Below are 229,132 nucleotides of genomic sequence, written 5' to 3'. Positions count from 1 at the left end.
ATATAAAATGAACACCAAGATCATGTACTTCAAGCCTAATATTAGTAATGATATCAGATGTAAATGATCTATACAAGATAAGTAAAAGCAATTTCTTATAAAAGGAATCATGCAGTATGTAAGGAGTTGACATTCCTTTTGCACCAACAGAAATTAGCTAAGCAATTAAAGACTTTTAAGAAGGAAATTGGCACAATCTGGTTAATTTCGTAATTAGTCTTTTTTGGCTAATGTGTGAAGAACGATGAGTAGATAGATAATGGTGTACCACATACGTATTCCTTTTGCCCCCTTGGAGGGGGTGGGGTATGAAGTAATAACATTTCTAGGAAGACCAGAATTTCCAGATTTCCAGCCAGCCTCAAATATGTATCCCGAGGCTGGAGGAGTGCGATCCATTTGGGGTACCAGGAAGGGTTTCTGTCTTTCCCGGTTCTCCCCAGCAGATGGCCCCAGAGCCCGGTTCCTGACTCGCCTGGAGGAGTAGCGAGGTTTCGGGGAAGAGATGGTCGCCTCCTGGAGGATGCTGGCGGCGACTCCTGCGGGAGAGGGCCACTGGCGCGGAGCGATCGGGGTGGGTGCTAGAGTCGGGCGGCCTCGAAGATCAAAGGTCCGCCAGGGCGGTCGCGCGCCCGCTTGGGCTGCACCGGGGCTGGCCTGGGCGGTGGGCCAGCCCCAGACTCTCAGCAGCGAAGTTGAAGTTCAGCAGCACCGTCCAATCCAAGCTGGCTTTCCCGGGCTAAAGTGCGTGCGGGTGGGTCCTGGGCACGGAGAAAGGTGGTGTTTTGCATTTTACAGAAAAAGTAGGGAGAATGGTTTCTAAAGGAGGCTTTGAAGAGAAATAATAGGAAGGAACGAGTTGGGGTGGGTTAGAAAACAGAGGGAATAGCCCGCGCCGGTGCCTGGGAACAGACGGAGCGGGCTGCGTGGCTCAAGCCCCCCCCCCAAAAAAAAAAAATGAAACAAGTAGGCTTGTTTGGGTAGAGAGTTGCCTAGGGAAGCTGAGCACTTGAGTGCCTCTCCTCCCTCTCCAGCCTCCCCTGCGGTGGTGAGGTCACAGCCTCTTGGAGTCCTCCCTCCTCCCACCCCTCCAGCTCCCTGATCTCCCTCTGCCTGGGGGAATCGGAGGCGCAAAGGACTGAGAATAAGACGGTAGCTCAGGATGAAGACATAGCCTTGGGGACCGGTGGAAAAATGAGGCTGGAGTCCCTGCTGCAGCTGGTATTGCTGCTCTCCCTGCCCAGGAGTCTGGGGGGCAGGGGGTGTCCATCTCCACCCTGCGAGTGCCACCAGGAGGACGACTTCAAAGTCACCTGCAAGGATATTCACCGCATCCCCAGCCTACCGCCCAGTACGCAGACTCTGTGAGTACACGGGAGAGGAAAGGGTAGGATGCAGAGGCCAAAGACACCTGGAAAGGTGGACACTTGGAAGTGCACGAAACAGCTTGAAAACTGGCCAAAGTAGATTGGTATATTGTGTGTGTGTGTGTGTGTGTGTGTGTGTGTGTGTGTGTGCGTGCGTGCTCTCGCATGTATCTGTCCCTAAGTAAAAATGTCATCAAGTCACACTTGGAAAGTTATCATTCCTGACACCCTCGTGTTTTAACAAAAGAAAAGGTAACAAAACTCTGGTACGAAATGACTCATTGAGGTGTTCTTTCTAAAATGCTACCTTTATGCACTTCACCTATTCCTATCCCTGACTGAATCTTGGTTTCACTTCCAATATTACTAAGATTAAAAGCAATTCAAGAATAAACTGTAAATTTTATCTTGGGTTACAAAAATTGCAAAAAAAATTCTCTTTTTAGTTTTTCTAGATAAGAAATTGTCTTAGTTCTGCTGATTTATCAAATAGTTGTCAAAAAATTAATCAGGAACCCATTTAAAAATGTACCCTTCACCCAATATATATAATTCCTTAATGGTGAACTGCCCACCAAGGAGTGCATCTAGAACTCCTCTTTTTGATAGACATGGTAGAAGTGTAAAGCAATGAAATTTCATGAACCATGTTTTTTTTTTTTATCTGAAGATTAAGTTAGAAATTTGGTGGCAACTAAAATCACTCATACAGACACATGCACACACACTCAGGTCCACACACACAATGTTTCTTAACAGAAATTTAGATTAATGATTATTGAAAGGATAACTGTAGTCAACACTAAGGTAAAAGGGCTTTTTAATTGATTTTAAAAAAAAAGAACAGAAAGAAAAGAAAGAATGATCAAACAATCTGGACTGGTTACCTAGTTAAAGAAAGAAAATACAGACTACTTAAAAAAAAAGTAGATGGCTGAAAAACAGTTGTACAGTTCTCAAGAATTCAGCTCATAGGAACACTCAACAGTTGATAGTGAATGTTGTAGCCTTGGTACATGCATATTTCTGTGCTTGAAGAGATCCTACTTTCTTATATCACCTGGATTAATTAGTGCAATAACCTCTAAGCTCTTCTTCATTCTCCATGATGCCATTACAGAATAAATTAAGTTCTCATCTTCTTGATGAAACTGCTACATTGGTTCTGTACAGCTTCTAGAATAAAATTATTCTGTTCACACTGTAAGATCTGGCCCAGTATGTCAAACCTCTCTGCTTCTAATTTATCTGACTTCCCACTCCTACTGAGCACAACTTCTAACATATCCCCCAAAGTTCTCTGCTTACACCAGTCCCCTTTGCTCCCCCTCCCACATTCTATCCCCCACCTGAAGTGCCTTCCCCCTTTCTTTGTCTGGCTTGTGTCTATTTAGATTTGGAGTCAGTTCCTTTAAGAAGCTTCTCCTGACCATGATGCCTAGGCTGGGTAAACAACCCTCCTTCTCAATGTTCTGTGCATGAATATAACCCTAGTCCTTATATACTGTGTGCTTTCCTATGACTTTTTCTTTTGGGGAATAAGCCCAGGGGCACTTGACCACTGAGCCACACCCCAGCTTTTTTAATTTTTTATTTTGAGACCAGATCTCACTAAGTTGCTTAGGGCCTCACTAAGAGTTGCTGAGGCTGGCTTTGAACTTGCAATCATCCTGCCTCAGCCTCCAGAGTTGCTGGGATTACAGGTGTGTGCCACTATGCTTGGCTCCTGTGACTCATCTTTATTCGCATACCTACCTGTGTAGAAATGAATTCCTCTAACACAGTGACCCTGTCACTCTGAATTCCTCAAACCCAGCAGAGGAACTGAAACTGTTTAGAAGCTCAAACAAAGCTCATATGAATGAGTGAATAAATGAATATGGTGGCCATAGGTTGTCCACTGGTGGGAGGAAGACCAGAGCAAAAGTTATCAGTGGCAGAATTTCAAGAGTCCTTGGAGAGAGATGTGGCTCTGAGAATGCAAAGGAACTTAGAATCATGTTGAGCGAAACTACACCACCTGTTGAGAGAAGGACTGTCAGAGAACAAGCCATGGGATAGGAGTCAGGAAACCCTCCTCTCTTCATTCTTTCCTCAAGAAACAGGGTGAGATCCTTTATTTGGAAGATTTCAACTTTTGTTCAGAGTAAAAGAGAAGGTTCAATTAGGTGCTTTCTTATGTCATGATGCTATTGAGTATACTCTGAGGGAAACCATTGAATCACAAAGAGTGATTGGATAAAGACAGCAAGGAGCATGTGACCTTGAGAATAACGGAGACAAGGTACTGTGTTCTGAACAATGAAGACTTTCTGAGACGGGGAAGAGAAAACTAATGAAAAATGTGGGTTAGATGCTATGATGTTCTCATTTAAACAAGAACTACAACCATCTGTGACAGCAGCAAAGTGATTTTTTTTTAATCTTTTGGGGACAGTAGAACTCTTCCATCAAAGGAAAGACTATGGGAGAAGTCGAATATGTAAAGCTAATGGTTGTGCTGTGCTTATTTATGTGGGGACCTGTTCTCAGCACTTTGCATCAGTTTACCCATTGAGTCCTCACAAAACCCAAGTAAGTAGGTGATTTTATTATCCTCATTTATAAAATGGGGTCATTGAGGCGCTCGCGCACACACACACACACACTCGTGTCACTCAGCTTGTAAACGGTGGAGACAGGATTTGAACTATCATATTGAACTACAAAGGCTGCCATCAGATGTACGGGGGTCTTGCCCTGCCAGCTTTCCCCCAGGATGGTCATGAGGTTTTAGAGAAAAAAGTTTGAAAACCAGTGATGTCCAATAAAACACATATAACCTTGAGGGACGTTGGCCAGAGAAGTATGCAAGAACTCAGAAATTAGGAGGTTGGGGGAAAGGAAAGAAGGGAGAGGAAATGAGAGAGAGGGGTGAAGAGACGGAGGAAGGAAGGGAGGGAAAGAAAACTCACTTTTTAAGTTCTAGGAGGCATTCCCTGAGGCACCAAACCATATCTTTGTCATTAATAAATAAAAACTTGTTCAAGGAAGCAATCCCTTTTCTGAAGCTACTTAAATTAAAACATCCATTGCTGAGGGATGTTTTCTGACCAGAGCTATGGGGTATTGTTCTGATGTACCTCTTTTTGAAGTTTTTGAAGATCCTGCACTGATTTAAGTGGAAGGACTTGTGCTCTTGCAGTTACTTGCCTTATTTCTGTATCCTTTATCCAGATGCTATAGAATCATTGCTTAGCCATTTTACAAATTACCATGGTGCTGAGAACAATTTTTCCTAAGCCTTAACTTCCACCCATATTTCATGGTCTTGAAAGGTACTACACAGGCCTCAGCTCTCTGTGCCACCCATACCCCTGGCCCATGATGTCTGGGAGACAGTTACACTGTGTCTCTTACTGAAGAGGTAGTTCTGAGTCTTTTCCTCACCTGTGTCCTCCAGTGGTCATGAGACAGTGACTTTAACAGGGCCGGGGTGCCAGGGGGTGGGGGGGTGAGGAGAGGGAGAGCTAGTACCCCCACTCCCCAGTGGAACATTCAACAATCTCTGATATGCAGAAAGTCTGAAAAAAAATTGACTCTCCCCAAATTGGGAATTAGTGATTTCAGGTAATTTAAATGAAGCAAAAGAATAAAATTATAAATTTAAATTTGGGGGCTGGGGTATAATGTAGGTCAGTAACAGAGGCCCTGAATTTGAGTCCCAGTACTGGAAAAAAAATTTAATTTTGGAATATAATTATAGATTATAATGACCTGAAAATGAAGCTTGGCAAGACTGATCCATCAATCTCTCGTATTCAGAAAGTTGACATTTTATTTTTTGTACCTCTATGTATAAGAGGACCATCCTTCTCTGAATGAGACATTGATAGTCATTCTGGATTTGTGTGGATTGTTCCTCCAGAAAGTGCCAACTTGCCTTGCCTTGTCCCTTTAACCTACCCACTTGCAGTTTCATCGTGGCAGTAATTGCCATCTCTCCTTCCTCCAACCCCCACCACTGCTCAGGGTCTTAGGATTCAATGAAGTAAATGGTTTTTCCACCACACACGTGTTTCTCTTCAGAAATGTTCTCTGTTGTGGTTTTCAGGTTGTTTTTAGTCGTTTGCATGCTGCATCTGCACACTATCCCAGTGTTTTCTAAACTAGATAATCATTCATCATCTTTGGGATTTTTGCCCTGTGTACCATCTGTGCTACTATTTCCTCAGTATATTTTAAGTAGACCACTTTTTTAACTGAAAGAAATTTATTTAGGAAAGCATACATCACTGCTATAAATGCAAAGTTATCATGACTTATTTAAGTGACAGGTAAACAGAAAACTGAGTATAACAAAAACAAAAATGTAATGAAATTCTAGGCATAGGTTATTGTCTGTGAATGCTGTGAATACAAGGCTCCCTTCTCTTTGCAAAGAGAAAGAGTAGGAAGTGTTGAGAAGCATTAAACAGATCCAACCCTACTCTGTGTCCTTGATAGTATCAGAAGGACTGAAAGACCATAGGAAAAGGAATCACTTTTTCACTGTGTGAGTCAATATTATTTCATGCTATGTAAGCTAATCTCATATATCTTCAAATCATCCCTGTTCCCCATATTTCAAAATGGTTTTAGTAACAATCAGTGGTCATAAACTGAATAACAATCGATTTCTAACCTAAAAAAGAGTTTCTCTATGCCCAGACAACACAGCCCAATAAAATAGAAAGAAAGAAAGATAGAATCCATTTTGCACCATGTAATGACATATCAGTTAATGACAAACCACATATACAATAATGTATATATAGTATAGCCTAGCTGTGGAATGGGCTTATACAAACCACCATCCAGGTTTTTATAAGCATATTCTATGATATATCACCACCATTAAGTGATGCATAACTCTATATAAAAATAAAATTTAAAAAAATATGTGTAACCCCAGGCACAGTGGTACACACCTATAATCCCAGCAGCTTGGGAGTCTGAGGCAAGAGGATTGCAAGTTCAGATCCAGCCTCAGCAACTTAACAAGGCCCTAAAACAACTTAAGGAGACACTGTTTTTAAATAAGATAGTAAAAAGAGATAGGGATGTGGCTCAGGCTCAGTGGTTAAGCACCCCTGGGTTTAATCACCAGTACTATATATACATATACATATATATATGTGCATATATTATTTATATATTACATTTTAATGTATATATAGCATATATTTCAGTTAAGATTTTCTATAGTAACAGATAACCCATTCTGCCCAGTTAAGAAGGAAAGAAATATTTAAAAGAATGATATAATTTACATGTTATATGATTTTATTGTCTGTTGACATCTTTATCCCAAGTGAATAAATCAACTCCTTCAGCTTTCAGGTCCTTTTCAGAATTCCTTACAGCTCCTGAAACTCTTCTTTCCCATTCTTTTAGAACAAGGCTTTCAAAATAGGCCAGGGTCCATAGCCTGCAAGGAGTTAGAGCCACAGCTAATGATCTGGTTAGGACAGTTTTTTAACCACAGGCACTGAACATCTGAGGTCCTATAACTGTTGGCTCTATATTGCCACCAATATTTTCTCAACTGTCCCTGACTCTCTTTGTTTGTTTTCAGTACTGGGGATTAAATCCAGAGACTCTCTACTACTGAGTTACACCCTCAGCTCTTTTATTGTATTTTGAGACAGGGTCTTGTTAATTTGCTGAGACTGGCCTTGAACTTGCCATACCCTGTCTTCACCTCTCTGGGAGGTATACACTACCACACCAAGCCTGTCCCTGCCTATTTGAGTCAGAGAGTGTTATCCTATATGGAGGATCTTATTGGTATAAAGGTACCTGCCTTGTCCTAGCTGCTAGAGGAGGAGGGCTGGGAGAGGCATGCAATGTGGAATTCCCACCAAAGAGGGGCCATATGCCCTCAACAACACTTATCACTTCCTTCATTCTGCTTTGGGTGTATCCAAGACACTGTGTTGAGTGCTGGATTGGATGAAGGACACTACCAACACTCTCCTCTAGGATCTTCTAGTATAGTGCAGAAGCTAACGATTAGTCAGATAGCCACATAAACATGTAATTACGGTTGTGCAAGTGTGCTGAGTGTTCTTGGCAGGGGTGGGGGACTAACTTACGTAAACTGAAGTTCAGGGAAGGCTTTAAGCCTGAAGAACTGGAAGGAGTTGAGTATGAAGAATTGCAGGGGCAAGGGCATAGAGTGGGAAAGATGGGTTTCAAGAACCAATGAGCAATAAAATTGGTTACTATTCCCTTTATAACGCAGCATAGGGAGGGGGTGGGTAAATGTCTTTATAATCTAATATTTAATTAAAGTAATGAATGCAAAACCTGGGTTTTTCTTGAGTTTTCCATATATAGTAGTATACCAAGACTCCTAGGGGATGCCTGACAGTCTATGTATACTGTTATATGTTTTTCCTCTGCATACATTCTTGATATAAAGTTAATTTATGAATAAGGTAAATTAAGAGATTAGCAACAATAAATAATAATAAAATGGAACAATAGTAACAATGTACTGTAATAAAAGTTGTGTGGATATGGCCTCTGTCTCAAAAGAATCAAGATAAATAGTAATGTCTTTGAACCACAATTGATTCCAGGTATCTGTAACCATAGAAAGTAAAAATGTGGATAAAGAGGGAGCATTGTATATTGTTGAATTTGTAAGTCTAATTAATAACAACCATTACTTTAAGGGGTATTATTTAATAATACTTTCATGAGTTATTTAATATATTATTGAATCAAATAATTTAAATAAATAAAAAGTTTGTTTTGTACTCGAATGTTTGACAAAAGTTTCCCAATACTTAGGAAATTCTAGAGAATCTACTAAATTAGACCTTACAAGTGCCAAGAATCCCGCATTTTTAGATATCTCAATACTATTTGTAGGGACAGGAGAGGAGAAAGTACCTTGTCTGGAGTGAGACCATTTGGGTCGAATGCCTTGCTGTCTGTCCTTGGTATGCTCTTGGGAACATTTATCTAAAATCTCTGCGCCTTGGAATCTTCATTCATAAAATAAGAATAATAATAGTACCTGCCTTATCAGATTGATAGGAGATGTAGATGAATTACTACTGTTAAATGATAGTTTTCAAAGCAAGGTAAAATTATAACTTTCATACTGCCACAAATTGAACACAGGTTAAATATTTTAATTGACTCATTGCTGAGTGTATATTAGTTTCCTAAGGCTCATAATATAGCATCACAAACCAGGTGCCCTTAAACAGTAGAAATTTGACTCTGTTGTAGTTCTGGAAGCTGAAAGTCAGGAATCAAAATGTCAGCAGGGCCAAGCTTCCTCCGAAAGCTCAAGGGAAGAATCCTCCATGACTCTTCCTAGCTTCCCAGGGCCGCCAGCAATATTTGCTGCTCCGTGCATTACTTCAATCACTAGCTTTAGAGCCCACCCCAATCTAGTATGGCCTCAATTAAATACATCTACAAAACACTATTTCCAAATGCAGTCATATTCTGTGGTTCCAGCTAGATGTGAATATGGCGGGGTAGGGGTGAGACACTATTTGACCCATTATAATGAGGAAACAGGGAAGATATTACCATCTGTTTAAAGGAGAATCCACAAAAACGACATATTTGTAGATCAGGAATATCATCACTTTCTAATATACATCACAATTTGTTTATTTTTATGTTTTCTTACTTATGTTTTTTCCCTTTAAGCAAAAAACAAGCTTTTTATTTTGTTTTGGTGTGCATTTTTTCATTCAGCTGAATCCCAAGTGCCCAGAAAGAGCTTGGTATGATAGGCAGTCAATAAATATTTGCTTAACAGAGGAGTGAATGAACGCAGGAATGAAGGAATGGTTCTGGAGGCTCTTTAATGTCATTTTATTGGGTCTTTCCTGGCTTTTTATGATTCTTTTTCAAAGCCTTTGTGTTTTATGCTATGTTCTAGTGGATGGAATTTTGCCTATATTTCATTTTTTTTCCTGGTTATTTGGGCCACCAGTTCTTCAGATACTGAAATAACAGCTGATGGGGTTACACATCTCTCTCCACTTGTCTGGCCCTATGTTGAGACTGCTAAAGCCATGTTATAGACACTATTTTGGATAGTTACCTCAAAAAAATATTAACTTCACCAGAACTTCTAAACTTTTCAAATGTAATATTCCTAACTAAGTAATAGGAGGGAAATTTTCAGTGTATCAGGGAATCTCCTGAAGTAAGCAAAAAAAATTCCTTCAGAATTTCTAGTTTTATTATTTAAATTTAATTTCCAAAACATTATGGTCATTTTAATTCTTATTCATCACATAGGTATTAGATAGCTTATACATGTCTTCTTGGAGTATTTACTTGTACTTTCATGATAATGTAATAACTCATTTGAATATCCCAGAAACTCGACTTGAATGTCCAGAAGAGCAGGCATGGTAGGGCTTTGAAGTAATTTGGGGTACAGTATTATATGCACATAAGAGTCCAACCTCAAGGATCAGACCAACTCCACTGAAGCTATGCCATTTAGTCATTATCTCAGAGACCTGGATCCACAATGCCTGGATATTTTCATCTGTATGAACAAACCCTGGCGAAGTTGGAGTCTGAGTCTATTTTCTTAGATGACCTCTGATAAAGCAGCAAGTGTAGAAAACTAATTAACAATGCTCAAAATATATTGCTCATGAATTAATCCCATCAGAACATACTGGCACACTTACCAAAAGAGTTATTTTGTTCTGTCCAGATCTGAGAAATTGTTACCTTGAATTAATATCTTTGATTATTATAATGTTTTCTCGTTGTACAGTTAAGTTGGTTAGCCTTCAGATTAAAGTTTATTAGCTAAAGGTTCAGAGGCTTCCAGAAGTTCATGGTTGTGCTTCTGGGAATCTGTGATTATTGAAAACCTGGACTTACACTTCTTAGATTTCCAAAAGTATCTTGGGCCTCCTAAGAATTAAAGAAATTCTGCTTTGGAATAATTTGGCATTTTTATATAACCATAAGTTTGCGTTTGGTATTCACTATGGCTCAATCTATTTTATTATAAAGAACACAAAACACTTTAAAAAAACAAACAAAAACTGCCTTGCCTTTGATGGCTTTCCTTCTAAATATATTATTATGATTATTTTATTTGTGCCTCAGCACATAGCCTGTACTTTGAGGATTCTTTATACACAAAAGTTCACTAAATGTGGTCATTCTTCAAGTCACTACTTTAAAAACATACTTTACAAATGTCTGATGTGTCATATCTGACATTAAGTCCCTTCACAGAGTTTCTATTTTTTAATCAAACTAATCAATATACTTAATTACTCTTTGCCTCTCATGACTGCTATTAAAAAATAGTGGAAAAAAATTTTAAGAATGGGCAAAATGGTCCCAATTTGTTCAAAATTATAGATTAGATTTTAAAAGTGTCCCATTTAGATGTCAGATTCTACTTATTTCATTTCAGTTCTGTATGAATTAGTAAAAACATTTAGGACAACATTCAATGCAAAATGTTTTTTTTTTTTTTAAGTTACAAAGCAGGCACTTATAATTTTTTAGACATCCAGTATATTGTTCCCTTACATGTGGTGACATCCATATATGCCCTGGATTTTTCTGGCATAGTTCTATTGAAAACATTTTGCCATTCAGAAAATGCCAGAAATTCAAATATTTCATCATCATCTTAAAATAAACTTGCCACATCATTTATGCACCTGGAAAGAGCTCCCTTGTGTCCAAGCTTTTCTCTCAGGAAACATGATCTCTCTGTTTTCATTATACATTGAGGGTTTGGCTTTTATTTTGCAGACATTGGCTTGATTTCACCCTTGCCCAAGTGTTATAATTACTCAACTCCGGAGAGGGAAATGAAATTGCCTCTTTTCAGGTGCTATCACATCATATTTTGTTATTTTAATCTTTTGGGGAGCTGAGAAGTTAGAAGTCTAACTTTGGGGAAAGACTCATGTAGGATCTGAGGACAGGTAGACCTAGGGCCTGTCCAGTGACAAGATCTTCAGCAGGCTTGATGACTGCAGTATTTCTGCCTTAAGGTCCTTTTCAATTATTTCTGGGTTCATGGACATGGTCCAAAGATTCAACATAACCAGAAATTCTACCTCTAAATACTAGTATTTCATTGTAGTTTTTCTTCCTTTTCAATAAATATTTCATACGGCAGTACTATTCTAGGCATTGGAGACATATGCTAAATTACTTCATTGACTTTATATTATAGTAGGGGGAAATAGCCAGCATGTAAAAAAAAAAAGTAGAACACAAATATTAACAGATGGCAAAATGAATAAATAAATAAGTAAGTAAGTAAATAAATAAATAAATAACTGATATCTGGTGGAAGAAAATTGTGCATAAATACAAAAGTACTGAGGCAAAAGAGACATGGAAGAAACAGGCATAGTGTGTTAAGAAGCAAGAAGAAAAGAAATGTGGCTAGAGTAGAAAAAGTAGTAGGAATAAGGTCAGAGTAGTTATAAAGGGACAGATCTATCTATCTATCTATCTATCTATGGATACATACATATATCACTGTATATAATGATCTAATATATATACACACACACACTTTCCTGAAAAAATAGCTCTTAAGGATTTTGAGTCCCTCCTCCAGATATGCAAAGACCTGACTTACATTTTACTAAGGATCTCCCTGGCTACTATGTTTGTTAATCAAGTAAGAGACATGGGGCCTGAACCATCTTACTAGCAGGAGAGGTGATGAGAAATGTTTGAATCCTGGATTTATTTTGAAGATAAATCCATCAGCATTTCCTAAGACTGTGGAGTCTGAGGACAAGACAAGAGTTAGTAATGTCTTAGCCTGGATTCTTCTGAAAGGAGAGCCTGCTCAGAAATCCTCCATGGGAAATTTGATTCTAGGGAGCAGAACTATGGGAGGGACAAATGAAGCAGGGCAGGAGGAACAGTTTGTCGCTACTAGGAACAAATGGTTGCTGGATCCTATAAGACCACCTGAGAATTCAAATAAGTATCTCAAGATTCTGGTTCTAGGAGGGAGGAAAGGAAAACCATATCCCCCAGTTCCTGTCCCTAGAGGTCAGGATGTCAATTCTATCAACCTTTCAGGTTCCTGGTGCATGGATGATAAAATAATTCCTGAGAACGAACAGAAAAGCCCCAGTGTGACAGGTGAGGGGCATATGGTGCTTGGCTGAGGTATAGTGCTATCAAGTTGAGGCTTGTGAACCGGGTTGGAACTCACACCATCGTGTGGTGGCTAGGCTAGGAGAAAGGTCGGGCTGAGAGGATCTACAGTGAGGTACAGAGGTGTTCAAAGTAGTTCAGCCTTTACACGATTTCTCATTTGCCCAAGTTTCCTACATATCTGGCTCCCACACTAAAATGTAGGCCCTCTGTTTTTGTAAGAATGATGTTGTCCTTACTTCTTTCCTGTGTGAGAGAACAATGCAAATCCAGTGTGCTATAGAGCTCCTTTTAAGACACAATCATTGCAAAGGTATAATATGAAAGTTGTCATGATATTTATCTATTATGAATGATTGATCCAAGTTGCTTTTGTTACATTTTAACAATTTTAGTTATGACTTGAATTACATTTCTTTTTTTGTACTGCATTTAAAAACCTATCACTAGGGCTGGGGCTGGGGCTCAGTGGTAGAGGCACTGGGTTCTATCCTCAGCACCACATAAAAATAAAAAAATAAAGACATTGTGTCCATCTATAACTAAAACAAATATTTTTTTTAAAAAACCTATCACTATTATGTTGTTTTCTTTTGTTCAGTTAATTATATTGTGTCAACTCTAGAGCCATACCATGTGTTTTCATGTATAGTATCTCATTAAGCCCTCAAAGTAGCTCTGGAAGGTACATGTCTGACTCTAATTTATAAGGGGAAATGAAACCTAAAAATATCAGCTTCCTTTCTCTTATGTTACTTATCACTAATAAGTGAAAGAATCAGAATTCAAACTCAAATCTCCTGACTCTAAATCCTAGTCTTTCTATATTATGTCATAGCTGTCTTCCTAAATATGGCTTCTCCTCCTCTTCTCTCTTCCTCTTTCTTTCTCTCTCCCTTCTTTCTTTCTCAGTTGTAAAATTCACATGACACAAAGTCGATCACTTTTTAAAAATTTTTATTGGCGCATAATAATTATACAGACCCCTGGTCTGGTCACTTTTAATTGTAATCACAGAGTGGGATTTTGTACAATCACAATATTGTATAACCTTCACCTTCATCTAGTTTCAAAAGGAAACTATTGAAAAATGTTTGATATTTTCATCATCTCAAAAGGAGACCCTGTACTGATTAAATAAGTATTCCCCATTCCCTGCTTTGCCCCTGGCAACCACTAATCTACTTTCTGTCTCTATGTTCTTTTACCTATTGAAGACATTTTATATAAACAGAATCAAACAATAGGTGCCCCTTGGGTCTTGCTTCTTCCACTGAGCATAACATTTTCAAGTGTCATAACATTGTAGAGACAGAGTGGGAGCAATCAGACAAGTGGCCTGATGGAAAAACATGTGAACAAGGCCAGGCTAATGCTCCCACCACTTTTCATGCCGTTTCACTATCCTGGTGTGGAGAGCAGCCCCTCTCTGTCTCAATGCCTTGCATCTTGGAAATGAAAATTGGGGCACAGAAAACATCCATGCTTATTTTCAGAGGCTTGGAGTACAAAACTGCTTGCCTATGTCAAAAAGTTTTGAATGCCTATCTTGTGAAGGAGAGTATTTGGGGCCAGTTGGCTGAGAAACACCATACATTTATCCCTCTAGGTTTCATGGCAATCTTAGGCAACACATCTAGAAAGAGATGACCCAGTAGCAATGCATGCACCATCATTTGTAATTCTTACGAGTCAATAGTCAAGCAAAGGGCTTTTCTTTGTTGCAGGGAAACTGGGAACAACTCAAATAGTATACCATTTCCATGGCTGGTTTTCATAACAATTTGGCTTCTTTACATTATATTGTATCTCCCTTAAAAAGTTAGCCAATATCCTAAGAAAGAAAATTTGCCAAGAATTAAAAAAAAGGTTTACATGAGAGAAATAAATTATTCTTCCCCTAATTTATCAGTGCTTTTCTCTCAGGTATTCCTCCCTCACCCACTTTGATCTTAGAGACAGAAGAGATGTGGTCAAATTCTCATCTCCCCCAGACTCCCTGTGTGGAAGACTCTACTTGCTCAACTCATAGGATAAACAAACTAGCAAGATCTATGAGATCTGCTATATCCATATCATCATGTGGTTATGAGGAACTTAGTACTGGGAGTATGTACACAGAATACCTGGTAAAGAAGTATATTTCTTGGGTACAAGTTAGCAGTTGTCACCATTGCAGTGATAAGTCTGAGAGTGTGTGAGATCTCTTTTATATCAATTTATATCTCTAGGCAGAGACCATTCAGAAGCCCTAAGGCATCAGTTGTACAGCTTTAATAAGGAGAAAAAACACTTGTCTATTTTGCAAAAGGAACATGGCAAAGATATCTTAAGAGTTCTTTTCCTTTTTCAGAGATATTCGTCTCCTGGAATTGCTCTTAGTAGGATAAAGTAACCAAGATTCTGATGTGTGTGTGTGTGTGTGTGTGTGTGTGTGTGTGTGTGTGATCCTATCCCAATGGGGCCCATAAATCTGTAAGAAGAATTTATCTGTTCTGTTTCATAGCTTGACTAAAAACTCTGTTAGTATTTCCAAATCTCCAGTTGCCCATATTTAATGCTTGGAGGGCCTTCTTATGTAGCATAACCAAATTGCCATTTCACAACCATCCTCAATCCCTGGAAATGAAAACAACAAAACCAGAAGCTCTGAAATGTGCTCTACATAGCATGAAAGAATCCATCAATCTCTGTCTGCTTCAGTGCTGAGTGATAACAGAGGTCTGATGAACTTAAGAAGGATTCCTTTTACTCATAAGAAACTTAGGGGGCGGGGGATGTGGCTCAAGTGGTAGCGTGCTCGCCTGGCATGCGTGCGGCCCGGTTCGATCCTAAGCACCACATACAAACAAAGATGTTGTGTCCGCTGAAAACTGAAAAATAAATATTAAAATTCTCTCTCTCTCTCTCTCTCTCTCTCTCTCTCTCTCTCTCTCTCTCTCTTTTAAAAAAAAAAGAACCTTGGCACTTTTTAGAAACTCATGTATATCATGTCTGAAAAATACAGGGTGGCCTGGAGAGTCTCTGCTTTCTCTATATATTATATCCAGTATATTCATTATCAACAGCAGCAAAATAGGGAGGGAACTATCTTGCATAAAAGCTATGTCAGCTAAAAATCATGGAGAAGAGCAGAGGACTAAAGTTGCCCACCTCATAGGGCAACTATTCTATGACTATAGTAAAGCACTAAAGAGTGGTAGGTAGAAATGGAAATCATATCAGGAGACCTTCAATAAGTCATGAACATTTTAGCAAGGAACTTAAACATCCTGTGTCTTACCTATTCTATCTCTTACATGAAAACTTTATAAGATGGCTCTGTTCTATGGTAGAGGACTTCTGGGAAGACCAAGGAAGTTCTTCAAGTGCATAAGGATCTTTTTGTTATTCAGGGTCAACCTTTTTCATTTAGCAGAGTAAGAATATGGGAGACTATAACTTATAAAATATGGGGGGAAACACTGATTTAAGGAAGTATTTGAGGGAATTATAATATAAAGATGAAGCAATAAAAGCTAAATATTTAACTTAGAATCCCATACACTTATCCTTTCTTCTTTGATTCTTATAACAATGCAGGAGAGGCCCCTCTGTGTGCATTCATGTTCTTTTGATCTTATCCTACTTTGATTTTCTTCCTCTCTTTCCTCAGATCCTTTCCACTGCTGTCTAAACAATTCAAATGTCTTTCCCCTAAACAAAATATTTTTCCTCCATAATTTCCATATCAGGGTTCACTTACCACTTCTTCTTCCCTTCCTCCTTCCCTCCCTTCATAGCAAAATATCCTCAACTTGCTTTCTTGATGTTTTGACTTCCCATTCACCCTTTGGCTTAGTGCAGTCTGGCTTTTACCCTCATTACTCAATTGACCAAAATCACTGGCAACTGTTGTTGCAAAATGTCCAGAGACATTTTTAGATCCCTTCCTGAGTCAGATGCTTGTTGTCTTTTGTTCCTGCTAATGGCTTCTCGTGGTCTCCTCCATATCATACTTCTTGACTGCCTGTGCCTCAGTGTGGGTCTTCTAATGGGCCCAGGAGGCAGGGCTACTGCTGCACATTGAGGACAATGCTGAGCTGGTTAGGCATGCTAAACCAACTCCTTGCAGCTCAACAGTAAGTGCATTGCTGAATGGAGTGCTCACCTTCATTTACTCCTAGCACTGTGTACATCTACTTCTCCATATATTTGGGACACACTGTCCAAGATTCCAGTAGGTCTGTCTTCCATGGGGGGAAACAGAAGAGGGAAGATGGGGAAAGAATTCTAACTCCTATTGTTGTGCCGGCAATACTATAATTGGTAGTTATCATCTCTTTCCCACTATTCTTTCTAAATTCTCTTCAGCTTTCATTTCTACTGGTCTTGATAACCTATCTGATGATATGGTCAAACCTCTCATTCCTGAAGGGTCTGGGGTCTACTCTTCATAGGTTAGGGTTATCACACTTGTCCATTCAAGTACCTGATATGCCCAAGTGGATCATCTGTGTTCTACACATATTCTTCTCTGTCTTCATTATATGTCAGCAGGGTTACCTACTCCTACTGCATAGCATCAGTTGTTCCTGATAACTAATCAATTTCTTTTTTAGTCTGCTGCTCTTTATATAAGAAGTCCCAAATGCCCAGGTAACAGTCATAATTTATTGGTGCCTGCAGAGCCTAGAATTGTAAAAATAGGAAGCAAAGAGCCCTCCAATGGGTCACTGGATATAATGGCAAGTCAGGCCACTCTTACTTCAGTACTTTGTTTCCCAAACTCTAATGGGACACAAAATCCACTTAGAGGTTTGTGATTCAATGAGTAGCTTTCATGATGGTACCCCATCATGGCAGAGTATTGCCTGTAAGTTAGCACTTCTGTTGAACCTTCCGCAGCCTATATCCCATTGTACTCTGAAGCTAACCACTTCTGGATTGACCATGATTTGGGTGGATCTTGACATGTCCAGAAGATCCATGATCATAAGAGCACTCTTTTACCTCCTTCTTGATAAGTGAGTTGCAGGGACATCTGCTATCTTGTAGGATCTTCTGTGCCTATGGGTCAGACACTTTGATATTTCCCTAGTAAGGCCCAGAGTGGTGGCACATGCCTGTAATCCCAGCAAATTGGGAGGCTGAAGCAGGAGGATCATGAAATCAAAGCCAGCCTCAGCAATTTATCAAGGCCCTAAGCAAATTAGTGAGACCCTGTTACAAAATAAAAAATAAAAAAGACTTCAGATGTGGCACAGTGGTTACGAGCCCTGGGTTTAATCCCCAGTACCAAGAAAGAAAAGAAAGGAGGAAGGAAGGAAGGAAGGAAGGAAGGAAGGAAGGAAGGAAGGGAGGGAGGGAGGGAGGGAGGGAGGGAGGGAGGGAGGGAAGGAAATCTCCCCACATAATACTGCCTGAGGCTGTAAGAAGCAATAAAGGCAAATAGTTATCTGGAATAAGTGTCGACAACCATGATAATAATCACTGGTCCTTCTAGAAAGAAGAGGCTCACTATAATCAGCTTGCTGCCAAATGACCATGTGATTTCCTCCAGGAAAATGCCCCCTACTGATCTTTTTTGCTAACTGACTGGGCTTTCAATGGTGAGAACAGCCTGAGCAGCCTTTGTGAGTAGGACCATGCTCCTGACCTATGTGTCGCCTCCATCTCTGCCAGCCAACTGTGCTAATTCTGCCAGTGAAAAAGCCTGGCAAATGTCACCTGGCCAAGTCATTTTGCATTAGTTGTTCAATTTTTTTTTTCCTATAGTGGCTGCTTTCTGGTGGTCACTGATATGTGACGCAAAGATCACATTTCTTGCCCATTCTCCTATACCTATCCTCATGAATCTGACAAGACTTTCTTCTCTGAAATCTTCTAGTTTTTTCTTGCCAGGATTCTGACAAACTGGCTAATCCATTAGCTCACAGATGCATATATATAATTATCTTGGGTCACTTTTCCCTGTAATCCACTCATTGGGAAGATTTTTCTTTGCCTCTGTCTTTCAAGACCACTTCTCTGTGCAACTCAGGCCCATTGACTAACTCAACACCCACATTCCAAAGCTACTGAACCATTCACCAAGCTCTGACCCTTTCCTTTCCTTCAGTTGCTCTTTGGGGACCCTCATGTAGGCAGAAGCATAAGCCAACAGTGAAGGACTGCTGTCCTCTGAGTGGATATCTTGGGGATCTAGAGTGCCAGCTTTTGAGGCTTACCTGTGCTTTGCAGTCCTGCTGAGGCTTGATCTCTGATGTGTCACTTTCTGAAAACCGCTGCTGTGTCTGCCTGATATTTTGACTTGGTATGTCCTATGGAGATCAGCTCAGGATGTTCAGTTCAGGCTGTCTGGACACTTGGTCTACCTAGTCACAAGTTCAGTCTCAACCAGTGCTCAGTAGCACACCAAGCACTATTTTTCTGCACTGCAGATGGTGTGGCCCTACTCCAGAACTCCAAAATACTGCATTTTGATTTTCCTATGAGTGCCTGCCATAAACTCCACATCATACCGCAAATATAGTCGGGTCTGCCAACTCATATGGCCCAAATGGTGGGGCTGCTTGTACCACAGCCTGGTGCTGCACAGTCCTGCCCAGGCCCTATTGCAGCTGGAGGCCTTCCATGTCAACCAACACACAGGCAGAGAAATCCTTCTACAGTATTCCACTTAATGAATCAATCCGTTTATTTGTCCATTTTTCTGCTGAGATCTACACAAAGGCATAACTCTTAACCAGAAGTCCCAGGTTTAGTCTTCAGCTTTTTCTGATATCCACTGGACTCAATAAAGGCTAATTACCCTCAGCTTTGTTCTAGCATTATCTATGTCTGATAACTTCAGTCCAACATAACAAAATCCAGCTAATTCCCTCACCCCTGTATATATTGCTCTCCTTCCTCTTCTCATGCCTCCATATCCCACTTCCACACATGCTTTTTTTCTAAACACAGGCAGGATAGTTCCCTCTATGGAACATTCTTCCAAGTCAGCATTGGTGAAAGTTTTAGAACATGGGCTGTCACTTTGTTCTAAGGACAATCTGTGCCCCACATACCGCCGAGAGTGGGAGTCCCATTGCTATGGGATTTCCATTACTGACAGGAAGTAGAAGCTGGTTCCCAAACCCCATTTTACCTCTGCTTTCTCAGAACACTTCTAGTACCAACTGTACCAGTTGGGTTTTTCTAGGAAGCAGATACTGATACCGAATTGGGAGTGTAAATGGTTCACTCAAGGGTAACATCTGTGAAAGACAAAGGGCAAGGAAGCAGGATTTGTCAGAGCGAGCCCTGGACTGTGCTGCATCTTTGACAAAAGTCTTGGTGGCCAATCTAATGAGCACCTCTGGAACAAGGATCACCTGTTAGAGAAACTCCTCATTGGGCCTAAAGGCCAGGCTCCAGTACGCCTGCCATACTCAGTTGTTGGTTGTAGGCTTCCTGGGAAGAGGAGGGTTGGTTAAAACACCAAGATAAAACCTGGCTGTGCTGAAGATGGAGGCTGACAGCTCGCTGCCTCCTAATAGCTGAACAGAAAACAGTTCCTTGGAGGAATATCTGAGCAGCACATTTCATGGCAGCTATCCCCATTTTTCTTTTTCATCTCTTCCATAAATACCTTGCCACAGTTTAGATATGGTTTGTTTCCTAAAGCTTCACATGCTAGAAGCCTTGTTCCCAGTGTGTGGTGTTGAGGTGGTGGAACGTTTGGGAGACGGGGTCTAGTGGATGGTAATTAGGCCATGGAGCGGGTGGGGGATTATGAATGGTTTAATGCTTTCTCATGGGAGTGGATCAGATCTGGTAAGAGTGAATTAGTTCCCATGAGAGAAGGTTGTTATAAAAAGCACACACCTGGCTTCTTCCTAGTTTTTTGCTTTCTGTCTCACTATGTGACCTCTCTCTACCCTCTGCATGAGACAGGTTCTCTTTCTATTTCTCCACCAGGTTGTGATGCAGCCAGAGGGCCCTCACCAGGATACTGGAGCCCTGCCATTAAGACCATCCAATGAACCTCTTCTTTATACATTTTCCCAACAGCAAGTATTCTTTTATAGCATTGCAAAATGGACTAAAATATACAACCTTGAATTTCTATGAAGGCTTCTCTTTCTCTCCCTATCTCTGAAATGATGGTGGTCCTTCGCTCCTTGTCCCATGCCACAATTGCCCGACAATCTCATGTTCTCCTATTCAAACATCTAATAGAATTCTAATGAATTCTGTGTTAGGCAGCTTTCTGTTACTGTGACAGAATAACCTGAGATAATTAGTTTATAAGGAGAGATTTGTTTTGGCTCATGGTTTCAGAGGTTTTAGTTCATGGTTGTTTGGCCCCACCACTTTGGGCCTGGGGTGAGACGGCACCACATGATGGGATGTGTGTGGTGAGCAAAACTGCTCACCTCATGGTGCCTGGGAAGCAGAAAGCAGAGGGTGGCGGGGGGGCAGGCAGGGTCCCATCATCTCCTTCAGGAAGACACCCCCAGTGCCCTTACTTCCTCCTACCAGGTCCTACTCCCAAAAGACTCCACCACCACCTAACAGCTGAACAGAAAACAGTCCCTTGCCACAAGTTTGCAGCCAAGACTTTAGAACATGGCCTTTGGGGGCCATTTCAGATCCAAACCATAACAAATTCCAATTTCAGATCTCTAAATCAGGTCTCTGAGAACTAAACCTATATCATCCAACTGCCCAGTTAGATATTCTATAGACCTCTAATATTTAGCATTTCCAAAAGTACCTCATCTTCTCAGCCAAAACTATCTTACTGTATATTCTTCTCATTGAATGGATCCACTGTTTACCCAAATACTCAAAATAGGCAGCATAGAATTATCCTCGATACTTTCTTCTCACTTGTCCCTAATATAAAATCCATTATCAGTCATTACCAGTCTAAATCTCTCTTGACTCTGTCTTCATTTCACTCATTTTGCTGCCATTCAAGTTCACACTACCATCTTTTTCTCTCCCACTTGAACCATTATATTTGGGGTTTCTTTTGTCCTTGCTAAACATAGCAGTCACAGCGATTAGTTTGAAATCAGAGTCTCAATTCCCCGAGTAAACACATTATGGGCTTCCGGTACTTTCAGGAGAAATTTCAAACTCTTCTCCTGCGTTAAACTCTTTCCAGCAGGATCTTACTTTTCTACTTTAGTCACTTCTATTTCTTCAGCCACTTAGAACTACTTTATATTCCAGAACGTGCCACCCACTCTGTTGCTCCTATGTGTTTGCACAACTCATTCCTTTTTACTGAGACATTCTTTATCCCCACTCCTCCTGTATCTTACTCATGCTTTATTTTTAAAAGTTATAATGCATCTAAAGGCACACAAAATAGCAAGACAGATAGCTATTCACTACCATCAAGATTAACCAGAAGTTAACATTTTGCTTTCTTTGACTAGTTCTCTCATTTTTAAAAAATAAATGAAATGTGATAGACAACAGCTGAAGCTCTACCACTCTCCTAACTTTTCCTCTGATTCCAAGGGTCAAGATACAGTTTTATCATTTTTTTTTTTGCCTTCTATTACTGCTGTTGAGAAATCTGCCACCCATCTGATGTTATTCTTTTAATAGTAATTCTTTTGTCTTTGGCTTCTATTTGCTTTTAAGTTCTCTTCATTCTCAATGTTCAACACTTTCAATATAATGTGTGCAGACACTGATGAATTCTTTTAATCCTCCTTTGAACTGTTTGCCCTATTTTGAATGAGATGTTCTCTGCCATTTTCTCTTTAATATCATCTCTCTTCATTTTCTCTCTTCTTTTCTTCTATAAGTCCTATTATCATTCACCTTTCATTCTTGCCTTTTAACGCCTCCTTTATGTTTTCCAATGTGGAGTGTCTCTGTGCTGCATCTTATCTAATTTTCTTAGCTTTATCTTCCAGCTCACAGTCTCCAGCAGACTTCAGTTTAATCCACCCAGTATAATTGCATGTGTTTTCATCGGTGTCATATTTCAGTTGTTCATTCTTTCTCATATTCTTCTGTTGTTTTTTTCCTTTATGGTTTTGACTATGCATCTTGTGTCTTGAATTGCTTTAAGCAATCTTTTTATAGTCACTGTGAAATCATTTCATATAATTTTTTAGCATCTCGATTTGCTAATTGTCAGGTCAAATGGCTCTTCTGGGATGAACTGTTACCTTCTTATTTTATAAGGTTGACTAACAAACTCATAGGAAGAAGGGCTGTGCCATTGAGAATCTCGTGTAACCTGGACTGGGAGTTTGTCCTATCAGGAGTTCTGTATTTCCACCAGCAACATCAGGGATTGTGCTACTCCAGGCCACATTTTGTTACTATTTCAGCTTGGGAGATGCCTCAACCACACAGTAGTTTAAATGCTAACCCAAACACCAAATCTGTGGGCAGGTCCATGAGTCCAGATTCTCAAGAAGATTTTTTAAAAAATACAGAATGTATAGAAGGGCTGAACAGTGGGCATATCTTTTTTGATTCACACTTTCCATTATGTGTGCGGCCATCTGACATTTCTGATTTTATAGCAATACTTTAATTCCATCTCTGCCCTTTACACATGTCTCTTCTTCTGCCAGAGTGTCAGCATCTAGAGCCAAGCCCTTGGGTGACTGTGACTTGTAACTCCTCCCCCTCCCCCCAGGACCTTCCCACTCCTGCAGCACTCACAAGGCTGCCCAGCCTGTTCTTGGTTCTCTTTCGACACCTGAGGGAGTTCTCATCTTACTAGAGAGTTCAGCCATTTATTTTAAAGAATTGTTAGGTTTTACTAAGCACTTATAAGTGGTCATAGTGGAAAGATTTTTTTTTTTGATTACCTAGACTTATAAAAAGTCTTCATCTTTCAGCTCCTTGATAACTTGTTCTACAGATATTTATTATCTGAGGAATTATGTTAGGTATTGAGGACAGTTGGTATGTTAGTCAGTTTTCCATTGCTGTGACAAAATGCATGAAAAAAACAAGTTAAAGGAGAAAAGATTTATTTTGGCTCATGGTTTCAAAGGGCCATAGTCTCTTGGCCCCATTGCTGTGGGCCTGCGGATTACACAGAAAATCATGACTTAAAGGGTATTGCAGAGGAAAGCTCCTTACCTCATGGGAGTTAGGAAGGATGTATATATGGATATATGGAGAGAGGGAGGGGGAAGAGAGAGAGAGAGAGAAACGGAGACTCAGAGACAGAGAGAGATAGAAAGACATAAACTAAGCCCTTTCAGGGCATATTCTCAGTGGCCTACTTCTTCAAACTAGGCCCTACTCCTACGGTTTTTCACCAGCTTCCAATTGTCCATTAAATTATTAATTCATAAATAGATTACTCCATTGATGAAATCAGAGCCATCATGATCCAATCATTCCCCAAAAGCCCCACTTGTGAACACTGCTGCATTAGGAACCAAACCTTCAAAGCATGAGCCTTTGCAGGATGTTTCATATCCAAACCATAACAATGGGTAAAAACAAAACAAAACAAAAAAAAATAAACAGGTTCTATAGTCAAGTTTTCAATATAAATTAGACATCAGTTTCTTCAGGAAGATTTTCCTTTTTTTCAAATCTACATTACATAGAACTAATCCAGCACTATACATTTCCTTGTTCTACCATGCTATTTTAATTTCATGTTTACTTATCTATACCATCTTTTAGACTATAAACTCTGAGATGGTAAATCACTTAATGATGCCACAGTACCTTGCACAAAGTCCAGTACATTTTAAGAACAAGAATATAGAGATGCTCCTTGACTGATAATGGGATTATGTCCCAAGAATCCACTGGAAGTTGAAAAATCATAAGTTACAAATGCCTTTGATGTGCCTAATCTACTAACCATCATCATGCCCAGATACTCATATTAGCCTACAGGTGGGCAAAAGTGTTTAAGGCAAAACCCATTTTTTTATTATAGTGTTAAATATTTGTAGTTTATTGAATACCTGTGTCCAAAAGAAAAAAAAAACACACACTGGCAACACAGTATTCTGTACAGTGTTGGTTGCTTACTGTCATGACTGATGGCTGTCTAGGAGCTTCGGGTTGCTTCCGCTGCCTGGCAATTTGAGAGATATTGTACCACGTTATCGCTGGTCCAGAAAAGATCAAAATTCAAAATATGGTATCTACTGAAAATGCATTGATTATGAAACATTGCAAAGTTAAAAAATGACAAATGGAACCATTATAAGTCAGGACCATCTATAATTGTTGAGCACAATTTATTCAGAAAATACTTGACATTTTGTGGTGTCTTTATGAAAATTCAATTATCATCCTGTTATTTTGAAACACTATCAGCCTTTTCTTGTTCTTGAGTTTTTTCTTCTCTGCATATAAATTTGCTCAAATCTCCTCTATTTTTAGAAACAAACAAAAAATAACATTTCTCCTAGTCTGACTGTTATCTTCTAAAGATAGTACTCCATCTCATCTGTCGAGCATTTCTCAGCTTACCATTTCTACATCTATTAGTTCTTTTAAAGCCAGGCAGATCAATCCTGATGGTTCCCAGATACCATTTCAAAAATAATACTGGCCATCCAGAAGTAGTAATCTACTCTTACCTAGTGTCTGCAGTTATGACCCAAAGCTGATTAGATCTCCTCCTGATGACCCCTGATCCTTGGCTAGTTCACTTATATAAGGGTACTTTAACCCTGGTTCAATTTTCTTATATTAATTATAAGAAATTATAATTAATAAATTGTAATTATGTTAATTATAAGAAATTATTAGGGGCTGGGATTGTGGCTCAGTGGTAGAGTGCTTGCCTAGCATGTGTGAGGCCCTGGGTTCAATCCTCAGCACCACATAAAAATAAATAAAATAAAGGTCCATCTACAACTGAAAAAAATATTTTAAAAAAAGAAACTATTAATCTTGTTTCTGGTCTTATGCTGTATCCCATATCTTTTTTTAAAAAGTTGAAAAGTGAAACATTTAATTTATATCTCATACTTTCAATTGACAGCCAAGTTCATCTAGGATTCCTCCAACAGGTCACTCAGCTCTGGAAGCTCTCTATTGCCCCCTCCTGGTAGTTTGCGGACCAGTACTTTGATTATTTTACATTGCCATGTTCTCATGGCTTCATGTAGCTTACCCCTCAGGTTCTAGTATCATCCTTTCATTCTAGTTCCTCAGTGCTCCTTTAGAAGTTAGTTAAGACAATTCTGTGTCTTACAGCCAAGAGAACTGAGGTCCAGAGAGACTCAATGCCTTGCTCAAGATTAAATGTCAGTCAGACATAGAACCCAATTCTTCTGAATCCCTTTCCAGAATAATGCTGCCTATGCAGTATTTCTTCTGGACCATTAGTAAAAACAACACAACAACAAACAATAACAACAAAACAGGGATTGAATTTTATTGAGCTTTTCTTCCCCTATAATTCCTTTTTTATGGTAGATTCACAAAATCATACTGGATGGAAATGAATATTTGATGTGCTGGTTAATAGATATTTTTAGACAATCATATGTACCTGGAAAACCATGCAAGGCAAAGATGGGAGAGCGAAGAGCAAGAGCAGTGAGACAGGAGCTGGGAAGTCATGTGCTAGCTGCTGCTTCCTGGTGAACCATGAGAGTCCCAGTAGGTGATGTGGCAATCCCTGCACTGGCTTTGTGAGCAATCTGTGGACAGCCTACATGAGAAAAGAATGCCTTGGGTCAGTTCACAAGAAGGAACTGGATATTCCTGTTCCTTACTTCCTGTTTCCCACTAATCAGAGTTACACCCCTGTACTTCCAGTTCTGCCATCTGGCCCCTTTAATAGCTCCTTGGATATTATCCAGAGTACATGTATGAAGACACAAATTGGTGTAAATATACTTTGAATACAACCAGAGATATGAAAAATTGTGCTCAATATGTGTAATAAGAATTGTAATGCATTCCACTGTTGTATGTAAATTTTAAAAATTTATTTATAAAAGTTCCTTGGAAAACCAGATGTAAAGCTCTGTGGGGAAGTTTCTCATTTAAATCCAGAGTAGAAGATGATACATTCTCCAATAGGATAAAACATCCTGGAATCTAAGCCTCTTGCTTAAACCTGTTACCTAAAATTGTTACCGTCATCATTGTTGGAGGAGGACGGGATTGAAGTGGGAAATACAAAATGGGGATGATTTTTAAATGTTTTATACAAGCAAACAGGATATTCATGAGTAAAATTAAAATGTAGACTGGCTTTTTCCCTCAAGAATCATTTGCAAATCTATATATGACTTTCAAAGATCCTCAAATTTCAGTGTTTTCTAATATTGTATGTATTAGTCAGCTTTGCATCACTGTGATCAAAATACCTGACAAGAACAATTAAGAGACTGAAAAAATGTATTTTGGCTCACAGTTTCAGAGGTTTAGTCAATGGTAGGCTGATTTCATTGCTGTGGACCAAAGGTAAGGCAGAACATAATGGCTGAGAGGAAGTGGGCAAGGTTCTGTGGGAGACTGGTGGGGGAGATGCATACTTCCAGAGCAAGCCCCCAACTCCTTCAGTCACGCCCCCATCTGCCTGTTGTTACTGACTGGGACAGACTGACTAGGTTACAGGTCTCATAATCTAGTAATTTTACTTCTGAACATTCCTGTATTAAAACAGGAGCTTCTGGGAGACACTTCATATCTAAACCATAACATCGTGTTATGATTCTACATTGATGGACCTGTATACTCATCTTCTCATTAATTACAATATAATACAAAGTCTATTCTGCTTACTTATGATCTGCCTCTATTATGTAATTCAGATCCTTAATAAAAGTCATTTACCAATGTACATGATACAAACACTAAAGTCAGGGGAAAATTCTTTTTTTTTTTCCTTACAAAAAAGACTTGAGGACTTGGACACACTTCAAAAGCATCTGAATATTTTTCTAAAGTAGAAATTCCGGACCAGATATTCAATAACCAGGTTTGTTTAGAAAGAGGAAATAGAGAAACAAATTTCATACAGAAAGGCCAAAATTTGAAAGCAATTAATAGTGACAGGTCCAAGGGATTATTCTTCATTTTATTATTAACATTACCACTCTTTCCAGATTTCATTGTCAGATGTTAGAGAGGAGAGGGAACAAAAAAAATCTGGGAATCATAGATAAAATTCAACACAGAGAAGACATTATAACTCCTACTTAAGAGTGGAGGAAGACCAATTGCAGGATAAGCTGACTTCCAGAAGACCCTAGAAAGCTACAGATAAGAAGAGATGACAAATAGGAGGCCTAGGGAAGTTCTTTTCATGAACTTCATACTTTGAAAGCACTGCAGACCAATTCCAGCTGACAGGGTAGTGAAGATTTTGCTTTAAACAAATTTGCACCCAGAAACCTAGAGGGATACATCCCTCTATTCTGAACAAATCCAGTCACAAGTCTCTGAGGGAACTATGTGGACTTTCTGAGGCATCTTGGAAAACAAGTATGATATTACAAAAATAGAATCACTTTGTTCTGGTTTTCTAAAACAGGGATAAAGGAACTTATGTGCTGGACCACTTAATTGCTGTAAGCCTTTACTTCTTTTATGAATTGGAAACTATTTATCCATCAGAATTGCTTTGAAAATTAAATAAGATATGCGAAATAATTACAATTCTAAATCAATATGCAAATGTTAGTGATTATTTAAATCTCTTCCTTCTTTGTATTTTTTCTTTTTTAATAATATATACAATATATATTAGTTATAGATGGACACAATACCTTTATTTTGTTTATGTGGTGCTAAAGATCGGTCTTTGGTGCAAGTGCTCTACCAGTGAGCCACAACCCAAGCCCACTTCTTTGTATTTTCATAACACTCACACTTACCTCTGTTATTGATTTTTACATGCTGAACTATGGAAAAGTTTATGTCTAGCTTCTCACTTGGTATGTGAAGTACTCAAGAAATCAGATTGTAACTTAATTTTTCATAATGATCCCACAATCCAAAACACATTTAGTGGATGCTTAATAAATATTTTCTGAATGATTCAATAGCCATCTCATCAAGGTGGGCTGTAATCAAAAGGTGTTAGAAAATATTTAACTGAAATAAATATAAACCTTACATTTAGCTTTATATCATACACTACACAGTTATAGGATGTTAAATTCCTAGACCAAAGTTCATGGTAAAAGAATCTGGGAATTGTAGTTAATTATAAGAACCATGAGACAGAAAAGTTTCTAAAAATATCCATATTAATTTTCTTAGGATTGGCAAGGCATTGTGAGAAATCATGGGAATCAAGGGAAATAGTGGTGTCACTGCATTCAGCTCAAGCCAAATCACATTTTAAAAGGAATTGACAAGGGTCTGGAAGTGGTGGTACACACCTGTAATCCCAGCGGCTCAGAGTTCAAATCCGGCCTCAGCAAAAGCAAGGCACTAAGCAACTCAGTGAGACCCTGTCTCTAAATAAAGTACAAAATAGGGCTGGGGATGTGGCTCAGTGGTTGAATGCCTCTGAGTTCAATACCCTGTACCCCCCAAAATAAAAATAAAAATAAAATAAAGGAAACTGACGAGCTAGAGTAAATTCAGGTGACTATCATCCAAGCGGATAGACTGTACTCCAAGTTACATGAAAAAGAGTTGAAAGAGCCCAAGTGGAATTTTGGGGAAGAGGCAAATAAAAGATAGATTTGAGCTAGCTTCAGGTACTTAAAGGCTATTCATTTTTGCTCCTGTAGGCAACACTTAGACCAGTAAAAATTGTACTCCAATTTGCATTGGCACGTGTGAGATTTGGGTTCAATACAAGGTGGAATGTCCTAAAGATAAGAGCTGTTCATCAATGGAATGGATTACTCCAGAAGGTGAAGAGGTTGTCCTCAAATCTCTGTGGCTTAGACAGGACTATAGTCCTATCTGCACCTGGCATAACTCTGGGTACACAATCCATGTTCACTGTTTCTCACAGGTTAATGCCAGGGGAAAATAATCATATTAAACTATGAGTGTATGCTTGCTTTGCCCAGTAAAGTTTAGAACTAATCCAGTCTCCTACATTAGTGATCTTTAGATTTAATTAGTTCTGTGCTCCTGTCAGTGAAGTTTTTGAATATGTACTCCTAAAATGTTTATTTATAAATTACATGCTGTATTACTTTGTTAATCAGCACATATTACACATGTTAATAAAACACAACAAGTGATGTAAAGGAAAAAGATGTGAGGTAAAGAAAAAAGAAATTTAATATAAATTTTTTTCCTTTGGCATTGGTGTGCCAAAAGGTCTTCACAGCCAGCTCACTTTGCCAAAAACTGTTCTACAATTAAGGAACTGATTCTGTCCCAATACCTGGACATACCTGAATATTTTGTACCCTTCTTGATATGAATGATTTGTATATCAATCTTAATTTTTCCTCCTTATAGACCAATCTTAATTTTCCCATTTCCCTTTTCCCATATGGACAAAAACAGGGTTTTTTTTTTTTTTTGGTTGGTTGGTTTTTAAAGAAAGTTAAGTGATTTTCTCAAATTTTATGTATTTTTGTAAAATTTTATGGAATTTTATATATTTTTTACATCATCAGTAAATGTGTGTATATGTGTGTATTTGCATTATTGGGGATACAACCCAGGACCTTAAGCAATATGCTAGGCAAGTGCTCTGCCTCTGAGCTATATCCCTAGCCTGGATTTTCTTTTTCTTTCCTTTTCTTTTCCTTCTTTTCTTTACCCTCCTTCCCTCCTTCCCTCCCTCCCTTCCTTCCTTCTTTGCTTCCTTCCTTCCTTCCTTCCATACTGGGCATTGAACCCATGAGTGCTTTACCATTGAGCTACATACCCAACCCATTTATTTTTTGTTTTAAGACAGGGCCTAGCTGGGTGTGGAGTGCATGCTTATAATCCCAGTGACTCAAGAGGCTGAGGCAGGAGGACTGGAAGTTCAAGGTCAGCCTCAACAATTTCACAAGGCCCTGAGCAACTTAGTGAGAACCTATCTCAAAATAAAAGCTAAAAAGGGCTAGGGATGTGGCTCAGTGGTTAAGCATCCCTGGGTTCAATCCCTAGTAACCAACCAAACAAACCAGGGTCTAAGTTACCCAGGCTGCCCTCAAACTTACTATCCTCCTGCCTCAGCCTTCCCTGGCATTGTTGGGATTACAGGTATGCATCACCCTGCCTGGCACAAGACTGGGATTTTTATATCTTTTGCTAGTCTTCGTGAAGAACAAAACAAAACAAAACCCAACAATTTAGTTGGTGATATGACACACATCTCTAATCCCAGCTACTTAAGAGACTGAGGCAGGAAAATCAGAAGTTTGAGGTCAGCGTGGGCAACTGAATGAGACCCTATCTCAAAATAAAAATAATTTTTAAAAATTAAATGTGGTGGAATGCCCCTGGATTCAATTCTCAGGACTGAAAGAAAGAAAGAATGAACTTTTAAAAGTCAGTTTTTTGTTGACTATGCATGATTTTGATACAATTTTTATCTCATATCTAAAAAAACTATTATTGTTCACTTATAACTATATTACCTTTTTACTAAAGTGAAATTTCATGGTATTCTCTGTTGAAATGATAAATTTAAATGAACGTACAAGCAGAAACTGAATCAATGACTCTTACATCTTACAGCCAAACTTTCAATTAAATTCAAAATCCTACCAGGCATGCTGGTGCACATCTGTAAAACCTGCAACTTGGAAAGAAAAGACAGGAGGTTTACCAGTTCAAGGCTAGCCTGGTTAATTTTAGTGAGACCCTAAGCAACTTAGCAAGAGCTTGTCTCAAAATTAAAAAAGAGATAAAGAGCTGAAGATATAGCTCAATGGTAGATTGCCCCTGAACTCAATCCCAGTACCCCCCAAATAAATAAATAAATAAATAAATAAATAACCAACCAACCAACCAACCAACTCAAAATCCCAACACAGACCCAGCAGTCTTATTTTAGAATGTAGGTACTCTTTGTTTCACCAATATCTTTCCCCTTTCTTCTAAGATTGAAATTACTTTGAGATGAATTATTACAACTTTTTAACCTATGCAGTCCATGATTTTTCTTCATTATTAAAATTTTTCCTCTGTGACCCATAAGTGAATATGATTTGTTTATTGTAAAACTTTCTGAACTTTGCTGTCCTCTTAATCTTTCAGCTAATCAGCAGAGGGAGCACCCAGGGATAAACTAATTTCATCTCAGCATACTCTCAGTTGCACAAGTGGGCCAGAAAACCCCCACAAATACAGATCTGGTCCTGGGTAGGAAGAAGCATTATTCCAATAATTGGGAAATCCTGGGGTTTCGTCAATGTCACCACTAGGAATCCAATCTCTTGCCTAAGACATCTCGGGATTCCTCTAGCAGTAGAGGGAAAATTTCTTTTGTACTAATTTCTCTTTGGGCCTCCAAAGGGCTCCTGTTTTCCCAAATACTAAAAAAAAATAGAGCCTGTGGACTGATGTGGATGGAGACGAGACAGAGAAAATATGAAAAAAATCTTCTCATCAATTGTGTTTCTCCTAAAGAAAGTACAAGACTTAGCGCCTGGTTTATGGTGTCTTAAGTCATTGAACTACTGCATCTCAGTTTCTTCAATTCTAAAGGAGATGTACAATCATCATCATCATCATCATTATGACTACCACCACTGCCACTACAATTACCATCCATTTAGTGACTTCTATTTCCTGTGCTTAATCTCATTTAATCCTCATATCAGTCCTAAAAGGCAGGTTTTATTGTTTCTAATTTACAAATGAGGAAACAGAGGCCTAGAGATGTGGAATAACTCAATCAAGATCACACAGATAGAAAGGAAACTTGAAAGTCTCCCTGGTTCCAAAGTCACATGTCATCACTTGTGCTGGAAATAAGACAAATAACACCATCTCATAGTTACAATATACCTTATAAAGCACTTTAACCTTTATAACCCCTGCCTTAGAATCATTCTGAACACAAATAGTAAATGTCCACTTCTCCAAATCCCTCTTTACCTTTTCAGTTTCCATTTTTTTTAAAAAAAAATTGTTAATGAAACTAAAGTTCACAAACTAAAAAGGAGTTTCTAAAACATGGAGCTGGGATTGAACAGTCTTTTGTCTTTTGATTGCTACACCAGGATGTTTTGCCACCTACAGGTGAAGCAGCTCTTCTTACCCTCTAATACTTCACACTAAGATGGTCATTTAAACCCTGCAAGTTTTGCATGTGCAAAATAAATGGAAAAGACCTAAATGATAATAATACCTGTGTTAGCGTAACTTCCTCACAGTGTTATTTACAAAGATCAAATGGCATAATATGCCAGGAGTCATCCGTGAACTGTGAGTGAACCAATTCAATGTGGAAGCCACTGGGCAGAAAAGCCTAGTATCAGGAACTCCCAGCAGCAACCCTGCTGGTTTGAACTGCCCAATACATGTGGCTTCCTATAACAAGTTCAGCTCCATCAACAAGTTCAGCACAGCACCGGAAATGGGGTGACCCACTGGAGCCACACAGCCACAAAGCCTCTCAGAGATAAGTATGGCTTGCCAAGATACCAATCAACCTGTTTACCAGAAGACCCCTGCCACACCAAGAAGCAAGATTCCTCCTGCTGAAACCTTATCCCTACCTTTGCTGTGCTCTCCCTTAAATAAAGAACCAGAGCCATTTTTCAATTTTTCAGTTCCAGCTCCTTTCAGTACTGGATGACCTATCAGGCGAACCCTTTAAATCTAATATCTAGCTCTGGCTCTTATTTCTCTCTAATTATTTCAAACTTTCTGTTTCTCAGGTGGCTTACACCTTCTGAGCACAAATCTGCCCCAGCGGGGTGATGTCCACCTCACAATAATATATAGAGATGTTTATGGGATAAGCAAATAATATACAAACCAATGAGATTCTATTGTAAAGATCATCCTGGGTTAGGAACCAGGTTATGTCTGGCTTCTGGCAAAATTGCAAGAGAGAGCAGGTTGCTGTTTAACTACTCATCTTCCCAACTCCCGATCTCTAGGTAGCAAGAGCTTTCCTGCTGCCTTTGTCCTGACTCTCAGAATAGAATGTTGTCTGAAAAGGCATAAGGAGGTATTTAATAGGCAGGATATTGTCTGTATTTACTTAAATTTTCTGATGAGTCTGTTTGTCTCAACTTTCCCAAGAAGTGGTATCCACTTACTGGGAAGCCATCCACAGCTCATTCTTCCCTGTATGAGACCTGGAGGTAGTTCATTTTACTTTGAAACTACAGCTCAATAGCCAGAGACATTGTCATGGTTGATGTTCCTCAACTCACAATGGGGTTACACCCAACTAATCCATCATAAGTGAAAAATATCATAAGTTTAAAATACATTTAATACCTACAAAATAGCATAGCTTACCAATGCAGCTCACCATGGATTTTTGGATATTGCGGGTTATGTTTACATGGCTGACTGGAAGTTACAACTTGCTGCTTCTGCCCAGCATAACAGAGGATCCTTTGGCATATCACTAACCCAGGAAAAGATGAAAATTCAAAAATGGAAGTACAGTGTCTGCTAAATGCATATTGCTTCCACGCCATCATAGAGTCAAGCAATCATAAGTCAAAACATCATTAGTTCAGTGACCATCTGTACCTCCCTATGAACTGTCCCAGTGCCTATTTGATACAGTTAAAAATATGGATTCATAAAATAATCTAAAAAGAGGAGCTAGACTCTGCACTGACTCAGAACAAAAGCACAAGAAAGCACTGCTTGCTTTCTTCAGTTTGCAAAGCAAAAGGAAACTGCTTCTGTTTAAGGAATTCCCCTCAACAAGTGTTTCTGTGCACGCGTGGTGATGTGGGAGACACAATAAGTATTGGAGGGAACATTAAAAAACTTTTTACTTGCCTGACTTATTCATTCAACTAAATATTGCATGAGTGCTAACATGGTTCCAGGTGCTAAAAATGGAATGCTGAACAAAACAGGCAAGTTGTTCTTACGTTCATGGAATTTGCATCTGAGATAGCCAACATTGATGAAATAATTACAAGTTCGGTGGGTTTTATAAAAGTGAAAACCAGATTTCCATTATTGATTTATCTATAAGCACACTGCAGTGCCTCAGAATTACTACTTACAACGATCAAGCAGAAGCTACCACTGTATACTGGAGAACTCCAAACAATTTTACGACGATAAAAAACTGGAATTTCTTACATGGTAACTCTTATTTAAAAAAGAAACTAGAATGTCTAATATTAGCTCTCTGCCTCTTCAAAGCCAATATGAAGGAAATGATAGATAACAGCACATAATCCTGATCTCACAGCCCACGAGTTAGCCTAAGGAACAGTGCATGCAGATAAGAGTAGAAGGAAAAATCAGAGGATGTGTTTTATAAGGATAATGAATTCTACTGGCTTTTTCTCTTCTGGACTATAATAATTTTTGCCTTTCTTGTAACCATACCCTGTTGGAAAGCCACATGGCTTGGCCTGATTTTTGCCTACTACAGATTTTGGTTTCCAAAAGTCTATCTCCATGACTAAGGAAATGGGCAGGTTGGCTGACTCCATCAAAAACACTTAAAATTTGGTTGCACAATTGTATAATCAGCTGGGGTCTTAGCGTCAATTTGAATTTTCTCATTGGCTTCCACTTTGGAGGATATCATATTGCTTGGGAAAAAAAGAGGGAGTAGTTATAATTTTCCTGGGCTTACAAAGTTTGAGTATTGGAAGGGAGACTTAGATACCAAATACTCTAACCTCTTCCCCAATATAAGACTCTCTTATACCTCCTTCATGATAATTATCCTTTGAATACTTACTATCTCCTTACTATAGAAGAAGATCTGCCACCATTTGTCTTAGATGTGTATACTAGAGGCCACACCTACCATATCAAAAGGAATCTTGTTCTCCCTACCACTAATGAATCTTTTGTCTTGTAGGTTAGACATTACATTATTTTCTCCATTTTTCCCCCCATACACATCAGTACTGGAAACTGAACCCAGTGGTACGATACCTCTCAGGTTAATCCCCACCTCTTTTTAAAATTTTGTTTTGAGACAGGGTCTCACTAAGTTGTCCAGGATGACCTTGAACTTGCCATCCTCCTGCATGAGTCTCCTGAGTCGTTAGGATTATAGGCATGGGCCACCACACCTGGCTTTTCCATTCTTTATGTAACATGATTCACTAAACTGCTTCCAGTTTGGATGGAGGAGGTTAGGGAGGAAGAAATGCATCAAAATATCTGTGTCTGTTACCTAACATATTTGTTATTTCTCTCAACTTTGTAATATCATCAGATTTGATCAACATACCATCTAATTTCCCCAGTAGCATTACCGAACGGGGTAACTTGACAACTCATCCTCTCTGGGTCTAGAAGTTACCCAATAAAAGAATATTGATGCTAAAATTAAGCCCTGAGTTTAAAGATGCTACCATGCAGTTGAGTCACAAGAACATATTATTTTTTAATTTCTATTATACCATTATTTTAGTAACTTTTGCCAAAGAAATATAAAAACAAGCAATCTTCAATTTATAGGGATGGGTTCCAGAAGTCAGTTGTTTGGAATCTATTTTTACATAAGCATTAGATTTTTCAGGTCAGATGACCAAAGACATATTAACTCCTAAAATGCTTGACACTGTAATACTATAACAGATATCAGGTGCAAACCAAAATATTGTCTCGGGTGTTTGCTTAATATGTACCATACACAGCACTGGGAAGATTCTAGCATCCAGCATTCTGTTTAAAAATGTGTTTAGGGTTGTGTGACCAGGGTCATCACGGGGAAAACCAAGAGCATTTGCATGCTTCCCTCCTTCTATGTGACTGAGTTGGGAACTCCCTGCTGAACATGTCTGCTGAACAAAGAAACCTGAGCTCCCTGTGACCTGAGCCTCTGGTGGCTGGGAAGGTAAGGTACAGTGACAGATGCTGCAGATCTTCTGGACAAAAGCAGTTCAGGTGTACATCTCAGTCTTCAAGGGAGACACAAACTCTCAGTCCTTCCTTCCATATCGGCCCAGTTCAGAGTCTCTTCATGTTCAATATCTCTCTCCTCACACCCTCTGTTACTGAGGGTCACAGCACAGTCTTCTGGTTTTGCTTCATGTGTCCTGTAAACACTGTCAAGGCTTTAAGAGTTTGTAAGCATCTTTCCCACTGTTGGGTAGCTAAATTGAATAATCAATTAAAAAGTGAGTCCTGCTAGTCCCAAAAGAGAAATGGGGGCTATGAAGAATCTCTCTACCTGCACCCCCTCTCCCCCATATCAGTACCTCATTCTCTATCTCATTTGTAATTGATTCTGGTCAAGTAAAATGCACTAACTTTTCAGAGAAAATGTAAGAACACCCTGGTTCTAGATCCCAGGGAAAGGTGAAGAAAGTGTGGAGTCCTATTTGTTGCGGGGGGGGGGGTACTTAGTATTTAACCCAGGGATACTTTACTACTGAGCTACATCACAAGATGCATCTTTTCATTTTGGGACAGGTCCGAGGCTGGCCTTGAACTTGCAGTCCTCCTGCCTCAGCCTTCTGTGTTGCTGGGATTACAGGCATGTGCCACTGCACCTTGCTGGAGTCCTATTTTTAATAAGCAAAAGAACAGAGCCTCTTGTGGGAGTTGAGAGTGCGGAGCTGGAGCCTAACCTTTTTTAAACTTATTTTTGCAGCTGCTTTCTGCACAAATTAACAGGTGTACCCAATCCATCCCAAGGACAACACATCATCCACCCTCCTTTTGTTTCTGAGATGCTTGGCTATTGTGAAAATACAATTCCTTAACTTCAAGTCTAAAATATTATCAGGTCTCAACATGGACATTTTGGGGGTAACTCACATTGCAAATCAACTTGGCCCAAAATGACATGAGGTTTTCTACAGTTGTTGTGTTTTTTTTTTTTAAGACAAAAATTTCAATGATTAGTGTGGTTGTTTCATGACGCAGCCCCAGTTCTTCTCTGTGAGTAATTGACATCTGTATGTTACCTTTCTATAATTTTAAAATCTCTGAATTCTGAAATATTTGGCCCAAAAATTTATAGGAATAGGATCATGGCCCTTGTTTCCTCTTTTCCTCTTTCCAGCAATGTGTAGAAGTTAAGAGTATAGACTCAGGGTCTGAGGTGTAGCTGAGTGATAGAATATTTGTCTAGCACATGAAAGACCCTGGGTTCAACCCCCAGCAGTAGACAACTTAGAGGAGGAAAGACTGATTTTGGCTCAAGATTTCAGAGGATTTAGATCATGGTTGCTTGGCTCTAAGGCAGAAATATCATAAAGGAAGGGTGTGGTGATGGAAAGCTTCTCAGTTCATGGCAGCACACACACACACACACACACACACACACACACACACTGGGGGAGAGGGGGAGAGAGGGGCTGAGGAGAAGATGAACTCTTCCAGGAAACATCCCCAGTGACATACTTCCTCCAACTAGGCCCTACCTCCCAGGAATCCATTCAGCTAGAAGCTTATTGGATGAATCCATTAATCCATTTGATGGATTAATCCACTTATTTGATGAATCCATTAATCCATTTGATGGATTAATCCACTTATTTGATTGGAGCATCCAGAACTATCAGAAATAATGTCTACTGCTTACATCAGCTCGTCTATGGTATTTTATTATTATGGCAGCTCAACTAGACTAACATTCACCATATCTCCTAAAGTTCATCTTGACTCTAACATCTTGGAGTTTTTTTTGTTTTCAATGACTCTGACAGTCTTGAGGAATACTGGTCAGTTTTTTATAAAATGTCCATCAATTGTCTGATATTTTTCTCATGATATGACTGGGTTGTAGGTTTTAGAGAGGAAGAACAAAGAGGTGAAATGCCACTTTGCCACATCATGTCGAGTTTACATACCTCATCCTTGCTGATGTTAACTTTGCTCTTTCAAGTTTCCACTATTTCTCTCATGAAGTTCCTCTTAACCCCAGTTTCCATACTGTGGAAAGTCATTATGTGTAGCCCACAATTAAGGAGCGGGTAGTTACTGGGTCTCACGTTTATTATCTATAAAACAGTAGGTCTGGGTTAGTTGCTTTCTAAATTATCTCTAGTTATTTCATTGTAATCACTGAAAAGTACTGTCCTGATTAAAAAGGAAGTCTGTATTCACAGAACAGAGGAAATGGAATCACTTAGATTCAAACCTGTAGTTTCAAGCTTCCTAGCAATCACTCCAAAGGAGCTATAAAACAACACTATGAATTTAGCAACATACCAGTCTGTCTTCTTGCATGTTGGCACTCATCCCATTGATCAGCCTTAGGACACTTAATCCTTGCATTCAGTACCAGTTCTGAAAGCTTGAGGAGGAAGAGGTGTGCCTCTGTTCTTCACTCTGATGACACCGTTGATTATGAATCAATACTCAGTAACCACCTTGATTGCTCATTAGTCACATCCGACAAACACAAGACGCTTAGGCATTTTCTAAAACTGAGAGAGGACATTTACTAGAAATTTCACCTGGAATACAAACTATATAACTTACATTACTTTTTCCAGGGTAAGACACTTGTATTGGAATTCTACCAACATGACTGTGGAAAATAAGGCAAAACAAACAAATGTTAAATGGGAACTTAGGTCTTCAATCTTTTTATCGTAGGTGAATTATTAGTAAAATATGAAGAATTGTTAGTTCTTTCGTATCTAACCTCTTTCCTGCATTAGTTTTAAACATACATTTTCATTAAGAAATTCTTGAAAGCTCCAGTTACTATGGGAATAAAATACATTTTTTTCTTTAAATAATCAGGTCACTAATTCATTCTTTAAGAGAACTACCTTTTTAAATAACTATAAAAGCCCATAGAGCAATGTACCCATATAACATGGAATTGTATTTCACTGATAAACAATCCTCAAATAGGATATAATTTTCTTGCCTATAAAATAATTAAAATCAAATTTAAGCCCTCATTAAATATGATTACATGGATGAAATACCCACATTTTTAAAAGCCAATACTGCAGTATTCAGAGAGCAATTCTTTATAATTAATAGCTTCCATGGTCTCAGATTTTTTAAACAATACAAACATAATCATGCTTTTATGTCCTTATAATTTATGAGAAAGGGAACAAATGATTTTGTCTTCTGTGTAAGAATGTTTTTTTTTTTTAAATGATGAAAACTCTAGAGTTTCCAGGCTGGCAAAATATTTTCAACAGCATCATTTAATTTATAGGATGCATTTGTTCATACACTGGATACACTCTACATATTAATTATAGGTTTTTCATCATCAAATATTTTAAATGAATAAAGATACATATACTAAACTATAAATAATATTCTGTATACCCACCTCCAAGAAAATGAACAGTTTGGGGATTTTTTACTTATTTACTTTTTCCACTATTGGGAATTGAACCCAAAAAAGCCCTACCACTGAGCTACATGTCCTGCCCTTTTTATATTTTGAGACAGGGTCTTGCCAAGTTGCTGAGACTGGCCTTGAACTTGTGATCCTCCTGCCTCAGCCTCCCAAGTAGCTTAGATTACATGCCTGGGTCACCTTGCCAGGCAATAATTGTGTTTTCAAAAATCGTTGTGTGTTTTTGTTCCATTTCCATTCACTGCTTTCTGCAAAAGTTATCAGCTTGCTGCAGTCAATGTGCACCTTCCTGTTTTGCAGTTATTCCCACAACCATAAATACCATAGCATTTTGTTTTGTATTTTAACATTCTGTGTGAGACCATTTTCTGTGTTTTATCCTATAGCTTATTTTCTTAACTCCATATATGAGTTCAAGAGAAACTAAAATTGATGCAGGTTTTCCACTTTCTTTTTATGGGTATACAGTATTTCATCATGGAAATAAATCGTGGATATAACTATTTATTCATTTTCTTATTGATGAACTTTACATTGTTCCCCAAAGTTGACTCTTATTAGGACTGCCACTGTGAATATCCTTGCATACATTTTTGTATATCAACATGTGCTAGTTATTGCGAGTTATATATCCACAAGAGAATTTGTTGGGTTGTGAGATATAGTGAACTCTTTAATTTGCCAAATTCATCTTTGAAGAACACTTCCCTCCCAAGAACAGGTTATGAGAAAATTCCTATTTCCAAATATGCTTACCACATCCTTATGTCTTAAATATTTACCAACCTAATGAATCTTCTTCTTGCTTTCATTTTTCTGACTACTGATATTGAGCATATTTTATATTTGTTGTTCATTTTGCTTTCTTCTCCTATACATCTTTTATTGCTTCATAGGAGTTGTTTATATATCCTAGGTACTAAGGCTTTGGTATACAATTAGTTAAAAGCCTTGCCTAGTTCATCACCTGCCTTTCATTTTTTAAAAATATTTTTTAACTTATTTTTTAGTTGCACACAATACCTTTATTTATTTATTTTTATATGGTGCAGAGTATCAAACCCAGGACCTCTCACATTCTAGGTGAGAGCTCTACCGCTGAGCCACAACCCCAGCCCCTGCCTTTCAATTTAATTTATATGTATTGGTCAGGAGGTCATATTCCTGTCATTTAACTTTTTGATGCAATCTTTTATTATATAGGAAACTTAAATTTTGGTATAGACATATTTTTTAATGTCTTTCAATCAAATCTAATATTTTTCTCAGTATAATCTTGCATAGATTCCATTTACTTTTATTTCTCTAATAGTTTTTATTTTTTTAGGAGCCTTTTTAAAGGCTCGTAAAAATAAAGCACCACATGTGCTCAATGATTTCTGTTGGTCCATAGGAAATCTATTGATGTCTGTATGCTAATCCTGCATGCAGCAATTTTGCTGAACTCTCTGTTTTCCTTACATAAAAATATATAACATTAACAATTGTGTTTTTCCATTTCTGATATTAATTTCTAATTTTTCTCATCTGGTGCATGGATTAGGAATTCTAATACAATGTTGGATAGTAACATTCAGTCTTCTTGACCCTAAAGACAATGTGCCTGAAGTTTCCCTATGAACTATGTATGACATTTGCTATATTTTTTGGTAGACGCCCATTGTAGGTGTATCAGGCAAAGGGTTGGAGGTAACATAAACTCACTCCAATTAATTTAATCTGTTTCCTTAAGATGTTGTCAGGGTCTCAGATCAGGCTTGGATGATGCCTTGTGGGACCTCAGCAGGGGGGTCTGCCAGTTCCGACTGCTACAGCTACAGAAAAACTGCTGAACTGTTTTGTCTTATTGCCCCATGATTGAAGGGCCCAGATGAGATCATTCTATTAGCTAGAGCTAGGAAGTAAGCATGAGTGGCTTGGGCTTTTCCTTTCCTGGACAATCCAGGTCTAGTTTTGATTTCAAGATGGTTCACATGAATTGGTCCTCTTCTCTCTTCCTTTCTTTCTTTCCTTCTTTCCTTCCTTCTCTTCTTTACTTTTTTCTGGAATAGTTTGTTGTTCAACCCCAGGGCTATAAACACCCCAGCATACTGTTTACTGTTCCCAAAGAAGGAACTTGGGGCTCTTGAGTCACCCCCACGCTGCCTAGGTGTCTCGAGCGAGTCGCACACTCTTCAGGCCCACCCTTCTCTTAACACTCGCAGTCCTTTCTCTCTCAAGATGCCTGAGGAAGTGCACCATGGAGAGGAGGAGGTGGAGACGTTTGCCTTTCAGGCAGAAATTGCCCAACTCATGTCTCTCATCATCAATACCTTTTATTCCAACAAGGAAATTTTCCTTCGGGAATTGATCTCTAATGCTTCTGATGCCTTGGACAAGATTCGCTATGAGAGCCTGACAGACCCTTCCAAGTTGGACAGTGGTAAAGAGCTGAAAATTGACATAATCCCCAACCCTCAGGAAAGGACTCTGACTTTGGTGGACACAGGCATTGGCATGACCAAGGCTGATCTCATAAACAACTTGGGAACCATTGCCAAGTCTGGAACTAAAGCATTTATGCAGGCTCTTCAGGCTGGTGCAGACATATCCATGATTGGGCAATTTGGTGTTGGATTTTATTCTGCTTATCTAGTGGCAGAGAAAGTGGTTGTGATCACAAAGCATAATGATGATGAACAGTATGCTTGGGAGTCTTCTGCTGGGGGATCTTTCACTGTGCGGGCTGATCATGGTGAGCCCATTGGCCGGGGTACTAAAGTCATTCTCCACCTCAAAGAAGACCAGACAGAGTACTTGGAGGAGAGGCGGGTCAAAGAAGTAGTGAAGAAGCACTCACAGTTCATAGGCTATCCAATCACCCTTTATTTGGAGAAGGAAATCAGTGATGATGAGGCAGAGGAAGAGAAAGGTGAGAAAGAAGAGGAAGATAAAGATGATGAGGAGAAACCCAAGATTGAAGATGTGGGCTCAGATGAGGAGGATGACACTAGTAAGGATAAGAAGAAGAAAACAAAGAAGATTAAGGAGAAATATATTGATCATGAAGAACTGAACAAGACCAAGCCCATTTGGACCAGAAACCCTGATGACATCACTCAGGAAGAATATGGAGAATTCTATAAGAGCCTAACCAATGATTGGGAAGACCACCTGGCAGTCAAGCACTTCTCTGTAGAAGGTCAGTTGGAATTCAGGGCATTGCTGTTCATCCCTCGGCGGGCTCCCTTTGACCTCTTTGAGAACAAGAAGAAGAACAACAACATCAAACTCTATGTCCGTCGTGTGTTCATCATGGACAGTTGTGATGAGCTGATACCAGAGTATCTCAATTTTATTCGTGGTGTTGTTGACTCTGAGGATCTGCCCCTGAATATCTCCCGAGAAATGCTCCAGCAGAGCAAAATCTTGAAAGTTATTCGTAAAAACATTGTGAAGAAGTGCCTTGAGCTCTTCTCTGAGTTGGCAGAAGACAAGGAGAACTACAAAAAATTCTATGAGGCATTCTCTAAAAATCTTAAGCTTGGAATCCATGAAGATTCTACTAATCGGCGACGCCTTTCTGAGCTGCTGCGCTATCACACCTCTCAGTCTGGAGATGAAATGACTTCTCTGTCAGAGTATGTCTCTCGCATGAAGGAGACACAGAAGTCCATCTATTACATTACTGGTGAAAGCAAAGAGCAGGTGGCCAACTCTGCTTTTGTGGAGCGTGTGCGGAAACGTGGCTTTGAGGTAGTATATATGACTGAGCCTATTGATGAGTACTGTGTACAGCAACTCAAGGAGTTTGATGGGAAGAGCCTGGTCTCTGTGACCAAGGAAGGCCTGGAGCTACCTGAGGATGAGGAGGAAAAAAAGAAAATGGAGGAGAGCAAGGTGAAATTTGAGAACCTTTGCAAGCTTATGAAAGAAATCTTGGATAAAAAGGTTGAGAAGGTGACAATCTCCAATAGGCTTGTGTCTTCACCCTGCTGCATTGTTACCAGCACCTATGGCTGGACAGCCAATATGGAGCGGATTATGAAGGCCCAGGCACTTCGAGACAACTCCACAATGGGCTACATGATGGCCAAAAAGCACCTGGAGATCAACCCTGATCACCCCATTGTGGAGACATTGCGGCAAAAGGCAGAGGCAGATAAAAATGACAAGGCTGTCAAGGACCTGGTGGTGCTGCTATTTGAAACTGCGCTGCTTTCTTCTGGCTTCTCACTTGAGGATCCTCAGACCCACTCCAATTGAATCTACCGCATGATAAAGCTAGGCCTAGGCATTGATGAAGATGAAGTGACAGCAGAGGAACCCAGCAGTGCTGTTCCTGATGAGATACCCCCTCTCGAGGGTGATGAGGATGCATCTCGCATGGAAGAAGTAGATTAGGAGTTGCTACTGAGAAATCTGCCCTCTGTATAGTTTCCCCATGGCTCCCACAGTAGCCTTGAGTGGCCCTCTCCCACCTGGCTTCCTCTGCTGATTGATGTTATAGTGGTTTTTTCTCCTGTCCTTGGCATCTTAATTAAGGCAGGAAATAAGGGCCTCAAGCCCTCCATCCCCTACCTAGTTTGGCCGCAGGGTTGGATGTTGTATTGTGTTTTTGTTTTATTTTGTTCCACAATTAAAGTATGCAAAATAAAAAAAAAAAAGAAGGAACTTGGGGGACTCAACAGAGATGTTTGAACAGTGCACTCCTGGGCAGAGGCAGGCCAAGATACAGTGAGTGGAGGGCCACACCATGCCTATTATGCAGGGGGAACAAATATATATGAAAGTTCGCATGCTCACTGCACAGGTAGAGTTCTTCAGATGTTTTTGTGAGCACTTTCTTTTACAAGTAAAGTCATTTTGCTTTGATTTTTACCTAAAAGACTGAAGGTAAGGGAGGTAGCCAGCTCCCCTCACCATTTCCCTTCTTCTTGCATTTTTTAGAGTTCTTCTTAGCTTACTGCAAGCTTTTCTAGGCATAAGCATTTGACCCATCATTTGTATAAGAAGAATCAGTTTTGCAGCTTGGGTAAATTGTTAAATAGTTACCATCATTTGACCCCCGATATCCTACTCCGTGGTTTATACCCAAAGGACTTAAAAACAGCATACTACAGGGACACAGCCACATCAATGTTTATAGCTGCACAATTCACTAAATTAGCTAAATTGTGGAACCAACCCAGATGCCCTTCAGTAGATGAATGAATAGAACAACTCTGGTATAGATACACAATGGAACATTACTCAGCATTAAAAGAGAATAAAATCATGGCATTTCAGGTAAATGGATGGAGTTGGAGAAGATAATGCTAAGTGAAGTAAGTCAATCCCCCCAAACCAAAGGCTGAATGTTTTCTTTGATATGAAGATGCTGCCTCATAATCATAATGGCGATGGTGGGGGGAGCATGGGAGGAATAGATGAACTCTAGATAGGGCAGGGGGGAGGGAAGGGAAAGGAGAGGGCAAAGGATTAGGAATGATGGTGGGATGAGTTAGACATCATTACCCCAATTACATGTCTGAAGACACAAATGGTGTGAAAATATTTTGTGTACAATCAGTGACTTGAAAAATGGTGCTTTATATATATAATATGAAATGAATTGCATTATGCTATCGTGTATAACAAATTAGAATAAATCATTTAATAAAAAAAAATTGTTAAATAGCGTGACTGGGATGGCGGTGGGGCAGAGAAAGAGAATTTATTTAATCGCTATTCGTTCAAGTTTTTTCTATTTTTATTTCAGTCATTTATTTTTCAGTTATCAACTTTTTAATTTTTAAAACATGAAAATAAGCTACTCGTAATACTGTTATTTTAAAAATCTGTACAATAGTTTTAACTTCTTCTTTCCTAATGTAATTATGTATTATGTGTTTTCCTTTTTTTGTGATCAATTTTGCTAGATGTTTGTCTATTTTTATTAGTTTTTTTTTTCCCCAAGGAACCAGATTTCGTAGTTGTTTATCAAATTTTTAAAAAATCATTACATAGTATTTATGGTCTAAAAGGATAGCAATCACAATTTTTGGTCACATGTAGTAATTTCTGGGAAGAAGTTTACTTTACTTCTGTGCTTCAAGACATTAAAAAGTTCTCTGGAAAACATGAATTAAGATTTTTTTTCCTACGTAGTCCATGCTGAATAATCTGAACAGGTCTACATGATTGTGGGGACATATAGGTGCTTTTTCCCCAATAAATACATGTTCATATAAAATTTACTAGATCAGTGCCATTATGATGAACATTGTTACTACATTAAAAAACACACTCCCTCTTTTTTCATGGCAATAGAAATCTAACGCTCCTCTTCATCCCAGACCACACCTGTGCCCAGGGAGACATATTTACCTTTGCTGAGTGGTACATAGTGTCATCTCTATTTACTTGGATTGATTAGAAATCGTGTATAACCCTAATCCTTGATGAAAGAATTTTGATGAGTTAATCTAACAAGATGATTTCCACTCTTAGACTGATATGTGAAAACACACATTTACTAATCCTTAATTTAGATCTACTCATTCTAAAAATTCCACTGTCATTTGAGCAAGGAAGCAAACACTTCTAAAATATCTTGCTGATTCAGTTATTTTAATCCAAAACTCAATTTGAGATCTGTTCTATATCAAGGGTCCCTCAGCTCTGTTATGAGAAGGAGTTGTTTTTCATTTGCCTGTAGTCTCGGAGAGAAGTGAAAAATAACATCAGGGATGGTTTCCTTGGAGCCTTAGAAATCTGCTTTTAATGGAGCACTCGTCTCCCCACAGGAAACCAATTGGGCTGAGTTTCAGTGTCTAACCAAAGAGTGGCTGAAATCAGCCAGGGATGCAAAATAATCTATAGGGTGGCAGAATACAAAATTTCAGGGTATTTGTGTTGGGAGATTGGAATAAAGGAGGGTAAACGAGCTAATGTATGTGAAAAGCTAGGTACCACACCTGAAAAACACAGCCTCCTTCTCCACGTTCTCCTTCTGCTCTCCATCTCATCTCTGGCATCCCCACCCCCACTTGTCTGAAAAGCCTAAAGGTCTGATTGAACAAGGGCACCATACAGTCAATGCTACTAGATTTTTTGAACACCCCGATGACCACAAAGTCATTGGATGGGAGCATGGCGGAACCAAACCGAGGTTGACTTTGTCCTAGAATGCCCACACCAAAGAAGAGGCATGAGTCATAGTTCTTGCAGCGATTAGTCACGGTGTTTTAGTGGAACAAAGTTGCAAAAAGCCATTTTCAAATTCTTTCCAAAGACTCAGTTTCTCATTCGGATAGTTTTGACTAACTGTAATGATAGTTAGAAACTGAAGAATGTCCAGAAGAACATAATTTATGCCGTAAGTTTAACTTTGTTTTGGATTGAATCATCCTGAAAAATAAACCTTCACCTGATCCTCATTTTCATTTCAGTTCCCTGGACTGGTGATTTGAGTGTTGTGGATGGAATTCTTAGAATCTGTTTATGTGATAGGAATACAGAAATGGTCTGGGTCTGAGAATTAGGATAACAATCAGAGTTTTGATATAAACTCAAAGTCATGTGTAATTTTTTGAATCATAGAAATTGGACATTGAAAGCAACCTAAATCCTTTTGTCTGGGAAACTTCAAATAAACATTGAGTTTTCTTGCCAGGAAGTTCTGCATTGTATCTAGAAAGCTTCCTTGAAAAATAGCTCTGAAAACCCTAAGGCTGGGAAAGAAGTTGGCTAGTTGAAGGGGAAAATGGTAGAGAATTTTGTTTTGCAGTAAGGAAGAACAAAAGGAGGGAAGAAAATGAATTATTGTCAAAACTTCATATTAAATTTCTAGTGAATAGTTATTAAGACTGGCAAAAATTTGTGTTTGTTTTATCCAAACATAGTTATAATGCTAGATATGTGCTTAAAATCCAGCATGTGAATAACACCTCCTCAAAACAATTTAAAATTCAGTTTTATTTTTAAGTGACAAAAATTTTATCTATTTATGGTGCACAGCTTTATGTTTAAAGTATAGGTACAATGCAGGATGGCTAAATTGCATTAATTAGCATACAAATTACATACTTAACAGTTTTTGCAATAAGAACACTTAAAACCTACTCTTAACCATTTCCAAATGTATAATTTGTTGTTATTAATTGTAGTCTTATGTTGTATAATAGATCTCTTCAATTTATTCCTCCCATCTAGCTGAAAATTTATATCCTTTGATTTAAATCTCCCCCAAACTCCCCCACCCCTAGTAACTACCCTCCCACTCCCTGCTTCAATTTTCTTTCTTTCCTTTTTAGATTCCACATACAAGTGAAATCATGCAGTATTTTTTTCCTCTTATTTCACTCAACAAAATTCCATCCCAGCTCATCCATGTCACAAACGACAGTTTCATTCTTTTAAAAAACTGCATTTAATTCCCTTGTGTATATATAGCACAATCCCTTTCTCCATTCATCTGCTGATGGATATTCAGATTGCTTCCATATCATGCCTATCATGAATAAAATTGCAATGAACATGGGTGTGTGGCTGTCTCTACAAGGTGCTGATTTCATTTCCTTTGGGTACACACCTACAGGAGGGGTTGATAGGTCATATGGTAGTTCTATTTTTATTTACTTTGAGGAAGTGCTGCACTATTTTCCAGAATAGCTATGCCAATTTACATTCCCACCAACAGTGTGAAAATGTTCTCTTTTGTCCACTTTATCAACACTTGTTATCTCTTCTCTTTTTGCTAATGTCCATCCTGACAAGGGTGAAGTGATATCTCCTGGTTTTGGTTTGCATTTCCCTGATGATCAGTGATGTTGAGCATTTTTTCAAATACCTGTTGACCATCTGTACTTCTTCTTTTGAAAAATGTCTATTCTTGTCCTTGGTCCATTTTTCAATAGGGTATTTATCTTCTTGATATTGAGTTATTTATATATTTTTTATATTATCTTCTTATGGGAAACATGGTTAGAAAATCTTGCACTTCATAGGTACCTTTTCATTTTGTTAGTCTTTTCCCTTGTTTTATACAAGCTTGTTTCCTGTACTTTTGGGGTCAGATCCAAAAATCATTGCTAATACCAGCGTAAAGGATCTTTTCTCTTATATTTTCTTCTAGGACTGTAACAGTTTCAGGTCTTAGGTATAGGTTTTTAACCCACTTTGAGTTGGATTTTGTATTTGGCATAAACAAGCTTCCAGTTTCATTCTTTTGTAAGTGTGTATCCAGTTTTCCCAGGACCATTTATTGACTTTATTGAAGGGAAGTTTTGGTTTGTTTTATGCAAACATAGTTACAATATTATATATATGTTAGAAATCCAGCATGCAAACATTACCTTTTCAAACTTAAATAACGGAGGAGAAGGGAACAGCAAAGGATTACAGAAATAAACAGCACATAGGCTTCAGTAGTCAATGAAGTGTGAAGGGCACCTAGGGTCACAAAGGTAAGATAAGAAGGGAAGGAATTTGGGGCATGTCTCCCTTTTATCCATCTTAAAAATTTCAGCCAATTCTAATGTCTGCTAACATTCTGTGAGTTTTAGAGGATGGTAAATCTGGATGGTGGGGAAAGTTTCTGGCCAACAGGACATTGTCCAAAGAGACTCCAGAAAAGCCCCAAGTAATCCAACGGAAGCTCGAGGGCAGCAGAAGTATCTAAGAAGGAAAGAGTACACAAAGAAAAACCCCACCTACTTTACAATTTAAGCAGAAGTCAACCCTGCCTGGCACCCCAGAATGTTATTTCTCAGAGTGTGGCCCCAGGACAATTTGCATGCAACTTCCTGGTAGGTCTGTTAAAAATCTTAGGTCCCCTGCCTAGTGCAGTGGCCCATGCCTCTCATCCCAGCAACTCAGGAGATTGAGTCAGGAGGATTCACCAGTTCAAAGTCAGCCTGGGCATCTTAGCAAAACTCTCTCAAAATAAAAAATTAAAAAGGGCTGGGGATGTAATTCAGTGGAATCAATGCCCAGTACAAGGGGTATAAAAAAAAATCTAAGTTTCTAGATGATACTCTAAACCAGAGAGTTGAACATGTCTAGAGAGGCCAGAGAAGATACATTTCAAACCAATAGCCTAGACCATTTTTAGGTGCTCTCGTGTTTGAACCTCTGCACCCAAGAATAAATCAAGAATAAGTAGGAAAAGGCAAGGAATTTGCAAAATGGCTATTGCCCAGGCCTCCTCCACCCTCAGGTCAAGATTCCTCTGCAAGGGGCTGAGGTTGTGGCTCAGAGGAAGAATGAGGCACTGGGTTCAATCCTCCACCCCATAAAAATAAAATAAAGGTAATTGTGTCTACCTACAACTAAAAAAATAAATATTTAAACAAAAAATATTTAAACAAAAGATTCTTCGGTAATTTCCTTCAGAGACTTTGGGGAAATTTCAAATGTAGAATTTTTGAAGAAGTAAAGGAAGGAAGAAATTATGAAATGCCAAGTAAGCAGACAGGGTGTCACTTATTGGGACAGACTTGTCCCAGGGCCAGTTTCATGGCTTTCCAGTCCACTTTTGAAACCTACAGTCTAGCCATGCTGAGCTGACTGTCTTACCCCAAATGGTCCAGAATTTCCCCTGGCCCCAAGCTCTTGCTCTTACTGTTCTGCGTGCCTAGAATGTCCTTTGCCATTGTTTTAGTCAGCTTTTTTGCTGCTGTGACTAAAGGATCTGACCAGAACAATTTCAGGGAAGGAAAAGTTTATTTGAGAGCTCACCTGTTCAGAGGTCTTAGTCCATAGAAGGCCAGCTCCCATTCATCGGGGCTCAAAGTGAGGCTGAAAATCCTGGAGGAAGAAGTGGCAGAGGGATGCAGCTCACATGGTGATCAGGAAGCAGAGAGACACTCCACTGTCCAGATAGAAATATATACCCCATAGCCACACCCCCAAACCCCCAATTCCCACCTCCTCCAGCCACACCCTACCAGTTGAATTACCACTCAGTTAATCCCTATCAAGGTATTAATCACTGATTGGGTTAAGACACTTACAATCCAATCATTTCTCCTCTGAACCTCACACGTGAGCTTGTGGGGGACACCTCACATCTAAACCATAACAGCCATTTACATTTCAGTTAGTGTCACTTCCTTCAGGATACTCAAGCACCCAAAATTTCACATTGTACAATTATTTAAAGTAGTACTTATCATATAGTAGTACTTAATATATGCTTACTTATCTTTGCATTAGCTCATACATTTATCAGGGTCATTTACTTTATTTTGTGGTGCTAGGGTTTAAATCCAGGGCCTTGTACATGTCAACCAAGTGTTCTACCACTGAGTAATACTCCAACCCTACTGTCATTTATCTTCTGTATCTAACACAGAGCTTAGATTGTGAAAGCTATTCAACAAATGTTCCTTAAATTAATGACTTAATGTCTTGCTGTTCCAAAATATATTTTTTAATCTCAATAAATAGTTTCACTTAACCTTGCTTAGGATTTCATTTGGTATAACTGAAAACTTTAGTTAGTGATCTAATAGTGTGAATAACTTCCACCTTTGGTTTTCCACAGATGGGAGAGTAGAATGAGGAAGGAATGACAGGGGAAATTTTTTTTAAGTTGTAGTTGGACACAATACTTTTATTTCACTTATCTACTTTTATGTTGTGCTGAGGATTGAATCCAGGATCTTGTACGTGCAAGGTGAGTGCTCTACCACTGAGCCACAACCCAAGCTCAATGGGAAGTTTTTAAACAAGGATTTTTTTTAGGGCTAAATTTATTCTGAGTGTAGGCACAGACTGAATAGGTGAGAGCTAAGGTCACTGAGCATCAAGAAGTTGGTGGGAAGTTCACACGGAGATGTGAAAAGGTGCTTGGGGATGAAGAAGGAGCGAGAACGAGAAATATTGCTTTCAAATTTTTACCTAGAAATAAATGGTCTGAGACCTGGTCTCAGGTCTTGGGGGAAAAAAATGTACTTCCTTGTATAATGGCCATGGTCTCAACTCAAAACTCAAGCTTGTTTTCCTTTCCCTGCATGAATAGATAAAATAGACTTTGGGGACTGTCCTGAGAATTTGACCACCCCATGGGAAAATGCACTTGAAATTTTAGAAAACATTTAGTTTTGGAATCCAACCAACTCAGAGATTGAGCAAGATCTAGATTAGATTTCTTTTGCAAATCAAGTTAGTAGCGAATTATATTTATGAAGATGAAGACCAGGACTCCAGAGACATAATGAGACATATTTTATGACAGAGAAACTAGATGTTATTAGAGGGACAGAGAAATTAAATGTATATGAATATCCTTAAACAAATAATAACAAAAGGACATTTTCTGAACCCAAAAGTGGACATACATCCTCATAAGTCATATCACATGAGAGTGGCCCCTTTCAGAAAATCAATGATATGACCCATGCATAAAGAAGGGGCCTCCAATTGTGCCAAGATATAAACAAGATTGAACAGGAAAGAAAATGTAGATGATTAGTTTAATGCAAGGCAATCACTAATTCCAAAAATCAATAACAAACATTAATTCATTGCATATGTGTGTGTGTGTGTGTGTGTGTGTGTGTGTGTATTACACTTAGGCAGGCACACAGAGATATTGAATAAATATTGTCAAATGAAAGAATATCTCATTGTGTGGCTACCATGTGCCAATGTTGTACTGGTGCTAGAAGACCATCCTAACAACAACATGATGTTCATTCTTATGGAGATTATGGTTCTGATGGGAACACTAGAACACACTGTTAAGTGTTGAGCACAAGAAAAGGAAGTACTAATTGTAATTGGAACACATAGCAATAGATGTAATCTAAGCCAAAAGGTCACACAAAATATCAAATATCTCAGAGGATAGGAAAGAGAAAAGGCAGAGGACAGAGCTGCAATAAAGAGCTATGTGGGGAGAGCCCTGTAGACCTCTGGGGGTGCCACTCACTTCTGGGGGAAGAAGAGGACAGATGCTAGTTCCTTATGCAATGGTGTATGCAAAAGCCTGGGCTGTGTGGGGAAGTATGGTAAATGCAGAAGAACAGCTGGGGTCTGGAGAGTCACAGGAGAAGTCCAGCAGGCTGGGGCTGGAAGAAGTACGCCATGGCTTGGTCAGTGGGGGCTTTTGAGGGCAGGTTAGTACTCGGAACTTTATCCTAAGGTGTTTTGTGGTTTGGTGGGATGCGTAGCTAGTGCCATCTAGTTTGAGGGTGAAACATGTTTTGGAGGGTGGTGAGAGTGAGAGCAAGGTGGCATGCACACTGGTTTGGCAGAGGGACACAGTAGCCTGGACCACAGCGATGGAGAAACTTCAGTATATGTAGAACAGTCAACAAGATGGCTGATTGGTTGGGTTTAGAGATTAAGAAAAAATGGAAGAGTCAAGTGTGTATATAGAGAATGTGAAACATTAAAAAGATACAGAAAAAAAAAAAGCCCTAGGCATTTGAGAGATCCTTTTTTATCTTTAAAATAAATTGAACTCTGAGACTCTCTCCTGCTCCTCATGGCCCCTTGCCCTATCTTCACATCTTGAGAATATGTAAAGGAGGCCACCACCTTCCCAGAACTGAATACTCTGGAACAGAGTCTTCTAATCTCCAGTCTATATCTCTAAAATATCTGCTGTCTAGGCCGTGACAAATGTCCACAGAGGTGGCTTACTGAAGCTGGGAACCCCAGAGCTAAGGATGGAGCCCTCTATTGGAACATCTTTTTCTCCAAAGCACTAATGGATGGTGAGCTCAAGATTTTACTTTAGGGACCAAACTTTAAACTTGTCCCTTGTTTGACCATCTCCTTTCTTTTTGCCCTCCTGGTATTCAAAGGCACCTGCCTTATGCTTTTTCCTTTGGTACATCCAAGGTGATCCCTTTAAATGGTTGTTTAGGGTTTCATAACAGGTCTATGAACCTTGGGTGGGGAAAAGAATTTACATCTTTATTTCCACAGGCTTCTAACTGAAATGTAGCACTTCTTTTAATTTTGAATGTAGGCAGCAAAGCACAATTGTGTTTTGAGTTATTTGTGACTTTGTTGCCAATAGGAATTGCAGATATTTTTCTATTTCATTATTGTTGTAGATTCTCAAAATAAGGTTTACTACATCACTCCCTAGATATTGTTTCTTAATATGTTAACAAAGAAATTCTTATACCTCTTTTCTAAAATTACAAGCAACCCTTTATTGGCTGTCATTACAAAAAGTGGTTACATTAGCAACAAAATGTGTTTTCTTGCATTGATATTAGAGGCAGTTACTCCCCCAAACATTAAGTATAACAGTGTACATCAGTATTAAAATGTTATATTTTACATTATCTTTACCACTTTGATCTTCTGAACATTTTAATTGAGCAAAATAAGGTAAAATATTACATATTTATTTCATTTTTCAGGAATTTAAAGGTCTAATTATTTAAACAATTCTTATTATAAAACCAAACTCTCAAAGTGTCTACAGAATTGGCTTTTTAAAAATGTTTTTCTTTAAATCAGAGTCATGCTTCTAATCATTAGTTTGTTTTAATATTTTGGTAACTGTGTTCTAGAATATTTTGTTTCCTTTATATACTTCCTGTGCATTTTATTTTATGCATTCAAAGGCATTATTATTATTGTACCAGAGATACCTTCCAAGTTTCTGGCTTGAACAACTCAGAGAGATATCTATTGGGATGAATAAAACTGGAGAAATTGGAAAACTAGTTTAGGGCTGTGTTGCACAGATAGAAAAAATACCATGGGTTTAGAACATATTGTGATATAATTGAGCTCAGTCCATGTATGAACCAAATGAGTTATACTGAGTCACAGAAGCAAAGTCATCTATAATTCAAAACCCTAAACCAAACCTAGAATTTTGCTAAGAGTATGCCTAAAATATCTAGCAATACAGTGAAAATCTTAGTATTCAGGGGAATGTTTCCTGTTAAAGCCATTTATGAAGTAACTCTGAAATGAAACTGTTTGCCTAACAGAGCTATTTTTCTTCTTGTCAACTTTGTGTCAGCTAAAATGACTTAAGAGTGTGAATATGATTTAAAATAAGTAGTCATTGTGTTTCAGAGGAAGCATGTATAGTAATTCAGCTGAATGCACTTAACTAATCATTTTAACTATGTAGGTTTTGAAATTCTAGGGTCAAAACAACTTCCTTATTTGAAAGATATGCATACACATACAGTATACACATGTGCCTTGCCAATAACCAGTTGAAATATATGGAATTTCCATTTTGGGTATCAAAAGTGGTCAAATAGCATCTGTTTTCATATGTGTTCCATGTGACTTACTCTAACAGTGCCTTAAGATTTTTGATTAAAAATTAAGGAAATTTCTAATAGTCATGTCATAAAACAACTCAAGACCAACTCAGAATAGACAGACAGATGGGCATATAAATACTTTTATTTTATTGTATGATAAATATTGAATTGGATGAACATACCTAATTATCTCTATTTTTAAGCTCTTTAAATTTCCTAGATATATTGACTATTAGACCTGGAAACACTGGACATGCATTCAGTAAGTTTAAGTAGGTGGTCAAGTCATTAAATGTTTGAATTTATCAACAGTGATTAAGGGCCTGGACTTTGAGATCAAAGAGGTGTGTGTGTGTGTGTGTGTAAACTGTGACAATGACTTAACATAAAGCAATAAAAAATAAATCTTTTTATTTAACAAATTCTTTTGAGATCTCCACATTAAGTCAAATACTGATAAAAGCCACACTTGAAAGGGTAGACAAAACTCCTCCTTACTAGCTTACATAGCATTCCTCTTGTGGTTCTGTTTTCTCACATATGGAAGGATGAAAACATACATCTCAAGAGTTGTCATGAAGGATAAATAAAATCAATGCATGGAAAATACTTAGCCAAATGCCTAGCACACAGTAAAATTTCAGTATATAGTGGCTATCAATCTTTCTGTGGGCCAATCCCTCATTTTGAAGCTGAAAAAAGTTGTGTGACCTAGACATTCTCATTCTACCTACCCTCCCCCGACCCTCAACATCTTCAACTTCTGCAGAGGTTTCATCCTCAGGCAGCCTTTCCAATATGGTGGCAAAGATGGACCCTTGCACCTCTAGGCTTTCTTTGCCCTCACTGCTAATGATCCCAATGAGAAGAACGTGCCTTTGCAGAGGGTAGTGGGAGGTGAGAGGAGTGAACAGATTCAAAAGGAAGGGGGTTTCTATTACTTGAAACAAGTATGTGGGAAAGATAGACAAGAGCCATAGATACAGGTTAGGGATGTAGCTCAGTGGCAGAGTACATGTATGTGCAAGGCCCCAGATTTCATTACTACACCATAAAAACAAAACAAAAAACAAAAAATGAAGAAAAACACCTCACATAGCTACTAGAGTTGATTTTGGGGAAGTAAGGGAACAAAAGAGATGTGTATGTGCCATGGTGGTGGTGGTGGTGGTGGTGACAGAGATAGAGGTAGGTGTGTGTGTGTGTGTGTGTGTGTGTAAACTGTGACCGTGACTTAATAAAAAGCAACAGACTAGAAACCACAAAAAGTAATCACTTCCTGAAGAGGAAAAGAAGAGACTGAAGGACACTCACATAAATAAATTAATTATCACATGGGCTGTCAGTTTCCTTTATCTTATACAATTCTGCACAAGTCCTTACCATTTAATATGGTGATGTCAACTGCAACGCTATAGATTAGAGAATTTACATTAGGACTCCTTTGGTTGCCAGCCTGAGAAATCCATTTCAAATTAACATTTCATGAAAATAAAGGTAGGAGTTGAAGGTAGGCTTGGGCCTACCTGGATATCACAAGGCTCAGTCAGATTTCCTTTATCAGTTAAACAAACCTGTGTTTGCAAAGACAAAAGCAAATTTAAATTCTCTCTGGGGAAGATAATCATAGGCTTCTAATGATTTCAACATTTTTCATATAAAATGTTTTGTATATGACAGAAAGTAACCAGAAAAATGAGAAGATGATATTTTTAAAAAATCAAGAGAAACAGAATAGATGCCCAGGAGACTCTGATAATAAATTATCAGATAATTTTAAAATTTTCCATAGAGTTTTTTGAAACCCCAAAGTTTTTTTTTAATATTTGAAAAAATCAATAAAGTTGAAAATCCACTGTGTATGACTGTTCTACCAAAAAAGAATAAAAAATGAGATACATTAACAGAGGTACATTAACACATTAACACAGAGATTAAAGCCTTTTTGACTATAATAAAAGATATAGAAAACTTTACTTTCCATAAATTTGAAAATGTATACAAAATGGACAAATTCCTGAAAATAAAATTTACCTGAACTCACACAAGAAGAAATAGAATGTGAATCATCCTATAACTTTTAAATAAATTAAAAACCCGATTTCTGAAGAGTTAACCCACTCAGTTTTCCCAGTTAAAATTTATTTTTATTTCTTTGAGATGGCATTCCTTATTTTAGCTACGAGATTCCTTGGGGAAGTTTTTTGTTTGTTTGTTTAATATGAATATCCATTTCCCCCCCTTCATGTTTTTTTTTAAAACTCAATGTTATAAAACTCTGTGACTTACTTTTGAGGATTACATATATTAGCATTTCTACTGGATGGCAGATCATATGGAATAATAGTGAAGATAGAAAGGGAAGAGAAGAGACAGAAATAGAAAACTATTCTGATTTGTATTACTACCATTCTATATTCACACTTTCCGTAATCTATTTATAGCCTTCTGACAGTAGCCATGAATGTGTCATGAATATTGCTTAATATGAAATATTTTTGAAGAGGCATATAACAAAGTGGTTCAGACTTCTGTGTGTGGTTTTATATTTCTTGAGCAAGATCCTTGGACAAATCTCTTAACCTCTGCAATTTTCAATTGCATAACATAAAGAACATTATGGTACCTACTTCATAGTATAACTGTGAATTTCAAATGAGAAAAATACACATCAAAGTATTAGTGTAGAGGGGCTGGGGATGTGGCTCAAGCGGTAACGCGCTAACCTGGCGTGCGCAGGGAGCTGGGTTTGATTCTCAGCACCACATGAAAAATAAAATAAAGATGTTGAGTCCACCGAAAACTGAAAAATAAATATTAAAAAAAAATTACAAAAAAGTATTAGTGTAGAACCTGGAATGGAACATAAAAGTATTCAATGAACATTAGCTATTATTATTTTTATTTCCATCATGATCATTAGTATGTGACTTGATTATAGGTTTTAAAATATTTTGCTTTTTTCTTTTTCCTTTCTTTTTTCTTGGGACCAAGGATTGAACCCAGGAACACTTAACCACTGAACTACATACCCAGACCTTTGTTTTTTTTTTTTTTTTTTTATCTTGAGACGGGGTCTACCTGAGTTGTTTAGGGTTCACTAAGTTGCTGAGGCTGGCTTTGGACTTGCAATTCTCCTGCCTCAGCCTCCCAAGCCACTGGGAAGGATTTTAAATGTATTGATGAAGAAAACCCCAAAATATTCTCTTTAAGCTTACTTTATAGAAACAAAAAAAAAAAAATTCTGTACCAAATGATAAAGTGTGGGCCATTCTTAGACTGGAAAGTTGTTTTTAAACTGGGCAACCTGGTGACTTTTGGGTTGATCAAAACATTTGATATTTTTCTAAAGAAAAGGGTGAAAGAACTTTTTTTTTTTTTTTTTAATACAAAATATACTCAGGGACTCCAAATCCTTGCCTGTTGTCTGTTGCATAGTTTGTTGAGACTGCCCAACGTTGTCTGGAATTTCCAAGTGTTGGCTCTATAAAAATAATTCACTAGAACTGCCTCCAGATAACTTTATACTGTGTAATTACTTAATGCTGCACTTCGAAGAGAGTACAGGGCAGCTGTGTTTAACATTGGGTTCAGTACGAAGACTGTTGGTGTTGATAGGATCTGGAAACTTAGTACTTACAATTGGAGTATATTTATTGCCGCACAAAGGGCATTGGAGGGTGACTCATACAATCTTGGTAAAAAATAAGGCCACTGACATTCTAACATGAACCTTGAAGAGCCCTTGAGGGGCACTTTTCACTTTCACAGGGACTTTCCAGCTGCCAGCTTCGAGTTCTGATGCCTAAACACAGGAGACCATGTGCATTACTTTTTCCTTGTTTCTTGCCTAAACAGACCACAGAAAACTGATCCTTCATTTATTTTCAAGGAAAAAAAGGTTTTGGGTTCAGTCCACCATTTTACCTCAAGGATTGAACTTAAGTTTATCATATCAAAATCTGTTTTCTTTTTTAAAATTCTGAAATTTTTGCTCTGGGTTTTATTGAAAGTAAATTCTACTTGAATTATGATATCAAATATTTTGATATAATTTTTTTCTCTCTCAATAAAGTAAGACAAAATAAGCCCCATTTAAAAATCATAAAGGGAAAGATAACATTAATTATTGCTTTACCAATGGTTTATCATTTTGTGAAGCCAGATTTTCTAAATCCAACGGCGTCACTGAGGAAGGAGCTATACTAAGGAAGTTTTAATGACTCTGAATGGACCTTCCAGATAGAGATGGGTCTGGACATCTGATTCTTTTAGACTGTTGTATTCAAAATGGAAATCATGGGATTTCATTTTAATTATTTTTGAATGAAGAAGATTGTCAGGAGGAAATATGGTTTTATTGTTATCTTGTTTGTATGGTTTTATTGTTATCTTGCTGTTTTAATCAAAAACCATTATCAGTAGGAAGTGTGTCCTGATTATAGTACATGGAGCAAATAAATAAATGTGCCTTTGGGGTCATGACTTTTTCCCGTTTTAAGAGTGAAGGTTTTTCAGGGGTGCATGCCATGTTTTGCTGCCTTTTCCTTCTTTTTCATGGATTAATTTGGTAGCATTTATTGATAATTTGACATATTCAAAGCTTGCATTATTGGTCATGTTTGCAGACTCAAACTATTTTTTAAATGAAAATCAGCCGAATGATGAGAGATCACATATGAAGCTAGACTGTGACATACTCATGGATGGCATCATACAATCATAGAAAAATTACAGATTGCTAACCCATTCGCTAGCAAGATAAGAGCAACAGAAATTAGATGTTAAAACTCTGTTCATGTTTTCATGGATATATAGATATAATAGACTTTATTTCCTGACCAAAATGTGAATTGCTTCTATATTTTGTGAATCTCAGTGGGAGACACTACAGAAAGAGAAAACACCAGATATACCCTTTCCTGGCCTCCCCTGCAGTTTGGATAAAGTGTACGACCTGGGTGTGGCCAACCAGACACTTCCACCCTGAACTTTGACTATAAAGCTGTGACAGTAAAGAATCAAGGTCCGAAGAGACTATATTCTGGAGGCAGTAGACTGTATCAGCCCCCGTATGAAGTGTACAGGGGCAGAAGAGGCAGCAATGTGGCATTGGTACCTAGTTTTTAGTGCCCTGGGTCACAGTGGGACAAGTGGCAGCACCTATAATTCAGAAGTAGAGGCATCAAGGTCCTCTCTGGACTCTCCCTGCAGCATTATTCTGGGTCCTATGTGCTCCCTGTCCTCCCTTCTTGTCTGTTTTCCAAGTCTGCTTCTGTGCCCTTTTTTTTTTTTTTTCTGGCGCTGAGGATGGAACTTAGGTGAACTTGTGCATGCAAGGCAAGCAGTCTACCAATGAGCTATAGCCCCAGCCTCTGTGCCCTTTCTATACATTTTCTAAGCTATCAAATGTCCTTTCAGTGAAGTTCCTTTCTGTTAAATTCAAACTCACTTCTGTTGCTTGCAAGAACTTGGATACATTGGGCTAGTAGCGAGCAGGTAATAAATGCCAGATTATTCCAATTCCAGCATCTTAATATTTGTTGAAGACTCATTTATATCACCTAATTTTGGGAGGGGGTATATCAGAATTAATGAGGTACAACACACAGAAAAGTAAACTTCACATTTTAAAATACAGTCATTCCTCAGTATTTGTGGGGGATTGGTTTCAGAAAGCCAAACTCTGTGGAGTTCAAGTTCCTGTGTGAAATGGCACCTTGTGTCAGCCACAATGCCTTTTTCATATAAAATTGTAGCATTATAAATCTTGAGACCTGTTCATGAAAGCTAAAGTATCCTGGGAACCAGGAAGCTCTGACCAGTTGCCTCCATGAATAAAACAATGAGGAAATCTCTAGGGTTTCCTTCCACAGAGTTGAGGATCCAGGTATTCTCTACACAAGCCTTGATCTTACAAACCTGGTCACTCTGTCACTCGGAGACAGGGGAGATGGAAAGTGACATGCAGAGTGTGGATTCCTTCTGCACAGCACCTTACTTTAGGTCTTGAATCCCTATCCAGTTTGTGAACCTGCAGTCACACCTCAGAAGAAACTACACACAGGAGACACCATAGGCATAGGCTTTATGGAGTTAGCTTCATTAACATTTTGATGAGGAAGTTTACTGAAAAACTGATTTTTAATTGAATCTTAATTTGACTCATGGTAAAAAAAATATCCAGTGTGTGGTGTAGGAATTTCTGATTTAGTTTTTAGGAAAACTATTAGCTTTAATTTGAAGAACTAACTATATTTTAAGGGCAATTTCTACCACCTTGTTTCTTATTTACTTATACTTTTCTGCAATAAAACACTATTAGGGTACGTATTTCAGATTTTAAAAGTAGACATTATTTTTATAAATTTGCAATTGGAGCCAGGCGTGGTGGTACACACCTGTAATCCCAGCGACTCAGGAGGCTGAGGCAGGAGGATCACAAATTCAAGATTAGCCTCAGCAACTTAGAGAGGACCCAAGAAACTTAGTAAGAAACTGCCTTAAAACAGAAAATAAGGTCTGGGGATGTGGCTCAGTGGTAAAATGCCTCTGTTTTCACTCTCCAGTACACACACACACAATTTGCAATTGCTTCATTCTCTTCCATTTCTATGTATGTATCTCATGTTCAAACAACTTCCTAAATTTTTTTTTCATAATAATAATAAAAAAGACATAGAATGTAAAGATTAAGCATAGTCTTTATTCCAGCACTGTCCAGGAACAGCCACATTTGTGATTAAGTTTTTCTAGTTGTCACATTGAACAAAATAAACAGGTGAAATTTATTATATTTTATTTAACTATAAAATTATAATTTTAACACATAATCAAAATAAAATATTAATAAGATAATTTACCGTTTTCTTATGACTTAATAAGAAAACCATAAATTATCTTAAAATCCAGTGTGGGGCTGGGGTTGTGATCATCCAAATCTGGGACAAATATCTTTGTTCATTTTATCTCAGAGAAGGCTAGACCCTGGTAGAGCACTTGCCTAGCACTTGTGAGGCACTGGGTTCAACCCTCAGCACCACATAAAAATAAATAGAAAAAAAGGGATTGTGCCCATCTATGACTAAAAAATTTTTTTAAAATCCAGTGTGTATTTTACATTTACAACCTATCTCAGTTTACACTAGCCATGCATCACCTAAAGACATTTGAATCAGTGATAAATGGCCTATACAGCAGTGGTTCCCTAAGATTATAATGGTACTAGCCCCAGGCATGGCAGCACAGGTCTATAATCCCAGCAACTCAGGAGGCTAGAGGATTGCAAGTTTGAGGCCAGCCTCAACAATTTAGCAAGATCCTTTGTAAAAAATAATAATAAAAATAAATAAAAACTGGCGCTCAAATAGAGCACCCCTGGGTTTAATTCCTAGTGCCAAAAAAAGATTATATGGAAGTAAGAATTCTATTGTCTGGTGATATCATAGCTGTCATAAGATCATTGCATAGAGCATTACTCATGAATTGATGCTATTTCTGGTGTTAACAAACCTCCTACACTTCCAGTTGTGTATATAAATTATGCACACCATGGGATACTTGATAATAATAAACAATATGTCCCTCTGCTTCCTGGCTGTCAGGAGATGAGCAGCTTTCCTCCACCATGCCCTTCCGCCATGATATTCTGCCTCACCTCAGGCCCAAAGCAATGGAATCAGATAACCATGCCGATCATGATCTGAACCAGGAGGAAACCAAGGTTGTATAAAGTTAATGACTAAGCCAGGAATCAAGCCTGCATCTGCCAGACCCCAGTCCTTTGAATCTGTGAGCTCTTTGACAAAGCACCTCAAAATGAAGATCTCATCAATACTAGGTAGAATCAGGGGAGCATAGTGACAGAATGAGTGATTTAATGTGAACAACAGTTTTTTTAAAATGTTTTTTTAGTTGCTTCTGGACACAATACCTTTATTTTGTTTATTTATTTGTATGTGGTACTGAGGATCAAACCTTGCACCTCACACATGCTAGGCAAGCACTCTACCACTGAGCCACAACCCCAGCCCTTTTATGCAGTTTTATCCAAATCTGGGACAAATATCTTTGTTCATTTTATCTCAGAGAAGGCTAGACCTGGGCTTGTGGGAGAAGGCGGCACTTCCTACAGGTATGAAGAACAGAAAGCCTTCTGTGTTTATTGTATTTGTGTCACTGTCCATTCTTACCTGAAGGATGCTTCAGTTGAAAAGGAAAAGTTGATGATACAGGACGATACAGAGACATTTGGAGGAGTGATGTCCTTGGACAGGACCCTTTACCATGCTTAATGTGAAGATGGCTTCCCAGAGACACCATTCTATGTGTGAATGAGTCATGTATTTAGGAGCCCACCTGTATAGGACAAAGGCGTTGGAACTGAATGAATGAGCAGACCACCAAAGTGATATGATTATTTTAAACTGAAAACATATCTCAACAGACACCAACTGTAGAAAGAAACCTAAACTTTAGTGAAATGTCCCCCAAATACAGCAGCCATTGACATCTGTCTGATAGAGCTTATTTTCTTGGGGGGAATTATATAAATATATAAAATATCTATATATGGGAGAGCTACATATCCATATATATTATATATCTCTTAGGAGATATATGTATATTTAAGATATATAATGTGTGTCAATCTTTTTACACCACAGTGTGTCTTGATAAATCTCTTAAGATATATATATCTCCCCCATTAATTAGCACCAGGAAACATATATTAGCACCAGGAGATTATATGTGTGTGTGTGTGTGTGTGTGTGTGTGTATGTGTGCATGCGCGCGCACACACACACACACACACACACACATATATATATATATAATCCCTCATTAGCTCCAGGAAAGTGTGAATTAGTGAATTAGGTTGCCATAACACCACCCTTATATAGGGGAAATTTCCACCTATAAAAAACGTCCATTGACATTAGCATAAAAGAAGCCAAATATATATCCAGGCATGGAGGTGCACGATTATAATCCCAGTGAATTGGGAAACTAAGACAGGATGATTGCAAGTTCAAGGCCAGCCTCTGCAACTTAGGGAGGCTCTAGACAACTTACATAAATAAAGGCACTGGGTTCAATCCTCAGTACTGAAAACAAAAAAACAAACAACAACAAAAAAACCCAAAGCCCAATATAACTTTCTATACCTTCCCACTGATGCCCCACTCCCCCTGTGAAGTTTTTATATAAACCTTTCTCTCTGGCTATTCAGTGAGTTACTCCTTACTATGAAACTTCTGCATACACATGGAATAAACCTTGTCTTTTCTCCAGTTAAAAATAAATACATAATGGGGCTGGGGTTGTGGCTCAGCAGTAGAGTGCTTGCCTAGCACATGCAAGGCCCTAGGTTTGATCCTCAGCATCACACAAAAATAAATAAAATAAACATATTGTGTCCAACTACAACTAAAAAAATATTTTTTAAAAAATATATAATAAAAAAGTAAAATAAACAATGCTACTGGCTTATGTATTTACTATACTCTACTTCTATCACTATTTCTACTTTTCAATAAATTTATGTAGAACAGGATGCCATGTTACACCCACAGCAGCCTCGTACATTTCATGCTCACTGAATCTCTTGATTGCATCAAGAGGCCACATTGAAAGATTGGCCCATACCATCTAGGTTTTTTGTAAGTGCACTTCGTGATGTTGGCATAATAATGAAATTGCCTAATGATGCATTTCTTAGAATGTATCACTGTCATTAAGCAACACACAACCATGGCTGCATTTCAGGGCTCAGTTGCCAAACAGGCTATGGCTATCCTATTGAATGGTGTGATTTGTTTTTTTCTTTATCACTGATGCTTCAGTGAAAACATAAATCCAAACCATTTTCTGAATTTTAGGGAAGGCAGAAATCTAAAGGGTAATTTCATGAATACAAAATATCTACCTAAATAGTATCAGATACAGAGTGGGTCTTTTTGTTATCTATTACTTCATGATAACTTGCTCCAGAATGTTGAGGTTTAAAACCACCACCATTTTATTACATATACAGATGTGGTGTGTTAGGGATAAGGGTAAAGCATAGCTAAATCATTTTTATGGTATCCTGAGTTCACTCAATGGTTTTTATATGACAAATGAGTTTGACTGGAGAGTCCACAGTAGTTTCATTCATAGGTCTGCTGCCTTGGCAGGAGTTGTCCCAGTGCTAGTCCTAGGTGGGACTTTGATTATAGCTCCTATACGAATTCTGCAGGCATGGCAGTCTCAGCTGTTGTACTTCTTACATGGCCGTTCAGGGCTCCCAGCATTAAACTACAAGGTACTTGATCAAAATCTTTAAGGATTCTTCTAATCTAACCTCTGAATCCCAGGGCATCACTTCTGCCACATCCTTTGATCAAACAAATAACCAAGACCAGCCCAAATTTAAAGCAAGGGCAATGTGTGTTGATCTTTTTACTACCACAGTGGGTCTTAGTGTATCTTTCCCTCTCTTTAATGGAAGTTTTCACATAATGCTATTTTTCTAAGCAATAGGAATAAAAAAAGAAGTGGTCCGGAAAGTATGAACCATAACAAAGAAGATGTGCCATTAATAGCGATAGACCCCAAATGGCAGAGATGGTGGAATTAATAAGCAATGGCATTACAACATCTGTAAGTCTTAAAAGCAACCTTAAGAAAGTAAAAGAAAGCATGAAAGAAATGGAATCCAGAAAGAAGACTCAAATGAAACTTCTAAGGGTAAAAATATATAAAATGAAAAATTAATTAGATGGGATTAAGAGCATTGAACACTGCAGAAAGAAAAAAAGCAAAAGTTGAAACCTTAGGAATAGAAACTAACAAAACATAAGCAGAGAGAGAAAAAAGGCAGGAAAAAACTAGAGTGCCTCAGTGACCTATGTGACAATGTCAACTACTTTGACTTACACTTGACTGGAGCTACAGAGAAGATGAGAGAGAAAATGATAGAAAAATATTTTAGAGCAATAGTGAGCAAGTTTGATAACTGATAACTCTAAACCTACAAATCTAAAAAGCTCTCAACAAACCCCCCCAAAGAGTAAATGTAAAGAAAACTATACTAAGGCGTATTCTAATCATACTGCTGTCACTTGTTGATGAAGAAAATATCTTGTGTTCAATCCCCAGCACCACACACACAAAAAAATGAAGAACCAAAATGGACATATTACTAGAAACTACTGACTAAAATGCTACAGTATGGCATCTTTAAAGTAAAGAATGAAAATAAAACTGCCTACCAAGAATGTTATATACCCAGTAGGAGTATCTTTCCATATTAAAGGGAGAGACTTTTTCATATAAGCAAAAATCAAGCAAGGTCCTTGCTAGCCAACCTGTATAAAAAAAAAGGGAGAGAGAGAGAGAAAGAAGAGATGAAAGAGGAAAAGAGAGAAGAAAGAAAAAAGAATGAACTTCAGCAGAAAGAAAATGGAAATTTGGTTTTACATGAATAAATAAAGAGCAGCAGAAATGGTGGTAGGGTGAACATGATTTGAATTCACTGTGTAACCACTGAAACACAAGCAAAGAAAGAAAAATGAATCCACTGAGAAGTGGTAACACTTGAAATGCAAATTCAGAATGGGAAGAACTTGCTTCATGGTTGTCACTTTTCAAATGCAATTATTTTTCTTCTCCCAAACAACAGCAGCAACAGCAATCAACAACACAAATATTCACATACACATGTGTGTACACACACACACACACACACAGTCCTCCTAAAATGCTTGCCTATGGTATTTCATATTTCTGAGTATAATGTATCAATGATAAACATGTGCATACTCTCTTGAACATCTAACTCTTTTACCTAATGGCTTTGAAAGTTCCCTAAGCCAAGAATTGGTTTTTTCTTCCCGGATACAATTCGCTGGCAATACTTTAAAATTTTAATGAGAAATGGTGAACTTCTGAACCACCAAAAGGCGTGTGAAAACCAGGGGAAAATGTTAGCCTGTGCCAAAGCCCACATGGCCATTTGTAAAGAGAGCTACTTTCAGAACACTGGACAGTGTTCATTAAGGGGCTTTTATGTAGAAGAAAGCGGAACACCAGCTTGTTTATGGACATCATCTAAGGTAGAACTAATGACCTGCTGACATTCAGTGCTTTGTAGTATATACTTTTCTTTCATATCTACTTTGCCTTCTCCTCTTAATATCTAATTGTGGAGGATGGAGAATACTACTACCCTTTTCTGTAATGGAAATTCAGAGTCCTGACTCTCAACTCATCATCACCCTGCTTCCTTCGATGGTATTTTAATATCCTTCAGACCCTGCCACAAACAGAAGCCTTGACCTCTCACCTGAGGTCAGTTCCTCAGAGAACACCCTCTCATAGATTTTGTACTCTTCCTCTAGGAACACAGTCATAACAATATAGTTATGAAAGATGTAATACTAAGTATGATGTTTATTTTTCCCCTTAAAAATGTTCTATTTTTTTTAAAATTTAAATGAATGTTTATGAGCAATCCAGTGTTCCAGAACAACCCAGTCATAGTGTATGAGGACTAGTCCCAAGTACTGTAAGAACAAAAAAAGAAAGGACAGATGTAAGACTGTAGAATACAATTTATTGGGAAATTTACGGACATAGTATGGTCCTGGGGAGCAAAAAGATCACAATTTGAGTCAGAAAGAGAAGAGAGGTGTATTTGTGGATTAAGATGAATGTGACTTTGTCCTCACTGGAACATACCTGGTTTATCTTAAGATAATTCAGGTACATCCCTGGAGCTGGGTTCCAGTTGTAATGCAACACATACCACCCACTAGTTTTGTCTATTTATGATTGCTGGGAAATTATACAGGAAAAAACATATAGGGTTATGCAGGGGCAATCATGGTGATCCATGACTCAAGATGGCTACAGTCATGCCAAGTTGAATCTACACAACAAATAGTTGTGTATATTTAAGGGATACAATGTGGTGTTTTGGTACTAGTATATATTTTGCAATGATCAAATCTTGCTAATTAACGTCTATCAGCAGGTATACCTATCATTTCTTCATTGTGAGGATATTTAAAATCCACTCTTTTCACAATTTTGACATATGAGAAACAGTTTTATCACTACAGTCACCAAGCTGTACAACCAATCACCAATTCAAATGTTAAACTCAGTAAGAAACACCTTCACAGACACATCCAGAAAAAAAAAAATGTTTGACCAAATATCTTGGCATCTATGTAGGAAAGGAAGACCAAACTAATTCCAAAATTAGTAGAATATAGGAAACAATTAAGATCAGAGATGAAATTGAAAATTTTTAAAAATACAAAAGATCCATACAATAGAATTGGTTCTTTGAAAAGACAAAAAAGATTGATCAACCCTTAACCAAAGTAACCAAAAGAAAGAGAAGACCTAAATCAACAAAATTAGAGATGAAAAATGAGATATTACCATTCAAAGTCCAGGCAGCAGCTGAACCAGTGCTTAAGTGCTTCACCCTTGATGGCCTTGTTACTCCATTTTGAAAATCTCTTAAAAGAAAAATTACAATGCAAACCACATTTTATTTTCACATAAATAAGGTCCAAAGGAAACATTTGACTCTAAGTCACATTGTTAATGATAATTCTTGGTTAAGTTAATCGTAGAAAAAAATTTTAAATTATATCGTCAGCTTATGTTTATTGTTTATTCTCATTTATAATAAATATCTCTATCTTAAAACTACTCTGATCACAAAACATACGGAGTTCACCTAGGATATCAAACTATAGCTATGAACTCTTTTTCCTAATCAGTTATATGTGATGCCTTAATCATTAACATACGGAAATAAGTTTTTGCGGTTTTTAAATTATATTTTAGAAAAACTAATCATAATATTTTTATATTGAATCATCAAAGACAAATAGAAAGCAGAGTCTCATAAGTAGAGTATCCAGCATACTCTAATATAAAATAAATACTATTTTGATGCTAATTCTTTGGCCCATAGTAAAACATCTTGAAACTTTTTCTAATATTTTTGTCAGAAGAATATTTACGTCCTTCTCCTTTCCACTGCTATTCAAAATGTATTTTGAGATTAACATAAAATATTCAGCCAAATAATCATACTCATTTTTTTGTTTGATTTACTTCCTATTTCTCCCTTTTTTTAAAAAAGAAAAAATACTTCATTTATTTATTTTTATGATTTCTGCTGAGAATCAAATCCAGGGCTTCACATGTGCTGGGCAAGCGCTCTGCCACTGAGCTATAGCCCCAGCCACTCATCTGCTTTTAAAGCAGTGAATGGGGCTGGGGATGTGGCTCAGCGGTAGCGCGCTCGCCTGGCATGCGTGCGGCCCGGGTTCGATCCTCAGCACCACATACCAACAAAGATGTTGTGTCCGCCGAGAACTAGATAATAAATATTAAAAATTCTCTCTCTCTCTCTCTCTCCTCTCTCACTCTCTCTTTAAAAAAAAAAAAAATTAAAGCAGTGAATGTTGTAGAGACCAGCAGAGATGAAATGACTGTCACAGAAGAGAAAGGGACAGGAGTTTATACCAAAAGTGAGATAAATAAACAGTATAGGCATGGAGAGGACAGAACAAATGTAGCTCTTAAAGAGTTTGGGTTTTGAGTGCCTTTGTTTTGCCTTAGTGGTTTTTTTTTTTTTTTTAAGTCTCTTTAAATGGTTTATTGCCCTTTGTATAGCCCTCAGCAAATTTTCTTTGCCAGGGTCAAGATGACTCAATCACAAGGGGTGACTGTGACATGGTTTTTGGTAATGACCTGTTCACAATAGGAGAGTAGGGAGGGTGGATCTGGGCACAAAAAATAGCTGTGCCTTGTTCTTGTTTCCTTAAGGGATTATAATTAATTCTACTGGGGAGGTCTGACATATCAGCCCCCATTTTCCCTGATGGTTGGATGCTTGGATAAAGGTTTTTGTTATCTCCAGTCCTGTGACTCAAGGACCACTCTATCTGATGTCCTTCCCTCCCTACCTGCTCTTGGCTGACTTTCTACCTAAGGGGAATCATAACATCTTAAGACTCTTTGAATAAAGAAAATGTGGACAATGGAAAGAACATCCAGCTGCTTTTCCCTAGACGAAGGGACAAAGAAAAGCATATTGATGATAAACATGCTTCAATTAGCTCTAGCTATACGACTGCTGCATAACAGAACAGCTACAAAACCTCCTGATGGGTTATTGCTCATGTATCCGAGGTCAGCTGGGGCTAGAAAGGCATCCACTTTTTACAATAATTTATTCTCCTCATCTCTCATCTTGCAGTAAAACTATTGAGAATAAAAGAAATAGAACAAAAGTTCCCTAAAGATGCTGTCTTCATTAGTTAATTCACTAGATGCCAAGTCCTCGCCAATCATTCTTGTTCTTTATTTGAAGAGCAATAGATGGCTTGGAAGCAAGTGCTTTCTAAATGCTTTCAGAAGGAAAATCAGAAAAATCATTTTAAAATCCAGGAAAGAAAGGAAAGGAAAGCTTAAGGTAATCTGTGATGAAAAGAGAGGAAACAATTGATACTAAAAGTAAAAAAAAAAAATTGAAAACTTAACTATGGATATTTTTCTAGATTATGTAGTGTTACTATGGATACACCAAGATGAAATGTATAAAATTTTAAATTGTGGTTGAGTTTGAATTTATATGATTCTGTGTCATTGTAATAATTCATTTAACATTATTGAAACCAATCTTCCATCCCAGGCAATGCTATAATGATCACAATATTAAGTTCATCCAACAATCAGATAATTTACTTTCATTTTAGGCTAAAATGGCTGACATCTCTTCCTTTATTTTTGAAGATTTATTGTGTATATAACATTATTACTAAGACAACTGCTCTTAGATACATAATTCTTCATGGTTTATGTGCTTTTTATGGTGAGAAATCTGGCTGGAAAGAATATTTTGTTCTAATATAAAGTGTATGTTTTGAGTGTAAAGGAAAGAGACTTTAAGGATTCATATATTTCAGAAACTCATATGTTGGGAAAGAAAATAAACATTGTTTGAAACTTTAACTCAAAGTCTGTTAAGTTACATTTATATACTATTTTTGTTCCATGTCAGACCTCTTAGAAAACACTGCAATTTTATTTTAATTTCCAATTTAATTCAATGCATATTATTTACTTGTGAACACAGGCTGCACCCCTCAATTTTCAGTCAGTGAATGGTACAGTTTAGGCCCCCATTGCCCACAAGCACTTGTGTGCAATCTTAAAACATTTTGCCTTAGGACAGCTTTAAATGACTATCTTTCAGTTTAAGAAACACAGTCTTTTGGGGTGATACCTAACAGGTGCATACCTTATCCTTTGTTTTCCTTTGGCATGCCCCAATTTTACACAGAGATTTTAGTAGAATTACTTGTTCTTCCCATATCTTTTTAATTTAAGAATCCTGGATCGGTATCAATAAGCCCTTAATCAAACCAATTAAGGGAATGTAGGTGAGAGACCTTCGAGGGAGGACAGGTAACTTAGGGACACGCATTTCTGAAATCATGATAAGGCAACATTGGGTTTCACACTTGGTGTTGTAAAGAGCTGAAAATTTGCCTTTCTACTGTTCATATCACACTCCCATGCACATATATTAATAGTCCTTTTAAAAACTAATTCATCCTGCTGATATTTTGTAGGCAAGTTACAGATACATTTTAGGCACTGCAGAAGTGAGTAGTCCATAGAAAACAAAGACCAAGGAAATAAATTATTGAGAAATAATCCTGCAGTCAGAAGGGAAAAGACATAATGTTAGCCTCCTAGCTATCAACAAGGTACTAAATAAATGGTGTGTGAATGCCAGTATTTAAATGGCAAAGAGAGATCCATGGAGAAAAATTTGTAGTGTGTGAGGCATTGTCTTTTTTGCCAAGTGAGTTAGGACACGAGGCACACCTTTGTCCATATGCATTCTATTCAAGTCAACTCTAGAGAAAGGGAAATTTAACAAATGGAACATCTAGGTGGAGAGGCACCCTGGATTGCATGAAGGTGGTTTCTTATAAAGAAAACAGCTTCAGCCTTCTGAAGGATATTTTTAACAAAGCAAACTGGAGGGAAAGCCACACCTTTAAGTTGCATATCCAACAAAAATGTCTTAAGACTCTGAGGAAGAATTAGCTCCTTGTTACTTCTCAATGGTAGCAAGTAGACAGTAAGATCAAGGTAATGGCTAGACACCTTTGCTTGGGCAAAACCATCATAACCATATCACTATTTTTAAACTTTAAGATAAAATAAACACGTTTAATTCCTTTATATATGTATGTAATATGTATACTGATGGCATGCCAAGTCATTTCCTATAGACAAATACATGATATGAAACTCAGTAGTTCCAATATACTGATGAATATATTATGCTGACCTTCAATTAACCAGTGGAATGTGGCATCAGAGGATACTAGTTTATTATTGATCCATTGATGAAATTTGAGCATTTATTTTCTGTATCTGAATCTCAACTCTTGCACTGCTCGGAAAAAAATGTATGATTTTAATTGAATACTATTTTGTTGATTATGTAAGATGAAATATGTGTTGTAAGAACTGTTGTACTTCTAATCATGAGGTTTTGTTTTGTTTTGTTTTTTATAATTAAGAGCATTATTAGAATTTTTACCATTGGTCCTCTCTAATTCATAACTGTTGTTTTCATAGGAAGCTCACAGAGACTCGTCTGAAAACCATTCCCAGTCTTGCATTTTCAAATCTGCCCAATATTTCCAGGATGTAAGTCATTTTTTAATATAAAGAAAAGTTGGAAATTGTGACATGTGATTTTCTAAATATGTTCTGTCAAGGAAAATACTTGTAGTTATACTTGCATGACTCAATGGTATTTTTATTTTAAATATATTTGAAAACATGATGTCCGTTTGATTTTGCTACATCCCTACATCTTAATTCTTAGATAACTTTTTAAACCTAAAGCAAATTTAAATTGATTTGATCTTGAGAAGTTTCTTATTTGTTTTTGTTTGTTTTGTGGTAATGGGGATTGAACCCAGGGCACTCTACTAAGTCACATCCCCAGCTCTTTTTATTATTTGAGACAGGGTTTTGCTAAATTTCTGAGACTGACCTTGAACAAGTGATTTTCCTGCCTCAATCTCCTGAGTCAGTGATATTACATGTGTGTGCTACTGTCCCCAATAAGAAGTTGATCATTCTTGATATGTTTTAACATATTTTGTGAGGTACCCAAACTTTGGCTGGGAATCTCTCCCATAAACAGATTTATTCATCTATCTCTAATCCATCTAGCCAATTGATTCACTTGTCACCACTAATACAAACGTTTAAATTTGGTCAAGAATTTGGCCATTGTTTTCAGACTTCTCTCACTTAAAACAAAAAGAATAGAATTAAAAAATTCTTTTAAACATTGAAAACTGAATTGCTGTACACTCAGAGTGAGGAGAAAAAGAAGTTCTAGGGGCTGGGGATATACCTCAGTTGGTAGAGTGCTTGCCTTGCATGCACAAGGCCCTGGATTCAATCATTCAATCCCCAGCATATCTCTCTCTCTCTCTCTCTCTCTCTCTCTCTCACACACACACACACACACACACACACACACACACACACACAAAGTTCTGGATTGGGTTGACAGATAGCATACCTGTGTATGAAAGGAGTCAGGTCTTCATTTCACTTCATTGGTTCTGACAGGCAATCTAGGTAATTCAGGCACACCAAATACCACCACCAGGAGCAACCTGCACAGTTACAGTTTCTGGCTAAATCTATTCATTGTATGACCATTTATTAATTATTGTGTCATGGCAGTGGTTTTCACCCAGAGGCAATTTTGACATTTTTGCTTATCAAAACTGAAAAAGGGCAGCTACGGCAGCTAGTGGGTCGAGGGGAAGGACACTATTAAGCATTGTGCCTTGCACAAGTCAGCCTGCACAGTAAAATCTACCTGGGCCAAAAGTCAACAGCGCTGAGGTTGAGAGATCACTCTCACAGAACATCTCTAACATCTCTGCAAGCTTTCATGTTGTTAAACAGCCTTTCCTTTTTCAAATCCTTGCCTTTTTGGATTTCCTTGGTGGTCCTCTCTCATCTCCCTTCTTTTTGTCAGTGCAAGGATATTCTGATGACTTTATGACATAGACATCATCTCCAAAAGTTTTAGTCATTCAACAGGTACTTATTTGACCACTCCTTTGTGCCAATTGCTATTCTAAGAACTAGAGAGACAGCAGAGAACAAGTGAAGAAAGATCTATGCTCCCGTGAAGCTGATGTTCAAATAGGAGGACCCAGACAATGAACCAAAAACACAAGTAAATTATGTACTTAGTTAGGAAACAGTAATGTATGTGGGGGGAATAAAAAGTAGATTAGGGAGCTTCAGAGCAGAGATGTGAGCCCAGATTGAGACTTTAAAGTCATGAACTGAGACCAGGGAAAGGTATAACAGAGAGGGAGAAGATGAAGGAGAACAATTTTAAGAGCATGTGGTCCTTGAGGAGGGAATGGGATCCAAAGAGAAGGACTGGCTTTCTACAGGAAGATGATCTCCTTCTGCACTGTGAACACTAGAGTTGTAGTGTCGATAGGGTTTCCATCTTTTCTAAAAATTATTAAAAAGTCACCTACTAAGATGGAGTTGGCAGAGTTATAAATTTGAAGATATAGTTTGAAGCAAAAAAAAATAGTCAATAAGAGGAAGATTGATGAGATGAAGAGAACATCCAGGAAGCTTCAAAGGCCCCACTGAGACTTGTTCCAGGGAGGCCTTGAATAGAGGGGCCCCTGGATTGTGTTCCCTATACCACTTCAGAGCACCAAGCACCTTGCATGTTAATCCCATTTACTTGCTTTCATTTATAACTACTATGATTTCCTTGAGGCTACAGAATAAGTTTGTTTGTCCATGTCTAAATATAGTATATGTTCCATAGATTTTTGTTGAATGATAGGAAATACATATGCATCAATGATAATTAAAGATACGGTATAGCTCAGGGCAGAGAGGGAGGTTACCAGGGTGACTCTAGGTGTGCCTGGTACAGTACAAATTCCCACCCATTATTCTGGCATAAATATTAATGGTGCAAAATTTTTTTCTAATTTGGACAATCAATAATATAGTTATTATAGTCATCGTGTAAGATTTATATGGTAAGAAATTTGAAGAAGAGGTGGATCTGATTTTTTTTCTAGTTAGAAAAATGGAATAATAATAATAGGAGCAGGGAATCACTACTTTTGCCCCACTGAAAAGTACCTCCTGTGTGTTTTCTTCACAATCAAGTTATAACTGCCTTTAAGGAGGTGTAGGTTGGAGAAACTAAAACTTCAGTTAGATGATATGAACTGAAGGATTAACCCGCTAAAATATTGAGAAAGGTTTTGCACTTCTTACCTAAGAAATTCAGTAGAAGATATGGTGTAATGCATTGGATGAAAACTTAGGGAAGCAACTTGTCAGTCTTCAAGTTGAATCTTGCTCTTTTAGATGGCTCACATTCATGCATGATAAATCCCTGCAGTCCCTAAACAATAAATCAATCTGCTCAAAAGATTCCATTATTTGCTCCGTTTAATAATTTGGATCAAAATAATTTATATAATGCTGCTATCCACAAAGGGCAAAGGGTTGGCAGACCTGATCAACCAAAGAATAATTGTTTAGAGAATAGGTCATTCAAAACAAGAAGCACAGGGCCATTAGAATCCTCACAATAACCAGGATAAAAAGCTCAGCATGCCACAATGAGTTATTCCTCTTATAACATTGTGTCAGTGAAAATATTTTACTGGAAGATTCAACTCAAATTATAGGCCAGTGATTCTCAACTTTGCCTGCACATTATAACCATCCGGATGCTTTTGAAAAATAAAAGTGTTTGATCCATTCCTCATAAACGGATTTAATTATCCTGGGCCAGGTCTTGAACATCTGTGTGTTTTAAAAGCCCTGCAGGTAGTTCAAGTGTGTGTATGGGGTTGAGAATCTCTGCCATGGTTACGACTGGACACCATCTGTTAATCATTAATTTTCTCAAATGTCATAGAAAAGCCTCTCCATAGAAAATGGTCATCGAATTTGTCTGTATTGGTCATTCTCATTATAAGATGGAATTTGAGAACACGATTTGAAACATAATTCCTTACATATTCCTGTCAAGTCCTATTTAGGAGTTTCTCTTTTCTTTTCTTTCAGTACTTAAAACTTTTATTTGAGTCATCTTCTGCTTATAAAGTTGAAGACAAATCTTGAATTTTCTACCCCATTCAAAATCAAGAATAGAGGTCTTGAGAGAATGTATAGTCAACACCCTATGGAATGTTCCACTAAGCATTATGTTTTTCTCTTTATCCTCTTGGATACTATACTTCTAATCTCATGCTATTAAGTGCTTTAATAAAAATGATTCTTATTCTGCCGAGGGCGGTGGTGCATGCCTGTGATTCCAGTGGCTCAGAAGGCTGAGGCAGGAGGATCGCGAGTTCAAATCCAGCCTCAGCAAAAGTGAGGTGCTAAGCAACTCTAAGAGATCCTGTCTTTAAATAAAATACAAAAAAGGGCTGGGGATGTGGCTCAGTGGTTAAGTGCTCCTGAGTTCAATCCCTGGCACACACACACACAAAAAAAAGATTCTTATTCTAAGTCTTTTTTTTTTCTACTTTGAGTAACTCATTCATTCATTAACTTAACATACTTATTGAGAATCTACTATGTGCCAAGAACTAAGAAATGCATTTAAGATTCAGTGATCAAAACCAGACACAATTCTTCATTTCAGAGAATATAGTCTAATAAGATAACATAAATCAAATATCAACCAAACAATAAGAAAGTTAAACTGTGATAATTAGTGAAGGGAGATGTTTTATGGTACGATGAGGCCATGCATGGGGAATTTAACCTGGTCAGGAAGGCAGGAGTAAGCTTTCAAAGGAAGTAATAGTTGGATGAGATGTGAGATGAATTGGACATAATGTTCTGGGAAAGCTTATGTATCATGGGACCTGGAAGTAAAGAGTTATTAATTTTAGCATAAAATTTGTCAGAACACATGTGGGTTGTGTATGTTGCATGATCTGGGAAGCCCCTAACAAAGAAGTTACGTCAAAAACGGTACGTTTAGAGTTCACAGCCCAGCTAACTTCCTACTTTGTCTTATATTTTTGTGATGTTCAGCTACTTATCTATAGATGGAACTCTGCAGCGGCTGGAATCACATTCCTTCTACAATTTGAGCAAAATGACTCACATGTAAGTACAAGCAAAAGTGAAACATAGACTTGGGCAACTGCCACCCTGTGGTGATAATTTTGGGGGCTCCAGATGGCCCTGAGAGCTGGTTTCTAGATCATAGTCAAACCTCTGTGTATGATTAAATTCATCACTTGTTCTGTTTATATTAATCCATCCTAATTACTTTTCACTTACATAGTTGGAAATTAAAGACATTATTGGAAGACTCTGGATTTTCATTCATTCTCTTCCTACTATGTCAGGAGATTTGACTGGTATGTTGTGTATGTCAATAAGTCAATAAATACATACTGAGTCCACACTGGGTTCCAGACCCTGTGTAAGAGTCTGCAAAATGGACATCTTTTTTTCCTTTATTGGGAAGGGTTGTTTAGTGAGATTAGATGGGAGGGGAGTTGATAACTGTATCTCTGGAGTTGGTAAGAACTAGATTTGAATGCTGGCTTCTCTGCCTGCCCACTAAGCATGGTCAAGCCATAGAATCTTTCTCAGCCTTATTTGTACAATAAGGATATTAAATGCTCCATCCGCATTTGATTATTGTAAATATAGAATGATATAATGCAGGTAAGCATTTACAACAGTGCCTAGCACATTAAACTAATATACTTCAAAACCATTTTTTAAATTTCTCTAGTACTTTATAATCTAAGAAGTTTTACATAGACAATCACCTTATTACTTTAAGCATTACATGATTTTCATCACATATTATGAAATACTAACTTTTTAAAGTGAGTGTATTAGTTACCTTTCTGTTACTATAACAAAATACCTGAAACAATTTATAAAGAGAAAGGGTTTAGTTTGGTTTATAGTTCTGTAAGTTCCAATCCAAGATCAGTGAGAGGAGAGGGAGAGGGTATTACTTTGGACACTGGTGAAGTTGCATATGATGTTGGAAATAAGGTTAGAGCAAATTGCTTACCTCAAGAGCCATGAATGGCCTGGGTCCCACAATCCCCTTTGAGAACAAGCCTCTAATGACCTAGGACCTTCCACTAGTCTATCTCATAAAGGTCCATAGCACCTCCCAATAGTGCCATCCTAGGAATCAAGCCCTCAATACATAAACATCTAGAGGATATTCATCCAATCCATAACAATGAATACACACAAAATTATCAATTTATAAATGCTTGATATCTTCTTGACAGTTTATTAGGTATCTCATATGCATTATTTGTACAACCCTCATTTAACCCATGAAGTAGAGATCATTATTTCCATTATTTATGCATGAAAAACATAAATGCAGAAAGGCTAAATACATCAGATTGACCATTAGTTTGAGAGTAACTAGATGAGATGCATAACAGAAAAGTCCTTTTAAAGATATTGGAGTGTTATACAGACTAGCAAGGACTTGAGAGGAAATAAAACCTTAAAATAACATTTTCTTCATGAGGCATTTGCTGAATTGTGAACAATCATGTAAAAGCTAAAAAGAAAACCAGAGGTCTAAGCAGTCTAATAGATTTGGGACTTACCAAGAAGGACAGTTGCTATTAAACAACACATGGTTTCCCTAATAAGAAGTATTAGGATCCCTAATAAGAAGTTTGGGGTTTTTCATCACATATTTCATAATATGTGATGAAAATGATGTAATGCTTAAATAAGGTGATTATTTATGTAAAACTTCTTAGATTATGCAGTAACTAGAAATAGATAAAAACCCTCACAAAAATTAAAGCCCAGATTTAAATCAGTAAAAAATAACTGGGCACATAGAGAAATAAAAAGCCAAGAATTTATGGGAAATAAAATTTTTTAAAAGAGAAGAAAACAGAAAGTAATACATAGGAAATACAGATATTGGAGTTAATAGACATAGATTTTTAAATAACCATTACTTAATGAGTTCAAAAATTTAAGTGATAAGAGAGATAATAGACTAGAACTTGAAACTCTAAAAAAGGATCAGTTAGAAACTCCCAAACTTGGGCTGGGGTTGTCACCCAGGGTAGAGTACTTGCCTGGCACTTGTGAGGCACTGGGTTTGATCCTCAGCACCACATAATAAATAGTTATTATGTCCATCTACAACTGAATATATATATATATATTTTTAAACTCCCAAACTTAAAATGTCAATAATTGAAATAAAGATCTAAAAACAGGAGTTTAACAACAGATCAGATACAACTCAAAAGAGAATTAGTATCCTGAAAGAGTTCAAAAGAATAGACCCAGCCTGAAGCATAGAGGGAAAAAGATATTAATAACTATATGTTATATAAAAGGTTGAGCATATCTATGGTTGGATTCCAAGAAAAGGAAAAAAGAAGGAATGAGAAAAGCAGTATTTGAAAGGAATTTTTCAATTCTCTTATGAGATATCAAGTTTCAGATGTTAGAAGGACCACAAATCCCAACTAGATGAATACAAAGAAAATCTCATTAGACATCACAGTAAAATTGCTAAAATGCAAAGACAAAAAGAAAATCATTAAAAAGCAAGAGAAAAATATTATATAATACTTTCGAAGACAATAACAGCAAATCAGGAGGCTTTTCAACAGAAGTGATGGAACTCAACAAAACAACAAAGATATCTGCAAACAGCAAATACCTAACATATAAAAAAAAGTTCTTTAAAACTGAAAAGAATAATTCTTAGAGCAAACAAAAATTGAGAGAATTGGTTGCCATTAAGCTTGTATTAAAGGAATTATTAAATGAATCAGAGAAAAAATGATCCCAGATGGTAACATGTTCCGTGCAGAAAGAAATGAAAAGCAACAGAAAAAGAAAATATGTGGATAAATGGCAACAAATTAAAGAAATAAAGAACTGCTGAAATAAATATTAGATTTAACCCCAAATAATCACTGCATTAAATGTAAAAAGACAAAATATTCTATAAGATACAGAGATCACCAGATTGGCAACTTTTTAAAAAAATCCAACAATATGGTGCTTACAAGAGACATATTTTACATATAATATAGGAAGGTTGAAATTGAGAGGATAAAAATATATGATATGCAAACTAGCTCAGAGAAAATTTATGTAAATATAACATAGTATGAAGCCTTATCATATATAAAAATGGCTTCTTCCTAGTGATAAAAGAATTACTATACCAAAATAATATAATGATTCTAAATCTAATGTTTATGAGAGCATAACTTCAAACCAGATAAGCAGAAATTGGCAGAACTATAGAGAGAAATAGTCCATAATCACAGCGGAAGCTGATTTTAATATAGCTTATCAATAATTGATAGAACAAGATTAACAAAAAAGTAAATAATTATACTAATAAGAAATAAGAAGAGTTGAATAGCATAATTTACGAACTTGACCTTGACTTATAAAAAATACACCCAACAATTGCTAAGTACATCCTCTTTTTCAAAGACACATGGAATAATTGCTAAAATCGACCATACGTGGGACAGCAAAGCAATTGTCAATTGTTTACAGAAAACTAAAATCAAATATGTTCTTTGACCAGTAAATAGCCTGACTTCTAAATAACTCTCATGCTGAATAACCATGAAAGAAATCACAATAGACATAAGAAATTTTTTTTAACTAAATGAAAATAAAAATACCATACCAAAACCTGTAGCATGCAGTTAAAGTCAGGTTCAAAGAAAAAGGTATAGACCTAAAAGGACACAGACTAAAAGAAAAGACTGAAAGCAAATCGTTTGTGCATTTTTCACAAGAAATTCATGTAAGAAAGAAAATCAAAACCAAAGAAAATAGAACAATACTGAGGCCCAAGAAAACAAGATTCTTTACATTGGGGACAGCTGTTGACAAACTTTAAAAACAAAGATGACTCCAAATATAATTCATTTATCAAACTGTTTTCTGTCTCTCTCACCAAAAAGTAAAAGCAACTAATTTGTAATAGATCCCTCCATAAATTGTTGATTTTAAAAGCAACTCTATTGCTTTCATTTGTTTCCTCATAAAGTGGTCAGTTATAAGTTTTCTTATAAATATTAATTTCCCCCAGAATTTTTCCCTTCCTAGAGAAAAGAGAACTTAAAAATAATAATTAAAAAGAGGATAAGTTGGGGCTGGGGTTGTGGCTCAGTGGTAGAATGCTCGCATAGCACGTGTGAGACCATAAGTTCGATCCTCAGCACCACATCAAAATAAATAAATATTGTGTCCAAGTACAACTAAAAAATTAATATTTTTTAAAAGAGGATAAGTCTACAAACAAGTATCCAAAAAGATATATATTTGAGGTATTGAGCGTCTAATATCTTAGAAAATAAAAGAATAATTAATCTTGCATTCTTCACATTTTCATAATATGTGTGTGTGTGTGTGTATGAGAGAGAGAGAGAGAGAGAGAGAGAGAGAGAGAGATTATCATCTACAAATGGATTTGCTCAGCATAAAAGTGAAGATTATTTTTTGGAAGCATGACACCCAAATGTTTAATGCATTTATTTTTAATCATTTGTTAATCAGTGACTAAACAAAAAAAAAACAGGATTATGCTACTTGCAGGAGAAAAAGAGAGCTCAAACATCACTCGTTTTCCCACCAGGAATTGAGAATGATTTTGTGGAGTTAAGGTATGAAGCCAAATATCAATATGAAATCATTTGTTTTATCTATAGACCACATAGTACCATCAACCAAACCTTCCTGGGATCCAAAAGTGTAGAATTAAACCCCTCTGGTTTATTTAGAAAAGAGAACTTTTAAACCATGTTGAATTTTCTCCAAGGTTGGATACTAAACTAGGAATACATATTTCAAATGCCAGTGCATCTTGCCCGCATTTATTGAAGAGCTTCAACGGGAACATCAGCAGTAAAAGAACAAGATGTTATTCGTTTTGTATGTGTATTTCCTTCCTCAGCTGCCTCTCAGACTTGTTTTGGTTATGTGATTTGGTGAATAGGAGGTTGAACTAGAAAAAACACAGGAATCTGTATTGTTCCCACTACTAACCATCCTGCCAATGCCTGCTCGCCCTTCTTCTATCAGGTTCTTTAAGATGGTTTCCCAATTCATGTTTTGATTTTGTTTTGTGATATGGAGTGTTGGAACATAAGCACTAAAAGTGTTTCTGTTCGTGACCTAGAGCTAGCATTAAAAAATATAAAGCTACCCACTCAGTACTTTAACACTTGTTAAGCCTGTGGCCATTGAACCTTACAGGGCTATATGGAAGATTCAGAAGAGTGGATAATTCTGTTCTTATCAAAACTTCCTCCAGGTCTGAGGGTATAGCTCAGTGGTAGTGTTCTTGCCTAACATGCACAAGACCCTACGTTTAATGCAAGCACTCAAAAACAGAAACAAACAACAAAAAGGTAAACAAAACAAAAGCAAAAAAACACCTGCCTCCTCTGTGATATCACAATCCTGGCTGTACTCCTGCTTGTCAGTCCTTTGCATTGTCCTCTGCTGGAGGATCCCTGCTGCCTTTTTCACTTCTAATTGTTGGAGTTCCCTAGTATCCAATCCAGTGTCTTCTTACTCGGTATTCTCCCCTTATGTAACCTTATCTAATAATTCACAAGTTTGTGTATCTAGTTCAGGTTTGTCTTAGCACTGGACTAGATGCCTACTGGTATGCTAGACCATCTTCTCTCAGATGTCCCCCCATATATCGCACATTTCATCTATTTATTTATTGGTGCTGGGAGTCATTATCTCTCATTTTGAATAGCCCAAACTGAAATCTTGATTGTCCTCCTGAAGTTTTCTACTCCTTCAGAATTTGCTGAGCCAAAAAAAAAAAGATACCTGCAGTGAAAAATCCCAGATTCCTAAAGAGTCCCGTCTTCTCTCCCATCATATACTTCCAGGATCTACAGATTCCTGGTTTTGTTCAAATTTGAAAAATTTTGCCCAACATTTCAATAGAATATGTTTGAAGTGGTGCCACTGTTGCAGGAAACAAGCCAGTCAAGAAGCAGCAAGCGGCATTTCAAGAGAAGGAGAGCTTCAAACCTTATGTCAGCAGGCCCAGAGGAGAACAAACTCCAAATTCTGAACCCTAATCCACAATTACTTACAACATTCATTGTTTTGTTTTGTTTTTTTTTTTTTGGCATAACCTTAAACCTATCATTTTTTTTCCTTTCAAAAAAAAATTCCTAATTTTCATGACTGAGGGCCTTGTGTGGGGTCTCTAACATAAATGATGTTTACAGAAACACGTAAGAGAGGGCTCTTTTCACAGGCATCTGTTAAATCTCTAGCCTTGAAAGCCTCTCAGAGGAGTGATTACATTTCAAAAGGAGGTAGTCAGACTCCTGTATAAAATTATTGACAATCCAAAAGATAGGGACCCAAGGTTAATTAGGTTTCCATAAGAAAGGCTGACAGAAGAGTAGGGGAACTAACCCTTTCCCCAAGCACTGGATTTTCACTATCACAGTCTTGTCATTTCGTTTTACAACTAACTGGGTCTGGTTTTACCATCTCACCATGACAGTTCTAACCCTAATCCTTCAGAGAACCTATGCCTTTTACTTTAGATTCTTGGAGCCCTGAATTACCATATAAGGAGTCCAATTACCCTGATGAAGAGACTGTGAAGGTAGGCCATGAGATTATGTGGAGATGGGAAATGGCTTGTCTGAGCCTAGCCTTCTAGCAATCTCCATTAAAGATTTAATATAAAAGTCATTGGTCTTAGAGTAATTTATAATAATGAAAATTCATAAACTACTCAAATGATTATTAGCTTGAAGAAACGTTAAGTATAAAATACCATGTAGCCACAAAGAGTCTGTTACCCTAGATATTTTTACTAATATAAGAAATGCTTTTATCATAATGTTATTTAAATTTTTTAAATTTGTTTTTCCAATAGAAACCTAAAAATTACGTATATTTATGGGATACCTCGTGATGTCCTCATACATGTATACACTGTCTAATAGTCAGATCAGAGTAACCATATCTAGCTCCTCAGATGTTTATCATTTCTTTGTGATGGAAGTGTTCAAAATCCTTTCTTGTAGCTTTGTTGGCCAGGACTCCAATGATGGGTGAGTAAAGGTATTACTCCTTTGCAGCAGGTGAAATGTCACAATGGCTTCCTATGGCCCTCCACTTGTTTCCCGGTTTGGTATGTTTTTTTAACTCATGAACTGGTGATGTTTAGAGCATAGGCAAACATCTCTAAAGTCAAAGGTCATAGTCAAGTACCATGATCTATTAAATAACCAAGGTCAGCTGGGCATGGTGGTGCATGCCTGTAATCCCAGTGGCTTGGGAGGCTGAGGCAGGAAGATAGTTCAAAGCCAGCCTCAGCAAAAGTGAGATGCTAAGCAACTCAGTGAGACCCTGTCTCTAAAATAGAAATACAGAATAGGGCTGGGGATGTGGCTCAGTGGTGAGTACCCCCAAGTATAATCCTCGGTACTCCTTCCCCCACAAAAAACAGTTGCAGTCCAAAGAGGGGAAAGGAAATAAGGAAATCAGGAGCTGGAAATTTCCTTAATAGTAGATGAGTTTAAGCCTTCATCCTTTTGTTCCTTTTTCCCACCTTAGAACTATCTTTTATCCCTCTGCTGCTTCCCCATATTGTTTGGGGTTTAGGTTTGGGGACCAAGTGCCTGGGACAACACTGACTGTCTCGGACAATCAGAGCCAATTTCTCTGTTCATGACTCTGAGAATAAGCAAATATGTCTCAGAACACGAAAAAAAAATAAAGCCAGAACCTAGACATATGATGAAACCTAGTACATGCTAAGTTATTGATCTGTTGATTTGTCATCACACTGCCTCCTGGACGTTGATGTTACACTCTTCACCTGAATGTCCATTTTGTTTGAAATCCAGTGAAGTGGAATTAAACAGCAAAATGTCATTTAAATACTTTTTACTCTGGCAAATGATATCCTTGTAATATAACTCAAAAACAAAAATCAAAACAAACAACAACGACAACAAAAACTGTCTTTGAAGTTAGAAGCCTGAGGATAAGGCCCAGTGTTGTCTCTGTGTGACAGATCAGGTACTTAATCTCTCTAAGCATGAGTCCACTGTTTGTCTGAAAGGTGATTTTTTAAAATATTTTTTTATTTGTCAACGAACTTTTACTTTATTTATTGAGTTATTTATATGTGGTACTGACAATCGAACCCAGTGCCTCATACGCAGTAGGCAAATGCTCTACACTGAGCTACGACCCCAGCCCAGGGATGATCTTTACTTGCTTCACAGAAAGCTGTTCTTTCATTGTCTCATTGGTGCAACAGCCTGGGTGATGAGGAGCACACTCATTCTCTTCCTACCCTATAATCATCTGAGCCTGAGCTTTTCAAATCAATAAATCCAAAGATCCTCACATATCTCTCCAGCATAGATAAATAACCCAACTCCATAGAAAAGCACACTTAACCAGTCTGTCTGGCATGTCATAGTCCAAAGATAATTTTAATATGGAATGTATACTACTTGCTGTATTTAGATTTTGGAGTTTGGGGGTTTTTTGTTTGTTTTTTGCATGCCCTTCTAATTTTTTTTTTCTTTTGAACAAAATAACAAGTAAAAATTGCATATTTTTTTGCCTCCAAACCCATGTACCAGAATTGACCATTATTAGCAGTGTGCTCTGTGTTTTCAGCTCTCGATCGAATTCACCTTGCTCTGCTGAATATATATAGCTAGCCTCCTCCATCCTTGGGCCTTGCTCTGCTGAATATATATAGCTAGCCTCCTCCGTCCTTGGGCCATAATTGCTTAACTTGAAATTGCAAGGCACAAATTCATGCTGTCAGGTATGCTAGGAACACATTCAAATTTGGACTGTTCTTGCACCCTTCTCTGGCTGGAGTTGTTTTTCTTTTTTTCTTTTTAACTTGCCTTGAGTCCTTCTTTCTGTCTTTGAAAGGATATTACTGCCTGCATTTGTTATCTTTCTCCATTTAGCTGAACTCCTGGCAATCTATGTCCACTCCATGCTTCTGTGCTCCTGGAGAGATTTTTAAGCCACTTGTTTTTTTTTTAAGCCACTGAGCTGATGGCTGCTTTCTTTTCCCTGCTTGGGTATCTTGTTCATTATTCTTTCTTTCCTCTTATACTGTCCTCCCCTCCCCCAGAAATCCATCTCTTTTGTGTGTCTACCCTCTCCTGGAGACCTCTCCCACTCCTTTCTTCTCTTCCAGGTCCCATGTAACTTGCCAGCCTCATTGAATCAACAGAACAACGTTTGGATTCCTTTTCATTCACTGCCTTAGAATCCGACTCCTGTGGGCGCATTTTCTTCCATTGTGACATACTTTTAGGCCACTCAAGTCCACCTGCTCAAAATGATCTCTCATCAAGCAATTTTCCAGACTGTAAAACACACACTCAATTTCCAATCTCTCCTATTTTACATCTGTTTGTCTCTAACAGCAGCTGGAAGCCTCCTCCCCAAATGGAAAGTTCTGGTAAAAAGTTTATGGCTCACCTTGAAAAAAAAGAGAGAATGACCTCTACGGAGACTCATAGTCTCTGGAGGGCAAGGCAGGATCATTATGAGATTTTGGAGTAGGGGGACCAATGGTTCTAGTTTGTCTAGGACAGAGAATTCCAGTTTGACCAGAACACAGGACTTTCAGTTTTAAAATTAGTTCAAAATTTAAAGATTGGCTTAAGGAGAGTCTTTCCATGCAGGGTCTTGGTTGGGGAAGGGGTGATTAAATAGTTTAGGATTAGTGGGGGCACAGCAAGGTGAGGATTTTGAAGTAGGGGGTTCCCAGAGTCTTGGGAAGCCAATGGTTGATTCTTTTGGTTGAAACCCTGATGAGTCTTTCTTTTAAGAAGTTCCTATACTGAACAATAAAGTTATGATAATTAAGAAAATGAATCAGTAAGGTTATATTACTATAGACAGTAAGCTATGTGTATAGGGAGGAGGGGGAGTAGATGTTTTCTGTTCTCAGAATTAGTTTCATCTTCTTTCCCAAGGCCTGTTTCATATTCAGTGTCCTTAGTTGAAATACCTAACCTAGCAGGGTATTTAAAAAAATTTTTTGGTAGAACATTGCAGCACTTTTATGACAAGACTTATATGTTATAGCTTTTGTTATACTTGTGAAAATAATGAGAAACCATTATTTACAGAAGACTTAAACTGTAGGAAAACTACATATCAAACCTTTTACAGATATTATTTAATCCTCATAAGAGCTCTTTGAAGGAGGTGGTGTTATTATGTTATTATTCTTGATTTACTTTAAAAGTTTTTGAGGGAGGGGGATACTGGAAATTGAACTCAGGGGCTCTTTACCACTGAGTTACATCCTCAGTTCTTTTCACTTTTTATCTTGAGAGAGGAGGTTGCTAAATTGCTGAGGATGGCCTTGAACTTGTGATCCTCCTGCCTTAGCTTCTTGAGTCACTGGGATTATAGGCATGCACCACAGTGCCCTGCTTATCATCCCTGTTTTACAGATGAGGAAACAAGGCTAAAAGAAGGCAAGAACCTTGTCCAAAGTCATGCAGTCAGAAATGACAAAGCCAAGTTTCTAGCTCAGATCCATTTGACCCATTTGACTCAGTAAAAGGGGGACACTTCGGGTATTTGCTACAACGTGGATGAACCTCATAAACATCCTCTAAATGAAAGAAGGAAAACAGAAAAGACTACCTATGAGATGATTCTATGTATAGGAAATGTCCAGATAAAGCAAATTTAGAGAGAGAAAAAACAGCCAGTGGTTTCTAGGCATGAGGGAGGGAATGCAAATGGTTACTTTTGTCATTGAAAGAAATGTTTTACTGGATTGTGGTGATAGTTACACAATTCTGTAAATTAATTAAAAATTATTAAACTGTGTACCTACAGTGCATGAATGTTATGGAAAAGTTTTTCTTCCATAAAACTGCTTTTAAAATGGCACAGGTCAGATTCTATGTTTTCTGATTGGTACCCTCAATGACTAGATATAGAGTCTCTTTAGGAACCAAGCCCCAGGATTGAAGTGGAGAAAATATTATAAGCATTTGTGGATATATCATGAATATATCAGAATGAACCCCACTATTATGTATAACTATATTGCACTAATACATTTTTTTAAAAAAAAGAATCAAGCCCCAGGAGCCAACCCAAAAGGAGAAAGGCTACAGGTTTTACTGAATTTTTATGTATTTTCCTATAAGCATAGGAAGTATCTTTGAGCTCTTTTATCTGGTCTACATATGTTGAATATGTTTAATTTTACTAGTGACAACCCATTTCTAACTTATTGGTTAGTGAGTTGCTTATTTCATTAATGCTGTGTTCTTGATCAGCATATATGTATGTATATACACATATGTATAAATCTAAGCATGTAAATTACAGACACATAAAACAGCACCACATACATCCTGGAGAGTCTTAAAATACTGACATCACAAAATAAATCCAAGTGAACTGCTCAGGCTCACTGCATACCTCACGTCTGACATACCAATCCACGGAACCTGACTGCCCTTCTCACAGGGCTTCCATCCATCATGAAATTCACCTGGCCTCTCCCTTTAGTATTCATCACCTTGGCCAGGATTCTGGCTACTGTTAATCAGATAGATGTTTGTCCTCAATTTTTCACCAAACCATTGGAGAGGTTTTTCTTTTCTATCTAAATATATAGTTTGTAAAAATCCCTCTGTAGTAGTCAGAGTTCTCTAGAGGAACAGAATCAACAGGAAGTTTGATTATAAAAAGGGGATTTATCAGGCTGGCTTACGTGACCAGAAGCTGGATAGTCCACAATGGCCATCTGCAGGCTGGAGACCTGGAGGAACCAGTAGCTGCGGAATCCAAGAGGTTGAAGCCTCAGAACAAGAAGGATTAAAGGTGCTACAGTAGTGGGAAACTGAAGGCTTCTGGGGAATCACTGGCAGAGTCCACTTTGGAAGAGTGAAGAAGAGAGTCAGATATCCTCAGCCGATCACAGCAGCAATCAAGAACCCATTCAAGAAGAATCAAGCTGGTATTTGCGGCTGCTTCCTTGTTCTTCCTACTTTTATTCCATCCAATCCACCATCCTATTGGATGGTGCTGCCCATGCTTAAGGAGGGTCTCTGCTTTGGTTTGCTATCATACATGTCAATCATTCCTAGACACACCCTCACTGACATACCCAGAAGCCTCTTAATCATCAGCATCCTTAATCCAATGAAGTTGACAATTCAAGTTAACCACTGACACCCTCTGATACTACCATTGAGAGAAAGGTAGTCCATAAGTGCAAACAGATGGAGACCAAGGCCATGAAGCAAGAGGGCTGAACAGCCTTTGTGTCCCTGTGAGAGCCTGGAGTGGTGTGATGGTGATGGGACTAATTTCTGAGAGCAACAGTCCTTGAACCACCAAATAGATGCATATTCTTCTTATGGACTTTCGTTAAAGCTGATTTGTGTTGTTTTCTCTTTGGTAAAAGCAGAAGTAAATGTATATGGTGACTGTTTTCCTTGTAACTTTTACAGAGAAATTCGAAACACCAGAAGCTTAACTTTCATAGAGCCTGATGCCCTGAGAGAGCTCCCCCTCCTCAAGTTCCTGTAAGTCCTAACTCCCTTCCTTTTCACGGTTTGTTGTTGTTGTTGTTGTTGTTTTGTTTTGTTTTGTTTTTTAGAATTTTAATGCTATTATCTTCCGGGAATCTCCCTAGGATCTTATACTATGAGGTCATCTTCATAATGTATGGTTTGAGTTGAATTGTTTCTTGTGACTTTCTTCCCACCCCTTCTCTTTAGGCAAGGTCTCAGGTGAAATAATTCACATGTTTAAAACCCACTGGAAGAATCAGTGCATAGTGCTGGGACCAGAGACCTGATCCAAGAGATGTGAGGGAGTAAATGCTGTTACATATATGTAACCTTGACATATAGTATCACAGGACAAAAGAAATTCCTGAGAGAAAAATGGTCAATTTTGTTTAGAAAAGGATATTAAAACAGTATTAGACTGGTTGCTACATAGAACACACACACAAAGTCACAGAGGATAAAATTTAGTCTCTTGAGGTTAGGGGACAAAAATGAAATGGAAAGGGACAACCACTTACTGCTTTGCGTTGACAATCCATTCTGAGCTGACTGTAAGCTCCATGAGGTCAGAGACCACAACATTTTTGTTCTCAGTTGTATCCTTATTGCCTAGCACAGAGTAGGTGCTCAATAAAAAATGCATTCAGTGGATTTGTATTCATGAGCTTAGGCCCTCTAGAAACTGGCTAGGAAAAGCTTCTTTCCTGCCTATATGCATTATAAAAATTAGAAAAATCTCTAAAAGGGACTAAACCCTAAGCCCAGATATACACACTATTACCATTTCAGTTCATTTCCATCCAGGCTTTTGAAATTAAAGTGTACATCCACAGATATTTTATGAGAGAAATCTTTAAGGATGAATAGAAGTTATCCAGGAAAAGAAGGAAGAGTAGATGATGTAGCAGCATGATAAAGGCACAGAGTCCTCCTTTTAAAGGAGGACTTGTTCAGGGTTTTGGAGAGAAGTCAGAAGTTTCTTTAATCTGGTATTTCTAGCCCTCTGCTTTGTGGCCTCCATTTGACTCTTTGGCCATCACCCCCCCCACACACATTCTTTTACATGAACCCCCATTGCAATTGAGCTAGTTGGTTTACTGTACTTCAAATACACCTCATCACCTCATGGGATATCATTTTTCTTCTTTGTTATCTGGAATCTTCCATTTGCTCATTTTGAGGTCTCTGGTTCCTGCCACCTCTTCAAATTCTATGCCTTCCACTAGAGAAGGAGTTGAGTCTGAATTTCCTTTTCAAGGTGCATCAGTGAGGGCTGGGGTTGTGGCTCAGTGATAGAGTACTCACCTAGCATGCATGAGGCACTGAGTTCAATCCTCAGCACCACATAAGTGTAAAATAAAGATATTGTGTCCACCTAAAACTTAAAAAATAAATAAATATTTTTTTAAAAAGGTGCATCAGTGAAACTAGTTGTTTGTTTTTCTCCCAGACCTTCTATAAAGATCTACTGGGTAGTGTCTAGGACTCTAGGACTCACTGCATGCCTCAAACCTCACAAAAAACATTTCTACTTCTACTAGTTACATTCTAGTAACTGCAATAAACCTTAAACCAACTAAGTCTGGGTGGCATCAGAACCTGAGTGCTTTTGTGCTCATGTTGTTTTAAGCACGTCTTTTAATCCTGACATTTTTTCCTAGGTGACACAAACTTTGGAAGGGGAAGACATTGTCTTGGAAAATTTCCTTTATTTTCTGGACATTTTAAAAACAGTTCTAGTGCAAATGTACTCCTAGGATATTGCTGTAGGAAAGTCATTCTTTTTTAATATATTTTTTAGTTATAGATGGATACAATCTTTATTTTTATTTATTTATTTTTATGTGGTGCTGAGGATCGAACCCAGGACCTTACGCATGCGAGGCAAGTGCTCTACCACTGAGCTACAACTCCAGCCCAGGAAAATCATTCTTAGCAAAATAATAATACAATAAAACATTGAATTTGAAAGAGGAAGACTGGCTTGGTGTTGGGTAAACCTGTGTTCCTCTTCTATCTTACTCTTATCCCCCCATAATATACACACACATAATATCTTCCAATCAAAATAAGGAGATCTCTCTCTCTCTCTCTCTCTCTCTCTCTCTCTCTCTCTCTCTCTCTCCACACACACACACACACACACACACAGGAAAGAAACCTGAATTTCTATTTCTAGGAATCCCACTGGGTCCAAACAATGCCCGGAGTATTCTAAGCAGAATAGATATATTGACACTGGATTAGATTACTGTGTCTTGAGCCAATATCATCTCATCCCATGGCTAGAACTTACCAATGATCACTCAGATAGTAAGCAGAAGAGTTCAGATTTGGCTACAAACTGACATTATTGTACTTCTGTGTTAATTTTTTTGAAACCTAAAATCTTTTTCTTCCTTCATGTAATTTAGTGGCATTTTCAACACTGGACTTAGAATATTCCCTGACCTGACCAAAGTTCATTCCACCGATGTATTCTTTATACTGTAAGTATATACAACATGCAGTGTCATATTTTTGTCATTGTCAAGAACTAGGGTGCAGCCATGGGGGGTGGGGCGTTTCAAACCCAAGTGAAGTAATTGTGTCAAGGAGGAAACGGGGATCAATCGTGACTACACTGGTAGAAGCAGCAAGGAAGAATTGAAAAACAGCCATGAGGGATTCATTATGTGGGTCAGCGGTGACTCTGACATGAATAGTTCTTGTGAAGTGACAGGAGCAGGAAAGTCAGTGGGAGCTTCTGCTGTGCCAATGTACAAGAGAGGATGGGAGGGGCTGAAGTAGAGTGATGATCACAAACTCTTGAGAACTTTTATTATTAAAGGGGACATAAATGTCCTGCTAGTTGAACCATATTGGTTGAAGAGATTTTATTTGAGACGTGAGAGAAATACGATAGAATGTTTGCCAATGGGAATGATTGAATAGAAGGAAAAATTAATGATCACAATGATACTTTATTTTTCATAGTGTTTTAAATAGCTTTTCAAACACTTTCTCATGCATTACATTTGCTTTGCTCAACCACCTGATATGGCATAAAAGGAAGTTATGGTTTTTCTATTTGACAAATGAAGAAACTGAGGAATAGAAAACACAAGTGATTTTTGCCTGATTGGCTCCCATGGAGCAGTCAGAAATGACACTCAGACTACTTGTGTTCTTTTCCAAAACCTGTAACATATCATCTTACCTAATTGTATAGAAGTAAAAAGACACATGCAGAGGGAATTGCACAAGTTGAGTTTGACTACAGAATCAGCAAAATGTGGAATGATAAGATCCAAACTCTTGGGGTTTTCTAGAAAAAAAAAAATTGGCCATACTTCTTTGCTGCAGAAAAAGCTCAGCTATTTTCTAGAAACTACACAGGTGTAGAAATTTTTTCCAGAATATCTGCCTGGCAGAGCTTTTCAAGTAAGAGGACATTTTAGCAATAGTCATGAAACAAAATCCATGGATTCCTTTCTCCCATGGAAAATTCTAGTGGCTCTGGACAAATGCTGCAAGTTCAGGAGAGGTTTGTGAAATCCATTTGCTTCCTTTGAGATAAGTAAATTGGGGACCTCAGCTCTCACCGAAGCTTGCTTGCTCACTACACACCCAGGGTTCTGAATTCAGGTCCTTCTCAGACAGCTCTTAACCACCTGATCTCTGAGCCACCAGTGGTTGAAAAGGGTCAATAAAACTTAACAGTAGGGGTTGGGGTTGTGGCTCAGTGGTAGAGCACTTGCCTAGCCTGTGTGAGGCACGGTGTCCGATTCTCAGCACTGCATATAAATAAATAAAATAAAGACCCATCAACATCTAAAAAAATTTTTAAAAAAACAGTGAATAAGACTAAGCTGTGAGCTTATTTAATCTGCATATTATAACAAAAGTCCATTTCCAGGAAGAAAGCATTTTTTTTTCAAGTGTTCTTGTCCCTCTCTTTCAGTGAAATTATGGACAACCCTTACATGACTTCAATCCCTATAAATGCCTTTCAGGGACTGTGCAATGAAACCTTAACACTGTGAGTATTGCCAGTTTCACTCTTGCCAACAATTGAATTTTGTTCTGGGCCACTGTCATAATTTTATAGACCACCCAGAGCCATAATACCCTATAATGTTTATATTCTACAAAGAGTTTCATGTAATTAAATAAGCATATTGCCTTGTGCCATGGTACACTGTAGATGATTATTTCCAAACAGGTTTAGAAAATAAAACAAGAGTATTTCTTATAGCAGTGGTTGGTTTTCTTTGTTTGGTTTTTCTTTCTTTCTTTTTTCTGGGAAGGATCAATTGGGCTTTACAGATTACATGGCCTCAACTCTGCCTGTGTTCCACTAAAATTTTATTTCCAGAAAGAGATAGTGGACTAGATTAAGCCTGCAGTGGCATTGTATTCTGTATTCAAGTATCCCTATTTCACAGATTTGAATTTGCTATAGAGCAAATTTAAGTGACTTTCCCTAGGTCACTGAGTATGAGAGTGGCGACAAGCTCTGCAGTCACACTTTCGAAAACTCAGTAGTGGCAAACTTATTAAGCTCCCGTAGGTGATGCCATACATCATTCTTTGACCAGAGCTTGAATGGATTCTGCTCTGTAGCTGTTCAAAAGCAGATGCTTAATCTGGGATAGTCACAGAATGGCTCTAAAAGGAGAAGATCTAATAGAGGTATAAAAGATAAGTTAATTCTCTTTGTATTAGCCAGAAAGTAGAGCTGAGACCATCTCTGCAGATCCCTTCTATTTTCAATGCCACTGCCCATGTTCAGGCCTGGTGTGGAGTTTTTGCCCAAATTGTCACCCAATCTCCCTGATTCTGCTCATGCTACGGTCTCTAGTTCTCTGCCAAATACAAATCAGATTCAAATGCTCCCCATAAAAACTTATCCAAGCCTCCACACAACTTTCTAAGGGCTTTTTTCCAAGCCATTCAAATTTATCAATTTGGGATATATGAACTATCTCCACTGTTGGAAATCTGTGCACAACGGAGCCTTTCAGCGAATCCTTCTCCTCACACTCCAGGGAAGAAGACTTTTGAAAAGACAAGATTCCTCTTCAGTTATGATTTCTTTTGACAGAACAGAAAAGACCTGGGCTCTTGTCCTGCTCAGCCCCAAACCTCAACACAACTTTCCTTCTTTGTGAGGGTTTCCATTGTATGATTTAGGGCCCATCACATCACGAGTTAAAACTATCATTCTCAACTTCTTTACAGAATGTTGTTACTCTCCCTTTTAGGCACCTATTTCCTAAGGACCTCATATCCCAAGCAGCCCTCTCAAATGAAAGCTGCTCACTGTCCCCACCCTGCACGAGGCCCATTTTATAAGCATCTGAGCAGGGAACTGAATATTTCCTGAATACAGAGGTGGGAATGGCAGGGGTTGTCCATTATCTTTTTGTATGATCATTTCTACATTGAGGCAAAAGTCCTTTCTCCTTTGAAGCCCATTCTCAAAGAACTATAAAAATGAAAATAGGCACATCTAACAGTATAGTCTGTGCCTGTATTCCTGGTAGGATAGAGTGTGGCAAAATTTACAATCCTTTCTTCCTTCCTTCCTTCCTTCCTTCCTTCCTTCCTTCCTTCCTTCCTTCCTTCCTTCCTCTTTTCCTTTTTCAATGTCTACTTGTTCATGAAGTTTCATTTAATCTCTGTAATATAATGTAAACGAAGAACACTTTTAATGTTCAATGAGGTTTGGTGAAATAAAATGCATGATTTTCACAATCTTGTAAAAGAATGATAGTTCAGAACGAAACTAAGTTATTCATTAGTACTTTCTCAGTCTCCGTACTGTGTCTCTGGGATATGTGTTATAGTCTTTGCCCAATAACTAGAATTAAACTCACTGTGTAATTATTTAAAACAAAGTAAATAACAAAACCATGAGATTATTTCTCAGTTCCCCACAGCTATATAATATAAATGCAAATCTTAGGGTATTCCTTTTTATGTGATCATCTCATAAGTGTCCCTCATTGTGTTAGGTATAGAATGATTTGATCATCTTAGCAACCTTTTGATCGAGTATTATCATCTTATTTTTAAAGACATAGAAACTGAGGATGAGACAAGTTGAGAAATTCTCAGGATCACCCGGCTCCTAAGTGACAGAGCCAGGTCTGGTTCCACGTGTGAAGTCTCCTGTGGGCTTCTTAATGCATTACCAGAGTTTACATGGGGCAGAGTACCATCATTTTCCAAGTTCCCCTAGGGGTGTCCCTCAGAGTTGCCACCAGCTGTGCCTGATTGTGGTCATGGCTCTCTTCTCTTCAAGCCAACAACCACCAGTAACGCCCACACATCCCAGAGTTCCCAAGACTGGGGCTCCTTCTCCTGCAGAAAGGGTGGGTGAAAAAAATGGTATTTGAGGTCAGGATTCCTGACAGTTCTAGACTACTGTGTTTTTGGCAAGTCACCTCCATGTCTTGGTAACTTCACTGGGACATGGAGGTGGTAACATTGCATACAGGTCCCCTGTAATCAATGTATTAATTAATCTGTTGTAGGGGCTGGGGATGTGGCTCAAGTGGTAGCGCGCTCGCCTGCCATGCGTGCGGCCCGGGTTCGATCCTCAGCACCACATACAAACAAAGAGGTGGTGTCCGCTGAAAACTGAAAAATAAATATTAAAAAAAATTATTAAAAAAAAATTAATCCGTTGTAGAAACATGGCAACGAGTGAAAACATTAAAATTTCCATAGAATGGGTTGGTCTTTATATTTTCTTATAGTTGTCTATGAAGTTCAATTTAGCCCACAATCATTAAGTGTTTAATCTGTGGTAAGCTCTGAGGGTAAATACATAAAATACAATTGTGAAATAACATCTTGAATGGAAAAAAAGAGAGAGAGAATCCATGTGTTCAGATGAATGTCTTTCAAAGTGTTTCAAACTGCAGTTAGGCCTCCATTATTGACACTGGGTTAATGATTACCTGAAACCCTATTTCCTGTGTGTATGTGGACATTTAAAACAAAAATCCTTTTGCAAGCCTTTGTTCTTTGACGTGAATCTGCTTCTGAGAAAAAACTTATTTACTAGCAGCAGAGTCAGAGAATCAATATTCACACTGGAAAATATTATCTTGTGTCCTAAGTAAGACGTAATGTGAAGTTTCCCTGTGAGGTGCATATGTGAGACTGTAACTCTTTATGCACATTTCTGGCACAGAAGAAATGAAGCCCAAACTTTCAGAAAAGGTCCATCAAACTTCCCATAAGTTATTAATTTTTCCTCTCTATATTTATTGTAGAAAACTGTACAACAATGGCTTCACTTCAATCCAGGAACACGCTTTCAATGGGACGAAGCTGGATGCTGTGTAAGTCAAGGGTAGCCATGAAAAGTGCCACCCTCCCCCTCCTCCACCCCCAGATGGACTAGCCAGTAGGTCACAGTTTGCTGAGGGATAGGTCCTATTGGAACATCCCTCAACCCCAAGTTAGTGTGATCAATACTTGGAAATAATTTTAGGGAATCTGACATGAGCCAGCTGAATAGACACTTAACATTGGCTCTAATTCTAAATCCCAAGAGATTTATCCTCAGTAAAATGGAGGAACATGATGTCACCTTGTTACTCTACAGGGGTGTGTGTGTGTGTGTGTGTGTGTGTGTGTGTACACGCGCATGCAGGTAGTATTCATCTCCTAGGCTCATGAAGGAAAAGGTACCTTTATGTGAACCCAAAGTTGTTCAAAAAATGAAATTTCTCACTTAGTCCTATTTGACATGTTTTAGAGAAAGATGTCACTTTCTGTTTGATTCACTCAGAAATAACTAAAAACCCATATCCAACATTTCCTTTTCTAACAAATTTTAAATCATGCCCGAAATAGCTGAAACCACAAGCAACAGAACTTGTATTGGATTTATTTTGTAACACTTCTTATTTCTATATCAATCACATATTTTTTTTTCAGTTCCAGATGTTCTGGGTTTTATTTCCAAACTTACCTGCTCATTTTTTATAGTGTTTTGTTACTCACCTTTGTAATTCTGTCATTTCCCCCTTTAAACAGTTTATACATAGTTGTTTTATATTCCAGAAATGATCATTGCCCAATTTGAAAGACTTTTGATTCTAAAGCTGTTGTGTAGTACAGTGTCTTTCAAATCTTACTAGGCATACAAACTTTCTGGGATCTTGTTAAAATACAAATTTCCGATTTAGTAGTTCTGTAGAAGACTGTGGGATTCTCTGTTTTTAACAAACTCCCAGGTGATGCTGAGGCTGCCACAGACCACACTTTGAGTATCAAGGTGAGGTAAATAAACTGCACAACCATGCATGGTAACCCTGGATGGAAAAGAATATACTTATAGCTGGGTGTGGTCGTACACACCTGTAATCTCAGTTCCTGGAGATGCTGAGACAGGAGGATCCTAAGTTTGAGGCCAGCCTTGGTAACTTAGTGAGGCCCTCTCTCAAGTTTAAAAATAATAATAAAAAAAAATGTAAAGGGCTGGGGATGTAGCTCAGAGGTACCAAACCCCTGGTTTCAGTTCCCAGTACCACAAACGGAGGTGGGGGGGGGAGGGAGGAAGGGGGGAGGGAAAGAGGGAGGGGAGAGGGAGGAGGAGGATGACAAAATGTGTGGATTAAGTGATTTGGTTGGTGTTTTGGTGGTTAGGTGGTATGTTCTAGAATGATTCCAGTTTTACAAGATAAATGGTAAAACATTCTGAAGTCATTGAACTTAGGCAAGGCTCTCTGAGTTCTGTTTGAAGGGGAGTCTCATTCTGCCAGGCTTTTGGGTTTCCTATTAGTCTTTATCCGAGGAGGAGTTAGAGGTAATTCTCTTCATGTCTGGCAGGGGGTTGTCATTAGGGTTGACATTAGGTTGTCACTAGGGTCTCACTGAGTTCAGTTGTTTTCAAAATACATAATGATAGGGGATGTTTTAAAAAGACTTGTAGAGTAATATGAATACTTCCATATCAAATTTATTTACAGATTTGGAGAGACCCTCTTTCCATCTTAACTTCATTGTACTAATCTCATGTGATCCTTCATTGACTTCTCAACATATTTATTGAACACTTGTGATGTTCCAGGCACTGTGCTGTTCACTGGCAATACAAAGATAAGAGCAGAGTGCTTCCTTCCTCCAGAGGACAGAGCACTCTGTGGGGTCAACTCAAGGGCAGCAATATGACGGACCCAAGTACAATAGGGAGAAATGTACCCAATGCCAAACATGCATCTCAGAAAATAACCCAAAGTTTATTATCCAAAAACATTGGCCTTCTTGCTTGGCAAAGAGAAAGGAATGATTTTCTCTAAACTTACCCTATGGTCTTCTAATTATTAGCATTTGATTTTAGTATTATACAGAACTCACCAGATATTGTCCTTTTTGATTCAGTTATTCCTTGAAAGCCATGAACCTTAGGGAAATGGTTTTCCTGATCCAAATTTTTTATGGAGTATTGGGACCTCTTAATTATGAAAATAATTTGTAGATACTAAGGGTTTAAAGATTTCAAAAGACTGACATACTATTCTAGATGCATGGAGCATCAAGAGACCCAGCTATCCCACTCCTTTGTATTTATCCAAAATAACTAAAATCAGAAAACTATACTGATACAGCTACATCAATGTTTATAGCACTGCAATTCACAACAGTCAAGATATGGGATCAGCCCAGTTACCCACCAATAGATTACTGGATTAAGAAAGTGTGAGATATATATCACAATGGAATATTACTCAGCCAAAACAAAGAATGAAATTATGGCATTTGCTGGTAAATGGATGAAACTGGAGACTATCATGCTAAGTGAAGTAAGCCAATCCCAAAAAACCAAAGGCCAAATGTTCTCTCTGATATGCAATACTAACACACAATAAGTAAGGGGAAGGAAGAATAGAAGTTCATTAGATTGGACAAAGGGGAATGAAGAGGGGAGGTGAGGGGGGATAGTAAAAGCAGTAGAATGAATTAGACATACCTTTCCTATGTTCATATATGAATGCATATCAGTGAAATGCCACATCATGTATAATCAAAGAATGGGATCCTAATTAGAATAAGTTATACCCCATATATGTATGTCAAAATACATGTATATCTAAAAAGAACAAAATTTTTTAAAAGGGGGGGAAAAAAAGAAATTATGATGTGTGCTGGTAAATGGATAGAACTGGAGAATATCTGGCTAAGTGAAATAAGCCAGTCTCAGAAAATCCAGGGTTGAATATTTTCTCTCATATGTGGAAGCTAGAGCAAAGTAAAGGGAACAAAATGCATCATAAGGATAGAGGGGAAATCAGTGGAGAAGATGATGATTGAGGGCTGGGGTTGTGATTGTAGCTCAGTGGTAGAGCACTTGCCTAGCCATGTGAGGCACTGGGCTCAATCAGCACCACATATAAATAAATTAATTAATTAAATAAAGGTGTTGTGTCCATCCACAACTAAAAAAATATTTTAAAAAAAGAAGAAGATTGAAGAGGAGGGAGAGGGAGGAGGGATGGAAAGAGGAGGAAATATGGAATGAATTTGACAAAATTATGCTATGTGCACATATAAATATACCACAGTGAATTCCACCTTTATGCAAATCTATAAAGCACCAATTAAAAATAAACAAAGAAATGAGAAAATAGAGAGCTTAGCATTGAGACAACAGAAAATCCTCATTATGAAGGACATGGGTAGTGACACTGATGACACTTTCCACCAGGGAGATCAGAGGTGAGACTGTAGCTCCTGAGGTCACTGCTTTTCCAGAGTGCTGGATGGAAAGGATCCAAAACCTTGAATAGAGGGTGGTTGATTTCTCAAACTTTTACAAGCAAAGGATTTTAAAGCCCAAGATAAGGATGTAATCTCCAAATTATTTACTTCTGTATCCTGCCATGTTTAGTAATTGGAAAGTATATTCCTTCTACATTCTCAGTTACTATTATTATTATTTTTTGTACGGGGGATTGAACTCAGGAACACTTAACCACTGAGCCACATCCCCAGCCCTATTTTGTATTTTATTTAGAGGCAGGGTCTCACTGAGTTGCTCGGCACCTGGCCATTGCTGAGGCTGGCTTTGAATTCACCATCCTCCTGCCTTAGCCTCCTGAGCTGCTGGGATTACAGGCATAATCACCACACCCAGCTCTCATTATCAGTTATTTTTTTAAGAACAAAGATATGGGTATAAAGTTCAGGCTTTAAGGTCTCCAGAGCAGTGGGTACAAATTGGAACAATCTGAGGAGTTTCAAAAGCACTGATGCCTAGGTTTTATCGCCAGACATTCTGGATGTAGCCAGACCAATGGGGATTTTAAAAGCTCCCCAGGTGAATCCAATGTGGAGCCAAAGTCAAGAATCACTGTTGTGGAATGCTATCAATCCTCTTGTCCAGTTTTCACATTTTACACATGAAGGGAATAAAGCCCAAAAAAGGACACATGACTTTTTAAAAAATAGCTTTTGATATTTGTTAATCTAGTGGTTGAACCAAAGCTGGGACCTAGGTAACCTAGTTCATGACTATTTTCCCTGGCCTCTGCCAGAATTCATCACTGTTGATTTAACAGCCATGACCAAAGCAATTGGACACTCAACTTCTCTGGCCACTGCTACTTGTTCTTACCCCTGAAGAAGATTTAGGCTTCTTAGCTCAGCCAAGCAAGAGCATTAATACAGAAATTAAAATATCTTGCACCTAGAATGATCATTTCTAGAATGATCATTCTAGAAAGAATGAGACCAAGTAAGAGAAAGGACTCAACTCAAAACTTGGAGCACAATCAGGAGAAGTCTCAGATGACAATCACACCAAGCAATGGTGTCATTGGTCAGTGAAGATCTGACTATACCGATGCAAGAAGACCAATGTTTTTGTTTCAAAACATTGACTCCTATTCATGATTGGCACCCTGGTCATGTTTAGAGAACTCTGCAAAGATTTCAAGAGATTTTCAAAAGGAGTCTTCTAGAATCAGGATACTCCACTTTATGGTTTGGTCATAGAGTCAGCTATAAAATATCAAACATTTTTTAGAGACATTGTCTATTGAAAAGATGGGGAAACTAATAAGGGAACAAGAATTTCTATCCCATCTTCTCTCTAGACTTTATAATAAAAGAAGAGATTGTAGGGCCTGGGAACATTTCCCAAATTTTTTTCTTTGAACTTTGTTTCTATATTAGGCTAATGAGAGTTACTTTTAAAAAGGCAACTCATGATCTTATAAAGTTGAACAAAGTATACAGATGATTTTTAGGTCTTTTAATAGAAGGGTCTGAATGCAGTATCCAAGAGAGGGTGTGGAGCTCTTGGCTCCCGGAACATCTCTTTGGTGTGGTGTTCCATACAACACATTTTGGGAATATTTCTTCTAAGAGAAAGGGAAAAAAGTGTTTTTCCTAGACACGGAATTAGTACATAATGCTTCACTTCTGGGCACCAGTACATGAAGGGATTTCTCTCCACTAAGTACCAAATTCTACAGCAGACACCAACTGGATGCTCTGCTAGTTCATTCTGACACCATCTTCAGGATTCACTTCTGAAGACGGCGTCAGATCCCATAGGCTATGAGCTCAGTTCTACATATTCCTACTTCACATGATAATCGCAAGCCCTAGGTTGTGACCTGCATTTCTGCCCAAGTGGCTATCAGTTGGGGTTTCTCTCTCTCTCTCCTGTTCAATTAATTTGCTGCTGCAAATAGAATCATATCGTGCTGGGAAATCCTTTACTTAAAGGACAGGGAAAGGAACATCCAGATGGAGGAGATCTGCCGGGCAGAGCATGTGAGAAGGGGTACAGAGCTTCCCTGTCCTCTCAGGGCATACCACTCTCCAGGAATCTCCACACGTCCAGCTATCCAAAAGCACATCCAAACCCCCTGTCCTTATGGAGGCTTGTGGAGAATTTGTAACATAAGTAAGACTGACCACATCATTGGCCATTGGTGACCAACTCCTACAGAGATTCTAAACTAGGAAAATTTTGGATTATTTGATGGTGCTCTGTCTGAAACTAACCCTATGAGGTGAGTGTACAGAGTCAGTCTTTCCACCAGCTTGCTCTTCAGTCCCCTCGTAGGCTTTGTGAGGGAGCTGGCTGATGGTTTGGCAATGGCTCTTAACTCCCATCTACTCACTGCAACTTTCCCCCAAACACGGAAAAGAAATCAGCGTACCATTTTCAGCCTGCTTCCTTGACAATCGTACGTTAAATACTGAAGTTATTTGGAGGATTCTAACAAATGCAGAAAATATTTCTTAGTTCAGGATCATTTTCTTGATTTTTTAAGAAATCCATACTGGGGATCAGCAAACGTTTTCTCTGGAAAGGGCCCAGATAGCAAACACTTTGGGCTTTGTAGAACATCGGGTCTCAGTTGCACCTATTCAGTTCTGCTGTGAGAGTATAAAGGCAGCAGTAGACAATATATAAACAAATGAAAGTGGCTGTATTTCAAGAAAACCTGCCTTATAAAAACTGGTGAAAATCAAGATGTGACTGGAGGGTCCTAGTTTGCAGACCTTGGCTCTAAAGGAAGGCGTTCAGTGAAGATGGCCACTGGTGGCCAAATGTGCATCTATTTCTCTCAATTCCTGGTAAGGGTGAAAGGGCAAAGCCTGGGATAAAGATAAGAAGTATCTGGATGAAAATATTCCAGGGATAAGAGTTCAGATCCAATCATAATAGAAAACAAAGATGTCTTTTTCCAACCAGTTTTGTGGATCCAACTGGAAACTCTGCTCCTATGATAAAACCATGTTCCAACCACTCATCATTCTACCCTCAGTGTCTGATTCCTGGTTGATGAAAACTGGTTCTTGCCTAGCTTTAAGCACCTCAATAAGAGTATCATGTAGATCAATGTATAACAAAGCTAATGGTCATTTTAAGGAGCCCTGCTGCAGAAGGAAGACGAAGGTTGAGTCATAGGTAAAGGAAATCAATGTTATATCTCCATAGTAATCATGAAACAGTATTGACTGTGTGTTGCTTCTGGTCTCAATGCGTCTTGCATTTTCAAACTAGGTAAAGAACTCAATCTTTTATCATTACCCTTTTAGGATTCAAGGATTTCACAAAGAATGTGAGCAGTTTGGTCATTTCTCCCAAAGTATGTTCAGATATCAGTAGGTTCTAATTTAAATAACGTGTCATCCAAAAGAGCAGTCATTTCCCATTATCTACCTCACGCCAGTGTGCTGAAACTAGCAGGTCTGACCTCCTTTACACCCATGTTTGAGAGTAACTGAATAACAATACAGCCACAGCCAAGTTGGGCAGATGCCACACTGAAAGCAAGCCCTGGTGCTTCAGCGGCAGTTGAGTAATTAGTCAGAAGTTTGTAAAAATCATGGCAGATGTGTAAAAGCACGTCGCCCTGTGATTTTTACATGGAGCCAAGAAGGTTGTCATCACTTAGATGTGAAATGAATAATAAATACAAGCCTCCTTGCTCAGCAGAAGTTGAACTGCACTCAGTTGCGGATCAAGTCACGTTGTCCATTCTTTGGAACCTCTTTTTCGTCTTCTCTCTCTCCACAATCTGTGGGGATGTGTTCCTTCTCAAACATTGCCTGGTTCTCTGTCTTATATTTTTTTTTGTTTTCGAACTCTGGTGACTAGCTACTATCAGTAAACATTAAGGCAGGAGAAAAAAAAATACCATCTGGATGTGCCAAGAACCTAGTGAGACACTAATCATGGCGAACCCGAGAAGTCAACACAATTAAGGTACTGATTAGCATCACACATCAGCTGGTTAGAAGTTACACACCACAGCTTGGAGCACTGGGAAAAGATGATGATAGAGAAGATTAGAGGATTAAGCAGGCTATTATTTCTCAGGGTTTAAGTATTTGAACAGCTTGTAGGATGTGCTCCAAGGCTGGCTTTTCCCTCTGCCTGTTGAAATCTTGAGTGCTTTCTCACCTGTTACTGTTTATAAACAGGTGTCCTGGACTTCTGCAACCAAAAGCATTTCCATAGAGCAACCTAGCTTCTCTCTCTTGACTAATGTGAGAGCCAGGCAGGGGATCCCTGTAATTTTCTGAATAACTGGAGTCATGGGAAAGAAACAGTTCCCCACAGAAGTGTTCCCATGAGGATCTCACTACACTAGCAGGTGCCAGCACACGTTTCTTCTGAAGGGAGTGCAGAGATACAGGTGAAAATTCCTTCTTGGAGCTGAAGTATATCCTAAAACTTCTCAGACAGCCAAGCTCAAGAATTTGCAACCAAATATCCTTGGTTGGCCCAAGGTCATACTCTTTTCCTCACATGGATCACTTTCTTGGTGAGAGAAGATAGAAGCACATAGAGGATGCTTCTGTCTTTGTCTTGGCCAGCAAATGAACTTTCATTTATTCATCCAGCAAGTCTCTATTGAATGGCTGCTGTGTGCCAAAGGTGAATCCCATGGTGACCGTACCCACATATGCATATTGCACATGTAACAGTGAGTTTGTGAATTGAATATTTTCCCCCTACTCATTTCTGACCAATTCCTTTTTCCCAACTATAGTGTTCTTCTCTAAGTATTATGAAATACACAATTTTAAACCAGGGCAGGTCTTCCTAAATCCCTGCATGGAAAATCTGACATCCTTTTTATGAGGAACTTCATCATTTTCAACAATTCTGCAAAGAGGTGTAAACCCCTGTCCCTCCAAACAATGGAGAACAATTGAACACACTCAACTCTGGTAGCATCTCTTATTTATCTGCAGTACTGGGCCTTGTGCATGCTAGGCAAGCACTCTACCACTGAGCTACATCCCCGGTGCTCTACCCTACTTTTAAAAGAAGTATCAGTTCTTTGCACATATGCCTTTCTCAGTACTTAGATTTAGAAACCCTGACTTTCAAGAAATATTTCATTTCTTACAAGTCTTCCCACACTCTTTTAAGTTCATTGATGTTCCTCTTCTCCTTGCAAGGGATGGTTTAAATTATCAACCCCTATCTAATAATCATTGTCTAGAGTAGGTTTCCATCTACTAAGATTTGTGATGGGCTTGCCAACATGGAATAAAGATAAGTTATGACTAACGAATCCTTTTAACTAGACTGACATTCCCCCAAAATGTCATGTGATAAATGGGGCTGATGGAATCACTCCCTTTCTGGATATTATACTTTCTCCATCTGTATTTCCTCACCCTACTCCCATAGTTTCAGATGGAAGGGAGGGTGAGAAATTTGAACCCGAGGTTCAAAGCAAAATAAAGCAGTCCTCACAATTACCAAAAGTGGAGTGATGGTTTCATTTTTAAGCACCTAATTATCTCAAAGAGGTTGAGTACCCAGACAGCCACATTGGGTTTAGAGAAGACAGTCTCCTGTGAGATCAGTTCACCTCTGTTTAAGTTGGCTGCACCCACCCTGCATCTTGCTCCTCTCTTCCTAACTCTGACTGGCTTTCCCAGTTTCTGCAGCCTTTCTGGTAAACTGCAGTGCTTATCAACCAGTCTCATTATCCTCAGGGAGGTATTAAATATCAGATGAAAAACACTGCAGATTTGGACAAGCAATAATTTAGTTTTACAATAATTTCTGATGATGAGAGTAAGCCGATTTTCACTTGCAACAGCCAGAGATGAAGAGGAAAAAAACTGAAATGAGCTCACTGGCTTTTACTTGATTTTCAACAGTCTGGGAACAAAATGTGATCAGAGAGCTGCATGGTCCAAAGAATACAAAAAATAGTTGCCAGCCAGTGTGGCTATTGTGCCGAGTTTAGTTGTCTTTTTACAAAATCACACGGTTCAAGATGTTCTCTCCAGTTGGTGTTTTCTCCAAGATGGCGCTTGCCCACTCCAGTTATCACTAACCAAAGGATTGTCGTTAATGTAGTGGGTTGAAGGAATCAAGCTATGATCAAATGGGGACCATGAATGGAGCCTTACATGACAGTATGGGGAAAGCACCGATTGGCTGCTTTGGCATTTTAGGTCTTTGAACATGTATGAGACTAATTATCTCTCTCCTGTCAGATTCAACAATGAATGCACTGTGCTAGAGTTTGAGTCTGGAATGTCCCCCAAATGCTCATGTGTTAAATGCTTGGTCCTCAGTTTGGTGCTACTTGTGGTTGGTGGAACCCTTAAGAGGTGAAACCAAGTAGGAAGAAGTTAAGTCATTAGGGATGTGCCCTTGAAAAGGATATTGGGACCCAACCCCTTCTTCCTCTCTGGTTTGTCAGCCATTATGAAGTGAATATCTTCCTCCACCATGTGCTCCTGCCAGTCTACAGACCCAAAAGCAACAGGGCCAAATGACCATGGACATGAAACCTCCAAAACTGTCAGCCAAAATAAGTTTTTCTTTTCTTAAGTTGACTTTTCTCAAGTATTTTGTTATAATCATGGAAAGCTAACTAACACCACCCTAGAAGTTAGGTGTCTAGCCATTACCTGAAGAGGCCACGTCTGGATCAAACCCTTTGTAAACCAGCTGCCTCATAATTACTGCCATCCAGAAGGGTCGATATTGGCCAATTTGACCACATCAGATGCTAAGTCATCTATTCTATCGTTCTCTGTTGTTTTTTCTTTAAAATAATCACGTCACCTTCAGAATTTGACATCGCCCACCTCACTATCTTGGAGGAAGGATGTATTGATATATTTATTCACTCATTCATAATTTTCTTCCAGCAAATAGTTAAGGAGGCATTGAATTTGGCACTAGGTATTCATCAATGACTAAGACATAGAACTTTCATTCTGGTTGGGAAGACAGACAATAAACAAACAGATGAATAAAGCAGGTAATTAAAGATTTTGATAATGCTACAAAGGGAATGAAGATGTATGGAGGCAAACTGGGGATGGCTGCTTTAGGTTAAGTCGTTCTTGACTACATTTAAGAAAAAAATTGATGGCTGGGGATGCAGCTAGTGGTAGAGCATTTGCCTATCATGTATGATGCCCCAGCCCAAAAAAAAGAAGAAGAAAAAGAAAAAAATTGAAAGACTCAAAAATGTATACAATTTGTAAGATCTGTATGAAGTCCCAGTATTTACCTGTTGTTTGGTTAATCCCTCTTCCTTCCCAGAAGGGGAAGATTTCTTCAGATTTGTTGGTAGATAAAACTCTTATCCCTACTGCTACAAGGAAGACCCACCTGGATTCAATTAATCAGAGGGAACTTTCTCTTTGAAGTCTGTGGAGAAAGACCTCTTCTGAAGTTGTTATGCTCGAATTTGGGACCCCCAAAAGACCCCCAGAGACCAAGATCAATGTAAGCAGCAAAGAGGTGTTTATTGTGAGCTAGCTCAGTCCTCCGTGTGCACACAGCAACTGGTGATGCTGAGAGGCCCCGAGCCCAGGGTTTGCAGCAGTTTTATACACTCTTTGGAGAAGGCAGGGACTTCACATACATCACAGCATCTCTTAGCAAATCATCACACACCGCAGGAAAATCATAAAACAACTCTAAAACATGATTAGCACATTCACTGATGGGAACAAGTTGGGTAAGGGTGATTGGTTACTACAAGAGGGGGATTCATTTGAACTGATTGGTTTAGGCCACGAGGGGTGTGCGTGCTACACTACATGGTTTCCCAACACGTTATCAACCACCATAAACTACTGGGAGGGTCATCTGGCACCCCAGGTATTTTCCCCGTCTCATACTGATTGGTGGTTGCTAGGGGGTTGCTATGGGTCCCCACCTAGCCTGACTGAGTCAGGGACACCTGGCTCCACAGATCTCTCCTATTATTTGTAGATAAACCACTTAGCAGGGTAGGTATGTGCCTAGGAGTGCTCTGTGCGTCTTTCCAAGGACAAGGGTCATGCCCCCTTCCTTGGACAGGCTTTGCTCTGAGGTAGAGGCTGGTTTTTCAACGTTACTATTGACTTTCATCCTTGAGAATTTTCCATCCTGAGAGCAAACCTCATCAGTACAATAAATGGAAGCATTATCTGAATCATAGCAGACTCACTAAGGTTCTGTGCTATATTTATTTTGTGTCAAGGTCCCCCCACTCAGCAGCTGGTTATGCTGGAGTCTTTTGTGGTGGTGGTGGTACAGCTACGAATCAAACCCAGGGGCTTGCACTTGATGGGCAAGTGCTCCACCACTGACCCACAGCCCTAGCCCTGGGAGTTGTTTTAAATGTGTAAATAGGGATCATTCATAAGGAGGACATATATGTACTTTATTTCTTTTTAGATGATTTTGTTCTCTAAAAAAAAGCTATAGTGGGGGTCAATTTCAAAATCCCTGGAAGCTTTTATCCATTTGGAGGAAATTTTATGTTTCAAAACCACTTTGTGACTTAAATTGCTTTAAAAAATTACAGCCCCAAATATCCAATATGTTTTAAAAATGGAAAGATCAATGTGCCCATCAAATCCCTTCCATGGAAGGTATATGCTATAATTTTATCTGCCTAAACAATCCCTGTCCCCCACCCCCCAAATTGTGTTCTCAGGTGAAATACAGGCCATTCAATTAAATCTGAACTTCAAAGAAATAACAGACAACTTATAAAATGTAAAAATGTTTCAAAAAATGCATGGGGAATACTTCTACTAAAAAATTATGGTTTATTTGAAATTCAAATTATATGGGCATCCTGTGTTTTCATTTGCTAAATCTTACAACCTTGCTCAAAGAAAAGATTTGAATCTCTGACCTGTCCTGTCACCACACACCACCCTCACCACTTCCACTCCCTCCCTAGTTGAAGTCCTAATGGATATGGAAAATAACAACCCCTCCACCCCACCCAGGAAAAAGGTGAAACAACAATCACCAGAATAAAAGGGGAATAACAACCCCTAGGGAGAGAGGAGGACAATGTCACCTGGGGGTGGGGGTGGGGAGAAGGTAAACAATGGGCTCTGGAGTTTCATAATTTCCCAGTCTACAACTATTTTCCTGAGTACCCAACCGACACATTCTACTATGATTAAGTCTCCTATGATTAAGTCACACTAAACATTCTCTATGGTTAACTCTCACTAAACCCTATAAAAATCAGACCTTATTGTAACTAATTGCCCTTTTCTCCCCTGAAAAATGTGCCATTCCCCCTGCTTAATAAAGAAATCCTTGCTGATCCATTGAGATCTGCCCCCATTTCAGTTATTTTTGTTTTCAAGTCCTGTCTTCCAAAAAAATTGGAATATTGACCAATACTGAGAAACAAAGTTTAAATCAGTTGTTACCCAAGAGGATTGAAAACACAATTGCCACTGCACAGGAAAATAGAAAATTGAAGCAACTTTAATGAAACTTAGATATTCGAACTAGATCCTAAATAAGCTCAGTTTCCAAAACTTCTGCCATAATTAATGTCTATAAACCTTGCACAGTTGAAACATAGAATACTTTGAGTACTTTGTGGTAAAAGAAGGTAAAGTAAAAACAGTTTATAGTCACATTTTGTTTGGGTATTTGCACTATTGCTTAAACTCGCCTAATTTGTTCTCTTTTCTTCTCATTCTCTAGTTATCTAAACAAGAATAAATACCTGACAGTTATTGACAAAGATGCATTTGGAGGAGTATACAGTGGACCAACCCTCTTGTGAGTAAGACGCACAAAAGAATGTTTTAGTGTTTCCTTCCTTTACTGTTTTGGAATAGATGGAGACATGAGGAGGAGAAGCTCATGTTCAAGGGTAGAGAATGTTCTTATCTAGATAAGGCTTCTGCTAACATTTTTCTGCCTGGCTGCGCAGGCTACTTCTTGGAAGAAAGCACTTTTTCTTTTGAGATTCAGAAGGTCCCAAGCCCTGCATGCCCTTCTGATGTCTGGTCAGCCAGCCACCTTGGTGTGGCTGTTCATAGAGGTTCTGTTTGTGGAGCAGCTCCTGTTTGCAGAGTTGTGAGGTATAAGGTCTACAGATAGGTAGAGGGCACTATAGTCTTTGCAGAGAAAATATACATGGGTGGGCATTGCACGAGGCTGGCACAAAGGAGCAAATGAATGATAGTCTGATTCATATCTGAAAGAACTTCAATCATTAGGGAAGATGGGATATAAACATTTTCTAAAACAGCTATATAACATACCTATTGTGTTCTTCAGACTGGCAGCCCCCATGCAATCAGTGACCAAGTTCTGTCAATTGTGTCCCTTGAGCCTCTTTATCCTTACCATACTCTCCATTCCCTTGGTTTTGCCTTAGTTTAGAATCTTTCATTGAGCCTCTAGCCTAGTCCTCACCAGAGTGGAACACAGCATGCTAGAGAGGCAGAAGACAGCCTGTTGCGGACATGAAGGAACATTTTACTGTGCTTTAAAAAACTAAGAACAAATAAGGTTTTATGAATGTTTTGTACAGATGACTGATGACCCTCTGGTGTCAGGTAGAGAATGGATGCTCCCCAGAGAGGAGAGCATAATCTCCAGCCCTGAGGACTTGGCTTCTTCCCTTTTTCCCCTTTAACCATCTCATTTCCTTTTGGGTTAAATGCACCCAGTTAACTGGGTTTGTGGCTCTGTTCTCTTAATAACTGTGATTCCAAATGGGAAGTCAGCAAAGTGCTTCATAAATGCATTGTGTGTTTTTCTTTTTTCTTTCTTTTTTTTTTTTGCACAGAGTATAAAACAAGTTTCTATCAGTACTTTGTAAAATCTGGAACACATCTTTATCTGCATCTTCAAGAAAAAGGTGAATTTTCCAGTGAATGAGGAAAGTTGTTGCCTTCTAAAGAATCCAGTATTTTAGAGAGAGCCTTTAGAAACAGGTGTTTAGAAACATTTTCATGTTTTGTGGCTTTCCTGATGACAATGATGAATACCATAAAAAAAATCTGTTTTTCTTAATCAGAAACAGAATTTTAACTGTTTTTATAATCTTTAAACTATAAATTTATATGGGCTTGTGTAATTTTTGTAATTCAAATGATTGAATATGTGTAATTCAAATGTCAAAGCCTTACCCTCCATTACCTTAGAATGTGACTGTATTTGGAGACATGGTCTTTAGAAAGATAATTAAATTAAGATGAGGATGTTGGATAGAACCCTAATCCAGTCTGGCTGGTATATTTACAAGAGTAAATCAGGGAAAACAGAGACACCAGAAATGCATAGGGAAAAATCATGTCGGGATAGCAACCATCCATCTGCAAGCCAAGGAGAGCGACCTCGGGAGAAATCAAACCCCCCTGACACCTTGATCTCAGGCTTCCAGCCTCCAGAACTGTAAGAAAACAGATTTCCGTTGTTTAAGCAACTGCATCTGTGGTAATTTGTTATGGTGATGGGTTTACAGAGTTGCAGTGGTTTTAAAGTCCATGTGTATAAAACATGAACGTGACACACACCCAGATCAGTTTGCAAATCATCAGAGGATATGGATTTCCTTAAAAATGTATTTGCTGAATGTGAATGAAAAATGAGACTCTTAATTTATGATTACCCAAAGTTACTTTATTCTGTTATGCTTGAATTCGGGACCCCCAAAAGACCACCAGAGACTAAGATGGATGTAAGCAGCAAAGAGGTGTTTATTGTGAGCTAGCTCAGTCCTCCGTGTGCACACAGCAACTGGTGATGCTGAGAGGCCTCTAGCCCAGGGTTTGCAGCAGTTTTATACACTCTTTGGGGAAGGCAGGGACTTCACATACATCACAGCATCTCTTAGCAAATCATCACACACCGCAGGAAAATCATAAAACAACTCTAAAACTTGATTAGCCCATTCACTGGCAGGAACAAGTTGGATAGGGGTGATTGGTTAATACAAGAGGGGGGATTCATTTGAACTGATTGTTTTAAGCCAAGAGGGGTGTTCGTGCTGAACTACATGGTTTCCCAACACGTTATCAACCACCATAAACTACTGGGAGGGTCATCTGGCATCCCAGTATTTCCCTGTCTCATGCTGATTGGTGGCTGCTAGGGGGTTGCTATGGGTCCCCACCTAGCCTGATTGAGTCAGGGACACCTGGCAGCAGATCTCTCCTGTTATTTGTAGATAAACCACTTATCAGGGTAGGTATGTGCCTAGGAGTGCTCTGTGCGTCTTTCCAAGGACAAGGGTCATGCCCCCTTCCTTGGACAGGCTTTGCTCTGAGGTAGAGGCTGGTTTTCAATTCCACTTGAATGCACCTGTCTGTGTGGTAACTTTTTCAACTAAGACAACTGTTTACACCAAAACCAAACTAAAGGGCATCAGAAGCAGACTTCAAACAGTCATATCAGAAAGTGTTTTAAAATTGTTTTCAAGACTAGTTAAGCATAGTTGATAACATTGTTTTACCATAGTGAAAAAATTAAATGTCGCTTATTTTGTCTTTAGCATTGCTTTTTAAAATGTGTACTTGGTGTGTCTTATGATATGCGTAATACAGTATGGCAGTGACACATGTACAGAGCTCGTTATTATTCATATATTAGAATTGCATACTCAAATAATTTTTACTTACAAACATGTGAGATTGAAAGCATTTGAAGATCAGTGGTATAGACCAGAGCCACCCAAGATATGGGTCCACTACAGGGTCAATGGCTGCCCCAGAATCTTCAGCAGAGCCCAGCTTCCTCCATGGAGAAGGTCTGGCCATGAGAATGTAGTCAGCCAAACTGGGCAGTTTCTCAGGGAAGCAGTGGGCTTATAATCCAAGGACTGGTAAGAAGCTGTTGGCTGCTGGCCACCACACTTTGTAAGGCAGTAGCATAGATGACAAAAGTCTCCAAATCTCCCCACTGCATTTAGTCTTGGTCCCTCTCAAATTCATCTGCCTCAAAAAATCTGTGAGCCTAAATGCCAGCAGGATCTTAAAACCCAACACTGGCCTCCCCTCAGAATAAGGCATTGGTGTGGCACATGCCACTTCGAAACTCTGACCAAGGAGTCATCCACATTGAAACTCTTAGCCCTGCTAATATTCAGACCTACTCTGCAGCTATGATAAACTCTTCCTCTTCTCACTGTCTGCAAAAGCCTCCAACCTGAACTATCTAATAAGCTCCTGACACTTTGATATTCAAGTAGAGTTCTCCTCTTCTCCTCAGGGAAAAACGACCACTTCTTCCTCTGTACACCACCACATACCCTTTGTGACTCTCCTGTACCAGATAATTATCCAACTGTGCCCCTTTATCCCTCTCTCCAGGGTATCCTAGAGAGCAGCATTGATGTTTTATTTTTATAGCTCTAACTCATATTTTAATGCCTGAGACACAGTGCAAGCACGATAAATGTTTGTGAAAATAATAGAATTGACAATAAACAGTTAAATCATACTTCTATAATCCCTATAGAATTTAAATAGCAGTTACATGTTAAAGGTATTTTAGCTTATAGTGCTTAGGTAAATGTGTTCATTTCTATGTTTTTGGAAGTGGTCAATTCATCTACCCATTTGTTTGTGCTTCTTAAGTTGTCTTTTTTATTTATGGCAATATTTTCTACAACCAAGTTAAGACCAGACATCCAACTGCTTGAAAGTGCTTTTCTTGCTTCCTGATGGCATTCCAGGTTGAAGAAAGTGAACTTGGTAAAAAAAAAAATTATACCAGTAATTAACTCTTGGCACCATCATTTCCTGACTGTAAGAACTAAGTCTCAGTACTCTCATCTGTCAAAACAGGATAACCAGAAGTAACAAAGTTTAAGCAGACAATCTAAAGGGACTAAGGGTATCCTCCATGAAATGTTAAGCTACATTACAAGAACATTCACTTCCTTCTTGAGCTTTGACACATCATGATTCTGCTCTCTCTTAACCTCTCACTAGCTCAGTTCAGCATTACTCCAAATAGTGTTCAGTTGTGGGTCCCAGTTCTTTCTTCTCTGTATGTTCTCCTTTGGTTAAACCATCTGCTCTCAAATATCATGAGAATATAAACACTCTCTTAAGTCTCAGTTCTTAAATTTTATTAATCATCTTACCTGCCTGAAATTTCTGCTTTGTTTGGTTAAATTCTCTCTAATTAACTTTTGAAAATGTACAATAAATACCTACTGAGACTTTCTAAGCTTAAGATGCTTGAGGGGGGCAATATTTTATTCTATTCTATTATTTTATTTTGGTACTAAGGACTTAACTCAGGGGCATTCTGTCACTGAATTACATCCCCATGCCTCTTTTATTTTTATTTTGAGACAGGGTCTTAAGTTGCTGAGGCTGACCTCAAACTTATGATCCTCCTGCTTCAACCTCCAAATTGCTTGGTTACAGGTATGAAGGGTCACCATTTTAAAGAGCAGTTAGGGAAAGCCACCTTGAGAAGGTGACAATTAGGAAAATAGTTGAAAGAAAGGAAGGGGTAAGCCATGTGGCTAACAGAAGCAAGAACATTCTAGACCAGTGCAAAGACTTCCAGGTGAGAATATTCTGGCATATTTGAGGAAGAACTAGGAGGTCATTACAGCTCAAGCAGACCGAACTAAATGGGAAAAAACAAGACGATTGGTTAAAAAAAAAAAAAAAAAAGGTAATGAGGTATGAGAACAATTTGTAGCCCTAGAGGCCATTATGAGGTCTTGATTTTGTTCTTAGAGCAGGAGCCTTTTGTCGTTTTTGAGCATAGAACTGACTCATGTCTTAACTGGAACTCTAGCTGTTGTGTTGAAAATAGACTAGAGGGGGCCAAGTATGGAAACAGAGACCACTTAATACCCCAGGTAATGCACATAAGAGATAGCAGCTTGCACCAAGGCAGTATCAGTGGATGTGATGAGAAATGATCAGATTCTGACTGCTTGTAAGGAAAAGCTAACAGGATATGCTGGTGTTGAATGTGGGGTTGAGCAAAAGAGAAAAATCGAAACAACTGCAAGTGTTTTTGCCTGAGCTATTGGAAAATGGGATACCCTTTCCTGAGGTGGGGAAGAGCAACTGCAGGTACCTATGTCACCTCCAAGCAGGCAGTGACATATGAGAATGTGAAAAGCACAACAGAGGTCAGGGATAAACATGTATTTGAGACTCTTTAGAACGTAGGTGGTGATGGGAGAACTAGATGTGGAGGAAATCTCAAAGAACAGATAGAATTAAGACTCACGATAACCCTCCCTGATTTTTTCCTAAAACAATATTAAAATGGGAGTAATTTTAGTGGGGGGAGGCCATGCCTTCTCAGTGACAAAGAAAGATAGGTGACCATGTAAATAAGTGACAAATGTCTTCAAAGATGTAGAGAGAGTGGCTTGCTTAGTACTTACATGGGTTAAACCCATTAAAAAAAAGGCTAATTCAAATGACATGATCTAAGGAAGATTTCATCAATTAAATCTTAAGTAAGGGTATTGGTGATGTCGAAGTTGGAAGTCTTTAAAAACTTCACCTGTTCCCCCAGATATCCCCTCTCATCCTGAACCATTAAGTAACTACTCCCTACCCCCAACACACAGGAGAAGACTAAAGTTTTTTCCATTAAAATACGATCATGAAGATTTAAGGATAAAAGGCATAGAATTTGGGACAGAAGTGAAGAACTGTTGTGAAAACAAGGTCTGTGAAACTACATTACAACATTTTGGGGAGGGTACCAGGGACTGAACACAGGGACACTCAACCACTGAGTCACATCCCCAGCCCTCACTTTTTTTTTTTTTTTTTTTTTTTTGAGACATGGTCTGGCTGAGTTGCTTAGAGTCTCACTAAATTGCTGAGGCTGGCTTTGAACTTGTGATCCTCCTGCCTCAGCCTCCAGAGCTGCTGGGATGACAGACATGCACCATCATTCCTGGAATATTATAACATTTAAGACCTAGAAGCCCCCCTCGATTCATCTCATAAAATGAATGCACTCTAGGGAGGAGTTAGAATTTAGAGGAAGCTGACATTCCCAAAGATAAGAAAGAAATAAAACATAAGAATGAACATTGGTAGTCTCCCCAAATTACCATCATATCACTTGTCAGCCAATAACCCCCAAGCTTCCTGTAAGCTTCCTGCAAGCTTCCTGCAAAGTCTCAGAAACTTAGTATTCTGTTCACCATTTTTTGGAGCTTATACCAGGGAAGAAAAAAAAATGGAGAATTCAAAAATGGAGTGATCAACACGGGAAAGAAGTAAATGGAATTCCAGGATGAGCATAAACGGTGGCCATGGGTGTTCACATCAGAGCTGAAGGCTCCGGAAGGAAGTTCATTTGGAAAGCAAAAGGGATGGTCAGATTCTCTGACAGGACTGACTCTGGGAAAAAATGGTTTTGGGGTGTTTTACAGAACTTTGGAACATATGAAAGTCCTAGCAAAAGATCCATTCCAACCAAGGCATATAAATTTAAAAAGAGGCAAAGAGGAAGACATCCCATTGGACTAGAAAGATAATGAAATCACAATATGCAGAGTTGTAATAACCAAAATAGTAAATGTGGGTTGGATCCAGTAAGTCCTAAAACTATTTCAGAGAGTAGAGGGGTATCCAGAAGGGAAATGTATGTTGTTGTGTTACTGGAGTCAAAGTTGAAGACCCTGGGTCTGGTGATCTCAACAGACAAGGCTCAGCTACTTGTCCCAGGATACCAAAGGTACAAGCAGGGGTGTAGGGCAGGAAAGGAGATTTAATTGGCATGGCCACATTGGGAAGGACAGATATAAGAGTACAATGGCCAAAGACCTCACCTTTGTCTCTGGGTAATTGCTCCTGTTTAGGGGGGCAATTTCACCAGGAAGTGGTCTGTTCTGTGAGGCTCAAGGTTGCTTGGAGGTGGTTTCAGTCCTTTGTCATAAAGATGCTGGTATCAACCAGACCTGTGGTTCCTGGCATCTAAAGTAACTGCAGAAGAAAGTGGCTCAAAGAAAAAAAAAAGATTAAAAAGGCAAACAGAGTCAGGGGAGGGACAAAAATGGAGTTGGTTAAGTCAGTGACTGGGTCCCCTCAGGCTAAGAGTGATGCAAGAGAGTTACATCTTAATCTTCCATAGCAAGGAGGCAGTGGGTGAAATCTAAAACCACTAAGTCAAGAGAGGTTTGTGGGCTGGGGTTGTGGCTCAGTGGAGCGGGCTCACCTAGCATGTGCGAGGCACTGGGTTCAATCCTCTGCACCACATAAAAATAAATAAATAAAATAAAGGTAGTGTGTCCAACTACAACTAAATATATAAAAAGAGAGGTTTGCAATTATGGAAGGAAACACCAAAAGTTGAAAGTGATTGCTTCTGAGGTATCAGAAACCAGACCAGCAGAGACTGGACAAGAGTTCACTGCAATTTGTGTTGTCAAGTTTCTAGGGTAATTTCCTTTTTTCAGAGAAGGTCCACATATTATATTAATAAAAATTCAAATTAAATTTAAAAAGAAAGCCACAGAAGGTAGGAAGAGAAGCCCATGGAGATGTCAGGAATTGAGAGGTCAGTAGAAACAAAGTAAGAAATGAGTGGAGTCCAGTCTCGTTTCTCAAATTCCAAGCATATTTGTTGTCTTAAAATACATTTGTTAACTAATCATGCATGTCCCGTGACCACTCTCTAATTCTTATCTTGAACTCTTGTGAAAATCTTCATTACTTTATTTCCCATAAATTTCACATGACTAGATTTTAAAATCCAGAGGAAATGGACTGTTTCTTACGGTTTTGTAGTCCCGCACCTCAAAAGAATAGATAGCAAGTGGCCAATAAATATTTGAGGCTTTGTAACTGAATTTCAAATAGCCATGTTTGGTTGTTGTTTGGTATGAAAGCTAAAAAATGGAAAATCTGAAACTCCATCTAATGAAAAGAAAATTGGGTGCCATATGTATTTTTGCCTCATTGAAGGTTTCTGTAAAAGAACACAGTCATTTCTAATAGTCAACAAAATCAACAAAACTTGCCCTCTTAGTTTATCATCTTTTTTCCAGGTCATTTCTCAAAAAAGAATCTAATTAAAAACAAGTTAAGGCTGGGGCTATAGCTCAATGACAGAGTACTTGCCTAGCATGTATGAGGCACTGGGTTTGATCTTGAGCACTATAAAAAAAATGCATGCCATCTATTTACAACTATAAAAAACTTTTTTTAAGTTAAATATCTAGAATGAAATCTATTCTTAATCTTTGCTATTCAGAAAAAAAAGTGGGGTAGGGTTGTGGCTCAGTGGCAGAGTGCTTGCCCAGCAGGTGTAAGGCACTGGGTTTGATCTCAGCACCACATATAAATAAATAAGAAATAAAGGTCCATCAACAACTAATATATATATAATTTTTTTAAAAAAAGAAAGAAAAGCTTTTGAACTTGGGAGTAAAGTACTAATAGATTTTTTAAAATCAAGATATGCAATCTCATTTTCCATTTTTATGCTTTCTATTTTGGATTACCTCGTTTTCTTTCATGTTATTTTGAAAAAGAAGTTCTTGGTGTTCATAATGCTGAAGGAAAGAACACTGAAATGCAGGGCTTTCTATAATAGCCAGTGTTATCTAAATTTTAAATTATGTAACTCACTTAAATAGCCTGTAGCATACTCATGGAAATTACTATAATAAAATAGTCCCAATGATAAGTACCTCTTAAGAAGAAGGAATCTTTGTGAACGTATCCTTGAGTTTCCATTACAAAAATAAACTTCAAAAATAAACTTGTTGCTTTTTTAGCTGATCAAATTAATCACTTGAAAGTCCAGGGGTCATAGTACTGCCAACTTTCTTGGTTTAGAGAAAATAAGTCTTTTTTGTTGTTTTTGTTTGTTTTTATATTCTTTTTGATCATCCCAAGATTATATGATTAGACAGCTGAAAATTTGTGGCAAGTTTCTCTCTAGTGTGCCTGAACTCTAAGGAAATACATATTTTCTAGATGTATCCAGGGCAAATTTTTTTTTTAGTTGTAGAGATGGACACAATATTTTTATTTTATTTATTTATTTTTATGTGATGCTGAGGATTGAACCCAGTGCCTCATGCATGTGAGGCAAGCACTCTACCACTGAGCTACAACCCCAACCCCCAGAGAAATTTTTTTTTCTTGAGGTATAATTTATATAAATAACAGTTTTTAAATGTACAGTTTAATTGTTCTACCTTGATTTTGATTTAGAACATTTTCACCACCTAGAAACTTCCCTCATACCCCGCCCTCTTGTAAATAATCATACAGCTTTTAATTTTTCCAGTATAAAAATCTAAGAATAGGGGCTGGGGATGTGGCTCAAGCGATAGCGCACTGGCCTGGCATGCGTGTGGCCTGGGTTCGATCCTCAGCACCACATACAAACAAAGATGTTGTGTCCTCTAAGAATAAGGTTGCCAAGCCATAGGACAGATGTATGTTTATCTTTATAGAAAATACTGATGAACTGTTTTCCAAAATAGTTGTTCCATTTTCTATTCCCATCAGCAAGGTATGAGAGCTAAATACTGGCCAACCTGTTTTATTGCCAATCTTTTTTTTATTCTAGCCATTCTAGTGGGTTTACAGTGGTATCTCATTGTGGTTTTAATTTGTGTTTCCCTACCTATAAATGAGGTTGAGCACACTTCCATGTTCTTATCCATTTGTATATTTTCTTTTGACAAGTGTCTGTTCAAATCCTTTGCCCATTTTTTGGTTGTATTCTTATCATTGAGTTGTGATCCTGCATAAAAATTTGGGCTAAACGAAATACATTTTGGTTCTAACCACCAGCTCACTGCCCTCCCAAGTTTGACCTCTCTTTCTTTGTTCTATGCGTTAACTGAGGAGAACCTGCTAATCTAAAACAAACCAGGGCAAGGGGTTCACGTACTCAGTTCACCACAAGCATCTTACTGAATGCCTAGTCAACTCCATGAAAATTATAAGGATAAGACAGAGTCTCTGCCTTTAAACAGGTTACAATCAAATTCAGGAGAAATTTACATAAGTAACTATAACACAGGTTGGATGTAAGAAGAGCCATAAGACCTAATTAGAGAATCAAGATACCATTCTTGCTTAGGGCCATCAGCAAAGGCCCCATTAAAAAAAGTGGTATCTGAGATGGGATTCAGGTGAGGGGTGGAGTGAGAAAGAATAAGGTAAGCCTACAAGAAAACATAGGGTGAATTCAAAGGTGAACTTAGGTCAAAAAAGAGTGTTTGAAAGATGTTGATACTCTATTGGGGGAAATCTGATCTGATGATAAGGACAGTAACTGGGTTACTATGGAAATATCAGGAACAGTTACAGAGCTCTCTGCAACTTCTCTCCTATGCTCCTCCACCCTCAGTCCTGGATGCCTTGATCCCAGCCACTCAGCTGGAACTGTTCTTCTCTACCTCCAGGCTATTTGGTAGGGACTGGACCTCCCTCAGAGAGAGGGACAAATCGGCCTGGAGCTCCAAAACTGAACCCCTGATCATTTCTGCCAAAGCCACCTCAGGATCTTTATACTGATGGGTCCTTGTCTGGCATGCTCTTTTCCTGGAGATTGATATGGCTCTCTCCCTCATCTCCTGTAGACATTTGTTCAACAATATTATCAATTAGGCCCTCCATGACATCTTCCCCCCACTGTGACTCTAACTGTGACTCACTTCCAGCCTCTTCCTTTTTTTTTCATTTTTCCCACAGTACCTCTCATCATCTAATATACTATATGTCCTCTCTGCCCACTAGAAGGTGTGCAAGAGTCAAGCAGGAATATCTGCCCCTTTAGTTGGACCACTCTGGTCCTAGCATCTAGAAGAAGTGCCTATAGACAGAGAGCAATCAAAGCATTGTTGAATAAAAGAATTTTAAAACATGACATGCATTTAAACACATTGAGGCAAGCTCGATGTCTTTAACAGCTTTTAAAAAAAAGCCTTTATTTTAATTTAGTGTCAACAAATTCATTAAATTGTCTATATGCACTTAATTCATCTATTTGCTCTTAGTTGCGTTTCATCTACCGATTTACAAATGTGTCTACACACCAGCTTCTACATTAATAATTGATATCGGAAATTTGGCAAGCCAATTAGTGCTTGTTTAGTTTGCAATTGACTTTCTCAAAACTTAATTTTAAATAGAATATCTCACAAAAATGGAAATTATTCCAATGTTTGAACAGTGCTAGAATACATAATTGTTTCGGAGAAAAAATTCATTCTTCCTGCAACATCAATTACCAGTTGGCTCTTTTTTCCCCCTGGCATTGTTAAATTTTGGTGATACTCCTGCCCTGTGTGTAACACTGTGTATAATCCTCCTTCCAAATTCAGGTCTTATTACTTTCATTAAACACTTGAGATGGTTCCCATGACCCATACAATTAGACTTCAAACTGTCTGCCAGCCTCAGCTTAGCTGCATCCTGATTTGTAAGTAAACACTTGCTAGAGACAAATTCTCATGGAATTCAGTGCCCATCACTGAAGAGCTCTTCAAGGAAAGCTCTTCCTAAGAGGAAGCCCTCTTACTGTGACTCCAATCACAAATGGACTCAGATCTTCCAGCTGCTGATAGCAGCTCTCCATATACTTCTCACTCTGAAATAAACAACTTTTTAACTGTATGTTCAAGGTATGGTTTTAGAAGAGAAGTCATGCTAATGGAAAATCCTGAATTCAAAATGACCAAATAAAAATTGGGGTGCATAGAAGACACAGGTTCAAATAACTTAAAATGGTCCCTGACTTGTTGAGTTTGGGGATTTCTTCAGAGTGATTCACTCTAGAATAAGGGTCTTTCTCCACAACTCCAGAGCCAGGACACTGTCTCATGTGGCTCAGCACTCAACAATTATTTGGTCCAAGCTGCTGCATTGTTCTGCATGGGAAATAGAGTGGTGATTAAAAGTTAACGATGAGGGGCTGGGATTGTGGTTCAGTGGTAGAGCACTTGCCTAGCATGTAGGAGGCGCTGGGTTTGAACCTCAGCACCGCATATAAATAAAAGTCCATCCAACTAAAAAAAAAAAAAAAAAGTAAAAGATGATGCATTCAACCTACACTTGTATTTCTTCTTCCTCTTCAGATCCTCCTGAAAAGATGAGGAAGGAATTTTTAATACACATAAATCCACGAGGGCAAGAGGACACATAAGACATATTGATGGTCTGGAGAACTATGGAATCCTGAAAGAAAAAAAGGCAGAAGAGAAGGAAGGGAAAGCTTAGAGGAGTCCAGGGAGCAGACAGTCAGCTGCCTTGCTCTACACAGAACCTTTGAGGGGCGATTTAGAGGTGACGTGTTGGCAATGGCAAGAATGAGACATAAAATCAGAAGAATTCATGGAAGGTCAAAATGCCTGCATCCAAATAGTTCACCTTTGAACTAGAGGTCTCAAATCTCTTTTCTGAAAATTCTGGAAAATTCTAAGACAAAAAAGATATCCACCATCTGGGATTTTAAAGCCCAACAACATAATTTTCAGCTTTCTATACAATTGCCCTTAATCAAAATCTGCCAGTGGAAAAACTTGCTCTTAAGTATGAATGTGTAACCAAGGATCACCAAAGAATGCTTCTAATGTGAAAGATTGAAACACAGGTTAAACAAATGGGGGGAAATGAGCCTATAGAAATCAGATATTGCAGAAATCAGAAAAGAATTATTAACAAAGCAATAATTAGTGACCTGGGGCTGGGGATGCGGCTTAAGCGGTAGCGCGCTCGCCTGGCATGCGTGCGGCCCGGGTTCGATCCTCAGCACCACATACCAACAAAGATGCTGTGTCCGCTGAAAACTAAAAAATAAATATTAAAAAATTCTCTCTCTCTCTCTCTCTCTCTCTCTCTCTCTCTCCCTCCCTCCCTCCCTCCACTCTCTCTTTAAAAAAAAATTAGTGACCTGCGATAAATCTAAGAAAATATTTCATCTCTATTACTATAACAACACTAACGATTATTAATAATTTACTGAGAACACACTCTCAGCTACTATTCAACAAGCCCAAGATAAGGAAACTGAGGCACACAAACGCTGAATGACTGGTAATAAGTGCAGAAGCTGGAATTCAGATCTCGATAATCTGAATGTAAAACTCATGCATCGTTGCTTCTTGGTCTTTGAGTTATGATCAAGTGTAATAAAACCCATACCCCAAATGTGTGGTGGGCATCCTCAAATATCCCATCACAAAAGGAACAAAAACCAAGAAAGCATTCTTAAAAAAAATGTACTCATGCATCTGACAAATCCATATTCAGAGCTTTCTGTTGATCAAATACCAGCCTATTTGTCAAAAGTACTGCAGTGAACAGAACAGGCAGAGTCCCAGTTCTTGCGAAGCAAAAATTAAAAATTCAGTACAAGAGATGGAAAATACAGTGAGGGAATTCTACCAGAAGACTTAATAAAAGTAACAGGAGAAAATGACAACCAAAGAAGGAGATATGTCTCAGTGACTCAGAAGGCTCCTTTTCTACTTAGTAGGAATTTCAGAGAAGCAGAGAAAAACAAGAGTAGTAAGTTATCCCGGGAACAACGTAAGAATACTTTCTAGAGCTGAAAACATTTCTAGACCTTCAGTCAGGTCTCCAAACTGAAGGGGCCCCTCAACTCCCTGTGCCCAGTGCAATAAATAGAAAAAGATTCACATCAAGGCACATCTTAATGAAATTTCATACCATAAAAACTTCCAGAGAGCTGGGGTTCTAGAGTGCAGGCTCAGAATGCAAAAGAGCCCGAGTTCAATCCCTACCATAGCCAACAACAACTTCCCGAGTCAAAACAAGTCTATGACCAAAGAACTTAAGTGGCATTGTACTTACCAAAATCAACACTGGTGACTAGAATTCAACAGGGTAAAGTCTTTTAAATTCTGAAGAAAATGATATTTTTAAATAAATTATTGCAATCCCAAATTTTACAGCCAGGTAAAACATTAATTGAATGCAAGAGAAAGACTGGAAAGAAAATAGAAAATACCTCTTTAGTATGACCTTTCTAAAATGTTATATGAAAAATATGCTCCATTGAAATGAGGCGGGGAGGGGGGAAAGAGAAGCAAATTTTAAAAAAAGAAAAAGAAATGTGGGAGATCAAGAAGATGACCAGGAATTCAGGAAGGTACCCCTAGTGGGGAAAGGAGAAATAGTCTAAGAAGCTCAAATTTCATTCTGTAGACATTGGAGCAAGCAGGGGGTTTCAAGCTGGTGAGCAAAACAATGAGATCATGTTTTAGAAAGAACATCTGTACTAAGTTGGAAGGTGGGATTAATAAAAGATATTTCTGGCACCATCTTGGAATTTTTGCAAGGTTTGGGTGAAAAGTAATTCAGACTCAAACTAAAACCGTAGCAATGAGAACCAGCTAAGCTGGCATTGGTGGGTCGAGGGAGCACAATTGCATTTTACTATAGATTTTTACAGCATGAATCTAAGACAAGGTCAAGAAAGACTCCATGAGGACACTGAAGCTTCAAATCCTGAGATGTGGTGGATAGACGATAGGAAATAAAATATATCAATAGGTTTAGAGGGAAGATTCATTCCATTGGGGATATTTTGAGTGGAGAGGAAACACGACATCTATTGGGTAATATAAAGGGGCTTCTGCTTTCCTTTCTGATATCACCCAGAATGTCTTTTTAAAAGTGTAAGAGAAGATAAATTTTCAACAAGAAAATAAAAGGATAGTAGTTGCTTGCTTGACCCTGTAAATGTAAAGTAGTACAAGGAGAGCAACCTGCATCAGGAAGTAAACAGGATCACTGTAGCAGCAATGGGCTTAATGGATACTTAGAGTTACAGCAGGTCCCTGAGATGAGGTTGGAGAGCTAGTCAAAGGCCAGACCTGCAGGACCTTGAGAAATATAGTATAAAGAGTGAGGCTGGGGATATGGCTCAAGCAGTAACGCGCTCGCCTGGCATGCACGGGCGCTGGTTCGATCCTCAGCACCACATAAAAATAAAATAAAGATGTTGTGTCCACTGAAAACTGAAAAATAAATATTAAAAAAAATTTTAAAAAAAAAAGAGTGGATGTGTTTTAGTCAGCTTTTTTGCTTCTGTGACTAAAGGACCTGATCAAAACAACTGTAGAAGAGGAGAAGTTTATTTAAGGGCTCACAGTTTTAGGTGTCAGTCCATAAGCAGCTGGACCCATTCCTCTAGTGAAGCTGAATATCATGGAGGAAGAGTGTGACAGAGGGAAGCAGCTCACATGGTGATCAGAAATGAGAGAGAATGAGAAAGGGGCGGGGGTGGGGGTAATCTTGATGAATATAGTATATCCAGGTAGTCTCCAGGTCTTCCAAGCTGAGCCGCACACATCACAGAGCAAAGACACCGTATCCCCACCATGCCCTGTTCATATTCCTGATCCACAAAGCTATTCTTTTATTTTGGGGCGGGGGGATGGAGTATTAGGTCTCTGGAAGCATTAACATTCCAATGCCAGGGCAGGCCTCCACTGATGGCTTGTCTGTAAATTCTTGCTTCATTTGGAACCAACATGCCTTGTTTCTTTGTCTAAATTTTCGTATCTGCCTTCTTCATTAAAAAAAAAAAAATGTTTTAAGAAATGAGAGGTGCTTCTAAATGAACTCTATGGAGCATCTTACCTAATACAGACTCCTGAGCTCCACCATAAGAGATTATTTAATTCATTTGTTTGGGGATGTGGCTGAGTCTGTAACGCAGATGATTCTGATGCTGGGGTCCAGGGTAGTGCTTGGATGGTAAATGCTGATTTTCAAAATGGTAACCTACCAGTTTCTCCCACAAATATCTGCCTCAGTGATATTTCCACAAGTTAGATCACAATAAGGCACCAAATTCTTTGACATGCCTTCCATTAAGAGGTGGGTTCTATATCCCCTGCCCTTGAATTCACTAGTTCTTTTAGACTCTGCTATACCTGAGAAGTCCAAGCCATATGGAGCAGCTATGAGCTCTGCCTTTGAATCTGTTCCTCAGACACGCCAAGGAAGGAGCCTGTAGGTCATTCCAGCCTCCAGCAATCAGGACACTGTTAGAAATACTGAGGTGCCGCCAGAAATCAAATACATGCTTAAAAGTGGGTGGGCATGTGTTTTAGTCAGCCTTTTTGCTGCTGTGACCCAACCAGCACAATTATAGAGAAGAAAAGTTTTATTTGAGAGCTCACGGTTTCAGAGGTCTCTATCCATAGAAGACAGGCACCATTTCTCAGGACTGGAGGTGAGGCTGAACATCACAGCTAGAGAGTGTGGCAGAGGGAAGCAGCTCACATCATGGTGATCAGAAAGCAGAGAGAGAGACTCCAAGCACCAGAAACAAATAGATACCCCAAAGCCACGCCTCCAATGCCCACCTGCTCCAACTACACCCCACCTGCCTTCAGTTACCACTCAGTTAATCCCTCCGGGTGATTAATTCAGGCTCTCCTAACTCAGTCATTTTTTTCTCAGAACCTTCTTGCATTGTCTCACATATGAGCTTTTGGGGGACATCATACATCCAAACCATACAGCAAGGCAAACTTTACTTCTGCCAGAAGGGCGAGCTACAGAACCAGGCTGGGAGCCAGGTTAGCAAGTGTGCCTGTCCAAGGTCCTCCCTGGCTGCTTATATCCCTCATGGGGCACTGCCCTTCATCCTGATTGGAGGAGCTCAGGGTTACAGTTTATGTGATTGGCTAACTTTAAAATTGGGGCAGGCAAAGAGAAAGGCTATAATTAAAATGGCTACACAATTGGATCCAATTAAGGCTGAATACTATATTCTGAAAATAAACCACCAGATTTTCTATTTCTCACAGTCACCTCAGACTTCAGGTCTTCCCAGCTGAGCAGAGATACCCGCATCCTCACCATGCCCTATCCACAAAAGCTATTCTTTTGTGGGGGGGAGGGCAGTGGAGTACCAGGGATTGAATTCAGGGGTACTAAACCACTGAGCCACATCCCCAGCCATACTTTGTATTTTATTTAGAGATTGGGTCTTGCTGAGTTGCTCAGCACCTCACCTTTGCTGAGGCTGGCTTTGAACTTGTGATTTTCCTGTCTCAGCCTCCTGAGACGCTGGAATTACGGCTGTGCACCACCACACCCTGCCACAAAAGTTATTCTTATAATAAAAATATTATGGTTTCATGTCACTTCATTTTGGAGTGTTTGGCAATGCAGTAACTGAAACTTTACAACTTTACAGTTTTGGAATATTTTGCGGTGCAATCACTGAAAGTTTTCTCCAGGAATATCTACTAAAATGCAAACACTCCTTGGAAGGATAAATTCTTTCAGATAACATGTAAGCAGTGTATCTAGCAAGTAGCTAAGCAGGGAGAATGAGCTAAGATATGTTTTCTTTTCTCATTGACCTGAAAGCACCATGGGCAAAGAGATATATATATGTAGCTTCCAGAAAACTGGAGGCAAAAAGATGGCCATACCTTGAAGTCAACTTTGCTAAAAGAGTAGATGAGGCAGCAGAATGAAATCCAGCTTGACTTACTCCACAGCTGTACTAGAGACCAGCTCCAAAACCCCTCCAACAGCTCTCTCACTAATTGTAAAGGTGTTTATGCCAATTTCCCAAACTTATTTGCCTAATGTTTGAAATCACCTAGAGATCACATAGTAACAAGCACCACAAGTCATGCTTACCACCAGGCAAGTTTGGAAAATATTAAATGACAGAATTTTATGTCAAATACAAACCAAGATAGCAAATGTGTAATCTTGCCTCACAAGAGTCACAATTCTGCAAGGATAATGGGGTTAATTTGTGAGCTTTGTGTTCATACAAATAAACAACAACAACAACAACAACAAAATAGTAGAAAGTTCTGGAAACCTTGGACCTTGAAAATTTAAATCCCACCTAAGCCCTATTATAATCATGTGCAGAAAGAAGCTGAAAATATTAGAATTCATTTGCTAATCAGAAACTACTAATTATGTTACATTTAAAAATGTAAAGACTTTCCATAAGGAATGCTTAGTAAATATTTTCATTTATAAAATATAAAATAAGAGGGATGCTAGGTTAAATATTCATGGTTTTATTCAATCTATTATCTAGTCCTAGTAAAAATGATAGAGCAAGACATATAACATGGACTCTCTGGATTGAGAGAACAAAGATTGTCAATTAAAGGCCATCTACTTTAGTAATTAACATTATTACACAATTTCCAGCCTCCACCACTTCTCCCTCCCATAGTTTGTGAAAGTGATTTTAGTCTCATTTCTCATTTTCTTTATAGGTATACATTACAGTCTTCTAAAGAAACTGGAGGGGGCATTGTTCTTAGTCACGGATTCGAAATGTAACTGGCTAGGACTTTCAAGTTCCACATTATTCGAATCATTTTCACCATACTGTTGTTGACCTAGATCAGTCCAAAACTCTCACAGAGACTCGTCACAATTTAGGTCCCATTGAGCCTGTTCAATTTTATTTCTCTTGCCTCTTAAGGCCATTTACGAGTTGCATGGTGTCATTTTGCTGAGTAAACTTGACACCCATCTCTGATTCCAAGAGCTCTCACATATTCTGAGGGATAGAATAAAATGCCTGCAGAAATAGTATTTGTGTTGGTGGATTCCAAAATTTCCAGCAATAAAAATGGGAATTGCTATGACATATTGATGTAGAAGCCTAGTACCCCTCCTTGGACCAGGGAGTCTATGTAAAGAAGTGAGTTACATATTCAGTAGCTAAAAGGAGCTCCTTGTTGATCTGGGGTCTGTTTGACCTTCTGGCCAAACATAGAAGACCCTGGCTGCTCACTGCCTCTCTGTGTTGTTCTGTTCTCTGTGTTCCAGGGACGTGTCTTACACCAGTGTTACTGCCCTGCCGTCCAAAGGCCTGGAGCACCTGAGGGAACTGATAGCAAGAAACACTTGGACTCTTAAGAAACTTCCACTTTCCTTGAGCTTCCTTCACCTCACACGGGCTGACCTTTCTTATCCCAGCCACTGCTGTGCTTTTAAGAATCAGAAGAAAATCAGAGGGTAAGTGGTAGGGACCCAGAAAGGGATGAGAGGCCATGGTAGATGCTGAGTTAATTTCTGGGTTTGGGGAAGAATCTCTGTGGTTTGAAAAGCAGGTGGAAAAGAATTGGAAGCATCTGTATGAACAGGAAATCTAGGGGCACAATAACTCGGAAGATGCCGAGTGGTTGCGGGCGAGAAAGAAGGTCAGTGTCTCTGAATAGTAATAGCCGAGGTGAGGTTTAGTAAAAGATGGCATAGTAGGGACAGGTGTGACCAGGTCATGTAGCACCTTGTAAAGGTTACAAGACGTGACTTCTGGCCTCCAGATGCAACACATCAACGACACCACAACCACAAGGACACACTTACCAACAACGCATGCAGTTGGAGTACCTGATCTGTCAGGACTTTGCACCTGTCATAACTCGCTGGTTGCATGTATATTGTTTCAGAATCAGCTCGGCTTGTATCCCAGCCCTGCCAGTTTCTAGCTGTTATCCCAGCATGTCTTAAAAATGTTTTATATCTTTACCTGTTCTCCTAAGTCCACCTTCATTAATCTCTTATTCAGGTCCCCTCAGCCTCTCTGTAAGTGTCTGCAAATTGACTTTCTACACTCATGTTTGTAGTCAGAAAAGAATTGGGACTAGTTGTGGGGGCAGAAGCAAAGTGGCAAGTTAAACAACTGTGCAACAGGTGTAATGGCTGCAGAAAACTAGAAGTGGGGCAAGAGGATGGAAGCAGCAGACTATACTGACTCCATGTGGCACTAAGTAGGAAAGGACCAGGGAGGGATGGAAAGGATCCAGGCTTCTCCTTAACCTCCCAACTGGATAGAAGTGCTAGCCCATTGAACTTTTTTTTTTTTTTTTGGTTGTAGATGAACACAATATCTTTATTTATTTATTTTTATATGGTGCTGAGGATCGAACCCAGTGCCTCACATGTGAGGGGCAGGTGCCCTACCACTGAGCTACAGCCCCCAGCCCCCACTGGACATTTTAACCAGATCTCATTAGGTGAATCAAAACCTGATCAGCAGCTGAAGCAAGGTAAATTCCTTTTGTTGTAAGGAGATCAGGGAAGACTCCTCTGAGAAAGGGACATTTGAGTTCAATATTGAATAATGAGTCAAGGTAGCCACCAGTCTTCAGGCAAAGGGGATATGGAATTCTAGAGCTCTCAGTGGGAATGATAATAACAACAAATAACAATATCCAACATATATATGCACTCCCAGTATTGCAGGTGCTGTTGTAAGAGTTTTAAAAAATATTGATCTACTCCTTTAATAAACTATGTGAAATATCTCATTAACCCACAATCCACGTGAATAAGCCAAGGTTCATAGACCTGACCAGGGAAAACAGCTGGAACTGTAGAGCCAGGTTCTGCCTACCTAGACTAGATAAATATCATGCTCTTTTATTATTGCTGTGCTTGAAGTGGTTATAGAGGAGAAATAAGAGCAATGTCACTGGATCACAGTAGGAAAGGTAGGGGGTAATAGGAAATGGTGTAGGAGAGACCATCCTGGCCAGATCATGTAAAATCTTGTAGAATCATGTACATTATCATAAGCACTGACATCTTTTTCCAAGTGTTGTGGGTCTCCTGATATTAAGCAAATATTTTTTCTGCAACTCATTTTTTCTGCTGCCTTGCAGAATCCTTGAGTCCTTGATGTGTAATGAGAGCAGTATCCGGAGTTTGCGTCACAGAAAATCTGTGAATGGTCCCATCTACCAGGAATATGAAGAAGACGCAGGTGATAGCAATGTTGAATACAAGCAAAACTCCAAGTTCCAGGATATCCACAGCAACTCCCATTATTATGTCTTCTTTGAAGAGCAAGAGGATGAGATCATTGGTTTTGGCCAGGAGCTCAAAAATGCCCAAGAAGAGACTCTACAAGCCTTTGACAGCCATTATGACTACACTGTGTGTGGGGACAATGAAGACATGGTGTGTACCCCCAAGTCAGACGAGTTCAACCCCTGTGAAGACATAATGGGCTACAAGTTCCTGAGAATCGTGGTGTGGTTTGTTAGTCTGCTGGCTCTTCTGGGCAATATTTTTGTCCTGTTCATTATCCTCACTAGCCATTACAAGCTGACTGTCCCACGCTTTCTGATGTGCAACTTGGCCTTTGCAGATTTCTGCATGGGGATATACCTGCTCCTCATTGCCTCTGTGGACCTCTACACGCACTCTGAGTACTACAACCATGCCATCGACTGGCAGACAGGTGCTGGGTGCAACACAGCTGGTTTCTTCACTGTCTTTGCCAGCGAGTTGTCCGTGTACACACTGACGGTCATTACCCTGGAGCGCTGGTATGCCATCACCTTTGCCATGCGCCTGGACCGGAAGATCCGCCTCAGGCATGCCTATGTCATCATGGTGGGTGGCTGGGTTTGCTGCTTCTTGCTTGCCCTGCTCCCTCTGGTGGGAATAAGTAGCTATGCCAAGGTCAGCATCTGCCTGCCCATGGACACTGAGACCCCTCTTGCTCTGGCCTACATTGTTCTTGTTCTGTTGCTCAATATCGTGGCCTTCGTCATCGTGTGCTCCTGCTACGTGAAGATCTACATCACGGTTCGAAATCCCCAGTACAACCCTGGAGACAAAGACACCAAAATTGCCAAAAGGATGGCTGTGTTGATCTTCACCGACTTCATGTGCATGGCTCCAATCTCCTTCTATGCCCTGTCGGCACTTATGCACAAGCCTCTCATCACTGTCACCAACTCCAAAATCTTGCTGGTTCTCTTCTATCCACTGAACTCCTGTGCCAATCCATTCCTCTATGCTATTTTCACCAAGGCTTTCCAGAGAGATGTGTTCATCCTGCTCAGCAAGTTTGGCATCTGTAAACGCCGGGCTCAGGCATACCAGGACCAGAGAGTTTGTCCAAAGAACAGCACCGGTGTTCAGATCCATAAGGTTACCAGGGACATGGGACAGAGTCTCCCCAACATGCAGGATGCCTATGAACTGCTGGAAAATTCCCACCTAACTCCAAATAAACAGGGCCAAATCTCAGAGGAGTATAAGCAAACAGTCTTGTAAGTTGACCCCATAACCACTCACAAATGGTAGGGAGACTTACCAAAGGCTGGTGTCTTGAACATGCACTACAATCTCATAACACACAAACACACAGCTGACCTGACCTTTGTGCAGGTGATGGTTCATGAGGTCATAGTTCATCTCTGGAGAGTGACTAGCATTAAACTAATCACTGCCTCCAAGAAGGAAGAGAAGCCACCAGCACCATCGGAATCCCAGGTGATGTGAAAACAATCTGGGTTCTCTGGAAGACGTGCTTCATGCTAAATTCAGAGATGACCTTGTGTGACATGGTCAACAAGTATAAACTGAACCATTGTTCTTCTTGCCTTTATACAGCATTTCATACTAAAGATTCAGCCAATGGTGACCACAGGATAAAAAACAACCCCATATTGACTCATTCAACTTCACATTCCCTTATACAACCAAAGAGTTTTAATTCCTTAAAGCTGAAAAGATAAAAACAGCTAGATGCCATCCAATATCTGTTATAAAATAGGAAAAGGGGGAAAAGATTAGCTTTGAGTTTTTTTCCCCCCAGACTTTGAAAGTATTAATCATTTCTTCTCTAGCATCTGCCTGATATTATGTATTGCCTGGAGAAACTGGTAAGATTTCAGTTCATGTGATCTAGAAAACTAGAATGAATCTTATTGGCTATTCTCATAGCATCAAAGATGTGAAACATAGAAAATATTTGGCTAACAAAACAAACTGAACTCCAATTAACTCTAAGCCTTTGGGTAAATCACTAGGCCTCAGAAGTCCGTGGAAATGAAGGATTCTATGGCCTTTTCCATTTAAAATTCTGTGTCTGTCTCTTTCCCTCGAGACAGATTTCCATGACAAAGAGAAATAAGACCACTAGGTAAGTATCATCTATTTTTCCTATCTTGTAGGGTTGTTGTCTCCTTTTTGAAACCCAGACATATGACTCAGGAATATGTCTGCTTCCAAAAATTTCTGAACCGAAATTTCCATTGAATGACTACATTGAGTTGGATCCAAATTATTTATCTCATTGCTATATTGCTATAATCATCAGGCCAAAACCAGATTGGTATTGATATAAGAGAACAAAAGTCCTGCAAGTTTCAATTACTTAGTTACTACTTTACTTTGCCAAACCACTGCTAAGCACTTAACTTGTCTTCAGGGATTGGTATCTTAAAAATTTCCAGCCCACAATACGACACTTAAGCTGTCAAGAGAGAGGTGTCTTCTCTTCTGATACTCCTGCTCTTCCCAATCCTGTTGACCACTGGATATAAACCTTTATTCCCTGACAGTGCTTCCTTACTTAAAATCACCAGGAGCTTCATCTTGGATTTTCTTGCCAGGTTATCAGTCATGGTACCCCTCTAATTTCTTGCTAGAAAAGAGTCCCCAAGCAGAGATGGTGTTTGCTTCTCAGGACTGATGAACCCCAGCATAAACCTTTTGTTATTCTATGTTGAGAGCCACAGCCGAAGGGGCCCCAGCAAACTTCCAGCTGCCAGCAAACTTTCAGACTGCCAGCTGATGATTGGCTCACAGCGGCCCCAGCAACATCTAACTGATTGGCTCCTCTGCGGTGATGCTCATTGGGCTGTTTCCCCGCCCTTTCAGACCACGGAGCTGCTCATTAGGGGACTTTTTTGGCTCCGCCCACGCAACCCAGCCAATCGGCCTCAAGAGCAGGAGGATTGTGGGAGGTGGAGAGGCTGGGGTGTGGGTAAGAGGCTTGTGGGAAGCCGGTGGTGGCAGTTGGGCTCTGAGGGTTTTTCCTGAGGAGCTGTTTTGTTTGGCGTGTGTGGTTCTAAAAATAAAGTTCGTTTATTTTGACAAGTGGCTCCTGAATCGTGCCCAGCCAGACTGGGGCAATTCTAGATTTGTGGTGTAAGGTTAATGGACCTGCAGAGATGGTCCTTTCCTGGGACATTCACCTGGAATATGTTCACAACCATAACCATCACTGACACTTGCACATCTTAGTAAATCTCACAAAACAACTAAAATTGTGGCTTTCCTAGTAGTTCATATGTAACTAATGAAATTAAACAAGTGTGTTACCACTTGGCATGTGTTTCTCTCCTGTGGCATTTTGAAATATCATGTCTTCATAAATAATGTGTTTTATCTTAAGTAGTTGAACTAGTGCTTTGGAGACAGAGTCCTACAAAATAGACTTCAACGAGATTGTTACTAAAATTCGCATCCTCAACATAATAAAATAAATGTTCTTTCTATAAAATGATCGTTCGGAGTCCTACAGCATTGTTCTTTCCATTGTGTGTTTCTTTGGGGGTTAACATTATGTGTGTTAAAACTAAAGAGAGGGAAGGACAATTGGCTCATTTGCTAATGAATCCTTATTAGTAAACAAATAGTTGACTATCAATAACTTAAGCATAACATTGGATCTTGACTGTAAGTGGTCTCAATGTGAAAAAAAAACCTTAACTTTTAGTGAACTATGATTCTTCCATAATGATGATGGCTAAGAGAAAAATAGTAAAACAAATATATCAAGCAAAAGATTAGCGTTGGTACTAGGAATTGAAGCAATATTCTAATGAAAGTAATAAGTCTATAAGTCCTTTCTAGAGTTCATGTTAGCTGGGATCTTTCAATTATTTGAAGACAGATCCAAATCAGTGAGGTTAAAAATTCATGCCCTACTGAAAACAGGAGGGTCGCCAGTTCAAAAACAGCCTCAGCAAGGGTGAGGCACTAAGCAACTCAGTAAGACCCTGACTCTAAATAAAATACAAAATAGGGCTGGGGTGTAGCTTAGTGGTTGAATGCCCCTGGGTTCAATCCCTGATACTCACCCCCCAAAAATTGATGCCCTAAAGCTCACACTTGTTGCTCAAAACATTCTCAAATTTAATGACTTGTTTTATGGATAAGCTATTATGTGTAACAGAAATAGGTAGTTAGAAGAGGAACCTATATTACAGGCAGCACCATGAGAGTGGCAATAAAGGAAAAATCAGGATAAAAAGGAGAAAATAAAAATCACAAGCATTTTAAAAGCAGTAATAGTTTAAGACCAAATACCCCTACCTACTTGAAGTCTTTGGAAGGAATCGTATTATAATAGAGTGGAGTGATTCTTACTCATTCTGAACACATGAGGAGACAAGACACACTTGCTGGTAGCAGTGCATTCTGTTTTAAAATGCTACGAAAGTTCCAGCTCAGCATGATGCCCTACACCCACCAATCTTCCTCTTTCAAATTCCACTGAAATGACAGTGGGGAAGTAGACCATGAGGTCAAGCTGAATATGCCTAGCAAACTGGACGCTTGGAACCACCAGCAAACTAAAGACTCGGGTGGCTTTCTGAAAGTGGCAAGTAAGGCTTGGAGTGGATGGGTAACTCAGAACGGAGGAGTCGGCAGCCTCCACCACACTCACAGAATCAGGCTGCAGCTGTGAAAAGATGCCTTCTTCCCTGAGACCCGGAGCCTGAAGGTTATAGGACTGAGTGGATATCTGGGGTCATTAATTGAAAGTCTGTCACTTGGCATCTCTTCCATCCAGTGTGTGCCCCAAGTCAAATCAGGATCTTTAAAGAAGGCAAATGACCAGTGTAGACAAGGAATCCAGTCCAATCACTCATTTCCTGTCTTTGCAACACAAATTGAAGCCTCATCCTTGACACAGAGGCGTCACTGTGTAGCTCTGTGGTAGAGCACTTGCCTGGTACCTGAGAAGCCCTGGGTTTGATCCCCAGTACCACGAGGAAAAAAAAAAAAAAGAGAGAAAGAGATGTCACCACCAGTATCCCTTCTGTCCAGGTAGGGAGAGGTGTCATGGGAGGAAAATTCATACCATCTGCCAACATTAACTATCCTCATCCTTTATTCAGAAATGTAAATGAGCCACCAAGAATGTGACAACTTGAAGAAAATGAATTGCACATTAATAATAGCACACAAAAAATCAAAAATGAACAAAAAGAACATTTGTCCAGAGAAAATAAATAATTCAGAAACAAAATACCAGGTTTAAATTTCCAATTAATAGCATTAGAGAAATTTGAGAAAATAATAGGCCCCACAACAATAGCAACCTACGTTTTTTGTTTGTTTGTTTTAAGGTAGTGCTCTAGAGTTAGGAGTTTTGTCAAATTTGACAAAGCAAGAATTTAACAGAGGAATGGAAGTCAAAGTAGAGGATATTTCCTAGAATGTTGATGAATAAAGATGTGAGATAAGAGATAAAAGTTGAAGTATATAGAGAGCTGGTCTCCAAGTCCAACATCTGTCCAATTGGACATCGAGAGACAGCATGGAAGACATTATAATCAAGGAATAGAAGAGGAAATTTTCTTCAACAGATAATGATTGATAGTGTCCATTTAGTGCTAAAGAGGATTAATGGAAAGACTCATTTGTAGAATAGGACTTATAACATGTTGGACTCTCAGAAGTGAGGGGTGAGCCTAAATTCTTAAGAGAAAAATCAGCTATTGGGTGGGACTAACAGACTGCCATTTCACTTCTCATTATCAACAATGCATACCAGGGACAAGGGAGCAGCACCTTCAATGACTTCAGAAAAACTAGTTTAAATCTAGACTCTTAAATCCACCCAACTTTAATCCAAATGTAAAGGCAAAATAATGACATATTTATATAATAAATAAGCAAGTACTTCATTTAATTATGTAAGACCCATGATTTAAAACTTTGAATTAAATAAAAATATAGCTGGATGGTTTTTTTTTAATTGCATATTGGGTTTAACTTTTTAAGTTGACTCAGTAGAGGCTTTTTATTTTATTTTAGTTTTGGTTTTTTGCAGTACAAAATACTTTGAACCCAGGGATGCTCTACCACTGAGCTATATCCCCAGCCCTTTAAAATTTTTATTTTGAGGCAGGGTTTTTCATAGTTACCAAGGCTGACTTCAAACTTATGACGCTCCTGCCTCAACTTCCCAAGTAGCAAGGATTACAGGCATGAGGCACCTGCATCTGGCTTTATCTGAGAGATTTAAATAATACCTGCATTGTTTATGACCCACTGGACATTAACCACTTATGTATGTAAGCCAGTGTCTTATCCTAGCACTGTCGGATTATTTTTATATACGTAGCTTCTTCCGTGCTTTTTGGACCAGTTTTCAATTTTTCCTGCTTTTTTTTTTATTCATTAAGTCATACATTGAATAAAATCTTTGACACATGCTTATTTTCTATTCACGTGAGTCATTTTTTGAATATTCTCCATGTGCTCTTTTGTGAAAAAAACATTATTGGAAGTTGTATTTCAGATGGAATGTAATTTCTTTCTCAATAAATCCTAATACACCATAGTATACTATATAATTGCATTAGACTATAATAATGTTTATATGGCATAATATGGAAATAAAATTGTGTGAGACTCACTTATACTGACCAGTAGAACATGAATATCACAACCCTTGAGAAGTGGAAATAATGATCAAGTATTGATACAGGAGATCAGGGGCAGGAGAAACATAGGATGTGTTGAAGAAGATAAACTCCTCTCTTACTCGATGGGGAGAGAAGAGAGACTGCCCATAATTCATAGGATTAAAAAAAAAAAATAGAACCTTGTTTTCTAAGGTTACAAAGTCAATCAGTTGAAAAACTAAAAGTAATAACTGGAAAAAAATGTAAGGCCAAGAGAGGAGATGTTCAGTCCACTAACTTCCCAATCTTCATCCTATGCAGCCAAAAGATTTAGTGTCTAGATATCCATAGCTCAAAAAGTAGGTATATAAGCATATAATAGAAGCACAATGGCTAAAATCAAAGAATGATTTAGTGATTTTTTCTGAAGAGCAGGACTAAGGACTGGGCACTGCTAAAAATTGCTTGAAGTTGTATTGTGTCCCTTCGAGTTCATCTGTTGAAGTGCTGACCCCATGTGACTGTATTTGAACACAGGGCTTTCAGGGAGGTAACTAAGGTTCAATAAGGTCATAAGAGTGGGACCCTAATCTGATAAGACTAGTATCCACAAAAAAAGAAATGCTAGTAAGCTCTCTTCCACCCTCATACACACAGCAAAGAGATTGCTGTCTACAAGTCAGGAAGGCAGACCTCAATAACCAAGCTTGACAGGACAAATATCTTGGATTTCCAACCTTCAGAACCATGAGAAAATAAATTTCCAAGTTGCCCAGTGGAAGCTTTTCAATTGTTACTCTTCTATAATGATGATTTTTATTTTCATATACATACTTTCTTAAGCCATTAGAACATACTTTAAGATAACAGAAGTGTGACAGTTAAAGAACATCGCATAATGGCTAATTTTTTTAGATAACTGAGTTATGTATTTAGAGTTTTAAGAAGAGGCAAATATCACAGTAAAAATGATGGGTGTAATTATCTAGTCATTATGAAATTTAGATTTTACAGGGTATGATAAATCTAAGCCAATGATTTCAAAGTGCCTACCTAATTGCAAAATCTGATAAGCTAACCACTAAGAAAGTAAAACTTCTATATATTTGTTCCAGTGGAAAGCATAATCACATTAGATCCAAAATTGTTTTCCCATAAACGCATTGCTCTAAGTAGCATAAGAAAAGTAAGCAACTAATTACATGTTATATTAATTTAATAAGTAAAAAAATTAAAGTCTGAGCAGATTAGGGAAACCAAGACTTTGTATAAACAATTTCAAATCAATCACCCCAATAATTTAGGATAATATTGAAATCTATCCTGGAAATTTGGGAATATTCTGTTCATTTAGTGAAGTATTTTAGATGAAGAGGGCTTAGGAAAGTAATTATAATTGCTATTTTTTGAGAGCTCAAGATATAAAGTTTATATCTTAATCCTATGCCTCACAGTCTTAAAAAAAATGCAGCATGGATCCTTGTACCACATTTTGGGGGGATTTGAGTACAGTATTCTGTCGAAATAGCTCAAGTACATGAAAAATGCTCAAAATAACTAATAATCATCAGGGAAATGCAAGTGAAAGCCACAAGGAGACACCACCTCACCCCAGCTAAAATGCTGTTAGCAATTTCCCCACAAATTACAGAAAAACAAAATCCAACAAAGATGTGAAGAAAGGGAATCTTTATGTACTGTTAATGTGAAGGCAAATCAATCACTATGGAAAACAGTATGGAGGGTCCTCAAAAAACTAAAAATAGAACCACCCTGTGATCTAGCAATTCCAACACTGGATATATATATATCCAAAGGAAATGAAGTCATCATTCAAAGAGACACCTGCATCATGTGCAAAAGGCCTCTGGAACGATTAACTTAGAAACTGTCAAACTATATAATGACAAATGACTTACAGGTCCGAAGAAATAGGGTCTTTTTGAAAAATAAACAATAGAACCATTTTATTCTATTTACTCTCAGATATTTTTCTGATTTCTCAGAGCTCCTTAAGCACTCTGACAGAAAGAGAACAGGGGAAGTATTAATAGCTTCCACAAATGTTGGAGAAATGAGATATCCTGGCCCATCAACACCCTGGTCCAGATGAAAGAGGAGATGGCTGACCTCATACCTGTTTTCACCATCTGTGGGCCAACTCCGGTGAAAGGGAAAAAGTGAGCACTTTTGGCTCTCAGAGGTCTTGCCAGCCATTCAAGTTGCTACTTGGTTTCATTTTAATTAGCACAGTCAGCCACTAGTGGGAACAATACTTGGAGAAAGTTAAAGTATTTTCTTGTGTGTCTTTAACTGTCTTCTCAACCAACTATAGGGTAGGCAAAAATTTCTCTCCAAACCTACTCACCCCACAGCCACATCCTGTGTTACATCTGCAAGATGCTCAAACTACAGCAACCCTTCCATCTTATCCAAGCGCCAATACCCTCTCTTCAACCTATTCCACCCTGTCCCTGTCCAAGTCCCCTTTCGACATAGAAGTCCCTTATGCCACTACCAAAAACAAGAGTGAGGACGATGATGGTTGGTGCTGTGTGGGGAACCTATGAAGAATACATTAATATTCAAGAATATTGAATTTAAGAATCATCATCATCATCCACAGGCCATGGGAACAGTGAGAGGTGGAGAGAGAAGTGATGTGACAGGTTGAAGGGTACAGGTTTAGAGATGACAGTTATACATCACGAGAGGGCACTGTGGCTGGTACTCCTCATCACTTGTCCCAGTTAGATAAAAAGGAATACAGGGACTAGTCTTCGCGTGCTTACACAGCTCACTCTTAGAGCAATTGCCTACCATTGTTCACCATTTTTAGAGAAAGGTCCTTCAACCTTTTGGTAAGTTAACAAGCCTACATCAAAACCAATGGTTGGAAGAAATGTCCAGAAATATCAAATTTCACTTATTTCCTTCAAGGTTTTATGGAATAAATCTGAAACATGCCTGAGGCAAGTCTCAGCTTTGTTGTTTACAAAGTAGTCTTACATACTAATAGAAATCTGGTTTTAAATGATAATGAAAAAAACAAGGTCAGTTTGCTCATTCATCCGAAGTCTAAGCACAGGGAGACACCAGCAGGCTGGGAAGTGATTAGATTGATGTTGGTTTTAATTCCACAGAGATATTTGAAATTTCTTCTGAGAAATCTGCTAAGAACATGATTACTGTTTGTAAGATGTAAGGGTTTTTAAAATATTTTTTATTAGGACATTATAGTTATACATAATAGGGGTTCATTTTGACATATCCATCAATGCATGTAATTTGCTCCATTTCAATACCCAATGCTTCCCCTTTCCCTTCCTTCCTCCCTCCCCATAAACCCTTTCCTCTATCTAAGATGTAGGTTTTTCAATTACAAAGTCCTCTAAGAGCTGTCAACAAAATGCTGAAATGAAACTTGGAAATGGAATGACCTAACAACCACCAATTTTCTGTATTTCCTCTTGATTGTATTTTATCTGAATAAACTATAAAAGACAAGGAGCCCAAAAGGGGTGGAATGAGTATTTGACTTACCTATAGAAACATTTTTCAGGGAAAGAATCATTATTGACCTTGCTGATAATAAAGTTAAAAGCACATAAACCTAATGGTAATAGTTTTAGAGTAGGAAAAATGGTATTGAATGCTTCTTCTATTTCCCTTAATAGAAAGGAAAAATCAAGGCATGAGCTCAGTCTCTTCAACAGAATTGTATCATACAATTCATCTCCAGAAAAGGCGCTTCTAAATTCTAAAATGGCAAACAAAATTGTCTAATATTAAAAAATTAAAAAAGTTTAATTTGTGCATTATATTTATACATAATAGGATTCATTATTTTAAAAATTTTACACATAGTTATTCCAACTGAAGTATTTTATGTTGTTTGTGTTATTGTGTATCTTGTATAAATTTTTTTAGTTGTAGTTGGATGCAATAACTTTGTTTATTTTTATGTGGTGCTAAGGACTGAACCCAGCACCTCTCATGTGCTAGGCGAGTGCTGTACCGCTGAGCCACAACTTCATAGCTTGTATAATTCTTATAGATGCCCATTTTCTAGTAAAAGGAGTATAGATTTTTTATTTTTAAATTATTATAAAATAATAAAATTACCATACTTTGCATTCTTCCTTTTTTTAATTAGTTGCTCAAAACATTACAATGATCTTGACATATCATACATTTGATTCAAATGGGGTATGAATTCTTATTTTTCCACATGTACAAATTGCAGGATCAGCAGAATACAACAGACACTAGTATGGCAGTTTGTATAAACGTGGCTGTATAACCAATGTGATTCTTCCTTTCTTTTGGTATCTCCAATCTATATACAAATAAGTGGTTGTTTTTTCCATGTTGAAAAAAAAATCTCTTCTTGATTTTATTTCTTCGTCATTTCTTTGGCTCTTTTGTTGCAAAACCAGAATACAAAGAGTTGCCTTTACTCACTGATGCTTCTCTCCCATATCTATAAAGCCCCCTCTAATTAGACTTTCCATCCCTCAGCTCCAAGGAAACTGATCTTTGCATCCAAGTTGCTAAATCCACAGGTTAGCTTTCTGTCTCTTCTTACTGGAATTCATCAGTTCTGGATACAATTGTCCCCTCCCTTAGACTGGGCATGTACCTCAGTCAATACAGTCATACAGCCTAGCATGCATGAGGCCCTGGATTCAATCACCAGAAAAAAAAAAAAAAGGCCCCTCCCTAAGTATTGATACCCTTTCTTCCCTTGACTTTCAGATCTCAATATTCTGGCTCTCCAGTAACATCCTTGAATGCTCCTTTTCAATGGCTTTTGCTGCTTTCTTCTCTTTGTATCAACCTCTTATAATTCTCCAGAGTTCTGTCCTTAGTCTTTTCTGTCAATACTTCTTAAGTGATCTGATACAATCCCACGGCTTTGAATGCTGTCCATCTTCAGTGATTCTTCCAAGCACATCTCCAGGCTAGATCTCTCTCTGAACTTCATACTTGGATGTCCACCTGCCTTCCCAGCATCTCCACATTGGTATCTAGCAAACACCTAAAAATCGGCTTGTCCAATACCAAACTCTTGATCTTCCACACCCAAACCCACTTTTCATCAGTGTCAGGAGTGGTGATTTGAATCACGGTCACTGACTGTCTTATAGCTGGAGCTACACACCTGCACTGGGAACTTCCTGTGTAAAGGTACAGGTCAAGACTATCTAACTGCTATGGTGACACCCTGCTTAAAGGAGGTTCTGTGCTAGACACGGGACTATCATTCTTTTTTTTTTGAGAGTGAGAATTTTTTGATATTTATTTTTTAGTTTTGGGTGGACACAACATCTTTGTTTGTATGTGGTGCTGAGGATCGAACCTGGGCCGCACGCATGCCAGGCGAGCGCGCTACCGCTTGAGCCACATCCCCAGCCCCACGACTATCATTCTTGACCCTGACTTCAGACACAGCTGTCAGGGGTAGAGAATTAAAGAACTCAAGTTATAATTACAATTGGCTGCTAGCCTTTGACCTTCATCCTGCATGAGAAAGAAGAAACTTTCTCACAGAAAATCCTTTCGATGAGAAAACCTACAAAATAAACATCCTCTAGGTCATTCATCCTCCATCAGGGGATGATGTCCCACCTGGTCCTAGGTTTCTCTCTATGTATATCTGTTTGTCTTTTCTCAATCTCTGTTCACCTCTTGATGGTTTCTGCTTGCTCATCTCAGTTAACTACAATAAATCCTTCAGAGTTATTCACGGCCCAGAGCAAGGTCTCCAAGTCTTTCCTTGACTCTCTCAAATCCTACATTCACACCACCAAATCTTAATGGTTTGCCTTCTAGATTTATTTGGCAGCTTTCACATCTCGTACCGTCATCCCAGTGTAGATTACCATCATCTCCTTTGGATTATTAAAAGGCCTCCATTGTTCTAGCTTTTCTACCCCCAAATCTATTGGAGGGTTGACAAACCATTCCCTCACCCCCATAGCCAAATTGGTCCATAGTCTCTTTTTGTTTATATAGCTAAGAACAGCTTTATATTTTGAAATGATGGAGAAAAAAAATCAAAAAAGGAAGAATATTTTGAGGCATATGAATTATCTGAACTTCAAATTTCAACACTCATACACAATGCTTCAGTGAAGCACAGCCACTCTTGATCCCTGGCACACAGCTGTTCTTGTGCAACAACGGAATAGTTGTTGAACTATAAGAACTGAATAGTTGCAACAGAAACTGTAAAAGCCCACAGAGCCCGTCACGTGTACTCTCTGGCTCTTTGCAGAACAATTTACCGACCTCTGGTACATTCTCAACAGATCGCCTAGAGTAGTTCTCTTAACACTTAAGTTCAACCAGGCCATTCTTCTGCACAAAGTCTCCAAGTGGCTCTCCAGTTCTCTCAGAGCAAAAAGCCAAAGTCCTTAAACAAGGCCTACAAATCTCCCCCTTGCTGTCTGTATTCTAGCTGCTCTGCCTTTCTGTCCTTCCTTGACCACATCAACAAAATCCTCCACTAGAACCATGACCCCAATCAGTCACTGTCTGGAAGGATTTTCCTCCAACTGCTGAATGGGTAAAGTCCCTTTCCTCTGTCAAGCCTTCCCCCAAATGGTGCCTGTTCAGTGAGGCCTGTCCTCACAATTCTAACTTAAAATTGTAACTTGTTCCATGCTGTAGTCCTAGTTCCCTCATTTTCCCCTAATTTTAATTTTTTTCTACTATATTTATCACTTCATAATATGCTGTGTCACTTATCTATGTATCACCTTAAATTTAATAGAATATCAGCTCCACAGGGTGGATGTTTTTGTTGGTTTTATTCCCTAGTGTATCCAAGAGCCTAAAACAATCCCTGGCACATCGTAGGTGCTCACTAAATATTTATAGGCTTTGACTTGAATTTCTGATATATTATTGTCCATGCTTATGTCATGTTTAATTGATGCTGAGCCCTTAAAATTCATCCTCCCAAATAGAACAGCCTATGTCTAGTATAGCATAACTATTTGGCAATTATCTATTTTATAACATAGTTAGGAATTCTGTGTGGTCAAAAATTAGCTATAGCCTTATATAAATCCTTAAAGACCATGAGAAAAGATGTCACTACACAGTTTTCTCTGTAAAGAGCCCATTTATTGAGTCATCAATCTCACAGTAAGGCAGCACTTGTGGTCATAAATTGAAAACCTTTGTAACTCACAGAAATTGAGTCTCAGCTTCCCTTTTAATAGCACAAAACTGTGGTGATCCGCATCTATGAAAAAGTATTTGAATAGAGCTTCTGTTGTGTATTTTCTGAGTACCTTCTACAAAGAAAGGCGTGTATATGGATGTTTTTTTTTTAATTGTCCCAGTCTTAAAGAAACTTACAATCTAGAGAGAAAGATAGATCTCTCACAGCTATAAAAATTATTACAAAGAGTTTCTGAATGTTACTGTGGAACAGCTCTGTCCCGTAGACATATAATGCAAGCCACTATGGAATTATAAATTTTCTAATAGTCACAGAAAAGGAAAAAAGAATAAAATTAATTTAATAAAACACTTTAAGCCAATATATACAAAATATTATCAATTGGACACAAAATCAATATAAACTTGTTGAGATATTTATATTCTTTTGTCTTATAAGGTTTTGGAAATTCAGTGTCTACTTAAAATACATTGCAATTTGACAGCCAAATCTTCAGAAAAACTTGATCCATATTTAAAGTTCAAATTTACACTTGAAAAATAGATTTACATACCCCAATTTTTCCAAATAGACTCTAAGGTTTTCCAAATTGAATTGAGTACAGTGAAAAGTTCCAGAAATAAATAATTCATAAGTTTTAAATTGAGTGCCATTCTGAGAACTGCAATGGAATCTCCCACCATCCAACTGTAGCTCACCCTGAACATGAATCATCCCTTTCACCAGCATATCCTCACTGTATGCACTACCCTCCCATTAGTCATTTAGCAGCCATGACAATTACCAGCTTGACTGTCATAGTATCACAGTATGTGCATTCAAGTAACCCCTATTTTACTGACTAGTGGCAAGAGTATTGATGCTGGAAATTCATTTATGTCAAAAAGAAGGTGTAAAGTGAACAGATAAATGTGTTTAATTTAATAAGAAAAATATCGTAGGCTGAGGTTGTGAAGATCTATGGTAAGAATGAATTTATTAGAGAAATTTTGAAGAATGAAAAATAAATCCATGCTAGCTTTGCTGTCACATCCCAAACTGCAAAAGTGTAGCATACACATAGTGTGTAAGTGCTAAGTTGAGATGGAAAAGGCATTCAGTCACTGGGTTCAGTACTATTTGTGGTTTCAGCCATCCACATAGATAATATTACTTCCATGGATAAGGGGAGGCCAAAGTTGGAAATTTGAAATTGAGTTAATTGAAATAAAAAATTCAGTTCCTCAGTTCTCACTTGCTACATTTCAAGTGTGGTAGGCACATGTGGCTCATGGCTACCACAGTGGACAGTGACATGATGGGGCACAGGCTGTCCAACATTTTTGTGTAAGGTCCAGAAGGTAAATACTTTAGACTTTTGCCATTTGTATCCCTGGCCTAGAGGATTCCACATGGAGGACTGAAGAAGTCTTCAAGGTCTCCTTTAAGTTGAGATTTAAAGGATGAGCTGGTTTCCGAGTGTATAACTACAGAAGGGTTCTAGGAAGGCATTGCAGACAGAGGCATGAGCACAAGTAGAGCCAAAGCAATATGTGACCTGCCATGTTCCTAAAACAGGGAACCAGCTTCCCTGGTGTGCAAGATTCAAGGCCTAGAAGATGGGAAGGCAGTATGTTGCTTGCTCTCCTGGACACAACCTCCAACTTTTCTACCCTGCAGAAACTGACTACAGTGGACACCATTGCCCGTGCTCCTCTGAATTTGGTGGGTTTGGCCAGAGGGACACTGACTTGGGATCAGAATACAAGGGGAGAGACAGTTTGGATTTTAATCCCAGATAACTCTCTGCTTCTTGGCTGTTCGTGGTGGCTCCGTGGATACAGCTCTTGTCTTCTATAACTCCAAGTTCTCTCCAAGGTCCAGTTCCACCCCGGGGTTTCCCTATCCATTCAGTCCTAAGAGTGGTTGTAATCGGGGTATTTCACCACCCCGATTGGTTCCCTCAGCCCCATCCATCACTCTTAAATAGTCTGTAGTTCTCCCAGTTAAATCCCTTGAGTGGGCCATTTGTTTCCTGTCAGCATCTTCATGATTCGGGTAGATGGAAGCCGGATCTTAGAGGGCCTTGCATGATGGACCAGAAAGTTTGACTTGGTGACCATGAAGAACTTTGAGGCTCTCAGCATAGAGTTGTGTGGGTTGTACACTATACAAGTACATCTATGGATTCACTCGCTCTCAAGGAAAAGGAGAAACATGATGAAGGGGAACACAAATAAGGAGGCTGGCCAGGGAGACATTTCAAGGAGGGAATCAACTTAACGGTGTCATCGGTAGCTCAGAGTATGTCATAGGCACACAAGATGATCACTAGGAAGACTCAGAGCACTGTGTCAGTTTTAAATGTCATCTCTGTGTTAAATAGGTCATATCCTCTCCAACGTTCCAGAGCAGATGATTCTTTGCAGATCCCGTGGCCATTCATCGCAGGACCCTCCATTACTTCTGGCTTAGAAGCTGGTTGTAACTCACGGTTCCTTAGCACACCTTTTCCCACTTCATTGCTTTAAGATATTAATGGGTAGCAGTTCTGGAAACCAGTTAAGTGAGTACAAGGAAGGCTGCCTATTCCTTCAGGCCTTTGGGTCCTTATAGCAGTGCTCCCCAAACTTGTCCACATCATTGCTTTGCATAAGCCCTAGGTAAATGGACAAGGCTGTTCTTGGCCATAGGTGGCCAACATGAAGGCTCTGGTTGCTCCACATCCTGGCCAGCTTCCTTAAGTGTGAAGTGGTTCAAAATTGAGGCAGATTTTCAAAACACTTTGAGACTTAGAGCCTAAGGAGTGAAGCCTTAGACGTCCAACTCCATCTGCACAAGAAAGAGCCCCTTCTTCTTCTTGTTGAGGCATCTCTTGAATTTGTTGTCTTCAGGCAGGGCCTGCCCTACTCCTTTAACAGACTTATTCACCCAGTCACCATCTGGCCCTCTAAGATCTGGCTTCGTTCCTCTGTTGAGTCTCTGAAGCACAGCCAGGGCCACAGATAAACCCTACTCAGTCTTCATACAAATTAGAAAAATGTGGACCTTGCTCTGGATAATAAACATTGCCTAGAACCAAGGTATCACAGTAACCAACCAAGACTGAGTTTATGCAAATAAACTTTATTTAAATAAAGTTCTATTAAGAACTCATAGGATTATAGGCTAAAGAGAAAGTACCATCACACAATTATGAGCCTTACAAAATGCCACTCACTCATGTTTAACTCAGCCTGGGGCCCACAGGAAGGCTGCCTCCTTCCCTGGCTGGGCACCTTTATAACTGTCCTGCCATTCATTCTATCCTTGTGACTCTGTAGCTGGGAGATTGACCCGTCAGATTAGCTGGCTCTTCCCTACATAGCTCATCTCTCTGTTTTTTTTTTTTTTAAAAAAAAAAAAAACATAGTTACTTTATAAACTATGAAGATACATTTTCACCCTCCAATTCTGTCACAGAGCCTTATTATGATCTGTCTTAGTGATACCTGAGATCTTATGGAAGTTTGGCCTATTCTATGATTTTCTCTCTTGAAGAGTCTGTTCTATAACTTGGCTAACAAGTAGCAAGGATAATGCCATTAATCCCACAGCACAATCCACCAGCCACAATAAATAGTGCTAACTCCCTTAACAAAAATAAATCCTCTGCCTTCAGGCCAGGAAAGGAAGGGTAGAAGTTAAAGTTTTAATCCTTAGTATCCCTCTCTTTGAGGAGGGTCTTGCTTCTGAGCCAACTTGAATTTGGACTTGATTTTATTAGGAAATAGAAAACAAATTTATTTGTAAAGGTCTGTAATAAGCACCTAGTGACATGGATGTTTTTCATGAAGGTTGACTCTCTCCTTTATAGAAAGGTCATTGATACCTGGCAAAGAACAAAGGAGTTTCTAATTTACAAATAAATAAATTTATAAATAATTTACAAATAAATTCCACTTTGTGTAAAGTAGCACAAGAGGATCTCCCACGAGTCAAATAAATGCTTAGAGCTGGGGATGTAGCTCAGTGGTAGAGGGCTTGCCTAGCATGTGCAAGGACCTGGATTCAATCCCCAACACCGCAAAACAAACAAACAAAAACAAGCTCCCCCCACTGGGATCAAAGGGCATTTAGACTCCTCACGTGTTGAACATACACCTTAGCTCCCACCTGTCTCTCGGGTCAGTTCAGTCACTGGAAGCTGCACTCTGCAATGGAGAGGATCCCCAGCCTCAGCTTCAAAGTCAAACTGTGGCAGGAGATAAACTGCTTTCCAAATGTGGGAGAAGGGCAACATGACCCCAAACCAAAGCTCCTTTGTTCATTGCCAGATATCAGTGGCCTTTCTATAAAGGAGAGAGTGAACCTTCATGGAAAGCATCCACGTCACTAGGTGCTTACTACAGACACTTACTCAGCGAGTCTGCCAGGTCAGTGAATGAGGTCAAGAACTTGCCAAGCTGAAGGGCCATTGTCAACCAGCGGAGCCAAGAGAAGAAAAGAGTGAAGTAGTTCTGAGCTAAGAGGGGAGGCACAGCCTTCTTAGAGCTGCTTGAAAATATGTCTTTCTCTCCTTTCCACTTGCCAGAGATTTAGGCACCTCTCAAGACAGATGGTCACAGTTGACAGAAGCCACACACGAATTTTCACCTGGAGGATTCTCCGACTACAGGCTGCGCAGGTGACACAAGGAAGACACTTGTATCAGAAGTGTCCAGGTGTTACTGACACTGTCTTGTGCCCCACCCTTGGGTGGCTTTCTCTCAGCCAGCCCATGGGTAGAAATAAGGACTGATTGCTCTGTTGCTGGTTCACAGACCAGAAAATGCTCAGCCACTGCTAGGTGATACGTGGGTGGGAAGTTATGCTTCTTTGCCTTTTTGTGTTGGTCTGTACTACAGGTCATGAGTTAGGTACATCCACATTAGTGTGGCCCCAATAGTACCAGACAACACTCAATTAAAGAGATTTTTCTCATTATATGAGATCCTTCAGCACCTTCTTGTTTTAAACTCTCCAAAACAGCTTGCCCCATTGGATAAGGAGAGGAGAACTCTCAATCCCACCAGTCCACACATACACCCTTGCTAGCTACTCAAGTGGTTCCAACATAGGCTTGAACAAGTTCACTTTCTCCAAAAAGATGGGGCTTTCAAATCCACCAGGCAATGCAATCTTGCAAACCAGCCAAATCATCTTGCAAACAGTCAAGTGGCAGGAATTCATTTAACTGTGACACAAATAGAAATGACTTTTGCAGCCAAATAACTTACACTTTCCACATTGAGTTAGATTTTATAGGACGGTCTCTCCTAAATTTTCCACAAGAATCAAGACTGTGTTCCCTGGGTGAAGCCAGAGTCATGATTCAGCCCCTTGGAGGCAAACCTCCTCTGTAGACTGGATCTTACTCAAACCAAAAGTCCAAAGCCGCTTCTGGCTCTGCTTTCCCCACCTGTGACTTGAAAAGTTGCTCTACTTCCGCTTTGCTGGGTAGATTTCCTCTTCTAGGACATTTCACACAGTCAAGAGTTCAAAGCTCCTGAGTGAGAAAATTTAGCGCAGCCCAATCTCAAAATGTACTCTGTGGGCCACGTGGAACATAAAGTCTTTGTCAATTACTAAGCTTCTGTTGAAGAATGTTGTGTTCTATGATATGGAATTGAAAATGATGCATATTTGTAGGTGAATTAAATTTATAAAACAGAATGCTGGCAAATGACTTCAGTAAAAATAATGCAACATTAGACTCTCCTCAGCACATAAGCTGAAGAGTCAGCTGCATGTAAAAAGAAAACAGTTGTTCAAACACATAAATAAATGAAATAGTGTTTGGGTCATAGGGCTCATGCTGATGGCTCTTAGGAAGTAACCGAATGCAATTAACTTGGAAAAACCATCAGTCGTAAATTATAAATGTGACCGCTGCATGATTCAATCATCCCGGTTACTTTTTTCAAACTTTCAAAACAAAGTCACCATCAGAAAAATTATAGAAAGGGATATATATATATATATATATATATATATATATATACACACACACACGCACACACACACACACACACACACACACGCAGGTGTGTGCCCCAACATCCTAGGCACATGCCTGCGTATACATTCCCCAACTTGCTCCCCAGTGATCAAGATCTGGCTAGTGGAATGAAAACAGGGATAAGGAATGTCACTTCCAGGTCCTTAAGCCCTCCCATACAATGCTCTCAGGCTTTCTGGCTTCCATATCTGCTAGACTTATGTGAAGGATGCCAAGCAAAGGGAAAGAGGGTCTGTAGTTGCAGGGAAAGGTAAATCCATTAGATAGGAGGCACCTGTGTCCCATGGAGCCCTCCACACATCCTGATGGTACTGTGACCTGCAGAGGCAGCCAATGGTTGTTAAGTGAACCTGCTCAAGACGTGAAGCTACATGAATATAGAGTTCACTTGCCAGGACTAATTCACATTCTTGCACATTTTTATTTTTTCCATAGTTAGAACATATTTAAACTCTTTGGCGATGTTACTAAATTTAGGCACATCCTCCCATGTCAAAATAAATTGACAGCAGACAAATAAGGCAGAATGATACAGTCATAAACAGTCTTTTAGACAATCATGTTAACTTATGTTAAATTTAAAATTAAACATTCTAAAATAAAATTGGCATTAAATGCAGATAACAAGCAGTTGGGAGAAAAAATTTTAAATAGTGTTAGATTCCTTCTTTAATCATAATCTCATACTGGCCATTTCACGAAAAAGTAATATTTTTCATCATAGTGTATACATTATTGTCAATAAATACCTCTGAGTTACAAAGAGATGGCTGTGAATTCCCCATCCTTTAGCCTAATCAGTTGACACAAAAAAATACCTGCAACAAAGTTTATTAATTCTAGTTGTTTCAGATTATATGGGAAATCTCTATATATTAAAGAAAAAAATAATCTAAAACACTTTCTCAAAAAGAATAAATTTGACTTCATTGGCACTAGTATTAATGCTAAATGACTTATAAAGTCCTATGACTTACCTGGACTAAATCAAGGATCAATATATATATCCAGAATGTATATGAGTCAAAATGCATAAGAGGAAGGACCACATTCTACATGGTTCATGATCCTCACCAGGCCAGTATCAAAAAATGGATTTTCCAAGTAGAATCAACTTGAGCTAGCGGGTAATGATAGTGACATCAACAAAAAATACACCATTTTGACTCTCTGTTTTTTATTTTTTAATATTTGTTACATATTTATACAAAAGAAAAGTTTACTGGGGAAGAGATGGCCAAATTGAAATAAAAGCTAAAAAAAATCCTCTTTTATTTAAAGAGCCCCCATTATCTATAGTACACAGCACAATGGAATTTTTACTATAGATTATATTTGTTTCACTGTCTTTTAAAATTTCCCACACTATTTTTCTTGTAGTCACTTAGACTCATCCATGCCTACCAATTTCTTTCTCTCCATTTTTTTTCATCCTGCTTCTACTTTCTACAATCTTTTCCCTAAAAAAAAAAAAATTTTTTTAGTTCTTTTGTCCTGGACCTTATAAGTAGTAAATTCTTTCAGTTTTTAATATAAAAAATCTCTGTTTCATCTTCACTGAAATAATATTTTAGGCTATAGGTTTCTCGGTTGAGTTACTTCCCCTTGAAATTCTAAGTGTATATCCTAGGGAATTGTTCTTGTTTTTGATGAGGAATATGCTTTAGTGGGTAAATTGTCAGACTCTGCCCAGGCTTGGCACCACCACCCACCTGCTGTATGACTGGGCAAGATCCACTATCTTTCTGTGACTCAGTTTTCCTATTTGTAGAAAAGGGGGATCTAACATAGTCCATTGGGTTATTTAAAGATTCATATGTGGCTAATGTCTGGGACATAAAAAAACATCCGATATCATTCTCATTTATCTTGTTCAGGACTTGCTGTCTTCTTGAATCTGTAATTGTTGCATTACATTGTTTCTAGGAGGCTGAGGCAGGAGGATCCAAGTTTGAGGCTAGGCTCAGCAACTTAGTGACACACTGTCTCAAAATAATTAAAAAAAAAAAAGCCTGGGGATATAGCTCAGTGGTAAAGCACTCCTGGATTCAATCTCCAGTATGGAAAAAAAAAAAAAAGAGGAGGAGGAGGAGAAGGAGATAGAAGGAAAGAAAAAGAAAAATTGGTCAATGTTTCTTCAAATATTGTCTTTCTTCCATCCTCTCCAATGGGAACTCCTAATAAATTTTGTTAGTCTTCCTCATTACAATTCCCATGCCTAACAACCTTTCCTGATTTTAATATCTTTACTTCGGTGGGCTGTGTTTTATGTAATTTCCTTAAAACTACTCTGAGTTCACTAATATTTCCCTCCTCCCCTTTTTTCTTTCTCTTTCTCTCTCTTTTTATTTTTAATTTCTTTCTTTCCTTGGTACTGGGGCACTCTACCACTGAGTTATATCCCCTGCCCTTTTGAAATTTTATTTTGAGATGGCCTTGCTAAGTTGCCCAGGCTGACCTCAAATTTGTGATCCTCATGCCTTAGCCTCCCAAGTTGCTAGGATTACAGGAATGCACCACTGTACCTGGCTCACAAATTCTCTGTTTAGTTATGAATTTTCTACCACTTAATGTATTACTTTTTTTTGTTAATTTTAAAGACACGGATTTTCAGGTTTGGGTTCTCCAGAGAAACAGAACCTGTGGGATTTATACATAGATATGTAAGAGGAGGTTTATTATAAGAATTGGCTCACCCAATTATGGAAGCTGAAAATCCCACAATATGCCTCCCACATACTGGACACCTGGGAAAGTTGATGGTATAATTCAGTGTGAGACAAAGACTTGAGAACCAGGAGCTCTGATGTACCAGGGTAGCAGAGGCTGGATATCCCAGATTAACAAGAGAGAATCTCCGCTTTTTCTGCCTTTTTGTTCTGTGGGGTCCTCAGTGAAGTGGATGATGCCTGCCACATGGAAGAGGGCAGATCTTTACTCAGCCCACAGAGTCAAGTGCTGATCTCCTCCAGAAGCAGCACACAGACGGGCCCAGCAATAATGTTTTACCAGCTACATGTGCATCCTTCTGCTCAGTCAGGTTGATGCATAAAACTGACCAACACAAGACCTTCTAATTCCATGGACATTATTTTCAGATCTACCTGTTTTTCCCCCCAATGGTATTCTGTTATTTCCTTGTGATTGTAGGACTCATTTATTTGTTTATTTTAAACATACTTAGAGTCTTTCTGAGATTGTTCCATTATCTTCAGTTTTAGGTGTGAAGCCTCTCTGTTCTGTGGTGTCTCCTGATGTTCCCCCATAGTGAACTCATTCTGCATGTATCTAGGAGGTCAGTCTGTGAGCAGCTTTTTATCCAGGATTACCTTTCTCCATTAGAGTTCCATCTTCCCGGGGAGTGCCAGCATTGTATGCAGAAATTTTGCTTTGCTTCTGCTATATAATCTCTGTATGTCTGGAGTCAATTTTTAAATTACTTTTTTAAAGCTTCACGAGCTTATGAACAAATGTGTAACAACAAATCCCACCATTCTGTACAACTATTATATACCAATTAAAAGCATGGGGAAAAAAACATAGTCTATTCTTCATGTAAATCTTCATTGTGTACCTAGACTTGGAACTTTGAATTCTCTTGGGGCCAAGGGCTTTTTCACTCTATCTAGAGTCCTGGGCAGAAGCATGCTTTCTTGAAGAGCAGTCCAGAGTAGAGGCTGAAAACACAGCTCTGAAGACCACTTGGATTTCAATCTTCACTTGACTTTGTATTAGTACAGACACTCAGGCATATTAAAAAAAAAAATCACTGTGACTCAATCACCCTGTCTAGAATCCTTCTTCAATCTAGAGGGATTAGAAAACTCCACACATATCAGTACAGGAAAATGACAGTGATGATTGATGCTTACAGTACATACTGTACATTCTGCAGTGTTCTAAATATCTTGCTTGTGTCAGATCATTGCTGGTGGGACTGCAAATTGGTGCAGCCAATTTGGAAAGCAGTATGGAGATTTCTTGGAAAGCTGGGAATGGAACCACCATTTGACCCAGCTATTCCCCTTCTCGGTCTATTCCCTAAAGACCTAATAAGAGCATGCTACAGGGACACTGCTACATCGATGTTCATAGCAGCTCAATTCACAATAGCAAGACTGTGGAACCAGCCTAGATGCCCTTCAATAGATGAATGGATAAAAAAAATGTGGCATTTATACACTATGGAGTATTACTCTGCATTAAAAAATGACAAAATCATAGAATTTGGAGGGAAATGGATGGCATTAGAGCAGATTATGCTAAGTGAAGCTAGTCAATCTTTAAAAAACAAATACCAAATGACTCCTTTGATATAAGGGGAGTCAACAAGGACAGGGTATGGACGGAGAGCTTGAGAAGAAGATTTACATTAAACAGGGATGAGAGGTGGGAGGGAAAGGGAGTGAGAAGGGGAATCGAATGGAAATGGAAGGCGATCCCCAGGGTTATACAAAATGACATATAAGAGGAAAGGAGGGGTAAGACAAGATAATACAAATGGAAGAAATGATTTACAGTAGAAGGGGTAGAGAGAGAAAAGGGGAGAGGAGGGGAGGGGAGGGGAGGGGGGATAGTAGAGAATAGGACAGACAGCAGAATACATCAGACACTAGAAAGGCAATATGTCAATCAATGGAAGGGTAACTGATGTGATTCAGCAATCTGTATACGGGGTAAAATTGGGAGTTCATAACCCACTTGAACCAAACCGTGTAATATGATGTATTAAGAACTATGTAATGTTATGAACGACCAATAAAAAAATTAATTAATTAATTAATTAATTAAAAAAATAAATATCTTGCTTGTGTTCACTCCTTTAATCCTTATAACAGTCTTACAAGGTAGGCATTATTATTATAAATAAGAAAACTGAGTCACAGAGTTTTTGACATTTTAAAAACTATGCCTAAGGAATAATGGATTTCTTTTCCTTTCTTTTATACTCAACCCCCTCCCATATATATATTTCTTTCTCCACACAGGAAAAAGCCTGGGAGGATGGTTGAGGCAGGGGATGCCTAATGGGGAGGACAACTCACCCTGGCACAGTCTGCTGCGATGTTGCCAGAATCGAAACTTTGCAATTGACTTTGAATACACTTTTCATTCAAAACTATCACAGGAAAGGGCTCATTTTGCAACACCACAGGTTCTTTCTACCCAGATGCCATTTGAGAGCACGCTTTAATTTTCTAAAAGCTCACAGACAACTTCTGGGAAAATGCAGGGAGCCATGAACTCATTTCACACCACATCACTGGCTGAGCTGAAAGCTCTTATCCTCTGCAGAACCTGAGCAAAGCAGACAAAAGTGGATGGGCTACCCAGAGTGACCTCAGAAACTCCTACTTCTTCCCCCAAATCCCCTGACTTTATGCTTTAAAAAAAAAAAAAAAAAAAAAAAAAAAAACTCCCTAGATTCACCAGAATCATTGTATCTTATGAAAGAAAATATAATGCAATGTCTTCATGCAACATTTTGTATGAAAGTCTTAAAAAATGATTCAAACTAGAGGTTTCTTTCTGATGGTACTGGTTTTTATTGTTTATTATGTATAGGAAAGAATAAAACAAGATTATTGGGAAAAAAAGCAATGCTTAATAAAATTTAACCATCTGCCATGTAGACTGATGAAATTTAAATATTGGTCATAAAACCTGCAATAATCTCCTAAACCATCCCTCCCACAACTGCAAGACTGCAGGGAGGGGGAAGGGCTCTGAAGTGAGCTCTTGATTCCCTGCATTTTCTCAACTCAGGTTCCTGGTGACAAAAGTTCACAGCAGTAGATGCAGGATGTGGATTAGGGATGGAGAGTAGTCTTTTGTGTTCGGAAAAGGCTCTTCCACTAAGGACCACTAACCGCATCAGGATTCCAAACCCGGACCCTTCATTTCCTCTGTGTGTACGGGTCATTCAACCTTAACGAACCTCGGGTTCCTCATTTGTAAGATGGGGGACAACCCACGTGTCAGCCAATGTCAGCCAGCCACATGGTTATACCCTAGTTCTCCAACCTTGTAGATGAAGATTTTTTAAATATTTAAATTTAAATGGCTTAAGCCTCCATCCAAATACAGAAGGGAAGACAGCATGCAGGAGCCCATCCCCAACAATCCTGGAGATAACTCATGCTTCTGTTGGTGACCTGATCAGATTTCCTCCACCCCACTGCCATCTTGCCTCTTGCAAGTCCACCTTCCCTTCATCCTCACTAGCCTAACACGGAGGTGTGTGTTTCAAACCATGCATCCATCCATGCTTAAGGTTGATGATTGAAGAGGACTTGTGATGATGTGGCGGAGGGGCCGCCGGGTGAGGGGACCGCCAGCACAGACTCAAACCCCTCTATGCTTTAAATGTAACTTTACACATTTTTGTTCTCAAGAATCCCTCAGTCATCCTTGATCATGGAAACTTCCCCCTGGATGTTTTACTTCCTCAGGGACCTCCACACTCCCACCATGTGGTTCAGGACCCGCCCTCTTCACTTCTCTCCTTTCCTCTCTTGTCATTTTTCATACTGAAAAATGTGGAGCCCTGATTCTGAACCTTCTGCAGAACTCTGGAAGATGCTTTAACATGCAGAACTCATTAAGATGCTTTAAAAATAAGGTCATTTCCCCCTATTTCTCCCCTTCAAACCCCAACACAGAAGTTATAATATCAGTTATTATAAGATCACATTCCTGGTGATGGCTCTCTTGCTCATCAATGTCTTTGAAGAGAAGAGACCAGTATAAAAATGCATTATTTCCACTATCAATATGAATCGTGACACTTCCTCCAGCTTCCTCCCTTGAAGAACCAAGGGCCCTCATTTTTTCTTTCTTTCTTTCTTTCTTTCTTTCTTTCTTTCTTTCTTTCTTTCTTTCTTTCTTTCTTTCTTTCTTCCTCCTCCTCCTCCTCCTCCTCCTCCTCCTCCTCCTCCTCCTCCTCCTCCTCCTCCTCCTCCTCCTCCTTCTTCTTCTTCTTCTTCTTCTTCTTCTTCTTCTTCTTCTTCTTCTTTTCTTCTTCTTCTTCTTCTTCTTCTTCTTCTTCTTCTTCTTCTTCTTCTTCTTCTTCTTCTTCTTCTTCTTCTTCTTCTTCTTCTTCTTCTTCTTCTTCTTCTTCTTCTTCTTCTTCTTCTTCTTCTTCTTCTTCTTCTTCTTCTTCTTCTTCTTCTTCTTCTTCTTCTTCTTCTTCTTCTTCTTCTTTGTTGTTTTAAGTAGCAATTTGTTCCCTTCCTTCTTGTAGGAGATAACTACCTATTCTTTAGTAGAACTGAGGATAACACATGAGAATATGCCAACTGCTAGGCCTAAACTGAGTGTAGTGGCACTGTGGCTGCTTTCAGTTTTGACTGCTACTATTGCTACCCTCCTCCTTTAGGAAACAGTGATTTAAAAAATAAATAGAAGTGGTGATAGAGGGCACCCCTGTCTTGTTCCAGATTTTAGAGGGAATGCCTTCAATTTTTCTCCATTTAGGATGATGCTAGCCTGAGGTTTAGCATATATAGCTTTTATAATGTTGAGGTAAGTTCCTGTTATCCCTAGTTTTTCTAGTGTTTTGAACATAAAGGGATGCTGTACTTTGTCAAATGCTTTTTCCGCATCTATCGAGATGATCATATGGTTCTTGTCTTTAAGTCTATTGATGTGGTGAATAGCATTTATTGATTTCCGTATATTGAACCATCCTTGCATCCCAGGGATGAATCCTACTTGATCATGGTGCACAAGTTTTCTGATATGTTTTTGTATTCGATTCGTCAGAATTTTATTGAGAATTTTTGCATCCAAGTTCATTAGAGATATTGGTCTGTAGTTTTCTTTCCTTGAAGTATCTTTGTCTGGTTTTGGGATCAGAGTGATGTTGGCCTCATAGAATGAATTTGGAAGAGCTCCTTCTTTTTCTATTTCTTGAAATAGCTTGAAAAGTATTGGTATTAATTCTTCTTTGAAGGTTTTGTAGAACTCCGCTGTATACCCATCCGGTCCTGGGCTTTTCTTGGTTGGTAGTCCTGGTGGCAACTGGGAGATGTTGATCAGAGAGTACAAAGATTCAGTTAGAGAGGAAAACCAAGGTTTAGAAACTATTGCACAGAATGGTAACTTTAGTAAAGAATAATGCATTGTATATTTCAAAATTGTTAGAAAGAAGATGTTTTCACGACAAAAATAAAATAGGTATGTGAATGATGAATTAAGCCTGACTTAACCAGTCCAGTATATCACAAGACATTGTATCTCATAAATATATAAAATTATTATTTGTCAACTATGAATGCAATTTTAAATGTTAAAAACAAATCAAAATAAGTACAACTTTTAAAGTCCTTAGAATACTGTAATATCTTTTTAAATATAAAAAAGAAAAATTTGTACTGATTTCACAGCTTGGTGTCAGGTAATGTTTTGGATACTTGAAAACAACAGTGAACAAATTAGAAAAGCATCTTTTTTACCCAAAGGACTTTGTAGCTACAATTTACCCTAGAACATACTTACCAAGAATTTAGCAAAATCTGACTCTTCCTCATACTTTCTCAAGTATTCCTTCCCCAGAAAAGACTTCCCCAACCACGTTTTCCTTATCCACTCTCCTGGTCACTATGTATTACATCATCCATCTTTGATCTCAATTGCACTTATCATTTTCCAATATTGCCGTGCTCGTTAATCAATCAATCAATTAATTAATTTAACTTAAATTTTTTTCTTACTGATCATCTTTCTGAATGAGGATATACATGTACACTTCATGAGAGCAGGAGCTTAGTCTACTATGCACCCCACTGTATCCCTGGAGCCCATAATGATGCCTAGCATACTGTAGACACTCAATAAATCATATACACTGAATTAGTGAATGAGTGAATGGATAAAACTGCCTCTACTTTTTTAAAAAAACATTTTTTGTAGTCGTGTATGGACAGCATGCCTTTATTTTATTTGTTAATTTGTATGTGGTGCTGAGGATTGAACCCAGTGCCTCACATGTGCTAGGCAAGCGCTCTGCCACTGAACTACAGCCCTAGCCCCTGCCCCTATTTTTGCTTTTGAATCCAATCTCCCTCCATCACAAGGTCCTTGTTGAGTTGTCAATAATTATGCATCTTCTACCATATTTGGGTATAGTTTGGGTATGTGGGTCAATATGAACCTGCACTCTTTTGGATACAGTGATTAATACAAAGAATTGAGCACAGGGTCCAAGCCAGACCAGTTGGTGCCCTTCTCCAAATATTTCAAAATTAGACACCTTAAGACAGGAAGTGTTCATGGTTCACAAGCTTTAAGGATATATATATATAACCATCACTGATGTTCACCACCTTTTTTTAAAATTATTTTTAGTTGTCAATGGACCTTTATTTTATTTATATGTGGTGCTGAGACTCGAACCCAGTGCCTCCCACATGCTGGGCAAGTGCTCTACCACTGATCTACAACCCCAGCCCTCACCACCTTCTTTTAAGATAGAAAGAGGTTGTCAAGGGTAGACAAGAATGAGATAAATTTAAATGAAGCCACACTAAGAGCTAGAGCTATAGAGAGTATCTTGATAACATCCATTGGGCATCTGCTTCCATTTTGCTTGAAGCCTAGTATCCCACCTCTGTAGGTCACTGCATTTCTATTTTTGCTAGAGCCAAGTTGAGCTGGATTTCCGTACCATGTAACTGAAAGTCTAGACTGAGTCTCTGCTTAACACAGATCACTTCCAAACATCTGCTCCTTTTCCAAATGAAAGAATAAAGCATTGTAACACCAAGCAACACTTAAGGCATTTGGCTCTCCACCCTGGAGTGCTGTTTGAAAATTGAACTTGAGAGAGGGCTGCTGTTAAGTTCATTCCTGCATTTGAGATCATCTGAATGCTGCTTGAAAATTCCCACTCACATCCCCTTCCTCTCACCATTCAGTAAGCAGCAAGGTTTACTTCATTCAATAGAGTGATTTTTCTCTCCCACCCCAGAATGCTTTGCAAAAGATCCTTTGCTCTAGGTTTGGTCACCAATAGTACTGGTGATAGCTAGGGTCCTTCCTTTTCCTCCAGCTCTGCTCCTCTTTCCCAGAGACCAGAGTCCAAATGAGAGGCAAACCGAAATCTTATGTCTGAACCCAGAGCTATGTCTGATTTATTATTACACTTCTCTACGAAAAGAGAAAAAGCAATGACATTAGTGGGGTTCATTGTGCCTTGGTGGTTGCAAAGCCTTTCCTGCCCAGACCAGAGACAGGGTAATTCACCCTGGGTGCTTTAAAACTCAGAAAACCCAAGACAAAAACCCAAGACAAAAGAAAACCCAAGACAAAAGGCAGCATAACACTGCAAAAATAAGACTATTGAGGCAAGGCCCTCTACTCTGTGTATTGAACAGAACACTGCTCTGTTCTGTGACCTGGCTTCTCAATTTGATTCTCTCTGTTCTTGAATATGCTCATAATCTGTTGGGATCTGCTCCTTTTCTTTAAACCTCCTACTTTGAGAAAGGATTCTTCCTCCACCAAGTTCTCAGCTTCTCCCTAGCTATTCCCTTAAATCAAGGAAAAGATCTTACCCACACATAGTGAAGCCATTATTATTCATGAACTTCATTTTTGTTGCCAAGATCTAGGGGCAAGAAATACTAAAATGGAGGATCTTCTCATTTTTTTTTCCAGTTCTCTGGACCAAGTAGTAAAAAGACAAGACAAAAAACAAACAAAAATAGCCTCTGGCATGTTACTAGGGAGGGAAGGTATGCACTGCTTGCTGGATATGCTTTGCACAGAACCCAATATATGTACAGTATGTAATATTAATAATACTTATGACTAGCTATGCCAGATTAAATGGCCCCCTAAAATATATGTTTTTGTCCTAGAACTGATAAGTGTGACCTTATTTGGAAAAAGGGTCTTTGTAGATGTAATTAAATGAAGGATCTCAAGTGAGATTATTCTGGATTGCCCAGGTGAGCCCCAAATTCAGTGACAAGCATCTTTTTATTTTTTTAAATTTGGTACCAGGGGTTGAACTCAGGGATACTCAACCACTGAGCCATACCCTCAGCCCTATTGTGTATATTAATTCAGAGACAGCGTCTTGCTGAATTGCCTAGCACCTCCCTTTGCCGAGGCTGGGTTTGAACTCACAATCCTCCTGCTCCAGCCTCCCTAGCTGCTGGGATTACAGGCATGCGCCACCACGCTGGGCTGACATGCATCTTAATAGGAGGTAAGAGGTAGATGCATAGAAGAAATGGCCATGTGAAGACAAGGAAGAGATTGGAGTTAGGAAGAGGCAGCCCAGGAGCTTCTGGGCTACTGGAAAAGGCAAGGATTTTTCTCCCTATAGCCTCTGGAGGGAACATGGCCCTGCTGACACCTTGACTTTGAACTACTTTCCAGGACTGGGGGAGAATAAATTTTTGTTGTTTTAAGCTATCAAGTTTAAAAAGCAAATTAATATAGAGCCTATTTCATGCCTACTGTGCTTACATCCATGTTTGCTGCTTCTCATTCTTTCTCTCCCCTTTTCACAGCAAAACATCCTCACAAGGGAGGTTTAAATCAAAAGCCCTGCCCACAGTCTGCTGAGATGAATTCAAATTCAGTCCTGATTCTGAAATCCACACTTTTCCCATCATGCCCCTATTTCTGTATTTAATAGTCTATTTTCAAGTCACTGTAGTATCTGATCCCAATGCTAGTTTCTAGCATATTTGACATCCAAAGGATTTCATTTTTTAATGTTCCCTGTTCCCTTATGAGACATAATTATTTTCAGAAATAATCATAATTAGATGAATGTATTCTATGCAAGGATTAAAATTCACATTTACCACACACAAAAAAATTACACTTTACAGTTTGCATGGTTTCACTGTTTCTTACAGAAGCACAAATAAAAACTCCTAGTGGTCACATAGAAGAATGTAAATCTTACTCAGTTCTTTTTCCTTACAACCTTATGGTGGTTGTGCCTTTTTTAGGGGGTGGGGGTGGTAGCAGGGTTTGAACTCAGGGGCACTCTGACCACCAAGCCACATCCCCAACCCTATTTTATATTTTAATGGAGACAGGGTCTCACTGAGTTGTTTAGTGCCTTGATGTGGATGGCTTTGAACTCGTGATCTTCCTGCCTCAGCTTCCCAAACTGCTGGGATTACAGGCGTGTGCCACCATGCCTGACTCCAACTCTTCCTTTCTAATCTACTGGTTGAAATACAGAAATATACACTGTATATTCAAAGTATGACCTGAGCCCCAAGTAAGTGGGAACAATTCTGATCCCATAGGAATTTACTCTAGAAACAAATACATGTTGCTATGCCCCTCATGTTGGGGTCTGACTGACTAACAGGGAGTTGTCCAAATTATATCCACACTGAATACAATGTTTTTTTAAAAAGATGTGCATGCTTGTCTTTTTTTATTGTGGTAAAAACATAACATAAAATTTACCATCTTAACTGATATTAAGTATACAGTTCCACAGTGCTAAGTATATTCACATGGTTGTGCAACTGATCTCCAGAACTTTTTCATTTTGCAAAACTGAAAATCTGCATCCAGCAAACAATTCTCCATTTCCTCTTTTTCCTCACCCCTCATAACCACCAATCTATTTTCTAATTCTAAGAATTCACTGCTATAGCTACTTCATTTAAGTAGTACTATTTATCTTTTTGTGATAGGTTTGCTTCATTTATGTACAATACTTTTAAAAGTGTAATTCAGATGAAGCTCATAAATATATTATTAAAACTCAACATTAATCTATTAAACACTACTGAATTGTACATATACTAATGGTTAAGATGATAAATTTATATGTATATACTATCTTAAAAAAGAAAAAATTGGGGCTGGTAGAGTGCTCAACTCGCACGTGCAAGGCCCTAGGTTCAATCCTCAGCAATGCATAAAAATAAATAAAATAAAGGTATTGTGTCCAACTAAAAAATATTTTTTAAAAAGAAAAATTATTGTAAAATACCCTCAACACTTGTTGGATAATTTTTTTTTCTTCTTGGGGAGAGTGTTTTATCATGGACAAAAGCTTAGGATTGCTGCCACTTGGTAATAATAAAAAGTACACCAAATTTAATCAGCATTATTATTGTGTTTACATTCTCTTCCAACACTTCATCTCCTTATTGCCTATATCCAGGACAAACTGGTCCTCTTCTAAAATCACTACTGCTACAAAATATGACAGGGACGACAGCATTCGACAGCTTTACCTGGAACCAGTCCAGGCAACCTGACCTACCGTGTTAAAAAATTAAAATGGGTTTTAAAAAAAAATAACTTAGTTATTTTTTTAAAAAAGAGAGAGTGAGAGAGGGGAGAGAGAGAGAGAGAGAGAGAGAGAGAGAATTTTTAATATTTATTTTTTAGTTCTCGGCGGACACAACATCTTTGTTGGTATGTGGTGCTGAGGATGGAACCCGGGCCGCACGCATGCCAGGCGAGTGCGCTACCGCTGAGCCACGTCTCCAGCCCCTGTCTTAGTTATTTTTAAATAACTTAGTTTGGGCTGCTAGAAAAGAAAAATCTAAGGGACTTATCAAGAATAAACATTTATTTCTCAGTGTCTGATAAGAACAAGTTCTTTGCTCCATCTTCACATGATTGGGCTAGCTAGCTGTCTGTGGTCTCTTTTATAAGGGCACCAATCTAATCTTTGTAAAGAGGTTTCATGATCAGATCACCTCCCAAATGGCCCACTTTCTAATATTAATACTTTGGGAGCTGGGATTTCAACATGAATTTAGGGAAACATTAAACAGATCTTAATAACTATAAAACATTTGCCTCTGGGTTTCCTATATCCCTGCTGCACCCTATAAGAAAGATTCAGAAACCAGGATCACTTTGATTACATTAGGAAGTTCTCTTGGAGAAAAAAAACTTGAAGAGAACTAATGTGAGCTGAGTGTAGACAACTCTCCTTTGGGCAAATAAAAATATTTTCTTTTTTTCTCTTATAAGCATACTCTTTTCCTTTAACTCATTTAAGTATTAAGGAGAGGAAAACCCATAACTGACCATTTTGTTGATTCCCAAGTCAGCAGAACAACTCTCCAGAGTGACTGTGACCCCAGTGGTGTTTATCTCCCTGTCTTTTCAGAGTTGGGAATGCAGTGAAAAGTGCAAAAGGGTTCTCAAAGTACCTCCACTAATCAGAAACCAAGACCAGGCTGCTGGCAGACCATGATCGCTTATCAACAGGTCTAACTCATGTGGAAACCATTTGCTCCTGAAAACTGAGGTGGTGGATAAACCTATTTCATCCAAACTATGCTAGAGATGAAGCATCTTGACCTCACTCTGCCCACCTGCCCACACTTCTTGCAATGTGATCTTAGGCAAATGATGTGGCTTCCATAAAGTGTTAGTCAACTCATCTATAACGAAGATGAAAAATGATGATCCTCAGGGCTATTGTGAGAATTTAAAGAGCTGGCAAAATATTTGGTACTGAAGAAATATTTATTCCTAGCCCATGTAACTTTTCCTTGGCAAAACCAGTTTTTCAAAACATGTCTTTCTGGTACACTAAAAGCTGTGTCTATAAAATGTTTTGGTCAATTTCAAGCAAGGAAATAGAAGATGCCATCAAAAGCCTACCAACAAAGAAAAGCCCGGGACCAGATGGATTCACAGCTGAGTACTACAAGACCTACAAAGAATTAATACCAACACTCCTCAATTTATTCCATGAAATAGGAAAGGAAGGAACCCTTCCAAACTCATTCTACAAAGCTCATATCATGCTGATATCAAAACCAGGCAGAGACACACATCAAGGAAAAAATTTCAGACCAATATCCCAGGTGAACATTGATGCAAAAATTCTCAATAAAATTCTGGTAAATCTCATACAAAAACATATTTAAAAAAAAAAAAACTGTGCACCATGATCAAGTGGTTCATTCCAGGGATGCAAGGTTGGTTCAACATATAAAAATCAATATATATAATTCATTACCTCAATTGACTTAAAGATTAGAATCATATGATTATATCATTTGATGCAGAGAAAGCATTTGACAAAATACAGCACCCTTTCTGTTCAAAACACTAGAAAACTAGGGATAGTAAGAACATACCTCAACATTGTAAAAGCTATCTATGCTAAACCCAAGGCTAACATCATTCTAAATGGAGAAAAATTGGAAGCACTCCCTCTAAAAACTGGACAAGACTGGAATACCCCCTTTTGCCACTTCTATTCAACATAGTCCTTGAAACTCTAGCCAGAGCAATTAGACAGATGAAAGAAATTAAAGGGATACAAATAGGAAAAGAAGAACTCAAACTGTCATTATTTGCTGATATCATGATTGTATACTTAGAGGATCCAAAAAACTCCACCAGAAAACTTCTAGAATGAATTAATGATTTCAGCAAAGTAGCAGGATATAAAATCAATAACCATAAATCAAATGCATTTCTATATATAAGTGATGAATCCTCTGAAAGAGAAATTAGGAAAAGTACCCTATTCACAATAGCCTCCGAAAATAAATAAAATACTTGGGAATCAACTTAACAAAAGAGGTGAAAGGCCTCTCCAATGAAAACTATAGAACAGAAAACTAAAGAAAGACCTTAGAAGATGGAAAGATTGCCCATGTTCTTGGATAGGCAAAATTAATATTATCAAAATGGCCACATTACCCAAAACACTATACAGATTCAATGTGATTCCAATTAAAATCCCAATATCATTCCTTATAGAAACAGAAAAGGCAATCATGAAATTCATTTGGAAAAATAAGATACCCAGAATAGCCAAAGCAATTCTTAGCAAGAAGAGTGAAGCAGGAGGCACCACAATACCAGACCTTCAATTATACTACAAAGCTACAGTAACAAAAGTGGCATGGTATTGGCACCAAAATAGACATGTAGACCAATGGTACAGAAGACACAGAGACAAACCCACATAGTTATCTCATATTAGACAAAGACACAGAAAACATACTTCATATTAGACAAAGATGCAGAAAACATACACTGGAGAAAAGATAGCCTCTTCAACAAATGGTGCTGGGAGAACTGGAAACCCTCTATCTCTCACCATGCACAAAACTCAACTCAAAGTGGATCAAGGACCTAAGAACTAGTCCAGAGACCTTGCGCCTAATATAGGAAAAAATAGGACCAAATCTTCATCACATCGGATTAGGCCCCAACTTCCTTAACAAGACCACTAAAACATGAGAAATAAAATAAAGAGAAATGAAGTTGTGTGGCTATGTGTAAAAATGAATCAAAATGCATTCTGCGGTCATACATACTTAATTAAAATAAATTAATTTAAAAAATATTTTGGTAAACTTCTTCCATTTTTAATGCCCTCCCTGTTTGAGAACCAGAACTCACACAACAGTCCCTTGGTTGTGGATGGTAGAATTCTATAGGGGACTTTTAAGAACGTGAAAATGACATTAAGTACACATCACATAGGCACAGACTCCTTATATAGACTACATATCCCTTTGGGACAAGGCATAGAGGCCCAATACATGTTCACACCAAGGAAGGAAAGGATATTTTGGAGACTGATGGCTCTCAAACCTGTGCTAGGTCAAGTTCAGGGAGACATCAATGACTGAAACCTGTGTTCCTTCATCTTCTACAAATGGGCCTTTATTAGCCTTATCTAGGCAAGACTCTTTTCTTGGTCAACAGACACCATCCATGCTAGGGATAAGGGATCTTGAATTGACTCTGCCAATCCTCCTAATTGGGTACTCCATCAAGACTATACTGGGGGATTAAGGTTGTGGCTCAGTGGCAGAGTGCTTGCCTAGCACATGTGAGGCACTAGGTTCGATCCTTAGCATCACATAATAAATGCATTCTGTCCATCTACAACTACAAAAATAAAAATAAAAGACTATACTAGATTTGAATCTGTTTTCTCATCACAGTGCACATAGCAAATACTCAAATATTTGTGAATAAATGATGCAACAACACATAATAGACTTAGATATAACAAAGTTATGTTCAAGAATAATTTTCCATCATAATTGTGTTATGGACATTTTAAGTAGTACTGTTTTATTTATCTGGTAAAGATTTTAAATGGGACAATGAATATCCAAGGGGAAAAGGGGACTTGGGAAGCTCTCAGCAAGGGAGATGATCATTCTTAAAACATGCCTTATCACTTCCAGATTTATTTGTCCCAATTTACCAACAAACGTTTACATACTATGGTTGTTTAACCTTGCTGTTAAGCGACACTGCTTTGTGTGACTAATAAAATTTTCATACTAGCTCAATATTAATGGTGGCTCATTGCCAAATAAATCAAGTTTCTTGGTTGCAAACAACAGAACCAGATTGGTTATTTTAGAAAGAAAAGGAATCAATTGGGTTATTTGCACATCAAAAGGCTGATAAACTAGGCTGAGGCAGGAGTCCAGTAAAGGAAAGTGAACCCATTCATTGCCTTGCCTAGCAAAATCTGCTTATTAAGGCTGCCACTGCCACCCTTGTTCAGTCACTATCATACCACCAGAGATTATATAAAACGACCTGTGACAGGTTCTGCAACTTTGTCTCAGCCTCTCAAGATTCAAAATCCTGATTGTAAGCATCATACTGACCATTTGAGATTTTGATCCCATTGTGGATGCAGAGGCAGTTGACTCCTTGGGGTACTGACTGTTCTCTTCGCTGCTTGGCATAAAGCAAAATAGGAAGGGTATTTTGCTATTATGTCAAAAGAAACCAAATATCCTTCATGCAATCTGTTGAAAGTAAATAGTTCTGTCTCTTAAAACCCAATTAGACTTCCTTGGTTTTCCTGCCCCTATGTATCCTATTTAGCACTGCTACTCTACCCATGGAATCCTTGATGTAGAAGTTCCATGCTTGACAATTCTCAATGAAGTGAACTGGGCAGACCTACTGATGCCGGGATAATTAATTTTTAAAATATAGTTCTACCTTAGTTACACCTTTAGGAAAATTCAATCTATTTTAGACATAATTCAGGACATATCTTTAGGTTAAAAATATACTTTTTTATTTTTTTTTAGTTATTGGACATAGTATCTTTTTCATTTTTATGTAGTGCCGAGGATAGAAGCCAGTGCTTCTTCACATGTTCAAGGCAAGCGCTCTGTCACTGAGCCACACAATCCAGTTTTTTTTAAATTGGTTAAAATACTGTTAATTTTTAAAAAGTATAAAGATTCCCATTGTTACATTATTCCTCTTCTGCACCCATCACTCACTTTTCTTCCAACACTGTTTGCTGTGGCCAGACGCACTGCTCCATCAAATCACTTAATCAGATCAGATTATCTGTTGCTATTCTGACCATTTAAGAAAGTCTTAGCTCTAAGTCATTTAAAATTATTCAAATTACAAAATTAAGGAAATAGTCGACAAATGTTCTTATATCAAGCACCATTATAAAATCTTTATATGTATATTTTAATCCTTAAAATCATATTGCCATTTCACATATGGAGAAACTGAAACCAAAAATATTCAGATATTTATCAATGTAGGATGCTTGAATTAAACCGCAAAATACAAGACTTGCTGGCAATAAATAAAATATCTTTATTATGATTTTAGTAGTTAAAATTTGCTCGTTTCCTAGATAAAGTAGTCTGTAACAGGATAAAAAAATTACAAAAAAGGCAAGCTCTTTCTTAATGATTCATTTGAATTAGCTATAAAATGAAAATACCTGCTAATTATTTAATACCGTCTAAAATAACACAAAATATATTCAATATGTAATACAAACCTCAATAATCCAATTTTCCTAATAAGCAATATTTACAAACTCTGAACTAAGAGAAAAAGATTTAGTTAGACAAAGAAATAAGAGAATAGTGGCTTTAAATAATTTTATCCTAGGTAATCTATGCTTTGGAGTAGAAAATACTCATTTAATACAATATTAATTATATTAAAATTACACTTAGTTGGTGTGAAGTGAGCCCAACCTAAATTCCTGTGTGCCTGGAAAATACAACTTTTAAAAAGCCATTATCAAGAATTGGTAATAGTTTAATAATTCTGACTGACATCTAAACCAACTTATCTTAAAGGTGCAGAATTTAATGACACCCTTATTTTTATTAAACTTATCTTCATTAACAAGGTAAAGCACTTTCCTTTCTAAATTGTATTAATCTTATTCAATAATCTATGTAATAATGTCATAGGCTAGTAAGCAAAGCAAGCAACATTACTTTTTTAAATAACATCTTTAATTAAAGTTTTGCAAAGGTAAAATATTAAACTTAAAATAGGTCTTAGTACATGAAAATACTAAGTTCTCTAATTGTATTCCAAGATGGGTCTTTAAAACATAATATCCCATTTATCACAGAAGAGCAACCTTGATCTGCAATTGTACAGAATGAATTTTACAAACATAATAAATATATTTACGCCCTTACACATAACAGTATGTACAACAGCAGTTGACAATAGTAGCTCAGAACAGCAAAAAGATTAGTTCCTCCCCCCCAAGTTGTAGCCCTGTGTATACTGGACTGATTTAAGGAAATCTGACTTAAGGAGAGAGTAGTTAGTAACACAATATAATTCTCTAAAAGAGAAGGAAAAAAGTTTGTTCCTCAAAATAAACAAAAATAGTTTGATCTGTTCTTCTTAAATCACAGAAAAATAATGATAGACTAAGGCAGGATTCAAAAGGGAAGTGTATAAACCTCAAGAGTAATTTAGCATAATAGATGATTAAAATGCAAAACTAACAAACCCATGAGGAAACATATAAAACAACTACTTTTTAACCAGAAATTCAAAATTTGCTATAGCTGATTCAGACAGGTAGGTGGGAGACAGACATTATGAAATGAAAATATACAAAGACATATCAATAAAATATTACATTGCACAAAAGCTCAAAAAAGCTCAAAATGAAATAATCTGAAAATATAGGAATTTTCTCAAGTGAAAGAAAATACTAAAGTTATAAAGGGAACTCCCAAGAAGGAATTATGTCTGTTTTCCTATACAAGGAATATTTTCCCTCTAATAATAGTGAATTATTGCTATGATAATAAAAAATTACTTTTAGAGGGAGACCATTCTTTTTAATCCCTTCATAAGAGCCAGGAAAAAAAATCCTTGACTTTCACTATAGCAAAAGACAACCTTTATACAAAAGCTATTATATTTTTATGATATTTTCTAAAATCAGAATCTATTTTGCTGGTCAAGAACATATTTTAATCACTAGACACAATGCTCAAATCTTGTTGTAATTATACAACATCAGTGGCTTTGATTTTTAAAAAGCCAACAGTGCAAATTATGATGACATTTAATTAACATAAATGTGAACATCTCAAAAAATATAAAAGCTTAATATAAAGATCCCCCTCATATAACAGACATTTTAATCTAGAATCGAATTGCACATTGAAGAGTTGTTTTAGCCACATGCAGCGCTCTACAGAAATTAAATGTGCTATCAGGCATTCAAGTGACCAGATCATACAAATGACCATCCAAAAGACTTGTATGCCAAAAGGATATACTTCCACACTTCAGTAATTTTCTGTAAATTTTCCAGAGCACTTTTGTTTTTTGAGTAAAAGGTGCCATCATCACCATCTGTGCAAATCTAAACAAATTCTCTTCTGAATAAGCAATGGTTATTACGAAGTCTGAATGATTTTTTCCCCTTTGGATAAAGATGCTTTCATTTAAAAACTCTGAAAGTGGGAATCCCTTGCCTTTTCAAAGGAATGACATTTTAACGGAACCTAATGAAATGATTTGTTAAATATGTTAAAAGCATGATTAAAAATTCAAAGCAAGTGACATTCATATAGCAAAAGCCACTATAATAAAAAATAAAGCAAGCTATTTGATTAAAAAGAAACACGATGCAATAATACATAAGAGCACAATTTGGTATGCAGTGTTGTTTGGACCAGCTTTCAGAATTTTCACAGGTAGAAGAAAAGCATTTGCCAAGTATATCATAATTCATATGCAATATACAGGTGCAAATACAACTGGTTATTTCCTGCTTCAAAATAACTCCAGTGAGTCATTCTGAAAGCAGTGGTTGTTCATGTTTGCAAATATAATTATAAAAATAGGCCAGTATACAATGCTACTATGAATATTTGTCTACAAAGAGGGCCCAAGACATGAGTTGAACATCATACAGTAATCAAAGTTTCAGTAGTATAAGAACTACTAGATACGTCAAAGAGTTTTACTTAAGCAACACTGCAGCACTGCTAAACTTTTATAGGTAGTTCAGGTCATTGACTTCTTCATTGAGTAAACATAAGCCTCCTAATAACTATACTGAAAAGGACACTGAACAGGACTTCTGTGATTTTACTCCCTCCATTCTAGTCTTACTTATAATTAAAAATAAAATAAAAAACCTGTGTGTGCTTTGAGAGTAGTGGGGTAAACAAATTTCCCCTCAAAAAAAGCTAAATTAATAGTCAAAATAAAAACTCTATTACCAGTTATGGCATCTAAATAAAACCTAACTACTAGAATGCCAGACATCACCATTTATACCAAAATTCAGAACAAAAGTTAAAAGAGACCAAGTTGGAAGTGGGGTGAGAAGTAGGCAAAAAAAAAAAAAGTTGATTAACCTTTTGAGAAATGTAAAGATATATTTTTTTAAAAAAAAAATAAACACTATAATAGCTCACAGTTTTCTCCTTTGTAAAGTACTTTAAAGTGTTTATCTGTTAGTTCTGGAAACACATAAAGGCAAATGAAGGAAAGACAACAATGGAAGACAAAAAAAAATCAATATACCAGTAACTTATTAAACGTGAATTTTGTTAAGAAAAACCATGAAAAGTTGAATTAATTATTAGAAGACAAAAGTGAAGGTGAATGTTCCTACAGGTCTCCCAGGCAGCTGATTCACACAGATGGCAGTGCCATATTGTTCTTTAGAGCCCCTTAGAGAAATACAGAGCTATGCATTCTTAAATACATATTAAAGTTCTATTATTTTTAATATACAAGTCAAATTTCTATGTTTCTTTCCAATGTGCAAACTGGAGCCCAAGTCTATATTATCAATGGCCCTTCTAGGCCACCCAATGCAAGAGAGGTAAATATGTACTTATTAGTTGCCCACCTCCCTCAACCCCCCAAAACTTCCCCTCAAATTACAAAGTTACTTTTAAAAAATTTGTCCAAATAAAATAATAGGTTTTTAAATTCTTTACTAGTAAACACAAGAAACTTTTATAATTACTAAAATGTTTAATAAAAATCCAGGTCCTCACCACCTGCCCTTTATGCTTCAATCAATATACAGAATGTTATCTGAATGTTTACCTTAAAGACTAAATGCATATATAAGCACATACTTCAGCCAAACAAGAAAAATCTTCATATATCCATGTATATACAATTTTAGCTAGATGGTACCTTTGTAAAATAAAAATGTGTTCCTGAGGAGCCAATTTGGAATTTCTTTTTAAAGGGTTACAGTTTTTCTGTAAGGAAATTGAAGTTGTCATTTTAATTCCACACAATTCAGATAAGACCCAAGTCTTTAAATTACATTTAATAAGTATGAAAACCTAATTAAAATAAATATCCATTCCTGGGTCAATTTTGTCTCCAAACTGTGATTACTGATTACTTCCTTATATCTTAGATGTTTCATAAAGCAGGGAAGGAAGAGTTATATATTACCAAGGGAAAATAACAAGTAAAAATATTTAAGACCTATTATGAGAATTTTAAATTGTTTTCTTATACAAGTGAATTAAAATTCAACACCATAATTCTTACCCTTTTGTAAAAAGCTCACACGCAATTTTTACCAAATATAACCACATACAATAAGCAGTTTCAGTTCAATCTATCAAAAGGGCAGTTTCTTCAGTTCATTCCAACAAGAATCTTCTGATTGAGCCCAAGTTGGAGGAAGGAATAGAGACAAAGCTTTACATGCTAATTACCGGTGGCAAGTTCCTGTATTTAAAATTGACAATTATGGTTTTCCTACACAAAACCCCAACCCCCCCACCCCAACAACCCCAGGTGCTACAGTTCCATGGCTTGCCAGTTAGAAGTAGTGTCTATGTTGTCAAGGTCTATCTTTGTTCCAGTAGCTTTGCTTCTACTGCACTTTTCTGACATGCAGAAATGAAGTTTTGGTTGGTGTTTGTCCCAAGTTTCAAACTGTTCACTTTAAATTTTTTTTAAAGTTTCTTTTATTTATAAAAGAAAGAAGCAACTCTTCACCATTCAGCATCTCCAATGGCTTTGGAAAATATATAATCTCTTCCATTAAGATTCATAATACCATCCTTGAGATGAAATTTCCATTTGTTTTTACTTCTGTGTATCTAAACAAAAACAAAATTAAATGAATGTAAGAGATACAATCAGAAAATAGAAAAATAAAGAAAAGGCCTATTCACAAAAAAAACAACAAAAAAACCCCCCAAATGTTCTATTGTAATTTGGTTTCTTGTTTAACTTCACCCCTCCCCGCAAAAAACACAACCCACAAAACAGTAGGTGATTTTAGAAATACTAATTTATCTGTAATATATCATAGTTCATACTACTGTGTTCACTAGTTAATAATTATTTTTAAACATACAATTATAGTTTCAATTTCTTTTATAAAAACGAAACTTCTCAGTAAACTTCTTAGTGTTCTTAAGACCTAATATGGAATATAATAATGCAGAAGTGCTTACCAGGGACAGATATTTTCTGAGATCCCAAGCCTAAACCTCATGGTGCAAATACTCTCTATGGCATATTCTTGGGAAATGGTTATTCAGTGTCTGCTTGTATGTGATCAGAAGTAGGGAGCAAATATTTCCAAATTAAATCACTATTTTCTGGGACAGATCTCTCCAAGGGCTTTTGTATTTTATCCCTTACTGAAATTAGCTTCCTAGTTTTGCTTTTTGAGACTTAAAAAACAAACAAGCTTTTATAGGATTGAAAATCACTCATGCTCCTCCTCTAGAATCACCTCTTCTTACTAAAACAGCACAACAGATGGGCACAGTGGCACACTCCTATAATCCCAGCAACATGGGAAGCTGAGGCCAAATGATTCCAAGTTTGGGCCAGCCTTAGCAAATTAGTAAGACACTGTCTTCATATAAAAAATAAAAAGGTCTGGAGATATAGTTCAATAGTAAAGCACCCCTGGGTTCAATTCCCAGTACAAAAACAAAACAACACAATAAAGTTAAAAGAGCAAACAGATCAGAGACTCTTGCATTAAATGGTTGCTTATAGCTCTAATCTAAACAATATAAACATTAAATCTAACATATTATAGAAGATGACCTGAATGTCTGATAGACATGAGATTTAACATATCCAAAGCTGAACTCTCTTTCTCATATTCTAAACCTGCTCTACATGCAGCTGAGTTGATGGCATTATCATCCTTTTTTTTCCAGTTACTCATCAATTTGAGTCACTTTATTCTAGGAAATCCTGTTGAATTTTCAAATCATCATTCAAGATCCACTAATCCCCACCAACTTTAATACTACCAGCATAGTCTCAGTCACCATTATCTTTTACTTGGATTATTATAGTATCTCCCTAAATAGTCTCCTTATTTAACCCTTCCTTCCTCCCTATACTCTATCCTCAAAAAGAAGGCAAAGTAATTCTTTTAAAATTAAATCAGATTATACCCTTTGAAACCTTCTAATATCTTCTCCGTATACTTAGAATAAGAGCCTATAACCCATACAATCTGTCTTCCCTATTTTTATGGCTTCCCCACCTGAGTCTCACCACACTGGCATGCCCCTGCTGCTCCTGACACTCAAGTAGGCTCTGCCACCAACAATGACAGGGTAACTCCCTTCAATTCTTTTACTCAAATGTCATCTTCTCCAAGGGTCTACTTACTATAAGTACTGTATTTAAAACTGAAACTTGTCTCCACCCCATCCCTTCTCTGCATTTTTCTGTAGCAAATATCAGCTTCTAATGCGCTACATTAATTTATTTATTATGTTTTAGCATCTGTCTACCTCTACTATAGCAAGTTTCCCAATGACAAAGAATTTTTGTTCACTAGTGTATCTCAAGCTCCTAGGAATAGTACCCTATGATACCATACCATATGCACTCAATAAGAATTTATTGAATGAAAAGACCTGTCTACCCCTCCAATTCTCTATAAGTACATTAATTATCTGTAAAATGGGTTTACAAATTTATTTCCAGCATGAACTCAGAGATTGCAACCTAAGAGATTATATACAAGTGGTGAAAAGCCAGAAAATAAAAATTTCACAGATCAAGGACACACAGCATTTTGCTGAATAGCAACTTGTAAAACAATAATGTAGAAAAGTTTCATAGGTCAAATAGTAGTCCATACACTCAGAACTGAAGTCATATTAGTTAATAAATGGTAAATATTTTTTTGAACAAAAGTACAAAGTTTAAAAAGCAATTCATTTATTGGTCTTAGTCCTTCATAAAGGAATATCCTAAATGCCAAGAGAAAAGTCACTTAAATTTCCTAAAGTAAAGGTAAAATAAAGTAAAATTATGTATAAGCAAGACTGAAGCCTCTAACCTGTGGCATTTTCACCTATCTAGTCACACTTGAGAACTCTGTCACATTATTAGCATTTTACTAACATTCCAATTTGACTGGCAATATAAACCTTATTCCTTCTATGATATCTTGCACAAGTAACTCATTGTTGAAATTTTAAAATTTAGGCATCCAAACTAAAACTCCTAATATTCAAGTAGGCTCAAATCAAATTCAATGTCATTTTAACCAATCACAAAATACACCTACCATTTAGTATTGGTTAAAACATCAAATCCCCACTCCTTCAATACAATTCTTAAAATCAGACCTCTGAAAATGTTAACTGTTAATCATTTGCCACATTATTTAAAGCCATTTTCAATTTCTTAGTTTAAAACATTAATGTATCTGGAAGCAAAACAAACCAATTTTAACATTTAAAATATGTGTACTGATCATCAAAGAACACAACCATTCTCTTATAATTGAAAAATAGTTTGCAGTATATTCTTCTGAAAGCAGGCTAAGGTAAAGGTTCTCTCTCTTTTGCCTAATAAATATTACATCTTATTATCATGAAATTATTTTGGGTAATTTGGTTGCAAGCAGTTCCCTTGAGACTTCCTGACAATAAAGCTTATTGGTGTGCTATTTAATCTTATATTGCTTACATGTGTTTAAGTGGAAAATTAAATGTTATTGTATTCATGGTATAGGATATTAAGAACACTCACCTAGAAAACATAATGTACAAAAGCATATGCTATGAAACTCTCAATAACCTCAGTGACTTTATTTTATAAACATCACTGGACTATCTTTTTATTAGGAAAAAAGATCTAATATCTTGGCATTCTTCCTATAGAGCTGTTGGCAATAAGCATAGCTTCACATAAGATTTCCTTCATACATAAAGCAAACTTCATCAGGGCACAAGTTTTGCAAGTTAAAGACTATAGCTCCAGTGCCCCGAAAAATATCTGGGACTTTAAGGTACTCAATAAATCAATAGTTGCAAACAAAAATTCAATTGCTTCTGTTAAGAGTTTTCAGCATTTGGTAAAGACCTCTATAAAACAAAATTATAAATCCCATGTAATATGTGGATGAATTTTAAATTTAATAATGGCAGAAAAAACAAATTTTATTCCAATTTAAATGTCTTGATTATTAAAAATCTTAACACTACCAGTAACTATAAAAAAGTACTTTGAAAGAGCACCCAATTTAAGAATTAAGAACACAAAGAGTCAATAGCTAATTCTCACAGAACTTGGTTTAAAAATTCCTTAATATTACCAAGGCATAGCAAGCCTAAATAAATTTTTTTAAATGATTTTCAGCAAAATTTATCTAATTATGCCATCCTGTTTATTATCTGAGTCGTCTTCATTTTAAAATATTTTTTAGTTATATTTGGACAATATCTTTATTTTATTTATTTATTTTTATGTGTACTAAGGATCAAATCCAGCACCTCATACGTGCTAGGTGAGCGCTCTATCACTGAGCCACAACCCCAGCCCCTGAGTCATCTTAAAGGAAAAAAAAAAAGTTAGAGATTCAATTAACTCCTTTTAGTTTTGAGGTACTCAATGTTAATGAAAAACTAGATTATCTCATTAAGTTAGTCAATGTTGTTAAAGGAAAAATGGTTTTAATAGAAAAAAGATCATGCCTCTCCTCCATTTCATTATTTTTTCAAAGCTAAAAAATTTGTTCTCTTATTCTTGCTTATAAAAAACAAAAAAGGGGGGCTGGGGTTGTGGTTCAGTGGCAGAGAGCTTGCCTCTCACATGAGAGGCACTGGGTTTGATCCTCAGCACCACATAAAAATAAATAAACAAAATAAAGATATTCTGTTCATGTATAACTAAAAAAAATTTTTTTAAAAAGAATAAAAGAGGTACTAATCATGGGCTGGGGATGTGGCTCAAGCGGTAGCGCACTCGCCTGGCATGCGTGTGGCCTGGGTTCGATCCTCAGCACCACATACAAACAAAGATGTTGTGTCCGCCGAAAACTAAAAAATAAATATTAAAAAAATTCTCTCTCTCTCACTCTCTCTTTAAAAAAAAATGTTTCCTGTTTCTGGAACAATTAAGAATTAAGTTTATAGAGCCAGGGTTGTGGCTTAGTAGTAGAGTGCTTGCTAACATGCGTGAGGCACTGGGCTCGAACCCTGGCACCACATAAAAATAAATAAAATAAAAGTATTAAAAAAAAAAAGAGGTACTAATCAGCAGTCCCAATATTCCCATGAGGCAGACAAGATGGTTTGAAAAGCAATTAAAAATGTCAGTGATATGAAGATGAATCTTTACCTTATCATATTGGCATACAACAACATTTTCTGTGTCAAAGAGTTCCTGTCCTTCCTCATCACTCACATCATCTTCACTATTGAGGGGTTCCTATAAATAAAAAGAGAATTTATAAATACATCCCATGTATTACTATAAAAGGCCTCTCTGATATTCAATGAAAAGAAATATGACTTCGATGTTTCAAGAATCAAATGCCAAATACATATTTATATACACCATGAATGTAGTATAGTTAATCCAATGTTATTTAAGAGCCTGTCGACACTACTGAAAATTTAGCAAGAAATTAAATACAATTAAAACAGTTAAACTACACTACTTACAAATCTAAAGAGACATTCAACTTTATTTCCTTTATTCTTAAAAGAACAGCATGAGAAGGCAATTCTCCATAACTTTTTTAAAAAATATTTATTTTTTTAGTTGTATTTAGACATGATACCCTTATTTTATTTATTTAATTATTTTTACGTGGTGCTGAGGATCGAACCCACAGGGTCTTGCACATTCGAGGTGAACACTCTACAGCTGAGCCACAACCCTAGCCCTCCATAATAACTTTTTTAAATGCCTAGAAATGAACCTAAGAAAATATGCGGGTTTAATGAGATAATGGTACTACATACCAGCAAAGTGAAAACTGGTGAAATTGGAGGAGGAAAGAAGAATAATTTAATAGGCTATCGGTCTGAGTTGGAACTTAACATTAAGAACCAGGACACTGAATACAAACCAGCACTGTCTACCATTATAATGGTTATGGTAGAGGCATGAAGTATAATAAAGAATCTTTTGGGTTTTTGTTTTTTCAAGATGGGCTGGGAAACCTCAGTACCAAAGAGAATAAAGGACCAAAATAAAACACAACTAGAACTTAAAATGACCAACCACATTATACTTCACCTCAACTGTGTCAGAGATGAAAGATATGGTGCAAATTTTTAATAAATGGAGAAAAGAGACAAATAATCAACAGGTTGTCAGACCTACTCATACAAAGCTATATTTGGATGTATTTCTAATTTCAAATAGGCATCATCAATATAAAATGAAAAAAAATTAAGGTAAATTTCACATAATAAATTATTTTAACCATTCAAAGTGCATGAACAGCACCATTCAGGTGCACTAACAGCATTCATAAAATTAGCTATCACAACTACATACTTCCACAACACCTCATCACCCTTACCCACTAAGTAGTCAGAGATGTACTCTATTCCCTTCTGTCCTCTGGCAATAACCAATCTGCTTTCTGACTTTATACATTTGCCTATTCTGGACATTTCAATGAAATTATATAGTGTGTGTGTGCATGTGTGTGTGTGTGTGTGTGTGTGTGTGTATACACACACACACAAATATATATAAATAAATGGAATTATATAATATGTGGCCTTTTGTGTCTGGCTTCTTTTACTTGGTATTTTTTCAAGGTACATCCATGTTGTATCAGTATCGTATTTATTTTTCTGGATAAATTCTATTCCACTTTCTGAATACACATTTTATTCGACCATTCACTAGTGAAAGACATTTGAGTTGTTTACGCTGTTTGGGATATCATGGATAGTGCTCCTATGAACATTCATGTAAAAGTTTTTGTTTGAATGCCCTTTAATACTCTTCTGCATATACTTTAGAGTCAAACTGCTAGGACATATGGTTAATTCTATGCTTAACTTTTTGAGGAATCACCAAACTGTTTTCCATGGAAACTATATGATCTTACATTCCTACCAGCAACACAGAAAGCTTCCAATTTCTGCACATCTTCATTGACATTTATTTACTTTCCTTTTAGATTATAACCATCCTATATGTGCAAAATGGTATCTACTGTGATTTGCATTTATCTAATGACTAATGATGTTGAGCATCTTTTACATGTGCTCATGGGCTACTTATATATCATAATGGAGAAATGTCTGTTTAAACAACTTTGCCATTTTTGAATTGGGTTGTTTTTTGTTGTTGAACTAAGAGTTCTTTGTATATTGAATATTAGATGCTTATCAGTTATATGATTTTGCAAATATTTTCTTCCTTTTGGCGAACTTTTTTCCTTCTTGATACTGTCCTTTGCTATGCAAGATTTTAATCTCCAAAAGTCCATTTTGTCTTTAATCACTTTTACTTTTAGTGTCATGTCTAATAAGCCATTATTACCAAATCTAAGGTTATGAAGATTTATCCCTATGTTTTCTACTGACAGTTTTATAATTTTAGCCCTTAGAGGGGTGGGAGGGGAAGGGAAGGGGCAGGGGGTTAGCAATGCTGGTGGAATGTGATGGACACCATTATCCAAAGTAAATGTATGAAGAAATGAATAGGTGTGAACATACTTTATATACAAACAGAGATATGAAAAATTGTGTTCATATGTGTAATAAGAATAGTGATGCAGTCTGCTATCATATATTTAAAAAGTAAAATCAATATAAAAAATAATTTTAGCCCTTAGATTTAGGTCTGTGGTCCATTTTGAGTTAATTTCTGTATAGGATAAGAGGCAGGGGGCAAACTGCTGTCCCAGCATCATTTATTATAAAGACTATTTGTCCCTTTACCAAATAGCACTTTGTTCATGTAATCTAATAGCATAAATATCAATATTCCACTAATAAAAGACACCTAAAAAGTGTGCAGAACCAAAAAGTTTGGAAGAGAAAGAACAAAAAAGTTGTATAAGGTAAATTCTAATCAAATCTGAAGCTGGTATGACTATTAATATCACACAGACTTTAGCATAAAATAAATAAAAATCACTAGTGATAAGGATGCTATGTAATTATTCAATTCACTGGGAAAATATAATTTTAAGCTTATATGTACCTATTTTTAGGCTCAAAATATAATAAGTGACAGAACAACAAGGGAGAAATAAACCCATTATCATAGTAGAAGAGCAGAACATATTTCATTCAGTAAATCAATGATGGATCAAACATACAATAAGTACTAATGAGGATACAGAATATCTGAACAAACCTAGTGACAATCTTAATCTAATAGACATACAGAGAACACAGTTGCAAATAACTGCAACAAATATACTCTTTTCAAATACATGGCATACTTAAAAACTGACCACAAACAAGTCTCAATCAACATATCTAAGGATTCATAAATCGCACAGACCATGTTCTCTACAAAAGTTAAATCAGAATAGAAACTTATGAAGTAGGAAACAAAATTTAGAAAAAAATAAAGCTAAAAGCCAATTCTTTGAAAACACTAAGGAAATCCACACACTCTGACAAGATTGAATAAGAAAAAAGAGAAGGAACAAATATATTAGCAGTAAGAAAAAAATGATTACAAATGATTCTGGTATTACAAAGATAATACGATTAATTTTATTCTTGTCAATTTGGAAATTCATATAAATATATAAAAAATCCTAAAAAAATAGAATTTATCAAGATTGTCTAAAAAGAAACAGAATACTTGATCAAAACTAAGGAGACTGGGCTGGGGCTGTAGCTCAGTGGAAGAGCTCTTGCCTAGCACATGTGAGGTGTTGGGTTCAATCCTCAGCACCACATAAAAATAAATAAATAAAATAAAGGCATTCTGTCCACCTACCACTACAAAAAAATTTTTTTAAAATTAAAATAAAAAACAACTAAGAATAGGCCCACACATTTTTAGCAGTATGTTTTAAGAAATATTCACAGAAGAATTAGATACAGTTTTAAAGAAAAAAAATATTTGAAGTTGAATATTGAAAAAACTTTCAAGATTTATTTAATGAGACTACCAACCACTAACCTGAAGACCTGGTGAGAAGAATATGAGAATGGAGAATCACAGTTATCATGAATACACATGCAGAAGTCCTGAACAAAGTCAATTCAACAATTCAAATAAAAAGGGTAATATTTAATGATCAAGTTTTGCTATCCCAGGAATCCAATAATGGTTTGCAAACAAACCAATTAATGAAAATCATTAATAACGAAAGACTAAAGGAGAGAAGTTATATGATTAACAGCTTCTGAAAACATTTAACAAAATACAACATTCATAGTCTTAAAAAACAAAGATAAGCAAAGTTCTTAATTTAGAAAGGAAGATCCTTAATCTGATATAAGGTATCCAAAAAAACAAAACAAAATATACTTACTAGTGAATCATAAGAAAGATTATTTTTAAGTTTAAGAACATGACAAGAGTGGGCTGGCGTTGTGGCTCACCAGTACAGTGTTTGCCTATCACATGCGAGGCCCTGGGTTCGATTCTCAGCACCACATATAAATAAATAAATAAAGGAATTTTGTCCACCTACAACTAAAAAATAAATATTAAAAAAAAAAAGAACTGTCACCAGTTCTCATCAATATTGTTCTGGAAGGCTTAGCCAATAAGGCAAGAAAAACTGCCATTTTGACAAATACTGTGATCATCCTTAAGGAAATACAAAAAAATCTACACAGACATTATTAGAATTAACAAAAACATTAGGAAGGTGGGTACATCAATGATGAATATTAAAAGCTCTATGTATTTCCATACTATCATCAAATAGAAGAAAACCTAAGAACATATCAGTTAGGGGACATCAAAATTATAAAGAAGAGCTAGGGGTATAGTTCAGTGGTACAGTGCTTGCCTAGAATGCAAGAGGTCCTGGGTTTGATCCCCAGCAATACAAAAAAAACCCCAAAATTATAGGGAATAAAAAATGCACAAAGCCAGGCACAGTGGCACACGCCTGTAATCCCAGCAGCTCAGGAAGCTGAGGTAGAATTGTATATTTAAAGCCCTTAGCAAAAGGAGGCACTAAGCAACTCAGTGAGACCCTGTCTCTAAATAAAATACAAAAATAGGGTTGGGGATGTGGCTCAGTGGTTGAGTGCCCTTGAGTTCAATCACCAGTATAAACAAAACAAATGGGCAGAAAACTTGAACAAGCACTTCCACATGATAAAATACAAATAAAAAAAATACATACATGGAAAGAGGCTGAAGCCAAGTAATCAAGAAAATAAAAACTAAAACCAAAACAAGATACATATTTCTACCTAGCAGACTGGCAAAAATTAAAGAGCCTGACAATAATAGGAATTGGAAAATGTGCTGACACCTACACAATTATGTACTGAATGGCAGGAATGTGATCAGTACAACTTGGGATTTTATTGTAAAGCTGAAGATGTGCATGACTTGGGATCCACCAAATTTATGCTATAGTTAGCTAATTTAGAAGGACTTTTTGCAAAGATTTTTTAAAAAGATTGCATCTTAGGCTGAGGAAGGCAATTAACAAGGAAAACTGTGTGGGACAAATATCATCATGGACACAAATAACTACCCCGGAACAACAGAGAAAGCAAAAATATTAATAGGTTTCTAGAAGAAAAGACATTAAAAGGGTGATAAGGTTATTAAGAAACTGGTATCTAACATGGTCCAAAACCAAAAAAAAATTGCTTTGAATCAATCTGACATTTGGTTTTTATTGAGATTCCCTTCTCTGCCAAATGTTGCCATTCCTTTTCAATTACTTAAGCAAAAGATCAACTACTTTCTATCTGTTCTACCAATGTCATATGTTTAAGCCATATTATGAATGCATAAGCCCAGGAATTAGAATTACTGGCAGCACTGTCTTCACTATCCTTGTTAATACAATTTTATTTGGGATATATAAATTTATTATCAGTTATAGCAAATAATTATGTTTTATATGAAGATAAATACAGCCACAACAATCTAAACACTACATTAAAGAAGAATCTAGGGTGGGGGATGTGGCCCAAGCGGTAGCACGCTCGCCTGGCGTGCACTGGGTTCGATCCTCAGTACCACATAAAAATAAAATAAAGATGTTGTGTCCACCGAAAACTAAAAAATGAATATTTAAAAAAATTATCTCTCTCTCTCCCTAAAAAAAAAAAGAAGAAGAAGAAGAAGAAGACTCTAACTATATTTTTAAAGTCTTAGGTTTACAGCACCTAACAACCTCTGGAAAAATAGGATCTAATTTGTCAGTTTGGCACCAAATAAAACAAAATAATTATTTTTTAAATTATTTGTTCTAATTATTATGACAGCAGAATGCATTTTAACTCATTACACACAAATGAGCACAACTTTTCATTTCTCTGGTTGTACACAATGCATAAGTCACACCATTCATGCAATCATACATGTACATAGAGTAATAACGTCTGTTTCATTCTACCATCCTTCCCACCTCCATACCCTTTTCCCTCTGCCCAATCCAAAGTTCCTCCATTCTTCCTTTGTCCCTACCCCCTATTATGGATCAGCATCCACATATCAGAAAAAAACATCTGGCCTTTGTAAAACGAAATCATTGGACTGAACTCTCTTTCCAAGTCTTTTACTAGAGACTTACTTCTTCTACCTGTCCATCTTCAGCTCCATCTTTCTCTTTATCCTCCTCTTCATCATCATCATAGTCTTCTTCTTCATCTTCATCTTCTTCAGATGAGGTATCCCCAGTTCCATCAACTTGTAATACCAATGGAGCTTGCTGTTGAGCAGGCTGGGCCTGTGGTTGCTGCTGGCCAGCTGCAGTTATCTGTGCTTGTGCTGGTGTGGGCGCTGCCACTGTTGTAGGTATAACTTGAGTCTTATTTCCTGTAAATAATATTTGCTGAGGCTGGATGATAACACCAGTCTGTGGTGTAATCCCTCCAGGAAGAGGGGCAAGAACCTACAGCAAAAGAAAACCACATTATTAGGAACTAGTTACAGGGAAGAAATTGGTTCAAATATTAGAATCACCAGAAATAGTCCATATCGCATACACAGTTAACACTACCTAAGTAAAAAAGCAATGTTTAACTAGTACTGAACCACTAAATTTCTATTTTGCCATTTAAATTTCTGAAAGAAAAATATCTGCTAAAGGTAATTGCTTCATTAAGTGAGCATTAATTGTGTATATACCAGACACTGACCAACGAGAGCTATCCAAGTTATTCATTTATTTGCTTGATTCTAAGTATTTGTATATATAAAACCATGGGCAAAGGGAAGGGACCCACTCAAGGAATCCATACAGAAGTTGAAAAAGGAATCTTAACTAAAATTCTTTTACCTGTTGTATAACAGGAGCTTGTACTCCACCAGGCTGCATTTGTGGAATAACCTGCTGTTGTAGAACCACTGACTGCTGAGGCTGAAAGATATATTGGGCACCATTGGCTGCTCTGACCACCTGAAGAAGCTGGCCTAAAGCAAAAAAAGCATGTATTCTAAGTTACCACTTTAGCAGTGACCATCTCAAATAAAAAAATAAAAGAAAGAAATGTCAAACCATTGAAAAACCCAGGAATTATCAAGACAGAAGTCTAACAGTTTTTTTAAGGTCTAATATCTATACACAGTAAACTATAATTAATACCTTCCCTAACTTCCCTCCATGTTCAGACACATTGCTTAAAATGATACATTTTCCAAATTTATTATCCTCATTCAGCTGTTTTTCAGTAAGATTTTAAAAACAGAATATAAGACTTGAACTAAGCTTAAATTATCTTTGTTCATATGCTAACAGTCAAGAAAGCAATAAAAAAAATAAGACATTTTATGGGCTATTCATTTTTAAAGCTTTGAAGAAACAAAAACAAAAGTTTGCTGAACCAGTCATCACTGTCACATAAAACTAATTATGTGACTGGCATATATATATATATATATATATATATATAAGAGAGAGAGAGAGAGAGAGAGAACACCAAACACTCCTAATAGGCTGCTTTAGATGACCTAGGATCTTGAATGAAATAACCAACATATGTTAATAAAATATGTAATAAGACAAGTCCCTAATTTGTTCTTCACAAATTTAGAAAATTAACAAAGTAACAAAAACAACAAATACAAATAAAATAAGCTTGGGTCAGACAAGCATAGTGGTGCACACCTGAATTCCTAGTGGTTGAGCAGGAGGATCTTAAGTTTGAGGACAGCCTCAGCAGTTCAGTGAGGCCCTCAGGAACTTAGCAAGACCCTGTCTCAAAAATTAAAAAGGACTGGGGATTTGGCACAATGGTAAATCAACTTCCCCAGTCTCCACCACTCCTCCCAAAAGGCAATAAAATGAAGATTAGGGACATAAAACTTAAAATCTATGTGGATAGGGGCTGGGTTGTAGCTCAGTGGTAGAACACGTGCCTAGCATGTGTGAGGCACTAGCTTCGATTCTCAGCACCACATATAAAAAAATAAAATATAGGTCCATCGACAACTAAAAAATAAATGTGGTAAGTTTTCAAACACTAATATCACCAAAAATCGTATGCTAAACATTGGTCTTTAGTCAATCAATAGGAGAGAGTATGCCTAATAGCATGCAATGAATTTGCTCTTAAGGCACCATAGGATTTACTTTGAAAACACAAATTAGTTCAAATGAGTCAAGTTTATCTCCTTTGACAAGATAAATACGCTTAGTAATACAGTAAACGAGCATTTCTATATAACCATACTTCTTCAATAATAGGGTTGGTTCTCATTCACGATCAAAAGCTCAAGAGCAATTTTCATCTTCTCTATTGCATCCTCAACAATGATTACAGTTGTATGTTACAGCCCTCAAAATTATTTTAACAACCTAAACCAAATGATAAAAGAAATATTAGTACTGTCTTTCGATGAAATCAAAACACAAGGGTTAGATGGTGCAATTTTCTGAATTATATTTAACAATGGTTCTGTTATTCCTAATTACCTGAATTTGTTAATATCTGTTGAACAGGAGTCACACCTGCAGGGAGTGCCAAGGTAGCAGCTGTAGCAGCAGCACTCTGAAAAATATAAAAACAAAAGGAAAATATCAAAACTACATTATACATAAAAGCATTTCAGCTTATCACTAGCATGTTTTAGTAGTATATGTAATTTTGTTTAGTACACACTAAATAGAAATTTTAACAATAAGACCAAACCCCATTTGATAAAATGATGGAAATAAAAAAGACCTTAGCTTACATAACCTACTTAATTATTTCAAGCAATTAAATAGAACAGTGTAACTGTTTGTCTCCCCAGTATTTTTTTTCCTACCTTGTCAATCTTTTAAGATTTAAGGTACAGATCCTTTATATACTCAATCTATATATTTTTGGGAAACCCACATTAACAATGCAATAAATACATAAATACAATATATGAAATAACCATTCCATGATCACTTCCTTTCCTATTCTTTGCTTTCTTACACCCAATTGCTTGTTTTTAATTAATACAGTTGGGGGAAAGTATAAGTGTCTTTGTTTCTTAATTTTTAAAATGTGTACTATAATCAACAAGTACCCACAGAAGACACTGTATCTGAAGACTTCTCTTGAAGTATAATATTACTTCCCTTGAAGTACAGATTAATACCAAAAAAATCCTCAAAATCTTAAGTCATCAACTTTAATTTCCATTATTTAAAATAGAGTTACTATGTAACATTCAAGTTATAAAAATATGGATGGGATTATATTCTGACTTTTTTTAAAAATTTTTAATTTTTTTAAACTTGTTTATAGACCTTTATTTATTTATATGTGGTGCTGAGACTTGAACCCAGTGCCTCACACATGCCAGGCAAGTATGCTACCGCTGAGCCCCAGCCCCAGCCCTATTCTGACATTTTTAAAATTAAAAAAATAATTTATTGCTTCCAGAAATTGTTTCTCCTCTAGCTTTCCTGCAAAAGAATTACACCATTCTCTATATGTTTTATACATTTTATTCATGTATCTCACTGTAATTTAGGTATTTTATTTTTCCATCCCCTTTTATAAGGTATGAAACTTTCATATACTTAATTTAACCTACACATTTTTACAAACACCTATATTTGGATAAGCTTAGGGATATAAATATAATAAACAAGCCAAGCAAGCAAGCTTTGGAGAAATTAATACCAGAGGAGTTAACAAACTTAGGAAACTATACTAAGCTCAGTTAATAATACATCTATCTAGTTTGGGGTTTTAAGGTATAACTTCAAAAGAAAAGAAAATAGGCCTAATTAACTTCTACTTCTTCAGTGTAAATTCCCTGAATTTCTTCAGATGACAGCTAGAGCTCACCAGTTCTTCTTTAAGTTAGATACTTAACCACTCAACTTAAAATAAATTATAGGCAAATAAAGGTAAGTTAAATTTAAGAAACATAGTAAGCAACTACTTGCTACTGATATTTAGGAATATTAAGTACCTTAATTTATATCTTCTAAGATAACAGATCTTGCTACAGCAATAAACCATTCTTTACAGCATAAATAACACAATAACCACCTGATACACTTTCTACACATTCAAGTTAATCAATAGGTATTTGCTGAGTGATAAACCATACATAATCACCTTTTATTTAATGACCTGAAAATTTTTTCTTGTATTTTATGAAACCGCCCTAACACAAATGCAGCATTAGACCAATCATTTTGTATCAAAAACCTGGAAAACTGGTTTGCTCTAACTTCCCTGAAATAGCCTTCTACCTGTTAAGTTATTATGTAATATTACCTTTTATTTTTATGAAATTACATAATTTTAGTATGTTCATTTCTAAAGTACACAAAGCCATGAGAAAAATCAGAAGTATTTTTACTTACTGAATATATATGAATTGGGAATAATAATGCAAAACAAAATCCCAGAACACTTTTACTGGTGAAGAGCCTTTATGGAGTATCTTTCAGAACATGCATAATACACTAACTAAAAATATCAAAGTAAAATGTAAATGCTAACCTATTTTACTGATTTAAGTTTCTAAACTATAATCTGTTTAATACATATTCTCCAACATCAGAGACCGAAGCAGTACACATAAGAAATCAACTACTAATTTGATTCATCTCTTAAAACACTATTAAATTTGAAATTCTCTCCCACAACATTTAAAACTCTTCAAAATTAGAAGCATCTACTCCATGTGATTCTGCCAAAATTTGTTAAAATTTACATAAGTAATTCCCTAGGAAATAATAAAACTGTTAAAATGAGATAATACTTCTGAGTCAAGGAATTTTAAGATTTACATGCAAAAAAAAATGATTCTATTAACTTGAACTGAAGTATAAACATAGATCTTTTTTTTTTTTTAATCTTAATTTTGTTGTTGTTGTTTGAGTACTGGGAATTGAACCCAAGGGAATTTTACCACTCAGCTATATATCCAGCCCTTTTAACTTTTTATTTTGCAACAGGGTCTCTCTCACTTAGGATCTGGCTAAATTGTAGGGGCTGGCCTCGACCTTGCAATCCTCCTCCCTGAGCCACCCAAATTGCTAAGATTAAAAGCATGTGCCACCACTCCCAGCCCATAAAACAGATCCTTGATATTTGTGAATTCAAAAATACAATTTCTACTATCTCAGAAATCTGCAGTCACTCCAGTGTACAAATCTGTGAAGCTGGTAAGGTGCAGGAGCAGCACCTTATTTGTCTGGTAAGTCGTACTGTTCTATTTGACTTATAAACCACAAAAGAGCTTTGTGGTTCATAACTTACCACTCACAAAGTGGAAGTGATTTTTTTAAAACATTGCTTTTTGAGGGCATGGTTGCACACACCTGTAATCCCGGCAACTCAGGAGGCTGAGGAAGGAGAATCAAAACTTTGAGGCCAGCCTCAGCCACTTAGCAAGATCCTGCTCAAAATCAAAAATAAAAAGGACTGGGGATGTAACTCCTTGGTTCAATCCTGGGTACCAAAATAACAAACCAAACTAAAACAAAAAACTCATATAAACATTACTTTTTTTTCAAAAAAATATAGAGAGATCTCATTTCTAGCATTACTTACATACACTGAGAGAAGATTACAAACAAGGATTTTTAGTTTTGAAGTTTGGGCTGAATTTAATAATGAAATGTCAAAGCTGAGACACTTCTGGGATATTAACAGTCTGATTATTTTAAACAAAATAAACAAAGGCAATTTACAAGAAAGTACTGAACAAATAATCAGATTGTGTTTTAATGTTAAAAAAAAAAACGAGTAAAGAATATAGGTAAAGATTTCCTAAGGATCTGAAGGAATCCTTTCAATTTTACAGTTGTATATTATACCACATTTGATAGAACTATCAAAATTCTAATATAACTCAACTGTTTCAAATGCATTTTAACATAACAATTTACAGATCATAATAACATAAACCATATTATGGTTAAATAGGAGCAAATATTTTTAAATTTGTTATTTTAAAAATGTTACCTTGAATTATCCAAACAGATTGTTTTAATTTTTTTAAAGTTTACAATTCTTAGCATTCCTGACCTCTTGTGATTAACAGATCTTCTGAAACAGAACTATATGTGGTATAATAGATTTAGTCAATTTCTAGAACTGTTGTTCAAAAATAGGTGATGAAATAATGCCCACAAAGCATCATTCTTTTGATGTTTAAAAACAGAAAATTCTTAATTTTGTGCATCTCTTTGTGTATTGAGAGTGTTTGTGTTTGTATGTGTGTGTGTGGGGGGGGGGGGTTGTTACTGGAGATTTGAGTCCAGGGTGCTGAGCGTGCTACGCAGGCACCTCACCTCTGAGCTACATCCCCAGGCCTAATTTTATGATTCTTAGTACCAATCTAAACTTCAAATTTATCATACTATATACATTTTATACAAACATGTATAAACACAAACCCAGCAATCTTTTAAAAAACAAAACTGTTTTGCTCAATCTATAAGTTGTTAACTTACAATATGCCTAGGAATAATCACAATTTGGATTAAAATAAGAAAAGCAAATCTAAATGTTCTGAATCTTACCATGTTTGATGCATTCATATGCTGTATAAGCTTTGAATCGGGAACAATAACTTGTGGTGCTGTGGCTACAAAAAAATCAAGAACACATGCAAACAAGGAACCATCAGGCTATTTCATAATCACAAGAAATGTCTATAATATTAAATGTCTATGAATTTTTTCCACATTTTTTGTATTCAAATACTTTCAACCATTTATCTCAGAAGGTTTTAAATTTCTATGAAAAACAAAAGCTGTGATATACCCACTCTATATTGGAAAAGATTAACAAAAATTACTTAAATGAAACACATAAAAATGCAAAAGAATTTAGAAATACAAAAAATACCTAACACCTAAACATATACATTTCTGTGCATTCCTAAACAAGCTGGGAATTTTAAAACTTAATTTAATCTTGCTTTATTAACTCTACACTAACTGTTTAACTGACATAATGTAATATGCCAGTGTTACAGTGACTTACTAACTCATTAAAAATAAGGTCAAAAAGTTAATATTAGGGTTTTGTTTGTTTGTTAAATCTACACAGTTGCTTTTCTCCCACCTTGACAGATACCATAATCATGGCACTTTCATCAACTGTTTAAAAAGTACAAGTCAGAAATAATGGCAACGTTACCTAAGTGTTAGATTCCGCAAATTTCAGAGAATAGACAGATAACAAACCCCATTATCCTAATATTCTCTGAGTGAAGAAAATCAAATTAATTTATGATGACATAAAATCCTAGTGCCAAGCCTATAAGCAATAGGAGGAACAGTCATCAAATAAAATGAAAAGGATAAAAATTACATAAAATAACCCAAACAGACCTATCTACTATATATTATTATCAATGTCACGTCTTATATACAGTCTCTCAGACGAAACAAAGAGGTAGCTAAATGGTTACTTAATTTACTTTTATTCTCCTCTCCAAAAATAAGAAATTGAATTAGAATACTTAGGAAATTTTACAACTAAACAGATGATATCATTGAGAAAAAAAAATATTTTCTGTATGTAATGGATCATGCTTCTTAGACTTCCCAGGGCCCAGATTTTCCTCAACTGTGAAATGGAGCTAAGAACTATTTCACAAAAGCCCCATAAGGCATTACTAAAACAGTACTATGACTTGCATATTGCAAAGCACTACGAACTTAGTCTATAAATAATTGTTTCTTTGTTTTAAACCAAGTAATATAAAGTAAGCTGTTATAAACATAAATCACTATGAGACTGAATTTTCAGATTTCTCAAGTTATACAATCCCTCCTATGTTTAAGATATATGGATAAAAGCTAAACTCAAAGCATGTTTTTAAAGGAACAGGTTCCAAATAAAATACAGATAAATATTTTACCACATAAAATAATTAACCTGTTAGTAAATAAACTTCTAGGAAATACACCACTGTCTAAGTTTCTCAAAAGAAAATAATAAACTTACCTGAACATGATTTTAGGCTTTCAAATATGCGATTATCATTACTATATACATTTTATACAAACATGTATAAACGCAAACCCAATCAAAATAGGGGAAGAAAAACAAAGCAATAAAAAAAAAACCAATATAGTCTTATTTTCAAATTTTTTTTTTTAATCTACCAGATGACTCTTAAAAAAGAAGATCCAAGAAACCTAGAGTTATTTTCTTTTAAATCACTGCTAAGCTGTAGAGTACGAAAACAAATTCAGTCTCACCTTGCTGTGATGCAGGAATAAGAACCTGCTGGGTCTGTGCTTGCTGAGGTACTGTCTGCTGAGGTTGAGTTTGCTGATGGTGGTGGTGGTGGTGGTGTTGCTGCTGCTGAGGTTGATGCTGCTGCTGAACTTGCAATAAAAGCTGTTGCTCTTCTGAATGAAATCCATCTACTGCCCTAGACTGCATTAGTTTATTCTCCCATAACTAAGGCAAAGAACATAAGATTTCTAAGTGAAGGCCATATAAAATAACTCTGGATATATGGACAAAATACACTATTATCTGTTTATAAATCCCTTCCATTTTAGAAACTGATACAACCACAAAAAATGAAACCCATCTTTCTTAACCAAGAATAAAGAATAATGAAAACAAATTAAATTAAACCTTAAAAAAAAGAATTAAACCTTGTTTCTACCACTTTGAGTACTGAAGAGATTTTTCTTGATTTCTCTTTTTATCTTCAATCTTTTTACAGTAATTGGCAGATATTATTTAGCAAAGAGTTTCATACAAACAATTTTTTTAGTAAGTGAAGATTATCTTTTGCAGTATCCAAACCTTTACTAACCTATTTCTATATAACTCTTTCCTTTAATACAAAACTTCCTGACTCTCCAAAAATAGATACAGAACATAAATAGATAAATTCATCTCTTCTTAATCAGGCAAATAAGAAACACAGAGGCAATCCCCTGGTTAGAAAAGCACAATTTCCCATTTATCCAATCCTACATAAGGTAACAGTAATGGCTGATGGTCTTGGAGGTTTTTGGAATCCTCCACATTACCTGAAATTTCCCTATTCCTCCCATTATGTCAAAGATTGTTTTCTGCTTAGCATCTTCTCTTAGTAAGATGAGAGTCCCTAATCCAAACATTAAAAATCTTAAATGCTCCAAAATCTGAAATTTTTTGAGTACTGATACGATCCCACAGTGGAAAATTCCACACCATAAAATTTGTTTCATGCACAAAATTATTAAAAGTATTGTACAAAATTAACTTGAGGCTAAGTGTATAAGGTACATATGAAACACAAATGAACTTCGTTATGTATATGCATATATTCCAAAATCTGAAATACTTCTTCTAGTCACAAACAACACAAACATTAGTATTCATGTGATGGGGGGAGGGTCAGTGAAATGGACCAAAAAAGGGAGAAAAATAAAATACTTGCAACTTTTTCAACCTTCTGCCTAATACATTTTCTTTTTTACCACATTCAGTGTTAAATTTAAAGCCTCAATCCTGTTTCTTAAAAACACAAATGAAAGAATTCAGTCATTTTGTACCCAAGGATCTACAGAAACTGTTTTTCCCATTTAGGATCTGCTCTTGGAATATTCCCTAACTCATCTGAACTTTCTAGCAGTTCCTCCAAATTCCTGCCATACAGAAGTTTTCCATAATCTCCTGACTCTTTCCCACTCCAGACATTCTAGATTTTTGTCTACATGCTAATAACAATTCTAGCACATCTTACTGAAATTTCCCAATGCAACCTTCCCCCAGTAGCCCTAGTAATTAGTCTTACCTGAAATTGATTCTTACAAAGATGAAACAATATCTATTCATGGTTGTTTTATGGATTAAGCAATATGTTCAAAAACAAAACAACTACAACAACAACAAAAAACACCAACAGAGTCTAAAGTCAGTGACCAATACATGTTAGTTGTTGTTACTATTTTTTTAGTGATGGTATTAATTGAGTAATAGAGCATTATACCAGAAATCCAGAAACGGTTAATCCTGGTTTGGCTACTAATATGACCGAATCATTTATCTCTCTTAGGCACTTTCCTCATCTAAAAATAAGAAAAACTGCATTAATTACTCCTCACTTCCAGCTCTTAAATCTAGGCCTATGCAAATCCCAAACTAAAACCAGATTTTCCTGTGGTAACAAAGCAGTGCTTTCTGAAAGTCCAAACTATGTCTGGTTCATCTCTGTAAAGTGGGTTCCTAGCACTGACAAACACACTGTCAAAATAGGTGCTTATACATCTAATAAAACACATTACAACTCTGTCACCCAAACCTATCTCCTTTCCTCTTCCAAAACAAAACAAAATCTAGATTATTGAGGCAAAAAATCAAGTTTTTTTTAAAAGTACTATTAATGATTTTAGAAATTATCTTATAAAACCTAATTTTCTTAAAAACAATTTTTTTTGGATGCCAAAGATTGAACCTGGATCCTCATGCATACTAAACATGGGACTCCACACCACTGAATTATACCTTAATCACTTCAATTTTTCTAGAGTTAGCAGGGTATGGTGGCCCCGGTCTATAACCAAAGGAACTCAGGAGGCTAGGGAGACATAGTGATATTGTCTCAAAATAAAAAATAAATAGAGCTAGAGATAAGCTCAATGATAAAGCACCTCTGGGTCTAGCTACTGCAATCTAGACCATACAATAAAGCTTCAGTGATGATGACAAATATTCATTACATATTATGTGCAGCTAAGTGGTGGGTATCACAATTCACCAAGGTTAACAAGTCAACAACCTAAGGAATTAGATTCTACCATAAGACTCCAACAATATTGTCAATTTCCCTTCTGAAGCAATGCTTCAATCTATCCACACTATTATGGCCCTGGTTCCTCCCATCAGAACTACTGAAAAGGGTACTGATGTAATAACAGAGTTCACTGAACTTCTTGAATCGAGTCATGCATTCTTTCAGGCATTGAAAAAACAGAGTAGACAAATCCAACAAAATTCTTGTTTTCAGAGCTTATATTCCAGTGGAAACTTGTCTTTTCAATCTAGCCTCTACTATATAGGTTCTCAAAATGTGGTCCTGGACTAACAGCATTAGTATCACCAGGAACTTGTTAAAATGCTAATTCTTAAGTCCCATCCTATACCTACTACACCAACAACTCCTAGGTGAAGCCAACAAGCTACTTTAACAAACTGTCCCAGTTATTCTGTTGCTTGTTTAAAATAAGGATCACAACCCATTAGTGATGCGCGCACGCACAACACACACACACATCAATTTAGAATTGTTTTTGTAATAAAATCAAAACTAAAAAGAAAATGCAGAGTAAAACGTTTTGCAGATTTTTGTTATACACACATTTATGTAATATTGGATCAAAAAATTTAAAACTATATTTAATCAAAATATTAAATACTATTACTTTTAAAGGAGAGTCCTAGACAAAAAGTTTGAGAAAACATTGCTCTACACTGTCACCAACATGAATGATCTAAACTTTATAAATATATCTTCTACTTAAAAATGGTGCCTATGACAAACTGTAACCTGTAGGTACATATTCTATAACCTGGAATACAGTAATCCCCTCTTATACTTAGGGGATATGTTCCAAGACTTCCAGTGGATGCCTGAAAGCATACTAAGCCTTATATAATGGGGTTTCCTCCTATATATACAAACCTATGATAAATTCTAAGTTATGAATTACACATAATAAGAGATTTTTAAAAATCTTAATTGTACTGTATTCACCCTGATTCTTACAATGATGTGAGATGATATGATGCCTACCTGCTGAGATGAAGTGAGATGAATAACACTGGCATTGACACAACAGGTACCATATAAGGGTTATCCAAACACAAATACTGTAAAAGTTGATCTGATACAACTGAGCCATTCCCTAAGTAATTAACGAGTGAACAGCGTATGGGTACACTGGACAAAGAGATGACTCATGTCCTGAGCAATATGAAAATGGCTGGAGAAAGACTTTATCATGCTACTCAAAACAAGCAATTTAAAAGTTACTATTTACTTCTAGAATTTCCCATTTAATGCTGACCACATGTATGCAACCCTGAGATGGGTGCAGTGGTGCATACCCATAATAATCTCAGCGGCTCGTGAGGCTGAGGCAGGAGGATCATGAGTTCAAACCCAGTCTCAGCAACTAAGCAAATCAGTGAGACCCTTTCTCAAAAGGGCTGGGGATGTTGCTCAGTGGCTTAGTGCTCCTGAGTTCTATCTCCAGTAACAGGAAAAAAAAAAGAAACCCTGAAAAATGAAACTCTGGGTAAGGGGTCTCTACTGTACTGATTCCTGAGTTCCATACAGTCCTCAAAACTTGCATTTTAACTAGCACCCCAAATAATCCTCACAGTCTACAGATCAAGTTCCTTAGCATGACATGCGCTACCATAAGCCAAATGCTACTGTAACTTGAACTTTATTTTCTAACAATAGCAAAACACCTGCAGTTTCCAGAATAATAGAGTATTCTTCGTATTCAGCTGTCTTCCCTCAAAATTCCCAAAACAAGACAAATGGCAAAGTCATATAGCTTAAAAAAAAAAAAAAGCAATCACTCACTATATATATTAGAGATGTCTCTATTTTTGTAATCACACTAAGTCTACCTTCTCTATTAAGTCATATTGACATCAACTACAGACTGCCATATCCTCATGATCTGACATTTTGACTATGTATTTAGCAGTCATTTAGTATTTTTTTTTTTCAAAGAAAAAACAGAGAAACAAACTACTGTTTTCTAGGAGGCTACTGACATTTTCGGCAGAGCAATTCTTTATTGTAAAGGACAGTCCACAGGAAATGTGAAGGAAATGCAACATAGTCCTGGCTCTTGCCTACTAAATGCCAGGTGTCTAATAGTCTAATGACACACAAACATGGTCCCACAAATTTCCAAAAGCTTTATAGTGACTGGTTGGGATAGTTCATTCAGAATCAGTACTTACCAAGTGCCAAAATACTGTTTTGATATGAAAAAAATAAAAACAATGCCATGTAAATACAAGTATTAAGCCTAAACATCAAATAATGTGAAGTTTGAATGGATTGAATGTTTAGTTTCTCTTCAATTTCATTTTTATATAATTTTATTTAGCAAAACATCCTATTTGTTAACAGGTTATCAACTGTTAATGTTAACACTGTTTTTTTTCTCTCTCTCTCTTTTTTTTTTTTGTACAGAGGATTGAACCCAGGGGCACTCTACCACTGAGCCACATTCCCAGCCCTATTTTGTATTTTATTTAGAGACAGGGTCTCACTGAGTTGCTTAGTGCCCTGCTGTTGCTGAGGCTGGCTCTGACTTGTTATCCTATTGCCCCAGCCTCCCGAGCCACTTGAACTACAGGTGTACACCACTTCGCCCAGCGTTAACACTGTTTTGACATTAGTAATCATACTATTGAAGACAACCAGGAATACCGAGTTATTTATCTATTTATTTTTACTAACAATATAGGAAAAACTGCCTCCATCTTGCATTTTTACAGTACTCCATTTCCCTCAACAAATGGCTATTATTTCTGGGAGCCCTACACTTCAGCAATCCTTGCCTAGATCTCTAAAAATTGACATGCAGAAAATTCATTTTCTGTTCCTAAAATGATTTGAGATATACATTTGTATAAATGTTGACTAGACATTTTAGTAACTAAGATTTACTGAATTCTGTGTAATAAATCTGACATGTACAGAATGTTTTTTTATAAAATCCTATAAAATAGACATTATCATCTCCTTTTTACAGAAGAAAAAACTGAAAAACAAGAAGTTAGGTAATTTGTCCAAGAGCACCAACTAATAGACAGAACTAGCATATAATCCAGTCGGCCTGACTCTAGTATCATAGTCAGATCTGAACCCCATCTCTTTAAAAATTTTACAACCTAGGTACCTTGTCTGTCTCACTCTAATTCCAGCTCTAATCCAAACTCCTAACCTCTTAGCTACATTGCTGCACTCAAAGCAAGTAATAAATGACTCATAAAAGCATCTCTGACCACCCATCACCAAGCCATGTTTTTACATAATTTTATTTAGCAAAACATCCTGTTTGTTAACAGGATATCAACTGTTAAACTATAAACTGTTAAATCACAGCCTTGGTACCTTCATTCTACTATACACATCACAGGAGATAAAAAGTTTCACATCTCTACCACTTTTAAGTTCTTATCAAATCACAGTCCGAGTCTGCTTTCTTATCTTATAAAATACGATGAACCTACTTACTGCTTCCTCACAGTATGCTAGGCTAGAAATTCTGAAGAATTCTCCTATTTTTCACATTTTTATCTAGCTCATAAAGACTAATTTTTCCTACCAAGAAATGTCAGGGACACACAGCTTTCCCGAAGAGCAAATGAAGTAGAAAGTAGATTATTATTCAATTTATGGTCCAAAATTCTATATACCCAGAGTAAATCAAGTATCTATATATAACTAGAATACATTTGGAGAAGTATTTCTCATCTGGAGGTGATTTTGCCCCCACTCCCCTAGAGAGATTTGGCAATGTCTGGTGACATTTTTGGTCACAACTGAAAGGTGCTACTGGCATCTAGTGGGCAGAAGACAATTATGCTGCTAACATCCTACAATGAAAAGGATAGCCCTGTAACAAACAGTCCAAAATGTCAACAGAGCCAAGGTTGAGAAACCTGAACTAGAAACAGGCAAACTTCTTTCCAACTGAAGAAACTCTTCCTGTTGTTTCATTAAAAACAGGCCATGTTTCACATGATACTTACTGTTTGGATTTGGGTAGGTCTCTGACAGTTTGGAAATCGAGATAATTTTATCATTCACTTTGAAGAGAATTTCTAAACTGTCATTACCATCTAGTCACTTAAAAATCCAAAGCACATTTTCCATTCAAATATGAATTTACCAACAGAACTATTTTCAATACCTTCTCTATTTCTAATAATCGACACATTTAAAAAAGTAGGCCCATAGTGGTTCAACAAAAAACCTTAAGAATTGGGCTAAATTTTTTGTGTGTATATCATCACTTTTTCTGCATTAACTATGGGACCCTAAATTACATGGATTCTCATTACACATACTAAATCATAATGTAATTCACCATGATTTCCTTTGTAGCTTTATGCAGCTTCTGATAAGAATTTGTGAAATGGCCAAAAAACCAAAAAGGACAGAAGGGACTAGAACTAAATTACAATGTCTTTATGAGTCATAAAATATATAATTAATGTTAGTTTTACTAACAAGAACATCTAAACCTGCACAATCCGATATGGTAGTCACTGGCCACATGCAGTGATTTAAATTTAAAATAACCAAAATAAATAAAAATTCTATTCTTCAGTTCCTTTAATTATATTTTAAGTCCATGATAGTCACCTGCAGCTAGTGACACCATATAGAACATAAATATAGAATCTTATGCTGGGGATGTGGCTCAGGGGTAGAGCACTTGCCTAGCATGTGTGAGGCATTGGGTTAGATCCCCAGGATCACATAAAAATAAAATAAAGATATTGTGTCCACCTACAACTAAAATAAATAAATAAATATATAAAACATATATTTCCCATCATTATAGAAAGTTGTATTGGACAGTGCTGGCTGGCTGTTAAATCTAGCACACACTCTGGAAATTCTAAGGAAATCCTAAAGAAATTTAGTGCAGAGAATTAAAATAACAAACTTAGTTTAGCCTAAGAGTTTTATTTTTTATAGTTGGACACAATACTTTTATTTTTATGTAGTGATGAGGATCAGACTTGGTGCCTCACACATGCTAGGTGAGCGCTCTACCACTGAGCCACAACCCCAGCTCCAGTTTAGGCTAAGAGTTTTATTTTTAACTCCTATATAACTGAGCATATTAGAATATACCCCATTTAAAAACAAAAATATCAAACTACTTTGTTCAGTTATTTTCTGGAGCCCCATTTATTTTTAATCAACTCAGCTAAATATTTACTGAATGCCAATTGCATATGCTAAGCACTGTGGTTGAAGCTGAGGATTCAAAGTCTAAATAAGTGCAAACTTTTGTCATTTAAAATTACCCAGTAAATTAAATATCACCACATGACCTATAGAATATCCACCCATACTTAAAAAGCCAAATATAATAGAAGTGCAAGTAAAGATGTGATTTTTTTTTTTTTTTTTTTGTACCAGGGACTGAACTCAGGGGCACTCATCCATTGAGCCACACTACCAACCAACTCTATTTTGTATTTTATTTAGAGACAGGGTCTCACTGAGTTGTTTAGCACCTCGCTTTTGCTGAGGCTGGCTTTGAACTTGTGATCCTCCTGCCTCAGCCTCTGGAGCCACTGGGATTACTGGCATGCACCACCACCCCTGGCAAGATATTTGATTTTAAAGAGAACTTTTCTTTTTAATTTCTTGCTTCTATCAGGAATATAGGAAAATAATCAATTCTCCAGGTTTTCAATGTAGAAACCAAGAATTGATAACAACCTGGACTGACCACTACACTCTTGACCTAGGATAAATTAGTCATTAGGAATGATTTTCTACAACTTATAAATGTTATAACTTCCACATAAGGTGGCAGAACTACGTTGACAACCATTATATGACTATAACATTAATTGCAAAACAAAAACATGCCAGCTACACTAAGAAATCAAAATAAGCTTGTTCTCTCATTATTCATATCCCTGAGATACTTTATGCTCTTTGAATAGTTTATACTGTTCTTCCAACTCATATCTTATAGTTGGCATTCTTACGTTTGCATTTTTGGATACTTACTCTTCACTATTCATAAATCTTGTATTTTTCTCAGGGTAAATATTTCCTCATTTCTACTCAAGCTTTTTTTCCCCTCTTCCTCACATGGGCAGATTCTTACTGAATACTCTATAGAGAAGTTGCTCAGACACTGAAACACACTAAGACATATTTCAACACTATAGTAAAGATATTTGTTTTACTTAATGAGTTACTAACTTTCAGCCTCTACACCTCAGATGAATGAATAAATAAGAGCAAAACAAATCTTCCTATTTGCTTACTGTGATTATATATTTAGACATAGCTTTTAAAGAGCTCAATATTCAATTTATAAACCAGCAATATTAACACTTTTTGATCTCTGGACTCAGTATCTCTTTCAAAAATTAACAAGAACCTCAAAGACCTTGTTTGTGTTTTACTTATTAAACTATACTGCATCCTTAGAAATAAAATCATCATGGGATGGCACTGTAATTCAGAGGCAGAGTGCTTGCCCAACACATGTGAGGCACTCAGTACAAGCCTCAGCACCACATAAAAATAAATGAATGAATAAATAATTTTAAAAAAGAAATAAAATACATTCACCACATGTTAACACAAATAATATTCTTTCTGAAAATAATCACATTTTCCACATAAAAACTGAGGGTGAGAAATGACTTAAAGAAAAATAGCTGTATTCTCAAATCTGCCTCTACATTTGCTTTGTTTTGGTTAAAGAAGAAAATATGGCCTAAAGTTAAATAGGTGGGATAGGAAAGGTATTTTGAAAAATGTTTTCTTAAAAGTTCAGCAATGTAAAATCTGAAACTATATCAATGAACTTTTGGAAAATAAAAGTTGAATGAATTATACAGATCTTTCAAATGTTGACACATTTCATTACAGAACATCAGGCAATCAAATTTTCTAACAGCACAATACATGAATAAATTTCATCAGACTTGAAAGTATGTATAAATCATTTCTGCTACATATGTACAGCTGTCTCAAGGAAAAGCAAAGGAGCATTTTAGCTATGAGTTAGCTAGTCACTTTTCTCATAGAACACCAATTTTACTTGAAAAGAATGAAAGGAAGTCTATGATTTTTCAGACTTAGGTGTTTAGTTCACCTGTGAAGAAAACTCAGAAATCCATACACTATATAATTTGAGAACCGTATTCTAATCAAGAGGGCAAAAATATTCCACAATTTCACCAAACATCATAAAAAAAAATATTTCTGTTTAAATCCAATAAACAGAAAACCAGCTCCCAACATAAAACATATTTTAAATATAACACTTGGACCACATAAAAAAATCTGACCAAAGAACCTAAAGTTCTTTTAATTAAATACTTCAATCCTACAAATTCAACTTTACAACCAAGTATATTAAGACCAAAAATGATTTTAAAAAGTTGCAGGCATTTCAAGTAATTGGACTATAAAATGTAGAATGTTAGCCACTCCATAACAATAGCTATTGCTATTGGGTAGGCATTGTGATAAGTATTTTATGTAGCTAGTACATCTAATCCTCAAAACTGTTTAAGGTTAAATACTACCAATTCCTATCTTCGTGTAAGGAAACTGAAATAAAAGTAGCTTGCCTGAGTTCAGAGGAAGACTGGATAGTAGAGTTGGGATTTAAAACCACCACCCATTCACTAAACTATACTGCATTCTTAAGCAGAGTCAAATGTTCATCCTATGGAAACACATTCATTTGTGGCTGAAGAACATGTCCTTAGTGGGGGAAAGTATAAATATTAAAAAAAGAGACAAACTCACAGTTTTTAGTTCCATCAGGACTTGTTCATCCACTCCATCATCCAAAAAGATGTCTCTCACATCATTAATAACATCTTCAATCACAGATCTATATAATTTAGGCTTTAAAGGAAAAATAAGACTCTTGAAAAAGATTGTTTTCAACAGGTTAAAAGGTTCAGATTCAAAAAAATTAAAAAGTCATCTTGTCAACTATCTAAAACTTATTTTAGAATATGTTATGGCCATCCTAATAAACACCATTTGTACTGTACTTGATGACTGCACATTAAGAGAAGTATTAAGACATGTAATACAATTCATAAACAGAAGGCCCTTAGACATACAAGATCCATACATTTTCAGTTATAATCTCCTATTTTGTAGAAAAAATACTTAACATGATATTTTAAAATGGCTTTATGGCTGCTTATATCTGGTTCCTTTTATTCCATTCCGTGTTTTATACCCTGTTATACCATATAACCTTGCCACTAAGTCTTGAGACTTTGGAGAACCTCATGTCCACTCATATGGTAATAATGGACATTCAAGTTTAAAAATCGTCTCACTTCTATTTTTTGTGACCCAATTTGTAATGTCAAGCTATACCATTAAACTATTCATATAACCACAATTACAGATCTCAAGGTCCCAGAGGAACAGATACACTGATTCTTTTCTCATGATTTCTCTCTTCCTTCTCCTGCCTAGGTGACACTACAGAATAAAATCATGAACATCCCTGCATGCTCAATGTAATTATTACTATTATTATTGCTGGTATTATTTGGAGGGGGGAGTTGGGTGGAGGAGTTAGTTTCCAGAAGACTAACAGAAGAATGACTAAAATGAAAACAAATGTGAGAGCACTTTACAAGGTTTCTAAAAACCAAAAGGAGGGAGTTAGAACAATCAGCCTAAACCTCATCCTATGGGGGGTTAAAAAAAAAAAAAAAAAAAAAGAAGTTTGCATTCCAAATGATAAAACTAGATATGTCTCTTTATAACTCTTACACATTATCAAAATGTTAACAATATTTTTTTCATTTAATCCTTTGTCATTATTTGTGTTTGATACCTTGCTTAAGGTTAAAGCTACTGGCTATCAATAAAACCAAGGATTTGCTCTCATACACAAACTTCAAAAAGAAATCAAATGCTTTATCAGCATCTCTACCAGCAATACTGTTATCACAGGGAACCTTCTAAGAAAATATATCCTTCCTAACCAAAAATACTGGTTTGTCCTGCACAATGTATCTCAACCATTAAAACCTATTAATTCCTTTTCTTTACAATCAGGACAATTCAAATATCCTTACTGTTTCACTCACTAATCTACTTTTTTTTATTATGCCAACTCTGCCTCAATAAACTTAATCTGTAAAAAGAGAATCTCTCTAGTCCCTCCTTACTTTTAAACATTCTTCTTCTATATAAAGTATATCTAGCTACAGATTATCTTATCCATGGTAATTTAACTACTGAATTACAAATGTACAACTATAGAGTGCTTTCTACCAATGACTTCTCTGGACATCACATAGGCAATGTAATTTTAAATAGGTAGGATAAATCAATTATTTTTCCAGGAAACTACAGACATTTTTATCTGAGGTCAGTTATCCTAAAACATTTCTGCTTAGTATTTCAGACACTTATAAATACAAATCTGCTTTTTTCTGGTACTTCCTATTTAATGATTCATTCATGCTTTAAGATTTTGCTTTTGTGTCTTAATGAACCACAACCCCGGCACTTAACCAATTTAGAAGCACTATGGTTGCACAAGAGAAACGTGTAGTCTGTCACAGAGTATATGCATAAAGAATAATTTAGCAGTTGTTTACAATGTGAAAAGTTCTCAAAATATTGATTTTTTTCTTAAAAGCATGTGGGTATTCAGGCACTGTTTGAAATAAGCAATATCTAATTTATTACTTAAATTTCTGAACTTCACTTGAGCCAAAGTTTTTATTATACAGAAGATAATTTAGGTTTGTCCAGATTTTTTAAAAAAGCAAATACTGCAAACTTTAAAACCAGTGACATTATCGAGTGATTAATTAGAGGTTTCCTTTCAAAAGCGTTAATTCTTTTATGCAGTGGTGGAAAGTAAATTAATTTCTATACTGGGTACCAGGTTAATATCCAATGCAATAAAAACACGGCCTACTTAGAATTTAAATTTTTTAAAATGCAGTTTGCCGTCTCTTATTGCATTTCCCCTTACCCATCAGTGTACTGTGGACATGAAATCCTATATGGGCTTTAGCCACTTGCCTATTTCTTTGAAAAGCTTCGTTTCTAGGATAATTATAGGAAAACATGAGAAAATATTATAAGATATAGTTGTAACATATTTTCTGAATACTTGGTGAACAGTAAACTCAAACCCATGCAGTCCATTACAGCTACCATTTAATATAGAAAAGGTTTGAAAAATTTCCGACAATAAGACACCTTCCAATCCAAGAAAAATGTCATGTGATTTTAAATTTTTAAAAAATCTAAAAAATGAGCCGGCAGTTGGGCGTATTTCTCTGAACAATGAAAGCAAACCCTAGGTGTTGCAACAAAACAAAGACTTGGGGCTTTTAAGCGGCCCCAGTAGGATGCAAAATTACAGCGTTAGAAAAGGACCTAGAAATAGAGCTCTGCACGCGCCCGCCTCTCTCCTCGGGAGCACGCACCTCCCAGCCCCGCTCTCAGCAGCTCTCACTATTTAAAGCCGGATCTGGTGTTTAAATGGAGAGGCGGTGACGTAGGCCTGAAAAGCACCTTCCCATCCTGGCAGAGTCTATATTAGAGAGCGGCAATGGCTCTATATAAACAGGGCAGCCAAAGGGAGGAGGACCACAAGGCTCAGGGACTGAAAAGCAGGGTAAGCGGCCGCAGCCATGATGGATCAACCCGAGTCGCCAACGGTACTGTGTCGCGCGGCCGCGGGCTTGTCTGCGGCATTTGGGATCGGGCAAAAACGTGTTTTATTGTCATAATAAAATAATTAAGAGTTGGGTGGACTAGTGATCACATTGCGTTGGTGACTGAAAAGGTTATTTATGTGACTGCTTTTTGCAAACCTACGTGATCGCAAGTAACCAAAAAGGGACAAGCGGGAAGAAGTAGGCAAATTCCAAGGCGAAAGCGGGAGACACTTTGACCACTGCAGGCTTTTTTGTTTGTTTCGGTGCTTTTGCTAGTCGAAGATACGATGGGGCTTTTGCTTCCCCTTCGCCATTTTACCCGTGCGGAAGGAACTGAGATAAGTGCTTTTCAACCTTCGTCCTTTTTTTTTTTAAAAAAAAAAGAGCATAAAATGGCCCCAGAGATGGTTCCCAAAGCACAACCGCCAGAGAAACCCAAAGTAACCCTGAAAGTAACCGTCAATCTTCCACTGCACTAAAGTGGGTCTCGGGGGCTCGCCCAATTCCCTAGGCTCGGCTTTGGATGCGCGGCCGCTCGGGAGCCTCGTCGAGCCAGCGGACAGCCTGGCCCCCGCCGGGGACGCGGCGACTCGTTCCCGCCCGCCCTCCCGGCGACGGGGGCCGGGGTCGGGGCCGCGCGCCCGCCCGGGCCCAACCGCCTGTGCGGCCCGGTCCGCCCGCGGAGGCCCCAGGCCCGCTGGCGCCCCCGCCCTCCCGCCGCCGCGAGCCCTCGGCGCCCCCCCGCGCCCGCCGCCCCAGCCCGGTCCGCCCGAGGCGGGAAGCGGCGGCGGCGGCGGCCTCGCGGGCGACGGAGAGTCGAGGCCGGGAGTCGCCGCCGTCCCCGCCCCCGCCCGGTCCGGCCGTTGCTGCCGCCGGAACGAAGCCCCCGCCGGCCACCGAACCACGTCCTTACCACGGTGTTTGTGTTTGCCGAGTTCGCCATTTCCACACACAACACAAACAAGAGGGGGGCAACCTCGAGAAAAGAAAACAAAACCAAAAAAAAGAAAAAAAAAAGAAACAAACGAAGACCTGGAAGGTGGCCCAAGCCACCGCAAGACTGGGGCAAAAATTTAAAACAAAATCGATCCTGAAGGAGTAAGGGTAGCGGTGAGATTAGGAGGAGGGGGGTACTCCTCCCGGGCTAAAAACCTGGAGAATCGCCTTTAAAAAAAGCCACGACCCTTCAGGGGTTCGGGGGGCGTTGCCCGCTCCCCACCCCGCGCCAAGGAGGGAAACCAACACCGGTCGCCGCTCCCCGCGCCGCCGCTGCCGCCACCGGCTGCAGCTCCAGCCGTCCGGTCCGCCTGCTTCTCCCCTTTATATAGCGAGCCAACAAGCTGCGCGAGCCGCCGCCGCCGCCGCCGCCGCCGAGAGACAGGGCGGAGGGGGAGGGAGGGGCGGAAAGGGCGGGGGCAGAGGTGGGCGGGGCCGAGCGCGAGACACCGCGAGAGCCGCGTGCGCAGGCGCGCCAGGGCGGAGGCCGCCGTGAGCAGCGTCGTCACGCGCCGTGAAGGGTACTGGGCGGGCGGAGGCCCGGGACTGGAGTAGTGAAGGCTGCCTTCCCTACACTCACGCGGTCACGTGTTTGGCACCCAGGCGGAAGTTTCTGACAGCCCTTTGCCTACGAGGGATTTTGAAAGCACTGCTGGACGAGGCCCGAGTTCTAGTGACCCCGAGTTCAGAGCTAATTGCACCGCCTCCTCAGATGTGTCAGGGTTGTCCCTCGCTTTAGGAGCTAGGAAATGTGGCAGTGGCGAATGCCTCGGTATTAATGGCCACGAAGGAGGGCCGGTCACGTGGCGCGGCTTCCGCCCCCCCCCTGGCGCGCTCGTACTCGGAACTGAATTTTGAATTCGGAGTCATCTCTGGATTCGTGAGCTCGGATTTCGAGCATCCTTTCGTGCGCGCCTCTACCAGAGGCTGGGCCTTTAGCACGCGGAATTCTGTATGTGTTTTAAAAGGGGATGAAAGCCGACTTGGGCCGGTTTCCCACATTCTAGAATTAGAAACCCCAGTCTGTTTTCTCTACAAGAGTCCCGCTAGGAAGTTTCTGGGCTTAAGTGCCGCAAAGGGTCGGACTCTACTATCCCAGGTACTTTAAATGACTTCTTACGGTGGTGGAAATGCCATTAAAAAAAAAAAAAAAAAAAAAAAACTGGATGATGACAGTACAACTTTCCTTGTTGTTTTTTAAATCCTATTTCCAAACTACTGTGACTCCTCATGGCGAGCGTATAATGGCCAACCACATCTAAAATACGTATCCTCCGCCCGCCAACTCACATGGTCTCTTGCTGCTAGGAGTAGGCAGTTTGTCCATATCTTGGGGTGCAATTCCATAGGCGTTTGACCTCCGCCACTCAAGTGAATCCTTCCTTTGTATCGCCATTTCGTTGCAGAACAGAGAATGTTCTGTTTAGAAGGCAGAATTCACAATACCTGATTTTTCCATTCTAGGAATTTCGAGAGAGACAAGGAATGCAATCAGGAAGCCTGAGGGAGTTTATACTCAAAAGACAAAGCAAAGAGGCTGGAGTTGTAGCTCAGTGGGTAGAGCCTTGCCTAGCACATGTGAGACCCTGGGTTCGATCCTCAGCACCACATAAAAATAAATGAATAAAATAAAGGTATTGTATCCATCTACATCTAAAAAAAAAAAAAAAAACCTTAAAAAAAGACAAAGCAAAACAAAGTTTTCTGCCAGTGAAATCAGATTTGAGGACTATCAAAGACATCCTACCAGAGAGGAAAAGATGTAGCCTACCTGGAACTCAAGGGAATAGTACTCAGAAAATGGAAGATAGTAAATAAGGTTGTGAATGGATGAAGAGAATGTCTATTAACTTGAAGACTTTTTTTTTTTTTTTTTTAGTGAGAGAGGAGAGAGAGAGAGAGAGAATTTTTTTTTTTTAATATTTATTTTTTAGTTCTCGGCGGACACAACATCTTTGTTGGTATGTGGTGCTGGGGATCGAACCTGGGCCGCACGCATGCCAGGCGAGCGTGCTACCGCTGAGCCACATCTCCAGCCCTTGAAGACTTCTTTTAACACCAACTAAATATATGCACGCAGTTCTCTGCAGAGTTGCCTGGTCTATAGCACTTAAAGAAGAAAAAGTTCACAGGAAATCAGTGTTCATTGTATATGAAGTTATAATTCTATCAGAAATTGTAATATTCAGATGATAGCCTAAAAAAATTATACTAGCCTGAAAAATGAACAATAGCATTCCTGGCAAGTCTTACTGAAAGGAAAGTGAGGAACCTGAGACAGGTGAGCAAGAAATAAAAGAGGGAGACCAGGCAGAGATCCATACACGCAAGAGTTTATTTGTCAGAGCTGACAAATAAAGGCCATCTCTCCATAGACAGAGAGTGGCAAAAAGGGCTTGGGATTTGGGACTTCTATGGGGGCAGGCTCAGGGATTGGGGGCTGTGTGTGTGTGTGTGTGAAGGGTTGGGTGGTATGAAGGAGTGGTGAGATTTTCTCAGAAATGCTCTTGGGTGGGGAAAGCAGAATTTTTCTTAAAATTGGCAGCTGTCACTTAATAGGGCCATCCAGATGCTAAGCAAGGAGGTTACACTTACTACATATTATTTTAAGAGGACTTTTGGTTTCCTCTTTATGTACATATTACCAAGTGTTCACACACGGAGTCCCTAACCTTCCACCCATTTTTTCTTCCTTCCCATTTGGTATTCTTAACTAAGCAGTCAGGTGTTTTTGCCATCAATTAAATTTAAGAACAATACAAACAGGACATGGAAGTAAATCTGTGAAATTTGTTTTCTTCAAAAATCTTCTATACCGAAATTGATGAGATGTATATTCTATTGGGTCTGATTTATGAATAATGGAGTGTGGATAAAAGACCTCTTTAAAACTTTCAGACTTCCTGTATACTGAGTCTGTGTCTTTTTACACCTTTTAGATTGCAACAATGCACTTGATTAAAATTTTCCCAAATTTCTTTCTTTTTCCAGCCCATGAACCTGACGTCTGGTAATCATCATGGATTTCATTCCAATTTATTGGTTTTCCAATTCTTCCTTTAGCTGCAATATACCTTCAGTTACAATATGCCGCAGTCTGTCTGGGCACAAAATAACCGAGCCGCCACAAAGCCTTGTAGGTTCAAACAGCAACTCTTTATTCCTGAACTCTCACCGGCCCTCTACACACACTTCCCAGGAACACACTCTCTCCACGGGGCTCCACGAGCCAATTCTCCTGGAACCCGCAAGAACTCAAGGGGAACTCCAAAGTAGTGGGCCCCAGGCAGCAGCATCCACCCTAATCCTAGAGCTGCCCTATGCCCCTGGAGGATCCGCCCTAATCCCCCGGAGCCGCCCTAATCCCAGAGCAGGGTCACCTTTCAACCATTTCCTCTAGCAAAATGCCCGGCGACACTCCAACTAAACTATGGCTCTCAACAACAATACATATGTGCCATTTTAGTTTCAGAAAGTGATATTTTCTACTCAGGTATCAAATTTGTGGGCCTAAATCTATGGAAGCTACAGTCATTTGTTTTACAAAACTGAAAATTTTTAAGCAGGAAAATTTTCCTATATAAGACTAGATTTAGGGCTGGGGTTGTGGTTCAGTGGTAGAGCGCTTGCCTAGCATGTGTGAGGCACCACGTTGGATCCTCAGCACCACACACACAAAAAAAGCTTTGTTTTTGTTTTTGTTTTTGTTTTTTTAAGAGAGAGTGAGAGAGGGGAGAGAGAGAGAATTTTTTTAATATTTATTTTTTAGTTCTCAGCACCACATACCAACAACATCTTTGTTGGTATGTGGTGCTGAGGATCGAACCCAGGCCGCACGCATGCCAGGTGATCGCGCTACCGCTTGAGCCACATCCCCAGCCCCTTGTTTTTTTTTTTTTTAAAGGACTAGATTTAGTGTCATATTTAAATATCTGAACTTTTATCTGAACTTCTAATTCTTTGTTCCCAAAAGCTTGAGTAACATAATTTTAATAGCTATTTATATAAAGCATACTAGATTTTCAAAATACAAACTCATATTTTGTGGCAGCCATGTATAGACAGATATATTATAATGCTTTTTTCTTTGTGATGAATCTTTTTTCCTATCTTCAAAATGTTTTATTTGGGAAGATAAAAAGTTAACTCCTCTCTTTTATATATGTTAATATACTCTCTAGACACTGGATAGCTACAAAAGAAAAGAAAACAATCAATATATAAATTGTGATGTATGCTAAACAAAATGATACCAAACCTTGGTGTCCAGGCATTTAAATATTTTACTGTTCAAATGAATATTTTAGCAATAATACCAAGAAAAAAGTAAAAAACGGCTGATCATGGAAAGAGGCTTAAACTAAAACCTTGTCACATTCCTTTACCTCCATTTTCTTCAATAATAAAACAATAATCTAATGTATTTAGGCATCACACAGCTCTTACATACTCAGCAACTGTACTTTAGGAGAATATAAGAGTGAAAAAGCTTTCCTTTTCACCTACTACTAATCATAATAAAAGTTCCTATTATAAAATATAGTGCACAATTGCAGCATTCTTTTCAGTTTTGGGGGGTCGGCGGGGGTGGGTACCAGGGATTGAGCCAGAGGCACTTAACCACAGCCACATCCCCAGCCCTTTTTATTTTTTATTTTTTTGAGATGATCTCACTATGATGCTTTGGGCCTCCATAAATTGCTGAGGCTGATTTTGAATTTGTGATCCTCCTCCCTCAGCCTTCTGAGTCGATGGGATTACAGGCACATGACACCACACCCAGCTCAATAGGACTCATTTAGGTTATTAAAACTAGGCTGCTGTTTTTCAGTCTTACCAAAACAATTTTAATATATTTAAATTGCATCTGTTTGGTTGCAGGATTTTGTTTTTGTTTTTTTTGGGTTTTTTTTTTTTTAGTTTTTTGCTAAAAAAAAAAAAAGGAAAAGAAAAATTTTCACATGCAGTAATTTTTTATATGGTATATGAAAGACGAAATTGTGGCCTCCACAAGTTACTTCTATACATGTGCTATGATTTGCTTATAGTTTGGCCCCCAAGGTTTCAAGTATAGAAAGGAAACTTTGTTCTTAGCATGGCAATGTGGAGCTTTGAAGAGGTTGGGCCTACATGCAAGGCAATTTGTCACTGGGGCCACTGTCATTAGAAGAGATTGATACTGGAGCCAGGCATGGTTTGTGCACTTGTAATCCGAACTCAGGAGGCTGAGGAAGGAGGATCTTAAGTTCAAACCCAGCCTCAGCAACTCAGCAAGGCCAAGCAATTTATCGAGACCCTGTCTCAAAACAAAAAATAAAAAGGGCTGGGGATATTGCTCAGTGGTAAAATTCCCCTGAGTTAAATCTGCAGTGGGGGAAAATGTAGAGATTGATACTGGTCTGGCACAGAGTGAGTTGTTCTCCTAAAAGTGAGTTGTTATAAAGGAGCAAGACTGGCTCTTCCCTAGTCTCTGGCTTCTTGTCTTGCCATGTGTTCACCCCTTCTGGTATGTACTCCCACGACACCTTCACCATGGCAGAACAAATGAGGCCAACCAAGCATGGACTTTCAGTCTATGAAACAGCTAAATAGACCTCTTTTCTTTACACATTTCCAACTGTATGTATTTTGTTATAGCAACAGAAAATGGATTCATTAATACTATATGTGAGGAGGAAATTTAAAAAATTTTTAGTATTCTCTTCCTCTCTTATAATTCAAAACTGCTACTTAATATCTAAAAACAACAACCAACTTGAAGTTCTCATATATCCCAATATATATAAGCAGCTTGGTGGCTTAGAAAAATAATTTAGCATGGAGTTTTGGTAGAATAGGACTTGACTTTGCCACTAATTTATTGTATTGTCATCTGCTGTAACTAATCTTCTCTGTTCAGTAAGATGGAATTATAATCATCAACCTATGATTGTTGAGAAGATCAAAAGTACTTGAAAGTGCTTCGACAAGTACTCAGTGGATGTTTTTATTAGTAATGATACTCGTATAACAAGTACACCAATATCAGCAAAGCAGAAGAAAGGTCTTTTTAACTCTCTTTATAGGAACATTTGGTGATGCCAGTAGTTAGTGACTAATTTATGCAGTAATTGGGCAAATTTTTATACCTTAGGTCATGAGTATGCAGCATAATTTTTGCATGTAAATATAATAATTATATGCTGCCATGAGCTATGACTCCTTGAACTGAAAGCTGGCTTATTGTTGGAATTTATCAAGCTAGTTAGTTACATATGTTCCCTACTGTATCTAACAAAAATTATATATGAATTTATCCATTAATTCAGTAATGCCATTCCTAGGACTCCATTGTGATACTGCTTATAACATCAAAAAAAGAAAAAAAAGATTTCACATAAAGAGATTATATGTCCATGTCCCACATGTCCACATAAGGAAATAGGCTGAATAAAAACTATGGTACATGTACACAAGAGAGTATGAGACAACTGCAACAAAAGTGAGGATTCTCTCTCTGGACTACTGTGCAATGGTCTTTGGGGTATAGTGTTACGTTAAAAAAAAAAAAAAAGCAAGGTAGAAAAAAGTGTTCCTGGTATGTCATCATTTAAGAAAAGAAGAAATATATAAATGTGCATATTAAGCTTGCTTAGATTTTAAAAAGAAACCATAGTTTAAACAAACAAAGGTTACCTACAAAAACAAGGAGAAAATAGTGTGGAAAAGACAGGAAAAGAAACTAGACTTATTGAAATCTACTTAAATTTTTAGAAGTGAAAGAAACATATATATATATTTTACTTAGTTATAAAAAATTAACTTTTGAAAAGAAGCTCCCCAAACCAAAAATAAAGCAAAGCAACTCAATCTAACTAAATATTACATAACACAGAAAGGAACTTCTTGGGGTTGGGACTGTAGCTCAGTGGCACAGTGCTTGCGTAGCATGTATGAGGCACTGGGTTTGATCCTCGGCACCACATAAAAATAAATAAAATTAAGGCATCTGTCCATCAACAACTACAAGAAAAAAAGAGAAAGAAAGGAACTTCTCCAAGTGACTTTAAAGCACCATAATTTGGCTGTAGATCTGTAGTGGGATAATCTTTAAGCAATTACTATGTGGTACTACTTCTCCTCTAGCTAGGATTCACTGGTCCAGGAATCAAGGGGTAGAAACAGGAATGGAACTACTCACTGTTACCCCTAGTGAACAGCTAGAAAAAAATTTGCTTCTTGTCCCTACAACTTTATGCTCTGCTGGTCTAGAAATCTTAGTTCCAGAGCTGAGAAGCTTTTGCCAGGAGGCACAGCAATGATTCCATTAAACTAAAAGTTAAGATTTCCTTTTGGCTACTTTGGGCTCCTCATGCCTCTGGTCAACAAGTTAAGAAGGCAGTTACATGTTGATAAGGGTGATTGATCCAGATTACCAAGGATAAATAGAACTATTACTCCACAGTGGAGGTAAGGAAGAGTGTCTGGAATATAGGAGATCCCTTGGGGCATCTCTTAGCATTACCATATCCTGTTATTAAGGTCAAGAGGAAATAGAACAATCCAATCCATGGTAAATGATAAATGTCTCAGACCCTCCAATCCAATCCATGGTAAATGATAAATGTCTCAGACCCTCCAATCCAATCCATGGTAAATGATAAATGTCTCAGACCCTCTAGGAATGAAGATATGGATTGTAAAGGTAAAATTTCTAAGCTGATTCTAAGCTGCAAAAGCTTGAGTTAAAGTGTAAAAGACTGGGCTAAAAAGTAAAGCCTAGGTATTGTTAAAATTCTTCTGCTACCCCCGGAACCTGTAATCTCTGTAGCTGTTAGGACAATGCTGGAACTGCCCAGTAAATATCTCCATTGATTCCCTGGTTGTTTAATAGCTAAGGGCTCCAGGTAGCATGGCATGTAAGCATCTAGGCTCCAAAACCAATCAGTTTAAATGTGTACCCCGCTTAGAAATGACCAATCACCCCTGCCCTGATTGTTCCCGCCAATGAATGTACTAATCCCGTCTCAGAGTTGTTGTTCAATATTCCCGAGCTTCATGATGATTTGTTCTGATGTATGCAAAGCCCACCGCCCTCTCCAGAAAGTGTATTTAAACTCTGCTTGACCTCTGCTCCGGGCTCTGGGCTGCTCTCCCTTCTTGAGTGAGCACAGAGCCCCAGCGTGCTGGAACGGATCCCCAATAAATGCCCCTCTGCAATTGCATGAAGTAAGTCTCTGTGTGGTCTCTCCCTCCGACGCTCCGCCGGACCCCTTTTACATGGATAATTCCTCCATGTAAAAACCAGGACCCACTGATGTGCTCACTGAAAATAGACAGAATACCGAATGGGTAAGAGAAAGTAGATAAAAGTATCAGTTATGGTCACATGATTAAAAATAAGGTCTGTTAATTGTCATGTGTATATTGTTTTGTTAAGAATATTTTGTGGGCTGGGGATGTAGCTCAAGTGATAGCATGCTCTCTGGCATGCATGGGGCGCTGGATTGAATCCTCGGCACCACATAAAAAAATAAAATAAAGATGTTGTGTCCACCAAAAACTAAAAAATAAATATTAAAAAATTCTCTCTCTCACTCTCTCTCTCTAAAAAAAAAAGAATATGTTTGTGCATCTTGCCTCTCTTATTCCTTTATTATGTAGCACCATATTTATTGACAATATTGATTAACTTAATATCAGTTCTTATATGGGTGGCACTGTCCAATAGACTAGGGACATAAATAGAAAAAATGCAGAAGAATAAGGAAGCTGCTTTGGATGCAAGCTCCATTCTTTTTGAGCAGTGCTATCTATTGTTGCTGCCATTGCCCAAGGACATTGGAGTCCATCTTCTTCACTCTTCCAACATGGACTCTGAATAGTGATTCTTTGGGGGCAGTTTCTAGGCCTTCAGTCTCAGGCTGGTACTACATCGGTCGCTTTTGTTCTGAGGCTCCATCGTCATAGACTGAGCAATTAATGATTTTTCCAGCTCCCCAGCATGCAGATGGCCATTGTGAAACTATCCTGCTTCTGATCATGTAAGCCGATCTAATAAATCTGCTTTTATAATCATAAAAATATATGTCCTGTTGATTTTGTTCCTCTAGAGAACTGACTAATATATTTGGTTTATAAGTACATCAGTTCTATTTCTACCTCCATTTTTATGTGACATTCTCCTATGTCTTCACATCATTTTCTCTCTGTACATCTGTCTTTGTACCCAAATTTCCCTTTTTTTATCAGTCATATTGGCTTAGGGACAAATTTATTTTAATTTGATTGCCTTTGGAAAAGTTATAATCCCAAATAAGGTCACTTTCTGAGGTACTTGGAGCTACATTTTTAAGCATATCTTTTTCAGGGACACAATTCAACTTGGAAGGAATCTAGAAGACTAATATTATCATCTCAAAAATTTCAGGAACCAACATGAAGAAATTTTAGTTAGCCTTTGAGAATCAATAGGATAGTACTTGCAGTAAGCTGAATTACATCAAATATTTTAATACATTACTTATAGTGCTTCTAAAAGAATGAAATATGAAATTCCCATTGAAGGATGCTAGGGAAATGACTCATTATTTAAAGATTGGTAAGTAAAAAGAAGCCTTATCCAGCCTTTCCTAAATGAACTGGACCACTAAGTATCAAATAGTAGGAATAGTGGGTTGAATGGTTGTTCCAAAAAAAGATATGGCCATGTCCTAATCTCTGGAACCTGTAAATGTTGCCTTGTTTAGGAAAAGAATCTCCACTGGTATAATTTACTTTAAAGATTTTGTGATGATATCATCTTGGATTGTCAGATTACCTAGGTGGGCCCTAAATCAATGTCAAATGTCCTTTTAAAAGAAAGAACAAAGATAATAGAAGGAGTAGGAAATATGATATAATGGTCGAAATTGGAGTGATGCAGTCACAAAGCATATTGGTAGCCACCAAGAATGCCACCAACCACCAGAAGTTGGAAGAGCCAAAGAATAGATTCTCCTCTAGAGGATGTGAGACCCTGCAACACTTTTATTTTGGACTTCTGGCTTCTAGAACTGTGACAGAATAAACTTCTGTTAATTTATGAACTATGTTTATAGTAATTTATTATAACACCCTCCAGAAACTAATACAGTAGGTGAAAAGAAGTTTCTCTATTTTTAAAGATACATTGTTGCTAAGAAGTAAATAAGGAATAACAGTATTTCACCATTTTGCAAACCCTAATAAATTAAGAGATGGAGAAGCAACTAGATGTTATGTGCTTCCTAATGAAAACCACACTACCATATATGAGATAATCTTGCCCTGACAATACTACACTCCCCAAATAAAAACTCTGTATCTGATCAATCTTCTACATCCAATTAAAAGTTCATAAAACATGCAAAAGGTACAGGGACATGTTAAAGTACATATCAGGAATGCAATAAGCAAAGTTCAGGCCTTGGAAAGTTATAGAACAAATGATATGATTTTTAACAAATAAATGCAGAGGGAGGGAGTAGGAATCTATAGATTAAAAGACATTTGAAAAAATAATCAATTGCTTCTTTTTTTGCGGGGGGAGGGGGTACCGGGGATTGAACTTGGACTGAACTCAGGGGCACTCAACCACTGAACCATATCCCCAGCCATATCCCCTGTTTTGTATTTTATTTAGAGACAGGGTTTCACTGCATTGCTTAGCGCCTCTCCTTTGCTGAGGATGGCTTTGAACTCATGATCCTCCTGTATCATCCTCCTGAGAAGCTGGTATTACAGGTGTGAGTCATAGCCCTCAGAATCAATTGCTTCTTGTTCTTCTGGTTAATTTAAAGTGTAAACAGAGAAGTCATGAAATGTATGGAACTTCTTAGAACCCTAACTTGAATCATCTGTTAAAAAAAAAGCAATTATTAGAAAATGGAAAATTCAAACACTTGCTGGATATTTGATGAGATTGAAGAGTTATTGATAAACTTTTAGGTATGGTTATTGTTTTATTTGTAAAAGTCCTTATCTCTCAAGAATGCTTCTGAAATTTTTAAGGATGAAATGATATGAGCTCTGGGTTTGCTCTAAAACACAAGCAAGACTATTTATTGCTGGGATATGAATGAAACAAGTGTACCCATGAGTCAGTCCTTGTTGAAGGGGAGCACAGGGTACATTGGGATTCATTATACTATTCTATACATTTTATTTTTAAAATTTTCCATTAAAAGTTTAAAAGTAAGCCCAAGGAAGCAATATTTTACAATCAGTAGTGGATCTATATCTTCACAATTTATCTTCCAGTCAAAATACTTGATGGGAATTTCTAAGAAAGCCTGATATTCTGATAAATGTAGTCAGTGTAAAACATTGTATTTAATTATATGGATTTCCTCTCTGGTTCTTGGATCTCAGCTAATCCCAAGTTTTATCTTGAATCACACATTTCACAACTGTGATTTAGGAAAGTTAAAATGGTGAAAATTAGGGTACTTGTACAAATGTTATAAAACCATACACACACACACACACAATAAAAAAATAATAATAATGTTGTAGTGGCTAAATGAGCTTTGATTTTCCTGCTATCTTCTTATTCATAGACTTTCAGCATGATACAGCTGCCTTTTTTTTTTTTTTTTTCAGATGGAGGTCTCACTACATTACCCAGACTCAGCCTCCAGAGTAGCTGGGAATACAAGTGTGTACCACCTGGCCTGCGACTTTTTATATGCTAAAGAGTTAGTTCTACAATGCAACTTTTTAATAAAATGTATCATGGCAGGGAGATTAAATTGTAGTTAACCTAAAAACTGTGTCTTATAGAATAATTATGGGTTGAGTATCTGTTATCTGAAATGCTTGGAACCAGAGTGTTTTAGATAATTTTTTAGTTTTAGAATATTCACATATACATAATAAGACATCTTGGGAATGGGACCTAAGTCTAAACATGAAATTCATTTGTTTCATAGACATACACATATCCTGATGGTAATTTTATGCAGTATTTCTAGTGTGCATGTTTTGACTGACCTTTCACATGCGGTCATATGGAATTTTCTACTTCGGTGTCATTTTGGCACATCAAAAGTTTTGAATTTTAGAACATTTCAGCTTTTGGATTTTCAGGTTAGGGAAGTTCAACCTGTATTGAAACTGAAAATACAGGTAATTATTCTCCAGAATTACCTGAGGAAGGAATGGTTAAAAATAGAGGTAGTGGAGATTAAAGATTACAGATCAGAATGAAAGTAAGAAATCTGCATAGTTAACTGTGAAAAAATCAAAGAGTGTAGTTCAAATACCTTCTTCAGGACTGAGACTGGGTTGATATAGGAAGATGATTCTACAAGTGTTTACCAATAGGCAGAAACAATGGATGTTTTCAGTACTCATCAGTACTCATCAAAAGTATGAAGACCATGAAAGACAAGGAACGAATGTCAACAAAATGCAGTATGAAATCTCAGATTGGATGCTGAAACAGAAAAAGGATATTTGTAGGACAAACACTTTAAATAATGTTTGTATTTAGTTAATTGTATTGTATCAATGTTAACTTCCTGGTTTTGATCATACTTTTAGAGTTAGTTGACATTATTATAGGAAGCTGACTATAGGGTAATGCATGACCTATATGTTTAATTTTTGCAACCATCTGTAATTCAAATTATTTCAAAATAAATTTTTTTGTGTGTGAGATTAGAAGGAGATGTTTAAACATGAAAATGGAGAATTGTTTTTTCAAAGCTTTAATCACATGATATCTCCTATAGAGCTGGTAACAGCCCAACAGCACAAGAGATAAGTAATATTATCCCTGCATTATGGATAGGAGACTCTGATTAAGCAATGACTTCTTCAAGGTCATATTACTATTTACTTGGGAAATTTTAGAGGTACAATTTCAAGATTTTCCCCCTGTCTTAGAAATAAGGAACTATCAGTTCAGGAGAATGTGAAGGTTTTGAATCAGATCATGTTGTTCCCAAATTAAGTACACAAAATCAAGACTTCTGAAACTTTACCCCAATTAAATATAATTTTTTTTAATACCAAAAAGCTTTTGTTAAGTCATTTGAATAATTGGTTTCTCTGGGGATTTCTTTGAGGGGGAGGTCTTTTCCTCACACTACACCCGCCCCACCCACTCCAGGGCTGAGGATCAAACTCAGAACCTTTTGCATGTGTAACAATGTAGTCAAATCCAAATCTCTTCTAACTCTCCTTTCTCTTTTCTTTCTCCTTTCCTCTTCCTTTATCTTTTCTTTGCTTTTGTTTATTTTTTCTTCTTAATACAATAATTACAGAGTACCAAACATGCCCTCTTTTTAATGACTATATTGAATTTTCAACCTTCTAATGTTGGTTTAACAATCCAATTGTCTGACTTTTTTATAGATATGATTGGACAATAGTGATCAAATCCAATCCATTCTCAGAATCTTTTCTTAGTCTCCATGCTTATCTCACTTAATTTTATGCTCAATCTATTATAGCATTTAAAAAATATTTATGCAGGGAAGGAAAACCAACAAAACAAGAAAAGTTTAATTATGAAGAACCAAAAAACAAAAATTAGGTAAAAGATGAAACTCCTGTATTCCTGTTATCAAGTGTCATCCCTCAATCTCACCTGTGTTTTTCCTATGCTAACAAGACATCTCTAGATAAACATGTAGATGAATACAAGTGTATTTTGTTTTTGGTAAAAAATTTAAATTTCATATAAACTTGCTTTTTCATAGATACAGTATATTAGGGATCTTTTTCTAGACATTAAATTTTAGACTGTCTAAGCTATTTTTAATGACTGCATGGAATTTCATAATATGATATGTAATAATTTATTTCCCTGTAGTTGCAAAACAAGGCTGTTTCCTTTTTTGCCATTATAAATATTACTGCAACAGTATTCCTGTGAATGTATCTTAATGTACTTTTGTTATTATCTTTGTAGGATAGATTCTTAGAAATGAAGTTGACAGGTCTTTAGTTTCTATCTGTTAAATATTAATTAATAGGGTACTCCCCTAATCAGTTGTCACCATCATCACTTTGACTTCATAAAGGTTCTAAGTAGCTTGTCTTATATAGTTGAGACCTCTCCTTTCTCACTCTTCTAGAAAAAAAGAGTTCTTCATCTTTTTGAATATGTTTATATCTTTCTTCATACCACACATATATCTTACTTTACTTACCTTCATCCTTGCTTCTCTGGACAAATACAGCTCTCGAAATCTTTTCATTGCTTCCATCAGTTGTTGAATCACTATTTCTATATAATTTTTTAATCTTTTAGAAAGTAATAAATATTTGGCATAATTACTTGTCTACTGTGTTTAAATATACATATTTAAGAGAAAAATTAAGGCAAACATTTTCAGAGTTCTCTTTATTCTTGCATTTGTTTTTGTTTTTCTTTCATAAAAAGAGACAGACTAAAGCTGTCCCAACTTCAAAAAGACCTGGAAATAATCTCTTTTCTAAATGTTATACATATTCCCATTTTAAAATACATTCTGTGTGTGTAATTTTTTTCTAATACTAGAGATTGAACCCAGGGGCTCCCTACTACTGAGCTATATCCCTAGACCATTTTTTTTTTTTTGAGATAGGATCTCACTAAATTGCTCAGGCTGGCCTAGAACTTTCAATCCTCCTCCTTCACAAGTATCTGGGAATGACAGATATGTGCCACCATGCCTGACTCATTATGAATGTATTTTTGCATGTCTGGTTCTTACTAAACTCTTTCATTCATTTAACAAATGCATGTTGAGCATCAGGTCATATTCTAGGCCATAAGGGGATAGCACAGAATAAATCAGACCAAATTCCCTTCACTTGTGAAGCTCATGAGGCTGGTGAGATTGACAGTAAACAAATAAATGAAATGTTCTATAATATGTTCAACAATTATAGAAAAGCAGGAGGGAAGATTGGAGACAGAGGAATTCTTCATGTGTTTTGAAAAGAGATCCAATAAAGCTTGCTTTGAATAAAATGAGGAGTTTTAGAAAAATGAGCAAAGATATCCCACCTATCTCCCTTACATAGAAGGAAGAGTGTATGTGCCCTTTACTAAGGGAAAATTGAGTAAGTGAGAAAAGTTCTGTTTTGGTTAGATTACATATTGAACATTTGAATAGAGACATCAAATAAATAGTTGAATGAGTTTCCAGCTCAGCAAGCTAACTTGAAAGTAGAGATTTGGGAATCATTTAGTATATACAGATATTTACAGCTTGAGGAATGTATGAGATCACGTGAGGAATGTTTGAGGAGTAAGTGCACACATTCTGATATTTAGAGAATGGATAAAGGAGAAAGAGCAAGAAGAGGAAGAGGACTGGGAAGGAGTAATGATGTAGCAAATAAAATAGAATAATGAGGATGTGGGGAGAGGCACAGGCACCAACACCAAGGAAAGAGAGTGTTTGAGGAAGAAGAGAAAGGTTAATGTATCAAATGCTTCTGAGAAACACATAAGATAATGATAGAAAAGATCCTAGATTGGTCAAGTTGGAAGACTATGACAAAAGACACTGTAGTGTGGTAATCGAGATGGAAGATAAACTGGAGTGATTTCAGAAGAAAATAAGAAACAAAATGGTGGAATCAATTATAGACAACCTTCTGGAGAAGCTTTGTTGTGAAGGAAAACCCCCCAAATAGCTTGCACTTGAGGAGTTATGGTATCAAATTCCCCTCTATTTTTACATAAAATTTATCATCACCACCATTTTTCAATGTATAGTTCAATGCTATTAAATACATTCATGTTGTGCAACCATAACCACCATCTGCCTCTAGAATGCTTTTCATCTTGCAAAACTGAAAACCTATACCTATTAAACAATAATTCCCCACTCCTCTCAGCTAGCAACCACCATTTCACTTCTTCATGATTTTGACTAATTACCTCATATGAGAAGAATCTTACTGTATTTGTCTTTTTGAAACTGGCTTATTTCACTTGATTTATCCATATTGCAGCGTATATTAGAATTACCTTCCTTAGCCAGTCATGTATTACCCATAATCCCAGAGGCTCAGGAGACTGAGGTAGGAGGATCAAAGTTAGCCTCAGCAACTTAGTGAGTCCCTAAGCAATGTAGTATGAGAGCCTGTCTGAAAAAATTAAAAGGGCTGAAGATGTGTCTCAATGGTTAAAACCCTCTGGGTTAAATCCCTGATACCAAAAAAAAAAAAAAAAAAGAAAGAAAGAAAGAAAAGAATTGTCTTCCTTTTTAAAGTTCAATAATATTCAATTGTATGTATTAACCACATTTTTCTTATCCACTCATCTGTCAATGGACATTTGGGTTGCTTCCACATTTTAGCTATGAATACAGCTATGCAGATATGTTTGAGTCTTGACCCTTCTATCACTTATTTGGGATCTATATCCAGAAGCAGAATTACTATATTATATATAGTATAATATATATACTACTATATATTATATGATAATTATATTTTTAAATTTTGAGGAACTATCATACTTTTTACACAGCAATTGTATAATTTCACATACTCACAAACAGTGCACACAAACTCCAAAATCTCTACATCTTTACCAACAATTATTTTCTGGGTTATTTATTTTGTTTTGTTTTTATACCTAATTGGCATGAAGTGGTTTCTCATTTATGTTTTCAATTTGCATTTTTCCAATGACTACAGATGTTGACCATCTTTTCACGTGTTTGTTGACCACTTGTATATCTTTGGAAAAATGTGTAGTGAAGTCTTTTGCCCATTTTTTAAATTGGGTTGGTTTTTCTGTTTTTGAGTTTTATTGGGAATATTAAACCCTTATCAGATATGTTTTCTCCCATTTTATGGGTTGCCTTTTTACTCTCTTGATAGTGTTTCCTTTTTTTTTTTTTTGGTGCTGGAGTTTGAAGCCAGGATATCCCTAAGCATGCAAGAATGCACTCTACAAAAACCTATATCCCTAGCCAATTACATGTTTTTGGAGTACATGTTTTTAAAAATATTTTCATGAAGTTCAATTTGTCAGTTTTTCTTTTGTTGCCTGTATCTTTGAGCCATATCCAAGAAACCACTATTAAATCCAATTTTGTAAAGTTCTGTTTTGTTTTCTTCTAAGAATTTTATAGTTTCAATTCTTAAATTTAGGTTTTTTATTTCTTTTGAATTGCCTTTTGTATATGGTATAAGATAAGAGTTCAACTTCTTTCTTTTACATTTCCAACACCATCTTTTTATAAAGACTGTCTTTTCCCCATTGAATAGTCTTGGCACTCTTGTCAAAAATCACTTGACCATATTTTCAAGGATGTATTTCTGGTCTCTCTATTGTAGAGTCTCTCTATTTGTTCTTCCTTTTCAAGAAACCACTTCATGCCAATTAGGTATAAAAACAAAACAAAATAAATAACCCAGAAAATAATTGTTGGTAAAGATGTAGAGATTTTGGAGTTTGTGTGCACTGTATGTGAAATTATACATTGTTCCAGTACTGCATTATTTTCATTATTTTATCATAGTAAGTTTGAAATCAGGAAGTGTGAGTTCTTCAGCTTTGTTCTTCCTTTTCAAGATTGCTTTAGCTATTTGAGATAAAGGATTATCTGTGAATTTCAGTATGAATCAAAAAATCATTGGGATTTTGACAGGGGGTTGCATGAAATTTATAGATACTTTGGATAGTATTTATATCTTAACAATAATAAGTCTTCAAATTCATGAACAAAGAATGTTTTTCATTTATTTATGTCTTCTTTAATTTCTTTTTTTTTTTTTTGGAAGAAAACAAGCTTTATTTGTATCCTAAATGGTAATCCATTTCCTTTCTCTACTCATTTTACATCCTTAGGGCAGGGGGAGACGGTGTGCATTTGGTTCTCGTTAATGATGACTTTTATCTTCAGATGAGGCAAACATGGCCCCATGCCATTATGACCTTGTTGTAGTCTCAACAGAGCACATCACACCTTCTAAAGTGTCCTGATACATAAACATATTTGAGCAAACAAGCCCAATAGTCTCCCCTTTCTGTGTTCCTTCCTTCTTTCCTTTCTTTCTTCTATCCTTCCTTTTCCCCTTCCTTCCATCTTCCCTGTATCCTCAACCAATCATCCTTAGGTGACACAAGACCTAGTGTGATTCTATGGAGATTAAATTTAACAAGCATGTGTTGGGCTCCTCCTCTGTATGGAGGCAGGTCTTCTGCACACAGAAGGATGAACTAAATAGACATCTGTCCTAAAGAAGCTTGAAGTTTTGGAGTTAGGGATATAGGTCAGAAGCAAAACACTTGCCCAACACATGTAAGGCTCTGTGTTGAATTTCCAGCACACACACACACACACACACACACACACACACACAAAAGTGAAAAGTTGAAGCTTAAGAAATATAAAAACAAGCTGATTACAAATGACTAATCTATAAAAATAGCAGTGAAGCCAGGTGCCTGCCTATAATTCCAGTGAGTGGGGAGCCTGAATCAGGAGGATCACAAGTTCAAGGCCAGCCTCAGCAACTTAGTGAGGCTCTAAGCAACTTATCAAGACCCTGTCTCAAAATAAAAAAAAAAAAATAAGAAAAAGGGGTGTCTGGGGATGTGGATCAGTGGTTAAGCATCCCTAGGTTTAGTCTCTGCTACCAAAAAAAAAAAAAAGCAATAAAAATGTAACCATAATAGTATGGGCACTGAAAGATGGGAGATTATCCTGTAGATCTTGAAGGATGATAAGGATTTAGATCAACAGTGGTATGTAGCAGAGTTGGATTCCAGAGTTTTAAATGGATCCTCTGGGTCAACTCCAAACATCCTTGGAACTGTTGTTGAATTTGGCTATTCATGGATGGTGGCAAGTATTGGACATAAGCTTCTAATCTGAGAAGTTAATTCTTCTCATATTTCCACAAGGAAGAAACTGTGTGATTTTTGAGGGAATTTTTTTTTTACTTTTTTTTTTTTTTGGCAGGGTAGGTGGTAGGGGGACTGCCTGGGATTGAACTCAACCACTGTTTACGTTATTTTAGCTCATTTTGCAATATTAATTTTTGTCTATTTTGTAAGCCTGTCTATCTGATATGATTTCATTCTCCTTAGTGCATTATTCTGTTCCTTAGTGGGGTTATTGTTGTTGTCTGGGTATTGGGGATTAAATCCAGGGCATCACGCATGCAAGTACTCTACCACCGATTATATCCCAAGCCCTCTTTTTTTCTTTTTAATAACTTTAAGATTCTAACTTTTTTTTTTCTGTTTGCAACTTTTCAGGTGGCCAAGATAGTTTTACTAGCTTCAGGGCTCAAGAACTCTTATATTGTTTACTCAAAGCTATAAGAAACTCGTGAGTGTGTGTGTGTGTGTGTGTGTGTGTGTGTGTGTGGTCTCGAACTTCCGGAGACGTGCTCATATATCTGGACTTTCTCTCTCTTTGCCCAGATTGTCCTGGCCCTGCTCAGTTTGGATTGGGTTCAGCTGTGTTCCTTCACTGCAGAGCTTTATCTTGGAAGAGAGCTCCTGTCTGTCAGTTTCCAGAGTTTTCAGGACAGGTGACTCCAGCACTGTCATCTCCTTGTTGCACACCCAACTGGACCTTGTAGAATCTCCTATCACTTTAATTTCTTTTATCTAAATTTGATAGTTTTTATTATACAAGTCTTTCACTTCATGGGTGAATTCCTTAGTATCTGATTTCTTTTTGAGGCTACCATAAGTGGAATTGCCTCCCTAATTTCCTTTTCTGATTGTTCAATGTTAATATACAAAATTCAGCTAATTTGTGTGTGTGTTGACTTGATATCTACTTTGCTGAATTGGTTTATCATTTCTGAAAATTTTTTTTGTGTGTAGAATCATTAGGGTTTTCTACATATCAGTTCATATCATCTGCATAGACGAACAGAGATCATTTTACTACTTTTTCAATTTGGATGCATTTTATTTCTTCTTCTTTTCTGTTCTAAGTAGGATTTCTAGTAGTATGTTGAATAGAAATGGTGAAAGTGGGTATCCCTGATTTGTTCCTCATCTTAGAGGAAAAACTTTCAGTCTTCACCATTGAAGTTCACTGTGTGTTTTAAAAAATATATCTGGTTTTTATTATGTTGACATAGTATATTAGTTCTTTTCTGTTGCTATAATAAACTACAACTGGCTGGAAAATTTATAATGAAAAGAGGTTATTTAGCTCATGGTTCTAAAGGTGTGACATCAACTTCTGCTCAGTTCTGTTGAGGGCCTCAGGGAAAGTGGGATCATAATGACAATAGCACATTTGGAAGAGATTACTTGATGTTTCAGGAAACCAGAAAGATTCATGAGTCAGATATGTTCTTTTGTAACACCCTCTCTTGCAGGGACCAGCTGAGGTCCAGGAGAACTGCAGTGATCTCTTCCAAGGGCAGCACTCCTAATGACCTAGTTACCTTGCCCTAAGCTCCACTTCTTCAAGATTCCGACATCTCTCCACTCTGCCACACTGAAGGTCAAGCTTCTAACACATAAACTTTTGGGGACACATTCAAACCATAAGCAACTATAGCAACTTGTTGAGTTTTTTTTTTTAAATTATGAAAGGGTATTATTTTGAATGCTTGTTCTGCGTTAAATGAAATGATCACACCCCCCTTTCATTTGTTAATAATGGTGTATTATACTGGTTGATTTTCATGTTGTACCATCCCTACATTCCAAGAATAAATCCCACTTGGTTATCCTTTTACTGTGCTGTAGAATTCAGTATGTTAATATTTTGTTCATAAGAAATATTGGTTCTTAGTCTTTCTGTGTCTTGTTTGGCTTTGATCTCAGGGTAATATTGGTCTTATAGAATGAGTTAAGTTTTCTCTTCTTTTCTTTTCTCCCCCACCCCCATCCCAGTACTGGGGATTAAATCCATGGTCACTCTACCACTGAGTTACAACTCCAGCCCTTTTATTATTATTATTATTTTGAGGCAGGGTCTCGCTAAATTACTGAGGCTGGCTTGAAACTTGGAATCCTCCTGCCTTAGCCTCCCTAATAGTTAGTATTACAGTTGTATGCCATCATGCCTGGCTTGAAAATAGACTTTATTTTTAGAGTAGTTTTAGGTTCACAGCAAAATTGAGCAGAAATTACAGAGATTTCCCAAGTATACCTGGCCTTCATGCATGCATCTACATCCCTGACCAGAGAGGAACATTTGCTACAATCAATGAATTTACATTGGCACGTCATTATCACCACAGTCCATAGATTATGTTAAGGGTGACTTGTGACGTTGTATATTCTATGGTTTTGGACAAATATATAATGACATGTATCCACACTTATAGTATCATTAGAGTAGTTTTAATACCCTAAAAATCCTTTGTGCTCTATCAATTTGTTCCTCCTTTTCTTTACTACTTGGTGACCACTGATGTTATAAATGTCCCCATAGTTTTGCCTTTTCCAGAATGTCATATAGTTGGAATCACATAGTATGAAGCCTTTTAAGATTGGCT

General features: G+C 37.6%; 2 protein-coding genes, 1 long non-coding RNA gene, 1 other non-coding gene and 1 pseudogene across 7 annotated transcripts; 3 read left to right on the top strand and 2 right to left on the bottom strand.

The window, feature by feature from the left end:
- Nucleotides 1–1,181: 1,181 nt before the first annotated feature.
- Nucleotides 1,182–132,577, top strand: Tshr (thyroid stimulating hormone receptor). 3 transcript variants are annotated; one of them, XM_077799904.1, is made up of 10 exons: nucleotides 1,182–1,364; nucleotides 72,744–72,815; nucleotides 77,247–77,321; nucleotides 89,735–89,809; nucleotides 92,212–92,286; nucleotides 93,741–93,818; nucleotides 97,066–97,134; nucleotides 110,262–110,339; nucleotides 129,335–129,523; nucleotides 131,173–132,577. In XM_077799904.1, the coding sequence occupies exons 1-10, from the start codon at nucleotides 1,195–1,197 to the stop codon at nucleotides 132,575–132,577; spliced, it is 2,286 nt and encodes a 761-aa protein (XP_077656030.1). In that variant the 5' UTR covers nucleotides 1,182–1,194. The 3 variants fall into 3 exon arrangements, with proteins under 3 accessions (XP_077656030.1, XP_077656032.1, XP_077656033.1); XM_077799906.1 differs by lacking the exons at nucleotides 129,335–129,523; nucleotides 131,173–132,577 and adding an exon at nucleotides 110,494–110,527; XM_077799907.1 differs by lacking the exons at nucleotides 129,335–129,523; nucleotides 131,173–132,577 and adding an exon at nucleotides 110,433–110,454.
- On the top strand, nucleotides 41,987–44,484 carry LOC144255330 (heat shock protein HSP 90-beta pseudogene; annotated as a pseudogene).
- Nucleotides 132,578–172,826: 40,249 nt separating the features above from the next.
- On the bottom strand, nucleotides 172,827–208,037 carry Gtf2a1 (general transcription factor IIA subunit 1). The gene is made up of 9 exons (XM_026401671.2): nucleotides 207,612–208,037; nucleotides 203,790–203,891; nucleotides 193,486–193,690; nucleotides 191,794–191,858; nucleotides 187,744–187,819; nucleotides 186,109–186,242; nucleotides 185,401–185,721; nucleotides 179,031–179,120; nucleotides 172,827–174,517 (listed from the first exon to the last, which is right to left on the bottom strand). Exons 1-9 carry the CDS (start codon nucleotides 207,639–207,641, stop codon nucleotides 174,410–174,412), a joined length of 1,131 nt encoding a protein of 376 aa, XP_026257456.1. The 5' UTR covers nucleotides 207,642–208,037; the 3' UTR covers nucleotides 172,827–174,409.
- LOC113192609 (small nucleolar RNA SNORA79) lies at nucleotides 192,418–192,563 on the bottom strand. The gene has a single exon (XR_003302041.2). It is a non-coding gene; the product is annotated as a small nucleolar RNA SNORA79 (small nucleolar RNA).
- On the top strand, nucleotides 206,503–228,316 carry LOC144255342 (uncharacterized). Of its 2 annotated transcripts, XR_013343724.1 has the most exons (4): nucleotides 206,503–206,698; nucleotides 219,296–219,350; nucleotides 227,085–227,194; nucleotides 228,002–228,316. It is a non-coding gene; the product is annotated as an uncharacterized LOC144255342 (long non-coding RNA). The 2 variants fall into 2 exon arrangements; XR_013343725.1 differs by lacking the exon at nucleotides 219,296–219,350.
- The last annotated feature ends 816 nt before the right edge of the window (nucleotides 228,317–229,132 follow it).

Source organism: Urocitellus parryii, chromosome 6 (genome assembly GCF_045843805.1).
Source record: "Urocitellus parryii isolate mUroPar1 chromosome 6, mUroPar1.hap1, whole genome shotgun sequence".
Taxonomy (NCBI): Eukaryota; Metazoa; Chordata; class Mammalia; order Rodentia; family Sciuridae; genus Urocitellus; species Urocitellus parryii.
The sequence above is the reverse complement of the archived record's forward strand: the minus strand, read 5'-3'. Positions and strand labels throughout refer to the sequence as shown.

Bases quoted from the DNA above. Each gene is read 5' to 3' on its own strand.
- Tshr (XM_077799904.1), top strand. From the start codon at position 1,195: ATGAGGCTGGAGTCCCTGCTGCAGCTGGTATTGCTGCTCTCCCTGCCC. The intron at 1,365-72,743 runs GTGAGTACACGG...TTGTTTTCATAG, and splicing joins CCGCCCAGTACGCAGACTCT to GAAGCTCACAGAGACTCGTC. The intron at 110,340-129,334 runs GTGAGTAAGACG...TCTGTGTTCCAG, and splicing joins TACAGTGGACCAACCCTCTT to GGACGTGTCTTACACCAGTG.
- Gtf2a1 (XM_026401671.2), bottom strand. From the start codon at position 207,641: ATGGCGAACTCGGCAAACACAAACACCGTG. The intron at 185,722-186,108 runs GTAAAAGAATTT...CTTTTGCTGTAG, and splicing joins AAGCTCCTGTTATACAACAG to GTTCTTGCCCCTCTTCCTGG. The intron at 179,121-185,400 runs GTAAGTCTCTAG...TTTTATTTATAG, and splicing joins AAGATGGACAGGTAGAAGAA to GAACCCCTCAATAGTGAAGA.